The following is a 208108-nucleotide window of genomic DNA, read 5'->3' as shown; positions in this document are numbered from 1 at the left end:
GTGGGTTGTAATGAAAATACATTGAGTAGGAGAAACAATAGGTTACCTGAAAGCAGTTCTAATGTGTAGCGCTGGCTCCTTCTGAAAGCTCAGACTCAGGCACAATGCACTGAGATGGCAAACAGTGTAATTTAGAAATAAAATATTTATTACGGATTGTATCTGCACTTATAGAAACTGGATGGTTTTGTTAGTGTTGTGAGGTTTAAATTTTGGCAAGGGTTTACCATACAAGTTACTTATAATGAAAAGACTGGCACAAAAAGCTGGACCACTGAAGAATAATGTGGTGTATTTCAAAACATATTTTATTTGATTGAAAGATAATGCAAGCAGCCTGACGTGTTTCGTGCCAAAAAAGGGGGCAATTAAGCATAGGCTAAAGAATTTCTGAAATCACACAGTCCTTTAAACAAAATAGGGATTGCTGGTCCATATATTCACCTCTTGTATCGGTTATTGATTGCTTTATATGTTACTCTGTATGTCCAATGTATGAAACCCACTTATTGTACAGCGCTGCGGAATATGTTGGCGCTTTATAAATAAATGTTAATAATAATAATAATAATATAATCAAGCTGACCAACCATGTCAGAGTCATCCCTGGTCTGGCCAGCCCTACACTCAGAACAATCTTATATCACTAAATATTTTGCATTCCTAAAATAGTTACTACTAATTGTGTTGGTTTTAGCAGAGAAGAGATTGACAAGGTAATTCAGGTCTGATGGAAGCTTTTGACATGTCTGATGAGAAATCACTTCATTTGCTAAGGGTTGAGGTGCCGCAGTGCTAAGAGCTGGGACAGTGAATATGACATAAAACAGACAGCCGGTGTCATTGTGGCACATAGTGTGCATTCAGCAGGCCATTAAAGTCTATGCAGATTATCCTGTGCACTGTAAACATTACTTCATTCAGCAGCTAACTGCAGTGTGCATGGGAGAAAATACAACCGATATGTAACTGCTGTTCCTTTAATAACAGACATTGCTCTGTCTGATGTAGGTAAGCAACACTGCAAAGAATGTCCAACATTCTGTCCTGCTCTCATCCAGTAAGGAATCCATGGTGCCCCTGCGCAGGCTGCAGCCGCTCTTGTCTGCCTGGTTTTATGAAGGATAAGGACATCTGCAGTTGCAGAAGAGGAGTGCGGGGGCCTTGGCTGCCTCTCTGGGCTGTCTCTGCCTGACTGTGTGTAAGAGGCAGCACTGCATTCACTAGCTGGTGTGTATAACAGGAGCAGTGGCACAATGTCCTCGGGAAAGAATCACCAGCACAGCCAGTATAATGGAACAAAAGGCCAGCAGATGCTGTTCTCGCAGGCATACCCTCATGAACTTCATGGGAAAATGTGTAAGAAGATAGCCCAGCTAACCAAGGTAAGTAGCAAGACGGTTTTCTTATGGTTTTGCTTCGCAGAACGTGAGTGTTTTCTAAAATACAAATTATTTGGCATTCCGCCAGGGTAGGGCATTTGCCCCAGAGCGCCAACATCTGAGGGACCCTGAGGGGAAAATACAAAGGATTTATTCTATTGGGCAAGAGTTGATTGATGATTTTTGTATATACAACAGGGAGGCTACAGGTTGGACATTCCTGATTTATATATCCCCTGCTCTCACATGGGGGCTTCTTCCTTTCTGTTGGGGGCTCCATCCTTTATGCTTTACCTGCCCCCACTGCATAACCTCTGGTCCTGAATTGGCATATTTGCTGTTCTGCATACATTTAATTGCAATGTGTTTTTCAAATAAAGATTTTAGCAAATACTATCATTTCATCCAGGGATGGAGATTGCTGTACAGCAATGCAAGCTGTACAGAGGATGCTGGGAGTTGTAGTCCAACATTGTCAGAACTAATGGCTGTGTGTGACAGCCCTATCACAAGACCTGATTTCATTGCTGTATTGTAGAATGTATACACATAAATCAGTGTGAGCTCAGTGAGTTATTAATTGCCATACTGTATACCTTTTTAAAAGATGCAGTTAAAACAGTATAGGTATTTTACAGTGCTAATGCAGTGCATCCCATGCCAAGCTATACTGGTTCCTGGCTACCTGCCTACTTATTGGGGTTTATTTACTATGTGAGGGGGTGCAAAGTGTAACAAAACCCAATCCTTTATGGTTTTGCAGTTGGTTTCCAACCATGCACTTGGAGCACAGAGAGCTGTATTCCCCATCATTGACTGCATGGGGTTAGGTGGGGTGAGGCATGTAGGCTTCCCACGCTCCTGCTAACCATCCCCTAACTTGCATGTCTCAATGCCCTGCTGGGGGTAAGGATAGGGCTGCCTCGCACCCTTCTGCACTGCAGCCAAACCCTGGATACAAGTGCTTTTTTTGAATGAGCTTTTTTTTGCACCCCTTAAGCTCTAGTGCTGCATCTGGTGTAATAGTAAATGACCTCTACTATGTTCTTGACAGTAATAAATTCAAGGGCTCAAATACTTATCTTAGTACAATGTGCAAAGTGCAAAATTTATCTCAAACTGTCAAAAGTTTTTTTACCCATAAGGTGAAGACACATGGAGCTACTAGTAGCAGCTACTTGTTGTGGCTACTAAAATAGACAATGCTGATCATTTACTGATAACTGTCTTAGCAGAGGCAATTCTCAGTATTGTCTATGGCAGGGGATTTTCTGGCATTCAATAGCTGTGAAAAAGTAGCTGCTACTAGTAGGTCTGTGTGTCTTCACTTATACAGCATTTCTTTCCAGAATTCTAGCACACAATGCAGCGATATGGGAGAATATAAGCGTATGTCTTTGCAGTGGGGATGGTGTCACTTTCAGCACTCTAAAAGGCACAGTATTTGTATTTGCAAGGGAGGACAGTTTGCTTGGCACTAGTGAGTTGCTGTCCTGCACACAACCTGCTACTGCAGGGGTCCCCAAACTTTTTTTCTGTGAGCAACATTTAAATGTAAATAAAGTTGGGGAGTAACACAAGTATGAAAAAAAGTTCTCAGGGGCTGCCCAATAAAGGCTATTGGTTATTTGCTATGCCAATGTGGACTGGCAGCTTACAGGAGGCTCTGTTTGGCAGTACACATGCACTTTATGTCTCCAAAACTTGCCTCCAAGTCAGAAATGAAAAATGGGCACCTGTTTTGAGGCCACTGAGAGCAACATCAAAGGGGTTGATTGGAGCCGCTGGTTGGGTACCAGTGCGCTAGGGGAACCCAGGGATAACAGGCAGGTCCAGACTGGATTTTTAGGGTTCTAGTGCCAATAAGAGTGCTCATACACAATTCATCAGAGCAGGCTGGGCAAGTGCACTGACACTGGCAACAAGTTGCTAGGAGTTTGTATAAGAAGCAACAATGCATGCTCAGTTTTGTGTCTAATTAGAACTAATTTGTGTTTTCCTTGGTATAGCACGCACAAGTTGCTGTACATGATATTTAGTGGGCACCGGAGTTCTAGGGAGAAGAGCTGCTTTACAGGTAAAAAAACACAATGGTTTGTTTCTGGTTTAACACTTTGACACTTTGACACTTTTGAAACAAATGGGATTGGGCCAGTGAATAACTTTTTTCTGCCGTGCCTCTTTTATATATACAAGTATGGGACCCCTTATCCAGAAACCCATTATCCAGAAAGTTCCGAATTATGGAAAGGCCATCTCCCATAGACTCCATTATAAGCAAATAATTCTAATTTTTCAACATGATTTTCTTTTTCTCTCTAATAATAAAACAGTACCTGTACTTGTTCCCAACTAAGATATAATTACCCCTTATTGGGGGCAGAACAGCCCTATTGGGTTTATTTCATGGTTAAATGATTCCCTTTTCTCTGTAATAATAAAACAGTACCTGTACTTGATCCCAACTAAGATATAATTACCCCTTATTGGGGGCAGAACAGCCCTATTGGGTTTATTTAATGGTTAAATGATTCCCTTTTCTCTGTAATAATAAAACAGTACCTGTACTTGATCCCAACTGAGATATAATTAATCCTTATTGGAGCCAAAATAATCCTATTGGGTTTAATTACTGTTTAAATAATTTTTTTAGTAGACTTAAGGTAGGAGATCCGAATTACAGAAAGGCCCCTTATCCGGAAAACCCCAGGTCCCAAGCATTCTGGATAACGGTTCCCATATCTATATATATATATAGTTACAACAAGTGACAGCACTCACGGGATTTACCTCTTAGTGAAAAAATAGCAGAGAGAGTAAATTCTTACAAGGCTTTTATTGATCCGACGTTTCAGTTCCTTCCTGGAACTTTCATCAGGGAGCCTTGTAAGAATTTACTCTCTCTGCTATTTTTTCACTAAGAGGTAAATCCCGTGAGTGCTGTCACTTGTTGTAACTATTGCTATTATTTTGCACTGGCACCCGGGTCGTAACCCCTTTCGTATGGTGTGCTGCCTATGTTTGGACTTTATATATATATATATATATATCTTTTGTCCCACCCCAATGGTGTCATGCTGGGTCACAGTGGGTTCTGATAAACAGCAAGAAAAAGATCCAGTGCCTCATTTTGTCACATGATTCCATTTTAAATATTTATTTGGAAAATGAATAATAGATGAAAAATAAGCAATAAAAAGAAGAGTGCACTAAAGCTGAATCCATGCAGTCACTGTGCTTAGTAATCCTGTTATCAGTTCCAGATTCAGCAGTGATGCAGGCCGTGGGTTCCACAGATAGGACAGAGGGATAGACTAATGCAGCTTGATGATCTGAGCTACAAGCAATGGAGGGGGGAAATGGAAGGGCTATTATTCATATTACAGGGCTTGTTTCTGGGTACTTATATTTAACCCTCACTGGTTTTAAAAACAGGGCTTGCTTTTCTTAATATGCCCAACTGTGTCAGTATATCTGAAAATGCTTTTTGCATCAGACCCCAGCACTATAGGGGTTACACTGTGAGGCCTTTGGCACTGCCACATATTTCCAAAAGAGTTAATGATATGTGTCTGAACTTGATCACTGTAATGAGTCCTGACCTTTAGTATTTATCACATGTGTTTTTCCTTCTCCATTAGTTGTGTTTCAGTGCAGTATTGATCTGCAATTATTGATCAGTACTGAACTGCTTGTACATCATGGAACCCATTGGTTGGTAGTGGGGAGTGGGGGAGAGTAACTCTGAGTATAATAGGATATATCACTATATCAGAGACTGCTTTCATGAACCCTTGGCTGCTTACTATGCACCAACCGAGGCTCTCTAAGGTATTTGTTGGGTACTTCATTATACACCCCCTAATGGTATATACAAGAGGACTATTTGGTTCCTCTCTGCTAAGGTTAACCCCAGAGATAGGGATTGGGGATGGCAGAGATATATGCTGGCATGGCTGTACTGGGGGAAAGGCTGTACTGGGGGAAATAGCAGGGGTGGCTGTCGTGGGAGAAATGTCAGAGAGGGGTGGATGTTGCCGACATGGCCATACTGGGAGAAACAGCAGTGATGGGGGTAAATTGCAGAGGCATCTATAAAGCGATGGATAGCAGGGGTAAGGTAAAAGAGGGTAAATATACTGGAGGATAAAGCAAAGATGGCCGTTCATAAGAGAAATTGCAGAGTTACTGAAACTGTAAAAATTGCAAATGATAAAGCTGACCTGGAGTTATTATTATTTGTGGGGCAAATAAAGCTGAACAAAAAGAACTAAATAACGAATTGTGGGACAGATATGTTTCAACAGGAGCAAAACATTTAAAGAGATGTGAGTCGGTGAATGGCAGGCACGATATAAGTTTCATGTGATGAATATTGTTTTTAATAATTGTATTGTTTATTCATTTATATTCAATACTGATAAATACGCCTGCAAATCAGACTGCTGCACTCAATGTGCTTAGGGAATTCAGTGCGTGTGTGTCTGTGTCACATTTATAACTGGAGAAAGATCCCTGACAAGCTGTGCTAGGGTATAGCAGTGGATACTTGCTACCAGTGATTGGTAGGCTGCTCGCATACTCACATACTTTCATTACAACTGGGACCTCTCTGTAACAGACAGGCACACAGCACAGCAGGGTAAGCTGCACATTCTGTGCTTCTGAGTGGCACCTTGCAGCAACCCACAAAAATACCTGCTAAAATAATCAGCCACACGTCATTCCTTATTCTTAGGAGATGTGGAGGTTGGTGTGATAAAGTGCATAATTGCATTTCATATGTAGCTTCTTTTGAACAGAACAAGTCGCCCACTAGAAAGTACTGCAGTGAAATCAGCATGTTTCATTTATTTTTAGAATTTTTTTATATTAAAAAGGCCAGCTTTGAACAGGAATTCAATTCTTGAATTATGTACACATTTTAGTCAGCAGCCAGGTTAGCATCAGAAGTAGGGAAGTGGGTAGTTGGGCAGTGGGGCAACATGGGGCAGGTAAGCTTTAGGATTGCCACCCGGCCCCAGACTAGCAATCTGTGGATTCTGGCAAATGCCAGAGGGGCTGCTGTAAGATGCCACATAGACAGTCACTATTTATTGGGCTGGGGGGGGCTGGTTGGGCCTCTATGTACTAGAAATGCCAGGGCCTATTTTGAATCCCAGACTGGGCCTGTTGCCAAACTTACAAACAACAAACAATACTAAGCATTAAGGCATAATAGTAATACTTTCAATAGCAATTAATACAAATAACTCTTAAAACATTGACATTTATAATGAATGTATGTTGGAATGTTGCATAGAATTATGTTTTCTTTCATTAGCCTAAATTTTATTTTTATGTTTAAAATTATAACGGTTATATGGCTTGCTAAGTAGCTGAGAGACATGGACATCTGGAGGTATACCAACAAGTGATATGTTCATGTATAAAGTAGTATCTATAATGTAAATACTCCTGTGCACAAAATGTTGCTCTGATGCTTTGCTGAATGTCAGCAGGTCAATGCTGGAATTCACTTTAGAGAAGAATTCAGAGCATTTAAATTATAGATGCCTGGAACAAAACATTCAGCTTGTAGAGGTATGATTTATAATAAGTGTCTGTAGTGGCTATGGCCCATTCAGCTTATTCTTGAATGTTATGGAACTTTCCTTTCTCAGCATACCACACCAGAATTTACAATGTAGACACAATCTGCATGGGGAAAAGGCTTCTGCTGTCACCAGTGTATTAAAATATATATATTTTAATACACTGGGCAAAGTAGTCCTGCGTTGCCTGCAAAAGACTCTTAATGGTCCCTTTACATCTTCCAGCAGGCATACAGCCGTGGCATACTTTCTATAAATATATCAGCTCCTTATAGAAACATAACTGCAGACAGCTGGAGTATATATACTGGTTTAGGGTTGCAGCATCTGATGGCACTGCTGGAGTTAGTGGGTCACTTGGCCACAGGCAATCGGATGTTCTACAGATTCCTGTATTTAGAGAATGCTAAGACTATGTAGTGCTTGATTCAAGGATAGCTTCCTTGTTCTGTGCTGCCATGCTGTCTGAGCTCAATCCCCATCTAAAGCTGGCCATACACGTGGCGATCTGATGATGTTTCGTGCGACCATTGGTCGCACGAAACATCGTCAGATGTGCCACACACCATTCAGGGCTGAATCGGCAGGTAAGGAGGTAGAAACAATAGGATTTCTACCTCCTTCTGCCGATTCAGCTCTGAAGGGAGATTTCTGGTCCGATCGGCGAGTCAGCTGATATCAGCAGCTTCCTGCGATATCGGTCGACTCGCCGACATACCATACACGCACCGAATATCGAACGAAACGAGGTTTCGTACGTTATTATCGGTGCGTGTATGGCCACCTTAACTGCAATTGTACCTGTTTCTACAGGAAAGGAAAGGAGAACAAATGCTAATAAAACTCATGTTGTGAATTTCCTAAATGCTTTTTTAGCCTTTTTTCCAAGTATTGCATTTTGTGTTTAGCCCTCTCTTCGCATCAGTATACTGGCTTGGTTGTATCTTATATATTACATGAACAGGTTTGTACATGGATTAGCTGTATGGCACCTTGCAAGCGTGGATAATAACAAATTAATTTCTATTGATCCTTAGAGCACTTGAACACTTTGTTATAGAGTAATCATTGGTTCATGGACTCTGGGATGCTCTACAGTACATATAGCCATAACAACTACATAGTGGGTAATTATGAGAAACTGTACAGCTGACAGTAATTTCTGGGGACTCTTCTATGGATGCTAAAATGAGGAAATGATCTGAATGACTAAAGAGTTGCTTGGGGTGATTCGGACAGGGCCGCCATCAGGGGGGCACAGGGGGTACTGTTGTGCCGGGCCCGGACGATATCCTCGCTTTAAAGGGGGCCCGGCCGTGACAGGTTTTTTTTTTTTTTTAGCTCGGGCCCCCTTTAAAGAACTCCGGGCCCTGGCTGTCATTGGTGGCCAGTGGGAAATTTGATTGGTTGCGCCCCGTGCGTCCATACGCACGGGGCGCAACCATATGAAAGGTGCAGATCAGCGGAGGGCCAGGCACAGATCTCGAGGACGCAGAAGAGGAAGGTGAGCTGGAGGAAGCCGCATGGGAGCTGGAGGGAGTCGCTGGGTGTGGGCGGGGGGCTGGACGAAGTCGCTGTGGGGGGCTAGAGAGAGTCCCTGGGTGTGGAGGGGGAGCTGGAGGAAGTACCTGTTGGGGGGGGGGGGGAGCTGGAGGAAGTAGCTGTTGGGGGGGTCGAGGAAGTTGCTGGGGGGGCTGGAGGAAGTAGCTGTTGGGGGGTCGAGGAAGTTGCTGGGGGGGCTGGAGGAAGCTGATGTTGTGGGGGGGGCTGGAGGAAGTTGCTGGGGGGGGCTGGAGGAAGTTGCTGGGGGGGGCTGGAGGAAGTAGCTGTTGGGGGGGCTGGAGGAAGTTGCTGGGGGGGCTGGAGAAAGCCGCTGTTGGGGGGGAGCTGGAGGAAGTAGCTGTTGGGGGGGAGCTGGAGGAAGTTGCTGGGGGGGGCTGGAGGCAGTCGCTGGTGGGGAGGGAGCTGAAGGAAGTCGCTGGTGGGGGGGGCTAGAGGATGCTGGTGGAGCTGTGCAGATATTGGGGGGAGCTTAGGCACATATCAAGAGGGGGGAACCGCAGGAAGCCACTGGGGGGAGCTGGAGGATGCTGGTGGGAGCAGGGGGGAGCCGGAGGATGCTTGGGCAGGTGGGAGCTGAAGGATGCTGAGGGGGAGGAACTGGAGGACAAGGGAGGGGGGTTAACTGTAGGATGCTGGGGAGATGCTGGCTACTAATGTTTTAGGGGGCCCGGGCTACCACTGTTTTAGGGGGCCCTGGCTACCAATGTCTGTGTGTCCTTTTTACTAATGGGAGGGGCCACTGAGGGGCAGGACGTGGGTGGAGGGGGGCCCAGAAAATTTTCTTGTGATGGGCCCTGTGATTTCTGATGGCAGCCCTGGATTCGGAGCCTTGTGTGTCTATAGTGCAAGCTTGGCACAAATACAGATGAGATGAGGTATGTAGGTGCAAGTACTTTAATAAATAATGATTTTACTGACAGAATGTTGCTCTGATTTTTGTACCTATCATTGCACATTTCAGAGCCCTATAGACTCAATAACAGTTTCTTATTCACACATATAACCAAGTGCACTAGATGTCTTGCAGTCTCTTGCTCAATGAAACAAAATACATATAACCAAAGGGTTTACTAGATCTCTATCATGGTTATCCAGTGTTTTTTTGGACTCTGAACTTATTGCAACTGTACCTTGTATTTATTTGTATTTATTGTTATACTTTGTATTTATCTATTATTATTTGAATAACCCCCTGTTTGTATTAATGTATTCTACTGTACAGCGCTGCGTACATAAGTAGCGCTTCATTAATAAATATATATATATACATACATATAAAGTAAAGCACCAGTTCAGTTTTGTTGCAAAACACATAGTAAATCTTTCCCAAGTTTGGTGGCATAATTTTCAGTATTCGCCGTGTAAGTGGCATGTGCGTCACTGGGCTGGGGGAACCCTGTAGCTACCCCCTGGTGCGGAGGTGACGGTAGCTCCAGGGTTTCCCTATATGAATAGGTGCAGCAGTGCTCCACATGGTACAGAGGGCAGGAAGTGCTGAGCACACCCATACAGAAGTCCAAGGAGCTCATTTTGACCATGTACCTTTAATGAAAGTGATTTTATGTGCAACTAAATGTGGACATAATTGTGGGGACCACAACTGCACTTATGGATGTAAATTAGCCCTTTAGTGTTTTACCTTCAAAATGTATGTTTTAAGCAATGAATGTGAATTAGCCTGCCAGATATTACTGATGATGTTAGGTGCTTCCCCTGCCAACCAAACCATCATTTACATCAACCCACACTTCCCAGTGCAAAGCTGGCCAAACACGTACTGATAAAATCATACAAAACTAGGATTTTCGGACCATGTGGGGGCTTTGAATTATCGTCCTGATAATTTTTATGCCATGGCGATCAGTCTTTTAGTCAAATTAGAAAATTTAAATCAGATAATGCTAAAATCTGCTCATGTATTGTGTATCAAACTATATCCTTGGGGGACCTACAAAGGAAGTCTCTTTCGTACGACTGGTGTCTGCCAACTATTTAATGTTCAGAACATCCTCCAATTTGCTTGCAATTTGCAATTTGGCTTTATCCTACAATTGTATGTTAGTTTTAGATTGTTGCATTTAAACCGATGATTGATATCCGAATGTTGAAGGAGACTAATATCTGAATGTGTGTGGCCAGCTTAACTTGTAGGGGCAATTAAGGACTCTAAATGGCTTCACACCTTTTTGTGTTTCATCTTAATTCTACAATTTGATTTAAAGATGCAAACAAATCTTGTTCAGTCCTTGCCAGCCGTGCTAAACCTGCTCATGTGTCCTTACATCCTGGGCTGTAATGTCCGGTTACTGGGGAAGCAGCACAACATCACATTATTAGATAGCCGCGTAGCTCAGAGTTATTCCAGGAAGTAGAAAGCAGCTGCTTGTACCACCGGACCTAATAAACCCCTTACTTATTAATATAGCAAAGGTGATACCTGGATATGAATATAACTATTTTTTCCACCCAAAAAACTCCAATAGACTTTTGAAGTATGTTTCATGTTCTCTGGAACTAATGAAATAGTTGTTTTCTCTGTTTAAAACTAGAAACATCTGTTAAATTCATAACTTGTCAACATTCTTGGCACCAGTCAGGACTCATGTCAGTCTTTTTAGTGGGACGTTACTTGACAGGGCTTGTGCCTGCTCGGGATTCTCTGTGCAGCAACTGCAGGGATTATTTTACACTAACAGAGAGAATTATTTTGCTTGTTGGTTTTATAGGAAAAGGAATGTGACATTCAGGCTGTAAAAGGCAAATGTCTTCTCCTACAGTAGTAGCTGCTTCTTCACAATTCAACTGAGTGCTGAAAATGCTCTTGGAAAAAAAAAACCCAAATAAATCCCTAAACATACTGTTGTTACCTTCTAGATACAAATTATTGGCCTTGATTGTAGAGAGGCTTCCTTCGTAGAAAATCCATCATTAAACCAAAATTATAATGCCCATTTTCCCCTTATGTTCATATCTCAATCTTATCTTTCCCAAGTTTGACTCAAGTCTCTTTCCAGGCTCTATGCTTGTCCTGCCAAAAGCATAGCAAGAGGGCAAATCATATAAGCTGAATGGTTAATTATTTCACCCATGTCCGACTTTGCAAACATAATTTGGTCATTGAATAACAGAAATTATTAACCTACATGTTAGGCCCATCGGTCCCTTACTGTTTGGATTTGGTCTCTATGATCACCATACAGACAGGGAAATTTACAATAGAAAAAGAAATAAGAGGCATACTTGTTTCTAACCAAATTTTCGTGCGTCAAAGATGCAAATTAAGTGGGTATTTTTGTAAATCCATTTTTTTTGCTTGTTAATAAATAATGTAAAATTAAAAATGATTTGCTTTTTATTTTACCTTCCTGTTTTATGTTTTTATAACCGTGCTGTAAAATAAATCTATCCTGTGCCACTTAAATCTAGGTATTCAGGGCAATGGCACACAGAAATTTCAGGTGTTTTTTTTCATCTGAACCTGTAATTGCTCCACAGGCAGGCAACTAAAGTCTGGAATAATTCCTCATTGATTTTAGTAAGTATAACCCAGACCCCAGGGTTCCCTGCGTGGTCAAACGATTATCTCTTGGAAACACAGCAGTCAGCTTTTCTAAGTGATAATATTCTGATCTGCAAGTGCGCCCATGGCTCCAACTGATTGCTATTAAAATCAAAGTAGGACAATCCCAGGAGTTTTGAAGCCCACCCTTGGAGCTATTAACTCTTGGAAGGACAAAACACGATATGTGCCTTTTCTCCTAAAGCTGTAATATAGATTTCTGCCAAGGTGCAAGTAAAAAGGGCATCAAAAAAATGTGCTCCAAAAACAAAATTTGCATGACAATGCAAGCACAGCCTTGGATGATTTGCTAACTAAACATGCAGTCAGTTAAACAAGCTAATTTCTGTGCAATATGGCCATCAATAGAATAAAGACAAAAAGGAACACCAAGAGCCCCAATAGTGTAATATGTTTTTACAAGGAGTAATGGTAGAGTAAACAAATTAATACTCACAAGCCAGGGTTACCAATAGGCAACCACTGTATAGGCAGGTGGGGAGATTATCCTGACCCCACTCAGGAATAAGAAGTAGCTCTCTGTAGAAGAAAGAAAAATGGGGATAACACCCCTCCACTCAGGGTGGACTCAGTATAATGATAAAAACAGAGACAGAGGCTCCTGGTGTGTTTATACAAAGACACTGTTGTTTTTTTGCTCCTATTCTACATTGCCTGATGAAGCAGGAAATGCCTGCGAAACGCGTTGCAATATTGTTGTGAATAAACTATTATTGAAAATTACCACTTTTGTTGGTATCTGCCTGGAGGAGGTAAGTTCACTACTACCTCCTCTGAATTACCCATTGGGTTTTTAAGTGTTTTTAGCTAATTTTATCCTTTTGGCGCCTCTGTTTTGTCTTATCATTATGGCCATCAATAGGACTGTGTGCTGCTGTCTAGGGCACTGAGTCCCTAATCATAACATTGCCCCCTAGCTACAAATCATTCATTAGAGAGTTCTAGTGAATGAAAATAAAATCAGCAAATCACCTCTAAAAATTCTATGTTTGGTTGCAGCCTGTGGCAGATGAACAATCTATTATCTATTTATCTATCTATCTATCATCTATCTATCTATCTATCTATCTATCTATCTATCTATCTATCATCTTTCTATAATCTATCTATCTATCTATCTATCTATCATCTATCTATCATCTTTCTATAATCTATCTATCTATCTATCTATCTATCTATCAATCATCTATCTATCTATCTATCTATCTATCATCTATCTATCTATCTCTCTATCTATCAATCATCTATCTATCTATCTATCAATTATCTATCTATCTATCTATCAATTATCTATCTATCTATCATCTATCTATCATCTTTCTATAATCTATCTATCTATCTATCTATCTATCTATCTATCTATCTATCTATCTATCTATCTATCAATCATCTATCTATCATCTATCTATCTATCTATCATCTATCTATCTATCTATCTATCATCTATCTATCTATCAATCATCTATCTATCTATCTATCTATCTATCTATCTATCTATCTATCTATCATCTTTCTATAATCTATCTATCTATCTATCTATCTATCAATCATCTATCTATCTATCTATCATCTATCTATCTATCTATCATCTGTCTATCTATCTATTTATCTATCTATCTATCTCACTCTCTCTATCTATATATCTATCTTAGATGTATAGATACCTGTAGGTCAAAAAGTACCATAAAACAAGCAGAATTAGCACATTAAACCAGCCTTTCTATATATATATTTGCAATATTAGGGTTATTAGGAAAAACAAATACAGCAGAAGTGCTGATGCCAGACATTTCTTAGTATAGTTCATGATGGAGCAGACATGGAGGAATGAATATTTTCTTTAAATTACTCCTGGCAGTCTATAAACAGCGCGGGGAATGCATTTTGCTGCTGATATAACGGTTGGAGCATTCCCCGTGTCCCATGTTCAGACTATGGTTAAAAAGGGAAGAAGACAAGCTGTCTGCTGTGCGCTGAATTCATACTCTATGTTTATGCTCTGACATATCATATCTGTATATAAACGTGTTAAGCACATTTGCTCATTAATGTGATGTTGAGGTGCTGGTGTGGTAATGACTTACCAGCATCCATGCACCAAGTATGCATTTATTGTAAATGTGCCATATTATAGCACACTGTGAAATGAATGCATTCTGTATGTATCTACCTAGAACTAGCAGAAGCAGAGCCTACCATGATGGCTGTGCCATTACCCTCAGTTGCACCTCCAAGTTGTAAAACACACATTAAATATTCTGCTATTCTAACAGCTACTGTACAATCCATCCTGAAATACCAATTGTTGTGCAAACAGCACCCTGTATACACAGACACCGCTGCAAAGTATTTACATGTGAGACTATCTATATATAGTAGCAAAATAAGCTGTAATTAGAAGCCGACCACTGTGTGCAGCTGCAGATCTGCCTGTTTACTGGGATCTGGATTGGGGGGCGATTTTGTTCAGGATATTTAGGGAACGTTACATTATAAGAATCAGCATTCTATTTTTGCTTCAATATATAAAGGAATACAACTGCCTGGTATTTTATTAGACCATTGAATACAGTGATGCAAATTGACATGTCAGATTTTGTTAGTACAGTTTATATTAAATGGGATTTGTTGTTGATTTCCTGTAAGAGAGTCTTTTTAGGGCACTTCCTTAGACTTTTCCATATTGTCCATCATGCTATTTAACCTGTTATCTGCATAGTGAAAATATGCTTAAATTGCAGGCCACAAACTGCTATTTGTCCCTAGTGAACATCTGTCCCACCATGTTTTCATGTGCAAAAGTCTGATGAGAGGCAGAAGTCTCGGTAATCCTGACCTTACCCATCTTTCTTGTTCTGTTTCTTTGTGAAGCAAAATTACAGTGTGATTTAACCTTAAAGACTGTCTGTGCTAAATCACTTTACTATGATTGAGTCTCTTTGTTTGGCAGCAAGTAGGGCAGATGAAGTTCCAATCCCCATTACCTTATTGTGCTGTTACGTGTTCCTAAGAGCATGGTATAAAGGTTGGGCGCTAGGGAGCTGGTCGGGAGAATGTCTCCTAGGGGGATCATACCCTGAGTGCTGTTTGGGCCCAATGTAGTCTTAATCTACAACTATCAAATGTCAGCATAACAAAATCAATGCATGTTTATGATGTTGATGTAGCACAATGCACTGTAGATCAAACTCACAGGGTTTGCATATTTACTATGCAATTTTCGAGCCTTCAAATAGGTTTTTGCCAGTACTCAAGTTTTAATGATATATCCAGCTCGAAAGATTCTGAATTTTCTAATGTGTTCTCGAAATTTTCGTACGAACGATTCAATATACGATATTGTTACATTTTAGAAATACAACAATGATCGCATTTAATTCAAATTTTCTGTCTAGTTTATACGACTTTCAAGGCCAGAAAACAACTCATTTTAGTTAATCAGCCCCTAAGAATAGAATTTTTCTTACAAGGAGTTAAGATTTTGTCATTGATATTACTGATAAAGGTGATACAGAGATGTCAAGGAGATCACTGCAAAATGTATGGCCCATCTCCAGAATTTGGCATGACGTTTGTTCAACCTATTTAAGGGTGAAGACACACAGAGCTACTTAGTAGCAGCTACTTGTCACGGCTACTAAACACCAGAAAATACCCTGCCACAGACAATACTGAGAACTGCGTCTGCTAAAACACACGTAGAAACAATTATCAGTAAATGATCAGCATTGTCTATTTCTGCAGCCGTGACAAGTAGCTGCTACTAGTAGCTCTGTGTGTCTTCAACCTCAACGCTCTTGGATGTGATGGGGAAACGTGAGATATCTATACAGTCATTTTTATAGTTTCAGGTTCTTCCTATTGCAGCTTGGTGACAGGTAGGGTCTTGATTTGCTGCTTCCCCAGCATGTAAGTGGGTGGCAGATCTTAAGGCACAACTGTTACTCTAGGGGGCTGATTTACTAAGACACGAATTCCGACCGAATTGGAAAAATTCCGATTGGAAAACGAACATTTTGCGACTTTTTCGTATTTTTTGTGACTTTTCGGAGATTATCGCGACTTTTTCGTTACCAATACGATTTGCGCGAAAAAACGCGAGTTTTTCGTAGCCATTCCGAAAGTTGCGATTTTTTGTAGCGTTAAAACTTGCGCGAAAAGTTGCGCTTTTTTCGTAGCGTTAAAACTTAAAAAGCGCGACGTTTCGCACAAGTTTTAACACTACGAAAAAATCGCAACTTTTTGCGCAAGTTTTAACGCTACGAAAAAATCGCAACTTTCGAAATGGCTACGAAAAACTCGCGTTTTTTCGCAAAAATCGTATTGGTAACGAAAAAGTCGCGATAATTTTCCGGAAAAATCACAAAATACCGATCATTACGAAAAAAACGCAATCGGACACATTCGGCCCGTTCGTGGGTTAGTAAATGTGCCCCTAAATGTCACTTGTATACCCTCAGCTCTAATTTGAATGCATTTTTTTTCTTTAAGGTGATATATGCATTAAACCTCAAAGTTGATGAATATGAATATAATATCCTATCCCTAAAAGAAGCCCATCAGGATGAAATTGATCTTATTTCCAGTGAGACCAAGGAGAAGTTTCTTCAGTATGAAAGCAAAATAGGAGAAGAGCAGCATCTGCGCCAGCGCATCCAGAGTCTGGAGGAGTCCCTTGAGAAAAATAACATGATAAAGGAGCAAACCTTGGCTGATTTTGCTAAGTACAAAAGGCAGATGGAGGAATGGGAAAGTAGGACTAAAGCAGAACACAATGAAAGGATCTCAGTATTATCCAAGGAGATGCTGTCTATGAAAACCGACTTTGAAACCAAAGTTAAGCAACTGACGGATGAAGCAGATTCCCTTAGGAAAGAGTGCAAGGCTTCTGAAAGAGATAAAGCAATGGAGACACTGAATGAGAAACTGAACGCAGAGGTACAAACGCTAAGCCAGGAAGTGCAGAGCCTCAAAAGCCATAACCAAAACCTTGCAGAGGAGCATGAGCTGAAGGTCAGTAAGTTGCACACTAGTTACAGCAAGGAGAGGGAAAACCTGAGAAAGGCTCTGCAGCAGTCAGTCACAGAGATGATCAAACAGCTTCAACAGAAAGAGCAGGAACAGAAGAGATGTGCCCAGGCCAAAGAGGCAGCCATGGAACAAGAACTAAAGCAGCAGAAAGATGAAATACAGATCAAGGCACAAGAGCTTCAGGACATGACTAAACATTTGCAGCAGATTAAAGAAAGCATGCAGGTATTGTTATCAATATATATTGTATAGCAGCAAATGTGTCCACTGTGATAAAAACAACCGATGCATAGTCAGCTGCATCAACTGCATAAGAAATAGATTTATGTGTGAGGTAACTGCCACTCAACTAGGTGATCTAGAAATGTAAATATATGTATGTGTTCATTATAAAAACCCATACATATATCTTGTTCTGCCTATTAATTTAGAAAATTCTAACAATGAAATCTGTGGCAGATCTCCATTAGGCCTATTTTTACATACCTTTACAGTAGTACCTTAAAGAGCCCCCCTTCATTTGATGGGTCTCTGTAGGTCACTATGGATGATCCAATCTTTCCCCTTAGGGCAGGGGTCCCCGACCTTTTATATGCACAAGCCATATTCAAATGGAAAAAGTGATGGGGGCAAGAGAAGCATAAAAATAGTTTCGGGGATGCAAAATAAGGACTGTGATTGGCTATTTGGTAGGACTTGCAACCCGTAGAAGGCTCTATTTGGCATTACTCTGGGTAAGCACCTGCTTTGTGGCCACTGGGAGCAACACCCAAGGAGTTGGTTGGTGTACAACATCAGGAGCTCAGGAGCTACTGGTTGGAGATCACTGCCCTAGGGCCAACTATCATATCAGCCTAGTTTGGATTGGCACAGAGTGGATAGATCTTGCCTTTTGGCAATCTGAGAACAACTGGATATGGCTGTGTATGTCTACCTATATTTTCATGTAAAATTTACTTCTGATTTTATTTTACAAAGCACAGAAACAAAATGCTTATTAAACTTGATTATTATTATTATTAGGATGTGGAAGTGCAGCTACAACTAAAGAATCAAGAAGTGACAGAATCAAAGTCTAAACAAGCGCAAGCAGAAGAGGAAGTCTCAGTTGCAAAGGACAGACTGCTACAGCAAGAGAGTGCAATCCACAGCCACACAGGTAGCACTGATGGGAGGTATAGGTTATACGTGTTTCTGTCTGCTGGAAACCAATAATGGCATTCTGTGTTTCGACAGAACAGATGAAAATGATGGCAAATGCACAAACTGCAGCTGCCGATGAAATAGCGGAATTAAAGCGCCAGTTGGTTCAGCTGCAACAACAGAAAATGCCAACTAAAGCTGGGGCTTGCAGGAAAGAACACTCCGATGCCTACTCTTCAAAACAGGTTGTTTATGTATAACTGTACTTTAATGTGTATTACTGAAATACTTAAGGGCAAATATTTTAGCATTCTCCCTTAAGCCACCGTTTTGTGATTTTCTTTGTGCTCCTTCACAGGAGATGTGGAACAATACAGGCTTTAACAGTAACAGGAAGGTGTGTGTGTGAGTCCATTGATTGGCTTCAAACAAAATCAGCATCATAATCTGCATATTAAAAATAAACGGAACAAACCATAACATGAGATACAAGCTCTAAAAATTACCAGAAATTTTGGCCAAGATACACTATTACCTTAATACTTTTAAAAATACTGCCCGGTTTGGATCCCCGCAGGGCGCTCTACTGATCCTCCAGTCTCCCTCCCCCGAGCGAACGCCAATGAAGCTTACCTGCAGCACTTTGGGGTGCAGATGGGTGGGGGGCCCTGCGGGGAGGTGTGTGAAGGCCGCAGCAGGGGCCATTGTGGGGTGCAGGGACCCCTGAGGCGGAAGCCCTGGTGGGCCCTGCCCCCCCAGTCCGACCCTGGATCCAAAAATGAAATATTTTACAAATTGTTTTTGGTTGCTCTTTGTTATGTGCCATAGGACATGTCTATAGTCTGATACACAACAAATGAATCAAACAGATGAAAAACTGAGAGACTATGTGCAACTCAATGACATTTATGTCCTGGTAGCATGATATGTCATTCAAAAACATTTCTTATTTCCCAAAATAGAATAGATCTAGAGGCCAGGAGAGGTAGATTTTGCACTGAAGATTCAGCCAAAGTGAAACCCTAGCTTTCTTTGGAGAGGCCTCATCCTGATCCTCATCTGATAAACTGCAGAAGGTTCAGTAACTAAAGGGGGTGGAATGTTTGAGTTTGTAGAACAGATTTTGAAAATTGAATTTGTTCAGGAAATGAATCTCTTACCAGGACATGTGATAGATTGTATCTTAATGTATTCAAGGTTATATGAGCTCTGTCACTGTAATGATAAAGGTTCATAAGAGAAAGAATATTAAAATATACATTTCCCTGTCAAGAGGAGTATGTTTGTTAGTTGAAGAACTATGTAGAAACATTAATATCCTGGGTTTGCTAATTATTATTTAAGTTCATCTATTAGCCTGTCTGTCTGTTATAGGGAAAAATGTCCTTTAAAAAGAAATAAAAATGTAGTTGTGGAGTTTTTACTGCTGAATACCTAAATTAAAATTGGTTAATTATTCATATTTTAGTTTGAAACAGGGAGGAGAAAGAAATAGTCAAACAAAAATGATTTCCTCATTTATTAAAGGACAAGTAAAGGGAATTGGTCTTAATTCTTTCACTTTTTGTTTAGCAGCTCTCCAATTTAGAATTTCAGCAGTTTCATCTGTTTGCTAGGCTTCATATTACCTTAGCAACCAGGGAACAGTTTGAATGAGTGACTAATTTATTGTCTTTCATTCAAACCACTCCCTGGTTGCTAAATTAATTTATATATCTGAATAGTAAAAATATATAATAAAAATTGGAAAAAAATAAAGGTTGGGAAGAGTCAGAAGAAGAATGCACTATATGAAATTATATATAAAACTAGATGAAAATACATAAAGAAGACAATTGAAAAGTTGCCTGAAATTAGCCAGTCTATAACATAGAGGTGAACTACACCTGGAAAACAGGACCTAATAAAATTAGGAGACACACACACATATATATATATATATATATATATATATATATATATATATATATATACAGGTATCGGACCCCTTATCTGAAAAACCCGTTATCCAGAAAGCTCCAAATTACGGAAAGCCCGTCTTCCATAGACTCCATTTTAATCAAATAATTCAGAATTTTAAAATTGATTTTCTTTTTCTCTGTAATAATAAAACAGTACCTTGTACTTGATCCCAACAAAGATATAATTACCCCTTATTGGGGGCAGAACAGTCCTATTGGGTTTATTTAATGGTTAAATGATTCCCTTTTCTCTGTAATAATAAAACAGTACCTGTACTTGATCCCAACTAAGATATAATTACCCCTTATTGGGGGCAGAACAGTCCTATTGGGTTTATTTAATGGTTAAATGATTCCCTTTTCTCTGTAATAATAAAACAGTACCTGTACTTGATCCCAACTAAGATATAATTACCCCTTATTGGGGGCAGAACAGCCCTATTGGGTTTATTTAATGGTTAAATGATTCCCTTTTCTCTGTAATAATAAAACAGTACCTGTACTTGATCCCAACTAAGATATAATTACCCCTTATTGGGGGCAGAACAGCCCTATTGGGTTTATTTAATGGTTAAATGATTCCCTTTTCTCAGTCTGTAGTAATAAAACAGTACCTTGTAATTGATCCCAACTAAGATATAAATAATCCTTATTGGATGCAAAACAATTCTTTTGGGGTTAATTAATGTTTTATTGATATTTTAGCAGACTTATGGTATGGAGATCCAAATTATGGAAAGACCCCTTATCCGGAATACCCTTGGTCCCGAGCATTCTGGATAATGGGTCCTATACCTGTAAACTTTGTACAAATTTTATGTCAATAAAAACTTTTTTGTTTGAGTAGCCCCTGCAAATGTGACACATTTCTGCTTCTATATATTTCTTGAGAAAGGTCTGACATGGGGGCAGAAACATCGGCCTGTTTTCTTTTTAATGATGCTGATTAAAAGTTAAGTTTTTTCTTAGTAAACATACCTGGTGTGCATCTGTATTTTGATCAAGTGGATTGTAGGAAAAATATAGGCCTTTGCACTCTGCATCTTAACCCCCACAGAAAATGAGTCCTGAAATATATGTGAGTAGCAAGGTGCTCCACATTTCAGAAGGACCCTCTTATCCAACAGTCCCAAACCTTTTAGTTTCCAGATGTTATAACTGTAATACCATATATTTTCCTTACACAATCAAAAACTTATCCCATTTGCACATTACGTATGCATGTGATCACGCTACACTTGCCACAAAGTTTTGATTTTGAACTAGGAAGTTTTACTGCTTCTCTTTATTTCCCCAACTCTCCCTGGCTTGTAGCCTCTGAAAGAATACGCTGCGCAAAAGCAAGAGATCATGAGGCAGCACCGAGAAGAGATCGGCAGAATTAAACGGCAGAAAGATGAAGAAAAGAAGCATCTGAAAGAGCAGCTGGTGAAGAGCCTGGAAGATTTAGCCAAGAATCACACTGCCGAGATAAAAGCAATGAAAACAGAAAGAATAAGAATGCAGAAAGTACAGTAGCAGTATTTGTTCATGCATGTCCCAAAAGAACATTTAAAACTGATGATGCTAAACTACAACTCCCAGCAACTCTTTGAAAGGCTAAATGGGAGATGTGGCTTAGCAACATATAGAACATAATGTGCTGGTATTTCCCTTCAGAAAAGGGAAGCACTTAATCTATATTGTGCAGTATATCCCCCACATGGAAGTTATTCCTCTAGAAGGTTATTTTTAAGAAGCTTTCCTGATACAAGCTGACAGAGCATTGGGAGCCATGGAGCTTTCAGTGAGAAAGGTTTTATGCCACACTCAGCTTCAGAGGGGAACTGTATGGTTAAACGATTTTCCTGAACTGAGCTCAGGGCCCTGGCAGGCATTTTTAGGATGGTGCGAGTAGATATATAAATGAATGACTTTAGCCTGTATAGCAGGGTTGAGATCAGAGCATGAAAGGATGCTGTATGTGAGAAGAGTTGCTAAGACAGGCAATTGGGGGCACATCTACAGAGATACCAACTGATGGAGAGAAAAAAAGAAAATGTTTTGCTCAACACTAAGGGGCTGATTTACTAAGACACGATTTCGAATCCGAATTGGAAAAATTCCGATTGGAAATGAACATTTTGCGACTTTTTCGTATTTTTTGCGATTTTTCGGCGTCTTTACGATTTTTGCGTAAAAACGCGAGTTTTTCGGCGTCTTTACGATTTTTGCGTAAAAACGCGAGTTTTTCGTAGCCATTACGAAAGTTGCGCAAAGTCGCGATTTTTTCGTAGCGTTAACACTTGCGCGCAAAGTCGCGCCTTTTTCATAGCGTTAAAACTTAAAAGGCGCGACGTTTCGCGCAAGTTTTAACGCTACGAAAAAATCTCGACTTTGCGCAACTTTCGTAATGGCTACGAAAAACTCGCGTTTTTACGCAAAAATCGTAAAGACGCCGAAAAAAATTGCGTTTTTACGCAAAAATCGTAAAGACGCCGAAAAAATCGCAAAATTACCGATCATTACGAAAAAAACGCAATCGGACGCATTCGGCCCGTTCGTGGGTTAGTAAATGTGCCCCTAAATTTTAAACATTTAGACGGGTGCGCAATGAGCATGTGACCACAAAATTCATACAGACAAAGACAAGAGGCCCCTCTGCACTCACCCATTATCAATATATTTAGGACATTAAGACATTCTGTGCATTAGGCTACCAAGAAATACCCTCCCCTTTAAGCAAAACAGGGATTGTATGTATATATTGCAATATACTTCAAGCTGGCCAACTATATTAAAGTCATTCCTGGTCTGGGCATTTTTATTAGCTTAATGCACAAAATCTCTTAATGTCCTTAACATATTGATAATGGGTTAGTGGAAAGGACCTCTTGTCTCTGTCTAGCAGAGAGTTTCTGTTAGACACTGTTACACTGAGGCTGTGTATAGAGAGATAGAATATGGAGTATGAGTATGGAATAATGTCCCTGGTCCTTAGCATCATGAATATAATTGATGACCTTAGTTAGAGCCGATTCAGTAGAGTGATCTGTCCAGAAATCTGCCTGAAGGTGGTCAAGAAGATGTTTGGTATGTATGGAATTCAGTAAACAGTTGGAGACAATCTGTTCCAGGAGCTTAGAGCAGTGTTTTTCAACCTTTTTTGGGCAAAGGCACACTTGTTTCATGAAAAAAATCACGAGGCACACCACCATTAGAAAATGTTAAAAAATTTAACTCTGTGCCCAGCAGCAGTGCCCCCCTAGTACACTGGTGCCCAGCAGCAGTGCCCCCCTAGTACATTGGTGCCCAGCAGCAGTGCCCCCCTAGTACATTGGTGCCAAGAGCAGTGCCCCCCTAGTACATTGGTGCCCAGCAGCAGTGCCCCCCTAGTACATTGGTGCCCAGCAGCAGTGCCCCCCTAGTACATTGGTGCCAAGAGCAGTGCCCCCCTAGTACATTGGTGCCAAGAGCAGTGCCCCCCTAGTACATTGGTGCCAAGAGCAGTGCCCCCCTAGTACATTGGTGCCTTGCCTACGGCACACCAGGCAACATCTTGCGGCACACTAGTGTGCCGCGGAACAGTGGTTGAAAAACGCTGGCTTAGAGGGGTCGGGCAGGAGTAAGATAGATCTTTAGCTATCAAGGGAAGTTGGATCAGAGGAAGGTTTCTTAGGTACTGGTGTGGCAAAGGCATGCTTGATGGTGGATGGAAATATACCAATTGAGAATGATGAATTGAATATGTAGGTCAGTGCAGGAATAACAGTGCATGATAGATGTTTTAAAGTTTTGAAAAATATGATGGAAGGGGGGTCAAGAGAGCAAGTGGTGGCTGCAGGAGAGGAGAGCATCTTTGATACTTCATCTTTAATTGGCAAGGGGGAAGGTGTCAAAATATCCAAGAGGGAACTTAGTATTAGTGGGCAGAAAGGCAAGAGAGGAGACAGGGGTGATGCTTTGGATTTGAAGTGGTTTGGTTTAATTTAGTCTGTCAGTCCCAACTTCAAATCTCTTCTACAGCTCACATCAATGGACAAGGGAGGTTATCAGCAATCTGAGAAGTGATACCCTGCCTCTCCTCCATGTCTGCTTAGATCAATTTGTTGGATCCCAGTTCAGTATGATTTGCCTCTCTGCTGTATAAGTGTTGCCTAATATGATATGACCCATGGGCCTAACAAGTGGATCTTAACTAAATTGTCGTGTACAGGCAGCATCCCCTAATCATCAGTCATATACTTTTTCCTGGAATTTTATTTAGGGCCAAACCCAACACCAAAATATGAAAGTTTTTTAAAGTTATTCAAATATAATGTACTGTTGCCCTACACTGGTAAAACTTATGTTTTCTACAGAAACCCTACTATAGTTTATACAAATACCCCGCTGTGTAGCCCCGGGGGCAGCCATTCCTGCACTGGTACAGCTGGGGTGTTTGCTACAGGAACCCTACTATAGTTTATACAAATACCCCGCTGTGTAGCCCCGGGGGCAGCCATTCCTGCACTGGTACAGCTGGGGTGTTTGCTACAGAAACCCTACTATAGTTTATATAAATACCCCACTGTGTAGCCCCGGGGCAGCCATTCCTGCACTGGTAAAACTGTTATGTTTTCTACAGAAACCCTACTATAGTTTATATAAATACCCTGCTGTGTAGCCCCGGGGGCAGCCATTCCTGCACTGGTAAAACTGTTATGTTTTCTACAGAAACCCTACTATAGTTTATATAAATACCCTGCTGTGTAGCCCCGGGGGCAGCCATTCCTGCACTGGTAAAACTGTTATGTTTTCTACAGAAACCCTACTATAGTTTATATAAATACCCTGCTGTGTAGCCCCGGGGGCAGCCATTCCTGCACTGGTACAGCTGGGGTGTTTGCTACAGAAACCCTACTATAGTTTATATAAATACCCTGCTGTGTAGCGCCGGGGGCAGCCATTCCTGCACTGGTACAGCTGGGGTGTTTGCTACAGAAACCCTACTATAGTTTATATAAATACCCTGCTGTGTAGCCATGGGGACAGCTGGAAAAAATAAGAGAAGGCACAGCTTACATAGAAGGTAACAGATAAGCTCTGTAGAATATAATAGGATTTTATCTGCTCATTTATTTACAAACTCAAAAAAACCTTAATGTGCTAATATATGTTAATGCTATGTTATCCATAATGTGCGCCAATTCTTCCAGTAACTCTGCATCAGCTTTTTTACATTTAAAAGTCCAAGGAATTCTATTTTTTGCCTTTATATTTTACATATCTCTAAATGATAATTTCAGGAACAACAAACACAACTGGAAGAAGTAAAAAAGAAGTACGAGCAGCAGATAAACCAGTTGGTAGAGGAGCGAGAAGCCCTTCGTGCGAAACACCAACACGTTGTATTCCAGGTACAGAAGGCAGCATTTACTAGAACTATTTTCATTGCAATATTATTATTGCTCAAGTGCTTGAGCGCTTGTTTGCAGTTTTAGGGGCTTACATATAGGGCCAGAGTTACTATGATATCCAGGAATGTGCAACCTACATGTAGAAGGCCATTTATTTGCAAATGTTCCATGGCCATTTCTGTGGTAAAATAATAAATAATAATAATAATAATAATAATATGTAATATAGACATATATATAGACATTTTTCACACTGTTTACGAGTCAGCAATATCTAAGTATACATCCATTTTCTTACCTTGAAGAAGGAAGACTAAATAGAACAGCAATAGAGCACAATCTTGTGGTTGAAGGTGGTAATGCAGGTGAACTGAAATGTAACAGTAATCCTACCCCTCAAGCCATTTTTATCTAGTGGTTCCTACAATACATGCCTTGGTTATCCCAAATGTATGATTTTGCCCTAGGATTAAGACCCCTTGGTGCACCTACTAGAATATAACCTGAGGCAATAGGTTTCCTATCACAGTGAAGTGTTTGCCATGTAAAAGGGGGGACTATTGGCTTTTTATGGACAAGCATAATGATACAAAAATATACCATTTTTTTGTTTCAAAATATTATCCAATGGTATCAAGCCAGACACTTGTGAAAGAAGGAAAAATTCATTCGAGAAAGGTAGAAATAAAATCCTGGACTAACACAATGATTCTTTTCTGTTTTAGGACCAGTCTGACCTATCCAGCTCCCTTTCATTTAATGGTGAAATCAAGGGCAGTATAAAAGCACCCACAGAGGCTATAAATACAGAACTTACACGGTAAGCCAAAGAGCATTCATAACATCCTACTTGCTAATACACAGTGGAAACAAGTTAGCAATTTTTGTTATATTTTTACAAGCTGCTGATTTTGAGAATTCAGGATAAAAAAATGTATATTCTGCATTAGCACAATGCGTTTCATTGCAGAAAATAAACGTCTGAATCCTTTCTCCCCTCCATGCGATACATATCAAGAACTAAGGATTCAAATAGATACTAGTGCACAGTGTTGCTGCAGAACTGCACTGTACAATAATACCCCATTGGAAATGAATGGGTTTGTCTGCTCAAAGTAGTTGAACATATTTTGATGAACTACCACATTAATAGCTTCATAAAATTCTAAAAAAATCCCATCAGGAAAATTTTCTAGACACTCAGAAAGGACTGTTACATACAGAAACAGATGGAACTGCTGGGAATTCTTCTTAAGTCAATTCATGATAAATCACACCTTCAATGAAATGGGAAAAAACATTTGGCATAGTGCATAATATGGACCTATGGTGATATAAAATAACCTACTGAAATTAATGTTTATTGATTTTAATGATAAACATTAGGGATGTACCAAACCCAGTTTTTTGGGTTCAGCCGACCCCCTGAATCCATCATGGATTCGTCCGAATACCGAACCGAATCCTAATTAGCATATGCTATTGCTATTATTAGGATACGGAATGCTAATTGTAGGATACAAATTAGGATGCAAATTAGATTTGGTTCGGCCAGGACCGTGGATTCAGCTGAAACCGAAGCTTCAAATATATAAGGGAAGGCCATCTTGTATTGAGTCCATTTTAAACAAATACTAATTTTTAAAAATGATTTTCTCTTTCTCTGTAAAAGTAAAACAGCATCTTGTACTTGATGGTAACTAAACTGCATGAATCCATATTGGTGGCAAAACAATTCTATTGTGTGTATTTAATGTTTAACTGATATTTAGCAGACTTGTTGATCCAAATTAAGGAAAGATCCCTTATCCATAAAATCCCAGGTCCCAAGCATTCTGGAGAATAGATCCTACACCAATTGTTTATTTCAAATGTTTCTATCTTCTGGTTCTAGATGCACCTGTATTTGCCATTCTAAGACAGAAGACCATCAAGCAAATGTGCTTCCAGTTCAGCAGCAGAAGCCTGCCCCTGAGAGTCCCCTGGAAGAGGAAAAAGCGAGTGTCATATTTATATGGTGGCAGGATTCAATTGGTAGAAATGATCTACTTATGAACAGAAGGCACACATTCATAGGGGAATGTGCTGTAAAGGGGGCATAGGGGTAGATTATGTTGTCTTTGATGGGTTGGTAGGGCAGTGACATTTTTTAAAAAGGAGGAACCTCAATGAGCTTTACTGAGTTCCCTGGAAGAGCGATTGCTGAATAAAGGGAATCATCTTAAATATAGACCTAAATGACGAGGATCTGTGGTGTACATTTGATCTGTATATTAATTATAATATATATATAAATAATATATATAATTGAGGAATTTCACTTTTGTGGAACCCACTTTGATGTAGTGATGTAGTGCTGGTCACTTATTAGAATACATTTTAGATGACTTGCATTGCACCCATATTGTGTTAGGTTATTTGGGCTGGATCTAAGTTACAGAAAGTTTTATTTTAGCATGCAGATAGTAGTAAAGAGTTGCATAAATCTATGTAGCAAAAGGTTAGGACTAATGCTAATAAAGGAACTTACCTTAAAAGGGCTGCTAAGCTTAAATAATGTACTGTATAATAACGTAAAGCCTTGATTTTACTTACATGGAACAAGATGGTTCCTTGGATGGTCAAAATCAATTGGACAGATGTTACTTTGGGTTGAGGGGCCCTAAGCAGTGTGCTTGGAGGGGCTGCTGGGTAATGGCATTTATCCATCCAGAAATCCAATTGGATGACAGATTTTATGGAAGGCCATTAGCTACAATGGCAGTGAGAGAGGCCTCATCTCCTTTCTACTACCTGTCTAGGTTGGGCGCAGTTGGACATCTGCTTGTGTTGCAAATAGCATGTTTTATTATGGTTCAGATCATATTGAACCATCAGATTGGTTATTTGTAACCTGCTTTAGACAGTGAGTTTTGGAATGGGTGTGATTGTAGCATCATTTACAGTAATAGTTAATTACATGCACCACTTGGTAGAGGATACAGGAAATGCTCTCATTTTATTAGTTATCCTTTTAGGTGCACTCAGGACATGCAGGAGGATTTGTCAGATAGTTCTAAACACTCCTGTAAATATTATTTTAGGAAGAAAAGTCCCAGATCCAGATCAAAAAGCTCAACAGTGAACTTGATAAATGTGAAAAAGAAATGTCCCGGCTGGAGAAGGAAAACTCGATTCTGAAAGATTCAGTGGAACAACTTAGTAAAGAGATAATGGTGTCAAAGCAAGAAATGCTGGATTTCCAGGAGAAACAAAGCAGGTAGGAGAAATGCATTCATGTACAGGTATCGGACCCCTTATCCAGAAACCCATTATCCAGAAAGCTCTGAGTTACGGAAAGACCATCTTCCATAGACTCCATTTTAATCAAATAATTCACATTGTGCCTTGTACATGATCCAAACTAAGATATAATTAATCCTTATTGGAGCTAAAACAATCCTTTTGGGTTTAATATTAAGGTAGGACTTAAGGTAGGAGATCCGAATTACCGAAAGATCCCTTAACCGGAAAACCCCAGGTCCCGAGCATTCTGGATAATAGGTCCCATACCTGTATAATACCCATATGTTTGATAAATGTCATGAATATCCAGCAAGCCTCCCAACTACTACAGTATATCTGTTACCTGTTTTACTGCACCCCTGGGAACTGGCCTATGTATCATCTTTTTAACTAATATCTCACTGGGATTCATATAGGGGCCCATTTACTTATCAATCAGGGTTTCATGCTGAAAAAAAGATTGCAATCTTTGTAAGTCTGCCCAAACAGGCTTTTGTAATGAAGAAAAACTTCGGCAGATTTTAGGTGCTAAAGTTTTGCTTTGTTACAAAAGCCCAAAAACTTGTGAAGATTCCCAAATTTTTTTCAGCACGAAACTCCCACATGATTAATAAACTCACACAGGGTTCCCTTTATGATTGCCTGACCGTGAAAGCTCGGGAAATCATAAATGGGCTCCTAAATATTGATCAGACCAGTTGGAAAAATGCAACAGATCTTGCCAGACTAATTTAGTTGCCTTTTATGAGGAGGTGAGTAGGAACCTTGATGCTGGAATGGCAGTTGATGTCATCTACTTGGACTTTGCTAAAGCGTTTGATACAGTACCTCACAGAAGGTTAATGATCAAATTAAGGAATATTGGCCTAGAACATAATATTTGTAATTGGATAGAGAACTGGCTGAAGGATAGAGTACAAAGAGTGGTTGTAAATGGAACATTTTCTAATTGGACCAGTGTGGTTAGTGGAGTACCGCAGGGGTCAGTCCTTGGGCCTTTGCTGTTTAACTTGTTTATTAATGACCTGGAGGTGGGCATAGACAGTATTGTTTCTATTTTTGCTGATGACACTAAATTGTGCAAAACTATAAGTTCCATGCAGGATGCTGCCGCTTTGCAGAGCGATTTGACAAAATTAGATAACTGGGCAGCAAACTGGAAAATGAGGTTCAATGTTGATAAGTGCAAAGTTATGCACTTTGGTAGAAATAATATAAACGCAAACTATCTACTGAATGGTAGTGTGTTGGGGGTTTCCTTAATGGAGAAGGATCTAGGGGTTTTTGTTGATAACAAGTTGTCTAATTCCAGGCAGTGTCATTCTGTGGCTACTAAAGCAAATAAAGTGCTGTCTTGTATAAAAAAGGGCATTGACTCAAGGGATGAGAACATAATTTTGCCCCTTTATAGGTCCCTGGTAAGGCCTCACCTTGAGTATGCAGTGCAGTTTTGGGCTCCAGTCCTTAAGAAGGATATTAATGAGCTGGAGAGAGTGCAGAGACGTGCAACTAAACTGGTTAAGGGGATGGAAGATTTAAACTATGAGGTTAGACTGTCGAGGTTGGGGTTGTTTTCTCTGGAAAAGAGGCGCTCGCGAGGGGACATGATTACTCTGTACAAGTACATTAGAGGGGATTATAGGCAGTTGGGGGATGTTCTTTTTTCCCATAAAAACAATCAACGCACCAGAGGTCACCCCTTTAGATTAGAGGAACGGAGCTTCCATTTGAAGCAGCGTAGGTGGTTTTTCACGGTGAGGGCAGTGAGGTTATGGAATGCCCTTCCTAGTGATGTGGTAATGGCAGATTCTGTTAATGCCTTTAAGAGGGGCCTGGATGAGTTCTTGATCAATCAGAATATCCAAGGCTATTGTGATACTAATATCTACAGTTAGTACTAGTGGTTGTATTTATAGTTTATGTATGTGAGTATAGATTGGTAGGTGTGGGTTAGGTGTGCTGGGTTTACTTGGATGGGTTGAACTTGATGGACACAGGTCTTTTTTCAACCCTATGTAACTATGTAACTATGTAACTATAGGCCAATGACTGCATCGAGTCAGGGATGTCGTCCACAGATGATCTCTCCAAGGGCCCCACATGAGAATTCATTTGCAACCAAGAGTTCTAATGAGCCCAACATGACTGAACACCTGGGCAGCCAAAATAGACAAAAGTGTGTCTGTATGATGATGTGACCAAACAAGTACATTTGTGTGTCCAGCTCCAGGCAAAAATAAATGTATTTTTATTTAGAGCAACTGGTTATACACAGCAGTCTAGGCACAATTACTCCGACATGGAAAGGTCCTACCTCACTGACCAGAAACCAGAGAGCATTTTAAATTCTAAAAAGGAAGAGATATTTATTTTTGATGGAAGTTGTTGGTTACTATTTATTTAATTTTGTGAACAGAACAAAAGAAGAACTGAAGTTGAAGCAAAATACAGAGCTTGACAAAATAATGCAAAATCATCGCCAGGAGATCCAAACTATGGTGTCAAAATTCAGCACCTCACAGACATTTCTACAGTCAAAGATAATCTCCCTGGAAGCCGAGTAAGTCTTACTATTTCCTCTATTGTATTAGTTTATAAGTGGTTGGTTCCTCTGCTGTTATTTTGGAAAGTTCATATAGAAGCTGTTTTGTAACAGCATAAAGGGAATACGCAGGCATGTTTAATCAACCATAGTATCAAATATGACATTGCTAATGAATTTCACCTCTAAGTTTAAGATAAATATGTTGAAAATTATGACTGTCTTTTCTGCTATCTAACGTTTTCATCTGTTGTTTCTCGTCTATATGCCATTGTCTTGCAAAGATCTAAAGATATGTTAGCAATGTGATTTGCAATCTATGACTGTGGTGCAACCTGAATATATTTCATAGCAATTTATATGAAACTGATAAGAAGAAATGAAAATCTGCACTTGTGTTTCTTTGCTTTATTTAATGACATGGGTTTTACTTTACTGAAATATAAAATCTTTGTTCCTATAGACTTAAAGAAGCAGAAGATAAGGCGCATAAGCTTCCTAGGCCAGAAGATTTACATCTTATAAACCGCTTGCAGGACAGATTAACTGATAAAGACCAAGTTATAAAACAGCTCATGGTGAGTTTAGTTTATGGCAGAATTCTTTGCAAAGTAAGAATTTGAATGTAACACTTTATATTGAGACACTTCAGGCCAGGGGTTTCAGACTTTTTCACCTTTGCGTGACATGTAATATTGCAGATATGAATTTTCGCAATGTGTGGATTTCAGTAAAAAAATTGTAGTTTGGTGGGATCTTAACTGCAACCGAAACTTTTGGTAGGCATTGATTGTTTTACTGATGACAAATATACGGCACCCACAGAGGTGATTTGTTATTAATATAGCATAACCTATTGGAAAAAGAAATGTTGTCAATTAAAAGCGGAAGCTCTTTGGCTCAGGAAACAGATGGTACAATCCCTGTAACCAGTGGTGTAACTACTTTGATCTGGGTCCCCCTGCAAAAAAATCTTTGGTGAGGCAAAACTTTCCAGCCCCTCCCTCCAACCGTGCTCTCTAGTCCCAGCCTGCATGTGTACCCTGCCCGCTCTCCTATCTAAGAGTGAGTGGGGTGAGAAACTTCATATGCGAGCAGGATGGGGTTCAAGAGAGAACGGGTGGAATGAAGGGGGCCATGCAACCCCATAGTCCAGGCCCCACCCCCCCACAACCACAGGGTCTACTTCCTTTATCATAACGCCAATGCCTGTAACACTGGTGAATTTGACATCCATTATTGCTTATGCATCTTATACTGTCTTAACGCAACAGAGATGCAATTACACAATTTGCATGTTAATCAAATGCTTTCTTTATTAACAGGAAATACAAAAATATGATGAAATGGTGGAGACAGAGACCCACAGAAGTCAGTCATTTTCCTGCAACCCCAGGGAAGCGGGAAGTTTAACCCCAACACTAAAGGTAAGCCTGCCACAATTCACAGGCTTTCTGGTTGCTGAACTTGGCATTGCTAGAACATTTCAAAATTCAGGTTAGGAGGACACAAAACAGAAAAGTAAATAATAAAATAACATTTGAAAGCCAGTTGTCTCAGAATATTAATGCCAATTATACCAAAAGTTAATTTTAGGCATTTTACCACTATAATGAAATTGAGCGTTCATATTGTTAAATCCCCTTATGCATTTATTGAAACAGAAAAAGAAGATCAGTGAAGTGCCCACTCGTGTTACCAGTGTTCCAAACCTGGCCGCTTACGAGAAATCTTTTTCTGAACTGTCATCCAAGAAAGGAATCAATCCCATGAGAAGCTCCCAAAGTTTAGATCAAAGTGTGAAGCCTGGTTACCCTTTCAAACACCCATCTCTTCTGCTGGATGTCATCCGGCCAAACAGGTATCATAACCTCACATTTCGGGGGCTCCAGAAACTCACACTTAGGGGCTGATTTACTAATCCACGAATCCAAATGAGAAAAATTCGGATTGAAAAATGAAAATTTTGCGACTTTTTCGTATTTTTTGTGATTTTTTTCGTCACCGTTAAGACTTTTTCATAAATTGTCGCGACTTTTTTGTAACCGTTACAAATTGTCACGACTTTTTCATAGGCATTGCAAATTTCGTGAATTGTCGCGACTTTTTCATAGCCATTATGACTTTCGGGAATTGTCGCGACTTTTGCATAGCCATTATGACTTTCGGGAATTGTCGTGACTTTTGTATAGCCATTACGACTTTCGCGAATTGTCGCGATTTTCGTATTGAGCACTTGAAAAATTTGCGACAATTCGCAAAAAAGTCGCAAAATACCGATCATTACGAAAAAAAACGCATTCGGACGCATGCTTTTCGGACGTTCGTGGATTAGTAAATGTGCCCCTTAGACTACTTAGATCAAATGTTCTAATCTCATTTGTTTGTTAAACATGAACCGTGTCTAAGCAGTGGTGTTAAGTTAACCCCACCATCTGGCAAATTTGAAGGCCCTCTTAAAGAAGAAGGAAAGTCATTTTGGCATTTTACTGTCTATAGATTATAGACATTAGTGCCACCTAGAACACTGTATTTATTCTGCAGAAAGCTTTACCATACCTAAGTAAAGAGCTCTAGAAGCTCCCTCCGTTTGTTTAAGATTGCAGCTGCCATTTTAGCTTGGTCTTCATAGCTTCCTGCTGCAGCTCTAGCTGTTATAGCTCAGATTACACATTCCTAAGGGAGGGGGGAGTGAGTTTTATGAATTCTTATGGGAGGCGTAGGAGAGGAAAGAGGAGAGAGCTGCGCAGACCCAAGCCCCAGAAATGAAGAATTTTTCTAAAAGAGAGGAAGTCAGATACCAAAGAACATGTTTACAAAAAAGGAGACAAGAAATCCTGTGTTTCTTTTGATAGAGGACTCAGTGCAGCTTTTCTGTGAGTGCTTATGGCTGTATTTACATACATTGTATACCTTTCTGATAAAGCTTACTTAGTTTTTACCTTTCCTTCTCCTTTAACTGTATCTGGGTCTGTTGGGTACTTGCTGTTCGGTTATTGTTTGACAATTCCCCATGAGGTTTATGGTACAGTCTGAGTGCTAGTAAAGACTCTGCCATCTGGGCTGAGTTGGTCTATTTTGATGTGATCTTTAAACTTCATAGACTGGTATTTTTGAGAATAATCAAAGACAGCATTCTGGTAAACTGCAATAAATAATGTACTGGATTTGGAATTGGAAACCAGCAATTACATTTCCCTGCTGTTGTTTTTAAGGAGGAATCCGGGAGGTGTATCGGCAAAGAGAGAAACAAAGGAACAAGAGTCCAAGCGGCCAGAGTGGCTTGCCAAGTACTTTTCATTCTGAGAGCAGTGGAAATGAAAAGAGAAAAAAGCTGAAGCTGTTTCATACTCTATGCACATACTGCTGTGAGGGTTGTGCTCTTATGTAACATAAAGCTCCAAGTACTGTTTACATAACATATTTTTGGATTGCTGCTAAAGGCTCCCTGTAACTAAAGGCTCCTGTTCTGCTGCTGGTGATAGTTTCTGTATTTCAATTTAATTTGACCCAGGTAATATTATTTTTGTTATTTACACTGCTCATCAAACAGAGGGGCAGCTCTTTCAAATGAACACAATTATATGTAGCTTTTACCAGCTTTTTATTTTTCTTATTTATCCCATATGTAGAGAAAAACTTATTATGGGCACAAGACTTTCCTCCTCCTTATAGACCTGGCACTTTGGAGGTTTCACTGGGGTTTATAAATCTCTGTACATTACTGTGGGTTCCTCAGCTATACAGCGAGGTTGGTGGTGCCAAATTCTGCGCGGGGCTATTTAGATGGGGTGTGTACACTGTGAGGCATCTTGATGAAGGTTAGAGAGATGAAACATTGATTTTGCACAAATAAAGACATTTTTTCAAAGCAAGTCCTGTGAGTACTGAGTTCATTCAACGAATATATGTATGTATATATAAATTCCAGGCTGGGGAGCACTCCCAAAAATAGGAGACGATACTTGGGTGCCAGAGCTTAAACAAATTTTGAGTGCCAACATTTTTGCTTTTATATATATATATATATATATGTACACATGGGGGGAATTCACAAAAGTGGGGTTAAAGTGGTGGTAAAACTGGTGTAAAACACTTTCTCCATATTCACAAACAGAAATCTGTTTCAGCTTGTCCATCTTAAAAAAAATTGAGGGCAACTCCATAATCCCATTTTTAGCTGTAATATTGGTGTGTAGGCGCCATCTCAGTGCATTGTGCCTGAGTCTGAGCTTTCAGCCAGCGCTACACATTAGAACTGTTCACAGGTAACCTATTGTTTCTCCTACTCCCATGTAACTGGAGGAGTCCCAAGCCGGACTTGGATATTTTTACTATTGAGTGCTGTTCTCATATCTACCACTAGGTATGGCATGGGGGCATTTCTAGCAATGCAGGTGTCAGGGAGCTGCTGCCTTACTACTTTCTCATTGTTCTGCTGATCGGCTGCTGGGAGGGGGGGGATATCACTCCAACTTGCAGCACAGCAGTAAAGTGTGACTGAAGTTTATCAGAGCACAGGTCACATGGCTGTGGCTCCCTGAGAAATGAAGAATATGGCTAGCCCCCTGCGAAATTTCAAAATTAAACATGAAAATATATGTTTGTGTTTTTGAAAAATGGATTTCAAAGCAGCATTCTGCTGGAGAAGCTCTATTAACCGATGTGTTTGTAGTATTCCTTTAAAGAAAGCATTCTAATTTATTCTAATATATTGAATGGTCTGAGAATGATGTTTGGTTTGTAATACTGCTGTATAAACATAAGAAGACAGGTTATATGTGATAGTAAAACGGCACCATGTAGCAGTTACCTAAAGTCATGAAGGTCTAATAACTCATCCTTTAGATCAGGGGTATCAAACTCAATCACATAAGGTGTCCAAAATCTAAAACACAGGCTAAATCGCCGGACAAATTTTTTATTAAGATACTGTATGGTCAGGCACAGTGCAGTCAGGCGATTGGTGCTACACGGGCAGGCACGGTCACCAGGGGCCACATAAAACAGCCAGAAGGGCCGTATTCGGCCCGCAGCCTTGTGTTTGACACATGTGCTTTAGATTATCTGCAATTCCCAATACAGCATTTTCAATGTTTTCTTTAGCCTAGAGGAAGCACAAAGGACAGTATCTAGGGCTATATTTATCGTTTGTGAAAACAGTATGGCAGTAAAGCAAAAAATTTCAAAAATAGAAGGACTTTTTTTTCCACTAGCGTTGGTCCCATCTCCAGTGGGCCACCTTCCATCTATTTAGAGAATATTTTAAAGAAAGAAGGAAAGGTAAATCTAAAGGCAACTGCCAATCAATAGTTAGTAAATCCCAAACCACTTTAATAATTTTCCAAAAAGTGTCACATTAAAAGAGTAACAAGCAGTAGAAATTTTTTTTTACAAGCTTAGCTGCACCCACGTCATAGTTAAGAATTAAAAATTTTGGTGATGTTAGCCTGTTGAGAAGTGATGAGTGTTATATGAGAATGAAGCAGGGCATCTGCTGATAGGCTGACAGCATGCATATTTAATACAGTGAGGTTGGTGATGTCACGCTGATGCAATTTGGTGCCAAATTCTGCACTGGGCTATTTAGATGGGGTGTGTACACTGTGAGGCATCTTGATGAAGGTCAGATAGACGAAACATTGATTTTGCACAAATAAAGACCTTTTTTCAAAGCAAGTCCTGTGAGTACTGAGTTCATTCAACGAATATATGTATGTATATATATATATATATACTGTATATAATTATGTACGCATGGGGGGATTCACATTAGCGTTGATCCCATCCCCAGTGGGCCACCTTCCATCTATTTAGTACATGACAGGGTTGTGAGAATATTTTAAAGAAAGAAGGAAAGGTAAATCTACAGGCAACTGCCAATCAATGGTTAGTAAATCCCAAACCACTAATTTTCCAAAAAGTGTCACATTAAAAGAGTAACAAGCAGTAGCTGCACCCACATCATAGTTAAGAATTCAATATTTTGGTGATGTTAGCCTGTTGAGAAGTGATGAGTGTTATACGAGAATGAAGCAGGACATCTGCTGATAGGCTGACAGCATGCATATTTATATTATGGCAGTGCCAAGGCAGAGATGGAGACATAGAGCCTGTATGAACAGGGTGGCCACTCTCCTAGCAGGCTCCCATCTGGTCTCCATCACAAGTACAAAAGGTAAGACTGGGAGAGATCGGGACTAATTATTATACAAAAAGTTGTGTCATTGTATAGGAACCTTGCAGTGTCAGCATACTACTACTACTACTAAATGACTGTTAAAGAACATAACATATTTGTACCATTCTCATCAAGGCCAAATGCAAATCATTATTTGATTTAAAAGTGTTTTTACCACATCAGGAAGATTATTAAAGTGATCCTGTGATTGTACCACCTCCCCAACTGTTGGGTGTCCAGGAATATCCTAATGCAAAGAATTGTAGGAGAGGAACTTGTCTAAACATAGAAAAATATTTTTTTTATCAAGTTGCATAATAGTAATAATAATATATTTTTTAATAATGTTTATTTGCTTTGTGACACTACGACACAATGCATTACAAAGATTTTACATTCACATCAGTGGGGTTTATAATCTAAGGTCTCTAGCATAGTCACACAACATACAGGTATTGTGATTAAACATAATCCAATCCCTTAGGGGCACATTTACTAATCCACGAACGTCCGAAAAGCGTCCGAATGCGTTTTTTTCGTAATGATCGGTATTTTGCGACTTTTTTGAGCGCTCAATACGAAAGTCGCGACAATTCGCGAAAGTCGTACTGGCTATGAAAAAGTCGCGACAATTCACGAAATTTGTAATGGCTATGGAAAAGTCGCGACAATTCGTGCAAGTCGTAACAGCTACGAAAAAGTCGCAAAAAATACGAAAAAGTCGCAAAATGTTCGTTTTCCAATCCGAATTTTTCCCATTCGGATTCGGATTCATGGGTTAGTAAATCAGCCCCATAGTGTTGAGCATGCCCAAATGCTGCTTGTAAATAAACCAAAATATTAAAGGTAAATTTCAGGGTGTACTGCCGCTTTAAATTCTGCTCCATTAATACAAAGCAAAAAGACCACAAGCAGAGATTTAAATGGAAGATGGGAAGATGACAAGCAGCACAGAAATATAAGCAGGTCCAGATTTGTGGAGAGGCCACAAAGGCCCGGGCCTGGGGCGGCAGAAGTTTAGGGGCGGCATGCCCCCCCCCCCCCCCCCCCGCAAGAAAATTTTTAAATTTGGCTCCCATACGGAGCAGTCGGGACTTCTCCCCACTACTCTGTATGGGAGTTTAAAGGAGCGCATGCGCACTCGCGGCGGCACAGGTGGAGGGGGGGCGACCAACAGGGGTGGCCTCGGGGCGCCCAGAAGAGAAATCCGTCCCTGAATATAAGTGCTAAAAAGAATATTATATGTAAGAAGAATGTAGCCTGAGGATGAATCTGTGAACCATAATTACAGTTAAGTGAAATACCCTTTGTGAAAACTGTATACAGGTATAGGACCCGTTATCCAGAATGCTCGGGACTAAGGGTATACTGGATAACGGTTCTTTCTGTAATTTGGATCTCCATACCTTAAGTCTACTAAAAAATCAATAAACCATTATTAAACCCAACAGGATTGTTTTGCCTCCAATAAGGATTATTTATATCTTAGTTGGGATCAAGTACAGGTACTGTTTTATTATTACAGAGAAAAAGGAATCATTTAACCATTAAATAAACCCAATAGGGCTGTTCTGCCCCCAATAAGGGGTAATTATATCTTAGTTGGGATCAAGTACAGGTACTGTTTTATTATTACAGAGAAAAGGGAATAATTTAACCATTAAATAAACCCAATAGGGCTGTTCTGCCCCCAATAAGGGGTAATTATATCTTAGTTGGGATCAAGTACAGGCCCTGTTTTATTATTACAGAGAAAAGGGAATCATTTAACCATGAAATAAACCCAATAGGGCTGTTCTGCCCCCAATAAGGGGTAATTATATCTTAGTTGGGATCAAGTACAGGTACTGTTTTATTATTACAGAGAAAAGGGAATCATTTAACCATTAAATAAACCCAATAGGGCTGTTCTGCCCCCAATAAGGGGTAATTATATCTTAGTTGGGATCAATTAAAAGGTACCGTTTTATTATTACAGAGAAAAAGGAAATTCGTTTTAAAATTCTGAATTATTTGATAAAAATGAAGTCTATGGGAGTCGGGCATTCTGTATTTCGGAGCTTTCTGGATAACAGGTTTCTGGATAAGGGATCCCATACCTGTACTCACCACTGTAGGTGGCAGTTTGTGGGGTAAAGATTTTAAAATTCAGTTTGGAAAATGGCTGAACAATTACTATGCAGCATTCCTCTATGCAGAGCCTAAACACAGTTATAGACCAGGGATCTGCACCAGAGTTTATTGCAGTGATTATTTTTTTATGTTCATTTATACACAAACCTTTGGCAGCAGCAATTTCCTGTTGTTTTCCCAGTATTCCTCTTCATTATCACTTGTCATAAGGAGCAATACATTCAAAAAGAAACTCTTCCCTTTTCCTGAAAACAAAACATTCTGATTAAATCATCTATTTTTAGCAGCCTTTAAAAAAAAAAAAAAAAAAGATAATCCATTCTCAAAATAAACATTACCATTCTGTGACAGGACTGCAATCCTGGTCCGATGTTCTTTTAGCTCTTCTAGATATGCTATGAGATTGTCCTTAATGGCATTTAAAGCCTCACTTATTTCCGGATCATGCACTGATAAATATTTCTTGCTACAGAATTCGAGCGCGTGTACTTCACAGTCAATTTCTAAACAGGAAGAGGAAAATTTATGGACAGATGAATTTTTTTACAAACATAGAATAATGAAGGTTGTGTAGGTAAACCCAGCAGTCAGTGCGTCTCAAGATGATATGTGTTTGGAGTTGTGTGTTTTTATTAAAGCCATGCAAACCATGATATATATGTAGGGACCCATACGGTTAATGTGCCCCTATGGCTTTAAACCCTACCTTTCCTTTTCTCCTTGTCACTAGGCAAGGCTGAATGTATCTAGTTGGTGTAACCCTATCTTGGTTAGTATTTGCCAAATCCGGCTAGTGGATATGAGCACGGGCACATGTGACTCAAACACGCAGGCTGGGCCTTCGCAAAATGGAAGAAATGCACTTATGAGATGTTGCTGAGCTGCAACTCTCTGCTGCCAAACATGTAGAAAATGGAATTATGGATGTCAGAGGTTCTTTTGCATTGAACTAGAACTTGGTTTATTGATGGAACACAGCATATGCAGGGTTAATACTCACAGCACTGAGGTAGAATAGCACAAATGCAGTTGCAAGGTAGCAGAACAGTGTAGCACCATGATGGAGACAGATGTGTGATAATGGACAGGAGTCCCAAGGGTGTGTACCTTTACTGGCCCGGATCCCTACAGCCAATGGTGGTTCAGGGTTTAGAGATAGCCTGTATCCTATGTCTGAACTGTGGACCCTACAATAAGGCAGCAGAGCCTTGGGTGTACTAATCCCACTATATTCTCCTTTATTGGAGCACACAGCTGCTCTTGTTAAATAGCCCTGAACTAAGTCACACTCCTAGAGCGTCTATGACAGAGTCTAACCTGCAAATGACTTCACTCACGGGGGACTTAGAATCCCTAGAGGGATGGCTTCTTCTAGGGCACAAGCTTCTGGGCCTAGTTGGGGTCCCAGGTTCAATGTAACACCCCTTCTGCTGGTGAGAGGAAGGCCAAAGAGAAAGTGCCCACGCCCTGCATAACACTATATTACAGTGCGCAGGAAGTGGTCATCCTGTCTAAGGGCCAATAATTGCACAGATGCTAAAGTTGAAACATAACATTGTGCTCAGTAACAGCAGGAAGTGTAGGGCTAAGACCATAGGGAGTGTTAACCCTATGGCTCCCTACATTGGTATTAACATATAGCTTGTTATTGGCCCAAGGTTAGACCACACCCTACCTGCAGCAACTGTTCTGTGTGGTTGCTCCATGAAGCCTGGGATCCAGACTGGCCCAGAAGTATTTCTGCCCTAAGGGAGCTTTCTTGTTCCACCCAGGAGAGGAGAGTAAAGGAGTAGTCTCCTACAGGCTTGAAAAAGGTTCTCTGAGCAGAAACAAAATGTTGACTTTTATTCATTAAGAAAGATAATTACTCTATAAACATATGTTAATATAAATAGTTGACAAATAAATCAAATTATGATAAATATGGAACTGTATTTACCTGAGATTATTGGCTGTGGAATGCAATCATTTGTGCTCTGTCAGTGTTTCCTGGTATCGTTTCAGGCTGTTTTCATCAAAACGCAGTAGAAAAGTAGAATATTTAACAAATAAACTTCCTTCAGTCAGGAGTTGCAGATATCCACTTAAAAGTTGGATGAATGAGCCCATTTTCAGCGCCAGCTTCCTGAACAACTTTATATAAAACCTTTTCCTGCAGTTTATAGAGAACACGGATGGAGATTTCTGCTTTGATGAGAGGGCAAATAATGTTTCCATCAGTGCGAGTGAAGGCATCACACAGGCGAATCAGGACTCAGTAAAGAGTAGAGAGCTGGCTACTTTGGCTTTCTTAAGAGAAGGTTCCATGACACAGCTCAAAATTTTGAATTCTTCTCCCAATGGTAAAAACAAACTTTTCTAATGATAATTCAAGCAAGATACTGTAGCTGACTGACTGCTGGGATCTCCTTTCATCTGACACTGGTTAAAGAATGCAAAGAAGCAGTACAAATTTACTGCCTGAAAGAGGCTAATAGTAAATGACCATCTAAAATGTTGTGCATATTGTTTGCATAGCATGTCGGGGTAATAATAGAAAAATACTGTTACATATTTTTCATATTTTATAACCGAGATGTTAAACCTCTTCAGGTATTGTTACAACACTACAAATCCTTTTTGTACTTTAAAGAAGAGGAAAAAGTTTAAACTAAGTTTTAACTAAGTTTTATCAGAAACATATCTTTCCTTCTATTTTGTATACATAAGCTTCTTATCAGACTTCCTCTCTCAGCTTAAACTCCTTCTCCCTTCTCCACCAAGTGACATCAGACCAAGTTAAAATGGCAGCTGCTTTCTTAAACAAACACAAAGAGCCTCGAGGGCTGTTTACTCAGGTATGGTAAAGCATTCTACTGAATAAATATAGCGTTCTAGCTTGCACTATTGTGGTTAATCTATTGGCAGTAAATAGTGTCAGTAACTATCCTTCCCCTATAAAAACAGATGTTTAAATAAAAATGCAAAGCATTAGTGCAATAATATTGAAGAACATCATTCTCTCCTTTAATGCATAATGTAAATGCATGGGCTTTAAACCCTTATCCTTCAGATATTTAAATTATGCTATATTTAATGCAGTGGAGTTTTTGAAGTAAAATGAGGGTCTGGGAGTTAAAAGCAATACAGATCAGGCACTCTGCTGGTTAGTTAGCTTTTAGTGATGAGAAGTGATTATAAAATCTCACTCACAACTGTGTTACCTGCATCATGAGGCTGAAAAAAAAGACATTCATCTATCAAGTGCAGTTTATTTTCAGGTGCAGTGGTATATATATATGTGGCACTGGGCACCCTGCACATAAATCTTTGGAGGGGCCCAGAGCTTACAGGAACCCATACCAGCCCCACCTCCCTTCCACTCCATTCACTCACTTATGTCTTAACTGAGAGTGAATGGGGATTTCTACAACTATAGAGGAAGAAAACCCAGTGGTACGGGCCCACCTGTCCCCCAGGGCCCCCATGACTGTGGGGTCTGCTTTCTCTATAGTCACGTTACTGTTCAGAAGACACCTGCATCACTTCTTGGTAAGCCATAGGAAGAGAAAAAAAGCATCTGAAGCTGTCTCTAAAATGCCTGGGGGAAATTACTTCCTGACTTTGAAAAGTCTCACCATAAAATTTGTTAAAATTTAAATTTGAGATTTTGCCATGATCCGAGAAAAACATTGTGCAAAGTCACAAACTCAGGGTTTTGTTTTAGTTAAACACATATTTTCAAGATTTAGCAAACTTGTAGTGCTTGTAAAGCTAATGCCCATGTTGTTATGTTGTAAATAGTCCTTTTACTTTCATTTCCCTGTTTCCATCTGCAGAACATTAGGTATAAACATTCTCAGCGATTATGCAAGTAATATTACTGGCTTGACTGACTTGTTAGTCAGAAGTATTCATAATGCCATATCTCACATACACCATAAGGGGACAAATGAGTTTCAGTGGAAAATAAGTCATGAAATAAAGACCGTATTCAATACCACTTATTAAAATAAAAACCAGTCCTAATTTTTATTTAAAGTTTGAAAATAAGTGCACCTGGACATTGTTACAAAATCTTCTTTTAATGTGAAAATTGCCTGAAAAGAGCTAATAAATGACTTGGCCTGGAGAGGCTAATCTCTGGCTGATTCTGGAATGTTGAATGTTATTAAGGAGATTAAGAACGCTAAAGATTCTTATGAGCAGTCTTCTGCTAACCTGAGTAATCCTCTTCCCGAAGAAAGAAGACGGGTGTTAGAGGATGCAGGTAAGCCGAGCCGGTGCAGTCTTCTACTGACAGGGTCACCGGCCCTGGGTAATAGGTAAGTGACTACAACGACTGGGGGGTACCTATGAGGAAAGCTAAAATAGAGATAGAAAAAGGGTATTGCAGCTAGGAGTGGTGATGAGTGAATCTGTTTAATTTCGCTTCCCCATTAAATTTACGAAACGGCAAGAAAATTTGTGAAACGGCGAAAAATTCACGAAACACATTTGTTGCATGATTTTTTTGTCACCCACGTTTTTTTTTTGTCACCCACATCTTTTTTGAGGCAACTGAGCCCAATTTTGATGTGGCCGCACCCATTTTTGACGCAACCACGATTTTTCCGCGGTAAATTTTCACGGAAGTTTCTCAAACCAATTTCGCCAATGCGAAATGTGGAAATTCGCTGCAAATCCACGCCTGCTGAAAAAATTTGCTCATCACTAACTAGGAGTAAAATTAATACCATATTATTTTTTTATATATGTAAATGGTGAAAAAATGAAGAAGGGGTAGGACCCTTATTATCAGAGGGAGGTCAATTGGTTTCTAAAAGCAAGGAAAAAGCAGAAATTCTGAACTGTTATTTTTCATCTGTCTACACAACTGATGAAGCTAATGAAGGCTTTCTTTTTAATACACCCAATTCTTGTAATATAACTACTAATGCATGGGTCACTCAAAAAAAGACTTGAACATGTAAAGGTAAATAAAGGTTTGGGACCGGATGGTATCCATTTTGGGTATTAAACGAGCTTAGCGATGTGATTGCAGATCTGGCATGGTGCCGAAGACTGGCGAATTGCTAATGTGGTGCCGTTATTTAAAAAGGGATCCCGTTCTCAGCCTGAAAACTATAGGCCTGTTAGTCTGACATCAGTTGTAGGAAAGATTTTGAAAGGGGTAATAAGGGATAGTTGAATACATTGCAAATCACAACACTATGGGGCACATTTACTAATCCACAAATTCAAATCCCGAATGGGAAAAATCCAGATTGAAAATGAAAATTTCTGAAGATCGCAAATATCACGAAAATGCTTACGAAAAAATCGTATTAGTCACGATAATATCGTATTGGTGATCCGAAAGTCACAAAATTTTCGTACCGAACAATTGAAAACAGTGGTAAAACTTTTCCGTTTTTTTCGCGCAAGCGTACGAAAAAGTCGTGCAGTGTACGAAAAAGTTGTATGGACGCCCGAAAAATTTGGCGAAACTACGCTCGGAGCGTTCGCGCTTTTGTAAATGTGCCCCTATAAGTTTGTAAATGGTGCGGTGCCAAAATTCCCAAAACCCCCTTCCCTCACTGTGCTTGTCAGTTTCCGTCTTTTCCAAGTAAAATATACTGCCAGGAGTAAGTCTCTGCTGCTCCTAGCTATAGCAGTTAGGGGCATAATGGCTCATTTAAAGGGGCGGTTCATCCTATTCATTATTTATTTATTTATTTATTTTTTTAAATTATTCACCTTTCTCTTCTGCCTCTTCCCACCTTTCAAATGGGGGTCACTCACCCCGGCAGCCAAAAACTATTGCTTTGTAAGGCTACAATGTTATTATTGTTGTTACTTTGTATTACTTATATTTCTATACAGGCCCTCTACTATTCATATTCCCATCTCTCCTTTAAACCACTAAGCGAAATAAGACAACAAGACAGCTGTTAAAATAACAAATGGAGAGCTGCTCGACAAACAGCTAAATAACTGAAAAACCATCTACCCCTTTAAAGTGGAATTTCAGTCAAAACTTTAAAATGCAGAGTATTTTGCTGGTACTGTACTTACTGAAAGGCAGGAGGGGACCCGTAACTGGTCACAGGGGCAACTCCATTGTTGTTTCAAACTGCTCTGCATGTGTTTTACTGTACGGCAGCATTCATGTCTGCAACATAGGGGCAGATTTACTAATCCACGAACGGTCCGAAGGCGTCCAAATGCGTTTTTTTTCGCAATGATCGGTATTTTTGCAATTTTTTTGTCGCTGTCGTGACTTTTTCGTATGTCCCATGATGTTTTCGTCACCGTCACGACTTTATCATATTTTTCCGCAACTTTTTCGGTGCAGTCGCGGAAAAAATCGGATTGGGTTTTCTGCCGTTTACTATCTCTCAATATGAAAAAATCGCGGCGGCGACGAAAAAGTTGCGCAAAATACGATAAAGTCGCGACAAATACGAAAAATCGCAACAGCAACGAAAATGTTGCAAAATTTTCGTTTACAATACGATTTTTTCCCTTTCGGATTCATGGATTAGTAAATCTGCCCCATAGAGTAGTGACAAAAAAAGTCACATATCTATGTTTTTTGTATGTAGGTAACAGACCAGGGAAATCACATATTCTATAATTAATTTTGACTGACATGAACATGTAAAAACATGATGTGCAAAAATGAAAACAATTTCAAACCTACCTCAGGCATTTCTATTCTGGTTAAACCTGTCTGTCTATTCAAAACCAAGAAATATTGAAATCCTAGAGGGGCCGGAACTAGAAGTACAGTAGGCAGCAGCTGCGTTGGGCTGTTTTTGGAAGGGGTAGGCTAATCATTGTGACTCCTCATTGGACCAATATCTTGTCTTTCCTCGCCCTTTCTCAACTACTTTGTATACTCCACCAATTTTTCCAGACAGGAGTAATGGTGTGGGGGCTGCTTGTTAGGGATAAGTCACAGATAGTCTCCCTTTCATTGGGTGTAAAAGCTCCTTGGTCCAGCTCTGAATCCCAGGAAATGCTTAGGTGATTTCATACATCCTTATTCGTATCTTGCCTCACAAATGGTTGTTAAAATAAAAGAGCCATCTATTCAATCTATTATTTGTTATAATATAAATAATATGCATGGTAAACTAGTACCCTATATAAGCAATGGTCATCATATTAACTATTCAGAATTGCATCACCCTACAAACCAATGTTGTGGGGTCAATGGTGGTGGTAATTAACATTAAAGCTTATTATTGTTGTCTTTGAGTCCACATTGAGTTAGATGCCTTGGACCTAGATTCCTTCAGCTGTCTGATTACTGGGACCATGTCATATGACCAGGAATACTAGTTAGCCTAAAGATTAGGCAAGTTTGGGGTTGCAAATAAATACTAGCCTCCTTAATTAAGGCTGATGCCACACGTGGCGTTTTTACGCTGCATATTTTCTGAGCCTAAAAACGCCGCACAAGCCACACAGCCCCTGACTATGGCGTTTTTTAGCCTAGTACTGGTGACGTAGTAAATCCCGTTTCCATGGTGCTAATAGTGCAAAATAGTAAAAAAACGCTGCGTATTTCCGCTAGGTCTGGCAGCTGCCTTTGTGTATACATAGGAATAGCTTGCTGTGCAAATACTGGCGTATTTCGGCAAACGCTTGAAAAATCCGTGGTAAGGCATTTTCTAGCGTATTTATGCATTGTGTGGTTTCCTTCGAGTCTTTTCAAGTTATTTCTATGGATGATGATATTGGGTGTTTTTCAGCCGCCGAGAGAATTAGAAAATACGCAGCATAAAAATGCCACGTGTGGCATCAGCCTAAAGTTCATTGTAGCATACTATAGGCCATTCTTCTTTGGGACAGAAGTTGAATGCCATTTAGCATTAGAAATTGTGCTTTTCTCATACTTTCTTCTCTTAGGAATTACCTTCTGTTATTCAAGTTGACTCATCTTCATTTAAAACTCAGTTGCCTTCATTCATTAGTATAACATTACTTATATCAGCACTTCCCTTTGAATGGGCCAACCACTCCTTCCTTCACATAACTGGTATGGCCTTTTGGCAGGTTACTAATGTCGTTTTTATGGTTTCAAGTTGCTCTTTATTTTCAATATTAATATTTGTTGATGGATATAGCAATTTAGCACAATGCAAAATACATGTTTTCTGGACTGCAATGTGCAAGACAAAAACAGGCATTATGTGTGTATATTTGGTCATTTTATTTTTACTGCATTTTTTATTGATATAATATTAATTTGCAAAACAGATTATACATATATAGCTTAACAACCATCACTGTAAAGCACAGGGCACTCTCGCTATGCAAACCATAATATCCATGATGCAGGTGTGGAACCAGGAGTTCTGGAATCTTGCAGGTTAGCAAAATGCATATTTTTTTATTTTGGGTGAAGAAATAAAGCAGCATAATACTGGGGTTTTATCTTCTGGGGCTTTGGCAATCTAGTTACTTTAAATTTAACACAAGGAAAACTTTGTAGACATAAATGGTATGTATCCAGGGGTTGGGTGGGTGGTGGGTGCCATGGCGGGGGTCCCTTGGGGAGGACCCCTCTCCCTCGAGCCTGCATACTTAGGTGCATTGGGAGAGAGGGACCTGCAGACACGGGAGCGCTCAGCAGGCATGGATTCTGGGCCAGCGGGGCCAACCGGATTTTTTCCCAGTGACCTCGTATAAGCAAAGCTGTGGGTTTTCACTAATGTTCCTTTAAAACCACGTGTACATACATTTTAAAGATAGTGCACACAACTAATTGTGGGCTCAAATTTTGTCTGAAAACACCCAGTTTTGTATTTATTTTGTCCCACCTGCATCTCTGTGCACAGAGCTTTCTGTAAAGTGTTTTCTTTCTGTTGGGTTTCACCTGTAATCGGATCATAGCATTAACTATGAGCCCCAAAACTAGCAAAACAATATAATATACAATACATAGACATTGGAGATTAAACATTTTTCTTACTATCTCATTATTACTAAGTGTACCATTTAAAGGAAAACTATACCCCCAGAATGAATACTTAACCAACAGGCAGTTTATATCATATTAAGTGGGCTATTAAAGGGTACGTGTCACCCAGACATACAAAGCTGTAAAATGAAAGTCCTTTTCAAACTAAACATGAAACCCAAATTCTTTTTTTATAAAAACAGCCATACCTGTTATAAACATTTGAAAATCTCAGCTGTCAATCATGTATTGTGTGCCCCGCCTCTATATCTCAGGCACAGCAATAACTTTCATTTCTACACTTCTTAGATGTCACTTCTCTTCTCACTTGCCCCTCCCTCCTCCTTGTCTATAATTTTGTAGCCTGGGCATGGGCACAAGTTTGTCCAGCATCCACAAAATGGCTGACACCTGCATACTTTATATAGTGTAAGTAAAGTTTATTTTGCCCAACTACCACAATAAAATAGAATTTTTTCTTAGGGTGACAGGTTCCCTTTAAAGAATCTTACCAAACTGGAATATATATATCAGTAAATATTGCCCTTTTACATCTTTTCCCTTGAGCCGCCATTTAGTGATGGGCTGTGTGCTCCCTCAGAGATCAGCTGACAGGAAATAATGCAGCTCTAACTGTAACAGGAAGTAGTGTGGGAGCAAAAGGCAGAACTCTGCCCATTCATTGGCTGATGGGGCCTAGCATGTATGTGTGCCTTGGCTTGTTTGTGTGCACTGTGAATCCTATGATCCCAGGGGGCGGCCCTTAATTCTTAAAATGGCAATTATCTATTTAGGATTACCCAATGGCACATACTAGTAAAAAAGTATCTTTTTTATGAAAATGGTTTATTTAAATGAAGCAGGGTTTTACATATGAGCTTGTTTATGCAATATATTTTCATAAAGACCAATGCTAATCGGGCTTATAGTTTTCCTTTAATATTAAAAATGTACTTTCCAAAAAGCATAAATTCATTGGTTTTTAAAAATGCGATAGAAATGAATAAACAAATATGTAGCTAAAAATGTAAAATTATGAATAAAAAAGACCCATTTCAAAATGGCTGTATAAAAATTCTCTGGTTGTATCTTCTTGGTTGTCAACATGTCCATAATCATTAGGGTTCATCAAAGTTTGCTTCCAGCTGTTTAAAAAACAAATAGGATAAAAAGCATTAATAAATACAACTTCCTGTGCAGCTTAGATTCAGCCCTTCCGAAACTCTGTATCTGGAGTTTTAGCTTTACCAAAGTCCATTAAGGGCCTACAGTATATTAAGGCTATGCTGCTCAAGGAATTCAGTAGAACCTTTTCCCCAGAATGTTGTAGACCATGACCAAATTACTAAAAGGAGAGTCTGCCATAACTTATCAGAGTGCATTGACAGTTTTGTCCCTTGCTCAATTATATCTCACCAGTATTACTTAGAAGGAACTTTTTTCAATTGGTTAAGCATTCGATTAAGCATTTTAATTTTCTGGTTGCTTTTTATTGGATACTAGGCAGAAGGGAACATTTACAACAGGAACAAAGAGTCATGCACCAACCAAAAAGTAATAAACATGGATACTAGTGCTGAGGGAATTTGACCTGTTTCGCTTTGCTGAAAAAATTCACGAAACTGAAAAAAAAAAAAAAAATTGCGAAATGGCTAAAAATTTGCAAAACATGAAAAATTAGGGTTGCCACCTCTGCTGGTTTTCTTCAGCAGGCGGGGGGGGGGGGGCTGGCAGTGATGTCACGGGGAGGGAAAGAGGCAGGCTGTGAATATATGGACTCCCTGGTTAGATTATTTAAGATCCTTATGAAAAAATTACCACATGTCAGTCATTCAAAAGAAGCATTCTGGAACTAATGTTTATAAGGTTTAGTTAAACGAATATTTACCTGAAAATGTAGAAATAACTTGATGACAGCTTGCTTGAAATTGTAAATGTATAAGAAATGTCAAGACTACCATATGCAATGTTCCCTCCCCCCCTACCCCTCCCTTTTGCCTTCTGTATCCCTTCCCCATACCTGAAAAATTGCAAAATAAAGAATTATAAAAAAAAAAAGAGGCAGGCTGTGATGTCATGGGGCAGGGGAGTCACAGGGCCAGTGAGTTCTGCCAATTTTTTGGGAAACCCAGCAGGAGGTTTTGACCCAGACAGCCCTTCCGAAAACCAGGCTGTCTGGGTCAAAATCAGACAGGTTGCAACCCTATGCGTCTCCAAAAACAATGTCTCAATTGTGACAATTTTTATCCACGAATGCCTGGCGAAAAATTTCACTCATCACTAAAAGATACTAAGGTATTTAAATTCCCAACAATGGGTTGATATTCATAAGGCAGGCAGTGCTGCTGGCCTTGGGGCGCCAATGTAACAGGGCATGTCCCTGGTGGGCTGAAGTTTTACCCATAGGGGATGACTCCATCACTTGCAAGTCAGCCTTTGACTGCTGGTCTTTTTATTCTAATTCCCTGTACCAGTGGCACGTTTGTTCCTGTAAGGGCCTCTTTACTTCAGCCCTGCTCAATTTTTATTTCAAAGTCTGTTTTCACACAGATCAATTATTTTCACATTTATGATTAATTATTAAAATGGATGCCTATGGTATGTGGGATATTTGTGCATTGTGTGAAGACAACTCTCAGAATCCACAGACCAGCAATGTGATGCTTATGTTGAAAATATCTATTACGTACATAACAAACTGTAATTATGTTTTTTATGGTTTTCAAGGTGCCCCTCTGATGCTGGGTTCCCAAGGCAAATGCCCCTATTACCCTACCCTATGACAGGATTTAAAGGACAATGAAAGGTTAATATAAATTAAAAGTAAGTCTAAAGGCATTCTTTTTAAGTACTTACTGCATATCTAAATTCCCAGATCCCTGCTTGCTTCTCTGAGATATGGTGCTGGCAGCCTACAGCAGTGTGAAGCCTACAGTGACATCACTGAAATCTCTCTCCCCTTCCTGTAGGTGCCAGCGGCAGCCTTCCTATTCTCTGAGCATGTGTGTAACTTGATCCTGTCTCCTGTTCTGAGCTACACATGCCCACCAGCCAATCAGAAGTGGATCTGGCAGAGGGGAGGGGGGGAGGGAATGAAACACATGTGCAGTATGAAGCAAGGAGGGAAAGGAAGGGAGAATACCTTTTTAGAGATGGCTGCCTGTTATAGAAAATGTGAAGTAAGTGTGACTGAGTAAATATTTGATTAGGTGAGCCAAATGTGTGGCGTTTTTACTAAACAATAGGAGGACTATTGGGCAGTATGCTTTTTACATTTTGACTTGCATTCTCCTTTAATGTAAAAATGTTATCTCACCATCAGCATTGAATCGTTGAGAATTTCTCCGTAATCGTCGTTGGATTCTCTTAAAAAAACTTTCAGTTTGTACACCAGCCTCTGCCACATCTTTGAAGATTTTTTAGACTTAAGTCTCCCATTTAGGCTTATCAATCTGAAAAAAAGATTAAATAAGGTACATAAAGAGTTATTTTTAGTACATATAACAGGAATCACTGACGGGTATTTATCAAAGAGTCACAAAAGTTTTTGCCAGGTTTTCCATCATTTAGTATTATAACCTTCAATGAATGGAAGACAGCCTGTTAGGGCTTGGGCGTACGAAGCATTGGCTCAGCTGCTATCAGCTTGCAGTTTTTTCTGCAGGCTTAGGTCTATGAAGTGTTCTTGTTTTAGACTTTGATCAATGTGCCCCTTAGTGTGAAAATTCAATATGCAGATTTCTCAGAAACCTGGTAATAAAGATCCAGTGGCCCACCTGCGGGGAGGGACTGTCTAAATCACTGCCCTTTTCAGCTGTGGCACCACACCAAAAATGGCACACCTGCTCATGATTGATAGGGTTAAAATTGCTTAATGATGAATTTATACAATTTTGTTTTCAATCACGAAGGTCTGAGAAAGTATTACTTCAGTTGTTATGATTATCCTCATTATCTTGTCTGTCCAAGTTGCTCCGGCCTTGTTTATCTCAGCTAATATTCAAGGCTAAGAGATCATAATAAAGCTTCAGCAGCTAATTAAATAATTTCTGTATTTCTACTAATAATTGCAATGTACCCACCCATGATACGTAAGCATAATGGGATGTGTTTTTCTATCTACTATATAAGTAATATCAAAACAAAATAAAGTTGAACTTGTTTGCAATACACATACTGGTTGTATCGTTTGTACAAGTTCCCTGATCAGCGCACATGCGCAGACGATATCAGATGTTTCGCCGACGCACAGATTAAATCGAACCGGTTCGTGACTGCTTAGATACAGTGCAGAGAAGCACAGACGGAGTTAAAGAGATTAACCCTTACAGTTTGGTGTCAAGAAGTGGGATCGGCAGGAGAATCCAGCGGTAAGTAGAATTTACATCTTAATTGATGGTTTTCCTCTTACCTCTGGCTCTTCCCTACAGGCCAATCTAAAAAGGGTACAGTTAGCAGTCTAATAGAGAAACAGAGATACAGAGATACAAGATACAGAGATAAACAGAGATACAGAGATACAAGATACAGAGATAAAAAGAGATACAGAGATACAAGATACAGAGATACAGAGATAATAAGAGAATTAGGGATTCTCAGGACGTGTGTGGGAAACATTATTTACTGACTGATTCGTCTCTGCATGTGTATTCCTGTGTTGTCCTGTCTTTGTTATATGTACCTGTAACTGTATTTTATGTATCTGCTCATATAAGCACACCTGGTATTAAGAGTGATCGCAAGTCATTGTGGGTTTTGTTGGGACCTTGATCTCAGTTCAGCCCTAACGACTTTGCTTTGCCAAATGTGTTTATATTTTCAATTTTGGAAATTTATGGTATTGAGATTTGATCGAGAGAGAAAATCAAAGGTACTGTTGGATGAATTACTGTTTGCCTGTGTTGTGTCTTTGTTATTTTCTTTAGAAGTAAATGTTTTTAATATCGTAACACTTATATTTTTAAACTGGTCATCTAAAATTTATTACAACATTAAGGAATACCTCTGACTGAGCTAATAAGGTTTTGTAGGGACCTTGATCCCAGTACAGCCTGTTTGCTTTTTTGGAATTGTTGCAATTAATTTTCATTATACGAAATTGAAAATAAAGGAAATAATAATGCTAAGAAATTACTATTACTCATTCGTGATAAACTTGCAAGGAATACTGACCTGGTGTCAGTATGATTATTTCGGTGCGCACCCACACGCTTTGTTGAACTAATTTGGACAGGAATAAATACCGTGAGGACTGATTATGTCTTTAACAATTTGAGCCCAATGTGAGACTGCAGGTTTTGTCTGCCTTTAAGCCAAATATATAAGAATTCCGGACAGTTGACACGGAATGGAACGGAGACTGATCACCTCCGGGACACGATAAGAACCTAGGTTTTAGTTTCTTTACCGTGTCATCCCCATATCCTATTGTGAATTAGTCTGTAATTCCCAGTGGCTTCCTGGCAGCCAGCAAAGACAGGTTCCTCAGGCCTGCAGCTCATTTTAACGGAACCTGCACATGGTATATATTGCCTGATGTATTCTGTTTTTCTATGTTTTCTTTTGCCTCCCTATAATTGGTCTCTGTTAACAGTCTAAGGTTGTGTCTATGAAGTTCAGTAGCAGGAGGATTCTTATGTGCAGGGATAAGAGGGGTTAATGGTTACATTCCAGCTGAGAGGTCGACATGTTGGAAAGGGGATAATCACTGCGATTGTGTGTGTGTGTGGAGTGTCATAATTTTGGTGGGTTAACCTAGTACAGTGTGCGTGGGAGCTATGTTGTGTCATAATTGTGTATTTGAACTTTTCTTTGGTATTACAGAAGGGATGTTAGAGTGTGAATAAAATGAGCAAAACTGAGTTAGAAATTTAGGACCCTGGATATCTCTCTCTACTGGGTTCCAGGGATCAAACCAATAGTATGGTGGAGGAAGGGATCTCAGTATGTGAGCTGATGGCAGTCAGAGAGGGGAAGGAATATCAGATAAAAAGGAAAGAAAGAAATTGTAAACTGTTTTTCTTTAAAATTTTGTTTGGGTCGGTTCCCAGATTAAGGTTTTACAATTATTATTATTATTATTAACATTTATTTATAAAGCGGCAACATATTCCGCAGCGCTGAATGTTTGTTTCCCCAACAGTTACAATTACACTCTGATGCTTTAACTAATTTTATATCTCTAAAAAATGGTCCATCTATCTACATACAGAAATTTCCCCAGAAACCTTAACAAATTGCATAAAGCGTTTTGATAAACTCATCCATACAGAAATCTGGAGGGAGCAAAACTTTAGACTAATCCATCTAGCCTATAAAGGTTTAAACTTTGATTGCAAAAAAAAAAAAAAATTTTCCTTAAAAAATTGTCCCAAATGTAATACACCGCTTCCAAACATTATTCATCTACTTTGGGATTGCCCTCATATTAAAAGTTTTTGGCAAGTCATTGAGAGCCATTTAAAATCTATATTGGACTTTAAACATAATCTGACTCCAAAATATGCATTATTAAATTTTTCAGAAGACATTATACAAGTGTCTCGCCTAATTCAGCCTAAATTTGGGAACATTTCCTACTCCATAAATTACCTGAACCTTATTTTGGCAGCAGCAAAGAGGATAATTTTACAAATTCTCTGTACAAATGAAGCCATTGCTTTCAAATTTAGTAATACAAAAAACCATACAAGATTCTTATCTAAATGGAGATTCCTCATGCATACCCTTTCTCCCAATGATAGTTCTCATTTGGACTCATTTCCTTACTATCCATAGTTCCATGAATATTTCCAAAGTCTACTAGCCTGTTTAATTGTATCAATAAGAATTGTTTAATGTAGTATTAATCTTATCCAATTGTATCACAATAATCCATGTTTTTCTGCCATTACCTTTTCATCCATAGTCACTTGTAAAATTGTTTGAATTACTCATTGTATTGATCTACTTATGTACCTTATTAATCCCGTTTGGGATTGTTTGTTTCCCAATGATTATTGTATTTGTCTAATATAATAAAAAAATAATTTTGTATCTCAATTAACTTATGAACTAACTAAAGTGCATGGCCAGGTGTTCTCTTTTGTAACAGATCCCATCTTCACTGAGGGAACTGCAGCCCGAGGACTAAGTGATGCTAAAGAAATCTGTTTGGAACTACACCTCCCACTGCAAAAAGACCCCAGCCCTGGAAGGAACACTTACATCCGTGCAAAGATAACTTATATCCTTTTATATTATTATTATTCTTGTTAACATTTATTTATAAAGCAATCAATAACCGATACAAGAGGTGAAGAGGGCTCTGCCTAAAAGAGCTTTTCTGTGTGTTTACAAGCATCTTACTAGCCCAAGAGGTAGCAATTAGATAGAAAAATGGGGTTACGTAGTTCTAGTACAACTCCTTTAATGCACAGCCTAACAAAGCTATGCCCTTTCTCACTGTAGGAGATTAATTAATTGTGAAACCCCTAACTCCTTCAGATTTTAGGAACATTTTAATAAATGCTCCAGATCCTAGAAAAATCCTGGTGCCTGCCTTATCTATCTTGTATGTATGTGTCAGGGTCAATGCATGTAGAAATGGAAAGATTATGGACTGATAGTCTATGGCAGTTGCCTTAGCCTATAAACAAAAGGTTTCAGCGAATATTAGAGGACATATGGCACAATTAAAGTTATAAACTTGTTTTAGTTAATATCTGAATGGCCTAGCCTCACTGCTATTTTTATAAGAAAGATAAGAAAGTGTTAGAGAAAGAAACAGCATGTTTGAGAGTACAAAGAAAGAGAAACGGGACACTGACAATGCCTATTGGTAACAGCCCAATGTCCCATTCCAATAGAGGAAAGGGGGAATAGAGATTGAGGTTATTATGTTAATAAGCCACAAAACTGCATTCAATATTTTTGTTCCCAAAACCAATACTATCTTCCCTTTAATAGGAATTCCCATTTCAGTGTCGGTAGATTTCAAACGTAACTTGTTGACTGTACACCATACAAAGCTTCTATACGCCCGCATTCTCAGCCTATTTTCTCAAACAGTATCCTATCAGTAAATGGTATTTGTCCCCTTGTTAACTCCTTCCTACAGCAAGGCATTTCACGCCTGATTGTTCTCCCCTTACAACACACCAGTCAACCCAGTCTGAATATTGTTTAATCCAAGACCTAAGGGCCATTAACACTTTAATTACACTTATTGTGTTCATTATTCCTGATGTGACAGTTCTACTTACATCTATACCCTGTGATGTGTTTGTATTCACAGTTATGATTTAAAGTAATGTTTTTTCCTCGGTCCCAGTTGACCTTGAGACACAGTTACTATTGGCTTTTATTTTTGATGGGACCTAATATACCTAGACCCATCATCCCTAAGGTTATTGGATTTCATCAGTGGCCATTCCCTGATGCTCCAATACTCCTTGAAGTCATGGACTCCTAGCCATGGTTCCGTCCTGCTTCAGTACGTCAATGACCTACTGTTGTGTAGTCCTAATCAGGCTGCTAATGTTGCTCACATGGTTTGTTTTTTACAACACCTTGCACTTGAAGGTCACAAAATTGCTAAACACAAAACTCAGATGGGGGCTGAGTCTGTTGAATACTAATACAATATTCTTGGGCAGTGCACAAAGAAAGATCAATATGTGTTAATTATATGGTCACCAGCTATGCAAAATGTGTTTTATCAGCTTAATAAATCTCTGGTTCAAGCCCCTGCTTTAGGACTACCAAATTATTGTAAACCTTTTCTTTTGTATGTTAAGGACACCTGTAAAACCATGACTGCAGTCTGTGCTCAGGAGTCTGGAGGCAATTTGCGTCCGGTAGCCCATTTTTCCAAAGTAATGCTTGTTCCGGTACAGGGGATGCCGGCGTGTCTCAAAGCTTTAGCAGCTAGTGCTATGGCTGTAGAAATGTCATAGTCAGTCACGATTGGTCACAATACTATCTTGCATACTTCACACCAAGTCACACATTTGCTATAAAACATTACCACTCAGCATAAGACTTCCCAATGCCTTAGTGGACATGAAGTTGTCTTACTTGACATGCAAAATTTTTACTATTGAATATGCTTCTACAACACAAAGTCTCGCAGCAGTTTTCAATGCATTATTAAATTTTTCTAATCCTGATAGCAATCCATTGTTACAAGCTCTGTGTGTTACTGAAATTCATAATAGTACTACACCAAGAGGGGATTTATAGGATATCCCTTAGAGAATACTATTAACATTTTCGTTGAGAGTTGTACCAGGACCTCAGATCACGAGTACCAGGCAGACTACGCAGTGGTGCAACTCCCTGATATAGTCATTTAGTCAGGTCCATTAACTGTTAACTCCTTGGGTTAGAAGTCCACTTATTATTCCCAGTGATTTAGAACTATTCAACTAAGAATATGTACATAACTTTATCATTACTTTGAATGGCAACTATGGTGATGTCTCTTTATCTTTTCGTTTACCCACACAGGAACCTACATATACCTTCTGCCCTGAAGACTCTGTTGTTGTTCTACAGATGCATCGTTATCGAAATGGGGGATTTCCATTTGGACCCAAAGCCACAGTTATTGCCATCACACCAACCTCCATTCTAACAGACTCCAGTGACCAGTGGATTCACGCTTCGAGAGTGAAACTTGCCCGAGTTGCTACCACCACCAGTACCTTCTAAAGATTATAACACTACCAAAGATGACCTCTTCTTGCCTGATAACACCGCCCCAAGACATCAGGACAGACAGAATGATCAGGATGACCAGGAGGATGATCAGAGAGAAACTCAAGAACTGATAACTACCTGTAATGAACAGGAAATAGACAAAATATGCACTTTGGTGCACCCTCTTATTTTCCTTTTGATATTTATCCCATTGTGAATATTACTTAACTGCATCTACTCTTCTTCATTTACAGAAACTTTCCAGTCTCTGTTATAAGCCTCCCATTAATGACATTTTTTCCTATTTCTACAACCAATTTATCTATAGTATCTAGGGTTAAACATGAAGTTTAATCACCTTACCTTATTAGTTTCTTTGTTTAAAGGTTTTAATGGAATTGTGATAATGCAATGAGGTTGGTTCAATGCTATTACTAGTGATGAGCGAATCTGTTCCGTTTCGCTTCGCCGAAAAATTTGCGAATCTTTGAAAAGATCCGCGAAACGGCGAAAAATTCGCGAAACGGCGAAAATGTCGTGCGACAAAAAATTTGTCGCCCGCGGCTATTATTTTGTCGCGCGGCTATTATTTCGGCGCGCACGGCTCTTGTTTTGTCGCGCGGCTCTTGTTTCGTCACCCGCGGCTCTTGTTTCGTCGCGCGGCTCTTGTTTCGTCGCCCGCGGCTATTGTTTCGTCGCGTGGCTCTTGTTTCGTCGCCCGCGGCTCTTGTTTCGTCGCCCGCGGCTCTTGTTTCGTCGCCCGCAGCTATTATTTTGTCCCACGGCTCTTGTTTCGTCGCCCGCGGCTCTTGTTTCGTCGCGCGGCTCTTGTTTCGTCGCCCGCGGCTGTTTCGTCGCGCGGCTCTTGTTTCGTCGCCCGCGACTATTCTTTTTTTACGCCGGTGACAATTTTTGGACGTGCGGCGAATTTTTCTGCGGCGAATTTTTTCATCCCTTTCGCGAAACAATCCGCCAATGGCGAAACGCGGAAATTCGCCGCGAATCCATGCCTGGCGAAACTTTTCGCCCATCACTAGCTATTACTATTCACACTTAAAGATAATTTAACTTGCTCTGCTAATAATCACTGTATTATATGGAATATGTCTGCAACTTTCTCTATCTATAAGGTTCCAGATCTGTTAAAAGGTTATTTTATGTTTTCTAACACCACCTGTGACTGTTCCATATCTAATATCACTGCATTCCAATCTATTATTCTTTACTTTTCTGTTGTTTATGATTTAACCTTTTTTGAATAACATTGTGTCCACTACTTAAACCTGGACATATGTCACTAATTTTTCTCTTCCTGTAGACCTTGTGTTAGTTTGATATTTTGTTGTAGCAAATACAGGATCAGGGGATGATAGACGACTACCAATGAGAAGAGGTTTTATCTATTGGGCCCCTGAATAAGAAATATACATTCTTCTTCTAGTCAGCGGACTCTGTGCTTCAATTTTCTAAGCAATCACATCTAAAGAAACTAGATAATCATATGTATAGTTGATCATTTCATGATCTAAGAGGGGATTGAAGAGTTAATATGATTATGAACTTAGTGCTAAAAATCTGTATACATGTTTTATTTTTTTCTCTTCTCTTTTTGTCTCTGTCCTTCTTTAATAATCTTAGCCATCCTGTTATTGGACAAGCTATTTTTTGTTTTTCTTTTTGCCAGTGCCATCAAGGTTAAAATGCTCAAGGCTGAATACTAAGTAAACCACAGCTGAACCTTACTTTCTACACAAAGATTTGAATGTATGTCATTAGAATGTTTATCTGACTATTCTGTAATGATTACAGTTGTCCCACAGTATGTTTGCCTAGCTACAGACTTTCCTGTCGGTGCTTATGCTGTTGATTCTTCTCTACCTTTTAGTGGCTGCTTTGCCAATGTCACTCTGCTACGATGTTTCAATTGTACTTACTATTTTTCTCCCATTTCCTACTGTTCATAAGTCATTCATGTATTTCCCATCTGCTTTACCTTAGATCAGTATCAGATCCCTTTATCAGTGTACTGTTCCTTAATCACTGATAATACTAATGCTATAGCCGATTGTCACATGACCAATAACTGTATGACACAGCTATTAAAACAGTAGCAACTTAGAACAAGTTAATATCCCTAGGATCTCAAATACAGGACAATTTACAGCATTATTGGTATGATTATATTCTCAGGTTGGTCACACATTGGCTATTCTATTGTCCAAAGCTTCTTCTATCTGTTTATCATTGTTGTAGCTATATTTGTTTTGCTTATTTTTTGTTCAACTTGTATTTGTCATGTACCTTTTGCAAACACATACAAAAGATGATTTCCATTTCTCAACTAGAACAGCTCAAATTAATTCCTGCTATAGATTCCTCACTACCTTTCAGTGGTTGCCTCACTAACGTCACCCTTTTACGTTGGTATAATTATACCTATTATTTTTCTCCTATCCCCACTGCCATCGTTCCTTTCTGTATTTCCCACCTACCTTACCTGTAGGATCAGATTCCTAATACTGTACATCAATCACTTATTATCCATTACACTAACATGATTGCTGCTTATCGTAAGCATGATACCCAATTGCATGACATTGCTATTAAGACTGTTGCTACCAAGAACAAATTGCTCTCTCTGGGCTCTAAATACAAGATGAACTGCAACCCCATTGGTATGATGCCTTCACTGGCTGGTCTCCAACAGGTTCTGCTATTATGCAAAGTCTTTTTATCCACTTTTTGCTGTTATTACTGTGTTTATTTTACTTGTATTTTTCAATTTATATCTCATATGTACTTTTCGTAAACGTATTCAAAAAATGATTTCACATGCTCAGTCTGAACAACTTAAACTTATTTATACTTCACATACTGTATGTAGTCACTTTTGTGACTAAAAGGGGGATTGATAGGGTTAAAATTGCTTAATGATGAATTTACACAATTTTGTTTTCAATCACGAAGGTCTGAGAAAGTATTACTTCAGTTGTTATGATTATCCTCATTATCTTGTCTGTCCAAGTTGCTCCGGCCTTGTTTATCTCAGCTAATATTCAAGGCTAAGAGATCATAATAAAGCTTCAGCAGCTAATTAAATAATTTCTGTATTTCTACTAATAATTGCAATGTACCCACCCATGATACGTAAGCATAATGGGATGTGTTTTTCTATCTACTATATAAGTAATATCAAAACAAAATAAAGTTGAACTTGTTTGCAATACACATACTGGTTGTATCGTTTGTACAAGTTCCCTGATCAGCGCACATGCGCAGACGATATCAGATGTTTCGCCGACGCACAGATTAAATCGAACCGGTTCGTGACTGCTTAGATACAGTGCAGAGAAGCACAGACGGAGTTAAAGAGATTAACCCTTACAATGATGTCATAATAACAGTGCTTGGGCTCTGACACAGGCATAATGATTCAGGATCCAGTGACATCACTGTGCCATGGGATGATGCTTAATTCAAAAGAGACACCAAGGTTCAGTGCCCAATGGTATATCTTCCTTGGAAAGTATCTTGGTGCAATTTATATTGCTAATTTTACAGGTTCTTTATTCTTTGCCCATTTAACTAGTCAGTGCCATGACAAAAGGTTTGATTCAAGCCTTCTAGTACTGTAAATACCTTCACACATAATTCTCCATGAACATCACACACAGCTTATACACAGGGAACATTGCTTACGTGTCTCTCTACCGTTTAGGAAATAGGCAGATTTAATACTGAGATTTAATTTGAACTGGCAGGGGTCCATAGCCTAAAATAGTGCATTAGTCTGTTGCATCATCCCCAAATTCTGTTACGTGCCAGAATGGGGGGGCCTGATGTCCATGCACAGGCAACACAATTGCGGCCAGTGAGGTAATAGGGGAATGTGAGGAGTGCAGTGACATCTAGGAGGTGCAGAACAGAAAGTGAAAGTGCTGTGTCTGAAGTATACAATCATGTGCAGTGAGAAAAGTGCAATTTTGAGAGCAATCGCTATTTTTTTTTTCCACAGTGCATTGTTTTTTCTCAATTGTGGTCACAAAGGGGCAATGCTCTTGAGCAATGGCACTGCACCTACCTCAAGTGCATCCATTTTGCCAAAATTAACACAGCTATAAGTAGGCTTTGCAGCAAATCGGGTGCAGCTGTGCAAGTCGGCTTGGCATCATTTCTAGTGTTTGCTGGCGTACTTTCTGGTGTTCGGCACAAATGAACTGCAGATATTGAGGTCCCCCTGTGTGAGTAGGCTCAGAAGCACTCAATTTGGTAAGGAAGACTAAGTGGCAGCCCAACTATATTGAAGTGCATGGAACACATTTTGATGCCATACCCTTATTAAAAGTGGTTTTATGGATAACTGCATTTGAGGATGTAGAAGTGCCCCTCTGTGACTGATTCAAAATTAAGTAAGTATAAGGCTTATGTCTGAAAGAGCAAGTATGGCACACAAAAATGGGTGCTAAGTTGTATGCATCAATTCCTGTAAAAAAGGTTGGCAAATCCAGCAAAATTGCAACAGATGCTTGGCCACAATGACACTGTCATATTAGCGCACGCTATTACGCACGTAGCAGTTACTTTCTGAAAACTACTGTACTGAAAATGACCATTTCCCTGCAAACTGGCGGCTGCATCACTCTGGGGCCAACACATACTTGAATAAATCCCACTGCAAAGTCCATATTGTGTTGCCAAAAGCTCATGAACTGTACTTTTCTATAATTACCGCCTGTCCCAAGTAGGTGTTAATATTCGCACAGACTAATGCGATATTTAGCGCGTCTAAGTGTTTGTGAATCATGTGTTAGTACTATTTCTATTCGCTAATTAACGCAATGCATTAGAAATAACGCTTTGCGATGATGCATTTTTTTGAATATGTGGATTAACGCATGCAAAATGACTTTGATGAATTGGTACATATTTATCACTAGCTTTTTAACGCAAAAAAAAGCATGCAATAAGCATTATCGACCTTTAGTGAATCGGCCCCTTAGAGTTTTCATATGAGATACATTTTTCTGAATTGAATTGCATCTTAAATTGAATCTCATCCATGAGTTTTCACATGATAAAACTTTTTCTCACAGAATTGATTCTGGCCCAAAGTTATTTCGTGGTTTATTACATGAAAACTCATGGACGAGATTCAATTTGAGGAGAGAAAATTTTTTCTCCAAATTGAGTTCCAGTTTTTTTTCCCATAGACTTCAATAGAGTTTTCATGTAAGCCTCTGAGGAAGCTGATTGGCTCAGTGAAATGCATCAGGCAACGGGAGACATGTCACTTCTGGTACAGCGGAGCCACGAGAAGGGGAACACCAGTAACTGCTTGGACTTTAAGGCTGATGCCACACATGGTGTTTTTACCGTGCGTATATTCTAATTCTCTCAGCGGCTGAAAAACACCTGATGTTATCATCCATAGAAATAGCTTGAAAAGACGCGAAGCAAACCACACAATGCGGAAATACGCTAGAAAACGCCTTTCAAGCGTTGGCTGAAATACGCCAGTATTTGCACAGCAAGCTATTCCTATGTATACACAAAGGCAGCTGCCAGACCTAGCGGAAATACGCAGCGTTTTTTACTATTTTGCACTATTAGCACCATGGGAAACAGGATTTGCTACGTCACCAGTACTAGGCTGAAAAACGCCATAGTCAGGGGCTGTGTGGCTTGTGCGGCGTTTTTAGGCAGAGAAAAAACGCAGCGTAAAAACGCCACGTGTGGCATCAGCCTAAACTTGCATGCTGTGACTCTGCATAAACCTAAGTGACTACATCTACTGAATAGGAAGTTTGCAGATTTTAACCTTTTATGGAGTGGAGAAATCTATAAGTTACATGCTCAAACCTACAAGCGGTTTGTAAGTAGGCAATCACTAGAGAGGGGTCTATTACTCCATAACATGTGGATCCTTTCTTTTAAGAGTTTAATCCTTTAAAGTGAAACTACACCTAAACAACCTATAAAGCTTTTATTGCATGGGGTTCTATATATATATATATAAATATATATATATATATATAAAGTCCACAGGTATAGCGGTGCACCCTGGGAATCCTTTAAAAATTAGCTTTTATTGAAATATATAAAAAACTTAATACATGGAGAAATAGGTCAACGTTTCGGCCCCCATCTTGGGCCTTTGTCAAGACCTTAAACATGTAAAAACCATCAAAGCTATAAATAGATAAAAGCACAAACCCACACCCAATGGCACAAGTCATTCCAGTCATGTGTCAAAATTAAAAGAAACCCTGTACCAAGGAGAAAACAATATCAAACACCATAAGGAGAATTATAATGAGCATACCACTGGCCATAAATTCCCATTTATATTCTGGCCCATCACCTTAAATTAAGGGCCCTAGAATCTAAACCCCACAAACATCTAGCATTGATTTAAAAAGCAGGAAAAAGAGCAATATTCATTAAGGCCAAAAGAGGATAATGTATTTAAAGTTTTAATCCAGAATGTTTCCCTTTGTAGGAGCAAACGGGAGCGGTCACCCCCCCTCCTGGGTAGGGGAACATGGTCGATTGCAATATAGCGAAAGGTGGGTAACCTGTGGCCCTGTTCTAAAAAATGTTTTGCCACAGGTTTATTGGTCACCCCATCACGAAATGCTGTACTAATAGCAGAGCGATGACCATCCATACGCAGCCTCAACGTTTGATCAGTCTTCCCTATATAGGACAAACCACAGGGACAAGTAATCAAATAAATGACAAAAGATGTGGTACAAGTGATATGATGTCTTATATTGAGACGCTTACCCGTATGGGGATGTAAAAAAGTCGCCCCTGGAGTCATATACCGACAAGAGGTGCAATTGGGGCATTTAAAGCATCCAGGTTTGTTGCTACACAACCATGAACCAGATTTCTTTTGGTAACATGCTATCGGGTCACTCTGTACTAAGAGATCACGTAAATGTATACCCCTTCTGTAGCTAACAAGTGGGGCATTAGGTAACACCTTCTTAAAGTCATGGTCGGCCTGAAGTATATTCCAATTTTTACCAATCGTATTTCTGATGTGGCCAGATCTAGAATTAAAAGTAGTACAAAACACCACACTAGGATGTGCCTTGGGACCCCTGCTAGTGAGATTACAGCGAGAGCGAGCTGTTGATAGAGCTTGCGTTAAAACTGAAACTGGGTAACCCCTTGCTTCAAAGCGCCCCCACATCTCAAGGATTTGGGTTTCCGCTATGCGCTCATCGGAGTTATTCCTCAAAACCCTACAAAATTGTGAGATGGGTAGGGACTTTTTAAGGGCTGGAGGGTGACTACTACCAAAGTGGAGAAGCACGTTCTTGTCAGTGGGCTTGCGGAACAACGAGTAGCCCAACTGGCCACCCGTGATCCACAGCTCAATGTCCAAAAAATGTAGCCGCTCCCTCTGGATCTCTGCTGTAAATTTAACAGGACTGTCCAATGCATTGAGATTTGTCACCATCATATGAAATTCATCCTCCGTTCCACCCCAAAGCATGAGCATATCGTCTATATAGCGTCGGAAAAACAAAAGGTTCTTACCATATTTTGGCACAATATACAGTTGTTCAAAACAATGCATAAATAAATTAGCATAAGCTGGAGCCATGGCAGCACCCATTGCCGTACCGGAAACCTGGAGAAAAAAATCATATTCAAACCGAAAATAATTCAAGGTAAGTGCTAAATGCAAAAGTTCCAGTACGAATGAAATTGGGGGCCCCTGATATGTATCCATTGACTCCAGTGCAGTCCGAGTGGCCGCCAAGCCCTCCTCATGCGGTATACAGGTATATGACTCCAGGGGCGACTTTTTTACATCCCCATACGGGTAAGCGTCTCAATATAAGACATCATATCACTTGTACTACATCTTTTGTCATTTATTTGATTACTTGTCCCTGTGGTTTGTCCTATATAGGGAAGACTGATCAAACGTTGAGGCTGCGTATGGATGGTCATCGCTCTGCTATTAGTACAGCATTTCGTGATGGGGTGACCAATAAACCTGTGGCAAAACATTTTTTAGAACAGGGCCACAGGTTACCCACCTTTCGCTATATTGCAATCGACCATGTTCCCCTACCCAGGAGGGGGGGTGACCGCTCCCGTTTGCTCCTACAAAGGGAAACATTCTGGATTAAAACTTTAAATACATTATCCCCTTTTGGCCTTAATGAATATTGCTCTTTTTCCTGCTTTTTAAATCAACGCTAGATGTTTGTGGGGTTTAGATTCTAGGGCCCTTAATTTAAGGTGATGGGCCAGAATATAAATGGGAATTTATGGCCAGTGGTATGCTCATTATAATTCTCCTTATGGTGTTTGATATTGTTTTCTCCTTGGTACAGGGTTTCTTTTAATTTTGACACATGACTGGAATGACTTGTGCCATTGGGTGTGGGTTTGTGCTTTTATCTATTTATAGCTTTGATGGTTTTTACATGTTTAAGGTCTTGACAAAGGCCCAAGATGGGGGCCGAAACGTTGACCTATTTCTCCATGTATTAAGTTTTTTATATATTTCAATAAAAGCTAATTTTTAAAGGATTCCCAGTGTGCACCGCTATACCTGTGGACTTTATTGAAATTGCTTAAATCGGTAGCACCTGGGTCAATTAGCCATTTGCTAAGGAGTGCTGAACCCTCGTGGTTTGTATATATATATATATATATATATATAATAATCATCTGTGGCCAGCACACCCTTCAATGTTTCATCAAAAATGTTTTTATTGTAAATATATTGTTAAAACCAACGTTTCGGTCCTTATTAGGACCTTTCTCAAGGATAAATATAAATATATATATATATATATATATATATATAAAATACTACACTATGTGCCTGATTCACTAAAGGGCGATAAAACGTGCGCTATATTTATTGTGCGCTAAAATTTTTACCGCGGCTTAATTTTGGCGATTTTTCCGCACGATTCACTATAAGCATACTCGCGCTTTTTTACAAGCGATATTGCATGCGTTATTTAACTCGCGAAGACTATTTCAATGCGGTATTTGCTGGTACATGTGCTAAATTACGCCCGCGAATAGTCGCCGCATATGAATGGTAGCTTAGAAATAGTGTATAAAAATTTTCGCCGCATATAAATGGTGTATATAAATATTAGCCACATATAAATGGTAGCATATAAATAGTAGATGCTTATAAATAGTAGCCACTAGTGATGAGCAAATGTGTTCTGGTTATCTTTAGTGAAAAATTAGCAAATCTTTCGAAAGATCCACGAAACAGCAAAAATGTTGTGCGGGCAAAAAAATTGTTGCTGTGACTATTATTTTTTGACGCTTGTATAAATTTTTGGATTTGCGGTGAATTTTTGCGTGGCAAATTTTTTCATGCGTTTTGCCATTGGCAGATTGTTTTGCGAAACGCATGAAAAAATCCGCCGCAAAAAAATTCAACGCACGTCCAAAAATTCGCTGCGAATCCATGCCTGGCGAAACATTTCATCACTTGTAGCCAAATATAAATAGTCGCGCAAATGAACGCACGCCATGTTAGCCATACACGCCAATACTTGCAGAAAATTACTGTATTAAAAATGAACATTTCCCTGCAAACTGGCGGCTGCGTCACTCTAGGGGAAACACATACTTGAATAAATAACACTGTAAGTCCATATTTTATTGCAAAAAATCATTTACTGTACTTTTGTATAATTTTTCGCCTGCCTGTAGTAGGTGTTAATTTTCGCATAGCCGAATGCGATATTTAGCGCGCAAAAGTTATAGTGAATCATGCGATCGTATTCTTTTCAGCGCGGAAATTAATGCATGCGGTAAAACTAGTGCGAGAAATAACCCATGCGAAAATGGCGATTTTTCGCACGCGATAATACTATGGTGAATCGCGCGCAAATTATTTTGCGTTTTTTAACGCAAAAAAGCGTGCGATAATTTTTATCGCACTTTAGTGAATCAGGCCCTATATACAGTATATATCCTTTTTTCTCTAGCCTTTGGTGCTGGTTAAATTTGGGAAGTTGGACTTTTCTCCTTTAATGCCCAACAAAGTTGGTCCACATTCAACTGAATGAGAGAAAGATATTTCAGGATATCATGTGAAAACTCATGGACAAGATTCAATTCAAAGAGAAAAAACTTTTCTCATTATGCAGTTCCAGTTTTTTTCCCATAGACTTCAATAGGGGTTCCATGTGATAAATATGAAATGCATTCATATTAACATTACTTTAACCCTTGAAATCTTAGAATTAAAAAAAAAAAATATATAAATTGAAAAAGTGCTAAGAATAGCACTCTCATCAACTGTGCATTTGCTTATTTTAAAGGTTTACTTATCTTTTAACTCCAGGACTCAATTCAATGAGAAAAGGTTATTGCAAGGTTTGAGAGATATGTTAATAAATATGAATTTAACTACATAATTACCTTTTCACATTTAACTCTTTAATTGCCAATGCCTAATGATATGTGGGAGATAAGATGCGACAAAGTGGAAGCTTTGAGGTGATTTTCGGAAATGTCATCAAAAATGCCAACTTTAGTAAAGCTTTAAGGCTTGGTACATTAGAGTAGAAAGACATGGGTACCCATTTTGGATTTAGGAGAATGTGTATTTTCTGAAAATATATGGCTTTCTTGTGTGAGCATACTTATTTGTAGCTTTATCTCATATAAAATTATATAAATGTGTTGATTTTGAAGGAGCTGAAATGACAGAAATGATAGATTGTATGGGGTATATTCACCTTAGGTAAACATATTGGGTATCAAATTGTTCAGTGGACCCTTGGTGTTCATATTTAGGGTGTTTTATCTTGGTACTATCACATGAAATCTCTTGGACAAAATTCAATTCAAAGAGAAAAAACTTTTCTCTGTATTTAGTTGTAAGTAAGTTATTGTCAGGACCTGCCTGTGCGCGAACTCTGAACTGTATTTTAAACGGGTCCTGCATTACCTTGCTGAGCCCCAGGAGACCTTGAGGATCCGGTCCTACACATATTGTTAATCACTCTTCTTCCTGGTTGCTTGATCATTAAAGCCTTATGCCTGAGTCCTGCCCGTGTTCCTGCCTGAGTCCTGCCCGCGTTCCTGATTGAGTCCTGCCTGAGTCCTGCCCGCGTTCCTGACTGAGTCCTGCCCATGACTTGCCTGAGTCCTGTCTGGTTCCTGCCTGACTCCTGCCAGTGTTACTGCCCGACTCTTGCTCGTGTTCCTGCCTGGTTCCGTGGCTATAACCTGTTCCTCTGCTCCTGCCCCTGACCTCGGTTGGATCTCCTGGTATTGACCTCGGCCTGTTTATTCAGCTTCTCCCTGTCTTCAGCCTACCCCTGACCACTGCCTGTTATTCAGACACTCCTTGCTTGCTGCCAGTTCAGACCCTCTGCCTGCTATACGGACTTGTGTTGTGTGGCTGCCTGCCTCTGACCACTGGCCTGTTGTAAGGACTTTCGTATCTGTTTAATTCTTTATTCACTCCTTATAATAAATCATGTTTCACCAAAACATGTTTTCGGCCTATCAACAAGTGAAGTACCCACTCTATCCATATTACACAGCATATAAGCTCCTACCTGCCAGCCACCAACCTGTGGCTGCACCTGACAGTTATTCAGTTTCAGTGCTGTAAGAGTGCAATATCTCCCCCGCCCAATAAAAATAATACAGTATGTGTGATCTAGAGTAAATTTGTTGAAACAGTGTTAGTGTCTGTGTCACTTAACTTTAAACTGATTGGCAGGAAGACATGCAGGAATGTTGCTATGTTTTTAATGGGCCACACATTCTCCCTCTTTGTTAAAGGAACAGTAACACCAAAAAATGAAAGAGCTTTCAAGTAATATAAATATAATGCACTGTTGCCCTGCCCTGCTCTGGTAAAACTGGTGTGTTTGCTACAGTAACACTACTATAATTTATATAATAAGCTACTGTGTAGCCCCGGGGGCAGCCATTCAAGCTGGAAAAAAGGAGAAAAGGCACAGGTTACATAGCAGATAACAGATAAGCTCTGTAGAATACAATAGTGTTTTATCTGTTAGCTGCTATGTGCCTGTGCCTTTTCTCCTTTGAATGGCTGCCCCCATGGCTACATAGCAGCTTATTTATATAAATTATAGTAGTCTTTCTGAAGTAAACACACAACTTTTACCAGTGCAGGGCAGCAGCACATTATATTTTAGTTACTTTTATACACTTTTATTTTTTGGTGTTACTGTTCCTTTAATTGCTTAGAAGTGGGCGAATGAAGCAGAAACCACAGATCTGCTTCTGTACCAGGTGTTTCATATCATAGCATATAGCATTCATGGGCCTGGGATCCCTTTTATCCACAGGTTGTAAATTCTACATTCTATGGTATTTAAAGTGATGTTGTAATGGCAAATTCTGTTAATGCCTTGAAGAGGGGCCTGGATGAGTTCTTGAACAAGCATAGTATCCACGGCTATTGTGATACTAATATCTACAGTTAGTATTAGTGGTTGTATATATAGTTTATGTACGTGAGTGGATAGATAGGTCAGTGTGGGTCTGTATGTGAGTGTATAGATAGGTCAGTATGGGTCTGTATGTGAGTGTATAGATAGGTCAGTATGGGTCTGTATGTGAGTGTATAGATAGGTCAGTATGGGTCTGTATGTGAGTGTATAGATAGGTCAGTATGGGTCTGTATGTGAGAGTGTATAGATAGGTCAGTATGGGTCTGTATGTGAGTGGATAGATAGGTCAGTATGGGTCTGTATGTGAGTGGATAGATAGGTCAGTACGGGTCTGTATGTGAGTGGATAGATAGGTCAGTATGGGTCTGTATGTGAGTGGATAGGTCAGTATGGGTCTGTATGTGAGTGGATAGATAGGTCAGTGTGGGTCTGTATGTGAGTGTATAGATAGGTCAGTATGGGTCTGTATGCGAGTGGATAGATAGGTCAGAATGGGTCTGTATGTGAGTGGATAGATAGGTCAGTATGGGTCTGTATGTGAGTGGATAGTTAGGTCAGTATGGGTCTGTATGTGAGTGTATAGATAGGTCAGTATGGGTCTGTATGTGAGTGGATAGATAGGTCAGTATGGGTCTGTATGTGAGTGTATAGATGGGTCAGTATGGGTCTGTATGTGAGTGTATAGATGGGTCAGTATGGGTCTGTATGTGAGTGGATAGATAGGTCAGTATGGGTCTGTATGTGAGTGGATAAATAGGTCAGTACGGGTCTGTATGTGAGTGGATAGGTCAGTATGGGTCTGTATGTGAGTGGATAGGTCAGTATGGGTCTGTATGTGAGTGGATAGATAGGTCAGTATGGGTCTGTATGTGAGTGTATAGATAGGTCAGTATGGGTCTGTATGTGAGTGGATAGATAGGTCAGTATGGGTCTGTATGTGAGTGGATAGATAGGTCAGAATGGGTCTGTATGTGAGTGTATAGATAGGTCAGTACGGGTCTGTATGTGAGTGGATAGATAGGTCAGTACGGGTCTGTATGTGAGTGGATAGATAGGTCAGTACGGGTCTGTATGTGAGTGGATAGGTCAGTACGGGTCTGTATGTGAGTGGATAGATAGGTCAGTATGGGTCTGTATGTGAGTGGATAGGTCAGTATGGGTCTGTATGTGAGTGGATAGGTCAGTACGGGTCTGTGTGTGAGTGGATAGGTCAGTACGGGTCTGTATGTGAGTGGATAGGTCAGTATGGGTCTGTATGTGAGTGTATAGATAGGTCAGTATGGGTCTGTATGTGAGTGGATAGATAGGTCAGTATGGGTCTGTATGTGAGTGTATAGATAGGTCAGTATGGGTCTGTATGTGAGTGGATAGGTCAGTACGGGTCTGTATATGAGTGGATAGATAGGTCAGTACGGGTCTGTATGTGAGTGGATAGGTCAGTATGGGTCTGTATGTGAGTGTATAGATAGGTCAGTACGGGTCTGTATGTGAGTGGATAGGTCAGTATGGGTCTGTATGTGAGTGGATAGATAGGTCAGTACGGGTCTGTGTTTGAGTGGATAGGTCAGTACGGGTCTGTATGTGAGTGGATAGGTCAGTATGGGTCTGTATGTGAGTGGATAGATAGATTAGTATGGGTCTGTATGTGAGTCGATAGATAGGTCAGTATGGGTCTGTATGTGAGTGGATAGATAGGTCAGTATGGGTCTGTATGTGAGTGGATAGATAGGTCAGTATGGGTCTGTATGTGAGTGGATAAATAGGTCAGTACGGGTCTGTATGTGAGTGTATAGATAGGTCAGTGTGGGTCTGTATGTGAGTGGATAGATAGGTCAGTGTGGGTCTGTATGTGAGTGGATAGATAGGTCAGTATGGGTCTGTATGTGAGTGTATAGATAGGTCAGTGTGGGTCTGTATGTGAGTGGATAGATAGGTCAGTATGGGTCTGTATGTGAGTGTATAGATAGGTCAGTATGGGTCTGTATGTGAGTGGATAGATAGGTCAGTATGGGTCTGTATGTGAGTGTATAGATAGGTCAGTATGGGTCTGTATGTGAGTGGATAAATAGGTCAGTATGGGTCTGTGTGTGAGTGGATAGATAGGTCAGTATGGGTCTGTATGTGAGTGTATAGATAGATCAGTATGGGTCTGTATGTGAGTGTATAGATAGGTCAGTATGGGTCTGTATGTGAGTGGATAGATAGGTCAGTATGGGTCTGTATGTGAGTGTATAGATAGGTCAGTATGGGTCTGTATGTGAGTGGATAGATAGGTCAGTATGGGTCTGTATGTGAGTGTATAGATAGGTCAGTATGGGTCTGTATGAGTGGATAGATAGGTCAGTACGGGTCTGTATGTGAGTGGATAGGTCAGTATGGGTCTGTATGTGAGTGTATAGATAGGTCAGTATGGGTCTGTATGTGAGTGGATAGATAGGTCAGTATGGGTCTGTATGTGAGTGGATAGATAGGTCAGTATGGGTCTGTATGTGAGTGGATAGATAGGTCAGTATGGGTCTGTATGTGAGTGGATAGGTCAGTATGGGTCTGTATGTGAGTGTATAGATAGGTCAGTATGGGTCTGTATGTGAGTGTATAGATAGATCAGTATGGGTCTGTATGTGAGTGTATAGATAGGTCAGTATGGGTCTGTATGTGAGTGGATAGATAGGTCAGTATGGGTCTGTATGTGAGTGTATAGATAGGTCAGTATGGGTCTGTATGTGAGTGGATAGATAGGTCAGTATGGGTCTGTATGTGAGTGTATAGATAGGTCAGTATGGGTCTGTATGAGTGGATAGATAGGTCAGTACGGGTCTGTATGTGAGTGGATAGGTCAGTATGGGTCTGTATGTGAGTGTATAGATAGGTCAGTATGGGTCTGTATGTGAGTGGATAGATAGGTCAGTATGGGTCTGTATGTGAGTGGATAGATAGGTCAGTATGGGTCTGTATGAGTGGATAGATAGGTCAGTACGGGTCTGTATGTGAGTGGATAGGTCAGTATGGGTCTGTATGTGAGTGTATAGATAGGTCAGTATGGGTCTGTATGTGAGTGGATAGATAGGTCAGTATGGGTCTGTATGTGAGTGGATAGATAGATCAGTATGGGTCTGTATGTGAGTGGATAGATAGGTCAGTATGGGTCTGTATGTGAGTGTATAAATAGGTCAGTATGGGTCTGTATGTGAGTGTATAGATAGGTCAGTGTGGGTCTGTCTGTATGTGAGTGGATAGATAGGTCAGTATGGGTCTGTATGTGAGGGATAGATAGGTCAGTATGGGTTTGTGTGTGCTGGGTTTACTTGGAAGGGTTAAACTTGATTTTTTGGGTCTGTATGTGAGTGGATAGATAGGTCAGTATGGGTCTGTATGTGAGTGTATAAATAGGTCAGTATGGGTCTGTATGTGAGTGTATAGATAGGTCAGTGTGGGTCTGTCTGTATGTGAGTGGATAGATAGGTCAGTATGGGTCTGTATGTGAGTGGATAGATAGGTCAGTACGGGTCTGTATGTGAGTGGATAGATAGATCAGTATGGGTCTGTATGTGAGTGTATAGATAGGTCAGTATGGGTCTGTATGTGAGTGGATAGGTCAGTACGGGTCTGTATATGAGTGGATAGATAGGTCAGTACGGGTCTGTATGTGAGTGGATAGGTCAGTATGGGTCTGTATGTGAGTGTATAGATAGGTCAGTACGGGTCTGTATGTGAGTGGATAGGTCAGTATGGGTCTGTATGTGAGTGGATAGATAGGTCAGTACGGGTCTGTGTTTGAGTGGATAGGTCAGTACGGGTCTGTATGTGAGTGGATAGGTCAGTATGGGTCTGTATGTGAGTGGATAGATAGATTAGTATGGGTCTGTATGTGAGTCGATAGATAGGTCAGTATGGGTCTGTATGTGAGTGGATAGATAGGTCAGTATGGGTCTGTATGTGAGTGGATAGATAGGTCAGTATGGGTCTGTATGTGAGTGGATAAATAGGTCAGTACGGGTCTGTATGTGAGTGTATAGATAGGTCAGTGTGGGTCTGTATGTGAGTGGATAGATAGGTCAGTGTGGGTCTGTATGTGAGTGGATAGATAGGTCAGTATGGGTCTGTATGTGAGTGTATAGATAGGTCAGTGTGGGTCTGTATGTGAGTGGATAGATAGGTCAGTATGGGTCTGTATGTGAGTGTATAGATAGGTCAGTATGGGTCTGTATGTGAGTGGATAGATAGGTCAGTATGGGTCTGTATGTGAGTGTATAGATAGGTCAGTATGGGTCTGTATGTGAGTGGATAAATAGGTCAGTATGGGTCTGTGTGTGAGTGGATAGATAGGTCAGTATGGGTCTGTATGTGAGTGTATAGATAGATCAGTATGGGTCTGTATGTGAGTGTATAGATAGGTCAGTATGGGTCTGTATGTGAGTGGATAGATAGGTCAGTATGGGTCTGTATGTGAGTGTATAGATAGGTCAGTATGGGTCTGTATGTGAGTGGATAGATAGGTCAGTATGGGTCTGTATGTGAGTGTATAGATAGGTCAGTATGGGTCTGTATGAGTGGATAGATAGGTCAGTACGGGTCTGTATGTGAGTGGATAGGTCAGTATGGGTCTGTATGTGAGTGTATAGATAGGTCAGTATGGGTCTGTATGTGAGTGGATAGATAGGTCAGTATGGGTCTGTATGTGAGTGGATAGATAGGTCAGTATGGGTCTGTATGTGAGTGGATAGATAGGTCAGTATGGGTCTGTATGTGAGTGGATAGGTCAGTATGGGTCTGTATGTGAGTGTATAGATAGGTCAGTATGGGTCTGTATGTGAGTGTATAGATAGATCAGTATGGGTCTGTATGTGAGTGTATAGATAGGTCAGTATGGGTCTGTATGTGAGTGGATAGATAGGTCAGTATGGGTCTGTATGTGAGTGTATAGATAGGTCAGTATGGGTCTGTATGTGAGTGGATAGATAGGTCAGTATGGGTCTGTATGTGAGTGTATAGATAGGTCAGTATGGGTCTGTATGAGTGGATAGATAGGTCAGTACGGGTCTGTATGTGAGTGGATAGGTCAGTATGGGTCTGTATGTGAGTGTATAGATAGGTCAGTATGGGTCTGTATGTGAGTGGATAGATAGGTCAGTATGGGTCTGTATGTGAGTGGATAGATAGGTCAGTATGGGTCTGTATGAGTGGATAGATAGGTCAGTACGGGTCTGTATGTGAGTGGATAGGTCAGTATGGGTCTGTATGTGAGTGTATAGATAGGTCAGTATGGGTCTGTATGTGAGTGGATAGATAGGTCAGTATGGGTCTGTATGTGAGTGGATAGATAGATCAGTATGGGTCTGTATGTGAGTGGATAGATAGGTCAGTATGGGTCTGTATGTGAGTGTATAAATAGGTCAGTATGGGTCTGTATGTGAGTGTATAGATAGGTCAGTGTGGGTCTGTCTGTATGTGAGTGGATAGATAGGTCAGTATGGGTCTGTATGTGAGGGATAGATAGGTCAGTATGGGTTTGTGTGTGCTGGGTTTACTTGGAAGGGTTAAACTTGATTTTCTCAACCCTATGTAACAGGATCATCCCACTGAATATTTTTCCAGTGAATATGTTCTGTCTTCATTTGTATCTAAAAAAAAAATTCTGTCTTTGTTCTTTGCTTGGTTCTTACCCGTCCATGTGCAATTCAGTTAACAGAAATAAAAAGGACTCCTTTATATCCATTATACATTCTTTGATGTTTCGTTCAGTCTAAAGAAAAAAAATATACATCAACAAGGAATGAGAATTAGAAAAGTTAGCTTACGGACAAGAAAAGGTTAAACAATGACACTTTATATCCAAGTTCTCAGCAAAATGCACTGTTAGGGGACAAAGATGTAACAAAGTTTGGTCTCACAGTATTTCTCTCCTCAGCAAATATTAGGCTGTTAGCTCCTCCTGCCCACACTGGGCAATCACATAATGCAAAGCCCAAGTTCTGCACGTTTTTTACAGTCTTTACAGTGTATATGAGGTGATGGCATGGCTTGATGTCAAACAGGTGAGGTGAAGTCTTTACTAAGCAAGATGGCACCCATAGTGGTGTTAGAATTGTGTTATTTTTACATTTCAGAACTTGGGAAAATTGCTCTTTTTGAAAAACATTTATAGCAGTTTCAGAGACTCCAAGTGGACATTTAACCCTTTATTTGCCAAGCACGTAAGCTGTCCGTGCTGGCAGAAAAAGGCTCTATCTGCCAAGCACGTTCCCCATATGTTCTTGAGTAGATAGAGGTTTCTTTCTGCAGAGGCAACTTCTGCCACCTCTGCAGAGAGTCAGAAGTGATGACAGCCCCCCTGGGCAATGTCATGTCAGTGGACAGTGTCATGTCAATTTTTTGACGCAATCATTGCAGGCCCGACCTCCAAGCAGCATCTTGTCCTTTTGGATGTTTTATCTTGGTTTCTAATGAAATGTGGGAGATAAGATGCTGCAAAGTGGGAGCTTTGAGGTGTTTTTTTTTAAAAAAGTCATAAAAAATGCCAACTTTAGGAAAGCTTTGCGGCTTGGTACATTAGAGTAGAAAGGTATGTACCCAGTTTGGATTTAGGAGAACGTGTATTTTCTGAAAACATATGGCTTTCTTTGGTGAGCAAACTTTTTTGTAGCTTTATCTAATATAAAATTATGTATATGTGTTGATTTTGAAGGAGCTGAAATGACAGAAATGATAGCTCATATAGAGTTTGTACACCCTGAGGCCCTTAAATGCCACATACTGTTGTATTATCTTGGTACCTAAAGGTGTTTGGGAGATGCGATGCTGGAAGCTTTACAGTGATTTTTGGAAATTTTATCAAAATGGGCAAAAAGATTTGTGGCCTGGTACTTTGGAGTAGAAAGACATGGGTACCCATTTTAGATTCGGGGGAATGTGTACTTTCCAAAAATATATGACTTTTTTAGCTGAGCGTACTTTTTGTAGCTTTATCCCACATAAAATGATGTAAATGTGTTTATTTTGCAGGAGCGGAAATGATAGATCATATGGGGGTACTTTCATTTGGGGCCCCTACATGCCATATACTTTAGTAAACCTATGCACATTGGGTATCAAACTGTTCATTGGCCCCCTGCTATTTATATTTAGAATGTTTTATTTGGTTACTTCATGATCTGTAAGAGATAAGATGCTATAGACTGGAAGCTTTGTGTGATTTTTCAAAAATGTCACAAATAATTATAAAAACCGATAACAGTTTTACCTATTCTGGAACAAAATCTGTTCTTTCTAAAATGTATTGTTTTCTAGGGTAAACCTACTGTTAGTAGAATTTTTGGCCTTGAAATCTAAAGAATGCAGCTTTCTAGAGCAGTGCTTTGGAGATCTGGTATTGTACTGCTGCAAATTATTGATCTATGTGAGAAGTCTCCATGAAACTATGAATATTTGGTATTGGAGCATTCAGAAGAAGTGATGAGCAAATCTGCAAAATTTGCAAAGTGTGGGTGCAGCTTTTTTGTCACATGCAACTGTTTTGACTTGACCGCGTCTGTTTTTACAAATCTTTTATGTAATTACTGTAAGTTTTAATTAAGCCACCAGGTTGGTAAGGGGAATGCCCCAGAAGAAGCTATATGACGGAAGGTAAATTAAACCCCTTTCTCTTTGGCCAATGAAAAGGGAATAGTGCATGACACTAGGGAGCCTGAAGTAGGCCTCAGTAAGGTAACTGTCAGGAGAGATTAACTAAGGCAGTGGAAGGAGATATTTATAGGGGTTCACTGCAGATGGTAAGAGTTATTGACAGGGTAGCGAAACAAGCATCTGATGCTCCAGTGAGGAGAAAGTAAGGGACAAGTGTCCCGGCGGTACTCGCCCAGTTAGAGATAGGGACTGTATAGTTACATAGGGTTGAAAAACGACTGTCAAGTTCAACCATTCCAAGTAAACCCAGCACCCACAAACCTATACTGACCTATCTATATACTCACATACAGACCCATACTGACCTATCTATCCACTCACATACAGACCCATACTGACCTATCTATCCACTCACCTACAGACCCATACTGACCTATCTATACACTCACCTACAGACCCATACTGACCTATCTATCCACTCACATACAGACCCATACTGACCTATCTATCCACTCACATACAGACCCATACTGAACTATCTATACACTCACATACAGACCCATACTGACCTATCTATATACTCACATACAGACCCATACTGACCTATCTATATACTCACATACAGACCCACACTGACCTATCTATCCACTCACATACAGACCCATACTGACCTATCTATCCACTCACATACAGACCCATACTGACCTATCTATCCACTCACATACAGACCCACACTGACCTATCTATACACTCACATACAGACCCATCTATCCACTCACATACAGACCCATACTGACCTATCTATCCACTCACATACAGACCCACACTGACCTATCTATACACTCACATACAGACCCACACTGACCTATCTATACACTCACATACAGACCCATACTGACCTATCTATACACTCACATACAGCCCCACACTGACCTATCTATACACTCACATACAGACCCATACTGACCCATCTATCCACTCACATACAGACCCACACTGACCTATCTATCCACTCACGTACAGACCCACACTGACCTATCTATCCACTCACATACAGACCCATACTGACCTATCTATCCACTCACATACAGACCCATACTGACCCATCTATCCACTCACATACAGACCCATACTGACCCATCTATCCACTCACATACAGACCCATACTGACCTATCTATCCACTCACATACAGACCCACACTGACCTATCTATCCACTCACATACAGACCCATACTGACCTATCTATATACTCGCATACATAAACTATATATACCAACAGTACAATCAGTACTAACTGTAGGTTTTAGTATCACAATAGCTTTGGATACCATGCGTGTTCAAGACTAGGGACTAGGGTACGTAGGGCATAGTGTACCTGAAATGGATGCTAAAAGTGTGTGGTGAGGAGCATCAACCCTGACAGACTCGGGAGAATCGAGGTAAGTAGGCTGGAGACTTGGGCCTGGGGAACCCTAACTGTCAAAAGTGTGTGGTGGGAAGATTAACATGTCAAGGGAGCATTGGACACCACATAATACTGGTGTGGGGGTATTCAGAGCTAGGAAGAAACTTATATTTACTGGCAACTTTCATATCAATCGTCTGCAAGCTGACGATTGGACGTGACCCCCCCCCCCCCCCCCCGCACATTGAGTACAAGCACATGCACATGAGAGAGTGACAAACATGGGATGTGGTACAATTGTCAGAGTGACTACAACCCCCTTGCACAACTAAAAATTGCATTCAGTAATCCTCCATGGCCCTGAACTAGGGATGGGCAGACAGATAAAGTATGTTTCTAGCGCTTCCCTCTGCGGCCTAGGCAAGTGCCTTTTCTGCCTACCCCTAATTCCAGCCCTGCTTCCTACACAAATGAATGAATTCTTTCCCTCTGACCTGAGGCAGAAGACCCTCCACATCTAACTACTGGTGGCTATGAGCATGTGTGATTTGCCATAACCCGAAGTCAGTGTTCACTAATACATTTTCAATAAACCAGAACCAGGTTTTCACAATTCCCTTTTCAATATTAAAATTACAAAACTTTGTTATCCATTTACAATATCTTTTCAGATCTGGTTAAAAAAAAAACCTTCATCCCCAAAACATCAGTGAACCTCCACTATTTTTGACTTTAGTGTTGGGGTTTTTTATTTGAAGGCTTCATTATTTTCAGGTCAGTGCTGCTGGGACTTCTGAAACTTCTCTGTATGGTTGCTACTGTTAGTTAGCCTGGCAACCAGTAGTCAGATTCATTATAAATGTAAAGAAAGTACATAGCTATTAAGACTCTTTTCTCTCCAGTCTGTTTTTCCAAACTAAAGACCAAAGAACAAAAATTACATGATTCTAAAATCCACAGATTGTAAACAATAAAAATAAATAATAATAAAAAAAAACAAATGGAAAATTTTCTGAAATTATCACTGTCAACATCATACTAAATTACTTAATGCTATGGTGAGCTACACCATGAATTCACTAGAATAAAAATATGTCACTGTAACTTACATTTTCCTTTGCACTTTTCACATAAATACCTTTTTCAAAATTTGGTATAAGTATGGTTTCTTTAAAACATTGGTTTTGACTCTTCTCAAAACATTTCCTCATTGTTTTTACATTGAAAGGTCGCCTTTTGTTGCCAACATACCTAGAAAATAAAATAATTTGTGGGCAATAACAATTTGGATAGATGTTAAGTACTAACTCTGCTGCTGAATGCTGACAAACTGAAAACAAAATACGTTTGACCACGTAAAGCAATCAAACACATTTAGGCAAACTGACACATCTATCTGCTTTGCAAAATGTCAGTTTGCTAAAACTTTCTTAATTGTCTCTTACTCTCTGTCTATAATTATCTTTATCAAATAACATAAGGGGTCATTTACTTATAGTACTAATGGACTTAAGGCAGCCTTGTAATTTAGCAACGTACAGGAATCTACTTCAACTTGCGTTTGTATTTCCACAACTTGCACGGCAGAAGAATGTACAAGTTAAGGACACAGATGGAGGGCAGGATGTTATTCCATCCATTCTGGCATAGTATAATTATTCCCTGTTTCAGTCTGATTTGAAGAAACAGCTAGTAATGGAATTTTGTAGGTATGGCTTTAGCAAAACACCAAAACATTTTTTTTATGATAGAACCATATTTGCAGAGAAGTGTAGTAATATTTACACAGCTTGATTGAGAATTTTTATTTAACAAGATTTCCAACCCCTTTTTGCAATATCACTTGCTGCTGCGTTAAACTTTACTGAATAATGCATTTGAGGTGATATTCAGAAACACCAAGGGGAAAAATTATTAAAATTCAAGATTGTGTATTTTCTGCAATTTAACGAAATCAAGAATTTAAAAAAAAAAAGTATCTTGAAGCTTTTCAAACTCTAATTTTTAAGATTTATTTATTAAAAAAATATCAAAACTTAAATGAAAAAAATATGGAGTGGAAAGTAGGTTATTTTCAACATTGAACAGTGTGATTTTTGTGGAAATGTAGTATACTAGCAGTCACGAAAACAATTGCAGTTTAAAAAAAAAATAATCAAATTTATTTAAGATATTTTCCCACAATCAAGTTATAAAAACAAACCTTAAATTAGAAATAAGCAAATCAGCCAGGACAAGCAGTCAGTGCTTATATTGTTCAACCAAAAGAGCAATATTTGCAGATTTACTGTTTTTACAATTTTTAAAGTACCAATGTTTTGCTGAATCCTCTACACTTACCAAGACAGTGCGTCATCCAGCTCATTTCCAATGGCGTCTTGGACAAATTGCAAAGTAAAGGAAGGGGGATTGTTTCCTAGCACCATATTTAGGTCATTTGTCAACTGTTGCAGGATATTTCCCTAAAAACACAAGGTAACAAATCACATATAGTATGAAATACCATTTCTATATGTCCTACTAGATGTAAAGCCTATTGCAGCATGCAAAGTGCAAAAAAAGTTGCAATCTGTTATTTGTCTTTTATCACTTTGTACACTGTGTTAGGCCCCCAAATTAGTGATAAATATGAATTCCATGCATATATGGACAACACTGACTTTACATAATATGAAGAGCTAGCAATTCTGCCTTATTTCTCAAGTCTCAATGTAACTGGCTTGGGCAGATTTAAGAAATGTGGTTTGTTTGTATTGAGGCATTGTAAGTGCCTGATGGGGCATGGCCTGAAATCTCCTGGAGGCTGAACATTTCTGATCACAAAATAATATATTTTCTAAACATCACAACATTAATTTTATCAGGAATTTTTAATACAGTTAAATAAAAGTTAAAGTATAGGTAAAGTATAAATACAGAACCCGGCCCCAGGTTTTCAACTAAGACAGTTTTCAAAATTTTCAAATACAGCACTTTCTCCAACCTTATATCCAACAAACTAAATCTGCATCCTCCTTACCTTTTGAAACATTGGCACTCTTAGGCCTACCACAAAAAGGTCTGATCTCACGGATCTACAAAATGCTAACAGACCCAAGAAAATAGTTACCCGTGTCAGACAGAAAGAGAATATCTACAAAATATTAATGTTTTGGTACTACACCCCGGACAAACTTCAAGCTTTATTCCCGGACCACTCCAACACTTGTTGCAGACTCTGTGGTGAAGTGGGTACCCCATTCCACATCTTTTGGACATGCCCCAAGATACAGACTCATTGCAATAATGTAGCAGATCTACTAATCAACTTAACCACTCAGGTATTGCCAAAAGACCCACTTACCTATCTATTGTGGAGGCCCTTTTCTGAGCTTTCCAAATACTCCCAGACCTTAGCCAACCATATTTTAACAGCGACCCGCATAGCTTTAGCAGCTAAATGGAAATTTACAGATCCACCTATTATACCAGAAGTAATTACTAGAGAAAATAACAACAAACACTTTGAGGATAGGATAGCATTCCTTCGAAACAAATCTGCTAATTTTCAAAAGGTCTGGTCTATTTGGGAGTTCAGGGGCCTCGCCAATTAAATGTTTAGCAATATGCAGAATCTCTCTTTTACATCCCGGCTCATCCCAGGTACTGTATATGCATCCCTCAACTAACTTAAATCTCCAAAACCATCAAGGCTGTTACTTACTGTTTTCTTTTTTTATATAAGTTTTCCATGTTTTTTACATCCTCCCTATCCACCCCCCACCCTACCTTATTACCCTCTACTTCCCCTCCCCCCCACCCTCCTATCCCTATCTCTCCCCTACCCCCCCTCCATCCCACTCCCTCCTATTCCCTCCACCCCCACCAATACCAACTTCTAAAAGCAGAAAATTAGTTTAAACTGACAATGTATACTACGTCACCCATGATCTAAATCTATGCTGTGAACTGTAATGGACCAAAAAGACAACTGAAACCCCTAACCCTCCCCCTCTTCTTTTCTGTATCCCCCAAACCCTTCAATAAAAATGCAAGTTACAAAAAAAATACAGAACACGGAAGCAGCAGCCGGCAGTGAAGCTTGCAGGTGAGGAGGGTGAGCGGAGGAACTCAACCCAAACCTGCCCACAAACCGCAAGTGATGTGCCGAAGTCAGCCTGAACCTGTCCTACCCGCAGGTATTCGGCTGACCCGCATATCACTAATAGGCGGGATTCAGTTGATACTTTATAGCAGTCGGACTATCATACAATCTTACTACTGTGCCATTTTCACAAGTTTCACCAGATCTAGCCAACTGCAACAGCCAGATAGTCAGTGGCATGAAAAACCTGTTACTAGACACATACCTTGTATTGTTGAAGCAAGGCCTCTATTCTGGTTTTAATTTCTGTGAAAATTCGAGTTTTTTTGTCTTCCAAGCCATCAAAGAAAATATTGTACAGCAACACCTGCAAATCGTGATACGTGTGTGTCAGTAAATTCAGGTCTTACTGTTACATATCTAACACATATGCATTAAAGGGACAATATAGACCTAAAAATAACTTTTCTAAACAAGAGTACAATTGATTGGACTTTTACTTTCCTAATTTTTTGTCACTTGAAAGTTTTTTTTCCACTGAGCATTCCCCCTTCCTACCTTTGTAAAAAAGGACAATTTATTTAAAGCTCCTTATCTCCCTTTGAGCAAACAAACTTCTCTGAGCAGCAGCCTTTGAGTTGAGAAATGATTTGTTTTATCAACTGTTAATGTGCGTTGCAGGACCAGGAAATGACAGAAGGTACTAAAGTGAAACTGGTTTTATATTTTTGTTTTGTGCTGCAGATAACAAAATCCATATATATGTATTAATTAAATTAACGTATGTCCAGCACAAGACCTATTTATTGAGCTCATGTTAAATAGGTCGCTAAGGTTTTTTTTATTCTGATTGCTCCTTCCCCTGATGAGTGGGCCTGCTCATAATTTTAGTCCAGAAAAGAAAGAGTTTCTTGATGTAACTTTGAAAATTGGGTCCAGTAGAAGTATGTATGAATTAAATTTGACATTTTTCTAGCTGCCATGAGTTTTGCATTAAGAGAAGAATTCCAGCAGAAGTTTTTTAAACAGGAAGTGCAACTATAACATAAAAGGGCAAATATGCATGTTGATTAATCAGTGTAGGGGACCAGAGAACCCTTTCCCCTGTTAATCCGTCTGAAATTGTCCAGCTCGGTTACAAGCTGGAGAGGAATCCGATTGGCTGGAAGCCCCAGTGCAGCTCTGGGAAAAGGGAGGACCCAGAGAGAGACAGGGTTTGGATCCAAAATCCGGAGTTGGCCAGCAGAACCAGATCCAGGTAATTAGAGAGCAGCAGAGAAAGTAAATGTGCAGAGTGGAAAGTAAAGGAACTGCCAGTAACAAGAGAGGCTTCGGTGTGTTCTGCTTGGGACAAGATTTGAGCTTCAGCTCTAAAGAGAGAGAGAGAGATTGCTCTGCCTCCTGCTCAGCTGCCTGTGGATGGCTGTTGCCATTCTAATGTGTCCTTTGTGTGAGGACAGGTGTTTCTCATGAGCCTGCTATGTGGGAGAAACTGACTGTATGTTGGGGCAGGTAGTGCTACCTGGGGGGTTAAAGAGCTCTTGGTGAAGGAACATATTGCTAGGGACTGAACTAAGCAAGGGCATTTTTCTATCTGGAGAAGATTGTGGGACTGTGGCACCATAAGAGACTGTGCCAGGGGATGATAAACCATACAGTTTCCCCAGGGCAGGATTACTGGTCATAATAAATACTGTTTAATGCTTTATTCATCTTTTTATAAATTTATCTTTGTTACTGCAAATTGTGTGCTATTTATTTTCCTAGTGGAATTTCCCTGAGGTGTGCTCCTCCGTGCCCACTAGGTGGCGGCACTGCGCTGTAAATCCCAGTTCCTAGAATCTTTCATAGCAGAGGTTTAGGCTACTGTATTCCAGAGTGTGATCATATTCTGTGGTGCCAAGAAAGGGTTACAGAGGAATGACTTTAACCAAATCACCTTGTATACAGGATTTTTGCCAATAAAAAAAGGACTGAAAACCCCACGGTGTATTATTTTGTTTTCATTTCTCCTCCAGTTTGTTTGTGCTTGTTTGACAGTTTCTTTTAAGGCTGCATCCACCTGCAACACAAAGTATATTGCCAGTCTTAAGTATGCATAACAATAACAGTCAAATAAAATGCAATATTTTGGTGACAGGCGGCTGGCTGGGGACACATTTTCATTATTTTCACGGGACAGTCCCAATTTTAACAACTCAGCCTGCAGTCCCGGATTCTTAATAAAAAGTCCCTCATTTCCTTTTGATCTCCTACACTGAATGCAAAAAAAGCTTCTCAGACTTATTTAGATAAGTAGCTTTTGGCAGAGAGCCCAGAATACTCAACACCTGCACTGAGACACAATTGTAACTAATAAGATAAACAGGTCTCAGGGGGAACTGCACCTTGCAGCCTAAAGGGCAATTTCACATTCATTAGCAAAACTGTAATAACACATAAAACAAGACCTCAAAACCCCCACACATGCGTTCATACTTTACATAACCTGCCAAATTATGGGGTATAATTGGAAAAGTGGGTGTGGTGTTTCTTTTTGTCCCTCTTTGCAATTTTCAATGTATGGGAATGTAGTTCTCTTACCAACTAGACAAACATACTTTAAGTATCAATTTAATTGGAAATGGGAATTAACAAAGATACTGTCTACTTAAAGGGTTTCTTTGCTTGAGTTTTTAATTCCTTTCCTCCAAATAATTAATAACCTGATAATTTAGGTTGGGACAAAACAGGTCACAGCATTATTTGTGCCACCACTGGCCCCAACAGATAGCACATATTCATTCAAAGCGTGACCAATAAAAGGAAAAGTAACACTAAATTTTTTTAAGTAAAAAATCTCTTCTACCCTGCTCCAATAATTGCCCTATCCTGCAAACCACTTAGTATTTTGAATGCTTTATTAGAAAATACCTGCTAAAACTTGGCTTCCGGTCATTTGAACTAAGGCGATACGGCGAAGGAAAAAGCAGCAACCACTATGCGACGATCAATTGATCGAGCCTAGCCTTCTTTATGTATAGGAAGGAGTCAAGCTAGGCTCGATCAATCCTTCGCCGTATCGCCTTAGTTCAAATGACCAGAAGCCAAGTTTTAGCAGGTATTTTCTAATAAAGCATTCAAGGGGCATATTTATTATGCTGTGTAAAAAAGGGCGAGAAAATTCGCCACACATCGCCAGGCTTCGGCGTGTAAAATCAGCGTAAAATCGTCGTACAAAAAAGTCGCGACAATTCGCACAGGTCGTAACGGCTATGAAAAAGTTGCAACAATTTACGAAAAAGTCGTAACGGCGACGAAAAAATCACAAAAATACGAAAAAGTCGCAAAATGTTTGTTTCTAATCCGAATTTTTCCCATTCAGATTCGAATTTGTGGATTAGTAAATCAGCCCCTAAGCCTATACATACCTGAAATATCACTGTTGAAATAACTTATTGTATACAGATAAATTAATATTAAGGTATTTCACCTTTCTGCATTTACTTTTACAAATGTATAGTTGGTACATAACCAATAAATACATAAAATATAATTTACAAAGCATCACATTCTAGTTCCATTATATGTTTACATACCTTAGTATTTACAATCTCTTTGAGCAACTCTACTATGCCCCGCGTAAAGTTAATCAACAGTTTCTTATGATTGCTGTTAATTGTAGATTCCAGGGTGTCTTTTATTCTGAAACAGTCAAATAAAGCATTTTATTCCTTGTGGCCTATAAAAATATCCAGCTCTTTTTTCAGTAAAAACCTGCAAACAACTGAGTGTCTCTCTCTCCCAATTTATATTATGTACAGCTCTCAATCTCCACTGTGTATTTCTGTCCCTTAATCTACTGGGCAATTTTCACTCTAACCCTGAGTTTATGGTTGCCAACTTCCATTAGTGTCACTTAAAAATGTGGTTCTTGCAGAAACCTGTTAAGCTATGTCTTAGGCATATTTCACAAACAGTATTGATGAAAAGGAAATCGTTGGCAACCCTTCCTAGGCGCTATGAGCCTCTACAAGTCAGATGGTTGCTTAATCCTCTACAGACCCTGGCTGTGTTTCTATATAACCAAGCTGTTCATAACTCAACTTGATATATACATTCCAGCAGTTTTTCTATAGTTTTACATGTCAGCATTTTGTTTATCTGTGTGTTTATCTGTGGGAGACACTGGCAAAAAGAAATACAGAGCAAGGACAAAATGCAAAAAATGTCCAAAATTGGCATAGTAATGAATAGTTACACTTTCTATCCTCAAAGAAAATTAAACTCAGTCAAACTCTTCAGATTTTATACATAAGTAAAAATTGTCTACTTGATACTTACTCCCTGTTATTTAACACACACAGTACTGTTCTTGCTGCTTCTCTAACGCCTTTTGAATTGTCAGACATCTCTTGACAAATGTGTGAAAACTTATTTCTTATCTATGAACATTGAGATTAGAAATTATTAAACACAATTCTCAAATGCACTCATCAGATACTTTTTTCATTTGGTTCTTTAAATGTGTTTTAACTGAAAAGCAGGACAACAACTGGAACTGTTTTGCATCCATAGTCTCTGTAGTTGTGACAGAGGCAAAGGGCACAATAGGCTAAGGTGCAAAGAAGCTGTGCAATTTAAACCTGCCCTGTCTGCTCTTTTTATACTGGTGCAATTGTGTTCAGTTAAAATCTGTGATACACATAACCCACCTAATCGTTACCCATGATAACATGGATAATACCACTGGCAAGGACCCTTTTTCTTTTTGCATAATTTAAACTTAATGGTGCATTCAATATTTAGCAGACTTTTATTGAGTACAGGATGCTGGAACTATGAGATGAATGCTACTTTGAGTCTGTTTGGGTGGTGGTGGGGGGAGATAGGACATTTAAAGAAATAAAACTAAATGTTAATGAAACTAGGGCAAACATAGTGTATGCCCTTTGCAGAGACAAAGGAAGCTTGCCATAACCAGCTGCAAAGTTGTCACTACTAGTAAACTTGCAGTTGGTAATGGCAGTTGTTACCTGGCAGATGTAGTGAATTTTCTTTGTTTTATGTTGTTGCTTTATTATTGATACGTTGATACATATATTTATACATGTATAATTATAATATTAGGTAGCTTAAATATTAAAGAAAGACAAAGAGTAACCATGGTAGCATAGAAATGCAGCAGATATCTATCCATGTTCATGGTTTGTTATACTCTATATGGGATGGAAACTACCTGTCAGGATCCAGTTTCCATAGGTTCCATTTATGTTAGGTGACCCACTTCAATGGGGCCCAGATCCTGATTTGAGAAACCCAGGCCAAGAGCTAACAAACAAGAAGATTACTTAAGATGAGATTTGGGGTGAACACATATTTTCCTAGATGGCCTTGAAATTATGGTTTAATGGCTGATACAGCCATGGGACCCCAACAAATTGTTGGATCTCACAGTCGCCTCGAAACTAAAAAAGTATGAAGAACAGTGGCCTTGCACAAAATAGTATAAATAAGTCTGCATCATTCATTTGGAAGTCTTCACTGAAGTACTAGTGGACTAGTGAAGTTCTTTTTTTGTTTAAATGTTTATTATCTTAAAACATGGTACAGAGTCTGTTACCTTTTCAGTGGTTGATTTTTGTCTCGATGACACAAATGTATCCATTTCAGTTATGAGATTGCTAATTCCAGTGTGCTTCAAAAACTTTTCATTTTCCTGAAATACCTTATATTCTTCCCCCTGTTTAACAGACAAATGAAGAAAAGAATTAACATAATATACATATTAACATGTATATTTAAATTAAATAAATGATATGAAGTTACTTGTTGCCAGTGGCACTAAACTATTTTTCTAGACATGGGACAACTGTGATTTTGATGTATGTACAGTATTTAAACATTAGTTATCCCCACAGAACGTTACGTGGATAAAAGGACTTAACTGCCACAGAATGAAAATTCTTCTTGTACAGGCTGACTAGACCACAGCGCATTTGTGTTAATGGTCATATGATATATATGTATACATATTTTAATGGACAATAATAGGCAAGAATTGGTACCTGTTCTGTAGGTTGTGCAAGAATGGAAGTGTGTAATACAGGTAATATAAATGCTGTAATGATGTTTTCTTCCAACTCCTCCTTTTCTGAGTCCTATAAAAGAACCAAGGTAAGTATGTTTAAAGCTGGCTTCAACAGTAATATTATTGAAAAGAGGAAAAGAAAAAGGGCTATTGGAGCTATGGATCTTCTGCATTGTGTACTAGAAGGCTGAGTAAATGTGTTAAACAGGTATGGGGGGCTACTACAGTAGATGAATGTGGTGATGCAAACAATATCCATGCACTGCTATAGATATTATAGAGCTGTCTATTGTACTGAAGAGGACAGAGAGTTTATGATCTACTGCAGGAGGTAATGGGAGTCCATGATGTGTTTCATGAGGCATAGAAAAGCCCTTATGAAGTACAACTTTGCTACAAAGGGCAGGTAAATGTGATTTTCTATAGTACTAAGCAATAATCCCATGGTACAGAACTTTGGGACATGTGCAACTATGGGAAAGGTAATATATTCAGGTTAGACTGTCGAGGTTGGGGTTGTTGCAAGGGGACATGATTACTCTGTACTAGTACATTAGAGGGGATTATAGGCAGATGGGGGATGTTCTTTTTTCCCATAAAAACAATCAGCGCACCAGAGGTCACCCCTTTAGATTAGAGGAACAGAGCTTCCATTTGAAGCAGCGTAGGTGGTTTTTCACAGTGAGGGCAGTGAGGTTGGGGAATGCCCTTCCTAGTAATGGCAGACTCTGTTAATGCCTTTAAGAGGGGCCTGGATGAGTTCTTGAATAAGCATAATATCCAAGGCTGTTGTGATACTAATATCTACAGTTAGTATTAGTGGTTGTATATATAGTTTATGTATGTGAGTGTATAGATAGGTCAGTATGGGTCTGTATGTGAGTATATAGATAGGTCAGTATGGGTCTGTATGTGAGTGTATAGATAGGTCAGTATGGGTCTGTATGTGAGTGTATAGATAGGTCAGTATGGGTCTGTATGTGAGTGGATAGATAGGTCAGTATGGGTTGAGTGGATAGACAGGTCAGTATAGGTCTGTATGTGAGTGTATAGATAGGTCAGTATGGGTCTGTATGTGAGTGGATAGATAGGTCAGTATGGGTCTGTATGTGAGTGGATAGATAGGTCAGTATGGGTCTGTATGTGAGTAGATAGATAGGTCAGTATGGGTCTGTATGTGAGTGTATAGATAGGTCAGTGTGGGTCTGTATGTGAGTGGATAGATAGGTCAGTATGGGTCTGTATGTGAGTGTATAGATAGGTCAGTGTGGGTCTGTATGTGAGTGGATAGATAGGTCAGTATGGGTCTGTATGTGAGTGTATAGATAGGTCAGTGTGGGTCTGTATGTGAGTGGATAGATAGGTCAGTGTGGGTCTGTATGTGAGTGGATGGATAGGTCAGTATGGGTCTGTATGTGAGTGGATAGATAGGTCAGTATGGGTCTGTATGTGAGTGGATAGATAGGTCAGTATGGGTCTGTATGTGAGTGGATAGATAGGTCAGTATGGGTCTGTATGTGAGTGTATAGATAGGTCAGTGTGGGTCTGTATGTGAGTGTATAGATAGGTCAGTGTGGGTCTGTATGTGAGTGGATAGATAGGTCAGTGTGGGTCTGTATGTGAGTGTATAGATAGGTCAGTATGGGTCTGTATGTGAGTGGATAGATAGGTCAGTGTGGGTCTGTATGTGAGGGGATAGATAGGTCAGTATGGGTCTGTATGTGAGTGTATAGATAGGTCAGTGTGGGTCTGTATGTGAGTGGATAGATAGGTCAGTGTGGGTCTTATGTGAGTGTATAGATAGGTCAGTATGGGTCTGTATGTGAGTGGATAGATAGGTCAGTGTGTGTCTGTATGTGAGTGTATAGATAGGTCAGTATGGGTCTGTATGTGAGTGTATAGATAGGTTAGTGTGGGTCTGTATGTGAGTGTAGAGATAGGTAAGTATAGCTTTGTGTGGGTGCTGGGTTTACTTGGAAGGGTTGAACTTTATGGACTCTGGGTTTTTTTCAACCCTATGTAACTATGCTGGTGGCTTACAGAGATGAGCAGCACTAGTTTAATTTTGCAGTGAGCTGAGACAATGTACAAAAGTGTGAGATTAGTTTAAAACTGTGGCGCTTGGGGCTGAAAGCAGGGAAACATTTTGAGGCAATGTTTAATAAAGCCTGAATCACACTACAGAAGACAGCAGTAGGGGATGATAGAGGTGGACACCACTAAAACTAAGATCATTCATCCTATTTAAGGGCTGAAAGAGAGGGCAGCTTTAAGAATACATTTTATTCCGCTTGAGTAAGGCAGGGACTTATAGTCAAATTTAAACAGGAAATTCTTCAGGCTTAACTATAGGGCAGCAATAGCAGCATTAGGTAGAGCAGAAGGGCACTTGTATATACTTCTATATATTGGATTTCTAAACTTCAGCTCTTCAGTTGTTATTAAATTCCCAGCATCCTACCAACAACTAAGATTGTCTTGATGCAGGGAACAGTATTTCAACAATAGCTGTAATGACCCTGGTTAGGTCTCACTTATATATGTATATAAGTGTATATTTGGTCAGCTATCACATAACTAGGCTATCGACAGAAATGGTCAGTTTGCATTGTTACTCCTCCCACATCTACAGCTGTTAATTGTCTCTGCTTCATCCACTCATAATAAAGAGCATCAGAGCATCGACTTGAACAAACTACAGTCGTAGAGTATCACAGGATGCTGAAAAAGCTATTTTTCTGTTTGTATAAACAATTATATTTTATCCTTTCTCCCTAATGACAGGGTCTCAGCTGTTTGTATTGACATGATCAGTGGTCCTTAGCTAAACTACAATTTACTGTTTTTTCATAGGTTTGGGACATAAGATACTAAAGATACTTTATTTATATGCAGTTGTTAGTTTTTCTATTTCATCCACTTTTGTTTTGTAAAAAATCTGTAAGATGCAAAATCACTCCTCTCCTCCTAAACCATGTAACTAAAGGAAATAATAGATTACAGTCTCTTTACTTATTAAAGGACCAGTAACTTAAAGTGAAAATATCAAGTTTGTATTTGTTGACTGAACATCTTCAAATAAATCTATTTCTAAGTTCCTGTTTTAAACAAGAAGGGTTCTCATTGTGTAGTTCTGTAGAGAGCCATGAATGGTATTTGACACCTGTCTTTATCTGGTCTCTGGGTCAGACATTGAGATTTGTGCCTGTGTATTTAGTCGGCTTTTTCCCCATTTACTTTGTCTCCTTTTGGATGCTGTATGTTATGTGCTGAGTTTAGCTTTTTCCTAGGATGACTGGTAGAGGAGTAATAGGTTCTTGACCTCTACAGACCCCGTGACTAAAAGGATACTGAGACTGAAGGAAATTATACAATACATTTCTTCATAGCCACATAATCTTCTATTCTGTTTTCTATTCAGACAAGAGCAGAGGTATAAATGTAAAAAAATTGGAGAAATATCAGAACCAAGTGCTTTTGAGGGTGTCAGGAAGTATCTAAACTTAAATGAAAACTATACCCTTGAATAATGTAGGTTTCTATAAAACTATATCGCACCAAACACAAAACAAACCCTGTTTCATCTAAATAAACAATTTTCATCAACATATAGTTTTTAGTAGTGTGTGCCATTGGGTAATCCTAAATAGAAAATTTGCCGCCCCCTGGGATCATAGGATTCACAGTGCACACAAACAAGCCAAGGCACACATACATGCTAGGCCCCATCAGCCAATTAATGGGCAGAGTTCTGCCTTTTGCCCCCACACTACTTCCTGTTACAGTTAGAGCTGCATTATTTCCTGTCAGGTGATCTCTGAGGGAGCACACAGCCCTTCGCTAAATGGCGGCTCTAGGAAAAAGGATGTAAAATGATATAAAGAATGTAAAAGGGCAATTTTTCCAGTTTGGCAAGATTAAATAGTCCACTTAGTTTATACCATATTATCTGTTTGTTAAGTATTTATTCTAAAAGTATAGTTTTCCTTTTACTAAGAAATGCTTTTCACATGCAGTTTTGCACTGGAATATTTTTTTTCCTTTTCCAACCAATGGAGAACTTTTTTGTCTTATAAAAAAACATTTTGCCGATACTTTGAGTGAAAGCTGCACAATAGCAAATAGGTCCTTTAGAGCTTTCATGCATTTTGTAAACTCCCTATGCCTGGGGGTGCATATGCAAGGGAAGGGGTGTAATGGGAAAAGCATTAGATAAGATAAGATGCTGACAAGAAGGCTGGGGGGTGGGGGTAACATAAAACAGATGCACACAAGTAATGGGAGGTGAGTAACGAGGAATTGTGGAGAGGATGGGAAAAGAAATTTGGGAAAGGAAAGGCTGGAGGGGAATTTAAACGGAAGATTAGGATAATGGAGGAGTAGTAGTGCACACCCTTACCTGGGACCCATGGGTCAGGTAAGTTTGGGCAAAGGATTAACTTCCTTAGTGGGTCATGGACAGGTTTGTGGGCCTTTCACCAGTCTTATCTAGCATGCCTCCCTGGCTCAACACCACAGGCTTTCATTTATATGCCCAGCCTCATCTGGTGATGACAGAGATAAGCAGGTCAGATGTGGGTCTGTATAGTGGGCTGGTTCCTGGGTGTCAGAAGTCAGGTTATGGTTGGATGAAGAGGGAGGGAGGGAAGAAGAAAATGAGAAAGGAGGAGAAAAGACTGACTAAGAAAGAAATTTCCTTACAGATTATCTGGGTACCTAGCAATGACTCCATTGAATGTTTAGCCTTCGTGTGTGTGTGTGTCAAAACAAAATTTAACACTATGAACCATATGTAATTCAGCTACAGCTGTGAGACCTTGCCTTGTATATTTCTACCTTGACTCTCACTTGAAACATAATCTCCTTAATACAATGTTCTGCTCCCTCTCTGACTCCCTTAGTAACTACTGCTATAGATTATTGCCAGTTCCTCTGCCTTTATAATACAATATGAAGATGATTTTACATTGATTTTAAGATGCTATATTATATGTTCCTTTGCCTGGTACCAAAGGTGCCTGCTTCTTTTTATAAATATGCTCCAAAATACTTCCCCATATTTCACTTTGCATCTAATACTGTGTCCCTCCTATACAGTAGCTTAGTATATTCCATTCATGTGGTATTAGCTCTTAAACTGTACAGTTATATGATACAGTACTACAATAACATCAATTTATCCTACAGTGATACCATCATGTCTTTCATCTTGAAAATGTCGCTGATTAATCTCAACTCTTCTGTTCTTTTATTCCTTTCTTCTCCTTCCAGTTGTGTAATAGCTTCTGAGTCATCTTTTCCATATTGCCAGCCTTGGTTCTGGCAAAATTGTAAATAGAATTTTTAGAATACTATAAACGACTTTCAGACTCTCTGAAAACCTAAAGATACTAAAGTTAATGTTGGAAAAAAACAAAAGAGTAGAAAAAATAAAAGTGCCAATAGTGTGATCGCTTCTATTACTAAATTGGAGCTCTAATAAAGTTGCAAGTTAGCTGCAGAACAGTGAGTCTTGCATGAAAAGATAATTATCTGTTAATCAATTTAGTATTGGTAGTAAGCAACTGGTATCAGAATAAATAGTGGACATGTTAGGCCACTCAGTGTGTGTCTTGCTAAGAACTAGAACTTGGAGTTGGTTCCTGCCTTGGGTGCTGTGGGGCACAGCAGCAATGACCCACCTGTCTCATTCCATCTACTGTACCTCTGCTGTTCTCTATACTATTGAAAAAACTAGAATTTTCAGAATATATTTTTATGAAATTATAATTCAACTAATAAAATCTCCATTTACATGGGTACTGCAATGCAATTTTTAAAAGGAACAAGGTTGTAGTTGCCTGTACAAACAAAGTTGCGCATATTCAAGGAATACTGTACCCCCTACAATGTAATACAAGGATAGTGACTGAGGAGTTCTGTAACCAAAATAATTTTTGAACAGTCATATTCATTCTGCTATAGCCCTTGTATGATTCAAACATGGTCATACCTTTTCTGGATATGCAAGGAGCATTAGTTTGTAATTGTAGGGCTTTTCTTTCCAGTATTTTGCAAAATCACTGCTAGACAGCATGTGTTTCACTTCTTTTTCAGCAATATTAAAAGCAAATTCACTGATAACAATGACTGCATCCGCCTGAAGAAAAAAAAAAGATATATATATATATACAGACACAGAAAATCAGGCACTCACGTCTCATAAATGGGTCACAGATGCCTGGGTGCAGAATGTCAGAAGCATAGACATTATGAAAAAATATCCCGCACTCACAAGACTGAATACGAAAAACTTTTATTTTTTACATTTAAAAACATCATCTTATTTCAGTTTAAGTCACTGAAAACTAGACACCTAGATATGTGACCTCCACTAATAATATAATACTTTCTACTTCTAAAGTAAGTTTTGCCGCAAAAAGCATCCATACAGTTTTCATTTTACATACAGGACACTAGACCACTAAATGCATGCTGGGTTTTTTTCTATTACTTGACCCAGTTTTATAGTTATCCAGGGATACAATATGTATCAGTCTATTTATTTAACATAGTAAACATTGTCCATTACACTGCAGGCTCCTAATTCAATCATTAAGAAAGTGGACAGGGTAATCTGTTGATCGCATAACTACAACCGAACAGTTTGCTGTCTTCCTGGTGCCAGGGTTCGGCATGTGGTTGATCGGGTTGACAAATTTTTCAGTGGGGCTGGGCATGACCTGGCTGTCTTGGTACATTTTGGTACTAATGACAAAATGAATGGTAGGTGGAGGACCTTAAAGAGTTAGTTCAGGGATCTAGGCTCTAAGATTAAGTAAAGGTCCTGAAATGTCATTTTTTCCGGTGCCACGTGCAAGTTTAGGGAGACAGCAGAAGCTTAGGGAGCTAAATGCATGGCTAAAGTCTTGGTGAAGGAAGGGTTTGGATTCCTAGTGCACTGGGCTGACTTTTCTTTGGGGTACAATCTATATAGACATGACGTAGCTGTGCTAGGGGAGAGAATGGTTAAGAGGCTGGAGAAGTGTTTAAACTAGACAAGGGGGGGGGTTGGTGAGCTAGAGTTTTATAGGAAAGCTAGTGTATACGGGGCAGTGGAATTAGCAAAGGGTTATGGGGTAGCAAGGGGGGCATATAGTATATCCATTAAGGAGCTTCCATTGCTACAAGGGAAACAGACTAATATTCACCTTAGCTCTAAAGGTGGCCACACACATGGCAATTTTCGATCTTTTGTGTGCCCATCGGTTGCACGAAAGATCGTTCCCACCCTCCGCAGCCGTTTAGGGCTGAATCGTTAGATATGGAGGTAGAAACAAAAGGATTTATACCTCTATCTGCCGATTCAGCGCTGAAGGTAGAATGGATGAAAAATGTGAGTGGGCTGTGAATTTAAATGGTTACACACTTTTTTCGGATGGACAGAGAGATTAAAAAGGGTGGAGGGGTTTTTCTTTATGTAAAGTCAGATTTAAAGCCCTGTGCTAAAGACATTACCAAGGAAAATGTGGAATCCCTGCATCATTGGTGTATACTATAAACCACCCCGTATAAGTGAGGGGGATGAGACACAGCTACTATTGCAAATGGAGGAGGCTTCACAACTAGGTCAAGTTGTTATTATGGGGGACTTTAATTATCCTGACATTGACTGGAGTAATGGGGTGGCCAAGTCAGAAAAAGCTAGTAGGTTTGTAAATATGCTAAATTACAACTTTTTATTTCAGGCGGTTCAAGAACCTACTAGGAATGACCTGGTAATATCTAATAATAATGAACTCATCTCTAACATTTGTGTGGGTGAGCATTTGGGGAACAGTGATCACAACATGGTCTCCTTTGAGATAATGCTGCAGAGACAGCTCTATAAGGGAGTAACTAAAACGCTAAATTTTAGATGCGCAGACTTTGCCAGTATAAGGGCATCTCTGCAATGTGTCAACTGGGAAAGGCTTTTCATGGGGTTAAACACAGAAGGAAAATTGAACATCTTTAAAATATTGCTTAGCAAGTATACACAACAGTATATTCCCCTTGTAAGCAAGGAGAGGCATCGCAAAGCAAAACCTTTATGGCTGAATAAAAGTGTTGGTGTCAAGGTTGGTAAGAAAAAAACGTGCTTTAAAAGTTAGCTGGGACAGCAGAAACTTTCATCAGATACAATGCAGCAAAAGCTATGTAAAGGTAAAAAAGGTCCAGGGCCGGATGGGATGCATCCCAGGGTATTAAATGAGCTGAGCGCTGTGATGTCAAACCGCTTCACTTAATTTTTCAGGATTCATTGAGGTCTGGCATGGTGCCAAGAGACTGGCGGACTGCTAAAGTAGTGCCGTTATTTAAAAAGGGATCCCGTTCTCAGCCTGAAAACTGTCTGACATCAGTAGTAGGAAAGCTTTTGGAAGGGGTAATAAGGGATAGGGTACTTGAATACATTGCAGTTCACAATACTATTAGTTTGTCAGACTAATTTAGTCTTTTATGAGGAGGTGAGCAGAAACCTCGATGCTAGAATGGCAGTTGATGTCCATCTACTTGGACTTTGCTAAAGCGTTTGATACAGTACCTCACAGAAGTTTAATGATAAAATTGAGGAATGTTGGCCTAGAACATAATATTTGTAATTGGATAGAGAACTGGCTGAAGGATAGATTACAAAGAGTGGTGGTAAATGGAACATTTTCTAATTGGGCCAGTGTTGTTAGTGGAGAACTGCAGGGGTCAGTCCTTGGTCCTTTGCTTTTTAACTTGTTTATTAATGACTGGAGGTGGGCATAGAAAGTATGGTTTCTATTTATAAATGCGAGCTATCTACTAAATGGTAGTGTGTTGGGGGTATCCTTAATGGAGAAGGAACTGGGGTTTTTTGTAGATAAAAAGTTGTTTAATGCCAGGCAGTGTCATTCTGTGGCTACTAAAGCAAATAAAGTGCTGTCTTGTATAAAAAAGGGCATTGACTCAAGGGATGAAAACATAATTTTGCCTCTTTATAGGTCCCTGGTAAGGCCTCACCTTGAGTATGCAGTGCAGTTTTGGGCTCCAGTCCCCGATATTAATGAGCTGGAGAGAGTGCAGAGACTTTAACTAAACTGGTAAAGGGGATGGAAGATTTAAACTATGAGGTGAGACTGTCAAGGTTGGGGTTGTTTTTTTCTGGGAAAAAAGGCACTTGCGAGGGGACATGATTACTCTGTACAAATACATTAGAGGGGATTATAGGCAGATAAGGGGTGTTCTTTTTTCCCATAAAAGCGATCAGTGCACCAGAGGGCCCCCCCTTTAGTGGAACGGAGCTTTCATCTGATGCAGAGTACATGCTTTTTCACGGTGAGGCAGTGAGGTTGGGGAATGCCCTTCTTAGAGATGTGGTAATGGCAGATTCTGTTAATGCCTATAAGAGGGGCCTGGATGAGTTCTTGAACAAGCATAATATCCAAGGCTATTGTGATACTAATATCTACAGTTAGTATTAATGTTTGTGTATATAGTTAGGTAAGTATACAGTAGGTTTGTGTGTGCTGGGTTTACTTGGAAGGGTTGAACTTGATAGACTCTGGTCTTTTTTCAACCCTATGTAACTATATAACATTCTGAAACTGTGCCCGAGCTCTTTGTTGTGAGTAGGATGCAAACTGAGGTTAATATTTCTGGCACATGGCAATAGAAATTAATATTTTATTGCAGGTCTATGGTGCTTACTGATCTAACCTCTTTTGGAGACTCTACTACCACTGCCAGGTTGGCAGTAATTCCAGTGTTTCATAGCATTCCCTAGTGTCACAATTCACACTTGCACACTTTTCAGAGCACAACAGTCGGGCACATTGATACTTAAGGCAACTATAAAGAAGCGCAATGAGGAGATTCAACATTTGCATCTATTTTAGTTAGAGCGCACTTGTGGTTACATACATAATTGCAGTTGAAGAAATGGTTCATCCCCAAACAAATGCATTCGTAATGTCTATTAATGTAATTTCAAGCACATGCATTGGAAATTCTTAAGCATTTGCAAGATATTTGACAGATATGGACAGGATGGTCTATAGGTGCCAGTGGTATGGGGGATCACCAGCCCGATGTATTGCTTGACTGCTTTAGTGTGCGGAGAAGATATAAAACACAGAGTACTTGTCTGGTTCTACAAAGCTAATTTGCATTGCTTATAAGCATTAAAGGAATAAGAATCTCTTCTGCCCTATGTAGGTTTTCAACAGCACTAGTCACACCTGTATCTGGAACAGGGGTATGCCTTTGTGGGCCTGGGCCCCCCATGTATAAATTCATAGGTGATCAGCAACACACACATACTAATGGGTCACCATTGATTTTGCATGCATCGTAAATCACCTTAGGGTCACCTGCAACACCCCCCCCCCAATGAAAACAATGGCAATGAGAGTGTTCTGACATCATCACATCCCTTGTGACCATTGCAGCGACTAACCCTTATCACTGCCAGGGGTCCTTGTGGTACAAAAATTGGTAAGTGACCCTAATTTACACCCTTATTTACTAAAGTTTGCTTTGGGGAAACTTTGCTCCTATTTTAATTTATTCACTCTACTATTTTGTGTTTTGTTTGTAGCCAAAAAAACTGTGTATTTGGCAGTGTGACTATTGGATCAGGTATTTTACAACTAATTACACTGTTGGCTTTGTTGTTTCATTGATTTGCACAATTTTTGTGGTTTTATTGCATTTATATCCCTGCATTATTGTCCATTACATGGTTTTAGCATAGCTTTACAGTTCAGAAGCTTGGTGTAGAAAGACATCTTTCCCATACTGGATTTATCAGAATGTGTACTTTGCAAAAATAAATGGTGTAGGGCAGTGCTGTCCAACTGGCGGCCCGCGGGACCCCCCTCTGTGTGGCCCCCCACCTGTCTGGCTGCTTTGATGGCTTACTCTTGTGTAAACTTTAAATGGTATCAGTACTGTGATTAACTGCCCCCCCCCTGCATGGTTCTCACCTCAGATTCAGGCTGTAATCAGGCTGTATTGTTTAAATATGTAATCCCCTGTGTTGTTCACACCTTTTAATCTCTGCATTGTTCACCCCCTGCAGTGTTCACACCTCAGGCTCAGGCTGTAATCACCCATATTGTTCCCCTGTTCACACCTCAGGAGCAGTAGAAACCCACAAATAATCCCTGCATACTACAAAAAGAACATATACTGAGGTGGTACTGCAATTAAAAAGTTTTTTAATATATAGTTATTGCGCAGACTGTAGGAGCAGTGCCAGCATTGTGTCACTATAGGCTGCCTGTGTGTGCCATACACACAGGCAGCATAGGGCAAGCAGAGTATGGACACACAGGCAGGGTAGGGAAGGCAGAGTATGGCACACACAGGCAGGGTAGGGCAGGCAGAGTATTGCACACACAGGCCAAGTATGGCACAAACCAGCCAAGAATGGCAAACACAGTGAAAGTATGGCATGCAGGCAGGGTAGGGCAGGCAGAGTATGGCACACACAGGCAGGGTAGGGAAGGCAGAGTATGGCACACACAAAGGCAGGGTAGGGCAGGCAGAGTATGGCACACACAGGCAGGGTAGGGCAGGCAGAGTATGGGAGGTTTTTGCTGTACTACAACCATTAATATGGGTATGGTCATGTGATAACATGGGTGTGGTTTCAAGTGGGTGCGGTTTCAAAAAGGGGAGTGGTCAAAACTGGCTTCCATTATCGGCCCTCCACCACGTAGGCCGGTAAAATTCCGGCCCTCGGTACAACAGAAGTTGGACAGCACTGGTGTAGGGGATCAGAGAACCCCTCCCCCTGTTCTGCCTGTGACATCATACAGCCCAGTTACATGCAGAGAAATAATACAGTTGGCTGGGAGCCCCAGTGCACTTCTGGGAGAAAAGGAGGATCCAGGGAGTGCCTGGGTTTGAGCCAAAACCAAGGGTGGGGCCAGCAGGTTATAAGAGGGCTCCAACTCCAGATTCAGCCAGAACCAGTGTGATAGAGACTGTACAGGAAATCAGACAGGCTGCATCTTCATCCTGTGTGGAGCTTGGCCCAGAAGAAAGACCTAAAGCCCCAGCTGTAAAGAGAGAGCCCATCTTGTTTCCGGCCAGGCTGCTAGAGATCCAGGAGGTGACCGGTACCACTGGGGAGAGTGTCTGCACTGCAGAGCTCTGTGTGAACTCCAGTGTGTCTGCCTCTGAGAGCCCCCAGGTGAGTGATCCACCTAAGGGAGAATACTGGCAAGGCTACAAGTGTGGAGCCCCTGTGTGAGGATAGGTTTTGTTTGTGTACCTGCTACACGGGAGCGACTACTGGGGTATAACAGCTCTTGGGAAGGGACATTCTACATTTAACTGAACTGTGCATTTTTGATGCTTTGATGGTTTACCTTTGTGGAAGCTTTAAATGGTATCAGTACTGAGAATAAATGGTTCTCACCTCAGATTCAGGCTGTAATCCCCCTGTATTGTTTAAATATGTAATCTCCTGTACTGTTCACACTTTTTAATCCCTACATTGTTCACCCCCTGCATTGTTCACACCTCAGGCTCTAATCACGCACATTGTTCCCCTGTTCACACCTCAGACAGACCGCAGGAGCAGTGCCAGCATTGTGTCAATGTATGCTGTCTGTGTGTGCCATACACACAGGCAGCATAGGGCAGAGAGAGTATGGCACAACTGGCAGGGTAGGGCAGGCAGAGTATAGCACATACTCTGCCTGTCCTACCCTGCCTATGTGTGCCATACTCTCTCTGCCCTATGCTGCCTGTGTGTCCCATACTCTCCCTGCCCTATCTTGCCTGTGTGTGCCATACTCTGCCTGCCCTATGCTGCCTGTGTGTGCCATACTCTGCCTGCCCTATGCTGCCTGTGTGTGCCATACTCTACCTGCCCTATGCTGCCTGTGTGTGCCATACTCTACATGCCCTATGCTGCCTGTGTGTCCCATACTCTGCCTGCCCTATGTTGCCTGTGTGTGCCATACTCTGCCTGCCCTATGCTGCCTGTGTGTGCCATACTCTGCCTGCCCTATGCTGCCTGTGTGTGCCATACTCTGCCTGTCCTACCCTGCCTATGTGTGCCATACTCTCTCTGCCCTATGCTGCCTGTGTGTCCCATACTCTCCCTGCCCTATCTTGCCTGTGTGTGCCATACTCTGCCTGCCCTATGCTGCCTGTGTGTGCCATACTCTGCCTGCCCTATGCTGCCTGTGTGTGCCATACTCTACCTGCCCTATGCTGCCTGTGTGTGCCATACTCTACATGCCCTATGCTGCCTGTGAGTCCCATACTCTGCCTGCCCTATGTTGCCTGTGTGTGCCATACTCTGCCTGCCCTATGCTGCCTGTGTGTGCCATACTCTGCCTGCCCTATGCTGCCTGTGTGTGCCATACTCTGCCTGCCCTACCCTGCCTGTGTGTGCCATACTCTACCTGCCCTATGCTGCCTGTGTGTGCCATACTCTACCTGCCCTGTGCTGCCTGTGTGTGCCATACTCTGCCTTCCCTATGCTGCCTGTGTGTGCCATACTCTGCCTGCCCTACCCTGCCTGTGTGTGCCATACTCTACCTGCCCCATGCTGCCTGTGTGTGCCATACTCTGCCTGCCCTATGCTGCCTGTGGGAGGTGAACCTGGCAGGGGTTTGTTCTGGGAGTTTGTTAGATTTTAAAATTGTCATTATATGGTCCCTAAGATGTGTAATTATGTGCTGGGGGTTGCTGTGCTATCCACAGGGGAAGACATAATATTTCACATATGAATGAAGGATGATATCCCTACAGTGAGCACCAACCATTTTGGGTTTTGCTGCACTACCACCATTAATGTGGGTATAGTCTTAAAAGCTCTTGTGATAACATGGGTGTGGTTTTAAGTGGGTGTGGTTTAAAAACGGGGAGTGGTCAAACTGGTTTTCATTATCGGCCCACTACCGCTTTGGCCAGAAAAATTCCGGCCCTCGGTACCACAGAAGTTGGACAGCGCTGTCCTAGAGGAATCCTCCTGGGTTGTGGTCCTCAGTGCCCACTAGGTTACATAGTTACATAGTTACATAGGGTTGAAAAAAGACCATTGTCCATCAAGTTCAACCCATCCAAGTAAACCCAGCACACAACCTATACTAACCAATCTATACACTCACATACATAAACTATATATATACAACCAGTAATACTAACTGTAGATATTATCACAATAGCCTTGGATATTCTGCTTGTTAAAAAACTCATCCAGGCTCCTCTTAAAGGCATTAACAGAGTCTGCCATTACCACATCACTAGGAAGGGCAATCCCCAACCTCACTGCCCTCACCGTGAGGAACCCCCTACGCTGCTTCAAATGGAAGCTCTGTTCCTCTAATCTATAGGGGTGACCTCTGGTGCGCTGATTGTTTTTATGGGAAAAAAGAACATCCCCCAACTGCCTATAATCCCCTCTAATGTACTTGTACAGAGTAATCATGTCCCCTCGCAAGCGCCTCTTTTCCAGAGAAAACAACCCCAACCTCGACAGTCTCACCTCATAGCTTAAATCTTCCATCCCCTTTACCAGTTTAGTTGCACGTCTCTGCACTCTCTCCAGCTCATTAATATCCTTCTTAAGGACTGGAGCCCAAAACTGCACTGCATACTCAAGGTGAGGCCTTACCAGGGACCTATAAAGAGGCAAAAATATGTTCTCATCTCTTGAGTCAATGCCCTTTTTTATACAAGACAGCACTTTATTTGCTGTAGTAGCCACAGAATGACACTGCCTGGAATTAGACAACTTGTGATCTACAAAAACCCCTAGATCCTTCTCCATTAAGGATGCCCCCAACACACTACCATTCAGTAGATAGTTTGCGTTTATATTATTTCTACCAAAGTGCATAACTTTGCAACCTCAACATTGAACCTCATTTTCCAGTTTGCTGCCCAGTTTTCCAATTTTGTCAAATCGCTCTGCAAAGCGGCAGCATCCTGCATGGAACTTATAGTTTTGCACAATTTAGTGTCATCAGCAAAAATAGACACAGTACTCTCTATGCCCACCTCCAGGTCATTAATAAACAAGTTAAAAAGCAAAGGACCAAGGACTGACCCCTGCGGTACTCCACTAACCACACTGGCCCAATTAGAAAATGTTCCATTTACCACCACTCTTTGTACTCTATCCTTCAGCCAGTTCTCTATCCAATTACAAATATTATGTTCTAGGCCAATATTCCTCAATTTGATGACATCAACTGCCATTCCAGCATCAAGGTTCCTGCTCACCTCCTCATAAAAGGCAACTAAATTAGTCTGGCAAGATCTGTTAGGCATAAAACCATGCTGGCACAAACTAATAGTATTGTGAACTGCAATGTATTCAACTATCCTATCCCTTATTACCCCTTCCAGAAGCTTTCCTACTACTGATGTCAGACTAACAGGCCTATAGTTTTCAGGCTGAGAACGAGATCCCTTTTTAAATAATGGCACCACATTAGCAATCCGCCAGTCTCTCGGCACCATGCCAAACCTCAACGAATCCTGAAAAATTATGTGAAGAGGCTTGGCAATCACAGCGCTCAGCTCATTTAATACCCTGGGATGAATCCCATCAGGTCCTGGACCTTTGTTTACCTTTACATGTTCAAGTTTCTTTTGAATTTCCTCCTGAGTGACCCATGCGTCAGTAGCGAAATTACTAGAACTGGGCATATTAAAAGGGAAGCCTTCATTATCTGGCTCCTCAGATGTATAGACAGATGAAAAATAAGAGTTCAAAATTTCAGCTTTTTCCCCGTTCTCATCAACCAACTTACCCCCCGTGATAATAAAGTTCCCACCCCTTCTTGCTTCATTTTTTTACTATTCACATAATTAAAAAATAATTTTGGATTCTTTTTACTCCTAGCTGCAATATCCCTTTCCATCTCTATTTTAGCTTGCCTGATAGCTTTTTTGCATGCTTTATTTGCTTCCTTGTACCTGATGAAAGTTTCCGCTGTCCCAGCTAACTTGAATGCTTTAAAAGCACGTTTGTTATTACCAACCTCGACCCTAACTCTTTTATTCAGCCGTAAAGGTTTTGCTTTGCGATGCCTCTCCTTGCTTACAAGGGGAATATACTGTTGTGTATACTTGCAAAGCAATGTTTTAAAGATGTTCCATTTTCCTTCTGTGTCTAACCCCATGAAAAGCCTTTCCCAGTTGACACATTGCAGAGATGCCCTTATACTGGCAAAGTCTGCACGTCTAAAATTGAGCGTTTTAGTTACTCCCTTATAGAGCTGTCTCTGTAGCATTATCTCAAAGGAGACCATGTTGTGATCACTGTTCCCCAAATGCTCACCCACACAAATGTTAGAGATAAGTTCAGTATTATTAGATATTACCAGGTCCAAAATAGAATCATTCCGAGTAGGTTCTTGAACCACCTGAAATAAAAAGTTGTCATTTAGCATATTTACAAACCTACTAGCTTTTTCTGACTTAGCCACCCCATTACTCCAGTCAATGTCCGGATAATTAAAGTCCCCCATAATAACAACTTGACCCAATTTTGAAGCCTCCTCCATTTGCAAAAGTAGCTGGGCCTCATCCCCCTCATCTATACGGGGTGGTTTATAGCATACACCAATGATCATTTTCTTTGTGACCTTCAGCCCTACTGAAATTTCTACCCAAAGAGATTCAACGTTTTCATTGGTAATGTCTTTATTACATGGCTTTAAATCTGACTTTACATAAAGACAAACCCCTCCACCCTTTTTAATCCCTCTGTCCCTCCTAAAAAGCGTATACCCATTTAAATTCACAGCCCAGTCGCATTTTTCATCCCACCAGGTCTCAGTGATACCAATTAAATCATAATTTTCAATACATGCAATAGCCTGCAGCTCCCCTAATTTACCCGACAAGCTACGCGCATTAGCCAGCATGCAGCGGAGATTACTACTTCTTCCTCTGATGCTTACATTAGCTAAAGGACAGTTAGAGCTAAGGTGAAAATTAGTCTGTTTCCCTTGTAACAATGGAAGCTCCTTATCTGATAAACTATATGCCCCCCTCACTCCTCCCCCACAACCCTTTACTGGTCCCACTGCCCCATCTACACTAGCTCTCCCATAAGAATCCAGCTTACCAACCCCCCCCTTGTCTAGTTTAAACACTCCTCCAGCCTCTTAACCATTCTCTCCCCTAGCACAGTAGACCCCCTTCCATTAAGGTGCAATCCGTCAGGGCTGTATAGATTGTACCCCAAAGAAAAGTCAGCCCAGTGCTCTAGGAACCCAAACCCTTCCTTCCTACACCAAGACTTTAGCCACGCATTTAGCTCCCTAAGCTCCCGCTGTCTCCCTAAACTAGCACGCGGCACCGGCAATATTTCCGAAAAAATTACATTGGAGGACCTTTGCTTAATTTTAGAGCCTAGATCCCTGAACTCACTCTTTAAGGTCCCCCACCTACCGTTCATTTTGTCGTTAGTACCGATATGTACCAAGACAGCCGGGTCTTGCCCAGCCCCTCCCAATAATGTGTCGACCCGATCAACCACATGCCGAACCCTGGCACCAGGAAGACAGCAAACTGTCCGGTTGAAGCGATCCGCTCGACAGATTACCCTGTCCACTTTCCTAATGATCGAATCCCCTATAACCACCATCTGTTTAGGCCTAGCTCTGCTCTCCTCCCCACCACTACTAGAGAAACTGGTCTCCCGGCTGTTAGAGAGATCAGCCTCATCTAGAACCGCCAGTCCAGAGTTCACACTCCCATCTTCTTCACACAATCTGGCAAATCTGTTGGTATGCGCAAACCCTGGAGCAGCCTCCCTTTTTCTTTTCCCCACACTAGATTTTCTAACTGTCACCCAGCTTACTGCCCTATCATCCTTTCCTTGCTCCCCTCCCCCCATACTATCTGACCCCGCTAGTTCTTGTTCAGTTAGCAAGAGACTTCTTTCAAGATTGTCAATAGAACGCAGTGTTGCAACTTGTTCCTCTAGAGCTCTAACGCGAGCCTCTAAAGTGGCAACTCGCTCACATCCACAACAGAGGTATGCACTTAGGAACTGTTGTTCCACAACTGCATACATATGGCAGGCTGTGCACTGTGTCATACGTTCAATGTTGCTGCCACTCATTCTCCCAGTACTGTTTTTTCACATCGGTGGAGGCACTTCGCTGTAAATTCCAGTTCCCAGTACCCTTCATGTAAGGGGGACCAGTCTACTGGATTCCAGATTTACAGGTAACAGCCCAGAAAAGATTAAGTGTAATCCACTTCTACAAGAGTGCACCAAGAAAGGCCTAGAGTGGCTTAGTAGATTTTACCACACATAAAACATGGAGTATTTTTGAATTAGTTAAAATGTTTGAGAGTGGGCCTTCACATTTTTGATGGTAAAGTTTATGGCACTGATATGGCTAGGGTAAGCAAATTTTTTATGTTTAAAGCCCCTTTTTTAAAAATAAATAAAATTTAAAAAGTTAAAATATTTTTAAGTATAACATTGGGTAAATTATGTGGTTTGGGTTAAAAAAAAGTTGCTTTTTATTTTGTCAACATTTATGTGCAGAAGTTGTTTACCTTATGGGATCCAGATAATATGAATTTTTATAAAAAAAAAAAAATGAAAATAGAGAAAATGATTGTGTAAATTGCTATATGGAAAAAGATACTTAGAAAAATAATTTCTTCTGATTAGAACATTGTTTCAATTAGCATTAAAGAGACAGTATACACCCTTTTTAAAAGCATGAGCTCAATGAATAGGGCTTGTGCCAAACACACTTTTTGCCTATTGTTTTAATTAAGAAATATCTATGGCTTAGTAAGGTCAGTAAAAATACATTCAAATAACTTTCAAATGTGGGCTTTATAATGACAAAATATAGGAACAATGTGTTGTTTTTTTCAATTATAGCAGGAAGAATGTACAGTAATTTCAACACCAGTCTGTAATACAGACTTGCGTTAGTACAGAGATTAATATAGTCTCTGTGCTATTTTCAGTGCTGTCTCTATATTCAATGTAAAAAGAGTTGGGGAGCAACACAAGCATAAAGTTTCTGAGGGTGCCAAATATGGGCTGTAAATGGCTATTTGGTAGCCCCTATGTGGACTGGCAGCCTGCAAGGTTCAGTTTGGCATGACACTGGGTTTTCATGCAACTAAAACTTGCCTCCAAGCCAAGAATTCAAAAATAAGAACTGGCTTTGAGGCCACTGTGAGTAATATCCAAGGGGTTGGGGAGTAACATGTTGCTCCAGAGTCACTGGTTGTGGATCACTAGTGTAAGCCCTTCTTCTGCTCTGAGCACAAGTATTTTTCAGCTTTTGCAGTCCCCCCTGGTCTGTTAGGTTTAACCCTTTCACTGCCAGCCGTTTTGGTTAAAGCGGAACTTGTATTGCCAGACAGTATTTGAACATTTTGCACTGTTTCACTTTAGGGGCCTTTCCTCGGGGGGACTTTTAGTTTACCCAGGAAAACAATATATTGTTTTTTTCAGGACAAACTAAGCTTTCAAAATATGGTAGAATTTTGGTGTAATTCCAATTCTGTAACAAGATATAGGCTTCTAAATGTCTAAAAATTTTAAAAAAATCATATTTTTCATAATATAAACACACATACCAGAAACAAAAATACAACTGATTTGGAAAGTCCCGTGTCTCCTGAATGTGCCAATACCAAATATATATAGTTTTATGGAGAATTCTCACTTGTATAGGTCAAAACCTCCCAGCAGTACACTACCAAATTTCCAAAGCACTGCTTCACAAAGCTGAACTTGTAAAAAATAAAGACAAAAAGGAACACCAAGAGCCCCAATAGTGTAATATGTTTTTACAAGGAGTAATGGTAGAGTAAACAAATTAATACTCACAAGCCAGGGTTACCATTAGGCAACCACTGTATAGGCAGGTGGGGAGATTATCCTGACCCTACTCAGGAATAAGAAGTTGCTCTCTGTAGAAGGAAGAAAAATGGGGATGACACCCCTCCACTCGGGGTGGACTCGATATAATGATAAGACAAAACAGAGGTGCCAACAGGATAAAATTAGCTAAAAACACTTAAAAACCCAATGGGTAATTCAGAGGAGGTAGTAGTGAACTTACCTCCTCCAGGCAGATACCAACAAAAGTGGTAATTTTCAATAATAATTTATTCACAACAATATTGCAACGCATTTCGCAGGCTTTTCCTGCTTCATCAGGCAATGTAGAATAGGAGCAAAAAAAAAACAGTGTCTTTGTATAAACACACCAGGAGCCTCTGTGAGGCGCCTCTGTTTTGTCTTATCATTGCTTCACAAAGCTGCACACTTTAGATTTTAAGGCCAAAACTTCCACTAACAGAAGGTTTATACCAGAAAATTACACATTTATGGAAAGAACAGATTCTGGGGAATCTAGAGTAGTCACAATTGTCTGTCTACTCCAAACTACCAAGTCACAATGCTTTCCTAAAGTTATAGGTTTTTATCAAAATTTGTTTTTAAAAAATTGCTTCAAAGCTTCGAGTCTATAGTATCTTATCTCCTACAGGTCATAAAGTAACCAAATAAAACACCCTAAATATGAACGCCAGGGGTCCACTGAACAGTTTGATGCCCAATATGTATAGGTTTACCTAAGTATGTGGCATGTAGGGGCCCCAATGTGAACATTCCCCCATGTGATCTATCATTTCTGTCACTTAAGCTCCTGCAAAATCAACACATTTACATTATTATATGTGGAATAAAGCTAGTAAAAAGTACGCTCACCCCAGAAAGTCATATATTTTTGGAAAGTACACATTCCCCCGAATCTAAAATGGGTACCCGTGTCTTTCTACTCCAAAGTACCAAGCCGCAAAGCATTTAGAAAGTTAGCAATTTTGATGAAATTTCCAAAAACCCCTTCATAGCTTCCAGTTTCCAGCAACTTATCTCCCACATAGCATTAGGTACCAAGATAAAACACCCTAAATTTGAACTCCAGGGGTCCACTGAACAGTTTGATGCCCAATATGTATAGGTTTACCTAAGTATGTGGCATGTAGGGGCCCCAATGGGAACATACCCCCATATGATCTAACATTTCAGTCATTTCAGCTCCTGCAAAATCAACACATTTACATCATTATATGTGGGATAAAGCTAGTAAAAAGTATGCTCACCCCAGAAAGTCATATATTTTTGGAAATTACACATTCCCCCAAATCTAAAATGGGTACCCGTGTCTTTCTACTCCAAAGTACCAAGCCACAAAGCATTTAAAAAGTTAGCAATTTTGATGAAATTTCCAAAAATCCCTTCAAAGCTTCCAGTTTCCAGGACCTTATCTCCCACATAGCATTAGGTACCAAGATAAAACACACTAAATCTGAACGCCAGGGGTCCACTGAACAGTTTGATGCCCAATATGTATAGGTTTACCTAAGTATGTGGCATGTAGGGGCCCCAATGTGAACATACCCCCATATGATGCGTCATTTCAGAAAATCAACACATTTACATCCTTTATGTGGGATAATGCTACAAAAAAGTACACTCACCCCAGAAAGCCATATATTTTTGGAAAGTACACATTTCCTTGAATCTATAATGGGTACACATTTCCTTTTACTCCAAAGTACCAAGCCGCAAAGCTTTCCTAAGTTTGCAGATTTTTATGATATTTCAGAAAATCGCCTAAAAATGTTGCAGTTTGCTGCATTTATCTCACACAATATCTTGCGTACAATGGCAAATCACCCCCAATAGGAGCACCAGAGGTCTACTGAACAGTTTAATGCCCAATATGCATAGATTTACCAAAGTCTGTGGTGTGTACTGACCCCAAAATGAAAATAGCGCATATGGATTTCTGGCCTGCCAACTCAGCTTTTGCATACAGAGCCCCCTGTCAGCGTATTATGTGCTGTAACACCCCCAAACTATACAGAAAAACCCAGAAAGCCATATATTTTTGGAAAGTACACATTCTGACAAATCCAACATGAGTCCTTTCTACACCAAGTACCAAGCCGCAAAGCTTTCCTAAATTTAGTGGTTTTTATGACATTTCAGAAAATCGCCTAAAAATGTTGCAATTTTCTGCATTTATCTCACACAATTTCTTGCATACAAAGGCAAATCACCCCAAATAGAAACACCAGAGGTCTACTGAACAGTTTGATGCCCAATATGCATAGCTATACCAAAGTCTGTGGTGTGTACTGACCCCAAAATGAAAATAGCGCATATGGATTTCTGGCCTGCCAACTCAGCTTTTGCATACAGAGCCCCCTGTCAGCGTATTATGTGCTGTAACACCCCCAAACTATACAGAAAAACCCAGAAAACCATATATTTTTGGAAAGTACACATTCTGACAAATCCAACATGGGTAAAGAGTCCTTTCTACACCAAAGTACCAAGCCGCAAAGCTTTCCTAAATTTAGTGGTTTTTATGACATTTCAGAAAATCGCCTAAAAATTTTGCAATTTGCTGCATTTATCTCACACAATTTCTTGCGTACAAAGGCAAATCACCCCAAATAGAAACACCAGAGGTCTACTGAACAGTTTGATGCCCAATATGCATAGATATACCAAAGTCTGTTGTGTGTATTGACCCCAAAATGAAAATAGCGCATATGGATTTCTCGCCTGCCAACTCAGCTTTTGCATACAGAGCCCCCTGACAGCGTATTATGTGCTGTAACACCCCCAAACTATACAGAGACCCCCAGAAAGCCATATATTTTTAGAACGTACACATTCTGAGGAATTCAAAATAGATAAAGTTATTTTTCTACACCAAAGTTACACATGGCAAAGCTATGCTAAAAACAGATCAGGAATACTAATACAGGGATAAAAATGCAATAAAACCACAAAAATTGTGCAAATTAGTGAAACAACAAAATAAGTCACACAACAGCGTAATTAGTGGTCAGAATATCTTATCCAATAGTCACGCTGTCATAATAAACAATTTTTAAGGAAAATGTTGCACATATGAAAATGAATTCAGAGTGCGAGGGTAGGGTAAGAGAAGTAATTCCTTTTATTGCAGGGAGCTGTAAGACAACAGGAACAGTCTCTTAGTCCTGCACATGGAAACTGGTGCATCAGGTAAAAGTTCCTAAACATCTAAACATACACTTTTATACAAATACTTCAGTATACAAGTAACAGAACATATTACTATGCTGGAAATCTAACATATCTTGCTGCATAAAGAATCTATAACCAGCATTAACTACTGTGCAACATGTGCACTGATTCAGCAGGTATAACTGTCTGGGTGCTGTATCTCACTGCAGGCTGTCTGTGCTGGAGACAGTGTAAAATTGGTTTGCAGTGTCATATAAACTATATTAGATAACTTTGTAAAACTTTAGAATGAGGATTACTACCTGTAAGACAACAGGAACAGTCTCTTAGTCCTGCACATGGAAACTGGTGCATCAGGTAAAAGTTCCTACCTTAGCTGTGCACTTTGGTTCCCCCTGCAGTAGCAGAGCAGGTGTCCCTGGGAAATATAGTCTTATGGGAAACAAGATGTAATTTAGTGCTGAACTTGTTAAAAAGCACAAATTTTTATTAGGGGGGTGCATAATCATCTTATACCTCTTACAAAAAGAAACTAAAAACAAAGTGGTAAAAAAAATAAAATTTTTTTTAAAAAAAGTGTTTGTGTATACATGTGTGTGCATGTGTAAAAGTTGTGTGACAGTGTGTAAGTGTGTATGAGAGTATATAAGTGTATATAGGTGTATATAAGTGTGCAAAAAACAAAAACAAAACAAAAAAAACCTGTAAAATTGTGTGCTGTATGTGTGTGTACATGTATGTAAGTGTATGTAAGTGTGTGTAAGTGTGTATAAATGCAAAAAAAAATCACCCTTACCTGTCTTCAAGGTTGCCTGGTCCTGGTGCTGCAGTCCTGCCCTCCATCTCGCGTGAACTCACGTGGGCGGTGCTGGGGAGGAAGCAGGAAGCCGGCAGTAAGCAGCAGACGCGATGCGATGCTGTCATGCTTAAAAGCTCTCTGCGGAAGCGACACATGCCGCTTCTGCAGAGAGTATGTTTATCTGCCAAACGATGTACGGCGCACGTAGTTGGCAGATATAGCCTTTTACTGCCACGACGTACGCCGTACGTCGTTGGCAGTTAAAGGGTTAAGGAATAACAGGTGTATACTGTCCCTTTAAATGAAAAACCATATATAGAACATTCTGCATTTTAACCTACCTCATTCAAAGCAGTTTGTATAAAATACATTGCCATTGGGTCTGAATCATCTGTTCCTGGCATTTCCAGAATTTCTTTGCCACCATACAATATTTTGCTGGGTAAGTAAATCATAATTTGTTTGACAGCAGCAATTTTCTTTTTGGAATATTCATCATTGCTGTCGTAAGTTGTTAATTTCCTTAGAATACGCTGTCAATAAAAGCACATTTCAATTTCAGTAACCAATGTAATGTATACATACATACAGTACAATTTTGCAAATGTTTATTGAAAAGGGAAATTTGAGGTTAGAATGATCTTCCAGTGTGCTGTGCCCAATAATATTCTGAGACAGTTTGCAGGTGTTTTGTTTACCTTTAATCATACCCAGAAAAAAGCTCCATAATTATAGTTAGTGGGACTAATTACATAACCTTTTGTTTAAGATCCAATCTGTTTAAGATCCAAACATTAAATATAGGTATTGTTTTGCCACCAATATGGATTCATGCAGCTTAGTTACCGATCTCCTACTGAAACTAATGGACTGCCTAAAATGTTATAAGTTTTACTGATGTGGTTTTGAGGAACCTACCCCTTCTGATGTTTTACTCTGAAGATATAGCACTACAATTTACATACTAAGGGGCTGATTTACTAAGACACAAATTCGAATCCGAATTGGAAAAATTCAGATTGGAAAACAAACATTTTGCGACTTTTTCATATTTTTTGCGATTTTTTTCGGCGCCTTTACGACTTTTCGGAAATTGTCGCGACTTTTTCGTTACCAATACGATTTTCGCGATTTTTCGTAGCCATTACGATTCGCTCGTATCTTGTTGCGACTTTTTCGTATTGAGCGTTCGTAAGCGGCGGGCGAAACTTTCAGACTCCCATAGGACTCAATGGCACCCTGCAGCTCCAACCTGGCCCAAGGAAAGTCTCCCATAGGGCTCAATGGCACTCTGCAGCTCCAACCCGGCCCAAGGAAAGTCTCCCATAGGGCTCAATGGCACTCTGCAGCTCCAACCCGGCCCAAGGAAAGTCTCCCATAGGGCTCAATGGCACTCTGCAGCTCCAACCTGGCCCAAGGAAAGTCTCCCATAGGGCTCAATGGCACACTGCAGCTCCAACCCGGCCCAAGGAAAGTCTCCCATAGGCCTCAATGGCACTCTGCAACTCCAACCCGGCCCAAGGAGACTCTCCCATAGGGCTCAATGGCATTCTGCAGCTCCAACCCGGCCCAAGGAAAGCCTCCCATAGGACTCAATGGCACCCTGCAGCTCCAACCTGGCCCAAGAAAAGTCACCATACTGAAGCTTGAATGAATCCGACCGCTACGAAAAAATCGCAACATTTTGCGCAACTTTCGGAATGGCTACGAAAAAGGCGCGACTTTTTGCGCAAGTTTTAACGTGTAATAAAGGGGGTGAACCTTTATTAATATTAATAATTTGTATTAATTGACATTAATGACAAATATTAATAAATATGCAGGATCAATGATTAAACCTTCTGATAGACTGTTAGTGAGCAATAACTTAACACACACAAGTAATAATAGAATTAAATAGATTTACTTATCTTAGTATGATTAGTTACAAGTATAGCCAGTTCTGCACAATTCAGCACAATCGGGGAGCCCCACAACCTTTGGCGCAAGACCTTCAGGTTCCCGATAACCAAGCGATGATCCAAATGTCCCGGCACTCATTCAGGAGTCCTAGGCGAAGCTCCCGACACATGGTGGAGGCTCATTTTTATAGTAGAGTTCTTAGCAAACCCCCAACACCAAGTGCTGACTTGTGTACAAACTTTTGTCATGAACAAAACCTATTAACTAGACTTAGAAGGCCTTATTTGTTGCTCAAATAAGTTGTACATAAAGTGTATTGTCTATATGCTGTCTGTTTGTTTATTCCAAGGATATTTGCTGGGTAACAATACCTGTGTTTACTGTTTACCCAGCAATATACATAGAACAAAGACATTGTACCTTGAACACTGGACAATCGCTGTCCCAAAATCTGCTGCTTTTACTTGACTCAAACCTAAGATTTGATTCATATGTCAAAGCAGATGTATATTGTAAATCATTATAAAATCAAAATAAAATCCACCGTGCTACATAACGCTACGAAAAAATCGCCAGATTTTGCGCAACATTCGGAATGGCAACGAAAAAGTCGCGATAATCTTCCGAAAAAATCGCCAAATACCGATCATTACGAAAAAAACGCAATCGGACGCATTCGGACGGTTTGTGAGTAAGTAAATGGGCCCCTAAGTATACATACTAACTGTGCTTATATGCACAGTGCTCCCCAAGGTTGTCTCTTCTGTTAAACCCTCCTGTTGTCTGTCACTATTTTATTCACATACCTGTATCTTCCTTCCTTCTCTCATCTACATACTCCAGCTCTTGTACAATTTATAACTATTTGCAACTAGTGATGAGCGAATCTGTCCCATTTCGCTTCGCTGGAAAATTTGCAAATCTTTCAAAAGATTCACGAAAAGGTGGAAAATTCGCGAAGCGGCGAAAATGTCCCACGTCAAAAAAAAATTGTCGCCCGCGGCTATTCTTTCGTCCCGCGGCTGTTATATTGTTAATTTTTGGACGTGCGGCGAATTTTTCTGCTGCAAATTTTTTCATCCATTTCGTGAAAGAATCCGCCAATGCCGGAACGTGGAAATTTGCTGCGAATCCATGCCTGGCAAAACATTTCGCCATTTCGCAACACCTTTGTCCTCCAGTTACTGAAGTCATTTCAATTCCTCTTCCCACATCTCACTCTTTTTGCTACTTTTACTGGAGGAGACTGCAGGAGGTGTCTCTTCAAACCCTGACCCTGCTCCATGAGAACTTATATTCATTCTCGTTCCTCTGCCCGGTTGCCCAAAGCCTTTTGATCTTCTGCTGTTTCTAACCTTTTTCAGATTCCACCTTATCCTTCTTCCTGCCTTCTGTTTCCTTGTGCCCTTATCAATGTTTGCTCTTTAGCTAACAAATAAACATTCATCTATGATCTGTTTTGCTCAAAATCATTTAATCTCCTTGAACTAACAGAAATCTGGCTTTCACAGAATGATGACCACCATTAAGGCTGCACTTTCTCAAAGTGGTCGCTCCTTCTCTTACACCCCATGGACCATTGGAAGCAGTGGGGGAGTTGGAATTCTTCTCTCCTCTCTCTGTCAGTTCATGCCTATTCCTCTAGTTTTCATTCAACTTCTTTGAGGTGCATGCACTTTAAATCTTCCATCCTTTCTCTGTATGGGTGTCATTCACAGACCTCCTTCTGCCTCCCCCTCTTCTATGTTCCTTTCTTACTTTGGAACCTGGCTCTTTTTTCTTCTGAACCGACAGCCCTGAAAACATCCTTGTGGATTTCAACTCTTATATCAATGATGCCTCACTACCTCAGCCCTCTTATTTTCTCCACCTAACTGCAGCAGTGGACAAACATCCCAATTCAAGCATAGACAATTTCTGGATCTAGTCTTAACTAAAAATCTGTTTTCTATATTCAATGCCCTTCTGAATTCCTCATCAACAGAATCACTTATTCTCATGCATTCTCCTTAGGACTTTGCAGCTTTCAAGACCAAAGTAGAGTCTATCTGCAATCAGATTCACACCTCTACTAGCACAAACCAGCTCCTCCCTCAGTCTTTTTAAAACTAAACTCAAAAACTACCTTTTGTAGCACTCGCATAGTTCCTGAACTGGGAACTGGCACTTATATTGTAGTGTCACCCACTGTAACCTGCAGAACTTAATATCCCCCTATTTGTGTCTGTAAGTTAGATTGTAAGCTCTGCAGGGCAGGGACCTCCATCCACTTGTCTCTTTGTCTCGTAGCTCTGTATAATCTTTAATTCAACTGTACTTTTTATTTATTTGTATTCATTATTGTACTTTGTATTTATATATTGTCGTAGTGACCCTATGTTTGTTAAATAATTATTGTTCTGCTGTACAACACTTTAGAAATAAAATTATGTATACATACATACAAGTATAAACAGTAAATATTGCCCTTTTACATCTTTTCGCTTGAGCCACCATTTTGTAAAGATCTGTACGCTCCCTCAGAGATCACCTGGCAGGAAATATTGCAACCTTAATTGGACAGGAAGAAGAGTAAAAAACAGAAATCTGTCCATTCATTGGATGGTTTAAACTAGCATGTATGTGTGCCTTTGTGTGTGAGCACAGTGAATTGCGCAAATCAGGGCACAACCCAAAGTACTTACAATATGGGCTGTTTTATGTCATATATTTTTATAGAGACCCGAGATTGACTATGCTTCAAAAGGCTTAAAATCCAAATTCGATAATTTGCCAGCTAAAACTTGCTGAGATTTTGTAGAAGTCAATGGCAGATGTCCCTGCCCTTTCCTGAAAGACCTTCTTTTACCACAAAACTTTAGAGGTTTCAGATTTTTGATGCTGGTTTCTGTGCGTTTCTGGGCGGCAATTTGAAAAAGTCAAAATTCATGGAAGTGAGTTTAATAGAATTTTTAAAAATATGAGCAATCTTTATAGACAGAGACTATATTGTTTGGAGGCTAAAGATGGGTCATACATAGACTGACTTAAAGCTAATGTGAAACTGCTGGTGTAAAAAATGAACCCCTCAATTATCTTTTGCGGTTCCCACCAACTTCCAGGGTGGGAGTGCTTTTTTTACCCTAAAATGCTTAGGATGTAAAAGTGGTTTGTTTCCCAGCTATGCAATTGCCTGAGGGCTCCACTGTAACTAACTAGAAATGAATAAAACACTGACAAAATTAAGAGAAAAGTAAGTGGGAAAAACAACAACAAATATATAAATGCACAACTAGCTTTAGTCAGGGGGAAAGAGTTAATTTAGGGCTGGAGCAAGGGTGATAGGGATATTGTAGATGCCAGGTGACAAAACACTATTTAATTTCAGCTAGTGATCCAGCATTTAGAACATATACAGTATAGCACCCGTGAGATGAAATCTGCAGCAAAAGAGTTGGTGAGGTTCTTAGGTAAGGTTACAGCCTGCAGATCCTTCTTATCAGTCTTCATTTCTGCAATGCCTTTAGTAATATTTCCTCAGCCCTGCATACATCTGTGCCTTGATTGGTCAATTTTACTGTCTGTCAAGAGAGCTGTGCTCTAATTGGAGAATCCACAAGAAAAAAGAGCCAATCAGAGCACAGATAAGTACAACAGGACCAGAGCTTGCAGGAAAGAGGAATGCAAAATTTCCCCAATGTTAAAAGTTCCAGAGCAGTGCAGAAAATTAGTTTTTTTTTATTTTAAGGTGCCAAGCAGGTTTGGGAAGGCTTAGTCTCCCTTAGCCTTACTGAAATCCACCTTTGGAAATCTTAGTTTTAGTAAATGTGCCCCTTAGCGCTTAATACATAAAAACTCACCCATGTCCTATTCATTACTATGAGATTTTTAGAAGTCTATTTATCAGTGAAAGTAAGAGTTTGATAAATACGCTTTTAAAAATATTCACACTGGAGAACATTTATTATAGGGCAAGTTTATGGGTAAATCCTGCAACTTTTGAAAAGTTTGTTACATGTTTGTAAATCTGGAAATAATAGAGAGTAGAGAAAAGCTAGGAAATATGTTTTGTAATAAAATGTAAAAAGAAAGGATTTCCTCCACAATTTTTGACATATCTGCCCCATAGTATAGGACTAATTACCAGTTAAATATAAATATAAGAGACAAAAGATATTACCCGCATAGCAAGTCGGTCATAATGGGCCTCTTTTCCATTTCCAATATATAATTCTGTTTTCCCAGCAAGCTTCTGAACTTCTTTAGAAAGGACAATATCTTTGGGAGACTGAAATTTGTCTTTCATTTCCTACAAAGTTTATTAAAGGTCATTTACAACATACTGCAACCTCTAATATGTTTACAATAGCAATTCATTTAATACAAAATTCTTACCTGTGAATTAGTGAAACTACCATAATCGGTTAAAATTTCAAACCTAGCTTTCAAGCATTCCTGAGCTCTCTTTCTTATTTTTTTATTTGTTTCACCCATCAGGCTTGAAGAGTCTAAAACAAGAATATTATTTTAAGAACATAATTTTTGTCAGACAGGTCAAAGTCAGTACTGGAAAAAGCACCACAAGGGCAGAGACAGGGCAAGAAAGCAGATCTGATCCAGAACACCAGCAAGAGGGTGCCTATAATCAACTCCCAAATATATTTCTATATTAGCATGTTTTTGCTCCAAGCAGAGGACCTGGAGTCACTTCCAGTGACTAGCTCCAAGTAACTATCCCAGGTCACCATTATTATAGTTCCATGACTTCTCAGTTACATGAATTATCAGGAGCACTCATTACAGGTTATGCTTATAAAACAAAATCAGTAATAACTGACTTTTCCATTATAATTTTTAGGCCAGAAAGCAATTTATTTTTCCCCCTGTGGATGTTAATCTTCCTATGAATCAAATATGAGTTTGATAAACTTTAAGGATACTCCTATTTGTCCTACCTAGGTTAAGATTATTATTCATCCCAAAGTGTAATATTCACATGCCGCAATAGATTCCACATTGCTAAATTGTGGAAGGAAGTTTGGAGTCCCTTCAGCAATGTTGGGGAGGAGACCAGGCCTAGGCAGATTGTGTTTATGGTGAACTCAATTATTAGGAATGCAGATAGAGTAATCTGTTGTCTTAATTGCTATAACCAGTTTGCTGTACACTGGGGACTGCGTGTAGGTTCATTGTCTAGAGATTTCAGCTGGACTGAGGTAAGTATGCTACATACCTCCCAGGATAAGTAAGGAGAATGAGGCTCAGCTAACACCTGGTCACACCACCCACTTCTATTGTTATTTCTCACCTTCAACATTTTTCTCTGCTTTGTACATTTTGGATGCCATCCCAGAATTCCTCTGGAGAATCCCTCAATCTTTTTAAAAATAAACTCAAAGACTACCTCTTACCTCATACTTAACATTATATCTGACTTCATACAGGCACTTATGAGGCAGTGACAGCTTTGCTTGAATTCTGCAATTTCCCTGCCATTCGCAGGACAACTCATGAAAAGCGCATAACTGTGTTATGTTTTATTAAGTTATATGTTTTGAAGGAGGTCACAATGTTGCAGAAATAGTGGGAGGAGACTAGGAAGCTAGTCTCTGTGTGTAAGAAATAAAGATGGTGAACTGTTACCAACCTGCCTGCATTACTGTCCTGCATCACTGATACAACAATGGCGACAAGGACATCTGAACCCTCTGTACAACCCCCTGAAAAATTTCTGCAGCACCCTGGGGAGCCTGCAGTGCCCTGGGATCTCTGGTATGAACAGTTTTCTATCTACTTACTGGCATCTGGCCTGGATGGGACCTCTCCTGAGAGGAAAATGGCCCTGTTAATTAACTCCCTGGGCTCAGAAGCATATTGCATCTTCACAACTCTGGGAGCAGATGCTTTAACTACAGTCCTACAGCACTACATGTCTGCACCCCATAGTGCAACTGAGAAAACACCAGCAAAACTGATGATATGCCGCAATCTACGAATGACATGTTTATGGCCACAGATGGAAGTCACTGAACCCCAAGAGTTGTGAGTAAGGATTAAAAATTATCAGGACAAAACAAAAGCTTAAACTGATTCAAAACAAAAAGCAAAGACAATTACCCTTAATGCTGGGCAATGGGTACCAATACGAAAGTCCTCGATCAGATTATTATTAACATTTATAAAGCGCCAACATATTCCGCAGCACTGTACAATAAGTGGGTTTCATACATGGACATACAGAGTAACATATAAAGCAATCAATAACCGATACAAGAGGTGAAGAGAGCCCTGCCCTATTATTATTAGATCAAAATTTGATTCTGTTTTATCTGATCCCATTCAGATTCACAGTCAGTTGGGACCAGTAACCTACAGACAGCAGGATGGATCTACTTGGCATGTGAGCAGTTCCCATTGCTGAGCCCTCACAGGTGTGGGACACTACCTCTAACTGGCATCTCTTGGAGGATCCACCCAATCTGGTTGCACAGCCACAAACACCAGACAACCCTTCAGCCAGTCATGAACTGGCCAGTGAAATCCGCTGAAGTTCAACTTGCACAAATAATTTGCCTAAACATCTGGCTGACTATAGGGTTGATTCACTAAAGTGCGATAAGTTTTATCGCACGGTTGTTTGCGTTAAAATAGACACGAAAATTAGCGCGCAATTCACTACAGTATTACCGCATGCGTTAATTAGCACGCTGAAAAGAATACTAACGCATGATTCATTAACACTTAGATGCATTAAATATCACATTAGTCTATGCGAAAATTAACACCTACTTGGGGCAGGCGGTAATTATAGAAAAGTACAGTTCATGAGCTTTTGGCAACACAATATGGACTTTGCAGTGGGATTTATTCAAGTCTGTGTTGGCCCCAGAGTGACGCAGCCTCCAGTTTGCAGGGAAATGGGCATTTTTAATACAGTAATTATACGAAAGTATTGGCATGTATGGCTAACATGGCGTGCGTTTATTCGCACGACTATTTATATGCGGCTACAATTGATGAAATGTTTCACCAGGCATGGATTCGCGGCAAACTTTTGGACGTGCGGTGAATTTTTCTACGCCAAATTTTTTCATGTGTTTCGCAAAACAATCAGCCAATGGCAAAACACATGAAAAAATTTGCAGCGGAAAAATTCGCCGCACATCCAAAAATTGTCGCAGGTGTCAAAAAACAATAGTCGCGGGCAACAATTTTTTTGCCCGCACCACATTTTTGCCGTTTTGCGAATTTTTCGCTAAAGATAAACGGAACAGATTCGCTCATCACTAGCGGCTACTATTTATAAGCAGCTACTAATTATATGCTACCATTTATATGTGGCGACAATTCATATGCGGCGACTATCTATTTGCGGTGACTATACGCGGGCATTGATTAGCGCATGTACCGTCAAATACCGAAACGAAAATAGTCTTTGCGAGTTAAATAATGCATGCAATATCGCACGTAAATTAGCGCAAGAATGCTTATAGTGAATCGTGCGTTAAGTCGCGAAAATTTAGACGCGATAAAATTTTTAACGCACGCTATAAATAGCGCACGTTTTAACGCACTTTAGTGAATCAGCCCTTATGTGCTTTATAATGTTTCCAGATTTTGAAATGTAATAGAAGGGGGGAGAAATGTTATGTATGTGCATAAGCTGTGTTAACCCTTTCCCTGCCAAAGACGTAGGTACTACGTCGGTTTAAAAAAAGCAGTTGTATGCCACCGACGTAGTACCTACGTTTTTGGTACTAGTGTAATTCTCTCTGCACCGGCGGCAAAAGCCGCCGGTGCAGAGAGTCATCTATGCCCCCAACCCCCTCGGCAAGGAGCCAAGGGGGCTGGCAAGTTGGTCCAGCGATGCGATCGCATCGCACGACCTACTTACCCAGCAGCAGACCGATCGCAGCGTCTTCTGCTTGTCACGTCTGTTCCCCAGCTTCTTGTTCCTCCTAGCTCCGCCCACTCACTTCCTGTGCTGCGAGGACTGCAGAGAGGACTGCCTGCCTGCGATCCCTGCTGGTAAGTGCTCTTTATTTGCCTAATACACACACTTACACACATTTACAGGCATTTACACACATTTACACACACATCTACACACAATTTAGCATACTTTTTTTTTTTGTCCGATTTTGCACACTCTAGCACACTTTAGCACACTTATATACACACTTACACACTATCACACACATTTTAGATGTCTGCACACATGTATACACAATTTTTTATGTATACAAATTTTTTTTTTTACTTTTTTTTTTACCCCTTTGTCTTTAGTTTTTTTCCCTAAAAATTTTATTTTGACACCATGACTATTGGATCTATTATTCTGACCACTAATTACACTGTCATGTGACTTATTTTGTTGTGTCATCGATTTACACAATTTTTGTGGTTTCATTGCATTTTTATCCCTGTATAACTGTTCCTAATCTGTTTTTAGCATAGCTTTGCCATGCGGTACTTTGGTGTAGAAAAATAACTTTACCTATTTTGAATTCCTCAGAATGTGTACTTTCCAAAAATATATGGTTTTCTGGGGGTCCCTGTGTAGTTTGGGGGTGTTACTCATAATACGCTGTCAGGGGTCTCTGTGTGCAAAAGCTGAGCTGGCAGGCGAGAAATCCTTATGCGCTATTTTCTTTTTGGGGTCAGTACATACCGCAGACTTTGGTATATCTATGCATATTGGGCATCAAACTGTTCAGTAGGCCTCTGGTGTTCCTATTTGGGGTGATTTGCCTTTGTACGCAAGAAATAGTGTGAGATAAATGCGGCAAACTGCAACATTTTTATGCGATTTTCTCAAATGTCATAAAAACCAATAACTTTAGGAACACTCTGCAGATTGGTACTTTGGTGTAGAAAGGACTCTTTACCCTTGTTGGATTTGTCAGAATGTGTACTTTCCAAAAATATATGGTTTTCTGGGGGTCCCTGTGTAGTTTGGGGGTCTTACTGCATATAATACGCTGTCAGGGGGCTCTGTGTGCAAAAGCTGAGCTGGCAGGCGAGAAATCCTTATGGGCTATTTTCATTTTTGGGTCAGTACATACCGCAGACTTTGGTATATCTATGCATATTGAGCATCAAACTGTTCAGTAGGCCTCTGGTGTTCCTATTTGGGGTGTGTTGCCTTTGTACGCAAGAAATTGTGTGAGATAAATGCGGCAAACTGCAACATTTTTATGCGATTTTCTCAAAAGTCATAAAAACCACTAACTTTAGGAAAGCTTTGCAGATTGGTACTTTGGTGTAGAAAGGACTCTTTACCCTTGTTGGATTTGTCAGAATGTGTACTTTCCAAAAATATATGGTTTTCTGGGGGTCCCTGTGTAGTTTGGGGGTCTTACTGCATATAATACGCTGTCAGGGGGCTCAGTGTGCAAAAGCTGAGCTGGCAAGCGAGAAATCCTTACGTGCTATTTTCATTTTTGGGTCAGTACATGCCGCAGACTTTGGTATATCTATGCATATTGGGCATCAAACTGTTCAGTAGGCCTCTGGTGTTCCTATTTGGTGTAACTTGCCTTTGTACGCAAGAAATTGTGTGAGAGAAATTCGGCAAACTGCAACATTTTTATGCGATTTTCTCAAAAGTCATAAAAACCAATAACTTTAGGAAAGCTTTGCAGATTGGTACTTTGGTGTAGAAAGGACTCTTTACCCTTGTTGGATTTGTCAGAATGTGTACTTTCCAAAAATATATGGTTTTCTGGGGGTCCCTGTGTAGTTTGGGGGTCTTACTGCATATAATACGCTGTCAGGGGGCTCTGTGTGCAAAAGCTGAGCTGGCAGGCGAGAAAACCTTACGCGCTATTTTCATTTTTGGGTCAGTACATACCGCAGACTTTGGTATATCTATGCATATTGGGCATCAAACTGTTCAGTAGGCCTCTGGTGTTCCTATTTGGGGTAACTTGCCTTTGTACGCAAGAAATCGTGTGAGATAAATGCGGCAAACTGCAACATTTTTATGCGATTTTCTCAAAAAAGTCATAAAAACCACTAACTTTAGGAAAGCTTTGCAGATGGGTACTTTGGTGTAGAAAGGACTCTTTACCATTGTTGGATTTGTCAGAATGTGTACTTTCCAAAAATATATGGTTTTCTGGGGGTCCCTGTGTAGTTTGGGGGTCTTACTGCATATAATAGGCTGTCAGGGGGCTCTGTGTGCAAAAGCTGAGCTGGCAGGCGAGAAATCCTTATGCGCTATTTTCATTTTTGGGTCAGTACATACCGCAGACTTTGGTATATCTATGCATATTGGGCATCAAACTGTTCAGTAGGCCTCTGGTGTTCCTATTTGGGGTAACTTGCCTTTGTGCGCAAGAAATTGTGTGAGATAAATGCGGCAAACTGCAACATTTTTATGCGATTTTCTCAAAAGTCATAAAAACCACTAACTTTAGGAAAGCTTTGCAGATTGGTACTTTGGTGTAGAAAGGACTCTTTACCCTTGTTGGATTTGTCAGAATGTGTACTTTCCAAAAATATATGGTTTTCTGGGGGTCCCTGTGTAGTTTGGGGGTCTTACTTCATATAATAGGCTGTCAGGGGGCTCTGTGTGCAAAAACTGAGCTGGCAGGCGAGAAATCCTTATGAGCTATTTTCATTTTGGGGTCAGTACATACCGCAGACTTTGGTATATCTATGCATATTGGGCATCAAACTGTTCAGTAGGCCTCTGGTGTTCCTATTTGGGGTGTGTTGCCTTTGTACACAAGAAATTGTGTGAGATAAATGCGGCAAACTGCAACATTTTTATGCGATTTTCTCAAATGTCATAAAAACCACTAACTTTAGGAAAGCTTTGCAGATTGGTACTTTGGTGTAGAAAGGACTCTTTACCCTTGTTGGATTTGTCAGAATGTGTACTTTCCAAAAATATATGGTTTTCTGGGGGTCCCTGTGTAGTTTGGGGGTCTTACTGCATATAATAGGCTGTCAGGGGGCTCTGTGTGCAAAAACTGAGCTGGCAGGCGAGAAATCCTTATGCGCTATTTTCATTTTGGGGTCAGTACATACCGCAGACTTTGGTATATCTATGCATATTGGGCATCAAACTGTTCAGTAGGCCTCTGGTGTTCCTATTTGGGGTGTGTTGCCTTTGTACGCAAGAAATTGTGTGAGATAAATGCGGCAAACTGCAACATTTTTATGCGATTTTCTCAAATGTCATAAAAACCACTAACTTTAGGAAAGTTTTGCAGATGGGTACTTTGGTGTAGAAAGGACTCTTTACCCTTGTTGGATTTGTCAGAATGTGTACTTTCCAAAAATATATGGTTTTCTGGGGGTCCCTGTGTAGTTTGGGGGTCTTACTGCATATAATAGGCTGTCAGGGGGCTCTGTGTGCAAAAACTGAGCTGGTAGGCGAGAAATCCTTATGCGCTATTTTCATTTTGGGGTCAGTACATACCGCAGACTTTGGTATATCTATGCATATTGGGCATCAAACTGTTCAGTAGGCCTCTGGTGTTCCTATTTGGGGTGTGTTGCCTTTGTACGCAAGAAATCGTGTGAGATAAATGCGGCAAACTGCAACATTTTTATGCGATTTTCTCAAATGTCATAAAAACCACTAACTTTAGGAAAGCTTTGCAGATTGGTACTTTGGTGTAGAAAGGACTCTTTTTCCTTGTTGGATTTGTCAGAATGTGTACTTTCCAAAAATATAGGGTTTTTAGGGGTCACCCTACATTTCTGCAGCTTCCACCCCTCATAAAACTGCCATGTGTTTATGAATTAGGTAAAGATTAGCCATGAAATTAGTGTGCACAAGGTATATTTGGGGGTCTCTAAGTGCCATGTGCTTTGATAAACCTATGTACAGTGGGCATCAAACTGTTCAGTAGATCTCTGGGGTTCATATTTAGGGTGTTTTTATTGGTATCTAATGACCTGTAGAAAATAAGATGCTGTATAGTGGAAGTTTTGAGGTGATTTTTGGAAATGCCATAAAAATCGTCAAACTTAGGAAAGCTTTATGGCTTGGTACTTTGGTGTAGAAAGACATGGGTATTCGGGGGAATGTGTACTTTCCAAAAATATATGACTTTCTGGGGTGAATGTAATTTTTACTAGTTTTATCCCACATGTAATGATGTAAATGTTGATTTTGCAGAAGCTGAAATGACAGAAATGACAGTACATATGGGTATATGTTCACATTGTGGCCCCTATATGCCACATACTTAGGTAAACCTATACATATTGGGCATCAAACTGTTCAGTAGACCTCTGGGGTTCATATTTAGGGTGTTTTATCTTGGTACCTAATGACCTGTAGAAAATAAGATGCTGTATAGTGGAAGTTTTGAGGTGATTTTTGGAAATGCCATAAAAATCATCAAACTTAGGAAAGCTTTATGGCTTGGTACTTTGGAGTAGAAAGACATGGGTACCCATTTTAGATTCGGGGGGATGTGTACTTTCCAAAAATATATGACTTTCTGGGGTGAATGTACTTTTTACTAGCATTATCCCACATATAATTATGTAAATGTATTGATTTTGCAGAAGCTGAAATGACAGAAATGATAGATCATATGGAGGTATGTTCTCATTGGGGCCCCTACATGCCACATACTTAGGTAAACCTATACATATTGGGCCTTAAACTCTTCAGTGGGCCCCTGGCATTCATATTTAGGGTGTTTTATCTTGGTACCTAATTCTATGTGGGAGATAAGATGCTGGAAACTGGAAGCTTTGAGTGGATTTTTAGAAATGTTATCAAAATTGCCAACTTTAGGAAAGCTTTGCGGCTTGGAACTGTGGAGTAGAAAGACATGGGTACCCATTTTAGATTCGGGGGAATGTGTACTTTCCAAAAATATATGGCTTTCTGGGGTGAATGTACTTTTTACTAGCTTTATCCCACATATAATGATGTAAATGTTGATTTTGCAGAAGCTGAAATGACAGAAATGACAGTACATATGGGTATATGTTCACATTGGGGCCCCTACATGCCACATACTTAGGTAAACTTATACATATTGGGCATCAAACTGTTCAGTAGACCTCTGGGGTTCATATTTAGGGTGTTTTGTCTTGGTACCTAATGACCTGTAGAAAATAAGATGCTGCATAGTTGAAGTTTTGAGGTGATTTTTTGAAATGCCATAAAAATCGTCAAACTTAGGAAAGCTTTATGGCTTAGTACTGTGGAATAGAAAGACATGGGTACCCATTTTAGATTCGGGGGAATGTGTACTTTCCAAAAATATATGACTTTCTGGGGTGAATGTAATTTTTACTAGCTATATCCCACATGTAATGATGTAAATGTTGATTTTGCAGAAGCTGAAATGACAGAAATGACAGTACATATGGGTATATGTTCACATTGGGGCCCCTACATGCCACATTCTTAGGTAAACCTATACATATTGGGCATCAAACTGTTCAGTAGACCTCTGGGGTTCATATTTAGGGTGTTTTATATTGGTATCTAATGACCTGTAGAAAATAAGATGCTGTATAGTGGAAGTTTTGAGGTGATTTTTGGAAATGCCATAAAAATCGTCAAACTTAGGAAAGCTTTATGGCTTGGTACTTTGGTGTAGAAAGACATGGGTACCCATTTTAGATTCGGGGGAATGTGTACTTTCCAAAAATATATGACTTTCTGGGGTGAATGTAAGTTTTACTAGTTTTATCCCACATGTAATGATGTAAATGTTGATTTTGCAGAAGCTGAAATGACAGAAATGACAGTACATATGGGTATATGTTCACATTGGGGCCCCTACATGCCACATACTTAGGTAAACCTATACATATTGGGCATCAAACTGTTCAGTAGACCTCTGGGGTTCATATTTAGGATGTTTTGTCTTGGTACCTAATAACCTGTGGAAAATAAGATGCTGCATAGTGGAAGTTTTGAGGTGATTTTTGGAAATGCCATAAAAATTGTCAAACTTAGGAAAGCTTTATGGCTTGGTACTGTGGAGTAGAAAGACATGGGTACCCATTTTAGATTCGGGGGAATGTGTACTTTCCAAAAATATATGACTTTCTGGGGTGAATGTACTTTTTACTAGCTTTAACCCGCATGTAATGATGTAAATGTTGATTTTGCAGAAGCTGAAATGACAGAAATGACAGTACATATGGGTATATGTTCACATTGGGGCCCCTACATGCCACATTCTTAGGTAAACCTATACATATTGGGCATCAAACTGTTCAGTAGACCTCTGGGGTTCATATTTAGGGTGTTTTTATTGGTATCTAATGACCTGTAGAAAATAAGATGCTGTATAGTGGAAGTTTTGAGGTGATTTTTGGAAATGCCATAAAAATCGTCAAACTTAGGAAAGCTTTATGGCTTGGTACTTTGGTGTAGAAAGACATGGGTACCCATTTTAGATTCGGGGGAATGTGTACTTTCCAAAAATATATGACTTTCTGGGGTGAATGTAATTTTTACTAGTTTTATCCCACATGTAATGATGTAAATGTTGATTTTGCAGAAGCTGAAATGACAGAAATGACAGTACATATGGGTATATGTTCACATTGTGGCCCCTATATGCCACATACTTAGGTAAACCTATACATATTGGGCATCAAACTGTTCAGTAGACCTCTGGGGTTCATATTTAGGGTGTTTTATCTTGGTATCTAATGACCTGTAGAAAATAAGATGCTGTATAGTGGAAGTTTTTAGGTGATTTTTGGAAATGCCATAAAAATCGTCAAACTTAGGAAAGCTTTATGGCTTGGTACTGTGGAGTAGAAAGACATGGGTACCCATTTTAGATTCGGGGGAATGTGTACTTTCCAAAAATATATGACTTTCTGGGGTGAATGTACTTTTTACTAGCTTTATCCCACATATAATGATGTAAATGTGTTGATTTTGCAGAAGCTGAAATGACAGAAATGATAGATCATATGGGGGTATGTTCTCATTGGGTCCCCTACATGCCACATACTTAGGTAAACCTATACATATTGGGCATCAAACTGTTCAGTGGGCCCCTGGCGTTCATATTTAGGGTGTTTTATCTTGGTACCTAATGCTATGTGGGAGATAAGATGCTGGAAACTGGAAGCTTTGAGTGGATTTTTGGAAATGTTATCAAAATTGCCAACTTTAGGAAAGCTTTGCGGCTTGGTACTGTGGAGTAGAAAGACATGGGTACCCATTTTAGATTTGGGGGAATGTGTACTTTCCAAAAATATATGGCTTTCTGGGGTGAATGTACTTTTTACTAGTTTTATCCCACATCTAATGATGTAAATGTTGATTTTGCAGAAGCTGAAATGACAGAAATGACAGTACATATGGGGGTATGTTCACATTGAGGCCCCTACATGCCACATACTTAGCTAAACCTATACATATTGGGCATCAAACTGTTCAGTGGACCCCTGGTGTTCATATTTAGGGTGTTTTATTTGGTTACTTTATGACCTTTAGGAGTTAAGATACTATAGACTGGAAGCTTTGAAGCGATTTTAAAAAAATTTCACAAATTTTGATAAAAATCAATAACTTTAGGAAAGCATTGCGACTTGATAGTTTGGAGTAGACAAACAGTTGTGCCTATTCTGGATTCCCCAGAATCTCTTCTTTCTAAAAATGTAAAATTTTCTGGGATAAACTCTCTGTTAGTGGAATTTTTGGCCTTGAAATCTAAAGTATGCAGCTTTCTGGAGCAGTGCTTTGGAAATTTGGTAGTGTACTGCTGGGAGTTTTTGACCTATACAAGTGAGAAATCTCCATAAAACTATATATATTTGGTATTGGCACGTTCAGGAGACATGGGACTTTCCAAATCAGTTGTAATTTCATGCATAAACTAATTTTTGTTTCTGGTGCATGTGTTTATATTATGGAAAATATGATTTTTTTTCATTTTTTAGACATTTAGAAGCCTATATCTTGTTACAGAATTGGAATTACACAAAAATTCTACCATATTTTAAAAGCTTAGGTTGTCCTGAAAAAAACAATATATAGTTTTCCTGGGTAAACTAAAAGTCCCCCCCAAGGAAAGGCCCCTAAAGTGAAACAGTGCAAAATGTTCAAAAACTGTCTGGCAGTAGAAGTTCCGCTTTGTCCAAAACGGCTGGCAGGGAAAGGGTTAAGTTTTATAAAGTTATATGTTTTGAAGGAGGTCAGAATGGAGGTGCAGCCTTGGGAAATAGTGGGAGGAGACTAGGAAGCTAGTCTCTGTGTGTAAGAAATAAAGATGGTGAACTGTTAACAACCTGCCTGCATTACTGTCCAGCATCACTGATATTACAGATGGGGTCTATTAGGAGTTTTTAGGAATAATTGGCATACCTAATCTGCCGCTGTCCTGTGGCAAGCATCCCACAGGTTAACATCCTTGTTGTCCCATGAGGTGTTTCTGAACCGCCAGTTTTTGTTTGAACTTTTGTATAAGTGCTATGCCCTGAAAGCTCTTATAAGCTTCTAAACACTATGGGCCTGATTCACTAAAGTGCGATAAAGTTTATTGCACGCTTTTTTGCGTTAAATTAGTCACGATAATTAGCACGCGATTCACCATAGTATTATCGCGTGCGTTAAGTCGCCATATCACATGCGTTATTTTTCGCGCGACCACATGCGCTAGTTTCCCCGCTGAAAAGAATACGATCGCATGATTCACAAACACTTAGGCGCGCTAAATATCGCATTAGGCTATGCGAAAATTAACTCCTACTTCAGGCAGGTGAAAAATTATAGAAAAGTACAGTAAATGAGTTTTTGGCAATAAAATATGGACTTACAGTGTTATTTATTCAAGTCTGTGTCTTTTTACTCAATTTTACTAAAGTCTTGGCATGTATGGAATTTCGCTACTAATATACAGTACTATAGCGGTAAAAATTTAGTTGCCAAAATATACAGTACAATAGCGGTAAATCTTTAGTCGCGATATTATACAGTACTATAGCGGTAAATATTTTGTCGCACAAAATACATTACTATGTATATTTTGGCAATTTTTTTTTTGTCGCGACTTTGTTATCTCGTGACTGGCGGACATTTTGTAGCGATTTTGTAATCTCGTGACATGTGCGACTTGGGGCCATTTTGTGTCATTGAGCCTGCAGCCACACTACAGAGAGGATCATGCCTGGGGTTTCTTATCTGCTACCAGGGGAGAGGCGCTATATTATCAGCATGCTCCTGCGCTCAGGATATGACGACTCGCCGCTAGGGGACTTAGGGGTCCACGAGAGAAAGAGGGCAATCCTGCGTGAGCTAAGAGAGGGTTTGCTCGCCGGGTTTGCCCTTGATGTGGACCTCCGCCAGCTCCAGCGGCTGTGGTCTGACCTGAAAACCTGGTGGCTAAAATTGCGGAAGGTAATTATTGTACTTTATTATGCTTTTACAGAATACGTTCAGTAAAAGATTTAGCAAGTAATTTGAACTAAAGGTACAAATGTAAGAAATGTCAGGGATGACAAAAGTAACATAGTAACATAGTAAGTTGGGTTGAAAAAAGACATACGTCCATCACGTTCAACCATAATGCCAGTGAGGAACTGAAACGTTGCTCACAATAAACCTCTGAATATTATTTCACATCTTTGTGACTCCTTGTGAAAATCCTGTGTGTGCCGTCACCCCATGCCTGTCTAGATTTTGTTTTGCCACAGGCACCCAGGTATTATTATTCCTTATGGTGTGCAGCTTCCCAGCACTTCGTATTGTATATATACATATATATATATATACACATCTATTTTCAAATACATATGCATAAATAAGTTTAAAGCAGGGGGGAAGCAGCAGGGAGCGGCCCATAGTGTGAGTCATTTGGGGAAGGGCCACGAATGTTTTAGGGGGCCCTGGCTAATAATGTCTGTGTGTCCTTTGTATTGATGTGAGGGTTCACAGGGGCAGGGGCCATTGGGGGCGTGGGAGGAGGGGGGCCCAAAAAATTTGTTGTGAGGGGCCCCGTTATTTATGATGGTGTATGAATATATATATATATGTATAATATATTACACAAAATAACATCTTGCAATACTATCTCACAGAACTGGCGCCTCCTCCCCAGGCACAACCCCAGGCACTCCAGGCTCCTGTGGCCCACCTGGCTCCTCCGGCCCCCAACCATCGGCCCCAGAGGCCTGACCTCCTCCAGCCCCAGAGGTGCCAGGACCATCGGCCCCAGAGGCCCCAGGACAAGAGGCCCCCGAGGCCCCGGACACCCCCCCCTTGATTCCTCCCCCAGTTTCCCCCCAGTTTCCCCGGCCCTTGAGTTCTCTCCCCTGACCCCCGGATCCCAGGACCATGGACCACCAGGTTCTCCTGCAGACGAGGGAACATCACGTCAGTGCAGGAGGACCTGGAGAACATGAAGGCCGAGCTGGAAAGTGGCCCAACTAAGGAGGGACGTGGATGAACTCAAGGGCAGCAAGCCCTAAGTTTTTTTTCCCCCTTTTTATCTTTCCCCTATTTTCTTGTTCTATTAAAAATTTTTACTTTTCTACTTTTGAACTGAGTAATGTCTACTTATTTTTCCTTCCTTGATATGGTATTCTATACTTTCATGTAGTTTCCCCTACACTCTTACATTTATCAGTAACAGCATCAATATGCTATATGGGTTAAATTTTTGCAAATATTCTGCCAACAATTTTGTCTTTAGCCCATTTTGTTGCCAGAATAATTGCAATATTATATTTGTTCACGTTTAATAAAGTGCCCATAACATATTTGCCATTTATTCTGTGTCTAAAAACTCCCACTTTAAGTCACTTTAGCAAACGGACCCCTAAGTATTTGCTTAAATATTCTTAAATGCCCCCCCCCCCCCATTTTATTATCTCTAGCACTTCTTTTTTTTCTTACTTAGATTTTTATTGGTTTTTGGTTTTTTTTTTCAAAATAAACATTTATACAGCACCTTTCTAGCACTCTGTGCTCTCCCAGGGCAAAATGTCGCCAGTTTTATGCTGCCGATTGTCGCGTGCGTAATGTCGCGACAATTAACGCATGCGATAAATAGCGTGCATGCGGAAAATACCGTGCATGCTATTTATCGCGACAAACCTATCGCATGAAATACCGCGCGTAAAATAGTGCAAGTATGCTATAGTGAATCGTGCGAAAAGTCGCAAAAATTAAGACGCGATAAAATTTTTAACGCACGCTATAAATAGCGCACGTTAAATCGCACTTTAGTGAATCGGCCCCTATGTTGCTTAAAGAGCTGTGGAGCCAAATACGGTTGGCTTTTGCAAATCACACTTGCTAGTATGAAGAATGCCTAACGCCTGCACTGCATACTCAAGGGACCTATAAAGAGGCAAAATGTTTCCATCCCTCAAGATAATGTCCTGTGTTTTGTTTGCTTTAGTAGCCACTGAGTGACCCTGCCCACAGTTACACAACTTGTTATCCACAAAAATCCCCAAATTCTTCTCAATTAAGGATCTCCCCAACACACTACCATTTAACATATGACTTGCATTAATGCTATTTCTACTCAAGTGCATAACCTTGCACTCAATACTGAACCTTATTTGCCAGTTTGTTGCACAGTTTTTCACTTTAGTCAAATCTCTCTGCAACATCCTGCACAGAACTTAGGGCCAGATTTATTAATGTTTGTATTTTGTTTCCTCAAATCAAACTTTTTAGCACAAAAAATTGAGTATTTAAATAATTACACTAAAACCAGTTTTCAGAATTTAATTAGCATAAAAGACTCTAATACAAAGCTGGCAAGGTCATGTGGAAATCAATGATAGCAGTCTTAGGCAAATTGCTAAATATTTACCTTGAGGTTTTCAAGTTTTTCAAAATTTGTTTTTGCTTGTAATCAGCAGGGCCGGATTTGTTTGCCGGGCGCCCCAAGGCCTCCCCCTCTCTGACGCGCCCCCCTGCGCATGCGCGAACGGCGAACCTCCCTGTGCATGCGCAAACGTGATTGCGTATGCGCAGGCCTTTTCAATCACATACGGAGCAGTGGGGGAGAGGTCCCCATTGCTCCGTATGCGCAAAAAACTTTAATATTTTGGTGCGGCGGGGCGGCATGCTGCCCCCCAATTTTTGCCGCCCTAGGCCCAGGCCTTTGTGGCCTTTCCACAAATCCGGGCCTGGTAATCAGTAACCTTTTGTGTGGTACTGTATCAAATGCGTTAGCAAATCTAAGAAGATCACATCCACTGCTACCCCAGAGTCTAGCTGTAATCTTGAAAAAAGTCTAATGCTGCTGCTTTGTAGCAATTAATATTCATATTTGTATTTTCATTGCTATATTGTGTTTTGTGCACTTCTTTTTCTCAAGCTTCAGCTTCAGGGAAGCTCAATATTCATTGGTAGTTCCTGGACTATTAAAAGTGGACTTTAAACATATGGGGTCAGGCTCATACATATGAGCTGTGGAGCAGTAACCCCAACTCTGTTTTTGAGTTTTTGAACCAATGGTGTTGGAGGGGGAGGGTGGGCTTGTTCTAGTGAGTTATTTAAATGTTTGCTCATACTTGTGCTGTTTACTTCAGAAAGGGCTGTTGCCCAAAACATGTAGTAACAAAATGAATAAATAGTAATTGCACCAAAGGCCTGCAGTGTGCATGCTCGATTTTTTAATATTATCACTCATGCATTCCAGTGCTAAAACAACGGCACAGGAGCATCAGCCTAAATAACAAAAGGCTCAGCCATATTTGAATACTGGAAATTTAGGAGACGCCAGAGTCTTGGTTCCTGCTCATCTCCTCATAGGAAGCAATTAGATAAGACTGGTGTGATCTTTTACACATAAAACCATGCTGGCACAAATCATAGTATTGTGATTGAAAATGCATTTGAGTATATTATCCCTTATTGACCCTTCCAAAATATATCCTACTACTGATGTCAAACTTGCAGGCATATAGTTTTCAAGCTGAGAATAGTATCCTCTTTTGAATAGTGACACCACATTAGCAATTCACCAATCTCTCTGCACCAAGTCAGATAGAATTCTAAAAATTAAGTAAATATAATTTTGTTTTCCCTTTAAAAAAAATCAGTTGTCTAAAGTTGAACATGCTCCTTTAAAGGGTAATTACCTTCGTCATTTAAAGTGACCAATTCAAACAGTTGTTGTTGAAGATCTTTTTCAGTAAAATAATTCACGCTCATTTGGTAAACTGTACCGTATCTCAAATGAATAATGCATTTTGTAGTAGATTCATAGCTTTTCTCTGTAGCCTTCCTGCAATTTATAAATGTAACAATATAATTTAACAACAAACTTATTGGAGAAGTATAAAGTATAACTATAAAGAATGCGACCAAACATAATAACTATAAAATGCTAAGTATAAGTTTTCATTTATCATTGGCCTAGAACATAATATTTATAATTGGATAGAGAACTGGCTGAAGGATAGATTACAAAGAGTGGTTGTAAATGGAACATTTTCTAATTGGACCAGTGTGGTTAGTGGAGTACCGCAGGGGTCAGTCCGTGGGCCTTTGCTTTTTAACTTGTTTATTAATGACCTGGAGGTGGGCATAGAGAGTACTGTTTCTATTTTTGCTGATGACACTAAATTGTGCAAAACAAATAAAGTTCCATGCAGGATGCTGCCGCTTTGCAGAGTGATTTGACAAAACTGGAAAACTGGGCAGCAAACTGGAAAATGAGGTTCAATGTGGACAAGTGCAAAGTTATGCCCTTTGGTAGAAATAATATAAACGCAAGCTATCTACTGAATGGTAGTTTGTTGGGGGGATCCTTAAAGGAGAAGGAAAGGCTAATAAAGAGTTAATCTCAAGCTGCAGGCTTACCTTCAGTTTTCTCAATAGTGCCCTTAAGTCTCCCCATACTTCACCCGTTCAGAAGATCAGAAGCCAAACAGGGAAAAAAAAACACTGAGCAGGGTAGAGAAGATTCCCATAATGCATCGCTCCCTCCAAGACTTGGCGACTTGTTACTGTAGGTGGCGCATGCGCACAAACCAGGAGCATCTGATTTGGGGGGGGGCAGGTGCAGGGAGCGACGGAGGGTTTGTGGCAGGAGTGGCGGGGAAGAGAGTATCTCCCTTCCTTGTTAACAACTTGCTAACCAGGCTAAAAGTCTAAAAGTCCTTACAAATAGCTCATTTTCCAAAAAAATCACATGTAATGCTGTGGGGCGGGCATGCTATGTCAGATGAGAGCCGCCGAGCTGCGAGCAGCAGCGGCAGCGCTGCCAGCATTGGATGATCTGACATGCGAGCTGCGCGCGGCGGCTCGCATCAGTCACAGATCATCCTACATCGGGTGTTCGCAAGTCCGCAAATTCGCAAACTTTTGGCGATGTTCGCCATTTTGGGTTCGCCGCATTTTTTTTGGCGTTATTTTTTGGCGTTTTTTTTTTTTTCTTTCGTTATTTTTTGGCGTTTTTTTTTGGCGTTTTTTTTAAAAGTATTTTTCAGAGAAATTTTTGCTTGATCCCCCTCCTGCATGCCACTGTCCAGGTCGTGGCACCCTTTAAACAACTTTAAAATCAGTTTTCTGGCCAGAAATGGCTTTTCTAGGTTTTAAAGTTCGCCTTCCCATTGAAGTCTATGGGGTTCGCAAAGTTCGCGAATATTCGCGAGTTTTGCCGAAAGTCCGCGAACGGGTCCGCGAACATTTTTGGCGATGTTCGCTACATCCCTATCTAGTATGTGTATCTCTGTAAATCTTTCATTAGGCAAGCCAGGAATATAGAGTTTTTACACAGCAATAGTAGTACTATTTAATAGTGTGCTTAATAAATTTTGACTTTCCTTCTCCTTTAATGGAGAAGGATCTGGGGGATTTGTAGATAACAAGTTGTCTAATTCCAGGCAGTGTCATTCGATGAAATCATAATTTTGCCTCTTTATAGGTCCCTGGTAAGGCCTCACCTTGAGTATGCAGTGCAGTTTTGGGCTCCAGTCCTTAAGAAGGATATTAATGAGCTGGAGAGAGTGCAGAGACGTGCAACTAAACTGGTAAAGGGGATGGAAGATTTAATCTATGAGGTGAGACTGTCAAGATTGGGGTTTTCTTTCTGGAAAAAAGGCTCTTGCAAGAGGACATGATTACTATGTAGAAGTACATTAGAGGGGATAATAGGCAGATTGGGGATGTTCTTTTTTCCCATAAAATGCCCTTACTAGTGATGTTGTGATGATGCTGCCTTGTGGCTCTGGGCATCACGTTTTTATGCCCATCCTGCTCTGTTTTGTGTCTACCATTCTGATGTTTTATTGTGATGCGTTAAAGCAATACTCTACATTTATTTAAGTTAGTGTGATGTAGATAGTGACAATTTGCAGTTGGTCCATATTTTCTTTGTGATTTTTCCAATTATATAGATTTTTGTTCAGCAGCTCTCCAAACATTTCCAGCAGCTATATGGTTTCTAGGGACCACTTTAACATAGCAACCAGGTAGTGTTTTGTGTGAAAGACTTAAAGATGAATATGATAAAAAAGTAACATTTAGACTCAGTGTTCTGCTGTCTTCTGACCCCTTTATGTGTGTGCAATGATAGGTGATCTTGGTGTGGATATGCTAAAGTGTGGTTTTTCTATGACAAAATATATATATAATATACACAAACACACTCTTAGGGGCTGATTTACTTACCCACGAACGGGTCGAATGGAGTCCGATTGCGTTTTTTTCGTAATGATCGGTACTTTGCGATTTTTTCGGATTCTTTACGAATTTTTCGGATCCAATACGATTTTTGCGTAAAAACGCGAGTTTTCCTATCCATTACGAAAGTTGCGTAAAAAGTTGCGCATTTTGCGTAGCGTTAAAACTTACGCGAAAAGTTGCGCATTTTTCGCGTAAGTTTTAACGCTACGCAAAATGCGCAACTTTTTACGCAACTTTCGTAATGGATACGAAAAACTCGCGTTTTTACGCAAAAATCGTATTGGATCCGAAAAATTCGTACAGAATCCGAAAAAATCGCAAAACATACGAAAAAGTCGCAAAATATTCGTTTTCAAGTCGGAACTTTTCCAATTCGGGTCGGATTCGTGGGTTAGTAAATCAGCCCCATAGTATCAGAGCCAGTGCCCCAAGAGAGAATATCAAATAATTTGTTTGAATGGGTATACTCCTGTCCATAGTTATTTATAATTTACATAGTAGCTGAGGTTTAAAATAGCCAAAAACAGTAATTATGTTAAAGTTAGTTGCTTAATTGAATAATACCCAACTACTGTGTTATTCAGAGGAAGCAAAAAATCTGAATCTGCCTCCAGTTTGCATGAGATGGGGAGGGCTGGGGTAATTTTTACTGATCCCAAAAGGGCCATAGTTTTAGTCCGTGGGCTCAAAGTGTTAATATTAGTAACCTTGTATTTACTCACTTTCTTAAAATGCATACAATCCTTCTTTAAAATTAAGTATTGTATTTGGCAGTACATTGGTTTTTGGTGAGGATAGAATTTCACTACTTTATAGCTTTCACTGTAACAGCCCGTAGGCACTTAAGGTGGCCATACACGGGCCGACTATAGCTGCCGATATCGGTCCCTTGGACCGATTCGGCAGCTAATCGGCCCGTGTATGGGGAGAGCAGAGCGGCCTGGCCGACCGATATCTGGCCTGAAATTGGCCAGATCTCGATCGGCCAGGTTAGAAAATCTGGTCGGATCGGGGACCGCATCGGCTCGTTGATGCGGTCCCCGATCCGACTGCCCCATTGCCGCCCGCATAATCCGATCGTCTGGCCCCAGGGCCAAACGATCGGATTATTATTTTTTTTACCTAAATGGTCCCCGATATCGCCCACCCGTAGGATCTGCTCGTGTATGGCCACCTTTAGTGTCTACTGGTCAATAAAACAGGGAGTTTAGTATATAGCCCCACTATCTATTTATATAGTGATCTTATCCCCTCTTAACTCTTCTCCAGTCTAACCAATCACAACTTGGCCAGTCTCCCTTTACTAGTGTAGTTGATTTCCTTTATTTCACTAATGGTCCTTCAAAGCACTGGGAAATTAGTTATAGATAATTGTGCTTTATACATGATCTAATTGGCTGGTATTTTTTTTTAACACCCTGAATGAAAAAAAATAAATATATATATTTTTTTAACTTTGTTATCTTGTAAGGAATGTCATCCAAAAAAACATCTGGTGCAGAGTTCAGAAAAAGAAGAAAGATTAGGGAGGATGAAGCAAGTAAACTGTCACAGCAGTTTCAAACATGGCTAAAACCAAGCAAAAGAACAGAAGCAGAAACACCCTCAACATCAGAAACAAGCACCAGTGGCATTGGTTTAAGTGGTCAGGGCACCAGCAATCTGTTTTGAACTGGACCAAGATTTAGAACTAATCCCAGAAAAAGAGAAAAGTAAAAGCTATACAAAATCAGGCAGTGAGGAAAGTATCACTAAACTACATGCCACCAGCTTACCTACTGCCAGTAAAGGTTTTATACAGGGCAACACAGTATCAGAAGATACTCCTGCTGAAGACAGTCCTAAAATATAGATAAATCTAAATGATCCACCCACCCTAGGCAGAAATAACTGATAAAATCAGAAGGTATCTTGTAGAGCAGGGCCCTGATCAAGGAAAAGATGGAAAGTCCCAAACCCATGAGGAGTGCTCCTTTAACCATAAGTGGTTCACTAAATAAATACCCTTTGGTAGACAGATTGAAAGAACGTGGTTAATATACTCCACTACATCAAATGCACTGTTTACCTCAGTGAATTTTGAGTTCCTTTCTTGCCTTGCCCTTGTCACATTTGAGTTGTCACAATTACAGAAAGCTGCATCTGATCTTGATTTAAAATACAGCAAGGATGTGGATACTTCTAATTTGTGCTCAGAGACTGAGAGCTTTAGACATCAAGTGGAAGCCATATTGCCAGATGCAAAGTCTGCAACACACCTCTAGACCTGTGTCAGATGATACAGGACTATTCACTCGCAGGTTGTTAACCAAACATTGATGCTGCACTTCACATATTCCTGACTTTGCCTGTAACTGTAGCTTCATGTGAAAGATGTTTTAGTAAGCTGAAACTTATTAAAAGATTTACATTCATCTATGGGACAAGAGAGGTTTTCAAACCTCAGCATCCTTTCAACTAAGCTTGAGATGGCCAAGAAAATAGACTTTGACGATGTTATAGATCATTTTGCTGCCGTGAAAACAAGAAAAACTGCACTTTAACTTTTTTATGTTCTATTATATTTATTACCTTTTTTACTCGAATGTGTTTACAACTATAGGTTAAATATCTTTGTGTTTTTGCCACAGCCACGTGACTGCCAATTTGCATCCCATTTCTTGCTGGATTCTTTTCAGATTTGCACAGTTCAATGTATAAATAATGGCAGAAGGATTTGCTGATATGTCTGCAGCTACATATTAAGCTACCTGAGAAATGGGCTGGAAGTGAAAGGGATACCTCATCGCTAAAGATGTTTTAGCTTAGACATGTATTGCACTCTTTTTTTAGGTGTTGTCTTAAAAGTAAAATTTTGTGGGCATTCCAGTATTGGTGTTAACTGAACCCTTTATTTGCATTTGGTTTTTGTTACATTTAGTTACTTGAAAAATTTTTAACAGGATAAAATTATCCTGCTTAAAAAAGGTTTGTTTGGTTTTTTTTTCATTTTTTTAGTGTACCTTATTTTTGTTTGTTAACATTACATATTTATATTGTTAAATATAAATGTGTTGTAAGTTCTCTTTATTAAAAAATAAAGCCATTCATTGTATTGCTACCAATTGTATTATCTAAAATGCTGAAAAAAATAGATTAAAAAAAAGATTGAAACCATATAATGGTAAGGTGGGAAATTGTAATGTGGGGCGGGGCGGCGGCCGGGGGGCGCTGATTGAAGCCCTTGCCTAGGGTGCCAAAATACCTTGGCCTGGCCCTGATACTAGGTACCAATTTGCATCCCATTTCTTGCTTGATTCTTGGTCATTAATAATTGATCCATAAAGAAAAATGTTGCTGTGTCTCTATATGTAACTTCTATATTTCAACTCTGAAACTGTTTTTCTTATCATTACCTTTGTTTCTCTATATTTATCTGTGTGCTGTTATTTCTGTGAATTTTCCTATTTGGTTTTGAAGATAGTTGTTAATTCTTCCCTTAATCTTACTCATCTTCTTCCAATCCTGCTTTTCTATATAATCAGCATACAAATGACATTTTGAGATAGTAGTCAGATCAAAGTCATTCAGTAATCTAGATGCAGCCTTTTTCTTAATTTCTTGCTATGAATAAATTCCTTAATGAGATGCTCAGGACATTTCATAATTTGACTTTCTATTCCTTGTTTTTTTTGATGATCTAGTATGCATCAAAAATAATCTCATTTAATGATCTTCAGTATTATCCTATTGGTACTTGACATAAGGGAAATTGTATAATAGTTTGCAAATTATTTCAAGTTTCTTTTTTGGTATGTGAATATAAACTAACCTTTCCCAGTATGTCAGCACTTAAGTGTTAGTGTAATTGTATCACAATGCCCCTGATTGTTATTGCTCTGCTTTTTGGCTGGGACCCCAGGGTAAATCTGACTTAATCTACTGGTGAAGGAGAAGGGCAGCATGAATACACTATTCCCTTACCAGTATTCATTCTGTATATATGGCCATGCCTTAACAAGGCCCCATAAGCAGGAAATACATTGACAGTCTACTGAAAACATCTTAACCAAACATTTTCTAAAACAAAAATGACCAGACTTACTGAGCAAGGATGTAGGGATCTATATTAATTCTGCTGTTTGTAGAAAAATAATTGGCCACATTTGAAAGTGAATTGTTTGAATGTTGGACTTCCTGTAAGAAAATGAGGTTTGAATACAAATTTTTGTTCCATTGCCTAATTCTAACAATTCTGGAAATATACCATAGCTTCACATGGAGCATATGCTCGTATGGCAGTTCATGATCACATAGGCGGATTTTCCATAAGGCTAGAGGCTAAGCCTCCCCAAACCTGCTTGGCACATTAAAAAAAACAAAACAAAAAAAAAAAACCTTACTCCGTTTCTGCACTGTCCTGGAAAGCTGTTCTTGCAAGCCCATTTTGCTGTGCTCCGATTGGATCTTTCTTCTTGTGGATTCTCCAATCAGAGCACAGCTTTCTTGACAGACAGTAAAATTGACCAATCAGAGCACAGATGCACACAGGGATCGGGAGATTTTGCAAAAAGAATCTGCAGAAGAATCTGCAGCAGTAACTTTACCTAAGAACCAACTCTCAACTTTTGCTGCAGATTTCATCCCACAGGTACTATACACAGGTACTATACACAGGCACTATACACAGGCACTATACCCAGGTACTATACCCAGGCACTATACCCAGGTACTATACAGTTCTAAAGAATCACTAGCTGACATTAAATTGTTTTTTGCCTGACCTGACATCTATAATAATTTATAATCTATCCCCTACCCTAACACATGGAGGGTAAGTTAACTCTTTCCCTCTGAAAAAGCTCATTGTGTGTTTGTATATTTGTTGTTGTTTTTTGCACTTACTATTTATTTTTTTTTGTCATTGTTTTGTTCATTTATAGTAAGTTACAGTGGAACCAATGTTGTGTATCAGTGCAAGTGTTATAGTGCCAGGGCCTGAATATCTGCCATCAGTACCCACTGCTTCTCACGGTATATAATGTGCTGGGTTTGTAAATAAGGACTGCGTCTCACTGTATATAATGTGCTGGGTTTGTAAATACGGACTGCATCTCACTGTATATAATGGGGAGTCAGTACCCACTGCCTTTCTTGCTATAAAACTAACATAAACACATCCTAACATACTAAATAACCTTTAGTATGTTATGAAATGGCCTATTCCTAGCAACTTTGCAATTGGTCTTCCTAATTAATTTATTTGAATAATTTGCCTCTGTTCTGCCTCTTTCCAGATTTCAAATGGGGGCCAAAAAATATTGCTCTGTGAGGCTACAATTTTATTATTATTATAATTTTGTATTACTTATTTTTCCAAGTAGGCCCCTTAACTATTCATATTCCCATCTCTTGTTTAAACCACTACCTGGTTGCTAGGGTAAATAAGACCCTAGCAACCAGATAGCTGCTGAAATACCAAATGGAGAGCTGCTGAACAAAAAGCTAAATAACTGAAAAACCATTAAAAATAAAAGTGAATTCGAATGCGAACTAGCCCTTGAAGCTAACTGATCACAAACACAAATGTTTGCAGATCCCCTCACAGAAGTGCACGTATGAATACTTTTACATCCTAAACATTTTAGGGTAAAAAAAAAGCACCCCCCGCACTTTTGTACAGTATCCCTGGGAGTCAGTGGGAACAGCAAGAGGTAGTTGGGAGGTTAATATTTTACACCAGCAGTGAATCCACTAAGTCTCACATTAGCTCTAGGTCAGTCTGTGTATGGGCCATCTTTAGCCTCCCCAAACAAAAATGTCACCCTCCGCCTATGCATGATCATATTTTTATAGTAATTGCCAAAACTTTCTGAATTCTGGCTGCTCTTCTTAATATGAATATGGTTTTTCCAGAATCTGATATTTTTTTAAATGCCCATTTCATTTAAAGATACCAATATGCCCATACCCATGACTTCCTAGCAAACAGTAACAATACATAGACTTACCTTTACCTTTGGGAGCTCACAGCACAAAGGGCCTATTACAGTTCTGGCACATTCTTTTGTCTGTTCTTTAGATAAAGTTTTTAGAAAATCTTTTACCTAAAGTATGATAACAAATATTATAATGGTTATGCATTTCGAAAAAGTTGTGGTTTTATGTGACTTTTCTTGTGTGGATTTTTTTGTTAATGTCAGGCATTTGTGGAAACAAGTTTATTCAAATTTTTTAATTTTTAAAAAAATAACAAAATTAGAAATGTTAGAGATTTAGTAAATGTGCCCCTAACTCTGATAATTTAGAATGTACCAACAGGTACAGTATACATCTTTTTATAACATTCTCTGTAAGTATTATGTTCTTTATTTTATGCCTAATGTAATATTTCCTATAAGTGTTAGCAGTGCTGTATTTCACTACATTTTATGGTAAACTGAGACATGTCTTAAAATTTTGTGTTACCACATCTGGTAGATCAGCATATTTTTCAATCTCTTCCAGTTTTACATTTTCATCAATATCCTAGAGTTTAAATGAAATAACAGCAAATCATACAGTTGTCAAGTTAAAGCCAAATTAATGTTTTTGTTAGATTAATATAAGTATGAAGCGTTAACAGTGACTGACTGTAACATTCATATATTCATGGTACTTAGAAACTGTAGTTATTTTTTCTTTCAAGGCTTTGCTAACTCCTTACAGTATAGAAAAAAAGTACAAGCTACAGGGACTACAGAGAATATAGAACCTATTTTTGGTTCTCATCAATGTGGGTTCAGTTCTTCATTTCTCTTTGAAACTAGGTCATACAAGAAGAACAAATAGAAATGTGGTTGGATAGAGCAAAATTTACAATAACTGATGTTGAATAAAAGAGTGTAAGGTATTAAAAATTATATTATATACCATTATAACCATTAATTTCTAGCATGCCAAATATTGTGTATGAAAAGAAACCCCATTATGCAAATTGAAGGTGCAGCACCTAGCAATAAAATGAAACATATATAGAAAAAAAATAATATACCCGTGTTTGTTTATTCCTGTGGTCATACTTCAACTAATGTAGAACATGGATAAAATATCTAAATAATGTTCCCTTTATTTTAGTATATTTGTGTCACGCACATACATATATATCGCCTCTTTACTTAGAATTCAGATTTATGTACACCTTCTTAAAACATAAATAATGAGTAATGAGGTGGTTGTTGAAGGGTGTTTTGGAATGTTCCATGTAAAGTCATAAATTATGCTCAATAAAAAGATTGTAGCAGAGCCAATTTATTTGGAAGATGACAACATTCAACATTGTGCTTCTCTTACAGCAGTTATTGCTAGTAGTGATGGGACAATCTACCCTTTTTTGCTCCGCAAAATGCGGAATTTTATGGCAAATCCATGCTTGGGAAAAAAATTGCTCATCACTATGCACCAGGACTTGTTTCTAAGTCTTTCTTCGTCCACTGATAACACATATTGGTTGGACCTTGTCCACTGCAAAATTTTCTCAAATGCTATTGCTGCTGCTGACCAGTTACCCACTGTTTATTGGACAATGGCGTACAATACAAATACATACCATACAGGACCTTTAAAAAAAGCCTCCCTGATTTGACTGGTATTTTTTTTGTTGTTTTACTAACCTAGATATGTAGATCAAAAACCACTCAAAGCAACAGCTTTGGTCTAGAATGTAGATTATCTCACAGCTTTGTTTACAGCTATGGAATATGTAAGTAGTCCTTTCCTAACAGTAAAATGAGTACCAGACACTCTTCAGGAGCTCTGGATGTTCTGCTATGAATCTGCAGGAAAATTCCCTGACACTTCTGAAGTAGTGACTTCTCTGAACAGTGGGGGTGTACAATGTTGCTTCAGTCTTAAAGTCTTCCGATAAACTTGCAAAGCCATTGCAGAAATGCAAAGGAATGTATGATTGTGGGCAGAATTTTATATGCCCCCAAATAAAGCTACAAGGGCAGATTTCAGCCTACTTGGTGTTCGGTCTACAAATGTCTGTAAATCTACTGGTAGGGTTTATACTCTCATGGATTATGCACATTGTCTAGTGTTACTCAGACGTTTTCCTATAGATAACTATTGCATGTCAGTAGGTCAGTTTATTATCTTTACTGAAATGATCCACAGACTCTCCATAAATATATACACTGTCCATGTCCAGCATAAAAAGAATATTTGGGGTCTGAAATGTTGCTGTTCATGGTCTGTACCATTCCTAATAATGAAATTTTTACATTTGCTGGATCTTGCCTGTCCATGGCTGGTGTCTGTGCGAGGATGTCCCCCCTTTTTCAAGATATTTACTGATTGATATGTGCCATGCCAGGCGTGGTATACATGTTTATTAGTATGATGGTTTAAACTCATACCGAATTATACTAAATGCACTTTTTCAGCATTACAACTACCCAAGCATCCAGGCCAGACTCACTTAGGAGAAGTAGAAGTTAAATGGATGCCTATTTTCACGCAGATGCGCACAGCCACCTAGTTTCCTAAATGTTTTTTAATTAGTTTGGACTTGTATTTTGAGAAGCTGTGTGTATTTTGATGGGTCTAAAAGAGTTAGAAAAAGATTACACAATTATTGCTGATTCTAATACAAACCTTTGGCAGTTTTAAATTCAGATTATTTTCCCCATATTCTTCTTCAAAATCTGCTGTGAGGAGCATGAGCAGGTTAAGGATGAAACTCTTCCCTCTTCCTAAAATGTCAAATAGAATATTAGCCTGAAATATTAAAACCCAGGAAAATGTGGATGTTGCAATCAGATAATCTTTACTTTTCTATTGCTTAACTGCCACACTGGAAAATCAGAAAGGCAAAAGCCCAAACATATGCTTAAGTTACATCTAATCTTGCCAATGTCTAGTACCCACCAAGCTATAACACACCACAGTAATAAGCTCAAAAGCCAACTAGCAACCTACTATGCAATAACGTAAACCATCCATTTTTTCTGTTCCATTATACTACAGAGTCTTGTTGCCCCTTGTAAGGCAAATTTGTAATCACTGGCACCCAAATACTTTTTTTTTTATCCCATCATATTTTCACAGAAGTTAGAATGGAGGTAAGGGGGTAAAAGTCTAAAGTTTGCTTTTCAATACCAACCAAATCACCAGGATCCCCGCTGGTACTGCCCTTTTTCTGTGCTTATTTGCTTTAAAGGAGAAAGAAAGGTAAAAACTAAGTAAGCTTTATCAGAAAGGTCTATGTAAATACAGCCATAAGCACTCACAGAAACGCTGCACTGAAAAAAGATTTCTTCTGTCTGTAATTCATGTGCCAGAGACATGCAGCTCTTTGCTTTCTGTTCTCTCCTGCTCCCCCTCCCTCAAGAATGCTAAGAACTCACTTCCCCCCCCCTTAGGAATGTGGATCTGAGCCAATCAGCAGGAAGCTGACTCATAGGGGCACATTTACTAATCCACGAACGTCCGAAAAGCGTCCGAATGCGTTTTTTTTCGTAATGATCGGTATTTTGCGACTTTTTCAAGCGCTCAATACGAAAGTTTAAAATTGCTTTCCTTTTACTCTGTAATAATAAAGCAGAGTACTCGGTCCTTGACCCTTATTGGGGCAAAATAATTCTATTGGATTTATTTAATGTTTAAATGATTTTTAGAAGCCTTAAGGTATAGGGATCAAATTACAGAAAAATGTTTTATCTGGAAAACCCCTGGTCCCAAGCATGCTGGATAACAGGTCCCATACCTGTATATAAAGTTGGCCATTTCTATAAAGACAAAACATGTCTCTCCTCTTATCTGAAAGAGGTCAAATATTGATACCCCCCCAGCTATAATGGCCCACCAACAGGCCCGGATTTGTGTAGAGGCCACAAAGGCCCGGGCCTAGGGCGGCAGAAACCTGGGGGCGGCATGCTGCCCCACCGCACCAAAATCTAAAAAGTTTTGTATCCATACGGAGCAATGGGGGGACTTCCCCCCACTGCTCCGTATCCAAGTTTGGCCCACTGCGCATGCGCGCGCAAGGCGCCCCCCCCCGTTCGCGCACGCGCATGCAAACCCCTCTCCCCCTGTATCGCGCATGCGCACTCGGGGGGGCGTGCGACCGGGGGCGGCCTCGGGGCGGCCAATTTGGAAATCCGGCCCTGCCCACCAATCTTTCTGACCAACGACCAATTGCAAAAAAATGTACGTTGGTGGTTTTCAGTCATTCCAGAGTATCTGGGAACTATTCAGCAGTGCATTGTAATAAAGGACGAAACAGTTACCTTTAGGTTTTCAAAGCTGCAATTTGTTAATCTTCTATACTTTTACCCCAATGTTACAAGCTTGTTTATATAACAAGTAATAGTTTTGTGCTATTCAATAGTATCAAACAGTACATTTAGATGACAGACAAAACATGTTTTTAAAGTTGCTGAACTTCAATTTTAGTAACAGAGAACTACTAACAGCACTTTGTTGCAAATGAGAAACCGTATACCTAAGAGTTTCCAAGAGAGCTTAGCTTGGTTATGCATTCTATTCGCCAGCAAATCTAATTGGTTTCCTGGGCAATGCTGGGTAAAGGCCTGTCTACCTGACCAATGAGATTGCTGGTTTTCAGTGCATTGTAACAAGAAAGAAAACATATATTTAAGTGTAATTTTGGGTGTTTTGATTAGTTATGTTTTTTCCCGTAGCTCTAATGAATAAACACATTTCAATACATTTTATCAAAAATTATTTTTACTCCTAAAAATTAAAGTACTAATTTATTTTAAAATATATTTATATAATTTTGTCAGACTTACCATTCTGTGAAAGCACTGCAAACTTGGTATATTGTCCTTTTAAATCATCTAAATGGGATTTGATGGTGTCATAAGCTACAGATCTAGTAGCTCCTGTGTCAAAATCATCTGGGTCCAGGCGTTCAGAGCACAATTTAAGCTTGTGGAGTTCAAAACAAGTTTCTATAAAGTAAAAAATATTTTTTTTCTTACAAAGCATGAAAAATAACGGAATTACAGAGATATCAACAGGTAAAGTGATTTTGCTGAAGTGTAGATTAAATACTGACAATGAAGGTTAGTGAAAAACCCAATGATTTATAATGTATTTCTTTATACTGCTAGTTTATTGTTCTATATTAACTTACCGTATATACTAGAGCAGTGCTGTCCAACTTCTGTGGTACCGAGGGCCAGAATTTTTCCGACCTACGTGGTGGAGGGCCGATAATGGAAGCCAGTTTTGACTACTCCCCTTTTTGAAACCGCACCCACTTGAAACCACACCCATGTTATCACATGACCATACCCATATTAATGGTTGTAGTACAGCAAAAACCTGCCATACTCTGCCTGCCCTACCCTGCCTGTGTGTGCCATACTCTGTCTGCCCTACCCTGCCTGTGTGTGCCATACTCTGCCTTCCCTACCCTGCCTGTGTGTGCCATACTCTGCCTTCCCTACCCTGCCTGCGTGTGCCATACTTTCACTGTGTTTGCCATTCTTGGCCTGTGTGTGCCATACTCTGCCTGTGTGTGCCATACTCTGCCTTCCCTACCCTGCCTGTGTGTGCCATATTCTGCTTGCCCTATGCTGCCTGTGTGTATGGCACACACATGCAGCATACAGTGACACAATGCTGGCACTGCTCCTACAGTCTGCACAATAACTATATATTAAAAAACTTTTTAATTGCAGTACCACCTCAGTATATGTTCTTTTTGTAGTGTGCAGGGATTATTTGTGGGTTTCTACTGCTCCTGAGGTGTGAACAGGGGAACAATATGGGTGATTACAGCCTGAGCCTGAGGTGTGAACACTGCAGGGGTAGAACAATGCAGAGAGTAAAAGGTGTGAACAACACAGGGGATTACATATTTAAACAATACAGCCTGATTACAGCCTGAATCTGAGGTGAGAACCATGCAGGGGGCCAGTTAATCACAGTACTGATAGCATTTAAAGCTTACACAAGAGTAAGCCATCAAAGTAGCCAGACAGGTGGGGGGCCACACAGAGGGGGGTCGCGGGCCGCATGCGGCCCGTGGGCCGCCAGTTGGACAGCACTGTACTAGAGTATAAGCCGATCCGAGTATAAGCCGAGGTACCTAATTTTACCTAAGAAAACTGGAAAAACTTATTGATTCAAGTATAAGCCTAGGGTGGGAAATGCAGCAGCTACTGCTAAGTTTCAATAATCAAATGATTTAATAAAAGGACACTCACAAGTGCTTACATGACTACCATATTAATAAACACAAGGTATGGGCTGGAAAATGACGTGCATCCAACATAAGATAACCATATGCAAGGTTGTACAGGTTAATATCTCATTTAATTTCACATACATATTGAAATTGTGATGTGTAAATTTGTTATTTAATTCTTATATAGTTCTGTATACTTTTTGGGGTGAGTGATGTAGAATCACAAGTTTAAGAAAGATATGATCATGTCTACTAGGAAACAGTAAATATTTCTGACTCTTATCTCATCCAGTCGGTAATACCTGCAGAGTTAGGCAATGCAACCTCTTATTGTGCCCCCTCCCCCCCACACACTGCACCCTAACCAGCTACATATTATTTATATAATGTGTTCTACCCAAGTTGTACAAATAGAAAACTACTTGCCAATAAGTGAGTCTCAGGAACAGCATAGGAAGAACCTCATAGGAAGCTGTGTAATTGCAAATGGGCATCTCCAGGAACCTATAGTCAAGACGAGCGCTCGGTCGCACCCCCCCATGGACAAGCATTTAACACTGAAGAGGACGCGGGCAACAAATAACCCCCCCCGTGCACCGCGTCAGCACACACAGACTTCGCGCCTTGAGCGTGCGCGCCGAGTATGACTATGTGTAGCGATGGTTCCTTGTCTGCTTATGGGCCCCAGAGACTGGTATGTGCAGCATTGGTTTTGGTTGTGGCGCGTCCTCCGCAGTATTAAACAAACTTCCGGGGGGGGTTTTGGGGTTGTGCTAGCCCACGCTCGCAAGCGCGAACATATATCCACGGGGGGGGGAGCCCACGCTCGCAAGCACAAACATAACGCCTGATCCTTCTGCCCCACATATGTAAGCCATTAGTGGTAGGAACCAGTACGAGCGCAGCCCAGAGCAAGTAAACAGAGACCCGAAGCACTTCACAAGAGCAGCGGTCCGGTGGTTCTCACCTCAGATTCAGGCTGTAATCCCTCTGTATTGTTTAAATATGTAATCCCCCGTGTTGTTCACACCTTTTAATCTCTGCATTGTTCCCCCCCTGCAGTGTTCACACCTCAGGCTCAGGCTGTAATCACCCCCATTGTTCCCCTGTTCACACCTCAGGAGCAGTAGAAACCCACAAATAATCTCTGCACACTACAAAAAGAACATATACTGAGGTGGTACTGCAATTAAAAAGTTTTTTAATATATACAGTAGTTATTGTGCAGACTGTAGGAGCAATGCCAGCATTGTGTCACTGTAGGCTGCATGTGTGTGCCATACACACAGGCATCATAGGGCAAGCAGAGTATGGCACACACAGGCCAAGTATGGCACAAACCAGCCAAGAATGGCAAACACAGTGAAAGTATGGCACATGCAGGCAGGGTAGGGAAGGCAGAGTATGGCACACACAGGCAGGGTAGGGCAGGCAGAGTATGGCACACACAGGCCAAGTATGGCACAAACCAGCCAAGTATGGCACACAGGCAGGGTAGGGAAGGCAGAGTATGGCACACACAGCCAGGGTAGGGAAGGCAGAGTATGGCACACACAGGCAGGGTAGGGCAGGCAGAGTATGGCAAGTTTTTGCTGTACTGCAACCATTAATATGGGTATGGTCATGTGATAACATGGGTGTGTTCAAGTGGTTGCGGTTTCAAAAAGGGGAGTAGTCAAAACTGGCTTCCATTATCGGCCCTCCACCACGTAGGTCGGAAAAATTCCGGCCCTCGGTACCACAGAAGTTGGACAGCACTGCTCTAGTATAAGCCGAGGGTGCCTTTTTGAGCACATTATTAGTGCTGAAAAACTGTATATACGGTATATTTACTTATGTGACATGCTGTCTGCATATACAGAGGGGGGAATCTAGAGCATAGAGACAGGGACATCTCGTCTTCTGGCAAAAACACAGGTTTATTTGGGCAAATGCTTCCCAACAGAAAGATCACAGGAACACAGTTCATTTGCAGTTTAAACTAACTCATACAAAACTTGTCCCCTCTCTGGGACTCTCACTATTCAGGGTTACTTCCACACTCTGGAACTATTCTGGCTTTTCTAATTTCGCAACCACTTGGTCAGTTGCTCCCTTTTCTCCTTGCAGTGGCAGGCAGCACCTCCAGCCCCTCTGGGAGTTCCAGATGGTTTGCCTTTCTGCTTTGTGCCCTGCTCTGAGATACTCTACCTACACCTCTGAGTGACCCCCAGGTGGGGGAGCACACCCCTTTTTACCTCTCCAGGCAGCTCCTCTCTCAGCTGCCTCTTAATTAGCTGACTGAGAGGGATTATTAACCCTATCTGCACAAGGAATTCCCCTGCAGTCCACATCACGCTCCTCAAATGCACTCTTTCCCTTACATTTTTAGGCAAGACAGCTGTGTTTCCTAAACACATTGTCACGCTAATAAGCATGCCATCATGTAATACATTCCTTTACTACAAATTGTTGTTAATTTTATTACTAGTCAGTATCATGTGTCAAACATAGAATCTATAATCGCATTCTATTGTCCTTCTTTGTTAAAGAGACACTGACACCAGAAATTAAACCTTCTATCAAAACATTGTCTTTGCATGAGCTTTATAATTTTGCCATAAAAGTATTTGCTGATGCTTTTCCATTCTTTATCTGATCCCCATGTGCCTCTATGAGGGGGTGGCCATATTTGTGCAGCAGTAATCTGATGCATTAGAAGCTGTAACTGACAGGCTGGGAAGGGACAGGCAGGTTGGCAAAACAGTGTCAGGTTTAGGAACTTTAAGTAACAATTTCATACAAAACCAGCCCTAACAGTGAAAAAAGATCAACATGACCTATAGGTAACTTTTTATGTAGATTCATAATTTGAAAAGTCGTTTTTTTGTGTCAGTATCACTTTAAGAACATTTTGAGCCAGATTTAAGCCTTTGGGGTTTGAGCAATCATAAAGGAAACCCTAAGTGATTTTGCTAACTCATGCTACGTTCTGAGTGGAAAAAGCTTGGCTATTTCTGTAAATTTTCCCAAATGAGCTTCTATAACAAAGTAAAAAGCTGCTGTAGTTTTCTTTATTACAAAAGCCTGTCTGTGGTACTTTCTTGTAATAGTTGAGTTTTTTTCCCTTGAAACCCAGCTTGAGCAATTCCTTTATGATTTATGAGCAATGATAAATCTGGCCCCTCAAGCCAGGGGTGAAAAGAAGAAATATATTTGGGAATACAGTTTTTTGGATCACTACTATTTCTGAGTAAAACTACTGCTGAAAAAGTTTATATAAGTTAATGCTATATATTTTTTATCTCTTTATTTATCAGTTTTACATTTACACATTACATAATAACAATATCGGTGACATGGGTTACAGTGTCTCTGATCCGGGTTGTTGGGTGATGTCAGTGGTTGTAGTTCGTATACTGTGTCCTGAAAAAAGGGGGGATGCCCTTGAAAAGAGTCATCTGTGCCGTTTGTAGGTTGACCTTGTAGCTTTTGGGCTCGAAAAGCAGTCCAGGGTTCCCAGATTTCCTGGTGATGTTCCAGTGTGTCTGATAGGGTAGCTGCAAGGTAATGCATAGTTTGTATGTATTCTATCTGGGATTTAAGTTGGGTGATGTATAGATGTGGGGCTAGCCAGTTCAGGGCAATAGCCCAGCGTGCTGCAGCTATAAATTGCAAAATCAGTTTGTTCTGGGCTTTTGTTAGATTTTTTATGGGTAGTGAAAATAGTGCTAGTTCTTGGTCTATAGTGATTTCTTTTTGTAGTATCTGAGAGATAAGTTGAAATGTTTGGGACCAAAATTTCTCTACTATTGGGCAAAGCCACCAAGAATGGAGGTAGTTTCCTTGTGTTTTACAGCCCCGAAAGCATAATGGGGAGAAAGTTGGGTTAAACTTATTTTTTAGGACTGGTGTAACATACCATCTAGAAAGAAGCTTATATGATGTTTCTTTGGAGCTTATATTTGGGGAGATTTTCTTTGTGGCTTGCCATATATTTACCCATTTTTGGTAGGGAAGTGGAGAATGTAGGTCCGTATCCCATTCTCTCATGTATTTGCATAGGTTTTCAGGGGCCTCTACCCTTAAGTGACAATACCATAGTATTATCGCATGCGCTATTTCTCGCGGACCGCATGCGCTAGTTTTAACGCATGCATTAATTTCCGCGCTGAAAAGAATACGATCGCATGATTCACAAACACTTAGGCGTGCTAAATATTGCATTCGGCTATGCGAAAATTAACTCCTACTACAGGCAGGCGAAAAATTATAGAAAAGTACAGTAAATGAGTTTTTGTCAATAAAATATGCACTTACAGTGTTATTTATTCAAGTATGTGTCTTTTTACTCAATTTACTAAATGTGGCAAAACGCATGGAAAAATTCGCCGCACGTCCAAAAATTCGCTGCAAATCCATGCCCGGCGAAACATTTCATCACCTAACGCCGCATATAAATAGTCGCGCAAATGAACGCACGCCATGTTAGCCATACACGCCAATATATATTTTTATTGGTTTTTGGGGTTTTTTTTTGCAAATAAACATTTATACAGCACCTCTCTAGCACTCTGTGCTCTCCCAGGGCAAAATGTCGCCAGTTTTATGCTGCCGATTGTCACGTGCGTAATGTCGCGACAATTAGCGCATGCGATAAATAGCGTGCATGCGGAAAATACCGCGCACGCTATTTATAGCGTCAAAACCGCGAAATACCGCGCGTAAAGTAGCGCGAGTATGCTTATAGTGAATCGTGCGAAAAGTCGCGAAAATTAAGACGCGGTAAAATTTACACTAAAAATAGCGCACGTTAAATCGCACTTTATTGAATCGGGCCCATTATATTTGGGTTATCGCTCTTGACAGACGCATGGGAGACTTGCATCGTAATTCGAAACCAGATATCTCTGAGGTTGGATGATATGGTTTTTGCGAGAGGTAGAAGTGTTGAATTTGTGTGTATCGATAAATCTCAGAAGGGGATTCAACATATTCCAGAGCTTAAGATGGTGTACAATAATGGGATTTGCTATGCGGTGTGACTGTATGTTTTGTGTAGTAACATGTGATGAATCATGATGTCGAATTACTTCACTACCCGAAGAGGGTAATGAAAAAAGGGGAAGTAAGTGTGCCTCCTAAGATAAAAACATATTAAAAAACAAATTCAAAATGAAGGTGTGTAAACTAAATCCTGATAAAACGAATATCGGCATTGTTGGTAGAGCAATGGTTATAGTCCACCGGAGTGGATAAACCTACAGTTGTAAGCTAAAATATATAAAGTTCTGTGCCAAGGGCTTGTCTGTGTGGCTGCCCCCAGTAATAAGGAATCCCCATTTCGTATTTGTTTTTTAATATGTTTTTATCTTAGGAGGCACACTTACTTCCCCTTTTTTCATTACCCTCTTCGGGTAGTGAAGTAATTCGACATCATGATTCATCACATGTCCCCTCTGTTCCCTCAAAATAGGGAATTGATAGTAGACCGCTTTACACGCGTTCGCCAGGACAACGCTCATTTCACTTCCCCATTTTATATACACACGTTGCCATAGCAACGCTTGTCTACTTCCCCCTACTTGGTCACATTTGTAATTTATAAGTAGATGTGAATGAGAGTTTCTCTTCACACACACTCTACACAATAGCGTCTCTCCATTCCCCTTCTTCATACCCGCTAGCTCGCGGATTTACTACATTTATGCACTGCTTTGCACTCACACATTTAGTCATCATTGATGTTGCCTCGGCAACGCGTGACCTATATATTGTATTTTCACTTATATCCGCACAGCAACATCAGTTTGTTGGCCCTTTTTTATTACATTTTTTTTTATTACATTCTTTTATTACATTTCACTTGTTTTGTGGTTTTAAAAAAAAAAAAAAACTCAATATGCTTCCATAGTCACATGTCTATGACGTCATCATTGGTGGACAAATGTTTTACATGGGGGAATAGCATTCACTCCCACATCACCACACTATTTAGTCACATGTTTATGACGTCATCATTGGTGGACAAATGTTTTACATGTGGGAATAGCATTTACTCCCACATCACCACACTATTTAAAAAGGTTTGAGAGGGGTGAGCCCCCCTTGTTTACTCCTGAGGAAGCGTACCGCAGTACGTGAAACGCGTTGAGTTACTCTTTGTACCTACTTATACTCTACAGTCTGTAAGTAGCTCATTTTTAGCAGTATTTTATTAATAAATGATGATACACTATTTGCCTTTTCTCTTCATTTATGCCTAAATTGAGGATTCTTCTGACATCCCACTCCTGAAGTTCTACGGTTGGGCTTATTTTCATCGCCATCTGGTGAGCCTTTTGTGGTATCATACACATTGGTGTAAAGTTAATTTTTATTCACACAAACTTTATGAGTTGATATTTTCGGTGATTGATACAGCTTGTTTAAACGTTATTACACTATTATTTGTTATTATTTTTTGCGCTCCCACCACACTTGTCTGAAAACGTCTTGGACCCGGTCAAAGGGGTAGTTCTCATAGAGGAGCTGCAGGATTACGGACACTACTATACGGACACATGTGGACATATTACTGAGCGCTGAGGATCAGGGTATTGTATATACCTTAGTGCGTGAAAAAATCGCCACGCAAAAATTCACCGCACGTCCAAAAATTGATACAGGCATCAAAAAATAATAGTCGTGGGCAACAATTTTTTTGCCCGCACAACATTTGCCGTTTCGGGGATCTTTCAAAAGATTTGCTAATTTTTCACTAAAGATAACCAGAACACATTTGCTCATCACTAGTGGCTACTATTTATAAGCATCTACCATTTATCTGCTACCATTTATATGCTACCATCTATATGTGGCTAATATTTATATACACTATTTATATGCTACCATTTATATGTGGCTAATATTTATATACACTATTTATATGCTACCATTTATATGCGGCGACAATTTATATACACTATATAAATCTACTATTTATATCCGGTGACTAAACGCGAGCGTTATTTAGCGAATGTACGGCAAATACCGCATTGAAATAGTTAAATAACGCGTGCAATATCGCGCGTAAAATAGCGCAAGTATGCTTATAGTGAATCATGCGAAAAGTTGTGAAAATTAAGACGCGATAAAATTTTTACCGCACGCTATAAATAGCGCACATTTTATCGCACTTTAGTGAATCGGCCCCATAGTGTCAGGACCTGCCTGTACCATAACTCTGGACTCTGTTAGGCAGGTTCTGCATTACCTCACTGAGCCACTGGAGACTTTGGGCATCCAGCTTGAACATTCTGTTAACCCCTCTTCTTTGCTTCTGTGTTTATGTTCTCCTTCTCCTCCTTTAATTAGCCCAGGTGGTTCCAATCGGTCAATTAATGGGCTTTATAAGCCTGTCACAAGCAGCCCCTGGTTGCTTGATCATTAAGCCCTTTACGTTCCAGTGACCTTACCTGCTTGTTCCAGTCCCTGTTCCTGCCTGACTCCTGCCCGCATACCTGCCTGATTCCGTTACCTTACCCTGTTCTACGACTCCTGTTCCTGACCTCTGTTTGATCTCCCGGTTTTGACCTCGGCCTGATTATTTGGACTCTCCCTGCCTTCAGCCTGCCTTTGACCGCTGCCTGTTATTCCGGACCCTCCTTGTTTGCTGCCAGTCCTGACCCTCTGCCTGTTTTACGGATTTGTTTTGTCTTCTGCCTGCCTCTGACCACTGGCCTGTTGTAAGGACTTCCATATTTCTTATTACTCCATTTTCTTTAATAAATCATGTTTCAGCAACATAACTCGTTTCCTGGCTATCCACAAGCGCAGTACCCCCTGTACCCATATTACACGGCATATAAGCTCCTACCTGCCAGCCACCCACCTGTGGCTGCACCTGACACATAGTGTCTCTTTGGAATGCTTGAATTTCTTTTGTGTAAATTGGGATGGGAAGGGCCCTAGATAAATACAAAAGCTTGGGTAAAACAATCATTCGGATTGTTGCTATCCGCCCAAACAGAGAGATCTGTAATCTAGTCCAGTCAGCAAGTCTCCCACGTAGTTGTTTATGGATAGGGGGGTAGTTAGCTGCATATAGCGACTCATATGTCTTAGTGATGTTGACTCCAAGGTATGTTACTGATTTTTGTTTCCACTGAAAAGGGAAGTTAAGTTCTAAAAGTTTCTTTTGTGGGGCGGGAATGTTAATTGGTAGCGCTTCAGTTTTAGAAATATTAACCTTTAAACCTGAAATGTGATGGAATCGGTCTAAAATTTGGAACAGATTGGGGAGACCCGTCAGGGGGTTAGATATCGTCATGCATATATCATCTGCGTATAAGCTAATTTTGTATTCTTTGGCACCTTTAGTGTATTCTAAGATATCTGCATTTGATCTAATCCAAAGGTTCCATTGCTAGAGCGAAAAGTAATGGTGATAGCGGGCACCCCTGACGGGTCCCCCTCTTGATCTGTATTGGGGAAGATGGCTTATGAAACAGTCTTATATTTGCAGTTGGATTGTTGTACAATACTCTAAGTCCTTCTAGGAAGGTCCCAGAAATATTGAAGCGAGGCAGGATATTAAATAGGTAAGGCCAAGTTACAGAATCAAAAGCTTTGTACACATCTAGCATCAGTATGAGAATGGGACACTTGGAGGCATTAGAGTCTGCTATTATATTAAGCAGTCGTCTCATTGCATCTGTTGTTTGACGGCCCAAGATGAAACCTGACTGATCTGGGTGTATCAGTTTAGGCATTAATTTGTTGAGTCTAGAGCCCAGTATTTTGGCAAAGAGTTTGAAATCCACATTTAGTACAGATATCGGACGATAATTTTGTATATTTGTGGTATCTTTGTTTGGTTTCGGGAGGAGGGATAGGTTCGCTTGAAGCATGTCGGTAGGGAGAGAGTGGCCCTGCATCATATCATTGAAAAGGGTAGTCAGATGTGGGATTAAAAATTCCTTTAACTTTTTATAATAGCTTGCTGGGAGGCCATCAGGCCCAGGGCTGGAATTAGATCTTAGAGTTTTAATAGCTAAAGTGACCTCTTCTGTGATCTGAGTGTTGAGAGATTTTTTTTTCCTTTTGGGTCAATTTGGGGAGGGGTATGGCTTCTAAAAAGGCGTCTCTTGCGTCTCGGGTCATTAGGGATGGGGGAGAGTAAAGTGTGGAATAAAAATTATGAAATTCTTGCATTATGCTCTCCGGGTTGACTAATTTTGCTCCCTTGGAGCTGTGTATGTAAGAAATTTGTTTAAAGCCTGATCTTTCCTAAGTTTTTGGGACAATAGCTGGTTGGGTTTGTCCTTAAGTTGAAATAACTTATGTTTAGACCATCTTATTGATTTTTCTGCGCTATTAAAAAAAAGTTTATGTAATTCCGACCTTATTTCAGTCAGTTTTTGGGGAAAAGTGGGTTCAGTTGATGTTTTTTGCATCCAAGTCTCTCAGTTCTCCTTCAAGTTTAACAATATTTTCAATTCTTTTTTCCTTTTTGTAGGACGCCAATCTGATAAATGACCCTCTTATGACTGCTTTATGTGCTGCCCAAATTGTGCCCATCGAGAGTTCCTCATCTAAATTTGTGAGCCAGTATTCTTGCAGGTCATCAGTAATGGACGTAGTTATAGTGGGATCTGATAGTAGTGATTCATTTAGGTGCCAAGAATGCATGGACTGTGGTGTATGAGATAGTTGTATCGTTAGGGTGGTCGGTGCGTGATCGGACCAAGTAATGTTAAGCATAGAGGCATCTTTAACCTTTGGGAGCTGTAGTTGTGGGAGTAAAATTAAATCTATTCTTGAGTAAGAATTATGTACTGGGGAATAAAAGGTGTAGTCCATGTCAAGAGGGTGTAAGGCTCTCCAGATGTCTACTAAGGATATTCCTTGCATAAGTTGTTTTAATTTTGGGGGGTTCAATATCGGGTTAGTTTTATGTTGTGAGCGGTCAAGGCGTGGGTCAAGTACCAGATTGAAGTCCTCCATAGTCCCCCAACAATAGTACCTTGAGAGTGCAATGATAACAAGTCAAACACTTTAGTAAAGAACTGTTTGGCCCCTGTGGGTGGTGCATATAGATTAAGAAATGTTACCGGGTTGCCCATTATTGTACCGTTTAACAGTATATATCGGCTTTCGGTATCTAAGACAGAGTGGGTCAATATAAATTGGACATGTGGGCGGAATGCTATGGCCACCCCTCTAGCTTTAGTATGATAGGTCGTGGCATATATTTGTTGATAGTATCTATGGATATAACGTGCAGGCCCTTTATCGGACCAATGCGTTTCTTGCAATGCCACTATGTCTGCTTGTAATTTGTGAAAATATTGACCTGCCGTTCTTCGCTTAACCGGGGAGTTCAGCCCTTAACATTATGGGATATAAACTTTAGCTCCATGGTTTTGGTCTAATAGTATTTGCACCATAAAGAAATAACCTGGATACATTTGCCTAATGTGAATTAAGGCCGGGTTAACCGGCTTAGTATTACCCATGTCTACCAGTAACAAAGTTTCAAAGTATCAAATAAAAATAGCATCGCCATGCAACGCCATGCTTAATCCGAGTGCAGAGAATGAGCGCAAGGTAAAGAACCCCCTAGAGAATGAGCAGAGGGGGGTTGCTATTGGCCCATGGGGCGCGATCACCCAGGGGCCCCATAGAAAAAGTCAGGCATGTAGATTCTACATGCCAGACTTGTTCTGCTCTCTCCCTCACTTCCTGCGCTCCCCCCTCCACCCCCCCGCTTCCTGTGCCACCTACTCAGCACTGCAGCTGCTGTCCCTGCGTCTCCTGTCTCCCTCCTGTGATCTCCAGTGATCTTCAGCTCCTTTGACCCCAGGTAAGTGCCACACACAAACACACATATTACACTAATACACACATACTCACACTTACACACACATACATTTTGGGGGGTTTCACACATTCACAGCACTCACACTTACTTGCACACTGACACACAAAACACATTTTGCCTAGTTTACACACACACACTAATGTAATTTTGTAAATTTTTTTATCGCATCGTTTTTATTCTTGCATTAAAAAAAGGTTTTATTGCCATTGCAGATAGCATATTCGCTAACCGCACTGCGCAATACTTTTTGTGTATTATTTTGGTATTGTTATTACATTTTCTGTGATTTTATTGCATTTTTTAGCCATTTTATTGCATTTTCAGTTATGCATAGTTGTTGTTTGCTTGACTTTGTCTGTAAAACTAATTTGCCCAAGCCAGAATGCTTAAACTTTGATTCTGGCTGCAGATATTACTAGGGGAAAAAAAAACATTTATTTTATTTTTTGGGGGGGGATTTTAGCAATTTAATTGCATTTCATATTGTTCTTTGTTACTTGTCTTGCACATGGACATTTTGTCTGCTGTATTTCAATTTGGCTTCCTCTGTACCCCACATAGTTTGGTAAATCTATGCATTTTGGGCATCAAACTGTTCAGCAGACCCCTGACGTTCATATTTAGAGTATTTTATGTTGGTATGTTACAAATTGTGGGGGTACATAATGAGGTAAAATGCAAGCTTTGTGACAATTTTCAGAAATGTCATAAAAACCGTTCTGTTTAACATAGCTTTGTAGTTTGGTAGTTTGCAGTAGAAAGATGTATTTACCCATTTTTGTTTTGTCAGAATTTGTACTTTCGGAAAATGCATGGTTTTCTAGGGTCTCCATACTGTTAGGGGTTCTTATGGCACATATTTCACATACTGGGTGCAAAAACTGCACAAGCCGGAGTGTCTTTCGTGAAAATTCATATGCACTTTTTTCATTTGGGTGCCCTTGTACTCCGTATAGTTTGGTAAATCTATGCATATAGGGCATCAAACTGTTCAGCAGACCCCTAGCATTCATATTTAGAGTGTTTTATGTTGATACATTACTAATTGTGGGTGTACATAATGAGGCAAAATGCATTTCAGAAATGTCATAAAAACCATTCTGTTTAGCATAGCTTTGTAGTTTGCAGTAGAAAGATGTATTTACCCATTTTTGTTTTGACAGAATGTGTACTTTTGGAAAATGTATGGTTTTCTAGGGTCTCCATACTGTTAGGGGGTCTTATGGCACATAATAGACATACCGGGTGCAAAAACTGCACGAACCGGAGCGTCATTCGTGAAAATTCATTTGCACTATTTTTATTTGGGTGCCCCTGTACGCACATAGTTTGTTAAATTTATGCATATAGGGCATAAAATTGTTCAGTAGACCTCTGGTGTTCCCATTTGGGGTGATTTTCCTTTGTATGCAAGAAATTGTGTGAGATAAATGCGGCAAATTGCAACATTTTTAGGTGATTTTCTGAAATGTCATAGAAACCACTAGCTTTAGGAAAGATTTGCAGATTGGTACTTTGGTGTACAAAGAACTCTTTACCCATGTTGGATTTGTCTGAACGTGTACTTTCCAAACATATATGGTTTTCAGGGGTCACCCTACATTTCTGCAGTTTCTATCCCACATAAAACTGCCATGTGTTTATGAATTAGGTATAGGTAAGCCATGAAATTAGTGTACAAGGTATATTTGGTGGTCTCTAAGTCCCATGTGCTTTGATAAACCTATGTACAGTGGGCATCATACTGTTCAGTAGACCTCTGGGGTTCATATTTAGGGTGTTTTATCTTGATACCTAATGACCTATAGAAAATAAGATGCTGCATATTGGAAGTTTTGAGGTGATTTTTGGAAATGTTATAAAATCGGCAAACTTAGGAAACCTTTGCGGTTTGGTACTTTGGAGTAGAAAGACATGGTTACCCATTTTAGATTTAGGGGAATGTGTACTTTCCAAAAATATATGGATTTCTGAGGTGAGTGTACTTTTTACTAACTTTATCCCACATAAACTGATGTAAATGTGTTGATTTTGCAGAAGCTGAAATGACCGAAATGATGGATCATATGGGATATGTTAACATTGGGGCCCCTACATGCCACATTCTTAGGTAAACCTAAACATATTGGGCATCATACTGTTCAGTGGACCCCTGGCGTTCATATTTAGGGTGTTTTATCTTGGTACCTAATGATACATGGGAGATAAGATGCTGCAAATTGGAAGCTTTGAGAAGATTTTTAGAAATACAGGTATCGGACCCCTTATCCGGAAACCCGTTATCCAGAAAGCTCCGAATTACAGAATGCCCATCTCCCATAGACTCCATTTTAATCAAATAATTCAGAATTTTAAAACTGATTTCCTTTTTCTATGTAGAAATAAAACAAAACCTTGTAATTGATTCCAACTAAGATATAAATAATCCTTATTGGGGGCAGAACAGTCCTATTGGGTTTAATTAATGTTTTATTGATTTTTTAGTAGACTTAAGGTATTGAGATCCAAATTACGGAAAGACCCCTTATCCGGAATACCCTTGGTCCCGAGCATTCTGGATAATGGGTCCTATACCTGTATTATCAAAATTGCCAAATTTAGGAAAGCTTTGCGACTTGGTACTTTGGAGTAGAAAGACATGGGTACCCATTTTAGATTCAGGGGAATGTGTACTTTCCAAAAATATATGGCTTTCTGGGGTGAGTGTACTTTTTTGTAACGTTGTCCCACACAAAATGATGTAAATGTGTTGATTTTGCAGAAGCTGAAATGACAGAAATGGCAGATCATATGGGGGTATGTTCACATTGGGGTCCCTACATGCCACATACTTAGGTAAACCTATACATATTGGGCATCAAACTGTTCAGTGGACCCCTGGCGTTCAAATTTAGGGTGTTTTATCTTGGTACCTAATGCTATGTGGGAGATAAGATGCTGCAAATTGGAAGCTTTGAGGGGATTTTTGGAATTGTCATCAAAATTGCTAACTTTAGAAATGCTTTGCGGCTTGGTACTTTGGAGTAGAAAGACACAGGTACCCATTTTAGATTCGGGGGAATGTGTAATTTCCAAAAATATATGGCTTTCTGGGGTAAGCGTACTTTTTACTAGCTTTATCTCACACAAAATGATGTAAATGTGTTGATTTTGTAGAAGCTGAAATGACAGAAATGGCAGATCATATGGGGTATGTTCACATTGGGGCTCCTACATGCCACATACTTAGGTAAACCTATACATATTGCGCATCAAACTGTTCAGTGAACCCCTGGTGTTCATATTTAGGGTGTTTTATATTGGTACCTAATGATACATGGGAGATAAGATGCTGCAAACTGGAAGCTTTGAGAGGATTTTTGGAAATATTATCAAAATTGCCAACTTTAGGAAAGCTTTGCGGCTTGGTACTTTGGAGTAGAAAGACATGGGTACCCATTTTAGATTCAGGGGAATGTGTACTTTCCAAAAATATATGGATTTCTGGGGTGAGTGTACTTTTTGTAGCTTTATCCTACATAAAATGATGTAAATGTGTTGATTTTGCAGAAGCTGAAATAACAGAAATGATGGATCATATGGGGGGATGTTCTGTCCCTTTCTGATTTTAACAGTGACCCCTTACCCTTCTCTGACCATCACCTGGTTACATTTTCTGTCTGTCACTCTCCTTCCCAACCTGCTCCTTCCCCCGCTGTATTAATTAGAAACACACGTGACGTAGATCTCCCGGCCTTAGCTTGCTCTTTCAGGTCCAGTCTCTCCTCCTTTAATGAGATGTCTGACCCTGATACCCTGGTTAGCACTCGGGTGCAAACCCCCCAGCCCCTGGCTAAATGTGCAGACCAAATTCCTACGCTCCTGTGCGAGGTCTGCGGAATGTATGTGGAGGAAATCCCATACGCAAGCAGACTTTATCCACTGTAAATTCCTATTGGCCTGCCTAAACTCTGCCCCTAAACAGGAATACTACAACACCCTCATAAACAGTAATAAATCCAACCCAAAACGCCTATTTTCCATATTCAATACCCTTCTGCGTCCCTCACAGACTCCACCACCTGACTTTATGCACTCTCCCCAGGACTTTGCTGATTTCTTCCTGAACAAAGTGGAGTCCATCCGCAATCAAATTCCCTGCTCTAATAATACTAACTAGCTCCTCCTTCCTCAGCCCCCTTCTGCATGTCTTAGCTCATTTGGTCCCGTAACTGGCTCTGAAGTCTCCCGGCTTCTTTTGTCGGCTCCCCTCACCACTTGCTCTCTAGACCCCATGCCTTCTTCTATGCTCAAACACTGTGCTGCTGAGCTTACTCCGGCTCTTACTCATATCTTCAACTCTTCTCTGTCTTCTGGAAGTTTCCCCTCTTCATTCAAACAGGCCTGTGTCAAGCCCATGCTTAAAAAGGCCATGCTGGACCCGTCCTGTCTCTCTAACTACCGTCCTGTCTCGCTTTTACCGCTTGCCTCCAAAATCTTAGAGCGCATTGTCTTCTCCTGTATCACTACCTTTCTTAATGCACATAATTTACTGGACCCGCTGCAATCTGGCTTTTGGCCTGCGCACTCTACTGAGACAGCGTTGTGCAGAGTTATGAATGATCTTCAGGTTGCCAAAGCCAATGGTCACTTTTCCGTACTAATCCTCCTAGATCTATCGGCTGCGTTTGATACGGTTGACCACTCCCTCCTGATGCAAATTCTGCATTCGATTGGTCTCTGTAGTCAGGCTGCATCCTGGATCTCTTCCTACCTCTCTAACCGTTCATTCACTGTCTCCTATGCTAACAAAACCTCATCTCCAGTCCCTCTTAATGTGGGGGTACCCCAAGGCTCTGTACTTGGGCCATTGTTGTTCTCCCTTTACACGCTGTCTTTGGGAGATCTTATCCATTCATTTGGCTTTAAATATCATCTGTATGCTGATGATACCCAAATTTACTTTTCAACCCCTTCATTAACAGTTGAAACTGAGACTCAAATCTCTAACTGCCTCCTGGCCATCTCCAATTGGATGAACCAACGCCACCTCAGACTGAACCTAACAAAAACTGAACTAATGATCTTTCCGCCTAAGCCTGGTCCTACTCCCCCCTTTTCTATTGAAGGCACCCTCGTCAACCCTGTCAATTCCATGCGTTGTTTGGGGGTGATCTTTGACTCTAGTCTCTCCTTCTCTGACCATATTAACACCACTGTCAAAACCTGTCACTTTTTCTTATGCAATATTGCCAAAATCCGTCCCTTTCTTTCTACTGTAACAGCTAAGCTGCTCATGCATGCACTCATCCTATCCCGACTTGACTACTGTAACCTGCTACTAACCGGCCTCCCTAACTCCAGTCTCTCCCCCCTACACTCTATATTAAATACTGCTGCCAGAATTCTCCTCCTCTCATCCAGGAGAGTTCAGGCCCTTCCCCTGCTAAAGTCCTTATCGTGGCTTCCCATTAATCAAAGAATAGTTTACAAACTCCTTCTCTTAACCTTCAAAGCCCTCCATTACTCTGCCCCTCACTACATCTCTTCCCTTGTGTCTCCATACGTTCCTGGCCGACTCCTTCGTTCCTTGCAGAGCAACCGCTTGGTTGCACCTCCCACTACTACTGCTGTTTCCTGCCTTAAACCTTTCTGCCTTGCTGCCCCTTACATTTGGAATGCCCTCCCGGATTCCCTCCGGAGAGAATCCTGCCCCAGTCTTTTTAAAACTAAACTTAAAGACTACCTTTTGGAGCACTCACCCAGCACCTGATCTGGGAACTGGCACTTATACTGTAATGTCACCCACTGTGACCTATAGCACTTACATTTGCCCATTTGTGTCTGTTAGTTACCCTTCCCATATAGATTGTAAGCTCTACGGGGCAGAGACCTCCATCCTCTTGTGTTTCTGACTCTTATTGCAACTGTAACTGTACCTTGTATTTATTTGTATTTATTGTTGTACTTGGTATTTATCCATTATCTTTAACCCCCTGTTTGTATTAATGTATTCTACTGTACAGCGCTGCGTACATAAGTAACACTTTATAAATAAAGATATACATACATACATACATACATGTTCACATTGGGGCCCCTACATGCCACATACTTAGCTAAACCTATACATATTGAGCATCAAACTGTTCAGTGGACCCCTGCCGTTCATATTTAGGGTGTTTTATCTGGTTACTTTATGACCTGTAGGAGATAAGATACTATAGACTGGAAGCTTTGAATCGATTTTTAAGAAATTTCACAAATTTTGATAAAAACAAATAACTTTAGGAAAGCATTGTGACTTGATAGTTTGGAGTAGACAAACAGTTCTACCTATTCTGGATTCCACAGAATCTGTTCTTTCTAAAAAATGTATAATTTTCTGGGATAAACCTTCTGTTAGTGTTTTGTCCTTTGAAATCTAAAGTATGCAGCTTTCTGGAGCAGTGCTTTGGAAATTTAGTAGTGTACTGCTGGGAGTTTTTGACCTATACAAGTGAGAAATCTCCATAAAACTATATATATTTGGTATTGGCACGTTCAGGAGACATGGGACTTTCCAAATCAGTTGTATTTTCGTGCATAAAATAATTTCTGTTTCTGGTGTATGTGTTTATATTATGGAAAAAAATGTTTTTCATTTTTTAGACATTTAGAAGCCTATATCTTGTTACAGAATTGGAATTACTCAAAAATTCCACAAAGCTTAGGTTGTGTTGAAAAAAACGATATACAGTTTTCCTGGGTTTCACCGAGGAAAAGCCCCTAAAGTGAAAAAGTGCAAAATGTTCAAAAACTGTCTGGCAGTAGAAGTTCCACTTTGTTCAAAATGGCTGGCAGTGAAATTGTTAATGTTGCAGCTCCCTAAATTGTTAATACATACAGTAAGTGTTCTGGAGATATATTACTTAACTATAATATATATTATTGCTCTTAATCTACAGCTGCCAACATTATATGTATTTATGTAGAATTCACAGGGGGTCACGCTGAGTGTCCTTTTATTAATAATTTGATTATTGAGACTTAGCAGGAGCAGCTGCATTTCCCACCATAGGCTTATACTCGAGTCAATAAGTTTTTCTAGTTTTCTTAGGTAAAATTAGGTACCTCGGTTTATATTCGGATCGGCTTATACTCGAGTATATACAGTAAGCTTTGTAGAGCCACCATTTTCAAAACAGTTCAATCTTATAATCACACCAAAATATAGAAGGAAATTTTTGTTGGACTATTACACATGACTTTTTTGAACACTGATATATTTTTGCAAATTTCATGCTTTCTACACCCCATATTCCCACTAATCAGCAAAATAATCAAACTGTGCTTGATATAAGGGAGACTTTCCACACCTTGTACCTTGTGCTCACTAGTCTGAATCATGTGCAAGCATTGTAGTATTGTTGGGGGTGCCCATTTGTAAGGCTAAATGCAAAAAAACAGATTCATGAAAAAGTGAGTGCTTACCACAGAAAAAGTCACCCACTTTCTATTCATTCCTATGAGATTTTTAGAAGCGTATTTATCAATGGGTAAAGGTTAGATTTCACTGTTTGATAAATATGCTTCTAAAAATTCTACAGGAATGAATAGAAAGTGGGTGAATATTTATGTGGTGTGCGCTAATCCCAAATTTTGATAAATCTGCTTCTAAATTTGTCCATGAGTCGTAACCCATAGCAACCAGTCTGCAGAAAGCATTTTATCGACAGCTGTTTAAAAGCAAATGTCTTATACTGTAGGTTGCTATGGGTTACTGCTCATTGACAAACATAGTGCCTTTTCTTACATACCATATATACTCGAGTATAAGCCGATCCGAATATAAGCCGAGGTACCTAATTTTACCCAAGAAAACTGGAAAAATTTATTGACTCGAGTATAAGCCTAGGGTGGGAAATGCAGCCGCTACTGCTAAGTTTCAATAATCAAATAAATAACAGATAAATAAATATATAACTTTAGGGAAAGAAACATGCTGCAGCAGCAGACAAAAGCAAGTTTAGGAACGCTAAGGAAGCTGCCATACTAATTATCATCAATTATTATAAGTACTTGGACCCCAGTGTACAAGTCCCACCACAGTACTACAATAGTAGTTACAAGGGCAAAATAATTCTTGATGCTGGACTTAATACAAATTTAATTTTTGTAAATAACAAGTTATTTTACCAATTACTTACTCTGGCTCATTGTGCAGATGGATGTGCAGAGGTGGAACTGATATTTTCAAGTAGGTTAACAGTTATAGGTTAGGTTAACAGTTATAGGTTAGGTTATATTTAACCAAGCTATGCAGCTTATAAGTTAGAAATACAAAAACATCTTCTTGTTTTGTTCATTCCTTGATATATTGCACAATAAACAAGAACTCCCTTCAATAAAACTCAATGGAGTGGCAAAACACTTCTATGCTGCTACCGTATAAACTTCTCTGTGTAGTTTTCAGTATCATTATTTATATCCTCCATTGTCACTGGCATCAGTTTGTCTGTGTAACCTTCCAGCTAACTGTGATTCCTGGCATTGGACTTAAATAAAACAGGCAACCCATAATTGTGACACATGTGCCCTTGAGAAAAGCAATATTATTATTAACTGCCACAGCAGAGGTTTAAAAGCATATTTCCCATTATGCACCCAACATCCTCCATCATTTAACATAAATGTGCTTAGCACTGGGACTATCAAGCCCTATCTGTACCTGTGTAATTTGATTTCAGCTACAGCACAAGGTGACTTGTTCATCACAGCAATAGAAGAAACTTTTAGGAAGCACAGGCGATGACTGTCAGAAGCGACTAACTCCTAATTCCGCGACTAGAAGGCAAAGTACAGCGGGGAGGCAGCGCCACTTCCGCCTTCAGTGTAAGTCAGTCAGAACACAGCGAGTGCGCGCACAGCACCAATTGGTTTAAGTAGCGCTGGAGATGTAACGCGCGCTCACCCCGTGGACGCAGATGAGCAAGTGCGCGCACAGCACCAATAGAGACAGCAGAAACTGGGGGCCCAGTTGAAGTAGCGCTGGAGATGTAACGCGCGCTCACCCCATGGACGCAGGTGCGCGCACAGCACCAATTGCTTTTAGTTGCGCTGGAGATATAATACGCTTGTAACCCCCCCGTCCGCTCATAACCACCCGTCGCCAGATCGAGAGTTGGACACAAGTGGAGGGAGGGAGGTTGGGAGAGGTATACTTGAGTATAAGCCGAGGGTTACTTTGTGAGCACATTTTTTGTGCTCAAAAACTCGGCTTATACTCGAGTATATATAGTAGTTACATAGGGTTGAAAAAAGACCATCAAGTTCAACCCTTACAAGTAAACCCAGCACATACAAACCTATACTTACCAATCTATACACTCACATACAGACCCATACTGACCTATCTATCCACTCACATACAGACCCATACTGACCTATCGATCCACTCACATACAGACCCATACTGACCTATCTATCCACTCACATACAGACCCACACTGACCTATCTATACACTCACATACAGACCCACACTGACCTATCTATACACTCACTTACAGACCCACACTGACCTATCTATACACTCACTTACAGACCCACACTGACCTATCTATCCACTCACATACAGACCCATACTGACCTATCTATCCACTCACATACAGACCCACACTGACCTATCTATACACTCACATACAGACCCACACTGACCTATCTATACACTCACTTACAGACCCACACTGACCTATCTATCCACTCACATACAGACCCACACTGACCTATCTATCCACTCACATACAGACCCATACTGCCCTATCTATCCACTCACATACAGACCCACACTGACCTATCTATCCACTCACATACAGACCCACACTGACCTATCTATACACTCACATACAGACCCACACTGACCTATCTATACACTCACTTACAGACCCACACTGACCTATCTATACACTCACTTACAGACCCATACTGACCTATCTATCCACTCACATACAGACCCATACTGACCTATCTATCCACTCACATACAGACCCACACTGACCTATCTATACACTCACATACAGACCCACACTGACCTATCTATACACTCACTTACAGACCCACACTGACCTATCTATCCACTCACATACAGACCCACACTGACCTATCTATCCACTCACATACAGACCCATACTGCCCTATCTATCCACTCACATACAGACCCACACTGACCTATCTATCCACTCACATACAGACCCACACTGACCTATCTATACACTCACTTACAGACCCACACTGACCTATCTATCCACTCACATACAGACCCATACTGGCCTATCTATACACTCACATACAGACCCATACTGACCTATACTGACTATGGAACATCTTTAAAACATTGCTTTGCAGGTATACACAACAGTATATTCCCCTTGTAAGCAAGAAGAGGCATCGCAAAGCAAAACCTTTATGGCGGAATAAAAGAGTTAGGGTCGAGGTTGGTAATAAAAAACGTGCTTTTAAAGCATTCAAGTTAGCTGGGACAGCGGAAACTTTCATCAGGTACAAGGAAGCAAATAAAGCATGCAAAAAAGCTATCAGGCAAGCTAAAATAGAGATGGAAAGGGATATTGCAGCTAGGAGTAAAAAGAAAAACTCTTATTTTTCATCTGTCTATACATCTGAGGAGCCACATAATGAAGGCTTCCCTTTTAATATACCCAGTGCTAGTAATTTAGCTACTGACGCGTGGGTCACTCAGGAGGAAATTCAAAAGAGACTTGAACATGTAAAGGTAAACAAAGGTCCAGGACTGGATGGGATTCATCCCAGGGTATTAAATGAGCTGAGCGCTGTGATTGCCAAGCCTCTTCACATAATTTTTCAGGATTCGTTGAGGTTTGGCATGGTGCCGAGAGACTGGCGAATTGCTAATGTGGTGCCATTATTTAAAAAGGGATCTCGTTCTCAGCCTGAAAACTATAGGCCTGTTAGTCTGACATCAGTAGTAGGAAAGCTTCTGGAAGGGGTAATAAGGGATAGGATAGTTGAATACATTGCAGTTCACAATACTATTAGTTTGTGCCAGCATGGTTTTATGCCTAACAGATCTTGCCAGACTAATTTAGTTGCCTTTTATGAGGAGGTGAGTAGGAACCTTGATGCTGGAATGGCAGTTGATGTCATCTACTTAGATTTTGCTAAAGCGTTTGATACAGTACCTCACAGAAGGTTAATGATCAAATTGAGGAATATTGGCCTAGAACATAATATTTGTAATTGGATAGAGAACTGGCTGAAGGATAGAGTACAAAGAGTGGTGGTAAATGGAACATTTTCTAATTGGGCCAGTGTGGTTAGTGGAGTACCGCAGGGGTCAGTCCTTGGTCCCTTGCTTTTTAACTTGTTTATTAATGACCTGGAGGTGGGCATAGAGAGTTCTGTTTCTATTTTTGCTGATGACACTAAATTGTGCAAAACTATAAGTTCCATGAAGGATGCTGCCGCTTTGCAGAGCGATTTGACAAAATTGGAAAACTGGGCAGCAAACTGGAAAATGAGGTTCAATGTTGACAAGTGCAAAGTTATGCACTTTGGTAGAAATAATATAAACGCAAACTATCTACTAAATGGTAGTGTGTTGGGGGTATCCTTAATGGAGAAGGATCTAGGGGTTTTTGTTGATCACAAGTTGTCCAATTCCAGGCAGTGTCATTCTGTGGCTACTACAGCAAATAAAGTGCTGTCTTGTATAAAAAAAAGGCATTGACTCAAGGGATGAGAACATATTTTTGCCTCTTTATAGGTCCCTGGTAAGGCCTCACCTTGAGTATGCAGTGCAGTTTTGGGCTCCAGTCCTTAAGAAGGATATTAATGAGCTGGAGAAAGTGCAGAGACGTGCAACTAAACTGGTAAAGGGGATGGAAGATTTAAACTATGAGGTTAGACTATCGAGGTTGGGGTTGTTTTCTCTGGAAAAGAGGCGCTTGCGAGGGGACATGATTACTCTGTACAAGTACATTAGAGGGGATTATAGGCAGTTGGGGGATGTTCTTTTTTCCCATAAAAACAATCAGCGCACCAGAGGTCACCCCTATAGATTAGAGGAACAGAGCTTCCATTTGAAGCAGCGTAGGTGGTTTTTCACGGTGAGGGCAGTGAGGCTGTGGAATGCCCTTCCTAGTGATGTGGTAATGGCAGACTCTGTTAATGCCTGTAAGAGGGGCCTGGATGAGTTTTTGAACAAGCAGAATATTCAAGGCTATTGTGATACTAATATCTACAGTTAGTATTACTGGTTGTATATATATAGTTTATGTATGTGAGTGTATAGATAGGTTAGTATAGGTTGTGTGCTGGGTTTACTCGGATGGGTTGAACTTGATGGACAATGGTCTTTTTTCAACCCTATGTAACTATGTAACTATGTAACTATCTATACACTCACATACAGACCCATACTGACCTATCTATCCACTCACATACAGACCCATACTGACCTATCTATCCACTCACATACAGACCCATACTGACCTATCTATACACTCACATACAGACCCATACTGACCTAGCTATACACTCACATACAGACCCACACTGACCTATCTATCCACTCACATACAGACCCACACTGACCTAGCTATACACTCACATACAGACCCACACTGACCTATCTATCCACTCACATACAGACCCACACTGACCTATCTATACACTCACATACAGACCCACACTGACCTATCCACTCACATACAGACCCATACTGACCTATCTATACACTCACATACAGACCCATATCGACCTATCTGCTTTAATTTAGCCAGCAATGCCAGGTGTAAAACACCTGTGGTTCTTTTTATTTACTCCAGTGGGACATAACCTGCAATAAGAAGCAGGTATTTTGATACCAGCTGCAAGTAACAGAAATGACAATCACGAATATAGGTATACAGAAAGACCCCTTATATGGAAAACCCTCAGGTCCTAAGTATTCTGCATAACAGGTCCCATAAAACCTGTGCCAGAAATCTGTGCACTAATCTTTATCATTTTAAAGCGGACCTGTCACCTTAAGAAATAATTTCAAATTGTTTTCTATTGTGTTTGGCAAGCAAAATAAACTTTACTTACACTATATAAATTATTTGAATCTTATTTTCTTCAGCCTTGGAATTCACAATTGCAGCAAGCAGGCAGGGGCCATTTTGTGGACACTGTTATCAAAGCAGGCATTGCATCCTGCCAATATCTTGTTTCTGTGCCAGTATGGGGGGCCTGATACCCATGTCCATGCACTGGTTACACAATTACATGGTGAGGAGGGAGGGGGATGTGAGGGGCGCAGCAACATCTAAGGAGTTCTGAATTGAAAGTGAAAGTAACTGTCTGCCCCGCCTCTATGCCTAAAGCATAGAGGCGGGGCAGGCATTATATGATTGACAGCTGGGATTTTAAAATGCTTTTATAATGGGTATGGATGTGGTAATAAAAAAATTATTTTGGGTTTCATGTTTAATTTGAAAAGGGCTTTTATTATACAGCTTTTTATGTCTGGGTGACAGGTCCCCTTTAATGCTGTAACTTTGGATTAATGTTTCTAACATATTTGTGAGTGTGCAAAATTTACCTACAAATACTTTTATTCAAAAAATGTTCATAAAACGTTAAATTATATGGATACAAGACAAATAAATGAATGACTAAGCTTATGGTTTTCATCCAGTGCATTATGTTGTAATTACTTTTATAAAGTAATTATGTTTTTCATCCAGCTAATATAAAAACATTATGAATTTAGCGTACTGTACCTGAGATTATTGGCTGTGGAATTATTTCATCTGTGTCTTCAACTTTATCAATCAAAATGCTTTTCACTTTTAAGACTTCTTTTAAGTTTCGTACTAGAGTTTCCCGGTATTGCTTTAGGTTATCGTTGAATCTCTGAGAATTGGAATATTCAACAAATAAATTGCCATCCATCTCCCTGCCAGTAGCTGCTGATTTCCACAGAAAGGTTGGATCAGTGAGCCCAATCCCAGTGCCAGCTTCCTGAACAGCTTTATATAAAACCTTTTCCTGCAGTTTATAGAGAACACGGATGGAGATTTCTGCTTTGATGAGAGGGCAAATAATGTTTCCATCAGTGCGAGTGAAGGCATCACACAGGCGAATCAGGACTTTGGATGGTCTGGCTTTCCTAGGATTATGTGCCATTCTTCAAGTGCAATCTTTAACTTTTTTCTTTTTTCATGCAAAAATGAACAAAAAACCTTGTGATATTTTGTCACTGAACGATATTTGTAACGTCTCAAGGCAGAATGAATGCAGAACAGCAGTACAAAGGGAATGTATTTCTGCTACAAGGAAATGGGGAGAACAAAGAAATGAAAGTGAAACAAAACAGTGGGTGCTAGCCTGTTTAATGGGGACTCAGGGGCAGTCACACTCCTAGAAATAATGGCAACAGGACGGCACTGACTGTACTTCATTCTACAGCTATAAAACATCCCTTTCCAAATTAAACTTGTGACCATAAATAAAGTGTGTTCTGCTGGGAAATCAGTTCTTAAAGCAGGAGGGGGTTTCCTTGAACAAAGCAGTAACTTGGATAAATTGCAGTTAATAAGTTCTAATGTGTGTGCGAATCTGCCATAGCCCCTCAACCACTAATATTCAGATCAATGACATCTGCTCTGCATACACATGTTTCTTATTACATTGGCATTTTGAAATTATATTTTAACTCATCTGAATGCCATTTTAAAATATAATGTGCTGTTTCCCTGCACTGGTAAAACTGGTGTGTTTGCTACAGATTTGCTACTATAGTTTATATAAATAAGCTGCTGTGTAGCCCAGGGGGCAGTCATTCAAGATGGAAAAAAGGAGAAAAGGCACAGGATACATAGCAGATAACAGATAAAGCCCTGTTGTACTTTACAGAGCTTATCCGTTATCTGCTAGGCAACCTGTGCCTTTTCTCCTTTTTTCCAGCTTGAATGGCTGCCCCCTGGGCTATACAGCAGCTTATTTATATAAACTAGAGAAGGGTTTCTGTAGCAAACACACCAGATGTACCAGTGCAGGGCAACAGTGCATTATATTGTAAATTACTTTTATACACTTTCATTTTTAAATGTTACTGTTCCTTAAACACAATCTTTCTGAATTTATGAGTTAATGACATCAAAAAATGGAACTTTGATACTCCAGATTCACTAAAGTGATGTTATAGAATGGCAATTTAACTAGTGTACAAAACTGACATATTCAAAAAATAAATTCTTTTTTGAATCTGCTGTGCTTTTATGTGAATTCTTACACTAATTGGATGCTCACCCTCTATTTGTATACTGACCATTTACTATCCTCAGCTGTAAAGCAAGCATCTTATTGAGCTAGTGCACCTGGGCTAACTATGGGGGTTATATAATGAATGGACTTAAGTTTGCTAATTTGTAACCCATAGCAACCATAGGTTACATTTACTTGCCACCTGTTTAAAGGCAAGCATCTGACAGGTTGCTATGGTTTACCAAATGTAGAATCAGTAAATACTGTCTGCTCATTGGTTGATATACTGTAAGTTACTTCACTTTACTGAGTTATTCTACAACTTTTTGCTGTGCTGCACCACGCCAATCGTTCCCCCCTGACACGGTAAACATACACGCGATCAGGGGAGAACCTCAGATGGGGGACCCTGCAGGGGGTTAGGGGGTACAGTGTATGCGGCCGGCGAAGGCACCTGAGCACCCCCCCAGTCTGACCCTGGCAAGGGGGGATAGAATTTGATGTAAAACAAAAGAAGAATTTGGTTTAACCGTAACAAAAAATCTTATAGTGCCCACTTCATGGAGTGAAAAAGAAATTGTGCATCAAGTGAAGCTTGGTGCACAAATGCTGGAGGGATCGGCATCATCCCAAAAATCCAGACAAAAAAATTAACCACTGGCACTCAAGTCAAATCAAGCAGGTCAAGCCCTTGCAAGTTTATTGCGAACATTCAACGTTTCAGAGCAAAAAAGCCTCTTTGTCAAGCATGCAGACAGGTGAAAGTAACATCTTATAATCAGTCCAATTGACATATTTAACATAATCCCATCCCACAGTGAAAATAATATAAAGCAAGTGAATAATATCATTAAAAATCCGACAAAAAAATCAGAATTTGTGTCTCACAAAGAGTTAATACCATGAAATATCCCAAATAAAGTACAATAAATATAACTAGTAGTAACAAAAATAGTCCAGAGCAGCAATGTTACCAGAACTTGACCAGAGTAACAAAGTTTCATTTAAATTGCTTCATTTTTGCTTTAATTAGATTGCAGCTCAAAAGGGTACATTTTACATTCATTAAGGTAATAGATACAAATTATCTTACCCTACATGCAGGGGAAAAATAGAACCTGTCCCTGACGTATATTCAAGCAGACTGTTTTTTTGGAAGAAAATATATATTAGACCTCATAACAACATTATAAGAAACAGGCCATGTTAAAGTCCTCATTTAGACCTTTAGGATGTCGGGATTGTAGTAACCAAATCCAGTAGCATTCTCTCTGAAGCAATGCTTTCTTTTTATCATGCCCCTGTTTGGTAACAACCTGTTCAAGCACCTGCCATCTTACTTGAGACACTTGGGGGCGATTCACTAAAGGTCGATTAAAATGAGTGCTATTTATATTTCGTTAAAAATTTTATCACTTCTTATTTTTTGCGACTTAACACTCAATTCACTAAAAGGACACGTGTCATAATCAAGATGCTGTAAGCGTTATTTCCCGCTGGGCGCGATGTATTCCGCACAATATTACGCACGTAACCATTACTTTCAGAAAACTACTGTTCAGAAAATGCCCATTTCCCTGCAAACTGGAGGCTGCATCACTCTGGGGCCAACACAGACTTGAAAAAATATGACTGCAAACTTCATGTTGTGTTGCCAAAAGCTCACAAACTGCAATTTTCTTTAAGTACCACCTGCCCCAAGTAGGTGTTAATATTCACACAGACTAATGTGATATTTTGCAACGTTTCATATGCTTTTGTGAATCATGCGTTAGTACTATTTCTATTCGCTAATTAACGAAATGCGTTAGAAATAACGCTTTGCGATGATGTGGTTTTTTGCATATGCGATATGTGGATTAACGCATGCGAAATGACTTTGATGAACCGGTACTTATTTACCGCATGCTTTTTAACGCAAAAAAGCGTTATCAACCTTTAGTGAATCAGCCCCTTGGTGTCCATGGGTAAAAAAATGTTTGCCCAATAAAGTTTCTCATTTATTTTTTTCTGTGTCTTTGCCTTTTTCAGTTTTAGGAGGTTGAGGATGGTAATTACATATAGTTGACTTATGTTCATTGAATTATGTTCATTAAGCCTAACCTTAATAGTTCTACTGGTCTGCCCGACATATGCCAATCCACATGGGTAAATGACACCCCTGCTGTCACAAGTAAAGAAACCATGAATTTTGTGTTTAGTGCCATGTTGGGGATGTGTTACCGAGTTCCCTGAAATAATTCCACTGCAGTGGCCACAATTTCTACAAGGATAAGTACCTCTGGAACAAGTGATAGCAGAAGCCTGTGTTAAGCCTTGTCTAGGTTTTATTAATTCACCTATATTATTACCTCTTCTGTAAGAAAATACCGGTGGTAATTTAAAGAGGTGGCCAAATCTGGAGTCTGTTCTTAAAATTCCCCAATGTTTCCAAATAATGTTCCTGCACGCTCTGGCATTAGTGTCATAGGAGGTAATGAAAGGAATTCTTTGGGATTTCTCAACTGATTTTCATTTTCTCTTTAGAGCATCTGCCCTTGGATTTAATTTAACCGCTTCCCTAGCGGTCATTAACTAAGATACTTAGACCCTGAGTATGAAAACTTGTTGGTCGCAGGAGGTTAATTTTATCTGTTGGTTTGGTATAAATAGAAGTAACAAAAGTAGAATCAGATGTCTTTATCAGGACATACAAAAAATGTATTTCAGTAGAACTAACTTCCAAGGTGAATTTAATCGTGGAATGTTTATCATTAAGCTGGGAAACAAAATTGTATAAGTTCTCCAGAGTGCCAGTCACATAAAATAAACGTATCGTCCACGTACCACATATAATAAAGATGTTAAAGGTGGTATCAGAGAGAATATAGGCCTTTTCAAAATTGTCCATAAAAATGTTAGCATAGGCTGGTGCCATGTTGGCACCCATAGCACAGCCCTGTAGTTGCAAATAATATTCATCATTGAGTTTAAAGTAATTTTAAGTCAAAACCAATTCCAGTAAATCACAGAGAAAATTGACCCTGTATGTAGGGAGCATAGTGTCAGTGAGATATCTATGTATATATTCTATCCCTTCCTCATGTGGGATGGATGTAAAAAGGTCTTTTATATCTAGGGAGCAAAGAAAATATTCACCAGATGGAATAACTATATTGTTCAATCTATTTAAAAAATCGGTTGTATCAATTAGACAAGGCTCTAAAGAAGGTAATACTTCCTGTAAATAAATGTAGCTGGAGGTTGCCATAAAGACCCAACATTGGAGACAATTGGTCTACCTGGGGGGTTCACCAAACTCTTATGGATTTTAGGTAAAAAATAAATGGAGGGTGTTTTAGGATACTGCAAATATATAAGTTGGGAAATCTCATCCATTATTACTCCCTCCATTACAGCAGCATTTAAAAAGATATTCAATTCATTCTTAAATTTAAATGTAGGATCACCATTAAGCTTTTTATAATGTAAATTGTTACTCAATTGCCGTGTAGCCTCATCATTATAATCTCTTTTATTTATAACCACAGTTCCCCCTCCTTGGTCAGCTGTAGTAATAACAATAGTTGTATTAGGCTGAAGGGACTGTTATTCCGCATAGGATAAATTGAGCCGTTTTTTAAATTACCATCACCTTTCTGAAGTATTTTATACATTTGCAACATTACCACTGCCTCAAAAGTGTCCATAGCAGTGAAGCTGTCAGGTTGAATAAACATACTTTTTGTGCCTAAATTAACTTTTAAAGACATTGTAAAATTGTCACACTTAGATGTACCATCCTTATCAGCAAAATAAGATTTTAGTTTCAAAGATTGCATAAACTTGTACATATCAATAGAAAAAGTGAAAGGTACAGCTGTATATATGGGAACACAGTTTAAGCCCTTATTAAGCACAGAAAGTTAATTTGTAGATAGTTTGTATGAAGATAAATTCACTATAGTATTTACCTACAATTCAGGCGTGCCCCCTGGCGTCTGACAGTTGGAGTTAGCGGATGTTCTACCCTGGCCTCTCCGTATTTTGTGTTTCTTTTTCTCTGGCCTGACTCCAAAAAGAACCTGCAGAGCTTTGTGCAGAGTTTAATGAGCCCTGTTCCGGATGTGAAACGTTGCACTTTCGCAATAAGCTTGCAAGGGCTTGTCCTGTTGATTTGACTGCCGGTGCTTAATTTTTTTTTGTCTGCATTTTATGAAGACAGCCACATAGATAATGAAGGCAATATTCTTATTTTAAATATAGAGCATCCTACACATTAAACCCAGATACATTTGACTTGTATAAGGATCAAATACAAAAAAGGCTAAAGGATGCAGAAATAAGAAAAGGCTTAATACAGTACATGTTCTGTCTCAGCATCGGTTGTACCTGCCACAAGCCCTGTGTAGACCCGGTCTGTGAGGATGAGTGCAGCAGGTTGAATGATCACCTTAACAGATAGCTTACTCAATGAATAAAGACTCCAGATGTGTTTTCCAATGCTTCTTTATGCTTCAAGGTAGCAAGGGTATAACATAGAGACTTTTCCATAGATAAATTTCTAATGAAGATACACAGCTTACATACACTGCAGTCTCTTCATAACACACTCAACAAAAAGGGCAGTTAAAACAACAAAATGGAGGGCGGGAGCAACTATCTAGCAAGAAACAGCAGGGGTGAATGGATGATACCAAATAACATTATAACAATAACATATAATAACAACTGCTAGGCAGTAAAAGCTGCGTGGCAGCACACTCCCCGCCTGGTATCGTGAGATACCACTACACAATATTTTCCTTTAACATACTATTAACATTGCATGCAGTAAAATGCTATCTAGCCTTCTCAAATCTATCAGCTAGCTATATTAGAGAGTTTGAGTGGCTCCCTGAGATTAGACTAGATCAGAACTTTTAGAAGCAGGCATAATTAAGACAGTGTCAGTGACTGGTCTGAGGAAGGTTTTTGAGTCCCCATCCTTAATGATCTTGACTTCCACACTTCGGACCTTCCCATCATCACTGGAAATGGCCTTTGTGATGAGTCCAACTGGCCACTGGATCCGATGAGTTTGCTGGTCTTTTAATAGAACCAAGTCCCCTTTCTTTAAGTTGGGCTTCTGGGTTTGCCACTTTTTGCGAGGATGGTAAACTCCAAAGGATGGAAGGTACCAGCGTTCTTCACCTTCCTTAAGGTCTGGTGCTGGCTCAGCATGATGGTTATCTAAAATCTTCTGCATGAATGCTAGAAAGTGCTCTTGCTTCTCAGGCTTGCTACGGAGGGTTCTCTTAAGTGCAGCAAATCTGGCTAAAGCTTGTTCTCGATTGTTAGGGAGAGTAAGCCTTGGTAACCGGAAGGGTAATGGAGCTACCCAACTGTTGGAGTTGTCCTTGACAAACTCTTCATTCATAATCTTGATGATTTCCCTGTCTTCGACTGAAGGGGCAATCTTGTTGTCGTCACAAGTAGTCTGGTACACTGACTCACCAAGGTCCATGTGAGAAGTGAACTTGCAGGCAATACCTTGGAATGCTTGACATGGAGCTTCAGACTTGAAATCAAGTCTTTCCTTCACATGCAATGGACATTTCATCGACCGATAGGTACGTTCTGATCTCTCTACATTGGTTTTGTAGGAAGCTATATCCGGGTGCTTGTGCAATCGATCTAGACAGGCTTCTCCTATTATCACCCATCCAAGATCGAGTTTCTGGGCATGAGGAGCGTCATCTGGACCGTTACATAACTCTCTTATTTTATGAACTCTGGGAATGTCTCTCCCTAGAAGAATCATGATCTTCGCGTCCTTGTTAAGTGATGGAATGTAATCAGCAATGTAATTCAAATGAGGGTGATGACGTGCAAACTCAGGTGTGGGGATCTCTTCTCTGTTATTCGGTAGCTGATCACATTTGATTAGCATTGGTAGAGGAAACTCTATGTTCTCATATTCTGATGCCACTATGAAGCCATGGGCTCTTCTTCCAGAAGTGCTGACTTGTCCTGCACATGTCTGCAAGGTGTAGGACCAGGTCTCTCCATGAATCTTGAATAAGTCAAAGAATTCTGTACTGGCTAATGAGCGATTGCTCTGATCGTCGAGTATAGCATACATTTTTATGGCATTTTGTGGGCATCCTTCAGGGAAAACCCTAACGAGACATATCTTGCTGCAAGACTTGCTATGAAGCCCTTCTCCACACACCTCTGTACATCTTGTGGTTACAACATTGGCATTTTGCTCAGTTCTCTCCCCGCCATCATCTGATGTAGTCTTGGGGTTGCTACCAGGCAAAGGTTTCCCTTTGAATGAGTCTGAATGAAGAGCGTCCACATGCCTGGCACTGTTACACAGGGGGGAACATCTGACGGCGTTCTTACAGTCTCTGGCTAAATGATCGGAGGATGTGCAACACTTGAAACAGATATTATGCTCCTTGAGGTATGTCATGCGTTCTTCGATAGGCTTGCCCCTGAATGCACGACATATGGAGAGAGAATGTGGTGCATCATGAATGGGACACTGTTGATCAAGATTGCTCGCCTTGGTATCTTGTAGTTTAGTATCTGTAGCCAAGACATTGGATGCAATTGCAGTCTTTCTCACAGCAATAGGATGTCTTAAGTCCTTGAATTTACTGCTGGTGGCAATACCCCTTGAAGTAGTTGAAGGAAGGATAGTTGTATCTGGATACAAGAAGCTTGGGTCATTCATGGATCTTGCGATCTTCCTCACAAACTCTGCAAAGTAAGAAAAGGGTGGGAAAGAGACATGGTGTTCATATTTATACTTTGATCCTACGCTAGTCCACTTCCCCTGGAGATAATTAGGCAGCTTTGCTACAATAGGATTTACACCATGAGCAGTGTCTAAATAGCTAAGACCTGGCAAACTAGGATCTGACTTAGCAATTTCAAGTTCAAGAAGAAGGTCACCTAAGTCTCTAAGCTTATGATTGTCCTTAACAGAGATCTTAGGAAAGTCTTTTAGTCTCTAGAATAAGGCAGATTCAATGACTTCTGGGCTCCCATAGTCTTGTTCCAAACGTTCCCAGGCAGCATCAAGGCCTGCTTCAAATTTATGAATGTAGACAGATTTAAGTCTCTTTACTTGTTCTGAAGATTGTCGCCCCAACCACTTTATTAGTAAGTCAAGTTCTGCTTGGGGTTCAAAATCCAAGTTCTTGATTACTGTCTTAAACGTAGATCTCCAACTCCAATAGTTCTCTGGGCGGTCATCAAATCTAGACAGTCCGGTAGCAATCAACTCTCGCCGGATCATATACTTGCTGAACTCTGCAATGTCGGTGCTTTCGGTTTTTACACCCACAGGAAGTACTGATGGTGCACAATCTTGGATCAAGGTTGGTATCTGATGCTGGCCAATAGGTGGAGGGAAAGGTATTGCAGGTGGGTTCAGTCCAGGCAAGGGTCTGGCGTCTGAAGGTCCTTGTGCATTTGAAATTGAAGAGAGCTGTATTGCAGGAGGCATAGAGTTCACTCTGAAGTCTTCTGCTGTGCCCTTGTAATCTCTACTCACAAGGGGTTGTGGTGGCACATGAGCTGGATAGGTTGGTACACTTGATTTTGTGGCATGCGGTAGTAGTGGAGTGTCTGTGTTTGGAGGTGCATGCTGACTTGCTAGAGGATTATGAGATGGATCTACTACCGTAGGCGGCACTATATCATTATGGTTCTGGGTCAAGAGAAATTGTAGTGTCCTTTCAACAGGGTCTTGACAGGCGACCAAGCTAGGACAAGACGCTCCTTCTTCTTCCAATAGGGCTTGTTCCAAGACAAATAATTCCGCTAAGGCTACTTCCTTTTCTCTTTTCTTTTGAAGGATTTCTAGATGAGCCTCTGTTTCTGCTTGTATTCTTGCTTGAATGCGTTTAGCTTCTACCTGTGCTTCAGCTTCCTTAAGCTTAGCTTCTGCCTGTGCTTCGGCTTCCTTAAGCTTAGCTTCTGCCTGTGCTTCGGCTTCCTTGAGCTTAGCTTCTGCCTTGAAAGCTGCTTCTCTTTCAGAACAGTTGGCTTGAACCTGGGCTACTGCAGCCTTTTGGCGAGCTTTGAGTATTTGGTCGCTCAGTGATGACCTTACAGAGCAGGACCGCAATGACTTAGAAGAGGATTTATGATGTGAACAGGCAGATCTAGATGATTTTCCTGAGTGTCTGGAAGAAGCAGATATACAGGATGTAGTCTCATGAAGCTGTGCTAATCTACCCTCTATCTGTACCTTTGCTTCAAGATATGTGCTATATCTCTGCTGCTCAGTAGAAGTAAAGTCTTTTAATTCTAGTGAAGCTTCCTCCATGTTGGAACGTGACAAAAGGAGAGAGTACCTTTCAGAAAGTCTTTTATAATTCTCAAATGCCTTCTTAACCCTTGAGAGGGCGGCGTTCAGTTGCTCAGTGTTGTTGCTAGTTTCATTAGCGGCTGTTATACAACTTAAAGTTTTCTCCCATAACGCAATCAGGTTATCAGCTATCTCTTTCTTATTTGCTTCATAAGCCTCCCTTGCTTTCAAGGATGGATGAGGGGCCCTAACTGGACGTGCAGAATGAAGCAAGGTGTCTGTTTTATCATGAGCAAATGCAGGCTCAGTAGAATCTCTGTCAGACATGACAAGTGCTGCAGTTTAGTGTCTTGGAAATCAGGCAAAGCTGAGCTCTGTAGGTATTGATACTTTGTTTGTAAGCAGGCTGGGCCTTAGAGCTGGGGCTGCAAGCTAGCTCAAACTGGATTCTTGGCAAAGAAAAACACAGTTCATAATCACCTTGTGTAAGGTAAGAATATAGTTCTTATACTAAATGCAGATATTGAATTCACAGTCCAAACAGCTTGACAATAATGAATCCTTGTGACTTTATGGTAGTAATCTTGCACAGTTCAGAATGTGCTTATGGCTGAGCAACAGCACAGACCAGCAGTAGGTTATACTGTGGGGAATATTCAGCAGGTAGCTGGCTCCTAGTGCAGTGCAATGCTTCTGGTAAGTGTAGCAGTTACACACAGGCAGTGCTAGGCCTCAGTGCACAGTATGAAGATGAATTCCTGTCTTAGGGTGTTTATTCTTCACACAGGCAAATGATTACTCACGGCTGTGAAGCTGCAGAGTATAGCCATGCAATGGATTCTTCTAGAAATTTACTGTTCTGTCTCAGCATCAGTTGTACCTGCCACAAGCCCTGTGTAGACCCGGTCTGTGAGGATGAGTGCAGCAGGTTGAATGATCACCTTAACAGATAGCTTACTCAATGAATAAAGACTCCAGATGTGTTTTCCAATGCTTCTTTATGCTTCAAGGTAGCAAGGGTATAACATAGAGACTTTTCCATAGATAAATTTCTAATGAAGATACACAGCTTACATACACTGCAGTCTCTTCATAACACACTCAACAAAAAGGGCAGTTAAAACAACAAAATGGAGGGCGGGAGCAACTATCTAGCAAGAAACAGCAGGGGTGAATGGATGATACCAAATAACATTATAACAATAACATATAATAACAACTGCTAGGCAGTAAAAGCTGCGTGGCAGCACAGTACAGAATTAGTAAACAGGTTCCCAGCCTTTAATAACAAATATTTGCCGTGTTTTATAATAAGGAAGTGCTCAGTTTTGCAATAGCAACTGCCGGTACATAACCGTTACTGAATTACATACACACACATGTTTTGTTGTAAGCATTAAGCTTAAATATTGAAAATATACCTGCAATGCCTCCCCCCCCCCTTACCCTTTTTTTTAAAGTATGGCCAGCTTGAATATATTGCAGTATATGGGCAAACAATCCCTGTTTTTTTTAGGAGAGGGCATTTCTTGGTAGCTTAATGCAAAGAATGTCTTAAAGGAGAAGGAAAGGCTAATAAAGAGTTAATCTCAAGCTGCAGGCATACCTTCAGTTGTCTCAATAGTGCCCTTAAGTCTCCCCATATTTCACCTGTTCAGAAGATCAGAAGCCAAAAAATCCACTCACTCTCTTTTTGTAGGAGCGCTTTATCTAAGTTGCCCCCACGTACCCCCAAATTCACCTTAGAAAGTCCTGACATTTTAAGTCCTGTGCTTTTAACATTATGGGATTCCAGAAAGTGTTGCGCTATGGGGGTCATTTTATTATTCACCATGGCATCTTGTTTAGATTGTTCAATGCTCCTCACATGTTCCAACAGCCTATTTTTGATCATACTTACTGTTTTCCCTACGTATAGTTTCCCACATGTGATCAAGTATATGACACCTTCTGTTTGACAACTGAAATAGTCTTTAATTACATTTTTTTAATTACATTTTTTGTTAATTCTGTCCCGTATAGATCTCAGATTTTGAATATAACTACATGCCTTACATCCACCGCATACATATGTTCCACTAATCTGATTCAAACCCCTTCGGACACTGGACTGAAAATGGCTTGAGACCAGTTTGTCACGTAAATTGGGAGACCTTCTACAGCATGTCCTCAGAAAATCCCCTACATATATTTTGATGACATCCGTACCTAGAATGTGCCAGTGTTTCTTCAGAATAGAGATTATGGAGGGCCATTGATTGTTGTAAGTGTTAATAAACCCCAGCATGTACTGGGACAGGGCTAAGAAAAAAGTTAAAGCCATATGGGTGAGATATAGGGAGCGGAATCCACGTATTCTCTTTGTGTCACAGTACACTGGTGACAGTGGGACTGTGGCCTCTGTGCTGCAGAAACATTGGGGAATTTTAGAGTCTGCTTACTAGTGATGAGCGTTTTTTTTTGCCAGGCATGGGTTCACAGTGAATTTCTGCATTTGGCCATTGGCGAAATGTTTCGCAAAACTTAAGTGAAAATTCTCCACGGTAAAATTAATTGTGTGGAAATGGTTTTTGTTGCGCGTCAAATTGGACGCTGTCCCTGTGGTCTCTAAGTTGGGGAGACCACCTTACAGATTAAAACACGTACAGTATATCACAACACAGATGTACCATCAGAGGGGTAATGTTAAGTTGCCAGTATCAAAGCATTTTGTGGAAACTGGACACTGATTCAGATTTGAAATTCATGGTTTTGGACCATATTCATTTTCACCTAATGCTCTGATCAAGAATTATGATCTATACATATTTTTGGTTACACTGTTTTCTGATTTTGTGTTACTTTCTTTGTTTTATTACTTATACATTTGGGGGGGCAGGGTATGATAGCATTAAATGGAGTGGTTTTGAACTTGAGACAACAATGGGTTAACATTTATAAGAAGCTATAGTGTCACATTTTTGGATTGTGTTTTGTACCTACATGCTTGAAAAAGGAGTCTGAGAACTCCGGAATGTTGCTGAATTGATACAAGGATGGACTTTTAATATACCTGAGCTGCATTTAACAAAGTGAGTGCTGAGTCATTTTTGTCTTACAGCACTGAGCCCTAGAGGAAATTAATAGCTCTAGAGATAAAGGTCGGGGAGCAGAGACCCCATGAATGAGGGTAAGTCAGTGTGCAGGGTATCTCTTTGTGAAAGCACATTCTAAGAATGTGAGATAATTCAGGATTATTTAGAAAGAGCAGTTCTCTAACTAGGAAATAATTAGTGGGAATAGTTCTCCCAAGGCTCTGCTGCCATAAAGCTGCCAGAATTAGTGATGACTGAATGTTTTCGCCAGGCATGGATTCACAGCGAATTTCCACATTTCACCTTTGGCAAAATGTTTTGCAAAACTTCTGTGAAAATTCAGCACGTAAAAATTTGCCGCATGTAAACAATTTTGTTGCAGCAAATTGGGTGCGGTCGCGGCAAAATTTGGGTGTGGTTGCGTAAAAAAAAGTGCGGACAAAAAAATGCGTAACAAATGCGTTTCACTAATTTTTCGTGAATTTTATGGCGAAGCGAAATGGGACAAATTTGCTCATCACTAGCCAGGATACATTTCAATTGAAAGAAATATTGTCACTATAAACCATGAATGAAAAAAACACTAATCAAGAAAAAAGTTAAATAAAAATCTTATTTTCCATTTCTTTCTGGCTGTTTCTTCATAGATGTGAGAATCTCCGTAACTGTTGGGGTTCATGAAAGTTTGCTGACATCTGTTTTAAAAGAAATTTAAAGGAAAATCATTTAACAATACATCAGTTTGAGCCCTTCCAAAACTCTGGTAAAGCTAAATAATTTTTTGTACAAAATGCGTTATCACAACATAATATTCATTTCACACAGCACAAACAATTCTGTGCACAATTTGGATAAAAATAAGAAGTGATTCAGGGACTTGTAACACCTGTCGTACTCTTTAAAAGATTAAGGATTCCTTATAATATTTTCCTGAGTAGATAATGGGGGTCATTTACAAAGCTCCCAGACAGAAGTACAAATGCATGCCTCTGAAACAGAGTGCAGAGACCTACAGCAATTTATTTAGGAATGGTAGCAGGTTGCAATGTGTAAAAAATGGCAGATTGTACCCATTTTTTTTACTGATCTTTCTGTTCAGGCCTTCTTTTATTTATTTTGCAGTCTTTCATTTTCTCTTCTTGATTTTGGTCACAAATGGTATTTTTTAAACAGATCTAACTTTTTTTGTGTTTTATTCTGTGGTTTTGGTATTTTTTTTCCCCAACGGCAACATATTTCAGTAAAATATTTAATGGACCTTTACCCATGATCTAGGGGATTTGTTCTTGGTGAGGACAGTTTTCTTGAACAGTAATGCTGTTATTTAAGGAGAAAGGAAGGTACAATAACTGGGAGGTACCAAATGCTAGGCAGCCCCAGTGTAATTATTTATCTGATACTCCGGCCAGTGCTCCTGTTAGCATAAAACTGCACCACCTGGGGTAAATCCTCTTCCTTCCTTCTCCTTTCACAGTGCCTGAAGAATGTGCTGTAGAGTGAAAAAAACTGCTTTTTTGTTAAAGTTCTGCTTTTCACTCTACTGCATATGCACACCCAGTGCAAAAACAGAAGGAGGTAAAAAATCGCTTGCAGGTACCCTGGGCTGGTGCAGTTTTCAACAGGAGCACTCGCCCAGCTTGGCATCCATGTATTGTGTTCCACCAAATAAACTGGTGGAGTGGAGTTATTTATGTAACTCAGTCTGTAACCTTGTGCCTTTATATAATCAAAGAATCCCTCTGTGATTTCTAAAATCCTTATAATTTACAGTAGGGGGTACATTATCCCTTATAATACACGAGGAATACCTTCTCTAAGCTGTATAAAAAAATACATGACAATGACCTTTATAATTCAGTCTGAATAGGACTTGTTAGTAGTGAATACATTTTCTATTATAATACATGAGTGATACTCAGAATCCTTTGATACCTTCTTTGAGCTGTATACTAGAATACATGACAAAAACCTACTGGTCAGTTCTGGACAGAACTGACCAGTAGGGGATATATTCTCCATTATAATACAATACAAGTGATATTTAGATTTCCCTGACCTGTATAACTCAACTGGTTTGAACCTCAATAAGTTTCTGACTGCACAGCGAGTTTGGGAGCTGCTAGCGAGTGTTGCATGTAATTTAAAGTGTTGCATGTAGATTAAGTGTATAGTAGGCGTTAAAAACAAAAAAGGCACTTGGGGTTTACTGTGCATGCTGGGAGTGCTGGCTGAAAGAAGGAAGTAAGTGCAATTAACTAACTGCTGTGTGACTTGTAAGGGCTACCTGGCTGATTGAGCATACTAATTAAGGGGGTGGAGTAAATCTGGTAAATTCTCAGCAGACTTTTGGCTGTTTGGTTTGAACCTCAATAAGTTTCTGACTGCACAGCGAGTTTGAGAGCTCCTAGCGAGTGTTGCATTTAATCTAAAGTGTTGCATGTAGATTAAGTGTATAGTAGGCGTTAAAAACAAAAAAGGCGTTTGAAACTTAAAAGGCACTATACAAGGGATTGCACTCGGGAGACTGTAAGTACCCAGTGGCAATATGAGTTGCAGTATGATTGCTGGTGTTACTCAGTGTGCATCTTGCCGCATGTATGTGGTCCTGGAGCAGCAGTTCCATGCAGCATTTACTTGTGAGAGATGCAGGTGGGTTTTCCTCTTGGAATCTGAGGTGCAGAATCTAAGGGGGGAACTGGCAGCACTGAGGGCAGCTGCAAGCATGGGGGAGAACAGGAGGCTCACTGAGCAACCACTGGCAGGGGCCGGTGTAGTGGGGGGTGGAGAAGGGACAGTGGAGGTTAATGAGGGAGACAAATTTGTAACAGTTAAGAGGGGAAGTAGGGGACGCAAGGGTAGGGGGGCTGGTTCACAGCTTGTACAATCCAACAGATTTGCCGCGTTAGGTGAAGATGCTGGGGAAGACAGCTCTGAGCTGGCATGTATGGAGCGGGCTGACTCTCAGAGCACCCTGGGAGCCGGCACCTCTAATACAGGTGGGGGGAATAGTGCTAGGAAGGGAAGGCAGGCTATAGTTGTAGGGGATTTAATTATTAGAAAGGTGGATAGGGTAATTTGTCGCAAAGACCCTACATGCCGAACTGTGTGTTGCTTGCCTGGTGCTAGGGTTCGACATGTGGTGGAACGAGTGGACAGATTGTTGGGAGGGGCTGGGGAAGACCCGGCGGTCTTGGTACACATAGGTACCAATGACAAAGTTAGAGGAGGGGGGGAAGTCCTCAAGAACGATTTTAAAAAGCTAGGTGCGAAGTTGAGGGCGAGGACTTCCAAGGTAATTTTCTCAGAGATGTTACCTGTGCCACGAGCAACATTAAGAAGGCAGCGGGAGCTTAGGGAGATTAATGCGTGGCTGAGAGATTGGTGTAGGGAGGAGGGCTTTGGGTTTCTCCAGAACTGGGCTGATTTCTCAATCGGCTACAAGCTCTTTGCCAGGGATGGGCTGCACCTCAATGATGATGGGGCAGCTGCTTTGGGGGAAAAGATGGCTAGAGGGTTGGAGGAGATTTTAAACTAGGAGTGGGGGGGGAGGGTGCAGAGGGAAATTCTGTGGTAGACAGGATAGATGAGGTAGTGGGCATAGTAAGGGAAAATGGGGCAGGAGACTTGCTTCGGGATACTGATAATGGCAGGGAGGCCCATAAGTTGTTTACACGTCATTCTCACGCCGGAACCAGTATTAAATGTATGTTTACCAATGCAAGGAGTCTGACTGGTAAAATGGGAGAGCTGGAGGTACTGGCGTTGGAGCGGAAATATGATGTGATTGGAGTTGCTGAAACTTGGTTGAATGAGTCTCATGACTGGGCAGTTAATATTGGGGGGTATACATTGTTTCGGTGGGACAGGGGCAATAGAAAAGGAGGAGGAGTGTGTCTGTTCATTAAGCAGGAATTAAAAGCAAATATTAAGGAGGAAGTGATGGGGTTAACAGAGGGAGCTGAATCCTTATGGGTTGAGCTTCTCACAGATAGTAAAGAATCTACCAAACTAATTGTAGGGGTATGCTATAGACCCCCTAATGTAAGCGAAGAGGAGGAGGCCCAGCTCCTGTTGCAAATAGAAAAGGCTGCTAGTTTGGGGCAAGTGATAATAATGGGGGATTTTAATTACCCTGATATTGACTGGGGCAATAGTACTGCCAGGACAGTAAATGGGAACAAGTTTATAAACTTGCTGCATGACAACTTTATGTCACAAGTTGTTGAGGAGCCAACCAGGAACCATGCTATACTAGATCTAGTGATCTCTAATGACCCAGAACGTATAGCAAATGTGCAAGTGGTTGAACCCCTGGGTAATAGTGACCATAATGTTATTTCATTTAATGTTTGGTGCAGGAAACAAATTTACACGGGGGCAACAAAGACAATGAATTTTAGGAAGGCAAATTTTAGTTCCTTAAGGGCAGCGCTTCAGGGCATGGATTGGGGCATTATGTTTTCTGATAAAAACACAGAGCAGAAATGGTTGTCATTTAAAATGATATTAAATCATTACTGTTCTCAATTCATTCCATTAATAAGAAAAAGTAGAAGTGTTAAGAATCACCCTATGTGGCTTAACTCTTAGGTAAAGAAGTTAATAGGGAAAAAAAGGAAAGCTTTTAAGAAATATAAGTCAGAGGGGGCAGTAGCTGCGTTTAATGAATATAAACACTATAACAAGTGTTGTAAAACAGCAATCCGGAAGGCAAAGATAGAAAATGAGGAGCGCATCGCGGCCGAGGCCAAGACTAACCCCAAAAAGTTTTTTAAGTATATTAATAGTAAAAAGATGCAGGTTGAGGGTGTGGCCCCATTGAGTTATAATAACAATATGGTTACAGCGGATACAGAAAAGGCAGATGTGCTTAACCAGTTCTTTTCTTCTGTGTATACAGTAGAGGAGCCAGAGGGCCAAGTCCCACCCAATAGCTTCACTGTTGCCTCAGCTCCAACTACACAGTGGTTGGCACAGGATATGGTGCTTAAAGGGTTACACACGATAAATGTAAACAAGGCACCTGGGCCAGATGGAATACACCCTCGGGTACTGAGAGAGCTAGGGGCAGAATTGCAGTGGCCCTTGTTTCTGATATTCTCAGACTCTCTTTCATCAGGTATGGTACCTAGGGATTGGAAGAAGGCGAATGTCATTCCCATATTTAAAAAGGGAGTAAGATCTCAGCCTGGCAATTATAGGCCTGTAAGTTTGACATCCGTGGTGGGCAAGTTATTTGAAGGCTTGTTAAGGGATCACATTCAAAATTATGTAGTGGAGAATGCCATTATGAGCAGTAATCAGCATGGCTTTATGAAGGACAGGTCATGTCAGACCAATTTAATTGCTTTTTATGATGAGGTAAGTAAGAAGCTGGACAGTGGGGATGCAGTAGATATCATCTATTTGGATTTTGCCAAAGCATTTGATACCGTTCCCCACAAACGACTGCTTTCTAAGCTAAGGTCTATTGGTCTTAGTGAAGCCGTTTGCACATGGATAGAAAACTGGCTACAGGATCGGGTACAGAGGGTGGTTGTTAATGGTACATTCTCTACTTGGAGTAAGGTCCTCAGTGGGGTCCCTCAGGGTTCTGTACTGGGTCCACTTTTGTTTAATTTGTTCATAAATGACTTAGGGGAGGGTATTATGAGTAATGTATCAGTGTTTGCAGATGACACAAAACTCTGCAGACCAGTCAATTCTATCCAGGATGTGACATCCCTGCAGCAGGATCTTGACCAACTGGCAATCTGGGCAGCTAAGTGGCAGATGAGATTTAATGTGGATAAATGTAAGGTCATGCACCTGGGATGTAAAAATATGCAAGCCCCGTATACCCTTAATGGGACTGCACTAGGCAAATCCATAATGGAGAAGGACCTTGGAGTCCTTGTAGATAATAAACTTGGCTGTAGCAAGCAATGCCAGGCAGCAGCTGCAAGGGCAAACAGGGTTTTGAGCTGTATTAAAAGGGGTATAGATTCACGGGAGGAGGGGGTTATTCTTCCCCTTTACAGAGCGCTGGTAAGGCCCCATCTAGAATATGCTGTTCAGTTCTGGTCTCCAGTGCTCAAATGGGACATTATTGAGTTAGAGAGGGTCCAGAGAAGGGCAACTAAGCTGGTAAAGGGTATGGAAAGTCTCAGTTATGAAGAAAGACTGGCCAAGTTGGGTCTGTTTACACTGGAGAAGAGGCGCTTAAGAGGTGACATGATAACTATGTATAAATATATAAGGGGATCATATAATAACCTTTCTAATGTTCTATTTACCAGTAGGTCCTTCCAACGGACACAAGGGCACCCACTTCGTTTAGAAGAAGGGAGGTTCCATTTAAACATTCGGAAAGGATTTTTTACAGTGAGAGCTGTGAGGTTCTGGAATTCCCTCCCCGAATCAGTCGTGCTGGCTGATACATTATATAACTTTAAGAAGGGGCTGGATGGATTCTTAGCAAGTGAGGGAATACAGGGTTATGGGAGATAGCTCTTAGTACAAGTGAGGGAATACAGGGGTAGGGGAGATAGCTCTCAGTACAAGTGAGGGAATACAGGGTTATGGGAGATAGCTCTCAGTACAAGTGAGGGAATACAGGGGTATGGGAGATAGCTCTCAGTACAAGTGAGGGAATACAGGGGTATGGGAGATAGCTCTCAGTACAAGTGAGGGAATACAGGGTTATGGGAGATAGCTCTCAGTACAAGTGAGGGAATACAGGGGTAGGGGGGATAGCTCTCAGTACAAGTGAGGGAATACAGGGTTATGGGAGATAGCTCTCAGTACAAGTGAGGGAATACAGGGTTATGGGAGATAGCTCTCAGTACAAGTGAGGGAATACAGGGGTATGGGAGATAGCTCTCAGTACAAGTGAGGGAATACAGGGTTATGGGAGATAGCTCTCAGTACAAGTGAGGGAATACAGGGTTATGGGAGATAGCTCTCAGTACAAGTGAGGGAATACAGGGGTATGGGAGATAGCTCTCAGTACAAGTGAGGGAATACAGGGTTATGGGAGATAGCTCTCAGTACAAGTGAGGGAATACAGGGGTATGGGAGATAGCTCTCAGTACAAGTGAGGGAATACAGGGTTATGGGAGATAGCTCTCAGTACAAGTTGATCCAGGGACTGGTCCGATTGCCATCTTGGAGTCAGGAAGGAATTTTTTCCCCTCTGAGGCAAATTAGAGAGGCTTCAGATGGGGTTTTTGCCTTCCTCTGGATCAACTAGTAGTTAGGCAGGTTATATATAGGCATTATGGTTGAACTTGATGGACGTATGTCTTTTTTCAACCCAACTTACTATGTTACTACTATGTTACTATGTTACTTGCAGCCTTGTGCCTTTATATGTTCACAGAACTTCTCAGTGACTTCTAATATCCTTATACAGGTATCAGACCCCTTATCCGGGAAACCCATTATCCAGAAAGTTCCGAATTACAGAAACACCATCTCCCATAAACTCCATTTTAATCAAATAATTCACATTTTTAAAAATGATTTCCTTTTTCTTTGTAATTATAAAACAGTACTTGTACTTGATTCAAACTAAGATGTAATTAATCCTTATTGGAAGCAAAACAATCCTTTTGGATTTAATTACTGTTTAAATAATGTTTTTAGCAATCTTTAGGTAGGATATCCAAATTACAGAAAGATCCCTTATCATGAAAACCCCAGGTCCCGAGCATTCTGGATAATGGGTCCCATACCTGTAATTTACAGTAGGGGGGACATTATCCTTTATGATACATGTGTGATACTCATCGTTCCCTGACCTGTATAACTCAGGCTGCAGCCTTGTGCCTTGATATGGTCCTAAAACTTCCCAGGCACTTCTAATATCCTTATAATTAACAGATCAAAATGTATTTGCAGTTCAGAAAACCAGCTTGTATGGTTGTCATGCCCAAGGCTCCCCTGTGATGCTGCAGGCCTGGGGCAAATACCAACTCTGCCCTACCCTAAAACAGATTGTAAGTGAAAGAAATAATCATACCATATGAATTAAAGATTCAAGAATGTCTGTGTGCCGGCGATGGTCTCTGAGTTTAGAAATCAGCTTCATTTGGTGCACCAGTCACTGCCACAATTTAGAAGATCCTCTAGGTGTCATAAATTTCCCATATAGGCTTTTCAATCTAGAAAAAAAAGGTAAATCACATCTTTCGGTTACTTTACTTCACTGAATAATTTTACTATTGTCAGGGATGGGCAACTAGGCCCTAGTTATAAATAGCTAAATACGATAAAGAAGAATGGAAGGTCTTAACACAAGTCTTATGATACAACAATAAGATTGTAAGGATTGGCATAATTATTAAATAACTTCTAAATAAAAAGTAGAAGTTGGCAAGATTGTGCAAGGTTGAAACAGGTTGTCGACTGGTTTTTTTTTTTGCACTTTTGTTTGCATCCTGCCCTGTGGTTTGTGATCACTTTTGTCTAAAAGTATGTATGAAATAGTGCAAATCCATAGAAATTTGCTAGAAAACGTACAACTCAACCAAAAAGAGTTCAATATTTTACATTTTCTTTTTACCTCTCCTTATGCAGAGCAGATAGCTTGAAAAAGATTCTTTTATATCCATTATACAATTTTCAATATTTTGGTTCGTCTAGATAGGAAAATGCAAGAAAGGAACTTGTATTAGAAAAGATGTCTTAAAAACTATTTTAGCTAAATGGCTTTGTGGGGGCACGGTACATATCAGACTTTATGAGGCCCAATAAAGAAGAACTGTGCAACCTACTGTAAGCTACTTGTGAAGTGTGATCTGAGTTGCATGTCAACAATAATTTTAAAAAGAACCAGATTCTAAATTGCTCTTTGTGATTCATGACTGAGTGGCAGTGGCCATTGGGTCACAGAATAAGGATGCCCCTGACATCAGCTGCTCTCCCACCCAGCAACTTTACTTTTGCCTTCTCCCTACCCCTGCCACTTGGCAACTCTACTCCCACCCACCCTGACCTCTTCCGCTCACCCCTGGGCAACTCTCAACCCACCTGCTCACTGCCTTTCTTTTGTGCCGCCACTTCCAATGTCCCCTTCTTGATCAGCAACTAATAGCTAAGAGCAGGGTAGAAGAGGCACCTACCTAGGGCCCATCACCCCCACCATTATTGCTACCTAGGCATGTGCCTCTTCTGCCTACCTCTAGTTCTGGTCCTGCACTGGGCAGCACTGGTCTGTACCAAATTGTTAGAGAGGGACTTCCCAGGGAATGGGAATTCATTTGCTGCCCTCAGGCTGTTGTTACATTGTCAATATCAGTACTTTACTAAGCAAGTAAGTCATTGAGCTATTAGACAGATATAGAAGCATTACTACTAAATGCAGAATAGTCAAGACTTTGGGGCAGATTAAGCAAACCATGAGATTAGAGCTGACCACAGAACAAATTGACCCACTTTCTATTCATTGCTATGGGATTTTTAGAAATGTTTTCATCAATGGGTGAAAGTAAGAGTTCACATTTCTAAAAATCCCATAGGAATGAATTGAACGTGGGTAAATGTCTCTGCCTCTTAGGATCCATATTTTAAATATTGTGCATGGATATCCCTTGTTAATTTCTTGTGTTACATAATCCAGGTTATTTGTTGCGGGGATTCACTTATTTTGAAGATCTTGTAGACTTTTCTCTTTTAAACGTATCTACTGTATCTTTCAGCCTCCCCTGAATTGCACTGAATCACATGTGAAGCACAAAAAGTTCAAGTTGTGCACATGTTGGTGCATTTATTTTCTGAACAGTGTTGATGTATACTTTTTGTATATATTATGTAGTCTTAATAAATGATGATATAAATGTGTGCATGTTTTTACATTTTGTTTTGCAGTTTCCAAAAGCCTGCTGTGGCTGAAATTTGGTTCTAGAATATATTTTTTAAAACTTTGATTTTGACTCTCTTCAAAACACTTTTTCATTGTTTTCTCATTGAATGTGCGTCTTTTCTTCCCTAAATACCTAAAAAAAAATTTTTTAAATTATATCATAAGAATGAATGCTCCAAATGTCAGAATAACAAATATGGATTAGAAAGTAAAACTATCCAGCAACATTTTAACTGTACAATTAGAACAAAGCTCTTTATACTTTTCCATACAGATGGAAATAGGGTTATTCTATACTGATACATATACTTATACCTATTTGATAACTTGCATTCCTATTATCATTAAAATGAGATGGTTTAGAAATGTAATTTTTTTTTATGATGAAAGGTTAATATAAACTCCAATCTGTCTCTACAGTGCTTAGTTGGTGCTAGATTTTAAAGCATTCAAGTTAGCTGGGACAGCGGAAACTTTCATCAGGTACAAGGAAGCAAATAAAGCATGCAAAAAAGCTATCAGGCAAGCTAAAATAGAGATGGAAAGGGATATTGCAGCTAGGAGTAAAAAGAATCCAAAATTATTTTTTAATTATGTGAATAGTAAAAAAATGAAGCAAGAAGGGGTGGGAACTTTATTATCACCGGGGGGTAAGTTGGTTGATGAGAACGGGGAAAAAGCTGAAATTTTGAACTCTTATTTTTCATCTGTCTATACATCTGAGGAGCCAGATAATGAAGGCTTCCCTTTTAATATACCCAGTGCTAGTAATTTAGCTACTGGCGCATGGGTCACTCAGGAGGAAATTCAAAAGAGACAGTAAACAAAGGTCCAGGACCGGATGGGATTCATCCCAGGGTATTAAATGAGCTGAGCGCTGTGATTGCCAAGCCTCTTCACATAATTTTTCAGGATTCGTTGAGGTCTGGCATGGTGCCAAGAGACTGGCAGATTGCTAATGTGGTGCCGTTATTTAAAAAGGGATCTCGTTCTCAGCCTGAAAACTATAGGCCTGTTAGTCTGACATCAGTAGTAGGAAAGCTTCTGGAAGGGGTAATAAGGGATAGGATAGTTGAATACATTGCAGTTCACAATACTATTAGTTTGTGCCAGCATGGTTTTATGCGTAACAGATCTTGCCAGACTAATTTAGTTGCCTTTTATGAGGAGGTGAGCAGGAACCTTGATGCTGGAATGGCAGTTGATGTCATCTACTTAGATTTTGCTAAAGCGTTTGATACAGTACCTCACAGAAGGTTAATGATCAAATTGAGGAATATTGGCCTAGAACATAATATTTGTAATTGGATAGAGAACTGGCTGAAGGATAGAGTACAAAGAGTGGTGGTAAATGGAACATTTTCTAATTGGGCCAGTGTGGTTAGTGGAGTACCGCAGGGGTCAGTCCTTGGTCCTTTGCTTTTTAACTTGTTTATTAATGACCTGGAGGTGGGCATAGACAGTACTGTTTCTATTTTTGCTGATGACACTAAATTGTGCAAAACTATAAGTTCCATGCAGGATGCTGCCGCTTTGCAGAGCGATTTGACAAAATTGGAAAACTGGGCAGCAAACTGGAAAATGAGGTTCAATGTTGACAAGTGCAAAGTTATGCACTTTGGTAGGAATAATATAAACGCAAACTATCTACTGAATGGTAGTGTGTTGGGGGCATCCTTAATGGAGAAGGATCTAGGGGTTTTTGTAGATCACAAGTTGTCTAATTCCAGGCAGTGTCATTCTGTGGCTACTACAGCAAATAAAGTGCTGTCTTGTATAAAAAAGGGCATTGACTCAAGGGATGAGGACATATTTTTGCCGCTTTATAGGTCCCTGGTAAGGCCTCACCTTGAGTATGCAGTGCAGTTTTGGGCTCCAGTCCTTAAGAAGGATATTAATGAGCTGGAGAGAGTGCAGAGACATGCAACTAAACTGGTTAAGGGGATGGAAGATTTAAGCTATGAGGTTAGACTGTCGAGGTTGGGGTTGTTTTCTCTGGAAAAGAGGCGCTTGCGAGGGGACATGATTACTCTGTACAAGTACATTAGAGGGGATTATAGGCAGTTGGGGGATGTTCTTTTTTCCCATAAAAACAATCAGCGCACCAGAGGTCACCCCTATAGATTAGAGGAACAGAGCTTCCATTTGAAGCAGCGTAGGTGGTTTTTCACGGTGAGGGCAGTGAGGCTGTGGAATGCCCTTCCTAGTGACGTGGTAATGGCAGACTCTGTTAATGCCTTTAAGAGGGGCCTGGATGAGTTTTTGAACAAGCAGAATATCCAAGGCTATTGTGATACTAATATCTACAGTTAGTATTACTGGTTGTATATATATAGTTTATGTATGTGAGTGTATAGATTGGTTAGTATAGGTTGTGTGCTGGGTTTACTCGGATGGGTTGAACTTGATGGACAATGGTCTTTTTTCAACCCTATGTAACTATGTAACTATGTAACTACTATATCAATATGTGGATTAACTATACGAGGTATCCCTTCCCGAGCAGGTCCAACATATCTCCTAACTAATAGTGATGAGCAAATCTGTCCCGTTTTGCTTCGGCAAAAAATGTGCAAAACTACTGAAAAATTAGCAAAAAGGCCTAAAATTTACGAAAAACGGTTATCGCGTGACTTTTTGCTGATGCAACCGCGCCGATTTTTATGCGACCGCTCCTATATTGACAAAACTGAACTATTCTGACGTGACTGCGCCCATTTTGACATGACTGGGCCAATTTGATGCACATTTTCGTTTTAAGTTTCACAAAACAATTCGCCAGTGCCGAAATGTGGAAATTTGCTGCGAATCCATGCCTGGCGAAAAAATTCGCTCATCTCCACTAACTAATAGTGATGAGCGAATCTGTCTTGTTTTGCTTCGCTGAAAAATTCGTGAAACTTTCAAAAGATTTGCAAAACAGCGAAAAATTTGCGAAACGGCAAAAATGTTGCATGTCAAAAAAAAATTGTCCACAAATTTTGGATGCGCTGCGAATTTTTCCGCAGCTAATTTTTTTATCCTTTTCCGTTATCCAACGGCGAAATGCGGAAATTCGCCGCAAATCCATGCCTGGCAAAACATTTCGCCCATCACTACTAACTAACCCTAACAGAAAGAAATTATTTTAAAGGCCTGTGCTTATAGACATTTAAAATGGCAAGATGTGATTGAAATATTTTATGAATGGCCAGTTGTTTTAAACACAAAGGACAAACTGTGCCAAATTAATTTTCAGGTTTTACCTTTTAAAATGCCAAGAGGACCTAAATACTATGTCAACATCCTCAAATCTCTGGTTTTCTGATAGGTAAAAACTCTTATAAAATATCATTATTTGCAGATTACATCATTTTAACCCTTTCCAACCCAGCACATTCACTTCAAGCGCTATTCAAACTACTTGCCCAGTTTCCAGAGATTTCATATTATAAAATCAATACAACCAAAACTGAGGCTCTTCCAATCTGGATACCCTATAACACCATGAGAGACTTAAAAGCATATAAGTTTATGTGGCAGCAATCTGTTATTTCATGTTTAGGTATAGGTTGGTTTCTCAGTAACTACTCTCTATAATGCTAATTTCAAATCTGTGTTAGTAAAAATAGAACAATATCTGAAAACTTGGGTTTTTAAAGAAATCTCATGGTTGGGTAGACTTTTTGCTATAAAGACTATGATATTACCCCAAATTCTTTACCTATTTCGGACAATTCCAATAAAGATCCAAAACAAATTCTTTTTACTATTGCAAAAATTGCAAAAATTGTTTGGAAAGCCAAAACACCTAGAATACTAACTGCATCGCTCTCAAAAAACAAACTACAAGGAGGCCTTGGTTTCCCTAATTTAAAAAAATATTACCAAACATCCCACTTAAATTTTATTCAACGCGTCTTTATTACAACGACTCAACCTCAGGGGGTACTGCAAGAAAAGGATTTATCCACCCCATCGTTTCTTCACCTGGACGAACTTATCTGGATTCCCCCAAAATTAAGACTAAAATCGATTAAGCTTTTTCCAACACTCCAGGCCTCAATTAAAGTATGGGACTCATATATACATTCTGACCCTCTCAGCCAGGGCCTTCATCCTAAATTTCCTCTCTCTGCGTTTAAAGGAATTATCCCGAATTTTAATCCATACCCATGGTCTCAAGCTGGAATGACCATCTTCCTACATTTGAAGCCCTGTGAAACAAGTGGCCTATACCTGCCAAGTCATTTTATATATACCTCCAACTTTCAAGTTTTTACAAAGCAAACCTCTACTGTGTCCCCAAACAACTCTCTGTAATTCAACAAAAAATTACCTCCTCAACCATGTCAGGTGCGCAGATATCCAAATTCTATGTTAATATCAATGACCAATCCTCTTAGCCACCAGATACTTACCTCTCTGCTTGGGAAAAGGAGTTAATTACATCAATAGATCTAATAGATTAGAATTCTGCCTTTACTTTGATCACAGCAACAACAAAATTAGCTAGACTACTGGGACCCAGTATTAAATTGATGTACTGTTGGTACATGGTCCCAGCGAGATTGTATAAAATCTACCCACAAACATCATCCAAGGAATGCTGGAGAGTATGTGGTCAGGAAGGTACACATACCCACATATGGTGGGATTGCCCTAATCTTGCTCCCTTCTGGACTGAAGTGTTTGGCCTAATAAACAAAGTCTTGGACACTCCAGTTCCTAAAACATCCCTTAGCGCACTTTTAAACCTGGAACTCGATCTCTTGAAATTTTCTCAAAAAACACTAGTTGTACATTTTCTGGAAGTGGCAAGACCTTTAATCGCTCAAAGATGGAAATCAGACACTATCCCAGAGATGACTGAAATGGTAAACTTACTAGATCTAACTGAAAATTTTAAATTTTTTGATGCTAGAAACAAAAACTTTGGGCATGCACCATAAGAAATGGTCTTCCTGGAAAACTATAAGGCTAACTAAAGGATACATTTGCTAACCTTAGTAGTAACTTGCCCGGTCTCTCTCCCTGTCTACTCTTAATTTATTTACTTTTTAAATATTTTTTTTTCTTTTTTTGCTTTTCTTTTCTCTATTCCTTTTTTCCTTTCCCTTCTTTTCTATTATTCTAATTTTGCTCTTTATAGAGTATAGAGTATAGTTAATAAAAAGTGGTATGACCTTAAGGTAACATTCATAAGGATATTAGTATGTTTAAAGGCTATATCTACGTTGTCTGGTTGGTTTTGTCCATTGTCATGAAAAAAACAATAAAAATTGTCAAATTTAAAATTAAAAAAAAAGGGCAAGACCTGTGACCTGTGCCAGGACCTGTGACCACCATGCTGAAATGATTTCTGTTTCTGGGCAATTTTCACAAACATGAAACTACCAGAAAATGTTGAAAGTAAAGAAAATAGAAAACAGAGGGTGATATTACCATTGGTGGGAATGAGCTCCCTAATTTCTTAGTAAAAAAACACTTTTAAGAAATGAAGAAAAACTGATAAATGGCAAAACATCTTTGGGAGAAAAGTTTTTTTTTTTTTATAAAGAACATTAAAACATGCCTAATTGATAAATCAGTACTTTACTACTGTATACTATCCACTTACCATACCAGTGCATCATCCAGTTGCTTTTCAATGGTATTTTGGACAAATTCCAAAGTGAATTGATCCCGGTTGTCCCCTAGCCTCTTATTTAAGTCTTTCATACACTGTTGCAGGATTTTTCTCTGAGACACATAGCAACAAAGAAATGATAGTTAATAATTGTGAAGGCCATTTTAACACAAACAAACCTTAGTTGTTACCATTTCTGCATGCCTCACCTAGAACCGAAAGTTCTTATGGCTGGTGTATAAGGATTTGTTAACTTTACTAACTAATATTAACTAATATTGTGCAGGTTAAAATGGTGGCTGGTGGAATTTTGACATACGGTATTTGGCACAGTTATAGAAAGGTGCAGTTTAAGTTTATAAGTTCATACCAGCACAAAATGCATGCTCAATTCACAGCCACTGGCCCTGACACTTGGCTGGAGAACTGTGGAATTAGACAAGGAAGTAGACCAAAGTTCTTTAGAGAACGCAGGCCAGGGGGCAGAGTTTATTTCAATTCAAGACATTATCCATGGAAGTCAGCAGGCAATTGGCAGAGTCAATTGGCAGGCCCTGGGCACTGAACAGGTGGCAGCCAAAGGTAGATTTGCATGATAGGAGTCAGGGAAGGCAGTAGCTAGTGTCCAGAAAACAGGTCAGGGGCCAGACATGTAATAATCAGATGAACTCAAGAACTAGTAGAAAGCTAGAACTAAATGATCAAACATTGGAAGCGGGAAGTGACAGACTAATCATTGATTAGACAATTTTCTGCATCTGCATCTAGCAGAGCCAGTAAAAAAAAAAAAAGAGAGGCTTTAGGAAAATAATCAAAATATTAGTTTTATTTGTGTATGTACATGCCCTGATGAAGGTCACAGTAACGTTGAACTTTTAAATTCAATACATTTTTATTTATATATTTTATATATTTTTTTTATATATTTTATGAAATATGTATATATCAGTCCCCATTTGCCTGTACTGTATCTGCTTCAATGCAAAGTATTTTTATGTATTTTCAAAGGATTAGCACTCTCATCACGAATAAGATGATACTTTTATTTTTACAACAGTATCTGTTTGGACTTTTTGGGTTCTCTTGGGATCCATGAAATCAGAATAGATACTGTAATAATATGCAATAAAAGTATTATCTTATTTGCAATAAAAGTGCTGATCCTTTAATTATACAGGTATGGGATCTCTTATCTTGAAATCCACTATCCAGAAATCTCTGAATTACAAGAAGGAACAGAGAGGAGCAGTGAGGAGAGGGCAGTGAGGTTGGGGAATGCCCTTCCTAGTGATGGGGTAATGGCAGATTCTGTTAATGCCTATAAGAGGGGCCTGGGTGAGTTCTTGAACAATCATAGTATCCAAGGCTATTGTGATAGTTACATAGGGTTGCAAAAAGATCAGAGTCCATCAAGTTCAACCCTACCAAGTAAACCCAGCAACCACAGACCTATACTTACCAATCTATACCAACACAGGGGGTAAAATCCAGGAAGAAAAGTAAAACAGGCAGGGCAGAAATAGACTCTCAACAGAAACAGGAAACAGGGTTTCAAAAAGCTTTATTTAATCAAATGTCAAAGATAAACACAGCATGAAGAGACAAGTCTACAAATTGTTACATCAAATAAAAATTTGAAATACAGTGTATAAAAGACATGTTTTGTTTTTTTAATCAATATAACAACTAAATGCATTATGCTGGGGATATATAATAACATTAAAATCTCATCTGAATTCTAGTGACTTGTTGCAATTTTTCCAAAGAGCTTCTTTAAAGATAATTGATCATTTACCACTAAACCATAAAATGCACATCTCCATGAACTACTTTGTAGCTAATATTGTTGAGTCTCCTATAATTTTTAACTATGGTCTTACAGTTACAGTTTAAGGCCTTGGTATACCCTAGTAAAGTTCAGATTGGTAGGCCCCCTCCTCCACCAACCCCAACTCTTGGCCTCCCGCTTCATCCTTAAATTTGCATGCATATATACACCTTTGCTTTTAGCAGCCTGTTAACTTCAACTTTATCAATTGTAAATCAAAAAACATGGATTTATCTTCCTTTACTCATCAAACTTTCTATTGCTCTATTTTCTCTATTTTACTGAATTAGAAAAATAAAATCTGCTTGCATAACAGTTGCTAGGTAGTAGCTAAGTACCTTGGGTTGCAGTATGAACCAAAAGACTCCCACCCTGGACAGCACCATTCAGCCTGTACCGACAATACTTTCATAACTGGGCAAATCTATCTGCCACAAGTGCTTACATGAGTCTGGCTGAATAACAATCAATGGGGATTCAAACACCTGCATCTGTAGTGCCAGAAAAAAAAGAAAGGCAATATAATAACATCAGCATCTCTAATATCTAAAAGACACTCTTTTGGTTAATAGACTTCCTGAGAGCGGAGTTCTGAGAAATAGGCTCTAACACAAAAACTACTACAATATTAGGCATGCAACTGGGCCTTATTTACAACAAACCCTAAAAACCCCAGAGTGACCTGATGTCTGCACGGACTCATCCCTCTTAGGCACCTTGCCATATAACTGTCCTTAGTAAGATAAAAACTACTTGGCACTCACCTATCAGTAAAAAAAAAAAGGTACTATACCCTTTAATACAGCAGGCCTCCATAACTCAATCCAAATACATTTGTCCATATGTAAACTATTGTATTATAACTCTATGAGGCAGAGCAAATGGTGAACTCTACCTTTCAGCCACTGATAAATATCTTTCTAAAAATTTTATAGCAATGAATAGGAAGTGGGTTTTTCTGTGGTGAGCTCTAATCTCACACTTTGATAAATGTGTCCCTTATTACTAGTATGCACCATCAGATAACTGCAAAGAAAAACTGCCCCCTCTGGCTTGTAGGAGGCAATGTGCGCCAATAAACAATAGATTATAACTGCAAATACACTTTGCAGGATTCGCAGCACAATGGATTCCACTCCTTAAACAAATTACCCAACCTAACAGTGTTTGCGCTTTCTGGGAATTATCCTCCAAAGTCACTCACAATCCAGTTAGCTCCTTGTTCTCATAGGGGGAGATTTACTAATCCACGAATGATCCGAAGGCGCCCGAATGCGTTTTTTTTTATAATGATCACTATTTTTGCGACTTTTTCATTGGTGTCGCAACTTTTTCGTATGTTCCGCGACTTTTTCGTCGCCGTTGCGACTTTTTCATATATTTTCCATGACTTTTTCGTTGCCGTTGCGAAAAAAATGGATTGGGTTTTCCGCCGTTTACAACCGCTCAATACGAAAAAATCGTGATGGCGACAAAATAGTCACGCAAAATACGATAAAGTCACGGCGGCGACGAAAAAGTCACAACAAATACGAAAAAAACGCGACGGCGATGAAAAAGTCGCAAAATTTTCGTTTCCAATACAATTTTTTCACTTTCGGATTAGTGGATTAGTAAATCTTCCCCCATAGTGTCCAAATAAGAGATACGATGTAATAAATGCTGTTTATGTGCATCAATACAACTAAGGGCATACAGGCCCGGATTTGTGGCAAGGTCAGAAAGGCCCGGGGCTAGGGCGGCATGCTGCCCAGCCGCATGTAAATGTTGCTCAGTGCTCACATACGCGCTGAGGACTTAAATAAATGTAGGGTTACCTTAGCCAAGAATGGACAGAGCTGTGTCCTTTTATTCC

At 39.9% G+C, this 208108-nt stretch overlaps 2 protein-coding genes across 3 annotated transcripts; one reads left to right on the top strand and one right to left on the bottom strand.

Moving 5' to 3' along the window:
* Positions 1 to 829: 829 nt before the first annotated feature.
* On the top strand, positions 830 to 35334 carry fam184b (family with sequence similarity 184 member B). Its single transcript, XM_018095324.2, has 14 exons — positions 830 to 1385; positions 16611 to 17375; positions 18174 to 18309; positions 18387 to 18538; positions 21569 to 21763; positions 25522 to 25632; positions 26358 to 26452; positions 27527 to 27629; positions 28716 to 28891; positions 31334 to 31477; positions 31923 to 32037; positions 32785 to 32886; positions 33124 to 33320; positions 34675 to 35334. The coding sequence occupies exons 1-14, from the start codon at positions 1257 to 1259 to the stop codon at positions 34763 to 34765; spliced, it is 2511 nt and encodes an 836-aa protein (XP_017950813.2). The 5' UTR covers positions 830 to 1256; the 3' UTR covers positions 34766 to 35334.
* Positions 35335 to 49594: 14260 nt separating this feature from the next.
* On the bottom strand, positions 49595 to 176628 carry LOC100488482. Of its 2 annotated transcripts, XM_031895347.1 has the most exons (23): positions 176127 to 176626; positions 150117 to 150278; positions 147958 to 148055; positions 145789 to 145848; positions 145332 to 145427; positions 143426 to 143517; positions 136791 to 136936; positions 120132 to 120244; positions 119917 to 120045; positions 114197 to 114388; positions 96005 to 96151; positions 95206 to 95331; positions 89990 to 90082; positions 89545 to 89664; positions 88266 to 88366; positions 87521 to 87626; positions 85882 to 86004; positions 84208 to 84309; positions 82199 to 82320; positions 80968 to 81109; positions 76493 to 76572; positions 52022 to 52157; positions 49595 to 49850 (listed from the first exon to the last, which is right to left on the bottom strand). In XM_031895347.1, exons 1-23 carry the CDS (start codon positions 176530 to 176532, stop codon positions 49824 to 49826), a joined length of 2919 nt encoding a protein of 972 aa, XP_031751207.1. In that variant the 5' UTR covers positions 176533 to 176626; the 3' UTR covers positions 49595 to 49823. The 2 variants fall into 2 exon arrangements, with proteins under 2 accessions (XP_031751207.1, XP_031751208.1); XM_031895348.1 differs by lacking the exons at positions 49595 to 49850; positions 52022 to 52157 and having other exon boundaries at positions 80997 to 81109; positions 176127 to 176628.
* Between the last annotated feature and the right edge of the window lie 31480 nt (positions 176629 to 208108).

Source organism: Xenopus tropicalis, chromosome 1 (assembly GCF_000004195.4).
Source record: "Xenopus tropicalis strain Nigerian chromosome 1, UCB_Xtro_10.0, whole genome shotgun sequence".
Lineage (NCBI taxonomy): Eukaryota > Metazoa > Chordata > Amphibia > Anura > Pipidae > Xenopus > Xenopus tropicalis.
This window is presented reverse-complemented; position numbering and strand designations above follow the sequence as displayed.

What these genes read in the sequence shown, in the direction of transcription:
- LOC100488482 (XM_031895347.1), bottom strand. Translation starts at nt 176,532, where the DNA reads ATGGCACATAATCCTAGGAAAGCCAGACCATCCAAAGTCCTGATTCGC. An exon ending in GTAGTTTCACTAATTCACAG is followed by an intron (nt 120,046 to 120,131) that starts GTAAGAATTTTG and finishes TAAACTTTGTAG; the next exon opens with GAAATGAAAGACAAATTTCA. An exon ending in TCAACGATTCAATGCTGATG is followed by an intron (nt 49,851 to 52,021) that starts GTGAGATAACAT and finishes TTTTTTAAACAG; the next exon opens with CTGGAAGCAAACTTTGATGA.
- fam184b (XM_018095324.2), top strand. Translation starts at nt 1,257, where the DNA reads ATGTCCTCGGGAAAGAATCACCAGCACAGCCAGTATAATGGAACAAAA. An exon ending in ATAAATACAGAACTTACACG is followed by an intron (nt 26,453 to 27,526) that starts GTAAGCCAAAGA and finishes TTCTGGTTCTAG; the next exon opens with ATGCACCTGTATTTGCCATT. An exon ending in GTTTAACCCCAACACTAAAG is followed by an intron (nt 32,887 to 33,123) that starts GTAAGCCTGCCA and finishes TTATTGAAACAG; the next exon opens with AAAAAGAAGATCAGTGAAGT.